Below are 215,441 nucleotides of genomic sequence, written 5' to 3'. Positions count from 1 at the left end.
TCCCTAAAATCTTTCATATTTTTATATTAATTCTCGTCTTTTTAATTCATATTTTAATTTCTTAAATCTTGCAATTATTGGTTATATTTCTTTCAAGTTAACTAAATAATAACCGAATTCTGCTTATATTTTCTTAATTTCATATCTTATAAATATTTTCGGTCTAGCCCTCATGTTTAACGAATTCTTTAACTTTTGCCCCTTTATTGTTGATCCTCTAGTGGACAAATATGGGGTCAAAAGGGTGAAGTGAGCAGAAAGAGGTCGAGTCGTAAGTCCCATTTGCTGTTTAGCCAAGGATGCGTTTAATCTTCTTATGATTCTAGCTAATTTTAGCTAGATTCTGGACAATAAAAATTAGCGGAAGGATAAATTTATACAAGCAAAGAACATTTTAAAAGTTTTACTTAAATATGAAAAAGGTGGGAATTAATATGCCCATGTAGAGGATTTCAAAGGCTAATACTAAAAAGTTGGATATAACTCCACAAAATCATTTATATGTGCATTTATACAGAGAAGAAGTAAGAACGAGGATGATTTCATATAGGATGGAAGCTAGGAAATTAAAAAAGGTATCCTATGTCATCGCCCTCCAATTCGTACGGACATAAGAGGACCATATCTTAAGATCCGATCATTCGAGAAGTACAACGATGAGCGGACCCAATATGTTCGTAATCATTGGCATCCGTGTACCTCCTCAATCACCAGCCAGCCATCCCTGCAGTAATCGAGTGTTTCGGCTTTAAGCGTTGACCCTCCGCAGCCTCGGCGCGAATTCGTCACCCAGCAAAAAAAAAAAAGAGAGCCATGGTTAATTCCCTCCTCCATCGGTACGAGGGAGTGAAATCGGCAGATCATAATCTGGATCTCGAGCAGTCTGATTGTGGTGGTCTTTCTTCCAAGCTGTGTAAAGATAGAGAGCGATCACAGCAGCCACCAAGAAAAAGATCGGCCAAACGTACCTGAAAGAGGCGACGGGATGGACAAGAGCGATCCGAAGCACAAAGGCGATCAAGCAGAAGGCGATGGGGATGGCCACCACCTTCTTTTGGAGCCAGGCGACCTCGGCGCCTTCGGGCCTCACCAGGGAGTACATTAAGAGGCCTAGGCTCGTGACGACGCCCAGGCAAATGAAAGATATGAGGAAGTTGTAAAAGAGAGGCGAGTGCGGGTGCAGCTGGATCTCCGGTGGGATGCTTGCGTAGATCCCGCAGCACAACGCGGCCACCGCCAGCGACACAGTCGGGACCAGCTTCCTCATACGCTTCGAGTCTCTTGCTCAGGGCCGGCGGCGGTCGGCGAACCTGGGTTCTCGGCATAGCGAGTGGATGGGTGGCTGGATTCCTTCTTCCGTAGTCGTCGGAAGAAGGAATCGGAAGAGAAGAAGGTAACGGGGAAGATGCGGCCGGTGGTTTGGGCTGAGTCACCACCGGACGAACCTCCGAAACTCAATAGTCGTCTAAAGAAGGAGTTGGAAGGGAAGAAAGAAGCGGAGAAGATGCGGGCCATGGCCATCTCTGCTGCTTCTCAGAGCTAGGCCGAAGTGTATATAAAGATCTTCCAACCCTTTCGGGGGGAGAAAACGAGAGAAGGAGAGGGAGCAGGTAAGAGACACCACTATATTCTTTGACTTAGTCCAACGCAACGCAGCTTATTACATGTCAAACTCAGTAAACCGAATTAAACTGAACCAAACCGAACCGAATTTTCAGCTTGATTGGAACTCTTTTCTTAATAGATTAATTGGTTCGCTTTCGATTTTTATTTGAGGGAACCGGTGTAAATTGGTTCGGTTCTAAAAATAATCTTAAACCAGTCCGATTCGGGCGTGCACACCTCTGGCTTGTCCATTGGACTGGAGCTTGATAAGAGCAATGATAAGATTGTGATGACCAGGTCCAGCATTGAAAGATGTGAGCATCTAGCTCATGCATGTGCCATTGAATGCATGAATGAAGTCGCAAACATACCGACTGCTCCTTTATTGACTACAAAGCAAAGGCGATGATTAAAAGAAGCTCTAAATTACGACTGGTTGCACCAACTGCAGGTAGTATTACAATGTCTTCTAGAAATTCGATACATGATCAGTGGTGAATGTCGCAACTCCCATGACAACATGCTCGACGATGGTATGTCAAAGGGTCAGATGGTAACTTTGATGGTGCATGGCTCAGCTGACATGAGTCAAGGAGCTCGCTTGTTGTACATACATATATAGAAGGTTGACTAATAGATAAGTCAGGCTGGAAAACATGATAGATATTTCGAACCCAGCATGTCTTCCTTGGGGAGGACGGTAGCTGCTACTAAGCTTACAGGCGTTGATTCTCCCAAGCACAGTTAAACAACCATCTTTCGAAGACATTGGTAATTGCCCTCAGCTATTATGCAATCTATTACTGGACACGCTGAGATCTTATTGAATGCACAGTTGTTGGAAAGGGCTGCACTCTTAAGGGGTTAGTGTTTCTTTTAACAAGGGACCCTGATCAAGTATTGCTTGTAAGAAGAGGGTGAGGTTTGCATATTCCATTAGCCTAGTCTTCTCAAAAATAGAACGAAAAGTCTACATGTGAAATGGAAACGAGAGCTTGTGGTGCAATGATCAAAGGGTATGAATTAAATGCGTCGAAAGGACTATAGGAGAAGAAACTTCAGGTAATAAAAGTAAAATATAAATATAAATCACTTTAAACCTATCTGACTATGTTCTCGAGAGAGGATTATAGATCTTATGCTTCTCATTGGCATAAACTAATGGTAAATATGAATTTTGATCACCAATCAAAATATATAAATCGGACAAGATTTGAGGACCATGCATCTGAGACATGGGAGGATTTGAGATCCGATGCCATCGCACCACATGATATGAGACAAATTAGTGCCGGCCATGCCTTGCCTTCTAAGAAAAAATTCTAACTCTTCTCGCTTATAAGATATATATATATATATATATATATATATATATATATATATATATATATATATATATATATATATATATATATATATATATATATATATATATATATATTTGTCCTTCTCCACAACGTCAAACACCAACCTGGAAATGACGTGGCGTAATCAACGTCATCCCGCCCACGTCATCCCACCCATTTGGTCCGGGGTTAACCCAAAGCGTACCGTGACGAGCCGTGGGAACCGTTGCATACAGGATAAAAATTTAGGAGTTTGAAACCAAGCACATAATAATTTAGACGATAAAACGCAGGTAGCTATGGATATCCATGATGGAGAGAATGTTGGATATCTTGATCTCTGCTTAAACCAAACTGCTTGACTTCGGCCATAATCGAGGTAAATAACTTTGGCATAGACCAATGTGCCACTTTGTTCGAAGCAATAAAGACTAGTAATTACGTCGAAGCTGCAGTTAAGGCATAATTGACATGATTGCCACTGTATACTGCTCGCACAAAATGATTGTTACGTTGTTAACACGCAACAAACCGTCACCACACAATTAAGGCACGTCGTGCCAAATCAGATAACCGACATATATTTTATCCTATATAAAGAGTAGAGTTGGGCAACGGGCCGTGCCGGGCCGGCCCGGCCCAGGCCCACCGGGCTCGAGGATTAAACGGGCCGTGCCTGGCCCGGCCCGCTTATGAAGCGGGCCGTGCCAGGCACGGCCCGTCCAGCACGGAACGCCAGCCCGGCCCGGCCCCAGGCCCGTCTATTGGCGGGCCGGGCCGGGCACGGCACGCCACGGGCCGTGCCAGGCACGGCCCGTAACGGGCGCAAACGGGCCGTGCCAGGCACGGCCCGCAACGGCTCCAAACCACACGGGCTCGCGATTGGGGTCGGGAGGGGGGAAGAGGGATTGGGGGGCGGAGAAGGGGACGAGGGGGGTGGAGGTGGAAAGGACGGAAGAGGGGGAGGAGAGGAGACCGTGAAGGGCGATGTTCCGGACGACGGCAGCGAGGAGGAGGAGATAGCTCTGGGCGGCGTGGGTGCGCTCGGCCTGGGCGAGCACCCAGAGGTGTCCGGCGACGTCGGAGAGGAGGAGGGGATTGGCACGCTCGAGCTCGCGGAGGGACTCGCAGGCGAGGGCGCGGGAGAGGCGGTCGGGGCCGTGGTTGGGGCGGTTGGCGACGGCGAGGAGGACCTCGGTGAGGGACTCGAGGTGGGAGGCGGCGGAGGGGGGGAGGGGAGAGGGGAGGGCGGCGACGGCGACAGCGGTGGCGGAGAGGATGGCCTGGTCGAGGACGGCGGCGGCGTCGGGGGATGGGGATTGGAGGAGGGCGCGGAGGGCGTCAAGGAGTGGGGGGAGGGCCGCGGCGGGGGACGGGAGGGGGAGGAGGGGGAACGAGTCCTCGAGGAAGATGAGGAGGTGGGGCTTGAGGGCGGAGGGGAAGTCGCGGCGGAGGAGGGCGTGGAGGGCGAGATCGAGGAGGGGGAGGGAGAGCCACCGTGCGAAGCGGCCATGGACGCCGGACTGGAAGTCGTCGATGAGGGTCTCCCAGTCCTGTGGGGAGAGCTGCAGCGGCGGCGGCGCCCTCGCTGGCGGGTGCCGGCCGGAGGCCTGCTTCTCCATCGGGTTCGGAAACACTAATAACCCTGACCGTAGATTCGGGAGGACGGAGGGTTCCTCATGGATTCCGGTATGATAGACTGGGGGAAGAGGAGATGGGTGAGGGTTTGAGGCGTTATTCCGGTATGATAGTTGGGCCGTGCCGTGCTTGGCCCGCGGGCCTAGAGCGGGCCGTGCCGGCCCAGGCCCGAAGCGGGCCAGTACCCTGTGACCCAGCACGGCCCTCTCAAATGGGCCGTGCCAGGCACGGCCCGGCACTGTAGCTAGCGGGCCGTGCCTGGCACGGCCCGCTTCGTGCCGGGCCGTGCCGGGCCGTGGGCGGCCCGGCCCAGTGCCCAACTCTAATAAAGAGGTGAGTTCACTCAAAACTTCTCCAACATATTTTTTCTTTTTCGTCGTTGTTCTAGCATTCTGACTTAAGCATTAGAGGATCTTTTTACCAAACTGACTTCTAACATGTTGACTTCGGTAGCAACCTGTTTATGTTCTCTTCGGTCTCATCCGACTTTAATTCTCTTCGGTTCTCACCGACCTCAACTTAGCTCAGAATCTAGCCACAACAATCCAATATTGCAAAACTTCTTTATCACAATTGTCATCGGCTATTGCAATAGGAAAAACAAACAAAAACTTTTCAGATGATATGTATGTCATTCATCAAATGATAACTGCATTTAGCAGCTGAAGAGCTTTAATTTTATGAGAAGGGGTCTTTAATTAAAGATTAGTGAAAATGTCAGAGTCTACATGCCTGACACCAATTGGCTCATCAGAGGTAGGCCCAGGCCACCAGCCCCTGTTTGACCGGTGACCTTAATGTAGGTATTGCAATTGTTCTGCCATTGAAACTCTGAACGAAAGTATAGAGCAGTGATCGAGAAAGGTCGAATAATGGAATATAAGCGCACACAACACTTGATTGCTTCACGCTGAAGCATTTGCGATGTTTCCATCGAAGTTTGGAGGGTAGAAGACTTGCACTTGTTGTACCATAATGTGGTAGTTGAACTTATAATAAAATATTTAAGCCACATTTGACTGGGGAATAAACGGACATAAAGCTCAAAATAAAGTTTATAAAAAAGTTTTTTTTTACTTATCTTCTTGAATATTACAATTTACCTAAACATCCTTCTAAAATTAATATCTGTATGTATATCATCATCGAACACTTGTTTTATATGTATATCCTTCTTCCTTTTTTTTTTTTGTCGTATCTATCCATGCCATCTAAAGTCGTTAAGAAGTTAGCAGTTTGAAATTAAAATGGCGAAAATACCATTAGCGGATAAATATACAAAAAGAAACATTGACAAAGATATATATGCAAATAGCAATTTTGAAATATATTTATACAATTTCATATATTCAGAAAGATATACATACAAAAAATATTTTAAATTTTTACATAATATTCTTCTAAATATTAGCATTGAGTTCCACCATCTCTTGTTTATGCATTTATAATAATAACAGACAGCGGAAAACAAAAAAAAGAAGAAGGTAGGCACGAACAAAAAAGAGCCATGGTTAATTCCCTCCTCCATCAGGTACGAGAGAGTGAAATCGGCAGACGATAATCTGGTTCTCGAGCACTTTGGTTGTGGAGGTCTTTCTTCCAAGCTGCGTAAAGGCAGAGGGCGATCCCAGCAGTCACCAAGAAGAAGACCAGCCAAACGTACCCGAAAGAGGCAACGGGAAGGAGGAGAGCAATCCGAAGCACAAAGGCGATCAAGAAGAAGATGATGGCGATGGTCACCACCCTCTTTTGGACCCAGGCGACCTCGGCTCCTTCGGGCCTCTCGAGGGAGTACATGAAGAGGCCCAGGCTCGTGACGACGCCCAAGGAAATGAAAGCGATGAGGAAGTTGTAAAAGAGAGGCGAGTGCGGGTGCAGCTGGATCGTCGGCGGGATACTTGCGTAGATCCCGCAGCACAACGCGGCCACCGCCAGCGACACAGTCGGGACCAGCTTCCTCACACGCTTCGAGTCTTGCTCAGGGCCGGCGGCGGCCGGCGAACCTGTCTCCATCTCCATCGCACTCGGGATCGGGTTCTCATCGGCATAGCGAGGCGATGGGTGGCTGGATTCAGCCGTCGTTTGGTTCGGGTCATCCGAAGAACCGAAGCTCCGTAGTCGTCGGAAGAAGGAATCGGAAGAGAAGAAGGAAACGGGGAAGATGCGGCCGGTGGTTTGGGCCGAGTCACCATCCGACGAACCTCCGAAACTCAATAGTCGTCTAAAGAAGGAGTTGGAGCGGAAGGAAGAAGCGGAGAAGATGCGGGCCATTTCCATAGCGAAGCTTGGAGATGACCCAAAAGTACATATAAATTTTCGTTCCCTTTTGGGAGGGGGGCGAGAGAGAGGAGGAGGAGGAGGAGGAAATCAAACAACTATGTGTTCTTCGAAGGATCTTAACTATTTAGCCGACCGATGTACCAGGCAAAAAATAAAATAATCACCCGACCTCCCTCGTTTGTCCATTTTTTTGAGGGAAGGGGAAGCTGAGCCACCCACTCGTCTGTCCAATTGAACTGGAATCTTGACCAGGTAACACCACTGACATGTAAGCGTGATGACCGGCTCCGACGTCAAAAAATATGGGCGGTTCTGGAAGGAAGAAGCAAACATACCAGTCTCGTTTTGTGACTACAAGTAAACGAGGTGATAAAAGAATTCCACGTCTTTTCCAAATTTTTTACATGATTAATGGTGAATTTTACAAGTCCCAGGACGACATGTTGCTTACGATATGTTAAAAGTGTCAGATGGTAACTTTGGAGGTGGTTATTCCCACGACGACATGCTGGCTCAAAGTGAGATGAGCCAGGGACCTCGCTCTCGCTGTACATATATGAAGACAGGCTACATAACCCAAGATATGATCATGAATTTATAGTTTATATTTTTGAATTAAAATTCACTGTTTCGATACTGAATTTTGTATCAGTACTGTTTTATTACAATATCAATACATCTGATATGGTATCCGATTCGATATACCTAATATACGTAGGCCTTTCCTATCAACATTTATGCAATGGATGATTGGACATACTGAGGTCTTATTGAATGTGTAAGTGTTGGAAAGGGTTCACTTTAAAGGGGTTAATGTTTCTTTTAACAAGGGCCCTTGATCGGGTAGTATTTGTAAGAAGAAAATGAGGTTGGCATAGTTCATTAGCCTAGTCCCATCAAAATAGGAATGAAAATTTTATATATGAAATGGAAAAGCGAACTTGTAGTGTAATGCCCCTAGGATACGAATTAAATGTGAAACATTTCTAAAGCACCATATGAGAAAAAGCTACAGGTAATATTTTTTTGACAAAAAAAATCACTCTAAACTCATCCCGCTAATATTTTTCAGAGATAATTATACATCTTCTAGTTCTCGTGGGCATAAACTAATGCTAAATATGAAATGGGATAGCCAAACATAACGTACAAATAGGACAAAATTTGAGGACCATGCATATGTATTGCTAGGTAGTAAAGAAAATGTCGTCAAATTCTGCTATTAGCAGGTCGACTTCCTCATCAACCCATGCTCCCAGTCAAACCGGCCTGAATCTTACTTCAGCCAAGTTAGATGGAAAGAATTACCTTCCGGCCAATTCCGATACTCAAAAATTTCTGCTGCGCCTCCTCGCCATCACACCACACAATAAGAGAAAAAATAGGTGAGTGCCGGCCATTTTTTTCATGCCTTGGCCTCCAAGAAAGATTATATTCTGATTCTCTTCGTTTTTACTAGACCATCTAGAAGCACGATTGCCCCCCACCACTCATGCTCGTTGACGTAATCTTCCTCTAGATAAGAAGGCCAGTACTGGCCGTGCTTAAAGCATATTATCCTTTAGTGAAAAATATTATTTTTATATTTTTGGTCTAACCAATTCTCGAACATATTGGGTGATTAATAGTTGGCAACTAAAGTAATCTTTGATCTTGATCCAACCAATTCTTGAACACGAGTGGTCTACTATTTTAGATTTTTAAAATGGAAACTTACTCAAGGGCTGTTTAGTTGGGGTATATTAGATTAGGAGGCAATCTCACGATTGCTATGAATCATCTATTTGAAAATGTGATTGTGAGAAAAAGTAAATTTTAATATATTTAGTTGGTAGAAAACTTAATTTAAAAAATCACATCGAAACAGATTACTATATTTTGTTAGAAGTAATCTTATGCAGAAATATTGCCTAATTTCCAGTAATATTATTAAATAATAAATTCAAATAATATCCTTTCTCGGTCCATTTGTGGCCTACTTATGTAAATGCTATCAATAGTGAATATTAAAATATATTTACATGAGTTAATAAATATTTTTAATTTAATTATACATATATTATAAAATATATTTCTTATTATGAATACTTTTAATATATTTTGCTATATAAATAAACATACGAATTATTAATAAATTCTATGTTACATTTATTAATAATTACTATTTTTAATTATTTGTTAATAATAAATGTTTATTAAGAAATATATTAATATATTGAATATATTAATATTTTTAGATCACTTTCACTCGGTAATTTAGTATGTAAAAACAAATAACACTTCTTTAGTGGTATTTATTTTACCTTCTTTCTTATAAAAATAAATATGGGAACATCATTTATTTTATTGTATCTCTCATCTATTTTTTTAACCAAACAATTAATAATCTGAGATTTATTTTCCTATATTAGAGATAACTCCCAACCAAATTGGCCCAATAATCAATAGCAAAAGCAGTCAAATTCGGACGCCCATCAATCAAATACTATTTATAGATTTCATGGACCAGAATATTATGGAACAGAAATTTAAATCGACCGCAGGTGTTGCACTAAACTTATCCCCCTTCTTAAACAATACTACCTCCGAAATCCGAATAAACATTAAGAACAAAGGGCGCGGAGATCTAGAAGGCTGGGTGCATACAGAACTACACGAAAGTTCTGTTGAGGCCCATGGGAATAGAAGAAAGACCTATAAAAATATATGCTGTTACAATATTTTTCTTATTATATAGATTATGATAATATCATCCACAAAGTCTACAAAACCCTGATATGAAGAATAGTGAGATGTCTCTTCTTTCTACCTTCAGTAGCTACTACAATTGTTCTGCCTTTGAAACTCTGAACGAAAGGATAGAGCAGTGATTGAGAAAGGTTCATGGAATATAAGCGCATACAATGCTACGTTCCTATCGAAGTTTGAAGGGCAGAAGACTTGCACTTGTTGTACCATAATGCCTTGATTCAAATGTGGTAGTTGAACTTATAATAAAATATTTAAGCCACATTTGACTGGGGAACAAAACGAACATAAGGCTCAAAATAAAGTTTTATGCTTGCCAAATAATTTGTAGACTATGGACATATGCAGAGAATAATTATGTCAATCAAAGTTGTTTATATTAGGCATAATTATTCCAAGAAAAAATTATCATAAGCTATTCTAGACATGAAACTAGCATTTATCTCTACTTTTTATATGTTATGAAAAGGAAATCCTACTTGAATTATTTCAAAAGATATAACTGATTCTAAAAAAAGAAGAAGAAGAAAGATATGTGGTATAATTATATATATGAGCACAATTCTTGTTATTCCCACTTTTCTAACTCCGGAACCAAAGATAGCATCTGGCCCTTTGTGCACGTAAATCTTGATGCATTAGTGCGTGGCAAACTTTTCAACATCATCCCAACCAATAAAAATTCACAGCTTCGCAGATTAGGAGTTAAATGGATAAATAGGAGCAACCAAGCCAATTCTGTATCTTGGAAAGAAGAAGACTTGAAATATCAAACATCTAACCAAAGTCATCCCGCATCTACCGTACTTGGAAAGTTACTGCTGTCATTAAGAAATTTCTTTGTACAAATTAAGTTATCATGTGCTGACTTCTACAACTATGTATGATTTTATATATGCTTTTGACATTTCTCTTAGGAAATTCTTATATTTTTTTAGTTTTAATGTTGCATCCTCTTTCTTCCAACTTGGTAGTCCAATTTTGTAATCACCAGCTTTTTGTGTATTGCTATGGGACCCGTAATATAAGACCAATACTTGTTTTATATGTATACCTTTTTTTTTTCTTTCTGCGTATCTATACATGTCATCTAACGTTGTTAAAATGTTAGCGGTTTAAAATTGAAATAATGAAAATATCCTTAGCGGGTAAACATGCAAAAAGAAACATTGATAAGGATATACATGCAAATAGCAATTTTGAAGAGTATTCATGTACTTTCATATATTTAGAAGGGTATACACGTAAAAAAAAAAATGAAGTTTTTCATAAATACCCTTCTAAACATTAGAATTTGTATGAATATTCTCCAAATTAATATTTACATACATGCCCTCCCAAAATACTATTTTTGTATGAATATCGTTGACATAGCGATTCAACTAGCATGATTTGCCAAAATCTTTTTTATTTAAAATTAAAAATTAATTAAAATTATGAAAGTATCTTTTAATTTCTGAAGCGAATAATAGGTCAACAGGTCTCACGAGAAACTAATATCTCTATTTTCTATGAGAAATTTTTCGATCTCTTTCGATCTTCTTTTTCACTAATCTATCCTAATTCAAAACCATTCCCTTGACTCTCTTTTCCACCATAGACAGCTCTTCATTATATCCTTTTTTACATGAAGATGGTCACGTCCTATCTTTAGCTTTATGGATTATTTTAAAAAAAGTGTTCTCACATATTTACAACATTTATCTTTTAGTGTATGAGATTTGCAATATTTATCTTTTAGAGTTGAAAAATTTTCATATGTAAATTGGTGGTTGATTTAAAATTATTGTGACAAGATGGCTCTATACACTACATCTTTTTCTATTTTAGAAAATTAAAGCACCAAAAAAAGTGGCTTGAGGTACATAACTTAAGGGGTGGCCTTTTACCACATAATTGCGGAGGTTGTTAATAAGTTTGAAGGGTTCAAAGTTTTTCAATAATTTTTCTTGGGGTGATTGCTATTGTTCTTTCACCAGGAGCATAACAATAGCAAGAAAGCATGATCATTGTAATCTGACGTGTACCTGTAAGACTTTCTAGTCATTTTTTATAATCCAATATGTGACCTCATATATGCATCTATAACAATAAATATTATAAGCTATGTTTCGATGAAATAAGATGATATAGTAGTTGTTATAAATGAAGAAGAATAAAGTCGTATAATCCTATAATTAGTGAAAAAACATACATAACTCCTTTGGTTATCTAATTATCGAATTAATCTTTTTCTTAAGCAATATTTTTATGAAAAATATTGAGGAGCATGCACTAGACAAATCCGAATATTAAAACAGGTTGAAATAGAAAAAAAATAAAATTAGAATTTTTTGCATGCAAATCCTCCTAAATATATAAAATTGTATGAATACCCTCGCAAAGTATTATTTGCATATATATCCTTATAAATGTTTCCTTTTGCATACCTACTTACTAAGGATATTTTGGTAATTTTCAATTTTAAACCGCTAATTTCTTGATGGTGTGAGCACATAAGTAAGCAAAAAAAAAAATATGAAAGGTATCCACGTAAAACAAATATTTTATAAGGGTATAAATATAAATATCAATTTAGGAGGGTATTAATGTAAATTTTAATATTTAGGAGGATATGTGTGTAAATTTTTTTTATATAAAAATTAGCTGAAGAATCAATTTATATAAAGAGCTTTATAAAAGTTCGCATAAATATGAAAAAGGTAGGGATTAAAATGCCCAAAGGATAATACGAAAAAGTCATATATAACTCCACAAAATCATCTATATATGCATTTATACACAGAACAAAGGAAGAAATAATATCAAATGACGAGAATGAGAAATTTCACATGGGATCGATGGAAGCTAGGAAATTAAAAAGGTTTCCTATTTCTTGGCTCTCCAGTCCGTACGGAGACGGGAGGACGATTTCTTAAAGTTGGATCATTCAACAAGTCCACGGATGAGCGGACCCAATAATTTCGCAATCATTGGCATCCATGTACCTCCTCAATCACCAGCCAGCCATCCGTGCAGCAATCGAACGGTTCAATTATAAGCGTTGACCCTCCGCAGTCTCGGTGCGAATTCCACATCGAGCAGCCCCATGGAATCGCATCCCTTGGTTTAATGCAATTAAAATAATAATAGACAGCAGAAAAAAAAGAAGGTAGGCACGAAAGAAGAAAAGAGCGATGGTTAATTCCCTCCTCCATCGGTACGAGGGAGTGAAATCGGCAGACGATAAGCTGGATCTCGAGCACTTTGGTTGTGGAGGTCTTTCTTCCGAGCTGCGTAAAGATAGAGGGCGATCCCAGCAGCGACCAAGAAGAAGACCAGCCAAACGTACCCGAAAGAGGCGACGGGAAGGAGGAGAGCAATCCGAAGCACAAAGGCGATCAAGAAGAAGATGATGGCGATGGTCACCACCCTCTTTTGGACCCAGGCGACCTTGGCTCCTTCGGGCCTCACGAGGGAGTACATCAAGAGGCCCAGGCTCGTAAAGACGCCCAAAGAAACGAAAGCGGTGAGGAAGTCGTAAAAGAGAGGCGAGGGCGGGTGCAGCTGGATCTCCGGTGGGATGCTTGCGTAGATCCCGCAGCACAACGCGGCCACCGCCAGCGACACAGTCGGGACCAGCTTCCTCACACGCTTCGAGTCTTGCTCAGGTCCGGCGGCGGCCGGCGAACCTGTCTCCATCTCCATCGCACTCGGGATCGGGTTCTCATCGGCATAGCGAGGCGACGGGTGGCTGGATTCAGCCGTCGTTTGGTCCGGGTCATCCGAAGAACCGAAGCTCCGTAGTCGTCGGAAGAAGGAATCAGAAGAAAAGAAGGAAACGGGGAAGATGCGGCCGGTGGTTTGGGCTGAGTCACCACCAGAGGAACCTCCGAAACTCAATAGTCGTCTAAAGGAGTTGGAAGGGAAGAAAGAAGCGGAGAAGATGCGGGCCATGGCCATAGCGAAGCTTCTTTTTTTTTTCGTTCCGTTTTGGGAGGGGGCGAGAGAGAAAGAGAGAGAGAGGAGGAGGAGGAAATTAAACGACTATGTGTTCTTCGAAGGATCTTAAACTATTTGGCCTTGTACCAGGAAAAAAATAAAATAATCAGCCGACCTCCCTGGATTGTCCAATCGAACGGGAGTCTAGAGCAGGTAACACCACTGATAAGAGTGATGACCGGCTCCGACGTCGCAAAATATGGGCTTCTAGAAGGAAGCAGCAAACAAACCAGTCTCGCTCAGTGACTATAGGAAAACGAGGTGATAAAAGAAGTTCGATGTCTTTTCCAAATTTTTTACATGATCAATGGTGAATTTTACAAGTCCCATGACGACATGTTTAAGTGTCAGATGGTAACTTTGGAGGACCTCGCTCTTGCTGTGCATATATGAAGACTGGCTACGTAACCCAAGATATGATCATGAACTTATAATTCACCCTTTAAATTAAGATTCATTATTTTGGTACTGAATTTCGTATCAGTACTATTCTATTACAATATCGATATATCTGGTACGGTATCTAGTTCGATGTACCATATATTAATTCATAGGCTTTCTGTATCAAGGGCATATACTGAGATCTTATTGAATGCATAAGTGTTGGAAAGGGCTTCACTCTTAAGTGGTTAATGTTTCTTTTAACAAGGGTCCTTGATCGTGTAGTATTTATAAGAAGAAAATGAGGTTTGCATAGTTCATCAGCCTAGTCCCCTCAAGATAGGATTGAAAATTCTATATATGAAATGGGAAAGCGAGATTGCAGTGCAATGCCCCTAGGGTACGAATTAAATGTGAAACATATATATCTAAAGCACTATATGAGAAAAAGCTTCAGGTAATAAAATTCAAAAAAAAAAAATCACTCTAAACCCATCCGACTAATATTTTTCAGAGATGATTATACATCTTATAGTTCTTATGGGCATAAACTAATGGTAAATATGAAATGGGATGACCGATCATAACGTACAGTAGAACAAAATTTGAGGACCATGCATCTGTAATACGGGGAAAATTAGGCGAGTGCCGGCTTATTTTTTCAGTGTCTTGGCCTCGAAGAAAGAATCTATTCTGATACTCTTCGTTTTTAAAATATATAGGTTTTGTCGGGGGTGACGTTGAAATGACGCTGGGCAATCAAACGTCATCGGGCCCCCATCATCCTGGGCCATTTAGTCTTGGTCAATTTAACCCAAGGCATCCAGCGACGGGCCGTCAGAACTGTTATGATGACCGTTATAACGGATGTCTTTCCATTACATGTACAAAGGCCTACATGTCACTAGTACAGTATTAGAACTTAGATTGGGCAAATTATAATTTTAAGAGAAATAAAGATAGGCTAGCTCGTACTTAAACATGCATAATGATGGGCCTCAAAGTCTACTTATGACCATCTAAAATAGAGTTGGGTACTGGACCGGGCCGTGGGCGGCCCGGCACGGCCCGGCACGAAGAGGGCCGTGCCTGGCACGGCCCGATAGCTACAGTGCCGGGCCGTGCCTGGCACGGCCCATTTAAAGGGGCCGTGCCGGGTCACAGGTTACTGGCCCGCGGGCCGACCCAGGCATGGCCCGCTTCGGGCCTGGGCCGGCACGGCCCGCTCTAGGCCCGCGGGCCAAGCACGACACGGCCCGCGGGCCAGCCCGGCACGGCCCATCAGGGCCGGGGCCGGGCTGGCCCGCGGGCCTGGCACGGTCCGGGCCTGGGCCCGGCCCGATAAAAATTAATGCTTCATAAATTTTTTTAATAAATTAATAAATATTGAAAACTAAGGATTTATGAATATAAAGCCACCTTAATGGTGGGGGGTTTGGCATAGACCCCTACCAGTTTATTAATTTAAATCAAAATGGTACATGAAGGGAGGTTTGGACCTTGGTCTGACCTCCAGAATACAATAAGAAAGGGGCCAAAGGGCCGAGGTTTGGACCTTGGTCTGACCTCCAGAATACAATAAAAATGTACAATTATAAAAAATTAAGAAATTTTACTAATCATCAGTGATTCAGTGAATCAGTATTCACTCTTCAGTCTTCAGTAGTGTTTGTATCATCATCATCAGAGGATGTTGTATTATGTCCACCTTTATCTTGAAGTCTTGCCTCAGCATCCAACCAATCTTTGAAGCAGAGAAGCATCTCCACCGTTTCGCCCGTCATCCTACTTCTCTTTTCGTCAAGAACATGCCGACCTGCACTAAAAGCGGATTCCGATGCTATCGTGGACATCGGCACAGCTAAAATATCGCGTGCAATTGCAGACATAACAGGATATTGATTTCTAGCACTCTTCCACCAAGATAATACATCTAGATTCTCTATTTGATTTTCATCATATGCAGACTGAAGATCATTTCGTAAATAAAATTCTAGTTCACTACTTAAAGATGAAGAAGATGAAGATAAACTTGAAGCATGTGTGTGTCTTCTCTGTGCAATAAATGAAAAAATAGATGACGAACGAGAACTACTAGAAGAAGGAATAGAGGTTTGTATTTGTGTTCTAGATCCACGAATTTTTTCATCATATATAGCATAAATATCATAAAGAAGTTCTTTTACCTCATTTTTAGCAGGTTCAGGATCTTTAATCATATTTTCACAGTATGCATCAAGTAAAATTAGCACGCCATTTAATTTAACTCTAGGATCAAATACAGCAGCTAAGTTATGCATAGGATATATCTTGTCCCAATACTCATTCCATTTAGATTCCATTAGGTCAATAATAGGCATTAAAACATCATCATATCTATGTTCTGCAAATTTTTGACTAATTATATATGCTTGTTGTAAAAATGAACATGAAGTTGGATAATAAATACCAGAAAGAACATTGGTAGCATTATAAAAACTAAGCAAAAAATCTTCCAAAATTTTTTCTTTATTCCAATCAGTTTCAGTCAATGTAAAGCCTAATCCACGATCATTAATACATGCACTTAATAAGTTTCTATATGGGTATGCATCATGTATCATGCTATATGTTGAGTTCCAACGAGTAATTACATCAAGTTTAAATTTTTTAAAACGTTTACCATGATTTATACATAGTTCCTTAAATTCTTGAAGTCTTGATCTTGAAGCATAAATAAAAGAAACTGTATTTCTAATTTTACCAATCACATCTTGAATCATACCCATGCCAGCTTGAACAGAAAGATTTAAGATATGACATGCACATCTAATATGCAATAAATTTCCATCTAACATGGGATGCAATGAGTCTTTTAATAATACAACAGCAGAATTATTATTAGATGCATTATCAAAAGTAATAGACATAATTTTATCATTAATATTATATGAACATGCAGTTTGATAAATGATATTTGAAATTTATTGCCCAGAATGTGGAAAATCAAAAGCACGAAAAGCAAGAATATGTTTATTTAATTGCCAATCATTATCAATATAATGAGTAGTAATGGCAATAAAACAATTACTACCTACAGATGCTGACCAAATATCAGAAGTTAATGAAATTTTTACATTTAAAGTAGAAAGTGATTCAATTAAACTTTGTTTCATTGCTAAAAAGTTAGTCATAGCTACTCTTCTAAATGTACGCCTACTAGTTCTTTTGTAAGCAGGTTGTAGGTTTAATTGAACATATTCTTCAAAATTAAAAGATTCACATAAACTAAAAGGTAATTCATCCTTAACTATCCATTTTACAAGTGCTTTTCTTTGATTTTCATGATTATATGCAAAATTACCTACAAGTAATCCCCCTTGTATATTAAGGGTACTTTGAGTTTGAGCATGAGAATCATACATCCTATGACTCTCTTGATGTCTTTTTAAATGCCCTGTTCCCCCACTACTACTACAACTATAAAGTTTGGCACATTTTTTACATTTAGCTTTCCAGACTCCATCAACCATAACTCTATCAAATTCAGTCCATACAGCACTAGTCCTCTTACGAGAAGAGGTTTGATCTTCACTCGGTTCACTAGTTCTAGAGAAACTAGGAACATGGGGTTGGGGATTAGTTTCTTCTCCCTCAGAAATAGGAGGAATGCCAAACTGACTTTCCTCAAAAGATGACATATCTAAATTGATGAATTAAAAAAATAAAAACTAACCACAAGGAGGATTGGAGGAATTGAGTAGAGGGTCGGAGGGCAGAGGCAGAGCCGCAGAGCCGAGATTCTGAGCTTCCTCTTGTGCTCTCAACAGGAGTGACCTTCTCTTCTCAACAGGAACCTCCTCTTGTGTAGCACTTGAACACTTGCTAAATGCAAACTAAAAATTAAATTGCTAGAAGAGCACTTTAGAAGAGAGAAATAATAGTATTAGAGAAGGAGAGAATAGTTGGTTTGGTGTGGTGAGAATGAGGGAGGAAATGGCTATTTATAGAAGCCCAAAATTTTTTCCCAAAATACCCCTCAATTCAGCCGTTATTGGACTGTTGGGAGGGGTAAAACCGACTTTTTCCCAAAATAGCCGTTGGAAACGGCTATTTTCCTCACCCCTCACCGTTGCGGGCCGTTCCTGGCACGACCCGTTTGCACCCGTTACGGGCCGTGCCTGGCACGGCCTGTGGCGTGCCGTGCCCGGCCCGGCCCGCCAATAGACGGGCCGGGGGCCGGGCCGGGCTTCCTTTTGCGCCCGCGACGGGCCGTGCCGGCACGGCCCGCTTCATAAGCGGGCCGGGCCAGGCACGGCCCGTTTAGACCTTGGGCCCGGTGGGCCTGGGCCGGGCCGGCCCGGCCCGGCCCGATGCCCAACACTAATTTAGAAGCTTTATCGCATCCCATCGCTCATGCTCTTTGATGTTTGACATACCGTAATCTTTCTCTAGATAAGAGGCTAGTATTAGCCGTGCTTATGGCATACTATCCATTAGTGAAAAAGATTATTTTTATATTGCTGGTCTAACTAATTCTCGAACATGTTTGGTTGATTAATAGTTGGTGACTAAAATAATCTTTGATGTTGAATTCTTGATCTAACGAATTCTCGAACAAGAGTGGTTTACTATTTCAGGTTCTTAAAATAGGGACTTACTTAAGGGTTGTTTGGTTGGGATATGTTAGATTAGGAGGTAATGTTGTGATTCCTATGAATCATTTATTTAGAAAAGTGATTGTGAAGAAAAATAAATTTTACCATATTTAGTTGGTGGAAAACTTAATTTAGAAAATGGCATTAAAAAAGATTACTATTTTTGTTAGAGGTAATCTTATAGGGGAGCAATGCCAAATTTTCAACAATATCCTTAAATAATCAATTCAAAGTTGTTTATATTAGATATAATTATTCTAAGGAAAAGTTATCATAAGCTAATCTAGACATGAAACTAGCATTATCTCTACTTTTTATATGTTATGGAAAGGAAATCCTACTTGAATTTTTTCAAAAGACATAACTGATTCTTAAAAAAGAAAAAGAAGAAAACGAAAGATATATAGTATAACTATGTATATGAGCACAATTCTTGCTATTCCCGCTTTTCTAACTTCTGAACCAAAGATAGCCTAACTAATTCCCAAACATCATGTATATTTACATGTGCGACCATGAAAGGGGAATAAGAAATATACAGTGCTTTTATGCGGGATTAAAAAAAGAAACCTTAAAGAACAATAAGAATGAATAAATGAATATCTGGGATCCCTCGTCCCTCATCCCTCATCCCCTGTACAATAATAAAGGAGTGCCGCCAGCCCTGTACATTATTCCTGATAAGGTCGGAAAAGTCATACTCTGTACGGTTTTGTTTCGGACCTGGAGCACGAGTTGTTTGGTTGTAGCCGTCTTTCTCCAGGCCACAGGAAGATAGAGGCGAAGACTTCAAGAATATCACAGGGAGAACAATAAAGCCCCGAGTATAGAGACAAGCAGTACGGAGGAGGATACGGTTATTACTGCTGAGAAATAATTGTTTTATATCAAATAGATTTAAAATTTGCTTATATATTTTTAGATCATCCATCTAAATATTTAGATTTTCAGGTAATATCTCAATATTGGCATCAGAGCTCATCGTTCCTTCTCTGCAAAAATTTCCACTTTTGGGTTCTATATAAGATTTTTTTTTTTATTGTTATTATTGTCGTTCTCAATGTGTGTGAGGGATTTTTTTTTTTTTTTGATAAAAACGGCATTCATATAGCTCTTACATGAGTACAGTCTACCAAATCAGGAACAATAAAATGATACAAAGAAGATGGAATCTCAGAGACACTAGTCCAAAGAAACTCTTCGATGTGCCAAGCAACGTAAGAGGCGATCTAGTCTGTGACTCTATTCGTCTTTCGATACACGTGTGCAGCCTAGAAGAAAACTAACCTTCTGAACAATCTGCGAGTCCCAAGAATCAATGGATGACCATCCCCATATCGATTGGCCCCCTGTATTCAATCGACCACCGTAGAGGAATCTTCCTCGAGGTGTATTCTATCTACACTAAGTACTCTTCCCGCATAGTTAAGCAAAACTAGAGCAGCTAACTATCAGTGAAGGACTGGCTAGTTAAGCAACAGGGGAGGAACTTGTAAAGCGTGACCAGGCAAGAAAGAGACTATGAACCAGTCCAATTTTTGTGGATGGCGTCTTGGAGCAACCTACCTTTGTATGGAATTGAATTCAAAACTGGTGGCTCGGTGACGCTGCATCCCTCGCACATCACTCGTGCTGTGCCGATGTCTCAAAACCAGGCCGACTGTCGTTAATATGACGACAATTGTAGAATGGTGTCATAATTGGTGTTGTCCGACGACATTTTATTTTTTGTGCATGGTGACATCTGGTATATAAGATGGACGCATCAAAATATATTTGAAGGGGCTCATGTACAACATACTTGTGAGTTACCTGCCAGTTGTGAAAAATCTTGACACCTGCATTGATTGATTATTATCTTTCAAGACAAGATCTTTATACTTGACTACCCAGAACATGATTTCTAGGACTTAAATATTAAGAATTTTTTGTTGTCTTTCAACTACCAAAACGGATATATTTGATCTTCCTCAATTAAAGCAACTGTAGTATTCAGTCCTTCATAATTAAAGAGATGCTCCATGGGGGATCAACTTCAAATATATCAATGTAAGTCGTGAATTTTTTAAGAATGAATTTCAAATAAGACACCTTATATATAACAAGACACTGTAAGTTATCATGTGTTGACATCTACAACTACGTATGATTCTTTGCCTTTGACATTTTTCTTAGAAAATTCTCATCTTTTTTTCAGTTTTAATGTTTGCATCCTCTTTGTTCCAACTTGGTAGTCCGATTTTGTAGTCACAGCTTTCTATGTATTGCAATGGGATATGCAATATAAGCCCAACAATCTTGTCAGACTAAAGTTTATAAGTAATCAAATTTAATAACAAACACCGCAACCAACCCATAGTTAGTTTTACATGGAGCCGTGCTGCAGTATTCTCTAGTCCATATGAGCTATAGATAGAATCCATTTTGATAGCATTTTATTGCAACTGAAGATATCATTCAAAAAAAAGCTAGTTGAAATGTATCATTTGAATTAATTGATCTTGTTTAAATATCCAAAATTTTTCGAACAAACGAATGATATGAATCAAACACATACCAACACAAGCTCTCACATCATTAATAAAATAAGTTAGATATATGAGATAAGGTTAATTAGCTAAGCGAACTGTAAGAAGGACAACATGCCATGGTTCTCCATGTCAACCACGTGGTATGACTAACATTTCCGAGAGGAAATTATCCCTTCGTAGGCGCCCTTAAGACCTAACGCTTTACCTTAGCCCTCAAGCAAAGCTGGTTCAACGCTTGTTGTAATTAATAAACCCCCCACGTCCTTGTCCATGATTTCAAATCGACGTGGCATCGAGCTGGTCCCAGCTGGAGGCCTGGGTCCATTTCAAGTTATCAGCAATGTCGCCACCAAATGACACCATTAGCATCCGCTCATATAGCTGAACTGGTGAGCTCGGCAGCTCAGAATTCACCAGAAGGTGACAGGAACATCTGGGTCTTCTCTTTGGCTCCTATAATGCCTAGGTACATGATGATATCGATAGTATCCTGGGAGACCCCACTCCTGATTTTCTCAAAGTGAATTTCGACGACAATAACTCAGAGGGCGGCAACAGATACGGCGTGGGTTTTGTGATGAGAAACCAGGACTCAAGGTTGGTTGTAGCTAGAGGTCGGCGTATTTTCGACGAGTTAGTCCTAGTGGCAGAGCTGCGTGCAGCATAGGAGGGCCTCATCCATGTCAGAGTGGACCTGGGTGCGCGGCAGATCCTTCTTGAGGGTGATTCGACTACAATGATTGATTGGATCTAGAGCGGGTATGCCAGGATAGATCTGTACCCTCTAGTCCGTGATATTTGAGATCTTCCGGAAGAGTCTAATTTCTTCTATGTTTTGCATGTGCTTCGGAAAGCGAACAATGTGGCGGACTAGGTCGCCTCTTTTGCAATACACCACTCTGGACCCATCCCATGGAGGGCACTGGAGCATGTGCCATTGGCACTAGAGTGCATTCTGTAGTGTGACTTTTCCGAACGTACCTGGCTTACCTTCGAGGCAAGGGAAGAGAGGCTCAAATCTGGGCGTAATCGGGACTCTAAATAACTTGCATTTAAAAAAAAATCAAAAATACGGCCATCAAATAACTGTAGAAGCTATAAATCATTAAATGTGAATTAGGCCAGAAAGGAGACTTGATTGAAATTGGATCGCAGTAACTTATTCTTCTCCTCCTGCAACTCGTGCATGCTCAATATTTTTTTTCAACTACCGGATGGCGATTTTGTGCATTGGACTGGGCCAGGCCTGGTATATATGCAGAGCTCTTGAACTAAGTTATGAAAATCTGGCCCAAGATATCGAAAGCAGCTATTAATGCCGGATAACAATCAGATAGTAAACAACCGACATTACTGCAAATTATGCAAGCATGAAGGTGGATTTTGCATAAAAAATCTACCTAATTATTTATTTTGCAAGCAAAAGCCTTTTTATGCATAATGATACACAATTAAAGGTTCTTGGCTGGCTTTGCCCCTCGATTGAAATGTGAGGCATCACATACCATTGTCAAAGCCTATATATATATATATATATATATATTGAATTAGGCATTCAGTGAGTATGTTTTTCCCATCTTAGACTAAGATTTAGGGGATATATAGTTCTAGAAAAAGCAAAGATTTTTATTGCAATAACTAAGTGGATTGCTTGTATGTGATAACATTTAACAACCAAGTGTATTTCCCATCGTAGTAGCATTTAATACGTGATAACTAAGTGGTTTTCCTAGCAAAATTGTCCATGGACCCAACTTGAAGGAGACCCAACATGAGCCAGACCCGAAAGTGATTTGTTGTTGTATCTAGGTCTAAGTGTTAGCTTTGATTGGATCTAGATGAAATTGGAGCTAGACACGACCTGGTCGCCGGGGAACGAGGGATTGCTTGTTCATTGGCAACCGAGGAGCCATGACCGGTTTGGGATAACAGTCTCAGGACTCCGGCCCAAAAGTGGCAGGTATAGAAGTTGAGCTTCCATGGGACGAGCCAGGACCCTAACAGTAACGAGGGAATAGCCCGACGTCTATTCCCCTCATTTAAGTCGTAGCCCAGAGCCTGCTTATATTGGGCCTAGACTAAGTTGGACCAGAATATGACCCAATCCGCTTACAGCGCTGCCACCTGATCCAGATCCAATAGTGATGGTTGAGTATAAGACTAAACAAAATCTTAGAAACAGCTAGCTTGGATTTCGTCTAGATTAAGTTGGAATAAGAAGAGCTGCTTAGCCCAACCCAAAAACGGCCCAAATCCTTTGAGGATCCCGTGATCGCACGATGCAAAATGTTGACTTGAGCGAGAATTAAACTCTTGGGCTTATTCGGCTTCGTCAAAGCGCAGTTCATAGTTCGTGCAAGAGCACAGCATGAGTAGCCTCTGAACTAAATTGGTTTTTATCCCCCCAGCCCAATTCATAAAGATTGACAACGTTTAGCCCCATTTGGTTTCAAGGCTAAGGCACTGCCGTCATTAAGAATTTTTTTTTTTTTTTTTTTTTTTTTTTTTTTTGCTACGGCGGATGAGTCACACAATCTAATATGAATACATCTTTGAGAGTTGGAAAGTGAAATATCTCAAAAAAGAGGTGGCATGGCCATACCGTCCGTCCACAGCAACTCGCCAGAGTGATCAGCAACAAAAGTTTGAAAACTCCGAGTGAAGTTGAAACCATGGTTGGGGAGACGCTAGCCCACAGGTTGATCCCTTTTATAAGCATTAGGCTTCACTCCACCGTTTCAGGTTGCTCCAAGGCAGTAAAGGAAGGCCTTCATTCCTTGGCAGGTGACAGTTGCCAAAGACTTATGACTTGCAGGCAAAAGAAAACAAAGTTGTAACGATGTAATGGGAAGAGAGGCATGGCTGCAGCATGCATTCATCAAAAGACAACACAGGCCAATCCTAAGTTTTTTGGAGAGTTTGTTCAACTGAGGCCTACCCTAATGGCATCTCCAAGACCACCCAAATGGTCCTCAAAGAGTTATAAGTTAATCCATATAAAGTTAGCCTTATTCACAATTTTTTCGGTAACATTTTCGTGCATCTGATGCAAGATGGCAAGAAGGAAAGGGTAATTTCACAATTTTTTCAGTCACAATTCCATACATCATTTAGACATAAAAGAGGAAAATTAAAGTAAATGGAAGAATTGAGAAGAAAGTTGTTACCTTTTATCGTTTAACTACCAAGAAACAAACCTCTTGATGTTATTCACTAAAATATTCCTAAAGCTTTTGATCAGATTAACTATTGGACTTTTTATGCGGGTCTAGGAGAAGAGGCTCTAGCTAGGGTTTGAAAGGTGTTATTTATGAAAAAGGCATGTTGAGATAAAATTACTTAGAAGTTCCTAGTTGAAAATTAAATTACTCATAAGTCTCAAAGTTTACAAGCACCTCGGGCTGTAAATGGATTAAATTTCTAGTGAGATTCATCTTGTATCCGCATCTGAATTCAGTAAGAAAATCAAGTTCGGATCCTTCAAAATGAACGAACTCCGGAAAACTCACATCTAAACTTGATCCATAATTAGATTTGAGTTTCTTTGTCTAGGTTCAGTTTAGTACATAATTTTAGGACGTCAATTAGCCAAGGATGAACCATTTTCAAAATTAAAATGATTATTATCACAATAGTCTGAAGCAGATTGCAACATGAAAGGAGTACAATATGGAAAATAAATAATTGATTTTTGAAGAAAAAAACCCAATCACTTTTAAAATAGATTTGAATTTCTATATTTAATTTGATTGAAACAAAATCAAAGATTCAAAATGTCAGGTAGGATTCTAGGGCTAGAATAGCAACCAGCGAGCAGACAGGAAGAGATGTTTCTACTACAATGAACGGCCCCATCCTCCCCGCTTTCTACTGTCACTGTTTGAGGCAGCATCTGAAGGAGTTTTCAACGTTACGCAACTAATTAGGAGCGTTCTATGTACCAAAAAAAGGAGCGTTCCATGTACCAAAAAAATTAGGAGCCCTCCATACCTCATGCATCATATACCACACAAACTCTACAGTTTTAACTACATACATTATGTATTGAAGTTTGGAAGGAGCTTAAAGCTTGGCTAGGTTAGGGCAATTCCTTGGCAGAACACTGAATAAACTAGCAAGATCAACAATGATGTCATCAAGGCATTATTCCGATCTAAAATAAATCAGAATAATAATAAAGCTGGGTTTTTTTTTCTTTGAGCCATTATTCTTTAGAAAAATGAATACAATAGACAGCCACCAGAATAAAGGCATAAACAGGATTTTAAGAAACATCAGCTGCATGGATATTATCAGGAAAGCAATTCATGTATCCTGGTGAATATGGAACTTCACACAGCAATTCATATACTTAGTGAATCAGAAACAACTTCTGGAAAATAACAGAAATAAACAGATATGCCAACATTATCAGACCGATCATTCGCAGATTCTAGCCTCAAATGTTCTCATCAAACTAAGATGTGGTGGGGGAAGAGAAAGACTCAATCTTTGATTCGCATGAAGCATTTTCTCTCCTAGGCATGTCTGGTTGACCATAGAAAAGTGACAGATTTCCAAAGTGCTTATGTTTGGTTGACCATTTAGTTTTCTGAAAAAGTTATGTATAATTCCTATTATACCCTTAATAATAATTAGGTCTTTAATGCCTCTTTAATGCTTCTTTAATAATGAAGGATCTTTTTGGGAAAAAAATAAAAATAGAGTGATTTCCACGTCATGAAAAAATAACTTTCCCATGTTTCTCATGGAAAAGACTTTTTCATGAAATGTGGGAATCATATTTCCATGGGAATACAACTTTTCCGTCTCTCTCATTTGAAAATTCCAACCAAACAAGAGGCATCTCATTACTTTTCCGTTGACCACACTTTCTCCCCTTCTTTTCCCGCGAACCAAACGAGCCCTTAGTCTTGGTTAATTTAACCCAAGGCGTCCAGCAACAATAATAAAGAAGTGTCGCCAGCCCTCTACATTATTCTTCGTAAGGACGGAAAAGTCATACTCTGTATGGTTTTGTTTCAGATGCTATGACCTGGAGCGCGAGGTGTTTGGTTGTAGTCGTCTTTCTTCCAGGCCACAAGAAGATAGAGGCGAAGACTTTAAGAATACCACAAGGAGAATAATAAAGCCCTGAGTATACAGACAAGCAGTTCGGAGGAGGATACGCTCATGATTACTGTTGAGAAATAATAGTTTTTATATCAAATAGATTTAAGATTTGCTTATATAACTTTAGATCATCTATTTAAATATTTACATTTTTAGATAGTACCTCAATATTGGTATCAGAGCTCATCGATCCTCTCCCGAAATTTTCACTTTTGGACTCTACATAGAGGGTGTTAGAATACTCTTGGGCCACTAGTTAAGCAAAACTAGAGCTGTTAACTGGCAGTGAAGGACTGGCTGGTTAAACAATAGGGGAGGAACTTGTAAAGCTTGACCGGGCGATAAAGAGTTACTAAGATGAGACTATGAACCGGTCCAAATTTTGTGGATGGCGTCTTGGAGCAACTGATCTTTGTATGGAATTGAATTCAAAAACTGCGAGCCTGGGGACGCTGCATCCCTTGCATATCATTCATGTCTAAAAACCAGGCCGACCGTCGTTAATATGACGACCTGAAGAATGGTGTCATAATTGGTGTTGTCTGACGACATTTTTGTGGTAACATCTAGTAGATAAGATGGACACGTAAAAATTTATTTGAAGGAGCCCTAAATTAATCCAGCTTACCAACTTGTCTTGCACGACCATTTAGAGATTTGCCCACAATCTATATGGGAAGAAATTAGTGTCGAGCCCTACAACAAGGATTTAGAAACTAGTCCCTGAAATCCTTCATATTTCTATATTAATGCTTGTCTTTCTAATTCATATTTTAATTTATTAAATCTTGCAATTATTGGTTATATTTCTTTCAAGTTAACTAAATAATAACAGAATATTCTGCTTATTTTTTTTAATTTTATATCTCATAAATATTGTTGGTCTATTCCTCATATTTAACCAATTTTTTAACTTTTACCTCTTTATTGTTGATGCTCTAGTGGCCAAACATTGGGTGAGAAGGGTAAAGCGGGCAGGAAAAGGTTGAGTCCTAAGTCTCATTTGTTGTTTAGCCAAGAATGCTTTTAATCTTTTTATGATTCTGGCTAATCTTAGCTAGATTCTGGACAATAAAAATTAGCTGAAGGATAAATTTATACAAGCAAAGAACTTTTTAAAAATTTTGCTTAAATATGAAAAGGGTGGGGATTAATATGCCCGTGTAGAGGATCTCAAAGGCTAATACGAAACAGTTGTATATAACTCCACAAAATCATTTATATGTGCATTTATACAGAGAAGAAGTAAGAAATAATATTAAAGGAGGAGAAGGATTTCCATATGGGATGGAAGATAGGAAATTTAAAAGGTATCCTATTTCATCGCCCTCCAATTCGTACGGACATGAGAGGACAATATCTTAAAGTCCGATCATTCTACTAGTACACGGATGAGACTAGTCGAATGATCGGACCCAATATGTTCGTAATCATTGGCATCCGTGTACCTCCTCAATCACCAGCCAGCCAGCCATGCAGTAATCGAATGTTTCAGCTTTAAGCGTTGACCCTCCGCAGCCTCGGCGCCAATTCGTCACCCAGCAAAAAAAAGAAGAGAGAGCCATGGTTAATTCCCTCCTCCATCGGTACGAGGGAGTGAAATCGCCGGATCATAATCTGGATCTCGAGCAGTCTGGTTGTGGTGGTCTTTCTTCCAAGCTGTGTAAAGATAGAGAGCGATCACAGCAGCCACCAAGAAGAAGACCAGCCAAACGTACCTGAAAGAGGCGACGGGATGGACGAGAGCGATCCGAAGCACAAAGGCGATCAAGCAGAAGGCGATGGGGATGGCCACCACCTTCTTTTGGATCCAGGCGACCTCGTTGCCTTCGGGCCTCACGAGGGAGTACATTAAGAGGCCCAGGCTCGTGACGACGCCCAAGGAAATGAAAGCGATGAGGAACTCAGACAAGAGAGACGAGTCGGGCTGCTGCTGGACCGGCCATGGGATGCTTGCGTAGATCCCGTAGCACAACGCGGCCACCGCCAGCGACACAGTCGGGACCAGCTTCCTCACGCGCCTCGAGTCTTGCTCAGGGCCGGCGGCGGTCGGCCAACCTCTCTCCATCTCCATTGCACTCGGGATCGGGTTCTCGGCATAGCGAGGGGATGGGTGGCTGGATTCAGCCGTCGTTTGATTCGGGTCATCCGAAGAACGTCCGAAGCTCCGTAGTCGTCGGAAGAAGGAAACGGGGAAGATGCGGCCGGTGGTTTGGGCTGAGTCACCACCGGACGAACCTCCGAAACTCAATGGTCGTCTCAAGAGGGAGTTGGAAGGGAAGAAAGAAGCGGAGAAGATGCGGGCCATAGCGAAGTTTTTTTTTTTTTTCGTTCCTGTTTGGGAGGGGGCGAGAGAGGAAGAGAGAGGAGGAGGGGGAAATAATAATAGACAGCAGAAAAAAAAAGAAGGTAGGCACGAAAGAAAAAAAAGAGCGATGGTTAATTCCCTCCTCCATCGGTACGAGGGCGTCAAATCGGCAGGCGATAATCTGGTTCTCGAGCACTTTGGCTGTGGAGGTAAAGCTTCCAAGCTGCGTAAAGACAGGAGGCGATCCCAGCAGCCACCAAGAAGAAGACCAGGCAAACGTACCCGAAAGAGGCAACGGGAAGGAGGAGAACAATCCGAAGCACAAAGGCGATCAGGAAGAAGATGATGGCGATGGCCACCACCATCTTCTGGACCCAGTCGACCTTGGCTCCTTTGGGCCTCACGAGGGAGTACATGAAGAGGCCCAGGCTCGTAAAGACGCCCAAAGAAACGAAAGCGGTGAGGAAGATGAAAAGGAGAGGCGAGTGCGGGTGCAGCTGGATCTCCGGTGGGATGCTTCCGTAGATTTGGCAGCACAACGCGACCACTGCCAGCGACGCAGCCGGGGCCAGCTTGCTCACACGCTTCGAGCCTTGCTCAGGGTCGGCGGCGGTCGGCGAACCTCTCTCCATCTCTGCTGCTTCTCAGAGCTAGTTCGAAGTGTATATAAAGATCTTCCAACCCTTTCGGGAGGAGAAAGATGATGCCGGACAGAGAAGGGAGAAAGGCTGTGGCGCGGTGAAGTCCACGTCGGGATGACTGCGGAGTTGCTGCCGAACCGGAAGTCCGGAACGGAAGAAGTGCTGATGCGGTGAAGAGTCCACTGGGATGACTGTTGCTTCTGCAAAACCAGAAGACAGAGGAACCGGGAGGGAGAAGAGGTGGAGAATAAGAGAGAAAAAGAGGCAGAGAAGAGGAGAAGAGGGAGAAGAAGAGAGGAGGAAGAGAGAGACGGGAGGGGAGGAAGAGAGGTTGGGGGAGAAACTTTTAATACTTCATTAAAATTCTAATCATGAAAATAGTCCCTTATATGGCTATATATAGGGTCCAAATAAACACATAAAACATCCTTACACAAAAATAACTCTTAATAAGCCCAAAAATAACACAAATAAGCCCTAGAATGCAAATAAGCCCAGAAATAAAAATAAAATAAATATGCAAATAAAATGGTGGACTAGGCGGGTCAATAATCAACTCCGATGTCTCCATCAAAAGAGAGAGGAGATGGAGCAGGTAAGAGGCACCAGTATATTCTTTGACTCAGTCCAATCTATGCGGCGCAGCTTATTAGATATCAAACTTGGTAAAGCGAACCGAACCGAATTTTCAGCTTGATTGGAACTCTTTTCTTAATAGATTGGCTCGCCATCGTTTTTGATTTGAGGGAACCGGTTTAAATCGGTTCGGTTCTAAAAATAATCTTAAAGCAGTCCGATTCGGGCCGTGCACACCTCTTGTTTGTCCTTTGGACTGGAGCTTGATAAGAGCAACGATGAGATTGTGATGACCGGGTCCAGCATTGAAAAAAATGAGCATCTAGTTCATGCATGTGCCACTGAATGCATGAATGAAGTAGCAAACATACCGACTCCTTTATTGACTACAAAGCAAAGCCGATGACTAAACGAAGCTCAGTTACGACTGGTTGCACCAACTGCAGGTTGTATTTCAATGTCTTCTAGAAATTTGATACATGATTAGTGGTGAATTTTGCAATTCCCATGACAACATGCTCGACGATGGTATGTCAAGTGTCAGATGGTCACTTTTGATGGTGGCTCAGCTTGACATGAGTCAAGGAGCTTGCTTGTTGGCGTTTGCCGATGGTTGCTTGTTGCGCATACATGGAAGGTTAACTAATCTCGTCTAAGAGAAGTCAGGCTGGATAGCATGATATATGTTTCGAACCCAGCGTCTCTTCCATGGAGAGGACGGTAGCTGCTACTAAGCTTAGAGCCTTAAGAGGTGTTGATTCTCCCAAGCACAGTAAGACAACTATCTTTCGAAGACATTGGTAATTGCCCTCAGCTATTATGCAATCTATTACTGGACACGCTGAGATCTTATATTAATTTTGAATGCACAGTTGTTGGAAAGGGCTGCACTCTTCAGGGGTTAGTGTTTCTTTTAACAAGGGACCCTGATCAAGTATTGCTTGTAAGAAGAGGGTGAGGTTTGCATATTCCATTAGCCTAGTCCCCTCAAAAATAGAACGAAAATTCTACATGTGAAATGGAAACGAGAGCTTGTGGTGCCATGATCAAAGGGTATGAATTAAATGTGAAACATATTAAAAGCACAATATGAGAAAAATCTTCAGGTAATAAATTCAAAAAAAAATCATTCTAAGCCCATCCGACATTTTTCAGAGATAATTATACATTTTCTAGTTCTCGTGAGCATAAACTAATGGTAAATATGAAATGGGATAACCGATCATAACGTACAAATAGGACAAAATTTGAGAACCATGCATGCATGCATGCATATGTATGTAATATGGAATTCGCACTGCCTTGCCATCACACCACACAATATCAGAAAAATTAGGTGAGTGCCGGCCATTTTTTTCAAGCCTTAGCCTCCAAGAAAGAAACTATTCTGACTCTCTTCGTTTTTAAAATATATAGGTTTTGACCCAAACAGCAACCTGGGGCAAAGCTGGTTGGTTCCCGCTGAGGATGACGTTGAAATGAAACTGAGCAATCAAACGTCATCGAGCCCCCATCATCCTGAGCCATTTAATCTTGGTTAATTTAACCCAAGGCATCCAGCGACGAGCCGTCGGAGCTGTTACGATGACCGTTATAACGACTGTCATTCCATTACAATCTTCCTTTAGATAAGAAGGCCACTACTAGCCGTGCTTATGGCATATCATCCATTAGCGAAAAAGATTATTTTTATATTTTTGGTTTAACTAATTCCCGAACATGTTTGGTTGACTACCAGTTGGCGACTAAAGTAATCTTTGATCTTGATCTAACCAATTCTTGAACACGAGCGGTCTACTATTTCAGGTTTTTTAAATGGAAACTTAGTTAAGGGTTATTTGGTTGCGGTACGTTGGATTAGGAGATAATCTCATAATTCCTATGAATCATTTATTTGGAAAGGTGATTGTGGGGAAAAATAATTTTTACTATGTTTGGTTGGTGAAAAACTTAATTTAGAAAATGGCATTGAAAAAGATTACTATATTTTGTTAGAAGTAATCTTATATAGAAATATTGCCAAATTTTCAACAATGTTCTTAAATAATAAATTCAAATAATATTCTTCTCGTTCCATTTGTAGCCCAGTTATATAAATGCCATCATTATTGGCTATGTCAAATATTGAAATATATTTACATAAGTTAATAAATATTTTTAAACTAATTATACATATATTAAAAAATATATATCTTGTTATGAATAATTATAATATATTTTTCTATATAAATAAATATATTAATAATAAATATATTATTATTTATAAATATTATTATTCATTATATTTATATATTTATAATATATTAATATAATATAATATTAATATACTATAATTAATATAATTAATATTAATTATATAGTATAATTAATATAATATTAATATAAAATAGGTGAGGATATTTTTTCAAGAAAGATATTTTTAGATTAGTTTCACTTTGTGGTGATCTAGTATGAAAAAACAAATACAATTTTTCTGGTGGTATTTATTTGATCTTTTTTTTCATAAATATAAATATATATGGGAACTATTATTTATTTTATGGTCTCTCTTATTTTTTTGACTAAATATTTAATAATTTGATATGAGATTTATTTTTTTATATACTAGACTACTTCCTACCAAACGGGTCGGATAATCAATAGCAAGAGCAGTCAAATCCGGACGCCCATCAATCAAATACTCTTTATAGATTTCATGGACCAGCAGATTATTGAACAAACTTTAAATCGACCGCACGTGTTGAACTAAACGTATCCCCTTTCTTAAACAATACTACCTCCAAATAAACATTAAGAGCAAAGGGCGCGCAGAGCTAGGAGCATACAGAACTGCACAGAAGTTCTGTTAAGGCCATTGGGATTAGAAGAAAGATCTACAAAAATACATGCTGTCACAATATTTTTCTTATCATATAAATTATGATATTATCATCCACAAAGTTTACAAAACCCTGATATGAAGAATAGTGAGATGTCTCTGCCTTTCAAACTCTGAACGAAAGGATAGAGCAGTGATTGAGAAAGGTCGAAGTTTGGAGGGTAGAAGACTTGCACTTGTTGCACCATAATGCCTTGATTCAAATGTGGCAGTTGAACTTATAATAAAATATTTAAGCGACGTTTGATTGGGGAACAAAACGAGCGCGCATAAGGCTCAAAATAAAGTTTTGTGCTTGCCAAATAATTTGTAGACTATGGACATAAGCCGAGAATAATTATGTCAATCAAAGTTGTATATATTAGGCATATTTATTCCAAGGAAAAGTTATCATAAGCTATTCTAGACATGAAACTAGCATTTATCTCTACTTTTTATAAGTTATGAAAAGGAAATCCTACTTGAATTATTTCAAAAGATGTAACTGATTCTTTAAAAAAAAAAAAAAAGATGAGGTATAATTATATATGTTACGGGGGGTTCCCCGAATTTAGTCCCACATCGGCTAATCAGCGGGAAGGTCTGTGCCATATAATGGAGGGCTCAATCACCCTTCCCTTAGGAGGCGCCTTTTGTGGGGCAAAACCGTGAGGCGCCGTGAGGAGGGCTCCGGGTACGCTCGACCCCCAAATCGGACCCAAAGCGGACAATACCTTCTGAGGGACACTCTCTCTTCCCCTGCACGGCTGGTGTGTGGGCTCTGCTGGTGACGGGGTGCAAATCCCGCATCAGATGGCGCTAGAAGGAGGGCCTCGGCCCTCCGCCTATCCAGTAAGGAGCCGACCCGGGCACAGGACCTCCCCGCTGGGGGGGCTGTGTTACGGGGGGTTCCCCGAATTTAGTCCCACATCGGCTAATCAGCGGGAAGGTCTGTGCCATATAATGGGGGGCTCAATCACCCTTCCCTTAGGAGGCGCCCCTACGGGGGACAAAGCCGTGAGGGGTGGAATGGGCTACGGCCCGCGGTGATTGTCATTGGGCCAAGGCCCTGGGCGACGTCCCGCCAATCCCCAAAGCGGACAATACCTTGCTCTAACCGAGTTGAGCTGTTCCAGCACTCACTCCTTTAAGAGGAGGCGCCTTTTGTGGGGCAAAACCGTGAGGCGCCGTGAGGAGGGCTCCGGGTACGCTCGACCCCCAAATCGGACCCAAAGCGGACAATATCTTCTGAGGGACACTCTCTCTTCCCCTGCTCGGCTGGTGTGTGGGCTCTGCTGGTGACGGGGTGCAAATCCCGCATCAATATATATGAGCACAATTCTTGCTATTCCCAATATTCTAACTCCTGAACCAAAGATACCCTCAGGTTCAATATTTTTCATGATATTTTTCTGGCTCCCGAACCATTTTTCTAGTCCATTGATTGAGGGCGGCTACCGACAGCTGCCGTCGATTTGCCATGCATGGCTGGTTTTGGCCGTTTGTGCATGTAAATCTTGATGCATTAGTGCGTGGCAAATAGATGACCGTGGACATCACATGCCCAACAGCAAATCCAAGATTTCTCTGCTAGAAAGCAACCGAAAGCTTTTCAATATCATCACAACCATTCAAAATTCACAGCTTCGCAGATTATGAGTTAAATAGATAAATAGAACCATCCAAGCCTATTCTGTAACTTGGAAAGCAGAAGACTTGAAATATCAAACATCTAACCAAAGTCATCCCGCATTTACCGCACTTGGAAAGTTACTGCTGTCATTAAGAAATTTCTTTGTACAGAGTCCACATAAATCAATTCCAAAACATCATGTATATTTACATGTGCGACCATAAAAGGGGAGTAAGAAATATACTGTATACATTGCTTTTATGCGGGATGAAAAAAGACACCTAAAAGAACTATAAGAATGAATAAATGAATATCTGTGCACTAATAAAGGACTGCTGCCAGCCCTGTACATTATTCTTCATAAGGACGGAAAAGTCATACTCTGTAGGATTTTGTTGGACGCTATGACCTGGAGCACGAGTTGTTTGGTTGTAGCCGTCTTTCTTCCAGGCCACAAAGAGATAGAGGCGAAGACTTGGAGAATACCACAAGGAGAATAATGAAGCCCTGAGTATAGAGACAAGCAGTTCGGAGGAGGATACGCTGATGACTGTTGAGGAATAACAGTTGGGAGAAGGAAACGGGGAATATGCGGTCGGTGGTTTGGGCTGAGTCACCATCTGATGAACCTCCGAAACTCAATATATAGTCGTCTAAAGACGGAGTCGGAAGGGAGAAAGATCTCTGCTGCTTCTCAGAGCTAGGCCGAAGTGTATATAAAGATCTTCCAACCCTATCGAGAGGACTGAGAAGGAGAGGGAGTAGGTAAGAGACACCAGTATATTCTGACTTTAGTCCAATCCATGCAGCGCAGCTTATTAAATATCAAACTCGATAAACCGAATCGAACCGAACCGAATTTTGGGCTCGATTGGAACCCTTTCCTTAATAGGTTTGTTCACTTTCGATTTTGGTTCGAAAAAACCAGTTTAAATCGGTTCGATTCCAAAAATAATCTGATCCGTTCCAGATCGTGCACATCTCTAGTTTGTCCATTGGACTGGAGCTTGGTAAGAGCAATGATAAGATTGTGATGACCGGTCCAGCATTGAAAAATATGAGTGCGTGAATGATGTAGCAAAAACACCGACTCCTTTGTTGACTACAAAGCAAAGCGATGATTAAAAGAAGCTCCAAGCTAGTTACGACTGGTTGCACCAACTGCAGGTAGTATTACAATGGCTTCTAGAAATTTGATACATGACTGGTGGCGAATTTTTCAATTCCCTTGACAATACGCTCGACGATGGCATGTCAAGCGCCCAAAAGTCTTCTTAAGACCATCTAGAAGCATGGTCGACGTCCCATCGCTCATGCTCTTTGATGTTTGACGTATGCCGTACGTGTCCCTCCCGCCAGCTTGCCTTCCTTCCTGCAAAATAACCTGTAATTGTCTGAGTTGCCGGACATCTTTTTAGGGCACCCAAGTTTTAATTGATTCTTGTGATATTATAACTTACGATGTTTACTGCAATTAGATCTTTCTATGTGCATAAAATGGAGACAAAATAATTTAATTTTCACATCTCCCCACTCACCTCGATAATGCTTTACCCATTTACAGATGACATTTGTTTTGAGGAAATGCTCAAAGACTGCACTCATCTTAGCTTCACCAGTTACCATCAGATATTAAAAGTTTCTAATGTTCAGTTATTTATTAAACTAAACTCAAAGTTAGAATTTTGAAACTCATGCCTGAATTTTTCATCTAAAATAGGAACACCAACCACTCGCCGTGATCATCTTTTATCAAATCTCATACTATTCAGTCGCCTCATTTGTTGCTCATCATTCTAGAAATTTCCTGTGGACCCAGCAGTTATCTATTCCTTCTATTTTATGTAGTTTTTTTGATAGTGATGTAGTTGGTTGTGCTTATGCGAGAGCAGTGTGAGCAGCCGTTTCACCAAAAAAAAAAAAAAGAAGGGATTGGCTAGTTAAGCAACCGGGGAGGAGTTTGTAAAGCTTGGCCAGCCAAGAAAGAGTTGCTAAGATGAGACTATAAACCAGTCCAACTTTTGTGGATGGCGTCTTGAAGCAACCTACCTTTGTATGGAATTGAATTCAAAACTGCAGGCTCGGCTGACTGCCATTAATATGACGACATGTAGAATGGTGTAACGACATTCTATTTTTGTGCATGGTAACATCTAATAGGTAAGATGGACACGTACGTCAAAATATTTTATGCTCAATATTTTTTTTTCAGCTGACGACGGATGGCCATTATGTGCATTGGACTGGGCCAGCCCAATTATTTATGCTGAGCTCTTGAACCAAGTAACGAAAATCTGGCCCAAGATATCGAAAGCAGCTATTAATGCCGGATAACAATCAGATAGTAGACAACCGACATTACTGCAAATTATGCAAGCATGATGTGGATTTTGCATAAAAAATCTACCTAATTATTTATTTTGCAAGCAAAAGCCTTTTTATGCATAATGATACACAATTAAAGGTTCTTGGCTGGCTTTGCCCCTCGATTGAAATGTGAGGCATCACATACCATTGTCAAAACCTATATATATATATATATATATATATATATATATATATATATATATATATTGAATTAGGCATTCAGTGAGTATGTTTTTCCCATCTTAGACTAAGATTTAGGGGATATATAGTTCTAGAAAAAGAAAAAGATTTTTATTGCAATAACTAAGTGGATTGCTTGTATGTGATAACATTTAACAACCAAGTGTATTTCCCATCGTAGTAGCATTTAATACGTGATAATTAAGTGGTTTTCCTAGCAAAATTGTCCATGGACCCAACCTGAGCCAGACCCAAAAGTGATTTGTTGTTGTATCTAGGTCTAAGTGTTAGCTTTGATTGGATCTAGATGAAATTGGAGCTAGACACGACCTGGTCGCCGGGGAACGAGGGATTGCTTGTTCATTGGCAACCGAGGAGCCATGACCGGTTTGGGATAACAGTCTCAGGACTCCGGCCCAAAAGTGGCAGGTATAGAAGTTGAGCTTCCATGGGACGAGCCAGGACCCTAACAGTAACGAGGGAATAGCCCGACGTCTATTCCCCTCATTTAAGTCGTAGCCCAGAGCCTGCATATATTGGGCCTAGACTAAGTTGGACCAGAATATGACCCAATCCGCTTACAGCGCTGCCACCTGATCCAGATCCAATAGTGATGGTTGAGTATAAGACTAAACAAAATCTTAGAAACAGCTAGCTTGGATTTCGTCTAGATTAAGTTGGAATAAGAAGAGCTGCTTAGCCCAACCCAAAAACGGCCCAAATCCTTTGAGGATCCCGTGATCGCACGATGCAAAATGTTGACTTGAGCGAGAATTAAACTCTTGGGCTTATTCGGCTTCGTCAAAGCGCAGTTCATAGTTCGTGCAAGAGCACAGCATGAGTAGCTTCTGAACTAAATTGGTTTTTATCCCCCCAGCCCAATTCATAAAGATTGACAACGTTTAGCCCCATTTGGTTTCAAGGCTAAGGCACTGCCGTCATTAAGATTTTTTTTTTTTTTTTTTTTTTTTGCTACGGCGGATGAGTCACACAATCTAGTATGTATACATCTTTGAGAGTTGGAAAGTGAAATATCTCAAAAAAGAGGTGGCATGGCCATACCGTCCGTCCACAGCAACTCGCCAGAGTGATCAGCAACAAAAGTTTGAAAACTCCGAGTGAAGTTGAAACCATGGTTAGGGAGACGCTAGCCCACAGGTTGATCCCTTTTATAAGCATTAGGCTTCACTCCACCGTTTCAGGTTGCTCCAAGGCAGTAAAGGAAGGCCTTCATTCCTTGGCAGGTGACAGTTGCCAAAGACTTATGACTTGCAGGCAAAAGAAAACAAAGTTGTAACGATGTAATGGGAAGAGAGGCATGGCTGCAGCATGTATTCATCAAAAGACAACACAGGCCAATCCTAAGTTTTTTGGAGAGTTTGTTCAACTGAGGCCTACCCTAATGGCATCTCCAAGACCACCCAAATGGTCCTCAAAGAGTTATAAGTTAATCCATATAAAGTTAGCCTTATTCACAATTTTTTCGGTAACATTTTCGTGCATCTGATGCAAGATGGCAAGAAGGAAAGGGTAATTTCACAATTTTTTCAGTCACAATTCCATACATCATTTAGACATAAAAGAGGAAAATTAAAGTAAATGGAAGAATTGAGAAGAAAGTTGTTACCTTTTATCGTTTAACTACCAAGAAACAAACCTCTTGATGTTATTCACTAAAATATTCCTAAAGCTTTTGATCAGATTAACTATTGGACTTTTTATGCGGGTCTAGGAGAAGAGGCTCTAGCTAGGGTTTGAAAGGTGTTATTTATGAAAAAGGCATGTTGAGATAAAATTACTTAGAAGTTCCTAGTTGAAAATTAAATTACTCGTAAGTCTCAAAGTTTACAAGCACCTCGGGCTGTAAATGGATTAAATTTCTAGTGAGATTCATCTTGTATCCGCATCCGAATTCAGTAAGAAAATCAAGTTCGGATCCTTCAAAATGAATGAACTCCGGAAAACTCACATCTAAACTTGATCCATAATTAGATTTGAGTTTCTTTGTCTAGGTTCAGTTTAGTACATAATTTTAGGACGTCAATTAGCCAAGGATGAACCATTTTCAAAATTAAAATGATTATTATCACAATAGTCTGAAGCAGATTGCAACATGAAAGGAGTACAATATGGAAAATAAATAATTGATTTTTGAAGAAAAAAACCCAATCACTTTTAAAATAGATTTGAATTTCTTATATTTAATTTGATTGAAACAAAATCAAAGATTCAAAATGTCAGGTAGGATTCTAGGGCTAGAATAGCAACCAGCGAGCGACAGGAAGAGATGTTTCTACTACAATGAACGGCCCCATCCTCCCCGCTTTCTACTGTCACTGTTTGAGGCAGCATCTGAAGGAGTTTTCAACGTTACGCAACTAATTAGGAGCGTTCTATGTACCAAAAAAAGGAGCGTTCCATGTACCAAAAAAATTAGGAGCCCTCCATACCTCATGCATCATATACCACACAAACTCTACAGTTTTAACTACATACGTTATGTATTGAAGTTTGGAAGGAGCTTAAAGCTTGGCTAGGTTAGGGCAATTCCCTGGCAGAACACTGAATAAACTAGCAAGATCAACAATGATGTCATCAAGGCATTATTCCGATCTAAAATAAATCAGAATAATAATAAAGCTGGGTTTTTTTTTCTTTGAGCCATTATTCTTTAGAAAAATGAATACAATAGACAGCCACCAGAATAAAGGCATAAACAGGATTTTAAGAAACATCAGCTGCATGGATATTATCAGGAAAGCAATTCATGTATCCTAGTGAATATGGAACTTCACACAGCAATTCATATACTTAGTGAATCAGAAACAACTTCTGGAAAATAACAGAAATAAACAGATATGCCAACATTATCAGACCGATCATTCACAGATTCTAGCCTCAAAGTTCTCATCAAACTAAGATGTGGTGGGGGAAGAGAAAGACTCAATCTTAATATCCCTCACAGAGCCATGGAGCTTGGAGGCAAACACAAATACAGCCAAGCAGAAGGGTCCACAACAACTTAAATTTACATAGCTAGTACATCACCCAGGTGAGAGAAAATTACTTCATTATAGGACTGAAAATAGAAAATAAACCTATTTTAAAACATCCTATAATACATACACAGCCTATAATTTCTCATACAGCCCTTGCAGCCCAAATTAAAAAAATACATATATGGGCTTACGTATCAACGGGATTAAGAAACTAAAGTGAAGGTATATCTTAGGGTTCTTTTAACTCAGCTAAGACAGCTGATTAACCAACTTAAGTCTTACTCTTGAACTTCCTTTGGGCTTTCAGGTCAACAACAATAATGGTGATGTTATCCTTGCTTCCTTTTTGGAGAGCAAGTTTTTCAAGGTATTCTGCAGCTGCTTGAGCTGCAGGATCAGCTCCTTCGCCTCTTCTAGCGGTAGAGGCCGTAACACCATTCTTTTTGTGCCAGAGAAGAATCCGTCTGCGAGCAGCATCACAAACCTCTTCGTTTGACATGACATCCCATAAGCCATCACTGGCTAATATGAGGCATTCATCTTCTCTCACTCGCGGTACAATTGTGACTTCTGGATCTGGAATAATCCATGGTTTTAAGTATCTGTCCCCTGCATGTCCACCACCAATATATGCTATTAGCCGAGTATAAGAGCGCCACTTGATCATGTCCATAGGTAAACTATTAGAGTAGGCAAATCAAGAAATTATGATACCACTTTGATGATTATCAATTAGTCTCAATCGATGGAACAGCTTGTACAGATATTCATCTTAAATCCATGACCTACAGTCATGACATATATGATACATGCTTGATATGCATGTATTATATTGTTGGCAATGCAGACTGCATGAATGCCAAATTCTCCAATAGTCAACACGAATCCTACTCATCCAAAACTCTATTCAATTTGTGTGCTAGAGCTTACGCTTTAAATCCCCATGCCATGACAGTGAATTTGTTGAAATTCAAATGGTTAGGGTTCTAATAAATTCCAGTAGACATGCTCAAGTATAATACGCAAATAAAAGGTGTCATGTACCATAATCTTTTCTTCTGCCACAAAATATAAGGGTACATAACGCCTATCACTTAAGCACTGTATTGAGCATACATGTCATAGCTTACCAGAAACCTAGAGTAGCCTAACTCAAGTATGTCATAGCATTGTATCGAGCATTGTACTTATTGTATTGAGCAGACATTGTATTGAGCATACATTTGATCCGAGTCCGTTATAATGGAATATATCCAGATTTATAACCTCGTGAGGTAGAGCATAAAAAAATTGCTGAAGTATTTGCTTCACAAATTAAATGGTATCAGCAGGGCCTCCAAAAGCTGCAAAAAAGTAATGGACGTGAACCATATGAAATCCAAGTAGCTGTCAGAGGTCACAGTTTATTTGAATGCTCCATTTTGTTTGAAAGAAACCAATATCTTGGTTCATCTTGGTATTGGTCACCTATTCTGATGAACAAGATATCAGCCTTTAAAAATCTTCATATAGATTTTCATCAGCTACTCTACTACCCCGTGATTCAAGTGGGATGGCAATTTCAGGCTGAAAATTGTGAATGAATGCATATCACTTATTATGCACCTTCCACATTTGCAAGTACTTGCAACCAAATTAGGCAGACTTCAGAGAACCTAGAATTAATTTGCGAAAAGGAATTAAAAATTGCCAAGTTAAAAACAAGATAAAAGGTTCTTATTCATGGTATGAGAGGAAGAAAACACTTCTCAATAATTGTATCGGAACCAAAAAAATGTGCAGGTTTGGCATGTGAATCAAGACACAATTCTCCCCAACATGAAAGCATGTCAAACAAGTGAGATGCATGCCCATCGAGTCTATACAACAAAAGTTGCATAGAAGTTTGGAATCTATGAGCTGAAACAGAAAGAGGGGGGATGGACACCGTAAAGTTTTTCGCTATGTAGAGTTTAATGAGGAATGGATGCAGTAGAGGTAAAATAGTTTGATGAGTTTGACACAAAAATTTGGTGAGCTTTGCCTTCACGCTCAGCTGACAGAAAATGCTATGTTAGACAAGGAATACAGCTGCAAATCATTTTGAGAAGAAATGCGGGGTGATCTCCACCAATTTATTTAAGTAACATAAAGAATTACAGAGATAGAAAAGCTTAAGCACTTGTCCAAGGAGTTTAAAGAGCTTGAAACCAAATCACAATAATAAAAGAGGAGTTGAAAGGCATCCTTGGATTAGGAATTTATGTTAACAAGCAGAGTACGCAGGTAGGAGTTCTAATTTCTATAAATGAGAAAATAAAATTAATAGAAAAACAGAGCACAGAATATGCAGACCAGTTCATGGGATGAATATGATCATCATCCTTGTACAAACAAACTAGATCCCATACAGAAGCATAGTTTACATCCACCTGTGAAGTGTGAGATGAATTGATCTGTAAAGGAACAGATATTCTTCATCTACAATCATAAATGTAAAATATTAGAACTGTATTTCTATGAGTATGTCTCAACATATAGAAGAAAGCTATTTGCTAGTGCTCATGCATGTGGTCCACATATAATATGCAGATGCCCCTCTGCAAAGTTTTATATCTTGCAAGTCAGATTGTATATAACATAATTATATGTTCTTTACAGGCAAAATGTTATCTAAATTCCAAGTGCCCATATAATGATGCATAGCAAATATTTTAATCATTTTGATACAGCCAAGCCAGCATAAGGTGGAAAATTTAAAAGGAAAGCATGTTATAAATGATAAGCAAAAAAAGAGATACCAACATGATTTGGGAAAATGTTTAAGCTTATAGAGAGATTAAAATAAACACTGGAGTAGAGCCGAAAATGTCGGGGTAGTTTTTCCTTTTCTAAGGAAAATTGATGTTCTTCTTGAAGGACCAGACATGGTTAATTTAAAAATTTTAGTTGTTTTATGAAGTTAGGAAAGAGACTTGTAGAGCAATGGTGACACGTACAAGTGAAGAACATGAGATACCCTTGACCTCATATTAACTTTTCCAATTCCAACACAACAATTATACAAGCAGCACTGCAACCTGTATTTGATCCTTATTCCAATTGTTGCAACTAGAACTGAAAACACACAGGGAATGCATATTTTACATGATTCCCATGAAAATCCATTTGAATCATAAGATCTGAAGTCCAAAATGCAAATACATACTACTAAAAGAGGGAGTAGGAGTGGAAGGGGGAAATAACGAAAAAGAGAAAGGAAATGAACACTAGCCTAACTTCCATGTTCTACATACCACTTTATATATCCTAACATTGATCCGTTGATGGTGGTTACGCCTTCGTAATGCTTCTCAAAATGTATTATAACAGAAATAGGAAGGATTTGGCTCAATTTGTAAAGGGACACAGTTAGGTTCGGAGATACCTCCAGCAACAGGTTGGGCTGGGAAGTTCAGTTTCAATCAGGCCTCACAGCCCCTACGAATCACCACTTCATCAAAGGCAAACACAATTCATAAGGGTCATGGGAACTGGCTTGCAGCCTATTTGGCATATATCGCACGGTATGAGTAACAGGTACCTGCAACATAAATGGCATCATTTATGTAGAGCTTTGCTTGCCTCTTCTGACATTTGCCTGGGTAGTTAAATTTCATGGTGGGTCTCCTTCCCTTTCAAAAAACTGTAGCTACTCTTCTTTAATTGGTTAATTACTTCAATTTTCTATTTATAAGCCTTATGTTACACATTAATATGTCAAACCTGCATCGGCAACAAGAAAGATGACCCATAGAACATGATCTATAATTGTATATTAAAATCTGCGAATCTTCCCTAGCAACTGCTGGGCCTGTCTGAACAAACACTGCCAAGCTCAGGTCTCGTGATGGTGAGCAAAATGGATAAGAACATCACGTGCATTCAACAAACAGATGTTATGCAAGCGAAACTAGCACGACACATGCATTCTCAGTTTCAATTTTTCCAGACCCAACTTCTTTCGCTTGTTTGGGAAGAGTATACATACCAATTGACCTTGACATAGCAAGAACACCAAGCACACGGTATCCATTCCATTGGATAACCTTTCCTCCAGCTGCTTCAATCCTGGCATATTCATCATCTCTGTTGGGCTGGAGCACAGAGGCGGATATTGGTTTCTTCTCAGCCATTCATTTTCATCCAAAGTAGAACAAGATGCAAACTAACTGGGAACATCGCTTGCCTTACCTTATGATCCACAGATAGAGCCACTGGTTCTTTGCCACGACAAAGTACCACCCTTGAATCCCCGCAGTTTGCAATGATAATGTGAGACGAACAAATAACAGCTACCACCGCGGTAGATCCAACAGTCTCCGGGGCAATGGGTTCTGATGGGACGAAAGAGGAAAGGCTAGAGCTTGACCCCTCCTCAGAGGCATCTAGCGTGCTTCCAACAACTTCTCTACCCTTCCCTCCAACCTCATCATCAACCTTTAGAAAGCAATTAGTGAAAGCCATTTCCCATTGCTTCTTCCAATCGTCCCCGCTGCTATCTCCAAAACTTCTGTTTAGATTTTTAATCTCTTCAATCAATGCTAAATGGATGCGCTCCCGGCAGTAGTTAGCGACCTGGAATAGGCGAACCACAACCACACAGCAAAGCTCCTATTTGAGTAACATCATATAATCCACATGAATGGGAAGCATAACCAGTGAAAGAAATGAAGGAATAGTACCTGAGCACCACCATGGCCATCATAGACTCCAAAGAAATGGGCAGGCAAGTGACTCAAACTTGGACTCGTGCTTTCCACCAAGCAATCAGCAGTTAGCATCCGGGCTGGAATTTCCCAAAACCATGGCAAAGCCACTGCGGCGTCCTCCATCTCCGGCCTTCTCCCGCAAATAGACGTGCAACCCCAAAGGGGCACGTAATTCGCCAGGAAAGCACGACTACCCTGAGCTGCCGGGTCAACAAGGGCCGCTGCTAGTTTCAGATCAGAATCAGCGACGCCCTCAGTCACCAAACTCGTACCCGAATCCCCGGCTATGATCTCAACACCCGGAGCAATGCTCTTCACCATGTCCAAAGAGACCACTATTCCAGTCGTATCAGCCGCATCCAGAGCTGAGAATTCTTCCAAAGCGCTCGCAATGCCACCGCCATCCATGATTACTGAACTGGAGCTCTCAGGAGACTGCTCCGCCCCAACAGACACGGAGTCTTCCTCGTCGCTTCCAGGCAGCGTCCGTACCTCCAGATCGTCGCCACCCCCTCCTCCATTCGTGGTCACAGCCTCAGCTTCTGATTCCATCGGATCAGACAGCATGCTCGAGGCATCGGTCATCAACTTGAGGCGATTAATCTCCATTGGATTTTTATCCTGGAGCGAATTGCCTACGTTAATCGGCAAAGCAATCACCGGAGACATCTCCTCCATCGCCGCCTCCACCTCCTGAGGCGTCCTCGTGGTCGAAACAACAACAAGAACTGGAAAACCGGCAGCAGCAGCAGCAGCAGCCGCCCACCCCAAGAATCACGTCAACTCTCATTGCTAAATAACAGCTTCCTCCTCCTCATCATCACGATGAAATGGCCTCTTAGCCCAAGATCTGAGCACTGCCGCTTTTTATGCACAAATCTCGAACTATTGAATGATGGGGAGGCTGATTGATCGAACACTAGGAACCCCGAAGAAAAGGATTCAGCCCTTATCCTCAAGCACAGGAATAAGGAGGGGAGAAAGAGGGGGGGCAGTTACCTCGACAAGAAGGGGTTGAAGGATCACAAGAAAACCAACTTAAAGATGGGAGGGGGCCTTTTCACCACATGGCTTCCGTGGATCTGAAGTAACCCCTCTCAGCCTCTACAAATCTAAAATCATCTTCTAGATTATAGTCTTCGCCCCCCCTCCCTTCTCTCTCTCTCCCACTCTTATACCATCAGCTCTTCACAGCACAGAGAAAGAGAGAGAGAAGAAGAAGAAGAAGAAGAAGAAGGAAATGGAAATAAAAGAGCTACACACTGCCTAACATCCTATCACTTTCAAATAGGGGAGAGCAAAATAAACGGAGATCTTTCGTGCTAATCTTTTGCAATAGAAACAACAACAGAGAGAAAGAAAGAAAGCAACCCCCACTCCAGGGAGAGTGGGGAACTAAAAATGGAAGGCGTACCACGATGAAAGAGAGGCCGGGTTGCGTGCTATTTCTCTCTATTCTCTCCCCTTCTGGTGGGAAGCTAGGCGTGGCAAACGAGCTGGAGAGCAGAAATTGGAGCAAGAGAAAAAAAGAGAGAGGGAGGAGGGGAGAAGAGAGAGTGCCAGGTGTCGGGTGTTGACGGTGATCGGGTCCATTTCTTCCTCTTTCGTTTCGCTTCGCCCGCAACGAAAAATTTTAATTTAAAGCATAATGACGGGACCGCCCTCGGCATTTACCGGAATCGCGGAGGCGATGCGCCCTGATGGGTTCGGGCATCGATGATGGCAGCCTGGTGATATCATCACTGCCGTCTGATGAAAAAGACCCCCAGGTGGAGCCGGCGTCAGGCGGGAGGCGTCCTTTCAGCTTTGCCCCCTGTTCCCTTCGACAATCATAGCGGATTTAAGTATTCGATGCGTTTTGGCGCACACGTGGCCTGCCGTTGAGCACATGTGACCCCATATTTCCTTGCTATCATTTTTTTCCTCCAAGAAGGAGATCGGATCCGTCCTACGGAACAAAAAATCTTGTAGGACGGGCGCCCGACCGAAATACAGCGCGGGCTCCCTATTTTACCATATTTCTTATATCTATCTTCTTTTTTTATTTTTAAAATATATTTTTATCTATACATTATATATAATTAGATAATATATACTAAATAAATTAATCATTTAACAAATTAAATATACATCTATTCGTAATGAATGCATAGTTTTTAAATTATGGCATTCAAAAATATACGGTATATGATCAGATAATACATATTTAGCAAATTAGTCATTTAATAATCTAACATATATTTTTAAATAAATTAATACATAATTTTTGAAAGATTATATTCATCAATATATACTATATTATCAAATAACATATACTTATCGATTTTCTGATACAAGCTACACATCTTTTTGATATACGCTCGTCAGTGATTCAATAAATATTTTTAAATAAATTGATGTATAGATTTCAAAACATGCCTTTTATTATGACACACTATATGGTCAAACTATATGTATGAAATAAATTGATCGTCTAGTAAGTTAAATCATATTTTTAAATAAATCAATGCATAATTTTTAGAATATGATGTTTATTAGTACTAATATGTGACGTGCAATTTTTTTGAGTTTTTGAATTTTTAGATTTTTGATTTAAGATAAATATTAAAAAAACATAGTAAAATAAATCGTTCGTATTTCTTTGGAGGATACCGGCCCCACATAACTTTTGTTCCAGCTCCATGGCTAAATTGCCGGCAAAGGCAGCCGGTGCTATCACATCATGCCGGTGACGGTCACCCATCGTTCGGGACAACCGCTCCTTTGAAAGGCGTGCATGAAGCAGAATCGATCTGGGTCGTCCACGTTTGATCAATGCCGTCCCCGTAGTTGTTGTGGAAATGTAGGGTCCTCCACCGAGTTTTGCAGCGTAGAGAACCGCACAAAACAGCCATTATCATCTATTCAGAGATCGACGGCTCTGCTTCATCCCACGATCGTGTTTCCAATTTAGATTTTTTTGATGGACGAAAGCCGTCCGTCCGTCTCCGAAACGGACGATGCGGGCAAGGCTGTGTAGCGCAATCCGGTGCAAAACACGCGCCGCGGATGATCCCGAGCCGCCCTCCGTTAGCGCCGGAGCGTTAGGAGAGAGAGAGAGAGAGAGAGAGAGAGAGAGAGAGAGAGAGAGAGAAAGAAGCCGTTACTAAAAGGGAGGGCGTCAGGTTGGAGGAACGAGATTGTTTCCGTGTCCCACGAACATCTGACGTCGATTGAGCCACAGGCCGCGCGCCACGAGTCCGCGACCTGACAGGGTTGTCTGAACCATCGCCACGCGTCGTCCCCGGAACGTCTCTGATTTGACGCACCGATTGACGCCCCCTGCCGTCACACTGACCACCTTCTCCCTTTTCTTTTCTTTTGTTTATTTTTAAAACTTGGGATCCGTCGTCTCGGGCGTCCAGGCGGCTTTCGGTGGACCGTGATATCACTATCCTTTTGATTCTTCTGCCTTCCACCTTTCATGAGGTGCGAGTTGGAGGTGGTCCTCAGAGTGAGGAAAAACAGGGCATGGGTCTACATCTTCCCCATGCAACAGGCGATGAGTCATACGCTCAACCACTTTATGATAAGTTCTGACATTAGATTCTAGAGATCAGATCTGTAAAGTGGAATTAGTCCAGCCATGCTAATAAGCTAGTTTAATCTACTGAGGTCGGACTGATTGGTTTAGCCTCCAATTTGGTGGATTCCTGTTAATTTACATCCACCTTCGAAACTCATTCTTAACCCTAAATTATGTAGGGCTGGACAAGCGTAAAGGCTGTCAACGTCTCCTTTCCCCTGCTAACCATATCCATCCTGGATAAACTTAATTTTGTGAGAAACGTTGAACAAGTTATTCTAGATATATAATCAGAATTGGCCCACTTAACCTGGTTTCGCAGCAAGAGAAAGGGAGGGTGAAATTGAGAAGCCCTTCCAGGAGCTTTATTCTTCTGTGAAAATTGGGGCATCAGGCATTACCCACTGCATTAGTGTTCTAGATCAGTGGATGAGAATAAAGCGGCGGATATCGTGCCATGCGCGAAAGGAGAAGGATAAGATAGCGATCACGTTTTTGCTAAATGCTATCTTATGATAACCAAGCTTCCATCAAAGGCAAGTCTATCCCTAAGCATTATTTCCAGCATTCGAGAAAGTTACGTGCCATCACCTGGCCGCAATAGATAAAAGAGTGCGGCGATGACGAGATGGCTACTTTTAAGTCATCAAAAATTATGGACGGGAAGGTGAGATGCTAAATATTACGTCTTTTTCAAAATTATTGAGAAAATGGTAAATAAGCTTGATATTTTCGCACTAGGGACCTGAACCATGACCCACCTAGGCCCTATTTGGGGGAGCTGTTGGCAGTAGAGCTGTTGGAAGTAGAGCTGTCTGAAGTAGAGCTGTTATAAAAAGCTGTTTGCTGTTTGGTAACTACATTCGTAAAGTGCTGTGGCACTTTGTTTTGTGTTTGGTAAACAAAGTGAGAAAGTACTTTTATATGACAAAATTACCATAAAGGACATTACATAGTATTATACAACAGAACATAATAAAACATAACATAAATTAATACATAAATATACGATATAGTATAATATTATTGTAATATAAAATAATATTATGTTAATATAGCATAATAGTAATATAATTATTAGAGTAAATTAATATTTGGTAATATAACATAATATTAAATTATTTAACATAACATATTAATGTATTATGATATAATGTAATATATATTATATTTATAGTATAATACAATAATAAAAGTATAAAATATTATAATTATTAGTATAAATTAATTTCTCATAATATAACATAATATTAAATTATTTAAAATAACATATTAATGTATTATAATGTAATGTAATATAATACAATATTTATAGTATAATACAATAATAAAGGTATAAAATATTATAATTATTATTATAAATTAATTTTTCATAATATAACATAATATTAAATTATTTAAAATAACATATTAATGTATTATAATGTAATGTAATATAATATAATATTTATAGTATAATACAATAATAAAGGTATAAAATATTATAATTATTAGTATAAATTAATTTTCCATAATATAACATAATATTAAATTATTTAACATAACATATTAATGTATTATGATATAATATAATATGATATTATATTTATAGTATAATACAAAAATAAAGGTATAAAATATTATAATTATTAGTATAAATTAATTTTTCATAATATAACATAATATTAAATTATTTAACATAACATATTAATGTAATATGATATAATATAATATGATATTATATTTATAGTATAATATAAAAATAAAGGTATAAAATATTATAATTATTAGTATAAAATAATTTTCCATAATAATTTTCCATAATTTCTCATAAAATAATTTTCCGCGGTTCAGGGGCTCTTCTTCATGGTCCACGCTCGAGGAGGACCTCAGCGTGGGCCGCGAGGTTGATGATAAAAAAAAAACAATAGATTGATTTTGGAAGGTATGGAAAAGAATTAAAATTTTTTCTTCTAAAATGTGGTTCAAGAGATGCATATAAAAATTGAAAAGAAAAATACCTTTTCTTACGGAAGGGAGTCTGACGGCTTGGATTCTTGGCTCCAGCAGATTTTTAGGTTTATACAGGAATAAACTATATAATTATGTTATTTTAATATGGGTATTTTTGTCAAAAATACAGCTTTCCAAAAAAGCTGAAACAGCTTCCTTCCAAAAGCTCCAAATTGGAGCTTCCTCCCAAAAGCTGTTTTCAGCTTTCCGCAAAAGCTGAAACAGCTTTTTGAAAAATTTACCAAACACAGTTTTTCATTTAAAAGTACTTTTGGAGGGCCAGAAAGTGCTTTCTGGCCCTCCAAAAGCTCCCCCAAACAGGGCCTAAGAACGGAACGGTTTCTTGCAGTTCAAGTAGTCGCACGTATTGCACGATAAAATAATAATCTGAGAAAACCTCTGCATTCGGCAACAATTGCTATGAACAGTCCTTTATTCTGGAGATTTAGAAGCTAGAACAGATTTTTTTTTTTTTCTCTCTTTTCTTTTTTCTAGAGAGAGGATAAATAATCAAGACAAATGCTCAAGATACAGCACATCCTTGGAACAAAAAAAAAAACTCCGTTGGCATCATTTTCAAAGCCTTCTGGTTGCCATCATTTAAATACAGGAGAGAGATTTATGGTTTGATTTTCTCTTCATTTTGGAGTACAGAACATGGGATACTTCGTTGTTACAATCTAGTACACAAACCACAAAACTTTAGTACCACTCTCATTTGCACCGTCTTAGCCAAAAATACATAAAAGTCACCAGAATCGTATGTGCCTTTGCAACATTAAGAGAAGCACTAGAGTTTCAACATTTGGCTTTGACTTAGCTTTGATAATGCTCCATTATGCACAAAAGTTGCATGCAGAATACACCATGGTTTACTAGTGCAAACCCAATCGAACCACCTATATATCATGCCCAAGAAATGTGATTGATATGCATCAAAATTACTTTGAAGAGTCCATCCAATTTGTTCTTTTATTGGAAACACTGCATGGTACCTAACATCAAATCGCGGTAAATTGAAATAATACTTAACATGGAAAAAGGATCTCTACATGCAACAAATGTCCAGTACCGCATATTCAAACGGTGGCAAGTGGAGATCCAGCAGTTGTGAAGTAAGATGCAAGATCAATATGCAGGTCATCATACATGCTCAAGAAGGGGTGTTCCTGAATCAAAAATCCACACAAGGAACAGAAAACAAAAAATATTCCCAGAGTCAGCTCCTGGCTTCTTTACAAGAAAAGGGCATGAAGTAGGTAAATTCATGGTGGCAGAGTCAAATCTTACCAAAAGCACTTGGGCAGATTTTCTATCTTCAGCCTTTTTTTGTACACTGTGATCAATAGCAAAATGTTCGTGTTAAAGAAAAAGGACTCAAAAATGACTAGATAAAATTTTAAAAAAGGAAGACAGACATAGAGGTACAAGGAGATCACAGAAATCATCAAGCAAAAAATATGTAAAAGAATGACTAGTGTCTATGAACACCTATGGATAATTCGTCTTCCTCTTCTTTTTGTTCTTTTTTCCCCTCTCCGAGGGAGCTTAGACAACTTTAAGCAAAACAGCACCCTTGCCCCATTAGCACGTTCCTCTGGATTTTCCAGAGGTTTCATAATATATGATAAAGAGCTCAAAACATTAAAAATTCAATATTGTACCTTGACAATTGATTGCCAGAATATATGTTGGGCATTGAAAAAGAAATATATCAGATACGACACTCCTACATAGCTGAAGCATGCACATTGCCTAGCCTGTACAATTGAAACACTTTCCTATCTACCTATCTATCTATCTATCTATCTATCTACATATATATATATATATATATATATATAGATGCTACAAGAATGGCACCAAGAAAAGTTATACCAAAGAGACCATATGAGAAGCCTTGCACCCACTGAAGTCACCATTGTAGGTCAAGAAGACCAACCTAAAAAGGGTAATACCATAAGCCCATATTGCAAGAGCTCTTTATATCAAACTTATGCTTGCTAAATCTTTTCTGTGTAGAAGCTAATTGTCCAACTACAATTCTTCAATCATGTCCTCAAGGATAAATGAAGATAGGACAACTTTCCCTAAAATATAGGGTGCCAGCATCAAAAACCTCCTTTCCTTAAATAGTATTTTCCCAAATTCCAGATAAGATACAGTTGGTCCTAGCCATTTATCCATCCGCTTTTTGAGGTATTCCCTCTTATCACTTGCTTTCATGAAGTCTCCAACTCAATTCTCTCCAATTGCTACCTCAAAATGACACAGCTTTAAAAGCATCAAATTATTAACATCCTACACTAATGTTGGCAAATAATGTATAACTATAATCAGAAAAGTATCATGTAGTTTTTATAACACAAACCAAAGAAGACATGTAAGTCACTTTATGAATTGACACATGGCATAATCTTAACAAAAAAAGGGGGAAAACAGAAAAACATCGGGCATTCCATAGGTGCAAATCACACCACTGGCGGTCCTTACATCCAAAACTAGCTAGGTGATCATGACTGGTAGTCAGTTAAATCCCTACTCATAGCCTGAAACAATTAAGTGATAAACTGATGCAGATTAATAAATTGGATATCCGTAGATAATTTTCCCCAAGATATCTAAATCATGAACAACTAACTTGCTACTATACAATGACAAGTCGATCACAGAACCGGCCAAGAACGTCACTAGTGTATTACATATCAAAAAGGTATACATATTTAACATAAGGCCAAAATGGTTACTTAAGGGCCCGTTTGGACCCTGTGGGATCCAGCAGGATCAGCTGGAGAGAAAGCGCAAGGTGGAGGACTTGAGTGAAAAGTCCTTTCTTTTTTTAATCCCACAGGGATCGGGCCCTACGACCCCCCATGCACTCTCTGTCCTCTCTCCTGCTCCCCCCTCAGGTTCCCCCCTGCGCTCTCTCCGGTCGATCCTGCCAGATCCCACAGGGTCTTCTCTAACAGGCCCCAAGAGATTCTATTTTCCTTATCTTGTAAATGATTCAAAGTCCATTATACAAAAATTGTTAAAACTAAATAGAAGTTTGAGAATTTTTCATTTAAAAATTGTTGGATTAGATCAATAAGCAACATATTCATTCAAAATATTAGTAGAACAATAAAATTTGTTTGGCTTTTTAGCCTGCCAAGGCAATCTCTTCAGATATTTCTACATATTTTCTTGCATTCCACAGGCATTCAAATAACACAACGAGACAAATTTGATCAACCACATTCTGTCAACAATCCTCAATGAGTACTTTTTCCCTTGTCATTAGAAGTATTCGTTGTTTTATTCCGAAAGCACATAATGATTTGAAATATTTGGATAATTTTCACGAGATGGATACACATATGGAGCCAACACATCACTGTCAAGGAAAATATGGAACATACAAACTCCAAAACATAGCATACATCCGAGCTGGATCTTTCACCAGATTATATGGATATGATTAGTATCCAGACCTTGAGTGGAGATCATGTGAAGGCATTTCAAGTAATGAGGGTACATGCAAGTTTTAAAATAGCATTACCGGACCCATTACTGGACCCCCTACTGGTTTTGAACCAAAATGGTATGGGACGGACCGAAGCATATAACAAAACAGAAACAGATAAGAAAACAATACATACTGACTCTCAGTGCTTCCTGATTGTCAGTATGCAACCGGTATGGTTGGTACAGACCAATACAGTCAGTGCATACTGATTAGACTTGTTCCGGTGTCCTGCACCTGGTACCACTGTATCAGAACAGTACGGGACCATAAAACCTTGGGTGCAGGGTTTGTAGTGTAGTGTGGTAATGTTTATTAAGTTGACATATGTTCTCCTTTGTCCCTTCAATGCGGACTAACAAAAAATGCTTGTTCATCACGTTTATGTGTCTTTCATGTCAGACATACATTTCCAATATATATTATAATGTATAAAAGCTACTATTCATCAAATCAAATAATCAATCTTAGTACAATAATGAAAGTGTCATGAGTTGTTTAAACCATTTTTCTCTAATCCCTACACATAAAATTTCTTGTAAGTGTAATAACCAGATAAATAAATTTCTGTTTTCATTGGCTTTAATCTATTCAGGAAGTATCCTAAGATATTTTTCTTCTCTTCCATCACTGCCTTTACCTATTACTAACGAAGAGCCATGCATTTGGTGGTGTCACATAGAAATATCAACATCACTTACCTAGACAAAGTCAGCCTAACATGACTATAATTCTTAAATGTTTAAATAGCAAAAAAAACAAATCCATGAAGCTCCTTTTTCCAACTAAGACTGCACATATACAGCTCTTGGCTCCAAGCAAAATTGAATATTAATGATCAAATAACATTTCGAACAAACATTAAGGAATCCTTTTCAGTGGATGCAGATCAAAGTATAATATGATGTAGCACATTTACCATGCAGAAATAAATGAGCAAAACTCCTCAGAGAACTGGTCAGGAGGTGCACGAGGTGGTGGCTGCTCGACAACTGCTTCCAGAAGCTCATAAAAACTGTCACGAGGAGGATAGGGAAACTGGCCTGTTGCACACTCAAGCATAACTAGACCCATGCTCCAAATATCACTTAGATATCCATGTTTTCCACCAATAATTCGTTCTGGCTATCAAGGACAAAAATTCTCCATGACTATTAAGTTTAAAGCTTCAGAGATATTTGCTTCTAAAATTTGTAAATATAAAAGAAACTTAAAGTTGAATTAAAAAATTCATGTCAAACAACAAGCACTACCGGTTACCAGAAACTAATACTCACAGACATATAGTTGCAGGTGCCAGTAAATGTATCTCGCAGACCAGACGAACTCTTTATGATAGCACTGACACCAAAATCAGATATCTTGACCTCTCCTCTGTGATTGATTAGTATATTTGATGGTTTTAAGTCTCGATGGATAATATGTTTTTCATGATGCAGATGCATCAAACCTGTAAGCACCTGCACAAACAAAAAAAGACATGCTTTTAATTGCAACAAAAACACTAGAAACTGGATTACCAATGCTGCAGTCATTGCGTGAGATGATAGAACTCTTCTGCCATTCAATACTAGCCTGCTTACAGATTGCAGCAAGATATGGCTCCGGTATGGTCCTGACTTTCTTTAGAAAATCGGCCAGAGAACCACCATCCATGTACTCCAGTACTATAGATATAACACCATTGTCGTAGAAAGACTGGTAGCATACAACAACATATGGACACTGTGTTGACAGGTTTATCTTTAATTCCTGAGCAATCTGTCTGCGTATGCTCTCTTCAATATTCAATTGTATAACCTGCATGTACAATATCATATGAAAACCTCTTGAAAAGGATGTCATGTTCATGGGTCATTAATGACACAGACAATAAAACATGCTGATATACTGCCTGAGAGGGGACCAGTACATAAGCAGCCATAAAATGCACACAAATTTGTCCATCTCTGTTCTCAAAAAATGCATGCAAACTTGAACTGATATCTAGTTGTAGTTCTGTAACTCCTCTCTGCTACAATGACGAGTTAAACTCAACTATGACATGCCAACCTACTAAAAGGCCCTTTCTGAACAAGCCAAGCAATTGAACATTTTGTAAGGTAAAACATTTCCAAAACATTGATTTTTAGTCATCTCATAGTGTAACATCTTCATAAACTTCACAACATTTTGACAACAGATAATGAATGAAGCAAACAAGTTTAGGCAACTCTCAAAAATACAAACAAATCTGAACACTAATTTTAAGTCACATATTTTCAATCAAAGAGGTGTCAATTCAATTTTAAAAAGTTTTAGATATGACAAGTGAGGTGAGTGGTACATGGAAAGAACGTTGTACTCTCCTCAAAAAATTATGGGTGGAAAATTATTCATCTTCCATCATGTTCTTTCATTATTGCCTATGGACATTAGTTGCATTTTTACACATTGGAACTAATGAGCTGCTAGCAACATTTCATACTAATCTTCATCCAGCATGCTTTTTATGGCATGGTTTCGGTTGACCCTGTAAAAGCACGTGATGGAGTATTTCATTAAGTAACTAATAAGATAAACTCATCGAATAAAGAAAGAGTATATGGGGCAATGATGAAAATGCTAAAGTGGATGTCTAGCATACAAGCAAGAAGGATATAGTTCAGAGGAAGCTCGAGAGTTATGTTGATACAAAATGAGGTTTTGAAATGTATATGTTAATCATTCAGTCATATGCGACATGGATCAAAGAAGGGGATGCATATAAGTAAAAGAGGTGACGAAGAGTAGTCTTACAACTACTTGGCACAAGATAGCACATAAAAATCCAAGGAGGATTAATCTAACAATGAACCTAGTATTTGGGTGGTAGAAAAGAACTCTACAGCTCCCCATTAAGCTAGAACTTAGGGTTTTGCTGATGACATTATGCTGGTAATAGAATGTAGATACATGCAAACTTCTATCATGCACACATAAATACAGGCACGCATATGTGTATACCAGATGCGTGTATAGAGAGGGAGATATGATCCACACTCTTCGAGTAAAAGTCCAGTTTTTTTGTTTGTTTTTTGCTTGTAACCTTAGATAATAACATCATCACATCACATCTCCTAACTTTCTGTCTTAAGTAAAAAATCATGTAACATATTTAATCATATTGTTTTCTAATAATTATTTACCAATCTAATAGAAGATACATCTAAATTTGCACATTCACTGGGTGTAACAAAGACTTCCAATGAGAAAATAAAGCTTAAAAGCAATTCCTTTTTTGGGCACAGTGGAATGTAGTTGGATTTGGTCAAGGAAGCATAATAGTTGCAAATTCACGCTGTTATTATTGGTAGGTAGTAGGTACCCCATTGGTAGGTAGTAGGTACCCCATTCAAGGCAGACATGGTTGTTCGGCCTTCCCAGTCCGTGTTTTTCCAATCCACCTGGAAGGAGCAGGATCTATAAAAGTTTATTACTCTGCCCAGTTCATGCTTCTTCTGATAGCTGTCTGGTAAATAAAATCCCTGCGAGGTATTGGTTGATCCACTGGTAAGGCATCTCACACACTCCGGAAGGAGTAAGAGGATTCAAAAGTGTGTAGTCTCGGAAGACTTTATTTGTCAGCAGGTTGCTGGAGTAAAATAACTAAAAATTCCACTAAAATCCGTGTGGAAGCATCTTGCACGCACATGATCTTAATAATCAAGGACATTAAGTCTGATTTTGGAACTAACAATACTTTTAAATAATACAAATCATGACCAGTTGCACTCAAACATTAAATGAGTGTGCATGCCCATTGCATGACATTTTCTAAGAAATTATCCAAGATTTGGTAAATTGGTTTACAAGAGATTACAAGATAATTAAATTGGGGAAGCGGGCATAGATACTATATGTTACCCCTGCAAGTGTCAATCACTACATAGTTTATTTTACCCCTGTTGGTTAAACAACCTTTTGCAAGTTCCACAAACTAAGCATTCCCTTGACATCGTTTCTTTCATACCTTTGCCCTTTAACCACAACGGAGCTATGGCCACGCTGTCTAGGAAATGATATGAATTTGTTCATGGACCATTTTAAGTATCACAGCAATATGGATTCATACTGAACTAAATATTGATTCTAGAAGTGTTTATGAGCATTCGCTGAATTATGTAATTTTAGCAAAAAGTAACTGTATAATAGCAACTTCTAACCATATATGTAGAATTAAAGGCAGTTCTAACAACCAGGGGCAAAGCCAAGATTTTCATGCAGGTGGCAGCACCAACATTAGTCAAGAGAAGAGTGTAATTTAATCATAAATTTGTTTTATTACAAAATATGTAAATTTTTAAGTTTACAATAAAATTTGCATCTAACATTTCATTTACTAACAGAGCATTTATTAATTGAATCACTAAAAAAAATTACGCCCCTGTTACTAGTTTTAATTAATTTGGATCTTCCTTTATAATTTTTTTAACTATTAAACAATTGTAAAAGCAAACAAAACATATAAATAAAATTCAATAGCAAATCATCTATATATAAAACCAATCTTGGAAATGGAGGGCATTCACAAAACTGCTCCATGATTCACGTTTCTCAGGAAGTGTGCATTGCACATGGCAAAACTAACTGCAAAGATAATTCTTCATTACCAAAAAAATTGCATGTTCATGTCATGGTTGGTGATCATTTTTTCAGTGGAAAAGGTCAATGCAATTCAAGAAATTGATGCAAGGAATCCACGTGACTCACTTCAGTGGAGGAAAGGGTAAAAGATGAGCTGTCAAGAGTTTCAGCACTCAGCTGCTCTTTGCAGCGGCCTGCTCTACTCTCCAATTACCTCCCTCCCGTAACCATGTCATATCTGGTCAACACCTAAGACTGTATCTAGGCATCTATAGAATTAGTAGCATTGAAAATTCAGAATAGAAATACAAAAAAGAAATAAATAAAGCCCCTGTGCCTAAAAACAAGGAGAAAAGGATGTAATGAGCTGGATTATGACCGACCCAACCGGGTGGAGATTGGGGGGTGTGTGTTTGTCTATCTCTATGCGCGCGCGCGCGCGCGCGCGTGTGTGTGTGTGTGAGAGAGAGAGAGAGACTTACCTCAAGCTGCCTAGATTTGGGGACAAAGACAGACACTGGGAGAGGTCCAGCAATTGCATGAAAGAGCAGGAGGGGAAGAGAGAGATCGAGAGCCAGAGAGGAGTGGGTGCATAGAAGAGAAGAAAGCAGGGTAAATGAGATGGGGGGATGTGATATTATGAGATCCAATCATATGAAGAATTTTGTAATCCTGTAAATCATTTTTTAATTCTTACTTGCTGGTTGTTAGACAATATGGGCCATCTTAAGTGCCCCTTGGGCCGCTAGGGCTTGGGTGCGCTCCATTGAGAAGGAAAGAGGGGCTGGTGGTTTTAGTTTAGCTACAGTGATGAGGAAGAAGGGGCAGGAGTTGGAAATATGGACAAACAAGGGTAGTGGGGTTCTCTAAGGGGTATTGTGGCATGACACCCCCCCCCCCCCCCCCCCCCAACAACCAAAACCAAAACCCCAACTCCCCCAACCCAAAAAAAACTGCTAACAATATATAGATTAGCATAGCTAATAGTTGGTTGCTCCTTTGAAGAATTTCAAAAAGAAAAAATTAATATTTACAATTATTTCTCAGTAAAAAATATGCAACATTAGAAGATTTTTGCATGTAATAACTAAACTGTCCTTTCACAGGTTTAAACCTAAAAAAGTGTCACCACTATTTCAGCAATGCTACAAGGAATGAGTGAAAATCAACTCATCACACTTGAAGTTTTTCAAACAAAAAAAGAGGTTGAGATAAGAGCGAGAAGAAACTAAACAATCACTTATAAGCAAGCATAAATGTTAAAGATACAATACCTTGAGAGCAAAAAATTGGCCCGTCCATTTGTAGCAAACCAGTTGCACGATTCCACTACTACCCTTTCCAATTACTTTAACCATATCCATATCAGCTAAAGTCAATTGATTGTCTGATGGCTTTATAAGAGGTGGCTGGGCACAAATTGAACAAACCAAAATAACAATAAGAAAAACTCAAAATAATCAGTGCATGAGAGTTTAAGATTTATAGAGAATGGATGATGATAAAACAGTGGTACAAATTTTATGAGATAGAAAAGCATGGTTGCATGCAGAAGTTTTGTTGGCCAGAGAGAACTTTATCATCTTTTGAAGCATTTGATGTACACAAATAATAATTAGGATAGATTTAAACAGAAAAGCCACAGAAGCTACATATAGAAGCATCATAACTGATTTTCACAGCCAAAAGTTCTTTTCATATGTCATGGCTTATATAGTCCTAATAATTAAATCTCTTGAATTATTAATTTGGACCTTGAGCTATCATTATACAGTATCTCTCCATTGATTTGCCAATAAATATCATTTGAAGGTTATCCACGATTGAATTTTATCCTCTATTCCAAGGTAAATGACTTAGTTGTAACAATATTAATGTCAAGAGACTTCTTACTTCTTAAATTCATGGTTAATCCATCATACAGGCTAGCATAGAATGAAATAAAATAGTTGTGTTTTCCTCTTCAATATCTATATCAACTAAAAAGAACTTACTAATCAAACTGATAACCTCACTCAAGTTCTCTTGCAAAAAGGAAAGCCTTACATTCTCTAAGTGCTTTGTTCATAAAGAAAAATTCAATCAGGCACAGACTTGCATCAGTAAACATTTTGCAACTGACAAATTGCTAGAGTTTATAGTAATGTATTAAAATTCAATCAGGCACGGAGTTGCATCAGTAAACATTTTCCAACTGACGAATTGCTAGAGTTTATAGTAATGTATTAAAGAGCAATGAGTCATTCAAGTCCAAAAGTAGATTGCCACTAGCCAACTGCTCCTTATTCCTTATACTCCTGGGTTTTCATTTGTTCTACTTTTGGTAATCAGTATCAATAGATTTTAACTCCAACACTAGATTCTTCTTTGCTTTCCAAATGACAAAAGTTCATTCATTATGACAGAAGTTATGGTGTAGAACCGGTTCCGGAAGGAATACCTCAGTGGGATTTTAAATCAGAAACAGAAGAAGAGGGAGAAGAGAAGGAGGAAGAGGAGGAGAAGAAGGAGAAGACAAGAAGAAAGGAGGAGAATACGTGAGGGGAAATTTCTTAAACTTTCATTAATTCCTAATCATGAAAATAGGTCCCAATATATAGGGCCAAAATACACAATTTGCATAAATCCCCTTTACACAGAAATAAACCCACAAATAAGCCCTAAAATGCAAATAAATCCAGAAATAAAAATAAACAAATATGCAAATAAGATGGGGACCTAGCTAATGTCCCCATCAACTCCTTCCGGGTGGAAAAAACTCGACCCCGTCGAGTGTAGATCTGGCCGGCTGTCGTACTGCTCCAGAAGATCAGGGTCAAGGCGCTGCAACTCGGCTCGCGAAATCCACGTCACATCTGATTCGGGTCGACCTTTCCACCGAACAAGGTAACGTTGGTAGCTTCCTCTCCTGGTAGATATAACCTGCTCATCTAATATATATTCTATGTGTTCTCTGCGTGCATGAAACTGTGGAGGTGGAGGCTCAATAGCAGGTGCTGGATCAGGGTGATCAATAACAGTGGGTGTATCAACAAAAGGGTCAGAAGGAATGAATGTTGATTTCTTGTATGGGACTAAATCTTCAATATTAAATGTCGCACTAATCCCATAGTCGTCAGGAAGATCTACAACATAAGCATTCGAACTGATTTTCTTTAGGACCTTGAACGGTCCCGCACTACGAGATTGCAACTTTTTGAACGTTCCTGACGGGAGTCGTTCAGGTCTAATTCTTACCATAACATAATCACCTACATTCAATTCTTTATAACGTCTGTGCAAATCAGCAAGTGATTTATATTTTAAGTTATTAGAGTAAATACGTTTGCTGATCTCCTGATGCAATGAATGCAAGTGTGAAGCAAATGATTGTGCAGACTCAGAGACTCTATGTTGATGAGACATGGGAATCAAGTCTATGGGTTGCCTAGGTTTATATCCATTCACCACTTCGAAAGGACTCATGCCTAAGGTCCTATTGACCGAACTATTATATGCAAACTCGGCAGTTGGTAACACGAGATCCCAAGTCCTATCATGCTCACCTACCAGACATCTTAAAAGATTCCCTAGACTTCGGTTGACAACTTCTGTCTGGCCATCAGTTTGGGGATGATAGGCAGAGGAAAATTTTAATTTGGTACCCATCATGTGACAAAAAGTTTTCCAAAAATAGCTCATAAATTTAACATCCCTATCGGACACAATAGATTTTGGGAGGCTATGGAGTCTAACGACTTCGTCAAAATAGAGTTTCGCAATCCTAGAAGCATCGGAAGTCTTAGAACATGGGAGAAAATGAGCCATTTTAGAGAACCGGTCCACCACTACAAAAATGGAATCGTGTTTGGTCGAGGTACGTGGAAGCCCTAACACAAAATCCATGCTAACATCTTGCCACGGACAATCAGGAACAGGTAGGGGAGTGTAAAGCCCAGTGTTCTGTTTACGTTGTTTGGCTAGTTGACAAGTGCGACACTGAGCGACAATTTTGGCCACGTCTCTCTTGAGATTCGGCCAGAAGAAACGTCTTTCCACCATTTCAATGGTTTTGTCTCTCGCGAAATGCCCAGACAGTCCTCCAGCGTGTACTTCCCATACTAGGAAATCTCTCAATGAGGTTCGAGGAATACACAATCTGTCGGAGCGAAAGAGATAATCATCTTGTAAAAAGAAATCATCTTGTTCTCTCTCTACTCCATCTCGTAGGGTCAGGTATACATCACTAAAATCGGGACAGGTGGTATATTGTTCCCTGATCCTTTCAAAACCAATTACTTCAGTGCTCATCACGGATAGGAGGAAGATCCGTCGGCTAAGCGCATCAGCAGCCTTGTTCTCAACTCCAGCTTTATGTTTCAGCACAAAAGTATAGGCTTGCAGAAACTCAATCCATCGGCCGTGTCGAAGGTTTAGTTTCTTTTGAGAATTTAGATACTTTAAAGCCTCATGGTCTGAATACAGGACAAATTCTTGCGGTAGCAAATAGTGTCGCCAATGTCGCAAAGTTTGCACTACCGCATAGAATTCCTTATCATAGGTGGAATAACGCAACCTGCCGTCACTTAACTTTTCGCTAAAGAACGCGACAGGGTGACCTTCTTGGCTTAACACGCCACCTATGCCAACGCCAGAGGCATCACATGCGACCTTGAATACCTTAGTGAAATCGGGGAGGCGCAAGACAGGCGCTTCGGTCATCCTATGCTTAATATCTTTAAATGCTTGGGATGCCGACTTAGTCCAGATAAAGTCTCCTTTCTTCATGCAATCTGTAATGGGAGACATTATCGAACTAAAATTTCTAATGAAGCGACGATAGAAGGTAGCCAGACCATGAAAACTACGTACTTCTGCTAGGATCTTGGGCTCAGGCCAATCGACTATCGCGCTTACTTTTTCTGGATCAGCGGAGACACCCTTGGAAGACACTATGAACCCTAAGAAAGTGACGTGATCAGTCAGGAAAGCACACTTCTTAGGGTTTGCAAAGAAGCTTTCTTTCCGCAGGACATCACAAACCTGCCTTAAGTGTGAGAGATGGAGCTCTTGAGTTTGACTATAGATGAGGATGTCATCAAAATATACAACGACAAATTTATTCAAGAAAGGTCGAAAGATCTGTGTCATCACCCTCATAAAAGTACTTGGAGCATTTGTTAATCCGAAAGGCATTACTAACCATTCGTAGAGTCCATCTTTGGTTTTGAATGCGGTTTTCCATTCATCCCCAGGACGAATCCGAATCTGGTGGTACCCACTCTTTAGGTCGATCTTGGAAAAAACTGTAGCACCAGACATATAGTCTAAAAGGTCGTCCAGCCTAGGAATGGGAAAACGATACTTAACCGTGATTTTATTGATAGCACGGCTATCGACGCAAATCCTCCAAGAGCCATCTTTCTTGAAAGTGAGGAATGCAGGTACAGCACAGGGACTCAGACTCTCACGAATATACCCTCGAGTGAAGAGTTCGTCAACTTGACGTTTCAGTTCAATGTGCTCGTTTGGGTTGAGTCTATGATGGGGAAGATTTGGCAATGACGTTCCAGGAATGAGATCAATTACATGCTGAATATCACGCATCGGAGGGAGTGCATCTGGAAGATCATTTTGGAAAACTGAGTGAAACTCCTCCAACAGGGGAACTACGACGGCCGGATGCTCGGCATTTGACTCCACATTGATAACTCTAGCCACAAGGGCGAACACAGGTGAGTGGCTTTCGATATCTTTCATTACCTCTTTCGAAGTAATGATGTGAAGTGACTCATCTTTTTGCGGTGTAGCACCCTTCTTCTCAGGGCCGGGCTCTCTAGGAGGCAATGAATTCAGTATAATTTTCCGACCCTGGAACATAAAGCTACACGAATTTGACCGACCATGAAGTGTGACGTCCCTATCGTATAACCAAGGTCTTCCTAGAATGACTTGACCTACGTCCATCGGAAGACAGTCGCACCAAATCTCGTCTTTATAAGATAGGAATTGAATCGGGACAAGGCATCTTTCCGATACCGAAATGGACGTCTTATCTACCCAGGCTACTTTATATGGATTAGGATGAGGGGTAGATTTCAGGCCAAGGCGAGAAACAACTCCAAATGCAATGGCGTTGATGCAATTCTCGCTATCAAATAAGATTTTGCATGTTTTACCATTGATCTTAATAAGCGTGTAAAATAGGGAGGTTCTACGCCAATCTTGTTCGGTCTTTGTTTGGGCTAGCGTACACCTAACCACCTGAAGCCTAGGGTTGTGGTCATTCCGATCAGTGGGCTCATATTGGGATGTAGGCTGGGCAAACTCTAACCCGGTCTGTTCGTCTCCAAAGTCTTCTACAAAATCCTCGATGTTTGGTTCATAGACTTCTTCGACACATTCAGTCTCCTGGGTTCCTGCTTCCAGTTCAGTCATTAAATAAGTCTTGGCATTACATTGGGACGCGATATGGCCAAACTTTTGGCACCTGAAACACTGGGTTTGGTTTCTTGAGGGCGGGTTGGGCCCTAATATGCCTTTTCCTTTATCAGTTGACGTACTTTGAGCAGGCATCAGGAACAGCCTAGTCGGCGTTTGGCTAGAACCGGGCTGGGTAGGATGGTTGGAGAGTGGTCTGGATTGCGGGAGATAGCTTTGATTAGTTCGGGCTCCTGGGGGTAAGAACCGAGAGTCGGTACGTCTCACTACAGGAACTCGTAAAAAACTATCCACATCTTGAGCCAACTGGTATGCCTGGCCAAAGGTGGTAATCTCTCGGAGGATCAATTCTTTCTGGATCTCCTCGTGGAGTCCTGCCCGAAACCTAGAAAGAGTAACAGTCTCCTCTTCGATTACACCGCACCTCATGTGAAACTCCTCAAATCGTGCAATGTAATCGGCAACAGTTGAAGTTCCTTGAGTTAGTTTCTGCCACCTATCCATAAGGCGTTGTCGGTAAGAGAATGGCAGATACTTCTTATTCAGTTTTTCTTTCATATCCTCCCAGGTGGTGATACGTGGAAGCCTCTAGGTCTCACGCCTATGTTCTATGTTATGCCAGTACCAGTGAGCTTGTCCAATAAGCTTCATTTTAGCAAACCGTACTTTTCGATCATCAGTCATTTCGTACCACTCAAAATAGTTATCCATGGCTGCTCTCCAATCAAGGTACATACTCGGCTCTAATTGACCAGCAAATGTGGGAGCATCTACTCGTACGGTACGAAGTAGTCGCTCGTCAAGATCGCACTGGTGATCAAGAGGAAGTTGGTTCCTAGGGGGATGGGGAAAAGCTACAGGTGGTGTGGTCAAACCAAACTCGGGATAAGCTGCGATTGGGGTTGACGGTTCAGGAGTCCTAGGGTGTTGCACTAGAGCACGGATCTCTCTTTTGTATTCATCTTGATCAGCTCGTAATGCAGCTAATTGTTCCAGAATATCTTGTAGAACTCTGGGGTCCATGGTGGGTAAAGGGGTCTGAGAGTCAGTGAGGAGGTACTCTCTACCACTACGGGTTGGCATGTAGGGACTTCTCTAGTTGGTGATATGATATGCAATGCTACTAATGAACCCTAACTTACTAAATGCAATGCAGGACAACCTACTAATGCAATCTACTATGAATTCGAAAATCAGCAAATTTTCACAAAAATAACTTAAAATTAAATATTACTAATTTGTACTTTGGTTATTTCAGAATTAAGGTAGAAAATTAGTCACTATAAGAAATTAGGTTGCAAACACGTGTTACGGTCGCTCAAAATCCGAAAGTAATCCGATCTATGGATATTGAGAACTGTCCTGTCGCTAAGGTGTGCTAATTTAATATTTAGATTTAAATGGTGGGTAGCAGGGGTGTTGTGGTAAATGTTCTAGGTTTTGCAGTTTGACAAGAAAATAAGTTTCAAAATAGGACTGTCATGCAAGAGAACTAGAACATAATTAAATAAACAAGCCCAAAAGAAAGAAGAACCTGTTACCTGTGGCGGATGCAGTCAAGCAGAATCGTGTACTCGTGGACTGGGCAACGGTCGGGGCGCGGTTGCAGTCGATGGACTCTCGAAACGGCTCCAATAGGATCTGATCACAGCAATTTGGTTGGGCTTGTAGAAGAGAGTACCTGTTGAAATTGGGCCCAAAAGGCCTGCGGGTCAGGGGTCCGCAGCAGAGAGAAGATGGGCCCTAAGGGGTGTGCGGATGGTTTGGGCCCGATGAGAAAGGAGGGTGGAGGGCGCGTGGAGTCAGCCCATGAAGGAAGAGGGGGGGGGAAATGGAAGAAGCCTCGATGAAATGAAAGGAGGGGGGGAAGGCGGTGAAGTGGTGGTGGAGCAGAGGAGGGGCGGACAGCGGCGAAACAAGGAGGGGCGACGAGGCGGCGGTGGTGACAATCGGGCGGTCGCGGGAGCGGCGGGGACGGCGACAGCGAGGCGGCGCGGCTCGGTGGGAGGGAGAAGACCTCGGGCGATTTCGGATCTCGGCGGCGGTAGGAAGCGGCACTGGCGGAGGCGGCGAAGGCGGAGCGTCACGGGCGGGGACCCTCGGGTGGGATGCTCGGCGGTGGTGTTCGTCGGCGAGGAGACTCGGGCTTGGGCGGCGCGGCGGGAACCGAGCGGCAGAGGGGCGGTGGCGCTCGTCGGGGCTCGGCGGCACGGCGGAGGCAGCGGAGACGGAGCTCGTCGAGGCTCGGTGGCACGGCGGTGGCGTCAGCGGCGGAAACCCCTAGGGTTTTCCTTCGGCAGAAACAGAGGTAAGCAAGTTTTTTTTTTCCGAGACACGAGCAGGTCACGTGGTCAGACTATTTTTTTTTTTTTTAAACTTGTTGGATGTTGGACCCGGGCTAATGGGTTTTGGGGGTAACGGGTTTAGAACTTACCCGTTACCACTCGTCTTCAACCTCCCGAACCTCCCGACCGAAATGGGAGGGTGACCCGGGCTGCTCGGCGGCCGTTGCGGATCGACCGAGGGGACCGGCGGTGCAGCAAATGGCCGCGAAACTGCGGTCGGCGGCGGCTGGATGCGGGGCGGAGGACGCGGCGGCGGTTGTAGCGGCGACTGCGTGCAGAACGGAGGGCGGACCGGCGGCTGCAGGCTAGGCGGCCGACGCAGTGGCGACTGCGGGTTCGAGGGACAAGGCCGCAAGGAGGGCGGTGATGCTCTTCTTCTTTCCAGCGGCGGGAACCGCTCGTGGCCCTTCGACACGCTCCGGTGTCCGTGGTCGAGGTACGGCGTAGTACTCGTGCGCCCACAGAAATCCGAGGATCCGGCGACGCTCGGCCATACACCGGCTGACGGTGGTTGCAGGTGGTGGGGCAGCGGCGGCTCGGGCTGGGTACGTCGGAGGAACCGCAATGATGGTAGCAGCGGACGGACGAACGGGGATGAAGACCTTGTTTCTCTTTTTTTCTGTTTTGAAACCGAGGGATTGTTCCCCTCTATTCCTTCTTGTGACAACTGAGAGAGCGAGGGACCCCTTTTCCTGGTGAGCAGAACTGATGGAAGGAGGACCCTGATCTTGTTGTTGATGGGAACCGAGGGAAAGGAAGATTGTTGTTGGATCGGGGCTTTGACAATAGAAGCAAAACCAATTGCTCTGATACCAAGTTGGTGTAGAACCGGTTCCGGAAGGAATACCTCAGTGGGATTTTAAATCAGAAACAGAAGAAGAGGGAGAAGAGAAGGAGGAAGAGGAGGAGAAGGAGGAAGAGGAGGAGAAGAAGGAGAATACGTGGGGGGAAATTTCTTAAACTTTCATTAATTCCTAATCATGAAAATAGGTCCCAATATATAGGGCCAAAATACACAATTTGCATAAATCCCCTTTACACAGAAATAAACCCACAAATAAGCCCTAAAATGCAAATAAATACAGAAATAAAAATAAACAAATATGCAAATAAGATGGGGACCTAGCTGATGTCCCCATCAAGTTATTCCCACTACTTGTGATTATTTCAAGTGATTCTGTTATCATAGTAATCTGGATCTGGCTTAAAGGTTAGATTTTGCATCAGAATGCTAGAGGGGATGAGAGAGAGAGAGCATGAAGAAAAACAGAAATCAAGAGTAAAATGATATATTGGTTTGGCAAGTTGACTAATCCATAGGAAAGGCCTTTAAATCTTCTGTTTTTTCTTTTCCCCTAACTGGTGCAAAGAAAACAACATGGTAAAATGCAAATAATACTAATGCTAAACTGAAACTACATAATTTGTAGTTTTGACTGCTGGATTTGACACCCAAAGACCTGAATCTGACCTGGTCTTCCAAGCATCACTACAACAGTCCAAGCCACTCCTATAGAAGTGGCATATTTTGCAACTTTACTTCTCTTCTCCTTTCTTCACACTAAAAAGGAAGTGGCATATTTTGCCATCTAATGGCAGAGATAATCTCTCCTACGTATCCTAAGCACAGAAGACAGGCAAACAGGTTCTTTTTTCCCTTTTCTAGGAAAAGGAAAGATTAATAGGTACAAGAAACAAACTTCTAACCAAACAAAAAGACAGGAGAGCAGATCAATGGGAGGTGACAATCCCATTGCTACCCTCAGATGTTCTCACTCCTAAAAGAACTAAAGACTTCAATCCCACTGCTACCCTCACATACAAATCAAAAGTAGATCGCTCGACTCTTTTGCATGTCTACTGATGATACCACCTTCGACTGAGCATCAGTCTTGCCTTTCAGTTGGGAGTCATACACCTCTTCCAGCTTAAAGAGCATGTCAAACTTTGATCATGTATTTTGCCACCATCTGGCCCGCTAGTCCAACCAGAAAACGTCAAAACTCTCTTTAGGAATCAGCATATTCATCATCAATGAAAATTACAAGACTGAGGTTATTTTTAGTGGAAAACTCGTGCATCACCTAATAAAACCAGAAATACTTGTTCTAATCCTCAAAAATTTGCAAAGAAAAACCTAGATTCTTGGGTACCACATCTCAAAGTTCCTGACAACTTCCCACCCTATTTAATTGGTTAGACTGGGATAACGAAAGCTTCCAACCCTATTTAATTGGTTAGTCTGGGATAACGAAAAATAGCTCCTGAATACAACGAAAGTAAGCCTGAATTAGCTAGATATAGTTGTTTGCTAACTGTGTGGTAAGATTTCAGAAAAAAAGAATCGACCAGAATGATATTCAAAGAAACAATGAAAAGAACATTAATTGTACCTCCTCTTCTTCGTTCTGGGAAACGATCCGCAGACCGTCCTTATTCACGAGAAGATCGCCATCCTTGAACGTTCCACTCTGAGTTCTACATCCCCGTAGCAAACATACAAGAAAAAAAAAATCAAGAAACAAAACCAGAAAAAGTTGGAAAGAAAACAGGGGTTTGGCGAGTACAAGAATTTTCCAATGAAGGTCTCGTGGGCGGGGAGGGAGAGCCTGAGGTTTGGGTTGCGAACGGTCCTTCTCATGGCGGCAACGGCGGCCTCTCTTGTCTTCCTCCTCTTCTTCTCCTTGTCGTAGAAGATGAGAGGGCGGAAAGGTCGGGCCGGTAAAAGGGGGAGGGGTGTAGGGGCGATGAAGTTTCTTTGGGTGGGGTTGGGGCAACGAAAGAGAGATAGGAACATCCGAGTTGTGCCATTGTTTTCACTGTAGTGGCGTCCAAGACTCCAAGTCCGAAAGCACGCACAGGATGGCTTGCGGATTTCCAAATAAGGCCCCGGTTTCAGCGGAATCCCGAGGGATGACGCATTCAAGGACGCGAGAGACTTGGACCGGTCGCCCCACCAGTCTTGAGGCCACCTTTAGCCTTGGACACTGTTCACACGGGAAATGGCTGTGATTGGCCAACGGCGCTTGACTCCGTTTTAGCTGGTATGAAGGGCTCGTGTTCGTGGAAAAAAAAAGAAAAAAAAGAAGAGAGAGTGTGGTCAACGAAAAAGTAATAAGATGCTTCTTATTTAGTTGGAGTTTTTAAAAAAAAAGATGAAAAAGTTGTATTCTCATAAAAATATGATTTTCACATTTCATGAGAAAGTCTTTCCCATGAGAAATATGGGAAAGTTACTTTCCCATGAGGCAGGAATCACTCCATTTTTATTTTTTTCCAAAAAAACCCTTCATCATTAAAAAGGCATTAAAGACCTAATTTTTATTAAGGGCATAATAGAATATATACATAACTTTTCAAAAAAAGTGGATGGCCAACCAAGCATAAGCATGTTGGAAATTTGTCACTTTTCTATGGTCAATCAAACATGCCAAAAGTACTTTCCTAGGCATTATTTTTCTAGAAATTTATTTTCTAGAAAACATATTTCTAGGAGGAAAATACTTTTCGTAAACCAAATGAGCCCGAAGTAAGTTTACCATTACATAAAGGACCACCTTCGGTGATAGATTTTATGCATCTAAACGCACGCATCCACCACCTTACGGTGATAGATTTTCTCCATCTAAACGCCCACATCATGTCCGACAATGGTCCGATCAGCCCATGATGGTGAAAACAGAGTGCCGATCTGCCGTAAAGAGTCGTAGCTCTACGCACCAAAAAATAGAATAAGATTAGAGCGTAGTATAGAATGACCTGTGTTTCCTCACCGGTCTTAAGTTTTGACTAATTAGAGTCCAAATAAATATGAGTGGAAGATTATTTCTTGGCCTTCCTTATTTGAATCAACCTGAGAATAAAAGTATCATTGAAATTAGCCTCTTGGTGTCTTAGGCTCTTTTTTACAGAATATTTGTTGGTAGGTTGGCCAAGATTGCTTGGCCTTGCTCGCTTTGCTCTGGTCTAGTCAGCCTTCTTCCGATCGGCTTGCAAGAGGTTAGCTTATCGACCTTTGAGGTTCTTGGTCCTATTTATATAGAGAAAGGAGCACGACTTAGTTACGATAGAAGGCAGAAATCAAGGAATGAGCCATAACCTCATTTCTTATGTGGATTTTTTTAATTATGGAACCATGACCATTCGGGATTCAAATTTGTTTAAAATTGCTTACTATTTATCAATTTATGATACATAGGTTGAATTTAGTCTATTTTAGTGATGATGTTGAAGAATTTTCTTTGATTTACAATAGAAAGTTAAATTTTCATGCGGCAAAGGGGAATGATATCTCTATGTTTCTTAAGGGCTCGTTTGGTTCGCGGGAAGCATTTTCCCTCCTAGGAATATGATTTCTGGGAGGAAGATTTCTAGGACGAGAATGCTTGGGAATGTACTTTTGGCATGTTTGGTTAAACATGGGAAAAATGGCAGTTTTTCAGAGTGCTTATGTTTGATTGACCATCCACTTTCCTGGAAAAGTTATGTGTAATTCCTATTACAACCTTAATAAAAATTATATCTTTAATGCCTCTTTAATGTTGAATGATCTTTTTGGAAAAGAAACAAAGATGGAGTGATTCTCGCCTCATGGGAAAGTTACTTTCTCATCGGAAAGACTTTTTCATGAAATGTGGGAATCATATTTCTATGGGAATACAACTTTTCTATCTCTCTTCTTTGAAAACTCCAACCAAACAAGAGGCATCTCATTACTTTTCCGTTGACCACATTTTCCCTCCTTCTTTTCCCGCGAACCAAAAGAGCCCTAAGGGCTCGTTTGGTTCGCGGGAAAAGAAGGGGGGAAAGTGTGGTCAACGGGAAAGTAATGAGATGCCTCTTGTTTGGTTGGAGTTTTCAAAGGAGAGAGAAGGGAAAGTTGTATTCCCATGGGAATGTGATTCCCACATTTCATGGGAAAGTCTTTCCCATGAGAAACATGGGAAAGTTACTTTCCCATGAGGCGGGAATCACTTCATTTTTACTTTTTCCCAAAAAGTCCCTTCAGTATTAAAGAAGCATTAAAGAGGCATTAAAAACCTAATTTTTATTAAGGGCATAATAGGAATTATATATAACTTTCCTAGGAAAGTGGATGGCCAACCAAACATAAGCACCTTGGAAATTTGTCACTTTCCCATGGTCAACCAAACATGCCAAAAATACTTTCCTAGGCATCCTCTTCCTAGGAATTTGTTTCTCAGGAATCATATTCCTAGGAAGGAAAATGTTTCCCGCGAACCAAACGAGCCCTAAGAGTTTTAGGGGCTAGAGTATGATTGAACACCTCAGGTTCCTATATATCACAAAGCAATCCACATGTAGTGGCGTTACATATGTAGCTACAAGAACAAGTTCAATGCATAGCCCCTACCACAAAAGCAACGGGGCCATGCAGAATTCAAATTTAGATTAGTGGAGGATAATTGAAAACTTGGACAAATTTTCTTCTTCTTTATTCTAGCAAGGTTATGCCTATAGCCAACTCAAAACAATTGAACCAAGACTTGGTTTTTGCCATCATGGAAACAAAATTTTACACCATTCTACTAAAGGTTAGGGATGATCAAAATCCATCAAGGAACATACGACTCTATTTTTTCACAATGAATCTTAAAATTCAAAAAGGACTATATATTACTGAGAATTTTTTGCATGAATACCTTCCTAAATATTGAATTTTATATGAATACTCTTTCAAAATTGATATTTGCATATATACTCTCGTAAAATACTTATTTTATTGTTCTACTCATTTTTTTATCGTTGTTAGTGCATATATACCCACGTTATCTAACGTCATTAACAAATTAACGATTTTAAATTAAAATACTAAAATATTTTTAATGGACGGATATGCAAAAAAAAATTTATAAGACGATCGTGATGAAGTACAAAAAAATAATTTTAAAAATTTATTTTATTTTTAATTAAAATAAATATGATTTTTATTAATAGTGTTAGAAGAAGGAGTATTTATACAAAAACAGTGTTTTATAACTGTATAAAAATAAATATAAATTTTAAGAGGATATTCACGTAAATTTAAATTTTTAAAAAAGTATTGAAGCAAAAAAAAACCTATTACATAATACATAAAATTAATACTGGCACGATAACTGAAAATAGTATATTTTGAGAAAAAATGATAGATAACAGGGCATTGATCTCAAATGTCAAATACTGCAAAATGAAATTTTTTTTTAAAAAACCTATTATTTGATACATGGACATCCATGGCGACTAAAAAATAATATTTTCACCGACATGACCATCAGTCGTTGCACTGTAATCCGAGGGAAAGGCGGCGTTCTTACCAAGGGATAACGCCGACTCTCCCGAGCGGAGGAGAAAAAGGGAAGGAAACCACGCTTCAAGAAGTCCCGAAGGGGCCGCGCGGCCGTTCTCGCCTCTCCCTTAAGTCCTCGCACTGCCGCACGCGCCGCCATGTCGTTGCCACATTCTTGAGAGCATAAGACGCGATTTCTCCTTCGGGAAAAAGAAAAAAAGGCGAAAAGAACCGAAGGGAACAAAAGAAGTCGATGGAAGCGGCGGAGAAAGCTAAGAAGACGCGGCCTCCTTCTTCTTCTTCCAAGAAGAAGAAAGTAGTGGAGATCAAGGGCACGGCCGTCTCTCTGAAGCAGAGAGTCGAAGAGCTCCACCACGCGCCGGGCCTCGTCGGCAGCATCGTCGAGAAGGGTTTCCCGTCGTCCGATGACTATAAACCCCAGCAGAAGCCCCCGGTCTCCTTCCCCCAACCCACTGTCCTTCCTTTCCCCGTCGCCCGCCACCGCTCTCACGGCCCGGTACAAATCCCTAACCGCCCTCCCAAACCCCCCAAAAAATCCTTTTGTTTGTTCCAATTTTTTCTTGTCACCGACTCACTAACTAGTCCTTTTCCTGAATATCCCAGCACTGGGCCCCGGCGAGCTCCTTGCCGGATGCCGCCGCCGAGGACGGCATGGAGGAGGACACGGATGAGACGAATTATGACCCGATAGCATCCCTCGCGAACCCTATCCAGAGGAAGGAGAAGAAGGGCTTGGACTTCAGCAAGTGGAAGGAACTCATGCCAGAGAATAACGCTGATATGCCTCAATCAAAGAAAAAGGAAACGAACGGCATTGCAAGAAAAGCAGGAGAGGTGAATGCTGCTAATAGAGAAGAAGCAAAGAAAGAATCTTCACCTTTAACTACTTCACCTCCCGAAGAGTTGCTGCGCAGGAATTCCCAGACTGAGCACACGACCAGAGTCGAGCAAAAGCCCAGCAATCAGGGATCGCCGTCTCTCATGGATGAAACCGCTTCAAGAGCCGAACAAAAACCTGTTCCCATGGGTATCGAGTTTGAAACATCAGTACCTGGTGGTCGGGGGTCTCTGTCTCTCATGGATGACATTGATGCGGAGAATCTTGATCGGCTGAAGCAGATGTCAGCGGACGAGATTGTGGAGGCACAGGCGGAGATAATGGAGAAGATGGATCCTTCCCTGATAGAGATGCTAAAGAAGCGTGGGCAAGACAAGTTAGGGAGAAAGAAAGGTTCTGACTTGAAACGGGAAGGGGGATGGCATGATCTGGGAAGTGCTAAGCCAGTTGGAGGTGGGAAGAGTTTGACATCGGCTGTTCCTCCTGGTATTTGGCTCCCATTCGGTGAACATAGCAACATCTCATGGAAGGTTTGGAGAGAGAGAGTTGAGAAGGTTAGGGGATTGAGGTTTTCCTTGGAAGGAAATGTTATGGAAACTGATTTTACTCAAAAACAATATAATGGTAAGCTTTGTATTTTTATTACGTCGAAAGCATCCTTTGTCTCATTTTCACACTCAATTGAATATTTGTAATTGACTTTACATTTCCTTGCGAGGATTTTGTTATCTAGAAAAGATACCTTATATATATAAACTAAGGTAGCTATGCATTAGCGTTTAGAGAAACAGACACTTTACCTTGTGTTGATAATACTTTATTTAGTCCATTCTCAATAAGATGTTGCGAAATGGTGCTGATTGAAGCTGTGGGCATTGCCATTTGATGGGATTGGTGGTCAGTCTAGTTATAGCTTTGTAGTTTATACTGACATGCCTCTTTTTCTGAGTGGGTGAATTTTTGGTTTTTTTGGACTTTGTCACTTTTTTTCTTGGCACATGACGTGTCCACCATGTTTTTAAAGGCAATTAACGGCAACAACAGAGTATAAGACATTGTAGTACATTTTCTGTTTGTTATTGATCCTTTGTGCTGGTGGAGCATTTGTTTCTTCACTGCATATGCTTATAATTTATTGGCATTCAGTGCCCATATCGCTCTTTTTAAAGATTGCACCTCTGTTTGCTTGGGCCATTTTCATAGAATTTGTCGGCAAAATTATGATTATTTCTCTTTCACAAATTATATGTGCATATCACATCAGACAGAACGTATGGCCAGCAATATGCTGCACAGGTTTTTTTTTTGAGGATTTGTAACAGTGGAAAAAATTGTCTGAAGATACCCAGAATGGTTGGTTCTTATTGGTGGATGGCTGTCCCTGGGTCCAGCTCATATTCTATTTGTCCCACTGCTCTAGTTTCCTTTTTGTTTGATGTCAATTTCCTCTAGTGTGGAACCGCTACCGTGAGTTGGTTGTTGTTTTCGTTTTCATCCCTTCTACTTTTTGCATCTCCTTTGGAATGTTTGATGATCTTGGTTGCCTTCAATACGACCCTGTTCAGTCATTTAGCAAGAAATCATCCTAGATTTAGTTCTCCGAGAAGTGTTATTTGGCACCATGCATTATGCTTTATATCATGGATTTGTTTCTCTCAGCAACAATGATGAGAAAGGGACATACTGAAACTTTGGTTGGTTAAGCATGTCCTGACATTTTCTTTTCTACAGCCCATGCATACTCGGGTTTTGCTTTACTTGATATCAATAATTTTTCCATGTAATGGTGGTTGTTTCCTGTGTAGGTCAGTATAATGTTGAGAATGTAGCTGAACGTGACTTCCTTCGAACTGAGGGTGATCCTGCTGCCGTGGGATATACAATTAATGAAGCAGTAGCACTTATTCGGAGCATGGTCAGTTTTGCACTTATACAATACAAGCCATATATGTTTTACTTGCATCTTACTGCCTAAATAGCCCTTCCCTGTGGATGATACAGTAGATGATAACATGCATTGTTGACTGTCTACTATATGAATATGCTAGTATGCATTCCATAAATGGAATGGTAGTTTTACTTCTAAATCCATGGTTATGAGGGATTGATTACCAACTCTGACATGAACCATGATGGTCAATGAGAGACATTTTATTTGAGCTTAAAGCAGAAAGGACATTTGCACCAGGTTTTGTCATTGTTGGTCCCCTTTTCAGTTGGTTCCTCTTCATGACCACATGGGCTGGCTTAACTATTCTTTTTGTGACAAATATTTGGGTCGTTTAGCAGATTAAGGTGACTTGGACATAAGTTTTCCTTTTTCTTCTTCTCTTCTCTTTTCTTTCATTCTATTTTTTTAGAGAATGGGAAGCAAACCTAAATTTTTAGGGTGTCATACAGAAGTACTCCATTGAGTTACAAATATCGGTTAGATTTTAACTGCAACTAAAATAGAACATGAATTGATGTTGTGAATGTTCAAAAAAATTAAATGAGGGGTTGTGTTGCTAGAAATAACTAACACATATACCTTGACAAATCACATGCCAACTTGCCAACCTTATGTTCTATCTCCTAGTCAATATTCACTATAAGCTGTTGAAATAAAAACATTGATTTCTGATATCATTAACTTATTTTGACATTTCCTGATTATAGTACCTGGAACACCTGGTTCAAGCTGTTTGGACCTGACACCTTTCTGACTGTATTTTTTGTCTGGTTTTATAACAAATTCCCATATGGCTTTGAGTGCTATAGTTCTCGTGCAAGATATTGATGCATTATTTATTCTATCCGTGGTAATGTCAGACCATAGTTGAAGTCTTTGCAAGATATAAGAATCTCCATCATTGAAGATGGTTGATCAATGAGTAGGTGATGATGATGATCGAAAAATTCTTTGCCTGGAAAAAAGTTAGATGAAAGGATATAGCTTAGTTTTTAATCAGAAGCTGGGTGGGTGGAGGATTTTGAAGGTGAAAACCAAAGAGGGATGGTGCCTTCTGTAACATGTGATTGACATTCTTCCAAAAGCAGCTTATTGGACTTCATCGTCATTTCATGGCTCAATACCAAAGCTTGTCTTTGAAGAATCATAACCCCACCAGGGATGTGTTCTTTTGTTGGACAGTGATTGATGAAGAAGGTTAATCATTATATGTGCATCTATCTATTTACCTATTTATACGCAAAATCCATCTCATCTTGTACCTCATATGTTCTTTGCTTTCTTGAAAATAAAGGCATATTTCATTATCCACACAAGCTGCGACTTGGTTCAGGTTGTATGAATTTAGCTTAGTTTCACTTTCATTCTATTAATTTTAATCAAAAAACATGCTTTAACTTGTCATTTGCTGACAAATTACCATCATTTTCTGCATCTTATAGTTCTAATGTAATACTGGAGTTAATCTACGTTCTATTTATTTTTTTAATTAACAGAATCATATCCTATTTTGTAAATTGACCAATTTTTCCTTTTTTGATGATACATATTCTACACCTATTAATGCATGGGGTGTCAGCAGTGCTGTAGTATATTCTTCTCATATATACCCTCAGATGTTCATGTTTTTCTCAAGCCTGTGTTTAAATTTCAGGTACCTGGACAACGAGCACTTGCTTTACAGCTGCTTGCTTCTGTTCTTAACAAGGCTTTACAAAACTTGCAAAGCAAGGATTCTGGGTATAATATGGACATGAATCCTGTTGACAGATTGGTTGATTGGCAAGCTGTTTGGGCTTTTGCCCTTGGCCCTGAACCTCAACTGGCTTTATCACTTAGGTAAACATCAAACAATTTTTCATGTTACTGACAATAGCTTGTTCAGCTGTTCTACTTCAGGTTGCTGTCTTTTGAGGTTTCACCATGATGGTTGTTGAGAATATGACAGGCTATGGAGAATGTATTGACTTGTTTTTTTGGAAAAAGTATCAACTAGATTTTTTTTTCCTGCTTTTTGATGGTTAAGGCTTATAGTTGACTCTTCTGCATCCGTTTATAAGTTATCTTTACTTTAGTGTCTGAATATATTACTCATATTTTTTTCATCCTTTTGGTGGTATTACTTCATCCCTTCTAATTTCTGTTCTAAGTAAATTCCTTCAGCAACTCCTTTTATATTTTAACTATGACAACCTGTCCCCCACCGGCTGATTTTAGCTTTTTCGCAGATTTCCTTCTCAGTTACTTTTGAGTGTTTACCAGTAATACATATCATCACAAACTGCAAGCATAACCACAAAGTTGTCAGGGCTGTCCCCAGGCAGATGGGACTTCTTAATGTCACTCTAGTCTTAACCAATCATATACATTATTATAAGCTTCAAGCATAGCCAAGTATGTCAAGGTGATCACTGTGCAGAAGGACTCTTGAGCTTCTTGGCACTCCCTAGTAGTCTAGGTAGCAGTGCTTGCAAGCAAAATTGTGTGTGTATATATGCATAAGAAAAGGATTGAAGTATTATTAAGAGCAAATCTTAATCTGTTAATTTGCCAGTTTCTTCATGAAAATATTATCACCCTAAAGTGACAATACACAATGAAAGGAGAAAAAAAAGCTTTTGTTCTGTTAGCACATCATCATCTAGAACACTTTGACTACCATGCATATTTTACAAAGTCTAGAAAAGAAATTAACATTATTATCTTAGAAAAACAATTAACTAGTGCAGTTTTTACTTTCAATTAACAATTACATATTATGAACGTGGAATGAAACTGAAGAATTAAGAATTAAGATAATAATTACATATTATCATAGGAAAAGAATCAACTGCACTGAAGGATGTCCAATTAAGAATTCAAATTTGTGTAAATTATTTCCTATATTTCTTAGTTGAATCGGTAATGGCATCGAATTTGAACTTTAACTATGTCAACTAGATTTACAAAATGAAACTTATAGATCTGACTTCTGAGCATATTTTAAGCAAAAATATTTGGAACAAGAGGAAAGTAAAAAGGAGAGGAAGAAGTGGTAAAAGGAAGAAGGGAGAAGGATGTATAAAGAGGTAGAAAAGGTGAAGAAATAAAAGAATAAAGGAAATACTTTAAAGAACAATCCATAGGATGAAGGCCATAGCATTAGGAGAATTGAGCAAATTATAAACAAACAGGGAAAACAAGAGGAGAGACAGCTTTGCTTTGATTGAATAAAGCAAGGTTAAAAAGGAGAAAGAGGAAAGCAGGAGGAAAAGCAGAAATGGGTAAGAAGAAAAAGAAATTGCTGGAGTTGATATTTTAAAGAGGAGTGGTAGGTTAGGAGGAAGAAGAAAAGTATACATTATTCTATATTGTTAAGTGTTTGTATACTTTAGTATATAATATGATACATATGCACATGTACACATGGAGACATTCATATATATACTTAAATACCTTATAATGTCATGATCAAGTGTCTAAAAGTGTTGGCAATCCAGAATTCCTGAAAAATGAAGTGCATATGTAACTATTAGTTGGACCTGTAGTGGTTGCTTAGACCAACCAAACATTAAGTGAGCAATGACTGTGCTGCCTACTGTAACCAGGCACCTAGGTGCTGTTCTGAGTACGATGAAAGTGACCTCATTCTAGTTACATGTGTTTCATTAGTTGCTGGTCTATGAGGCATTTTTTCCCCTTCATTGTTTTCTTATATATGTATGTCACCTAATGCTAATCTCCATGGACTTCTCTAGCACCCATTTTTGATACACCAATATGTTTTTCCTTCAGTATAAGACTTGTATTTCAAGGATGACTTATACCAAACACCATTTGAGGCCATCATAATTTGTGCGTCCAATACAAGATCAATCATATTTGGAAGGTAAGTTTAACACAAATGTGCAAAACCTGGAGGGGTAGAATCACCAATTATATGAAAGATTAGAAAAGATTTTAAAGACAATAATCAGAATAGCATGGCAAAGTGTTTCTAAAAGGATTGCTTCAGCAAGTATCATATGAACTTGAAGAGAGGAGTTTAGGTGTTAGCTAAGTATAGAAGGCAAGTTTTTTCTCCCCCTTGTCTTTTCTCCAAATGGTGGAGGAATGCAGATCTAATTGTACTACAGGAATTCTTAACAGCATCTGACATGTGGTTTACTAGCTTGTTAAGAAGTCCCAATATTTCTAGAGATATAGGGCTTTCATTGTTGTGGTTCTTGTTGTTTGTTGTCGTCATCATTGTCATTGTTGTTGTTGTAGGTTTTGGGTAGTACATTTTGATAAATGAGAAAAATGATAGAACCGATGTGTGTGGCGAGATTTGTTTTTTCTTTTCCTTCTCCCATGATATATGAGGAGTTCTTTTATGGTAATGGAATTTATGTAAACAATATATATATATATATATATATATATATATATATATATATATATATATATAAAATTCTCCTTTATCTATCGATGTGTTTTTCGCAGCAATCTTACCTCCATGTGCTTGTGGCTTTTCATTTATTCCATTCTGTCATGCTTGCAGCTTCTAGCTTTTATATTAAAATCATTCTCTCTGATTGCATAGTTTATAAAGCTAGAGGATGTTGTTATCTTAGAAATGCAATTATTATAAGTGCTCAGAGTTGCTCTAAAATACAGGATAACTATTATAAGTGCTCAGAGTTGCTCTAAAATACATATCCTGGAAAAATGTTTTGTTTCATGAAGACATTTGTATCTTTCTATAATGAATTAATAATTATATATGTCTATATGTGTTCACAATGCTTGATTTTTAAGCACACCTACAGGATTGCTTTGGATGATAACCATGACTCTGTGGTTTTGGCTTGTGCCAAGGTGATGCAGTCAATATTGAGCTGTGAGATAAATGAGAATTTCTTCAATATCAAAGAGGTAGAACTTATCTTATCTGAAGGTTTACTTTTAACTAATGTTTCTTGTTAATTTGACTTATGCCTTCTGTTTCCAGAAATCAGCTACTCATGAAAAAAATATTTGCACGGCTCCTGTATTTCGGACGAGACCTGAGGTTGATGGTGGTTTTCTTCATGGTGGATATTGGAAGTACAATACAAAACCTTCAAATATAATTCCTTATGCTGACAAGAATGAGGATGATGGGAGTGAGGGGAGACATACCATCCAAGATGACATTGTTGTGGCTGGACAAGATATTGCTGCTGGTCTCATTAGGATGGGAATACTTCCAAGAATTTGCTACCTTATGGAGGTTGGCATGCTTATGGTCTTTTTTTGTTTCTGTTTTGCACATTGCAGTTTAACTATCTATATATGTTATCGTGAATGCGTTATTCTGCTAGTTCCAGTATCCCTTTATCTACTTGGTTTATTTCTAATGTATTCGGACAAAAATTTAGATTTTTCATTGAACTCATTTGGATTTGGACCAACGAACTCACCTGCACCTTCATTGGAAAAAAACTCATTTCCATGTCTTAGTATATTTGCATTTCCTGTGTTGTGATTATTTGGGTTGTTCTTAGGCCTTTTCCTGTTAGGGAACTTGTATATTCTAGTTGTGTACATGCTTAAAAAGTTAATCATGCCATCTAGGTTGTTTTTGGAGAACTATTATTCAGATTGAGACCATTTGAGACTCCATTTTTTGAAGTCAGCTTGAATGTTTTTCACGGTCCAAATGGTTTGGCCATTTATAACCAACTCATCAGTTAGGTAGTTGGTTTTAGTGGTTCTGTTACCAAAACATCTTCTTAGTTTCAGCAAGTCCCAATTTGGGATGGAATTTAGCTGGTACCATTTAACAGTGTTTCAGATGCATAATGAGTACTTCACAAAATAAATTATTCGACTAAACTTGGCATGGTTGAACAGCTTTTATATTTCCTTTTTTCACTTTATATTTGAAAAACCTGTACTTATTAACCTGAGTGATCGTTTGAATATCATTCTTTTGATCCAGATGGACCCTCTTCCAACTTTACAAGAATGCCTTGTCTCAGTACTTGTTGCTTTAGCCAGGCATTCCCCAACATGTGCTGATGCTATTATAAGATGTCCAAGGCTTATTCGGACCATTATTGATATGTTCACCAAGCAAAGCATGGTGGAAATTCATCCGTCTCATATAAAAGCAGTTATTCTTCTAAAGGTTAACTTCTGCCCTTATTTTATGTATGATCTGTAAAATAGCATTTGTTGTTATAAACCTTAGATTCTGCTTTGAATTATAAATAATGTGTCATATATAAAATTTTCAAGCATCATGGTGAGTGATGCGCATATGCCCTTGTGCTGATTTCCATCTGTAGCTTTTGGAACTCTGGAGTCATGCTAGTGTATATGCAGTAATTGCCCTTCATTTTTACTCATTGGTGTATGTTCCAGAATGAATTTCTGTCATACTGTTGCCTATTGGATATATGATGTGGCTTACTGCCATAGTTTTGTTGTTTTGAAGGAGTTAGCTTTTGATTGTGCTTGCTTTGAGTAGAATCCAACCAAACCACTCACCAAGTGTAGGGCTCTTTTGTCCTTGGGATTACTTGTACCAGACAAAGCATGCCTTCTTCCGAGAACTTTCACTAATTCATTTGGGCATTTGTGTCTGGCTGGAAACAAATCTGATGCTATATGTAGCTTTAACACCTAATCTGGTGCTGGTCCCAGGAGTGGCCATTGCATGATACAGAAGATGCTTAAAACCAAGCCTGCTGTTTATGCTGAAGTTTTATATGCACATTAGTGGCAAGACTCTTGAAGCAGTCATTAACTTGTGATGTCGTTTATCCAAATGTGGAGATTGGCTGTGGATGAGAATATCTACGGCAACATCTCTATAAGTTTTTCGGGACATGGAATGATGATTTCAAGTTGTAATATCATCAACTTGAGAAGCAAGTGTTGGAGCAAATGCAATATCTAATCAGAGAATTAACCTGATACATACATTTGCAACCAATATTATGCCACCACATTAAAAGGTGCATTTGTAATGAATGACAGAATACGAGTAGGAACTAGACTTGTTTACAGTCGTCTGTGCTTATATCTATAAGCTACTGCTCTAAGTCAGAATCATTATGGTTTCATTGCAAATTCAATTTTATAGCTGGTTATTTCAGTCAAGTTTGTTGCATCTCTAACTTAATATATAACTTTTTGATGCGACTTATTAGTTCCCAGAATTCCTTACCGGAGCTCTTAGACTGCTTGGTACAGAAAGTTTGATCAGTAAATGTTTTTCTTTCAATAATTGTTGACTATTCCTCAGATTAGCCTTTGAGCTGCACTAGTTCCTGCATTTCATTTATTTTTTGAGATGACTGGTGCATCATCATGCCTATGTGTTGTTTATTCACTTTCCTTGATGCTCTATCGTAATGACTAAATAAGCGCTGCAGTTATCATCCGTTCAAACTATGTGACTGTCTAATGATTGTACCAATTTATTTGAAACAAATAATAACAGTTACTTTTTACTTATGTGAGCCGATGAAAATGTATGACTCAAGTGAAACATTATACTTGCATATGTCATTAGTTCTGAGATGCTCTTAGTGTCAGTTCTTAAAATCAAAGTTTGCTTTATAATATAGTCTGTTCAACAAGCTGCAGAAATGGCCTTATTATTGTAGGATCTGCTTGCTTCCCTGTATTTGTAACAAATGAAGCTTTGACATCAATTCTTAAATTACTGTATGTTGCTTTTCTTTAATATAGGTCTTGTCTCAATCTAGCAAGCAAATCTGCTTGGATTTTGTGAAGCATGGAATTTTTCAGCAGGCAATGTGGCACTGGTATAAAAATGCATTTACCCTTGAGCATTGGATAAAGTCTGGAAGGGAACATTGTAAACTCACTTCTGCCCTGATGGCTGAACAATTACGCTTATGGAAGGTCTGTATTCACTACGGGTTTTGCATAAGATACTTTGCAGATTTTTTTCCTGCCATGTGTTTGTGGCTTAGTCCTCCTACATTTGACAAGCTAATTGAAAACAATGTTCTTGGTGAATTCACTTCCATTACAAGAGAAGCATACCTTGTCCTAGAGGCCCTAGCTCGAAGGCTACTGATCCTTCATTCAAAGGAGCAGCTTGAAAAGCAAGCCTTGGATTTTTCTGATGATAACGTGGAATATTGGTCCTGGAGTCATGTAGTTCCAATGATTGACTTAGCTTTAAATTGGTTATGCCTAAAGAATATTCCATACATATCTTCGCTTATTGGAGGCCACAAGAGTAGGAACCATGTGCAAGATGCATCTGCAAGTTGTATGCTTTGGGTGATTTCAGCAATTTTGCACATGCTCTGTAGTATATTTGACAGGATTGCTCCAGACGATGCAAATGATATGAGTGGGACCTATAATCATTTGCCATGGTTGCCCCACTTTGTTCCTAAAGTTGGTCTTGACATTATTAAAAATGGATTTCTCGACTTCTTGGGTTCAAACAACACGGGACTTGAAACATTTCCTACTGAAGGTGGATCACTAGCAAAGGGTCTTTGTTATTTAAGACAACAAAATAATGCTGATGCATCATTTGCTTCAGTAAGTTGTCTTCAAGGATTAGTTAGACTGGCCCTTTCAGTTGATAGATCTGTCCAGAGAGCTAAAATCCCAAATTGTACTCAGGCCCCCCAAGTATCTAATTCAGGAATGGCTGATAAGATTTTAGAGGAAGGTATTGTTAAGTGGGCTCAGAATGATTTGACAAGAGTACTGACGGCTTTCATGACCTTGGTCTCCTCAGCATGGCCTGTAGTGCAGTCTGTTGAGATGTTCAGTAGAGGAGGACCTGCTCCTGGGACAGGATTTGGCTGGGGTTGCTCTGGTGGAGGGTTCTGGTCCATGAATGTTTTGCTAGCACAAGCAGATGCACAGCTGATCTTGGACTTGCTTAAAATCCTCCCCGCTTTGCTTGAGAATAACCTTGTTCTTGTTGGAGGCATGAAGCCTGTACTTGACAAACCTGCTGATGCATTGATTCTGCAGAGAATCAGTTCTCTGCTTGGAGTGTGTTTGGTTGCAGGACCTGGAGACCGAGTTGCTGTGGAGAAGGCATTGGATATTTTGCTCCAAGCTCCTGTTCTTAAGTATCTTAGCTTCTGTATTCATCATTATGTTCATCATAGTAAGGGTCTCAAATCATTTGATTGGCAATATGGTGAAGGGGACTATTTGCTTTTCAGTGGGATTTTAAATTCTCATTTCAGGAACAGATGGTTAGGTATCAAGAAGAAGTCATCTGAGAAAATTGATAGAAATAATCATAGCCAAGACATATCTAGAAAAGGTCATGCTCTGGAAACAATACATGAGGATGTAGAGCAAACAGAAACAACTGTCAGGTATCCATATTGTAATTCGTTGTTTGTAGAGTGGGCACACCAGAAACTGCCGCTTCCTGGGCATTGGTTTCTTAGTGCAATATGCAGCATTGGTGAGATAAACACGAGGACCCCTTCAACTGATGTTCTTGATCTAGCCAAAAGTGGACTCTTTTTTCTTTTAGGTCTGGAGGCAGCATTCTCTTTCCTATGCTCAGATTCTCAAAGCTCTCCAATATCTGGTGCAACTTTGGTTTGGAAATTCCATGCACTTTCAATGGCTTTGCATGCCAATATGGATGTTCTTGAAGACAAGAGTAGGGATGTTTTTGAAACTTTGCAAGAACTGTATGGGCAACATCTAGATCAGTTAAGACAAGAAAATATTAAAACCCTGCTTGGCCAGAATGAAAAAATCCAAGTTTCGTCAGCTACCTTGCCAGAAGCTCAAGAGAATTGTAACCTAAAATTACTTAATTTCCAAACGGAAGTTCACGAGAGCTACAGTACTTTTGTTGAGAATCTCATTGAGCAGTTTGCAGCCTTATCATATGGTGACGTTATATATGGCCGGCAAGTAGCACTTTATCTGCACCGTACTGTTGAAGCCACTGTCAGACTTGCTGCATGGAATGTGCTATCTAACACTCATGTCCTCGAACTCTTGCCTCCTCTAGAGAAATGTATTGCTGAAACCGAGGGTTACCTCGAACCTGTTGAGGTACTGCTTCAAACTATTAATTTTCTCATGTTGTGCTTTATTCTATGGTTAATCTATACATGGAGTATGCAATTTAGTAATATCATGGCTCCCTGTTGCTTTTGTCAATTCACACTGCTACGTTACATATCCTATCATATGCTGAGCTCTTTAGCATATATAGCAAATTTGGGTTTCTGCAAAAAATGCCTGATTTTCACAGAAAACAAAGTAATACATTTGAAATAGAACATAATAATTGATGTAAGTAGATGCAAATAAATTGTGATATGGTGAACGGATGCACCATATAAAGCCAAGATGGAAGACTTGAACTAACTTTGAGTAGGCCTAGATTGTTAACTTGTGGATTAATAAGCTTGCACTTATAAATACAATTCTTTACCAACATTCAAGAATGCAGCTACAGTTAAATGCTGAATGTTATTAAGGAACTCAAATGCTGCAATCTACTAAATACATTCTATGCAATATTCTTACACTTGCAAGCCACTTCTGGTTGATTGATTGCCTTGACTATAGTGCGTCATGAACAATAACAGATGGTGTCCCATTGTCCCATTATAGATCCTGCTTAGTGGACAAAATGAAATCTAAGGATCTAACAGGTCGGGTCAAGATGAAGAATGTCACCTTTTAGCTGATGAAAGAAAGGATATATGTGAACTGATCTCTGATAAATGTTACGCAGGATCATGAAGGGATTCTGGAGGCATATGTCAGGTCATGGATTTCTGGAGGCCTTGATAGAGCTGCTGCTAGAGGATCTGTTAGTTTCACAATAGCGCTGCATCACCTTGCTTGTTTCATTTTCAAAACTAATGCTTCAGACAAGCTGGTACTACGGAATAGATTGGCAAAATCTCTTCTCCGCATTTATTCACAAAAGCAGCATCATGAGGTAAGGAACCATGATAAAGCAATCACCAAGAGGCTTGTAAAAGATCTGCTCGAAGAAAGTTCAGTGAACATAAAAAAATTAAATCATCACTTATCGTATCATTTGTTTTAATGTTAATCCTTTTACAGGGTATGCTATTGAGTTTCATTCGTCATGGACTAGGCTCGGTACAAGAGCCACAGTATAGGACTGAAACTGCTAAGAGGTTTAAGATGCTTGAGGAAGCTTGTGAAGGAAATTCTTCTCTTTTGGCTGTGGTGGAGAAGCTGAAGGCTGCTACGTAGGAAGATTGTCGCGTGGATGTCGTTAAACCAAATATCATGCATTCAGTTGGGAGTACTTGATCGCCGCTTCTAGGCGGCTGGATGTTTACTTTTGGGGCAGCAGACTACCTCTGGTTGATATTGTTTCATATAACTTGCATGCTGACATTCCATTTAAAGTAGTTCCAAACTGTTCGGTGATTTCAGATGGCTCAAATTTTGACACAGGCTGTGTACATAGGGGTCGAACTCCTTGTTTGGAGTTTGTTGTAAAGATGCAAGAGTATTATCCTATCTTTACAGTGATGGAACTTCCAGATCAAAGCATTGGATATTGGATATTTCTGTCAAAAACATTGCAGGTATTTTTGGAAGAGAAATATCCGAACTGCGGTGATAGAAAAAATGCCCTTCCCTTGGCCGGGCATCAAAGCGACGGTAGAGATATTTCATCCTTGCATGATCGAATTGGAAGGAGACTCGTTGACTGTGGTCTCATGGCCTTAAGGAGCATCACCTCCATTACAAGGACCTTGGAGAGCTTACACTACGTCATGTATTTCGTGAGGCAAATCAAGTAGCTGACGACCTCCAAGTAGTTGAATCTTTTGATTATGGCGGGCACGGAGGGGGTCTCCTTCTACAGGTCTTGGTGGCTCTGCCATTGCTTTAACCCGAAAAAAAAGAAGAAAAAAGAATCCTTCCGTGCCCTAGGTAGTATCAAGAATTTCTTAGTCCACCAGATTCAGGGGGTTGAGACTGGTTGTCGTCGGCTGTTTGGCAGTGCACCTCAATGCGATAAATTCTCGCTCTGTTTCTTTTCATTTCTTCTCTTTTGGGTAAAATTATGTTGCCATCCCAAAGTCATGGCTGGCATTCTCACGGACAAGCTTCAAAGCGTGGGCTGTATTGAAATACGGGACTACGAGAAAAGGGGGAAAAAGAGAAACCCGGCAAACCCCGGCTATCTTGCTGGCACCGCCGGAATGTATCCGATTTCGAAGAAGAAGAGTGCTTCGGGGGCAATGAGAATGGTTCATTAACGTGTCGCCAAAGATTGGTTCTTCACAACCTCTCTAATTACCGTCTTTTCCCTTCCATTCGTGAGGTCACATCCCCGGTCTAGCCTTTTAGCTACTCTTCCTCAATACATCTCTATTTACTTTTTCTCCCAGCAAAAACTCTTTACAAGGAACGAAGCAGAGGAATCTGTCGCCGGAGGAAGAGCTATTGGCATGGCCATGTTCATAATCTGTGTTCGTGATCTCATTACACTCATCAGTAGCTACTGACTTCTAGTTTCTTTATCGCGTTATCTTACACAGCATAACCATCTTATGTATAGCTCTTCTGTGCAAATGATAGTTGCAAAACTAGGAAATTCGTGTGCGATCGCTGACCTTTGATTTACGTTATGAATATGCATCATTTTGGGGGAGGTTGCTCTCGTGTAATCATCCGTGCTAGTTTTCATGCTAGATTGATCATCTCCAACATTTTGACGGTTGATGCAGCGCCTAGTAAGTTTGCGACACATGTGATAGGGAAGATGCACGATCGATCTAATGCACGTCAAAGAGGGCAAGGGCTTAGATAATGGACCATGCATCTCACACATCCTGACGCATGATGCGCAGCTAGCTAGCATTGCAAGTGATGCATTAAGTAGTATTAAACTATATATAATTTCAGATACGTGTTAATACTTAGCATGATTAAATTAAATTCAGCGCTTGTATCGCACATCGTTTAAAGACACGGTTAATTATATCCTAGACCCGGTTTTTTTTTTTTTTTTTTTTTTTTGGGGGGGGGGGGGGGGGGGTTATTAATGCCACACTTTTGATATATATACATATATATACACATATATATGTACACATATATATATACACAGATATATGTACACATATATATACACAGATATATGTACACATATATATACACAGATATATGTACACATATATATACACAGATATATGTACACATATATATACACAGATATATGTACACATATACATATACATATATATGTACACATATACATATACATATATATATATACACACACACACACATATATATATATATATATGTGTGTGTGTATGTATATGTATATGTATATGTATATAAAGAGAGAGAGAAATTTTTTTGCACGAATACCCTCCTAAATATCAAATTTTATATGAATATCCTTCCAAAATTAATATTTACATATATACCCTCGTAAAACACTTGTTTTGCTATTCTGCCCTTTTTTATCTTTATTTTTGTATGTGTACCCACGCTATCTAACGCCGTTAAAAACAGTTTCAAATTAAGATAACTAAACTATCCTTAATATGTAGATGTGCAAAAAAAAATATTTATAAGGCGATAGAAGACAAAAAAGAAATTTTAAATTTCTATTTTATTTTTAATTAAAATAAATATAGTTCTTATTAACGGTATTAAAAGAACCATTATATTAAGGGTATTTGTGCAAAAATAGTATTTTATAAGGGTACAAAAATAAATATAAATTTAAGAGAGTATTTACAAAAATTTAAATTTTTAGAAGGGTATTCATTAAAAAAAAATCTATATATATATATATATATATATATATATATATATATATATATATATATATATATATATATATATATATATATATATATATATATATATATATATATATATATTCGTTCGCCGTTTCCTCCCTCATTCTCAGACGACGTGCAGACCGTACGTGAGCTCCATAGAAAGAGACTTGGAGGCAATCGTAATAATATCTCCACTTCCCTCCCTCCCCCTCGTCCTCTTTCTTCTTCGTTTTCGAATGATAACATGTCCTTCTTGCTTTCCTTGCAGATAGATATATAGAACAAGATTTTCCAAGAACCAAGAAGACTCAAGGCGAACATAGAAGAAACCCTGCGCGAGGTTGGCCCTGCAATTCACGTTCCGAATCTTTTTAAAGGCTAGCTAGCCATGAACCGAGCCCTCATATCCAACGCCAGCTTCTTGTGTTCTTGCAGGCAGCCAACCGAGCCTTGTTTTCAGGATGCCAGAACGCAGAAGGCAGATCAATCGCAGGGCCGTCCGCCAAATGGTGCGGCTTGTCAAGGCGCTGATCTGGATCCTGTTGGCCGCGCTGAATCTTCTCGCCTTGCTTGTCCTTATCGCAGCAATGAACGTCCTGGCCGGCGCGATCGGGACCGGAGGAGTCTGGAGGGAAGAGCGCTTGGAACGACCCTGCAGCGAGGTCCCCGTTCGACGCACAACGTCGAGTCCGGTTGCGAGAGAGCGGTCGCCGGAGATCTGGTTGCGGCAGCTCCTCGAGCGAGGGGCGACGACGTCGACTGGTGTCACGAGCCAGCTGGTGCAAGAACCGCAGACGACGGGGTCGGAGGAGATCATATCGGAGGGAGGACGGATCAGACCTCTGGACACTAGTTTCTGTGCAAGGCTGTCTCTCGAGAGGAAGCTGCGCGAAGAGCTGAGACAACTGGAGGAGGCGATGTCAGAAAAGCTGAAGCTGGGGGAGAAAGGAAAGAAAAGGATGGAAGAGGCCGAGGAAGGGATAAAGATAAAGGAGAACGAGGCGGAGGCGGAGGAGGAGGAGGAGGAGGAGGAGGAAGACTAGGAGGAGGATGGAGCAGAAAGATGGACGGTGAATGATGGCAGCTCTCTTGGTAGAAGAATTTTTCTTTAGTTGGGCACACGTGTTCTTGGGCATGCAGCCATGGATCTTAGGGGACGGGTTCTGGGATTGATATCAGAGACTTGATTTGGTATATAATTTCTTCTACCAATAAATATAGCTCCTTCTCATTTGTCATTCATTATCTGTGGTTCTTGATCTCAAAGATGCCTGTTATTGTTAGGTTTTTTATGGTGCTATTTTGGTTCTTTAGGTCTACCCCTGTTTTGATAAATTCTTCCTGGGTGGATGTGATCGTAAATCCGAGCCAGTAAAACTCTGAATGGCGACTTCTTCTAAGGTTTAAGACGTGATAATTGATTAAGTCATTCTAGCACAAGATTTTTTGGTGATCCACAGGAATTGTTTTGTCCAAATCATGAAAAAATTGAAGTTATAAAACCCTTTTCAGAAAAAAATATGAATTATTTTATACTGGGTTGAGGGAGACAAGGATCATACTTGCGTTATGTGCTGTTAATTTGAGTAAAATATACAGTGGATGATTTATCTTTTTGTTTTATTTCAGTCTGGAAACGCAATTTTTTTTTATTTAATTTCTATTTGTTTCGTGAAATTCCCTATTAGGAGGTTATATGGTCACATATATATACATACAGAGGTTACATACCTGCAGCTAGCCACTATTTTAAGAATCCAGGATTCTCCTGTAAAATTTGACAAAATCCAGTGATAAAATTTGATTTATTATCCAATCAATCTTTCTACTACATATTGTCAAACCAAAGGTTTTTGACGATTACAGTTTGATGTTAACCGGGTGAAGAATCAAAATTCAGTCATAAACAGTAAAGAATTTAAGCAATCAGATGGGCCTCCACTATTTTAACTAATAAGCTTAATGACAATTTTAAAAGGATAAGCTCTATAATGATGCCTTGTAAGCATTTTTTGGTGACCAAAAAACAACCTGGCAGTCATTCAAATGATTGCCTCAATTTTCTGGCGATAAATAACCTGCTAAACAAGCAACAAAAATTTTAGCCATACCTCGGAACTTATTGAAGTTTGGCGCATTTAGAAATTCACCACCAGACATTAAGACAATCCAACAAACTTCCTGCAGCACGCAGATTCCACACTATCTCAAATAAATCACAAATTCACAAGCTCAGATACCTGTGCTTTCCAGTTACTGCTTGACAATAGTTTTGTAACCAATGACCAGCATAATGAGGGGCAACAAAAGAGGCTATGCAACAATCTCTTAAAAAGCAAAGAATTCCCATATTCAGACAGTCAACTTAAATTAGTCTACTTCAATATCATATGCCGTTTAAACCCCACTATTATAGCAATGGCAAACAAAGAGCAACTACTTAGGAAAACATTCTCATTGCTCTCCAACCTAACCGACATGAATACATTGTCAGCAAAGAACACTTCTCAAGGGCAATATATCCTGCATGTTAACACATCTATAGTGTCATTACGATAAGTGCATGAATTCACTGGTGCTACACTGGCGAGCTGTCTGATGACTGCCTCAGCATAAAAGCTCCCTGTATAGATGTCTCCACAGGGTAAAAGACTCATTCTATGCATGACTATCCGTATCAAGTTTTGAGGACGCCCTTCCAATTTGGGCCACATAGAGTGGGTCAGTGTGCACTTCCATGTCTCGGGTCATCACGTACAGAAGATGGACGGAAAGGGAATTTTGCAAATTGGATCCTTAAGACTGGTGAATCTGGTTTCTTGTCATCAAACTTATATCCTGCAGGAAGCCCAACCAAATGATTAGTTGGTGGTGTTGAATTGGAATATGGAGTTGCCAGCTCATGGTATTTCCAGATACAGGAAGTATGTTTGCATCACTCTTTTATGTTTACAAAAGATGTTACATCCAAGATAAGTTCATAAAAATCATCTAATTGCAGCAGTAAAGAAACAGCAGCAGGAAATACCTATTGGTTCAATGATATGATTTTTCTTTGCCAAAAAAAGGAAAAACTAATGATTTTTCATGCAAGTACATTTTATAGTTGATGTTACTTATGAAAGATCAAAGTTTTTAGAAGGGAAAGAAAAGAGAAGTCTCATTCACGAGAGCTTTCCAAAATACTAAAACAGGAAATGTTGGGGAAATATTTAGAGTGCCCAAGTAAATATAGCAGAATATGAAAGTCCAGCAAGCCCTGTTGTGAAAAATACACCTTGAAGAGCTTCTAGAGCAGTCAGAGCACATTTGGAATCATTAAACTCCACAAAGCACAGAACATGAGCCTTATCCCCCGTCTGCAAGACAGCAGTTCCACAAACCATGAGTAAACTTGCTGGCAGTAAAACATTTATTAGTTAATATGTTGGAAAAAAAATTCTAATGGAACAGAAAATTATCATAGGTTTATGTCAAATTTGAATGTCCTAACATTCCAGACTGACGGTATTGAACTTTCACAAGAGCACCATTTGCAATGACTGATGTACCACTCATAGTCAAGCTATGAAATCTGAGAAAGACCACTAGATGAAAACCTTCTCAATTTGTAAACATATTAGACCATCTACATTATTAAACTGGTATCTATACAGAACCTAAAAGGGATAACAAGAATATTCAAATGCCACCAAAAATATGATTCAGACAAGCGGTTAAACTGTTTCAAGAACAGCAATATATAATAAAAGAGAACATTATTCAAATTCACGAACTAAGCCATCTAGACAATTACATACAGTGTTTCTAGAAAAAAACAACCTTTGAAGGAAAAACAACCTTCAAAGGTCCACCATAACATGAAATGGGCATAACTTCAGGCAATATGTAAGATGCTTCACATTAAATTCACGAACTGAGCCATCTAGACAATGACATACAGTGTTTCTAGAAAATACAACCTTTGAAGAAAAAACAACCTTCAAAGGTCCACCATAACATGAAATGGGCATAACTTCAGGCAATATGTAAGATGCTTCACATTAAATGATGCAGCATAATTTGAAATTTCCAACACTAAGACATACAGATTTCGCTAGACATAAAAGTTTGAAAAGGCCTGTAAATGAACTGATTGATTCATAAATGTCTTGCTAAGTGGCTTCTTCAAGTTAAATCAATTAAGAAAAGATCCGATTTAAGCTGCATCTTAACACTCAGTCAATGAAAGAGCTGCGACATATTGTGGCTGGGTAGGTCAAAAAACAAAACTAGAAGCTTGGTTTCGCTTGTTTAAAAGTGCCCTAAACTTGAACATGTGGAGGTTCGCTGTAACCTCAGCTGGGCTTGAAAACCCACTTGATGTGGCCAAGCTGACATGAAGACCCAAAAGACAACATGGGTTAACTCACTAATCAACATGGATTACCTATAGCATCTAAAAGTACCTTTGGGCCCATATGAAGACCTACAATGAGGTCAGAGCATAATGGCCAGCACTTTATCAATAAGGGATAACCAGGAAGTATATATTATTTAAAGGGGATAGCAGCTAGATCACATCAATCCAATAATGAAACAGAAGTTCCTTTCCAGTAAGATAGGCTAGCAGCATATTTAGAACTCATGGCCACAAATACAAGTTCATCTTGTGAAGGCTGCTAAGGAAGTGATACCCAGATGGGAAAAAAGAAGGTTTTGGAAAACCGAGAAACCAGTCATCTCCGTAGGTGATCAAGACCAAGATGAACATATGTCTCAAGTTATCTCGACCACAATGGAAGGTGGGGATATTTGGAAAGGTCTGACACTTTTGGAGGCCTCAGTAGCTATTTAGGACCGAGATATCAAAATCACAGCCAATATGGTAAATCCAGAATTAGCAATGATTTTAAAGCATGTATTTTTGAGTCAATTAATTAAAATATAAATTTAAGGAAGTAAAAAGATACAATTAGAAATTATCAGTTTAAACTGGCCAAGGAAACAAAGGAGTAGATTTTGAATGTCTCTAATCAGGGTTCACCCGATATTGATACAAACCAAGATCTCAGCCAACACAAAAACTTTCAGAAAGAGCTGGCCTAGCAGCAGCAGTTGCATTTATTAAACACCTATGACCATCATCGCTTTGACAACAGAAATTTGAATAGAGAGGAAGGCTGAAAAAGATTAGGAAGTAAATCTTGCACCAGTCTTTCATTCCAATTTTTCTTGACATACATAATGATAGAGGGAAAAAGAGTGCCAAGTAGAACATCGGTAGCTATATGTAAAATATCATACATCTTTCAACATATATAGATTCCCAGGTAGAATATAGCAGCACAATAGTTAGATAAGAAGAAAATTGCAACTAAACGCATATTAACGTGAAAATTTTTCTGGGCATAGCCATGAAACCATAGTTGTGACCACAAAATTTTTAGGGGCCAAAAATGCAATCGAACTGGTTTTCTGAACAGTATGAAATATGCATATAAAAGTGCCTCCTATGACAGGTTATCAGATTCAGTTGAAGAGGCAGGAAAGAAAGGGAACAGAGAAAGGAGAATTTAATGTATCTGGCAAGAACAATTCAATAATTCCATTTTGAAGGACCTGGCCTTAATCAGGATTAGTAGCAAAACATGCTATGCAAAGACATACCGAATTGAATGTGCTGTGCTGAAACTCACTGGACAAAAAAACGGTTGCAACAAAAATAAATAAGCACATTAAGCACAGGCAAATCAATACTAAATATCAGCAAGACTAAAAACGCCATGATTGTAACAAGCATAAAGAACCAACCAATTACATTTTCGAATGTTATTAACTATTTCATAGAGTTCAAAAGTCTACAATACTAAGAAACTGATGGGATCGATATACTTACACGTCTAGGCTCCTTGTGCACAACTCTGATATCCTTGAAACCAATAAAAGGGCGGAAAAGATCTTTTGGGAGCAATATTAAGGATTGCAAAAGAAGAATCAAAGAGAAATCAAGTCAGAAGGCAAGGCCATTGAGTCACAAACACAAGGATACGAGCCACTTCTCTCCTTGTACAATCAGTAGGAAGACCGTCAATAAAAAGGATGTTAGATTGATCTGCTGATGGACCATCAGATTTTATCACAGGAGTGGGTATGTCTGCGATGCCAGGCTTGATGCCTAATGCATCTCTTTGTGTTAAGACTGGGTCTTCTAATGGAGTATATCCTCTTACAGTAGCTCCAGCAGCCAAACTACCAAGTCCAGGTGTAGCATGAGTTCCTATTCCAGCAATATCATCTGAACCATAACTTCCAGAATGTATCGGTAATTTCTGAATACAGCCACCACATATGATAGATATCAGTAAGGATACACTATGCTCGAGTTTCAAATATTTCTTAAACCAATTATATGGGAATTCTTACATCACTCCGCAGAAAATCTGATGTGCCCCTTGGATCACCAGCACTCCACATGTGATTGGACGGTACAGAAGAACCATTGGATGGAAGATGACCAGGAAAAGCAGCTCTTGGATCTGTTTCATAAAGAGCAACAAATCAATGAAGAGAAGCCAGAAGCTTGAAACCAAAAATATATCAGTGGTATTCCCTTGAGCAGATTAGTGTAGCTGGACAAGAATGCGTCATGCATAACCAACAGAGTTATAAGGTATATGACATGCCAATCCTGCTGAACATAATATGCTGGTACATTAGAAGTTTTCTAGAACATTGATAATTACTATCACTTCTGTGGCTCTCTCTCTCTCTCTCTATTTCTCTCTCTTCTCTCTTCTGTACATAGTTAGAAAGAACACTTTGTTCTTCTTTAAATGGTAATAGCCATACATCTAAGTGTAAGAAATTGCTATAATAGAATACAGGAGGAAAAAAGGATCATGCACTCCAGAATGGTACGAGTGTCTCACAATAAAAGTGCAGATAAAATGTTAGAATGTCATTCTCCAGAGGTTAAACCAGTTATGGGATTCTAGATAAGACTCAAACTGCATAAAAAAAACCTAAGTTGAAGCATAATACCCAACAGGTTAGTACAAAACTATGAGCATTGAAAAAGAAAGCAATTATCCAGCAAATCATTACTAGTAAGAGAGCCTGCCCATTTAACTAAATTTTACTATTAAAACTAAGATGATAAGGCCATAAAAACATCACAATAACTAAGAAAAATAAACATGAAAACTTTCATCTATAAGGACAACAGCTATGGTTACTGATATGTAATCTACAATCTAAAGATAAAAAACAAATGTAAAGTACAAAAATAGGGTAGATTAAGCATTAGGTGAATAACATTAAGGAAAAAGTCTAAAAAGTTTAATATCATCAGTTGTTGTAATTCATCTCTCATATACCAAAATCATTCTCATCATGATGTGTCCACCAGAATGAGAGATGAAATCTTGTTATCCTTCTCTAAAATCTTCCAATGCTCATATGGCATGAGACAATTGTAACCAATTTCATTCATCTAGTCAACTTTAAATGGTTCTTTCTTCAGTAGAACGTTCTCCTGTCTCTTTATTAACTTCCTCTTTTTTTCTGATATTGCCTTTATGACTCCTTTTTTTGCTACTCATTCCTATCAAGGGCTAAGTTCTCATTACTGCATGCCTTTCAATACACATGGATCCAAGCCCCTCTACATACTATAGCCTCCTATGCTCCAGACTACAGATGGCATTCCGTTGTTGTCATTCAATCTGATCAAACTACCAAAAAATAGTTCTGAGAGAACAGAGTCTACGCCCTCACATAATTTTAAGTTCTCATGCATGTGATAGCCTCAAAGGCCTTTAAGGCCCCTATTCTGGCCAAGGAAATTATATTGCTGCTAATGCTCTAGATGCTCAGTTGTAGATTTTGAGCCTTATACAAGTAAATGAGCTAGCTAAAAATTGGGTTCTCTCATATAACACAAATAAATAAAAAATGATACATAATTATCCGCTAAACCCATTCTAATTTGCCATTTACTTCCTCGTTATTTTCTCTAAATAACAACATACAAAAAAAATTGGTACGAGCCTGAATTTGGACCTTGTTTGGGCTCGAGCCTAGGTCGGGCCAACGACATACCCAAGCCCGATCCAAAAAATAAATGGGCTTTACATTTAAGCCCAAACCCAGTATAAACTCTTTCAAGCCTAATTCGTAGCCTGGCACGAAGTCGGCCCAGCCAGATGGGCCTCAGACCAGCTCGAGTCCATTTCCAGCCCTACTTTAGCCACGAACGACTCTCTATATAGTTTTCCTTTTTAGAAAACAAGTCCATCGTTTTTCCATTATTCGTTTTTAGGAGCTTGTCCTCCCTCTTTTCTTTTCTCTCTTCCTCTTATGCCTAAGATTCTCACACTCTCTCCTTTTGCTTTTTGATTCCATGCATAGGCGACACGCTTGCAGTGTGCTAAATACCAGTTTTAAAAAAAAGAAATCTTAGGGAAGTGGTGGGACACCGGGCAGCAGTCTTCTAGTCTCTTCTTGTATAAGTAATCATGTTTTCCAGTGAGTTCCCCAAAAATTTCCAGGTCTTTCCTTTGATGCTTCCCAGGCGCACTTCAATGGAACCATGCGTCCATGCAATTAGGTTCTGCATGCACGACTACTACAACCGCTATGGAGGTTATATAAAAGGGAAGATCGCATCATAATACTGGTAAGCAAAGAAATTATAACCATTTCCTAAATACAAACTCAATTAATATCTAATTGACGAGGTAGACATCAACAGTATATGGGGTCTCAAAAAATTGTATCATTACATGCGATGATATCAATATACTCTTTGCAAAGCACTACGGCACGTTGTGAAGGTTCTATCTCCCAGTTCACCGTACTCCATCAAGGTGGTACATGACATGTGATGTAATGCAAATCCGTTGCCCTCTCAGTTCCTTAAAGGTAATTAGGCTGCGGGCATCAACGTATAGAATTGCACAGATATCAGCTCTGACTTGACCTAATCATAAAATTCGATTGAATAAATGTCCCTAAATAAAACCTAACCCCTTTACCCTCGTTCCAGGGCCGTTTCTATTTGCACCACTCCTCCACCCTAAGAACTCATCTGTGATAACAAAAGATTGACAAATTGCACGGCCTCCGTCTCCCCCATCCGAGAAGGCAACGGCTATCTTGACGTTCTCAACAAGAAGAGGCTTCCATCTTATCTCAATGATAGACTAGGGCTTGCCGGTGCCCCAAACCAAAGCCTTAGAGCGAAGGGGAGGAGAAGGCAATAATAGAACCAAAAGGTTTGGGCGTATCAGAGGGATAAAGGGAGGGAGGGAGAGGGAGAAAGAGAGAAAAGGGGAGGGGGGTACCTCTTTCGGCAGAAGGGTATCTCCAGTAGGGATCGGCCATCGCTCGCCCGTCCTATTTTTCAGAGAGAACTGAGAAGCACGCCCAGCGCCCTCTTTTACGAGCGTTCACCGCATACGGCGATACCCATCTTCTTTCCATCGGGACGTGGACTGGTTGAGGATGGCCGGGTGGAATTTGGGTCGGATTGTATTTGGATGGGATCAAAAGTATTTTAAGTACAAATCCGATCCATTTGCAGTCACAAGTTTTTTTTTTTTTTTTTTTGGTACACTGGCACCTCACACACGACGCATATAAGAGCATCCAATAGAAAAATAAATAAATAAATAAATAACAAAGAGAATAAGGAATATTTGCTTGGTTCACTCAGAGGAACCAACCAAAGTGATACGCTGCATAGAAGGCCATCCAATCAGTTGCATTGTTACATGGGTGGCCCGAAAAGATCCACAGTCTCCTGCAAGCCTCTGGATGTCGTGGAGCAGAAGCTACCCGCTCGATGCAGAATGCCGACCTCGAACCCACTCAATCACCAAAGCCGAAACCCTTTCGAGGTGGATGCCATTCGCTCCCAGCCTATGCCTCGCATAAGAGAGGCCCTCCTACACCGCTCTCAACTCAGCTTCAATGACAGAGGTGTCATAGATCCGCTATCTACTGGCTGCCACAAGTCTGGAATGATGGTCTATGATAAACAAAGCCCACATCCCTACATTCTTCTCTCTGCAACATTGCCATCGAACTTCATCTTAAGAAAGCTAGAGAGTGGGGGCTCCCAAGACAAACCTGATCTCTATTTCAGTTGAGTGGGAGATCCATATGTCCCTAGCCGTCTCAGAGGAACAAAATAACGCAGTACTGATGATCTCAGATGCGTGAATTAGAGCTCTATCCGCCGCAGTCCTCGAGGAAACCTATCTGTCCTCAAAGATCCGAATGTTCCTATCCAGCCATATATGATAGGCCAGATAGGCACATCTGACACCCTCTCCCCCACTTCACCATGTCGGGCCTCCTCGAAGATCCCCTCAAACAAGTTAGGAAGTCCTCCGACAAGATTGTGCTTTGCCCAAAGCTCGAAACGATTCACGCATACTGCCAGATCTAGGCCGCTCACAGGCAACAAAAAAGGATATGGCATATGGACTCCTCCACCTTCGGATAGGCCACACTGGCTGGGGATACCCTTGCAGGCTGCAATCTGCTGGCGTTAAGAAGATATATTCATCCCACGTCCTATTCATCTTTCTTAAATAGATGATATCCGACCAACGAAACTAAATTCATATCCAATCTGCGAAACTAATGGATACTTCACTTGCCAAGTTTATATCTTTATCAGAAAAATTAAAAATAAATAAACGAGAAATATTTACTCAAGTAGAGTAGGATGGTGGAGAGAGAAAAAATAGAGAAGAAAATGTCATAAATCCTCTTGCGACCTACTCCACTTTTTACTAATCATTTGAATCACTACTCGTGGCCTATGATAAAATCATCACTATCCCAAGCGTGTCTAGATAAATTTTGAAAACTTATTCAATTCATGATAAAACATTTAGTTGGAGGGCTCCAGTCTATATATAATTAAGTTGCTCTTAGCAACCGTAATCCAAAGTACTAAGAACTCCCTCGTCAGAACCCGTTTGATTTGGATGGACTCAGAAGGTTGGCAGGTTTTAGTCAGGATTTGCCACCCTTACAAGCGTGCATTCTTTGGCACGGAATCCAACCCAGCAGACAATGGACATTGGCAAACCGTGACATGGCCATCATCCATCGGCAGAAGGGGTAGGAGCCACAGGCAACAGCTGATCTCGAATAGCTCTTGTTGATGTTATAGTTTTACATAGCGACGAACCCAGAAGAAAGTTTGCTACATCAGCTCACAATCTAGTGTATCAGCTATGAGCCATATGACTAGGTTACACCGGAACTTGTTGACCTTCGGAAGAAATTGAGCAAGAGTCTAAAAAGGACATATCTGACAGCAAGGAATCAGCAAATGCATCCTACCAATCAATCTGTGCTGCATCTGTAAACTAGAATTTTCAGCAGTCCGCCAAACTTTATTTTCCTAAAGAAACAATCTCGCTGAGGAAGATTATTTTTCAATATCATTATATAATTTCAAATTTTTTTACTCAAAGCACAAACGATATTATTAGTAGTATCTTAATCTCAACCCCATATCAAGCCACATATCAAATATATATGATTTCAAAAAATTTAAATTTTGAATTTCGAATATCAAATTTTAAATTTCAAATAGTATAAATTTAGAATTAATTCTAGGATCCATTTATTATTTCTTTGTATCATCCTAATTGTAAACTCTTATACATTCTCAATTATAAATATAAATATACATGATAATTGCCTCCTCATGAGAAAGGTAGAAAAAAGTTTCCACAGTATTTTTTTTTCAACTTATTCTTATTTTCTTTCGGATATCAAAACCATTTCTATATACTTTATACACACTTTTATAATGAGAACATGAATACATTTACCCAAAAAAAGAGAGCATATGAACGTTATAATTTTATTCCCCTCGCACTTCCTCTAAGTTGGATTGATAGAGGACCAGCATTGGAAAGAAAACTTCAACAATGTATTATAATGCTTGGACGCATATTGCTTTTGATATGCTCCTTCCCTTAATGACCCCGATTCAACCAACTTGTTGCTTATATTTGCATATCTTAAGAATTCACATAATGAAGTGCAATGTTTCAATATATTGCAGTTGTCACGTCAAGCCTGAAATGAAAGACTGAAATAAATTGGCATCACAACATAAAACTTCTAATAAACATAACATGCTATGCTGACGCCATGAAATGTGTTCCATGTTGGTGGATATCATATTTCCAAGCTATTTTGGATTATGTATAAAACTTGTAAACAAAATATTTACTCTATATGCAATCTGTTACACCTTGACACCACTAGGGCATTAGGCCATCTAGCTTTAATGCATTTGAATTCCCACACCAAACTGCTTAGCTTCCAATGCAGGTATCAAAATAAACGATATAATCAATTTAAGTGGTCCAGTTAATTTGATATTTTCATTAAGATTTAACAAACCATACTAGATCGACGACCAGCATAGATCTCCCCAATAAACCAGAACAAATCTCCATGCATGGAATCCAAGCATTCAATTCATCATCACAAATCAGGGGATCTATAATTTAACCGCATTGAGATTCTGCATTACATGCCCCAGACATCTAGCCTCGACAAAATACAAATGCATCACCATTTTGATTGCCTCAATTGTATAATCTCATATTGAGCTCAATCCTTTAATGATCCTACTTATGGGTCTCCTAAAAAAATTATTTCATCATCCAACAAAATAACTAAAAAAGGGCTACCCAGTGCAGGTCAGGTGTAACCAAACAAGACACATCAAACAATCTATAGCAATCTAAACAAAGTAAATGCAAATCAAATAATCTAAACAATCTGTGATTGAAAGCAAGAGGACATTAAATAAAACTACCTGGGTTTCAAATACACACCAAACAACATTGACATAACCGCAGCTTGCTTAGAGTACTTATTATCATAAGAACTAGACAAGAAACTGCCGCAAGAGAGGGCATGTTTTGCTCTTGCCAACCTGGGCAGCCAGCACACAATACCCCGCCATTTCTGCCACCAAAACACATTTCAACGAGCACAGCGCAATACACTGGGCTTTTCTAAACATCCTTAACAAACTACTGTACAACTAAAAGCTGGTTTGGTTCTACAAAATGCTTGCTAGACAGCTGATGGAGACAACCGAATAGGGCAGACCTGACTAAAAACAAGCAGGTCACTTCCACAGACATCACATAGGGCACATGAGTTCCAATAAACTATTTAATCAGTATAAGGGGACATTGCATCGCCTGACGAGACCATGGGTATGTCAGTATCCCCTCCAGTTGATTTCCTTGCAGAGTTCATGGCTGAATCGGCTGGCAATAGAAAGAAAGCGAGGAGTGTAAACAAGAGACTTGAAAGAATCATGAAAGATGTAATCACGATAACCGTGAGGCACTTTTACCATAAATGGAATCAATTGACAGCTGCTTTGCTGATGCACTTCTTTTCATATCTGCAGGATTAAGTTGTAAAAGAATGAGTACAAGGATTCTCATGTAATTTAATGAAAATAGAAGAGTAAACTTGCAAAACCCTTATTTGTATATGGATTTTTTTTATTAAAAAAAAGCAGATGATTAGAACCCAACGAAATAATCATTATTCTATTGTTACTCTAAGAGAAGTAATTCAAACAACATGCATAATACCTTTGTGCTCAGCTACAACAGATTGTGAAGTTGTGATGGTAAGAATTTCTTGAGCTTAAGATTGTAAAGGTTCTCTTTTATGTTCATTTATACCCTCATTTATGTCGCTAACAAATACATGATATTCTCATATGGCAAGAACAGCAAATGCATCAATGGCGAAAAAGTAAAAACAAGAGATGAATAACTCAATGACCATCAATAAAAATTGTGATACTGGCAATAAAAACCAACAATGCCAAGCAAGTCATTATCAAGTATCAACAACAGCCACAACTTAGATTTTTGTTTTTATAAGCACGATGTACTGCATCAGCTTGATTTTGTCCAAACCCAAAAAATTTGGCGAAAAAAAGGTCACTTTCAGAGGGCTGGAACTAAAAATATTTAATTTTATTCCTCATTTTGGTTAGGATTTTTAAATATACTGGTAGAATCACAACATGAAGATGCAACACAACTACTATAATTTTTTCCAATAAATGATGATGTGGACAGAGAGAGAAGGTGCTAACACTTCTGTAAATTAAATATAGGATCATCAAATATACTGGTAGAATCACCAGATGATGATTCAACATGAACATGGAGAGGATTTGTTCTGATACATGATGATGTGAACAAAGAAAGAGAAGGCACTAAAACTTTGCTACATTAGATCTTTTTCTAATTAGAGAAATTTCAAATATAAGGAAAGACATAATGAAGCACCTTATTTTAACACAGCCACTAAATCTGACCTTGTCATCAATCAAGAACTTAATGAAGTCAAACCATCATGATAAACAGAGACACATAAGTTGAACTAACAGTCGAAATGTTACTAAGTTTGCAATTATACCATAAGTGTATCCTTTAATACTCAAAAAGATCTCTACAATAAGGCATAGTGAACGCTCTTTAGCAAGTGGACTCGAGTGAAAAAATGTCTACCTGTGGCTACTGCATCTTTGTTTGCAGAAAGTTATTCCTGCTTAAGTTATTTATAAGATATGAATCCTCCAATTTGAAGACCTCTTAAGCCATTGTGTGATAATCATGCCACAACACGTATTTCCCACTTACATAATTCTTGTGAGAGGACCAAACCATAAAGAGATTGGTGGCCATATTATCAGAAAGAAGGTTGAAAGTAAAGAAGAACTTGGAGCATATATTCCATCAAGAGATGTAGTCACCGGATATGTCTATCAAACCTTTGGTAGGGAGTGGAGTTACCACACTTATGCTCCAAATGAGGGGTTGCTGAGATTTAATATTTTTCCACATGAATAATTAGCCATGTTCTCTTGTTACTTGGTGTGAGCGTCACATGTATATTGTGGGTTTTAACCATGCATTCTGAATCCTATTGAATTGATCCTTGAGGAATATTCTTTCCAACCAAATTATTACCAGAGGCAATGAGCTCACTCACCCACCCTAGTAAGAGATGACATAAATGCTTATAAAAAGAATACTAAAAGCAACCTGGGTAGAAAAGCTCCGCCTTGTTTCTTATCCATCTCTTCTCTCTACCTCTCTCCTTAATGAAAGTTCCTTGCATTATAGTTTTGGCATCTATTCATCTCATTTTTAATTCATCTTTTCTTTTCCACCTTCTAGTCCTTTTAAACAAGAAGGGTATCTCAGATCTCTGCACAACCGTGTGCGAATGTAGGCAATAATTTTAGCCTTTAAGGCTGTTTCCATAATGAATGACTTTCACTCATTGAAGATGATATGGTGATAAGCATGCCAAACAACTGACTGCATGCGTTCCTAGTAAAGGGGTTGAAGCCACAAAGTAGCACAAATACAAGATTCTATAGAGTATAGGAGTTTCCAAAAATATAAGAAATTTAAAATGTAAAGAAAGATTGGCCATACCAAAAGAATGATGAAAGCCTTTCACAGCCTCAAAGTTCTTGTAAGTATATCCAACAAAGCTCAAGTCTTTAGAATTTAGCAACATCTGTTGATGAAATGTTTCACATCAATGAGTCAGCTGCCTCCAGATGTTAAACAAAGAATATTGAGGCCATCAGGGAGGGAAATACAAAGATATTTAAATGAAAGTTGAACAATGAACAACATAGCATGTATATACAAAAGATGTTTGCAGAAATCTAAAAAGAACAACAGAAAAATTAACTTTTAAACCGTAACCTGATTTTTATAGCTCTTAGGTGCAAAAAACAACACAAATGTGACCAACATCACAGACTTGACAGCAAGGTACGCCGTTTCAATAAAGACCCCATATCGATGCCATGCTATTACTATGTCGGTATGGTACGGTATAGGGCCGGTTCGGCATACCAAGTATCGATACGCTCCCCTACCGTGTATCAGTGCCGAATTAGGCGGTACAAGGGTATGGGGCCCCATCATATATCGATACCAAACCGGTACGATACGCCTCGTACCACCCGATTCGGTACAGTGCACGTACCATGCTTGGCAGTGTAGCAGAAGCAATGTGACCTTTAATCAGCCAAAGCATAAATCTCAAATTCAAGGACATTAGTAGAATCATTAATATTATCCCTATATATGCCAAATGAAGAATGAGGCATGTAACACGTTGACAAAGTTCCACAAGCAATGCTTGCATTTGAGAGCTTATTGATGTAGCTTCTCAATCCACCAAGTGGGGTGCATGATATCATATTGGATTCTCTCACTGGATAGTCAACATATGAATTTTTATAATATCATAGATAAAACCAAGAAAAGAAGAAATAACTATGTCAATAAACAACAATATTAGTACCTTAAAATACGATACTTGCAATCAAAATAACAACTAAAACTGCAAACTTTTTTCCTTCTAAAAGTATTGTTAAATCTAATTTAACCAATAAAAACTTTTATTTCATTTAAGATAATCAGATACCATCATCTAATCATTTCAAAAACTAGAGAACTATTTTTTGTGAAATTAAGCTGAGCAAACTTGATAACTATAATCTCTTCCGAAAAATGTCTTTTTCTGTAGGAAAAACTCAACGTTCAAACTACCTTGTAACCTGCAAAAGAAACTTATTTAAAAAAAAATAAAGAGACATACCTCTCGGATTTAAAACTGAGGTCAAATGACTTAGATATTATCCTTTAAACTCACTTTGAAGATTGTATAGTGGAAAGATAAACTGTCTCAAACTGATGTTACTCAAAAAGTGGACTCGAGCCCATTTTCTCTCCGTAAACCCACTTGACATAGTCAGGTAGGTTCTTTTGATTAGTGTCATGCATATCGTCGTGTAGTGGTGCTAGATGGCTTGACATTGGTCAATATGTGACACAAGCATCATTCTTGATCAAAAAGACAAACCCAACACAATAATGTCAGAGCAGATATAATTTTGTACAGGTCTTAACATGTCAAAAGCTTAACGGTCATATGCATAGAACACCATCAAGTTTGATTTAGCAAATCATACTATTAGATATCATCTATATCTAATATAACTTGCTCAGCTGGTAATCGAATATAATCTGGAACAGCACAAAGAAATTAGCTCATGGCATTTGTAAACCATTGTTGCAATATATGATAGATGAATTTTTTCCCTATATATAATCACTTGGACCAAATATGGGATATTTATATTAAAAAATATAAAAAAGGTTATTCAAGGGGTAAGACACGTTCTCAGCAATGGACATGTAAGAGGTTGGCATTTCTCTAGTCCAGCATACCAGGACATCAAGATCAAACTTCAGTAATTTATAGTTTTATACTCAAAGTCAACCATTTGCATGCATTGTGATCATAACCAGCCACCCGAATGCATTCACGACCACTGACAAAATGGTTAAAATAAATTCAACAAAATGGCATACTTCAAAGCACCAGAATTCATGGTCCTTATCATCATCATGATCCTTTCTTAATCCTTATTACCTAGTTCAAAAAAAAACTGTGGGTTTCCGTGAAGCTTTATGAAAGAGCAAATGAGTAAACCAGATATCTGATAAGCATATACACACCTAAGATCTCAGATGACTGATTTTATTGAACATTAAAATTTGTAAGCTTTTTGCCAAGAAAAAGTAGACATAGACAAATTTAATTTCACAGAAGCTTCTACCTTTCTTGATCCAGAACCAGTTCTTGCTGGAGGTGGTTCCAACTGTTCACAAAGAAGATAACAGAGTGAGAAGCTAAATTTATGAAGTCACTAACACTACAACTACCAACAGGTTGAATTAAAAATTAAAGTTTACGGGGGAAAGCAATGACTATTGTTACCAAAAGTTGAATTATTTTTAAGAAATTCTAAGTGACCACTTTTAAAGGTAATTTCTATTAGATGTAGGACTAGAGGGAAAAGAACCAAGTTAAGATATAAAAAATGCCTCATATCATATAATGCATTTTGGACAGAAAACTATTGCAAAGCATATAAGGAGAGTCCAATCAACATGAAATCCCTTTGAGAGATGCCATAAATATCAGACTCAGGTGACTTTTCACTCAAGACATCAGCAAAGCAAAATGGCATAGGAAATGGACCAAAAATCACCTAGTAACAAAAATTTAGCTAAGCATAAATAACAACTCCAAGCATCATACTTCATCAAACTTCAGGAAGTTCTGGGTATCCAGTTCTCCATTTACTTCAGGCTTAAATGCTGCCTCCATTTCATAAAGTTTATCCCAAACAATATCTTTGAACCAAGCATGGGCCTGCGAGAAGATAGATAGGGTTATTTTAGATAAAAACGGCTATCAGACAACTATCAAAAATTTTAGTACAACTATATATTCAACACAACACCTTTATTTGGTCTGCACCTCCGCTGCCAAGTCTGTGCTCAACATCACATAACAATCTGCAGATAAGATCCTTTGCCTCAGGCGACAGCCTTGCCTCTTCAGGAAATTTCAAATTTTGCCTCCAGTGCACAATCTAATTATCATTGTTAAAGAATGTAAGATAGGATAGTAGGAGGTCTCCTTTCTGTTTAAACAGATAATATCATATGGTATCTGTAGGAGGCATTATCTTTGAATAGACAATTTTAACACACTATCCATGCTAGATGAGAACCAGAACCCTTGTCATAACTCATAATATTACATAAATGCAATATTACAGCATAAATGACCAACATTTAGAAAGATTTAATTAAAATCATTAGATTAAAATTCTTATTGTATTGGTACACAAGGAATACAAATTTCAGGGACACTCATAATGCTTGAATATAACCAACTCCAGGACAAGACCAAGCTGCATACTATACAAGAGAAGCAAAGATAAGGAAGAGCACATGTACGCAACCATGTTTGCTGTCTAATATCATCAATAAAAAAGCCCTTGACAATTTAGCCAACTTCCCTCTAGTCAAACTATAGTCAAGAACAAGGTATCAGTCACTTTCATGCAACTAGTAGCATTTAGGATCTCTCAACTTCTCCATTTATCAACCCATGATGAAAACCTTGGATTGGTGGGGCATTTAAAGTTCCTTGAAGCAAGGCCTCCAGGAAATATAACTAAAATGGACCGCGCATATCATTTAAAATAGACCTTCAAAAGGAATGAATGAAACGACTAGATATCGATTTTTTAGCATTTGATATTTCTTTTAATAAATGAAGCTGCAGAGGAATTTTAGGTGTTTGCAGGATTAAGCAAAGTGCCAGAATATAGCCAATGCTGCTCATCATTTTATTGTTTCGTAAAAGCTTCAAATATCATAAGCAAAAATTGGGTATCTACCTCATGTCTTTTGCTCCAAGAACCTAGTATTGGATTGTTATAGAAATAATAACATTTCCTATTCAGGTAACTTTTGTGAATTATGTAACATAGGGTTATAAATGAATATATTACAAAAGTGACAAGTTGCATTGATAAAGCATTAAATGATGGAGAATAAACTATAATTGCACAGGCATGTTGGAAGATGACTGAAGAAGGCCTTTTAAACAGCATAGTAGTTTGTGTATGTTAGAGAACATAGAATGGGGCATGACAAAAAATAAATCTGGAAGGAACTTGTGAGAAGGGGTTTGAACAAAACTTCTTTAATAAAAAAAATGGCCTTTAGAAAATTATAAAATTAGAGCTAAATAAGCTGGATGTGCTTGATATGTACAAGGAGCCTCAGATGCTAATCCAAATACGTAATAAACTGTATAGCTGAATGATCTTTAACATTTGAAATTTTCTGATAGCCTAATCATGATATTTCCCATCCAAAGGTATTAAAAATTTCTCTAGAGTAAAATTTCCAATCCAAAAATCTCAAAGTTTCCACCAAGAATGGAGAATTATAGACACGTAAAACAGTGAAATTTGATAATGATAACCTTTCGACAAGTAGTTATTGGGTCATCGGAGTAGAATGGTGGATAGCCAACAAGCATCTCATACATTATAGCACCTAATGACCACCTGCAATGAGCCAACATAAGAATGCATGAGAAATAAAATATCGTGTCACCGAATGGTGCATTAGCTCATGCCAAAGTTACTATAGGAAGCTGCAGATAAAATAATTGTTTACAGAAAAAGAAAATAATAATAAAACAACAATGGCTAGAAAAACAAAAACAATTAAAAAACAATTCTAAAAATTAAGCCTATAATATACTCTAGAATGCTCATATGCGGATTGGATTTCTTCAGCAAAGGCAAAGTTCTGCATATGGTGTAGCATTTTTATTAAGGAATCACAATATCACACCTTTTAATATGATATGGATGGTGCATGTGCTGTCGGGCATGCATGAATAATAGGTTCACAAAGGAATCTAATTAATGGGCTGCAATATTGATTTTGATTTCTTTTGGAGTTATTGTGCCTGTGGATTTGAGATTCGAGAGATACAAAGAGAGCACATTTGGTAAGTTGATAATATTGGAGCAAGGACCATTGGATTTGAGGATCAAGAACAAACAATGAAGAGGGTGTGTTCTTTGGAAACAAAGAGGTTGCATGGGCATCTGAAGTTGTTAAGAACATTGAGTTTTAGTTTATATTGAGCTTGAAACTTCAAAGTGAGGAAATTAGAAACTGTTCCTTATGTAATTCCTAGTTTAATATTTGATTGTTGCTGCAAGGAAACATAGAGCTAGCATAAAGGCTTAATGTTAAGTGTGAAGGTAACAGTGCCTGGTATCCACTAGATGCTAAAAAATTTCATATTGGGAATGTCAAGCAAAAGATAAGTCATCACATGACTTGATAGTTTTGAGGTTCATAGGGAAGGTTCAAACACCAAGTTTAGAAATGGGAAAGAACAGGTTACACCATAATTTACTATCCTTGGAGGTAGTAAAGCAACTGGGATAAGAATTTCAAATACTTAGTTTGAACTGATATTTGAGGAAAGATACTTAAGTACTATCTAGCTAATGGAATCTTCTGGACAAGAAGCATGCTGCATAATGTGGAAGATGCATCTATTAATTTACCCACCCTGCACTGTCTTTGTAAGAGCTATTTAGGAACTGATTTTCGGGTCGCACATCTTAATGTGCTTTTGCCAAAAGATGCCTATGCCTTTTTAAGTGACAACATGGAATACAAATCAAGTAGTAGTACTGCATGCTAATTCAGGAGAAACCTCGAAAGAGATTGAAAGAAGTATCTTCATGGAGATCTCCAGAATGAAAGATGTTGGGGTTTCATTATGTTTATCAGAAAGGTTTTACTTTAAGTAGGTTCCATTACTGGGCATGGGAGAGGGGGAGTATGGACATCCATTTTTAAGTTTAAATTATTGTTCCTCATCCTCTTATTAAGAAGGTGATTTCTCTTCTATACCTTTTATATCTATTTTTACAACATAATATCCTCATTAAATCTCATAAAGAAAATGATAAATAAAAAATATCTGCAACAAAAATAAAATTACTGTCCCCAAGACTTATCACAACTCCAGTTGTCCTTTGTACAAAGCAAGATACGTCGTACCGGCCCGAATCAGGCGGTACGGAACATATCATACCGTACCAGTTCAGTACCGCTATAGGCGGCGTACCGAATATCGGTACGCCAAAAAAAAAATTCGAACCGTACCATACCATACCAATACTGTGCTAGTATGGCACCGGTACGGGGTCTGACCAAGACAGCGAACCTTAGTACAAAGTATTTTGTTAATTTTATGGGCAAAATTTTGGAAAACGTTATAGGGAATATCCAATTCCAGTATGCTTAGGTGCACTATAGCATGAAACTTAGTCATAGAAATAATGATGCCCGGAAGAACTGCCTAGAATATATTAAAGCACAAGGCAAGAACTTAAATAGACATCCCAACTTTATAACCTGGTGAATTATCATAGAGAACATGTGCCTACTACACGCAACCATCTATGAGCTTGGGCAAGTTTGGCTTTCTTGCAAACATAAAGCAATAAATCTTTGACACTATTCATTACATGAATAAAGCAAGAACAGTCGAAGATCTTTGTATAGAAGACCAATTTTTTTTCTATAAGCATGATATACAGCATTTTTGATTCATTTGCTAGGAAATGAGATAAGCACCAAGCCATTGCGTAAACTGTGGAAGCCTAAAAGCATAGTTATCGAAAGTTTTGATATCTTTGCTCTTAGTTACTAGAAAATCAAAATTATCTTTAAACATTTTAACCTAAAAAGCATAAATCAACATTTAAGAACTTTACTATCTGAACAAGATTCGAGCAAAGACTACCATGAAATTCAAAAGTTAAACCAATATTGGGCATTGAGAACATGATGCACCTAAGATGAAGCAGTTTTTAATGGATGGTTGTGATTCCATCTGTTTCAATATTTCCCTTTTAAAGTTTTACATAATTTGATAAATATACTCCCACTTTTGGTTGGTGTCATTGTTTCTCTCTAAAAGAACAAGAAGGATGTAAAGCAAGATAGGGATTGCTACTCATGAAGGTTATAATGTAGAGAGAAGTTACATACCAATCACATTCCATTCCATATCCTTTTTTCAGTAATACTTCTGGAGCAATATAGTCTGGTGTTCCAACTGTGGAAAATGCCTGAAGATGCAATTCAACAGCCTCTTGCCTTAGATTTATACCTCAGTAAGGAAAAAGATAGTTAAACGGAAGATATAAAGGCAGCAGATCAGGAAAAATGTGCTGTGTAATATTACACTAATGCAGGAGGTAAAAGTTATGTAAATAATATACCAGTTTCCTTCTGTTCATCTGCCAATGCTGAAGTTGTTCATGGGAGCTTTTCCACCTGCTACCTGTATTTGTATCTGAAAAGCTCCCATCAATGTCCATTGACTCCTTAAGATTTTCATCATCCATTGGTTCATCCTCATTCAAAGTTGATAGTGTTGAGCAGTCAATTGGCTTGCACAAGCCAAAGTCTGACAACTTCATGTAACCATTTTTATCCAAGAGAAGATTGTCCGGCTTGATATCTCTGCGTATAGAGAAGGATAACGGAGGATTGAATTGATAATTAATACTTAATTCAAAATATTTATACCATAGACCTACAAAATGGGGAATTGATAGTTAATACTTAATCGAAATATTTATACCATAGATCTACAAAATGATACAGTTTATTAAGGTACTATAGTATGATACTACTGACCTGTGAATATAGTTATGTTTATGAATGGATTCTATGGCCAACACACTCTGCGCGATGTAAAATCTAGCCACATTTTCAGTTAAGGTATCTTCTCTGATGAGCAGGGTCATCATATCCCCTCCCGGAAGATATTCCATAATTAGGTAGAGGTATTCAGCATCTTGAAATGAATAGTAGAGCTTAACGATGCAATGGCTCGCAACCTCAGCAAGCAGGTTCCTTTCAGCTCTAACATGCTCCACCTAAGAGACAAATATGCAAAATGTGACTACAATACAAAGACTAATTAATCAAAGTACCAAAAAAAGTGAATGCGAACACAAATTGTATCAACTAGAGTTTTTAATTAGCAAACACAATACTACAAGAAATAAAATGTTCTAGCCTAAAATATCATAGAGAAGCTTGTAATGATACCACTTGAAATCGAATGGTATGAGTCAGTTAATTCATATCCATGAATTGATTTATCCAAAAACATAGCATTAGAACGTCTGCTCAACAAATAGGGCCTGTTTGGACTGCAAACTAATGTATCCATGTAATATATCCCATGCAAATGGTAAGCTGAAAAGTTCAAAAATTGGATATGTTGTTGGAGAGCATAGATCCCACAATGCTACAAATTATTTGGATACCAACGAACATTATTTTTAGATAGATTGAAATATTCCAAAAAAAATAAGAATTGGGAGGAGAAAAGGACAGTGACAATTCCTCACACTTTTCCCTTCATTTCCTTTCTCCACCTAAGGGGTCCCAACCACATGGGATATATCTGATAGATACAGGAATCAGCTCACCCAAGTAACCTTAATTAGCGATAAGGGATCACAAAGTGCAAAAGGAGCTTTTAAAAACTGTAAGGAAATCTAAAAACAGGGCATAAGGAAAGATCATTCTTCCATTATGTATCATCAGAAAGAGTAAAGACAAGATTTATGGAGCATACCTTAAAACTTTCATTTAGAATACAGCCAAGTTAAGAACTGTTTAGTGGTAAGTACAATAACAATGTATCAGAAGTTAGACCTAGAAGACATTCATGAAGGCAATGATAAGCTTCCTTGAAATATTCACATCTCACAAATTGGTGGAAGGTAAATAAACAGGTGAGAAGATGAAAGGTCTAAACTTCAATGACAAAATTTAAATGGCTAATCTTACCTGACCCCTACTGACCATTTCAGACTTCTTCAGCTTTTTCATTGCATAAATATTGCCAGAGGACTTCTCCCGGCACAGTCTGACCTATATTTGTAATATGACAATTTGTAAGAATCTGGCAAATAGTTTAACATTACAAACTTGCACGCTTAAATAAAAAGTTCAATGTGCAACTACACTAAAGCATCTCACAATGGTGCTCAAACTTAACAAATCAAAGCCACATCCTGTTTCAACAAATCATGACATCATAAGCTCTAGTGCATTTCAGCAAATAATAATTCTTCTGACACACTCTGTTATCATATTATTATGAAATTTATGAAATGATGATACTGTGGCATATTCATGAGTATTGACAACCACAGACACCACTTGTTCCTGTAAGTTCCATCATTCATCTTAAAGTTAACGAAAACACATATCAGAGTGAACCATGTCTGGAATCAGAATCACCGTAGTCAACCCTCATATCAGCATACAACTGAAAGTGCTCCAGGTTCTTTCTTAAAAACGAGACAGTAGTTGCAGGGCACCTCCAACTTGATATTATTTTAAATACTAATAATCTCTAAAAAAAATACTATTACAATTTGAAATAGAAATTTTTAATAATAAAATACGCCTACCTGTAGTATTTCAATGTTATAAGTGACAAGATCTCATATGCCATTATCGCCACTAATAACTTATGATATAAACTGCAACAAAATAATTCAAATATTTAGTTTCTTTAATTTTTTAAGCCAAATATTGGTATGCTATGCCTTGGCCATTATATGGCCATTATATAGCCAATAACAACATTATGGAAACCACAATTTCCAGTGAGAGAATAGCTGCAATAAGAGCCTTCCATGTGTTAGGATTTCCATCATAAGTATCTCCAGTAATAACGATCTCAAAATCAGAAACTTGAAGCGATGTAAAGTGGAGACAGGTAGTGCCAGGTTATGGGGATTGCCTGCTCATTAACTCATAGTCCACTTTCCATCTAGCTAACAAAATAAGTATGTTTAATAAAACATTAGGTTTGATAATTGAATTTCAAAATGTGATCTACAAATAACAGCAGAGATATGGCTAAAGCAGTTATAGTTCATAACAATCTAGCCACTAGATGAGAGGCCTAATTCCTTGTGGATGAGAGTTTTCTCAACATTTGCATTCTCTTACATCAATAGAAGCTCCTGTATGCAAGATCAGCATAGAAAATTCCTATGATACTAAAATTTCGAAAAAGCCACAAAGAAGTAGCAGCAAGTCAATAACATAGTAGCAATCAAAGATCACCTGCTCTGCCAGAAAATACTACTAGCTGCAGTAAAAAATGATAAAAGTTTTGAAGATCCAAGAACCAAAAAAAGAAATTTTAATGAAACAAGAGCTGCCACTGCTACATATATAAAGCATGATACTCCAGACCTCTCCAAAAGCTCCTCTCCCAATAATGGTGAGTAGCTCAAAATCATCCACACAGATTTTATGCCTTTTAAGTCGCATGAACTCCGTCTCCTTCCGCTCTAGATCTTTTAATAAATTGATTTGCTCCTCCTTTGAAACTTGTGAAGAGGCTAACTGTCTCTCTAAAAACCAACGCCTGGAAAAAAAATAGAAACGAAAATAAAATAAAAGTTGTCAGCCACATTGCCTCGGGAGGGGGAAAGGGGACTAGGCAGGGATCATAGTTCAAATGAGCATTCATTCAATGGGGAACACATGTGCACATTCATGTAGTATAAACAAGGATCTAAGTTCACATGAGCATATCTTCAAATGTATAGGGAACAAAAACCACATGCAAACATGTGCCTGTTCTCACACGCATAGCATATACATATGCATATATCTACTTGAGGTATGTATGCATGTGCATACATATGTATGTATGTGTATATGTAATGTATGTATATTGTATATGTATATAAATATATATGTATGTATATGTACATGTCCATACGTACATATACATATAGATATAGATAGATAGATATATACATACATATATATGTATATGTATATATGTATACATGTGTGTGTGTGTGTTAATGCATACAATGTATATAACCCATATAACATATATGTATATATAATATGTATAGCTAGCTAGACTTGGCTACACTCGAGTGGATCCTTACTCAGATCTAGTCACGTCTATAACGGACAATGGAGATCCCATATTGGTGATCCGAGCTGTTGGATGTGATCTACCACCTCTAAACTGCTTACACACCAAAAATTATTTCATTTGGAGACCCCTAGCCAATGCATCAAGTGATCAGAAAAACATATATAAAATTTTGATCACTTGATGCATAGACCAGAGGTCTCCAAATCAAATGATTTTTTGTATGACAGCAGTTTAGAGGTGGTAGATCACATCCAACGCTCGGATCATCGATGTAGGACCTTCATTGTCTGATATTAGACCTAACCAGATCTAAGTGAAGATCCACTCAAGTGTAGCCAAGCCTAGCTCTCTCTCTCTCTACACACACACACACACACACATATATATATTATTTTCGTTTATATATATAGATGAAAATGTAAAGACGCCAAAGGACAAAGGAGAGAGATTTCTACTGCAAGACCATCAATACTTTTAAGCCCATATACTATCAAGATAAGCTACATGGTGGACCAGTTAATTATGAATCCACAAAACTTGTCAAACCATAAACAATCTAAGATGTCAAAAAGCAAAATTTAAAACATTTTGGAGATTTCTTGCCTTTGATCAAGTGACCCCAAACAAAAAAAGGGAACCAAGAACAAATTTTCAGTGGGTTTTGACATGGACATAACAGGATTTTTGAAATTTCAGAGGAAAAAGAACACAAACTAGAAGAAGATAAAGAGAAGCATCATTCCTCTTTCTATGCAAACATCAAAAAGTAATTCAAGAGAGAACATAATTTAAACCACTTTTTTGAAATTCATGCTATTTCTTCCTCTATTCCTAACTGAAGATCAATTACTACTAAAATCTCCTCAGAAGCATAACGGGATATTCCAGTTCTTTCTAAATTAACACTGATATACCTTACAAGAATATTTCCGTAACACCCATATCCATCCAAAAATAGACAAGTCAGCATGCAACACTAAATCTTAATTGTCTTGGGATATCAGACTTTTGGAGATCCACAGCAATAAACTTTAAATAGCTTTAGTAAAAATAGGAAGGTAATAAACCTTCAAAGAACACTAAAATTAAAAAATAAATGAAGGCCATGAGAAAGACCTTAATGAAAGAAAATTTGTTTTCTTTGTATTAAAACTAGAATCTTGCATGTGCGTTACATGGGGTACTCAGCAGAGGGCACGTGCTTTGTTTGAAAGACTCCAAACTTTTAAAAGGATGGGCAAAGGCCTTCAGACAGTGTTCAGACTGCGGAATCCACGGTGCATCTACCCAAAAGCACCTGGGCTTCCTGCTGCTTATGTGGAAAAATCAAGAAAAAAGGACAGAAAAGAAAAAAGGAAAGGCTTCAGAGTCCAACATGCTGCATGCTGGACTCAGGGCCTTTGCCATTGTATATAAAGATGCATTAGCTTTTAAAAATAATTCAATCTTTATTGATAGAGCATATCTTTTAAGTGTGAATCCTCGAATCCTGATTACCTCCTCTTCACAAGTCAAGCTCTCCGGCATACTTTCCAACTTCATCACTTGAGCACAGCATGTCTGCCTCAAGTAATTTTTGTGACAAAATCTCCTAATTCAAATCACAAAATCTCTCATTTTCAAATGGTTAACCATCTCATGAATTACTCCTGTTGCTCCCTTCTCTCAAATAAATATCTACTTATAAACGAACATTATTTCATGCCAATCCCTGCTTTGTTCTTTCTTTTCTAGATTTTATAGAGAACTTCCATAATTTTTGAACTGTCTCAAGTTATAAAAATTTCTCTCTTATACATAAATAGTAGCAAGTGCACAACCATCTCTGACACCAAGTATATGCTCCTCCTGCTAACATTATGCACCATTTAAGACAAATGCTGTAATAAAATGAAGGGAATGGAAATGGATGAGAGGGGATAAAGAAAGACCTGATGCAGATTAAAGGTGACATCCTTGAATGCCAAAGATTTTTTTTTTTTTTTGCCCCATCAAATAGCACATTAGCCATAAACTAGCTGGTCCAAATAACCCACTAAAGACAATCTTGCCCCTTTTTGGATGGATTTGCTAAAATGGTATCTTCCAGGATAAAAGAGATGAGCTAAATGCAGAATCATGTGATAGCATAGCTTCGGTCATGTCATGCATCAGGGTATGAAACATAACATCTGGCAGATTGAATTTCCTCTGTCCTCCTATTTATGAAGCATAACATCTGGCAGATTGAATTTCTTCTGTCCTTCTATTACATGCAAGGATTAGGTGTGTCATGCAGCGGCTATCACCCAACCATGCTCCAAAATCTACATCGTCACATCTAAATTGCTAATGCGCAAGAAAAATTAATCAATCAAATATTTAACCACCTAATCCCTCGGCTTTATCAAACCCTGGCTTTCAAGGCGCTGCACCAAACGTCAAGGCAGCATTAAGAAACCCAAATAAAGGTTCTTTCCAACTCGACAACCAAGGCATCAAACTATTAAAGAACAATCAATGATTCTTGTCCGGTGTCATCGGCGTGCATCATTATAGGGCGCTAAACTTCTGGCACTGTAGTTTCTTACTGCCCTTTCGTATCACATATAAGGATTAAGTTTAACAAAGCTCAGTTGGCGGCAACAGCGTGTCCAAATGTCTAATGCAGAACTCCAAATCTCTAATCCACGAGTGAAGCCAATCCGTCAAATGTTCAATCTCCTAATTCTTTAGTTACATGAAACCCTAGCCTTTGATACCGAGTACGGTACCAAGCATCAGGGTAACAAGACAGTAAAATCATAAATGACAATCAAGATCTCCAAATTAAGGATCTTTGCATCTCCATAACTGAGACATAAGGCAATTAAAGTAAGATCTCTACAATAGCTAAACGCAAGCATTTATTTAAGAAAGATCCATCAAGAACTGGATTTCGATTTGTTTTCAATCGATCAAGAAACGCATGGCGAGAAATAACATCACAGAACAGTAGTAAAATAAGCGGGGAGGAGATATCAAGGGCAAAAGATCGAGAAAAAGATCTATAGAAGCAGAGGTCAGCGATAAAAATCATCAAGAAGAGATCTTGGCATAGCAAAAAGAGGGATTCCCTCGGATGAAGCATGGAGCTGACCTTTCTTTGCGCTCCTGGATGTTCTTCATCTGGTTCCTGTAGTGGTTCTCGATGAACTGCTTAGCGGCCGCCACCCGCTCCCTGGTGAGGCTGGAACCCACCTCCTCCTCCGCCGCCGCCTCCCCCTCCCCTCCGTTCTCCCTCTCCTCGTCCCCTTCCGCCATCTCCCTCTCCATCTCCTCCCTCCCTCTCTCTCTCGCTCGCCCCCTTCTCTCTCCCCCCGCTCTCCCTCGCACCTCTCTCTCCGCCTCCTCTTCCCCGAGCTCCGTCTCTCTCTTTCTTCCCCTCCCCCCTCCCCTGTATGTATTTATGGCTTTTTACCGGTGTACAGATGTTCACACGAAATCATCGCAACGAGGCGACGAAGGGAACCCCCAAGCTCTCTCCCTCCCCGTTCTCCCCGTTCGCTACGGTGTACTATTTTCCCCCCTTTTTATTTATTTTTTCCTATTTGATGGATTATTTTTATTGTGATCCGACGGACTAAGTGCGAGAGGGTTCAACCGTCCAACGGCTGGGATGTTTCTATTTGCGTGATATTTGAGATGGGAGAGCGAGATTTTTTTGGTGGGTTTTTTCAGTCCCCTCCCAATTCATATGGAACGAGATGGTCTAAATTGACAGTGGCCCTCCGGGGAGGATCTGACGGCATTTTTGGCGAAGGGCCACCTACGTGGACAAGCGGTCTTGTCGAGGGGATGTGGGACCACAACTGTCATCCGTCGTCACATTGTTCACTTGCTTGGAACAGCAGATGTTTGCTCCTGCCAATGCATAACTGCCACGTGAAAAGACCTGAAACGTGCTGGATGACATGTTTTGGTAAAATCTGTTTGCTGTATCGTCTGTGGTAGCTGATTTGAAGCAGGTCAGATTTAATGCATCTGTATTAGATTAAACTATTGTTTTATGTTAATAGCTATTGATTGCTTGGCTATAAAATAATGGTTTTGGACTGCAACAAATGGGACTTGGTTTTAGTGAAATCCAGCTGTTTTAGTGAGACTCCTTAAACCGAAAAAGAGTTATCTTGTTGGCAGCGTGAGACGGGATCGCACGCTTTTCGAGGGGATGATGTGGAGGCGAACGTCGCTAACCGTTGATGGAGCTCCGAACGGCAAGGATTGTGTGGGCGGGAGATTTTGTCTCCTGGAGGAAGTCATAATTTGGGAAAAACAAAAAACAAAAAGTGTGGCAGCTATTCTTTACAGCTGGACTCACCTGGATGCTGCTTTCTCTTATTAAAAAGAATAAAAAAATATTGTTGGGCAATTATCAATGCATTAGACATGAATTTTTTTTAGAAGGCGATCGAATTATATCCTAGCTATCCATTTTCATATCCAATTCGGATTTGGATGCTTTTTTTTTTTTTTTTTTTTTTTTGGGTCCAATTGGCTACGGACACGAATCTAAATAGTCAGTTCAAAAAATTTTGAGATATATTTGATTTTTCTAAATTCAAGTAGATCCGATTCTCTATATAACAATAGTAAGAAAAGAAAAATTTTAACTTAAGTTGTATAGAGAATCAATTAAGTGGCTAAGCAAACTTTAACTAAAAGAAATCCAGATATCGAATAACTGTCACTTAAGACAATAATCCGAATACAAAAGACTTGATTCGAATAAAATTTTGCATGCTTGAAAGATTCGGACTTTTTGTTTGTCTGTTTTGTCTCTCTTTCTTTTTTGTCGTCTTCAAACAAATAGGGTCTTGAAGATTTCATTCACTTCTTAGTTTCCACTCGGCGATTGCAAACCAGCGACGACCGTGAGACGCTTTAGAGGCGCTATAGTTTCGTCTACTTCTACGACGATCAACTTTGAGCGGTATATTCTTTATGAAATTATTTGCTTTTATTATTGATAACTATTTGACAAAATTATTTTTTTATTGAATCTTTTTTTTTATAATCACGTCTTCATGGCTAGTTTTTATCATTAAATTTTGCTCAAATTTGATTAATATCTAAAAAAATATCTGATTTATATTCGTATTTAGATAAAAAATATGCATATATTCAATATCTGATTCGTATTCATATTCGTTTATAACAAATACAGATGCGTTTAATATCTGATTCGTATCCGTATCTATTTAGAACAAATATAAATATCAATTTTGATATCCATTTAATATTCGTATCCATATCCGTGTTCATCCAAAAATATGAATACAAATATGGATACATTAATATCCGATCGGTATCCAATTTAATTTCAGTTCTAATTTTTCAAGTAGTATTATTTGATCAAAGATAGAATTTAAAATATAGAAATGGTGCCTCAGGTTGAGTAAAAATTGATGCTCATAAAATTTTTGAGGATGACCATTTTTAATACCAGGACCAATTATCCATAACAAAAGAAGATGAATAAAATATTATCTATATGGTTGAAATATATCAGGTAAAATGAAAATGTACAGCTGTGATATTGTATGACCATGATATCTGCCTAGTTTAAAGAAAATTTCATGGACAGTTATACGACCAACCATGATTTCTGATATAAAATGTTGGACAAGTACAAAATAACTCCTTAGACCGGTTTTGGACTGCAACAAATGAGACTAGTTTTTAGTGAAATCCAGCTGTTTTAGCGGACTATACTCCTTAAGCCGAAAAGGAATTTTTTTTAAGGCAGCGTGAGACGGGATCGCACGCTTTTCGAGGGGATGATCTGGAGGCGAACGTCGCTAACCGTTGATGGAGCTCCGAACGGCAAGGATTGTATTGGCGGGAGATTTCGGCTCCTGGAGGAAGTCATAATTTGGGGAAAACAAATAAAAAAAAGTTTGTCCGTTATTCTTTACGGCTGGACTCACCCAGATGCTGCTTTCTCTTATTAAAAAGAATAAAAAAATATTGCTGGGCAATTATTAACATATTGGATATAATTTTTTTTATGAGGCTCCGAATTATATCCGACCGTATATATTTTTATATTTGATTCAGGTTAGATTTGGATATTATTTTTTTGGTCTGATTCGGATACAAATTTGAATAGTCGGTTCAAAAATCTCTTAGATACGGAATGCAGATACATCTAATTTTTTCGAATTCGGATCCAGATACAATTCTTCGTATGACAAGGGCAAGTGAAAATAAAAAGTTTAAGTTAAGTTAAATCATAGAACCAATTAAGTGGTTAACGAAACCTAAACTAAAAAAATTCAAATGTCGAATGATTATCATTTAAGATAGTCATTCAAATACGAAATACTCGATTCGAATAAAATCTCACACGCCCGAAAGACTCGAACCGCTTGTTTGTTTGTTTCGTTCCTCTTTTCTTTTTGCCTTCTTCAGGCAATTAGGGTCTTGAAGATCCAATCCGCTTCCTAGTTTCCACCCGGTGATTGCCAACTAACGATAGACGCGAAACGCCTTGGAGGCACTGTAGATCCTGTCTACGTCGGCGACGAGCAACCTTGAACGGTATATTCTTTATGAAATTATTAGTTTTTATTATTAATAAATGCTTATCAAAATTATTTTTTATTGAATCCTTTTTTTTATAATCATGTCTTCATTGCTAGTTTTCATCATTGAATTTTGCTCAAAATTGATTAATATCTAAAAAAATATCCGATTTATATTCGTATTTGGATAAAAAAATATGGATATATTTAATATCCGATTCGTATCAATATCCGTTTATGAAAAAATACATATATGCTTAATATCTTATTTGTATTCGTATCCATTTAGAACAAATATGGATATTAATTTTGAAATCCGTTTAATATCTATATCCTTATCTATATTCGTTGAAAAATATGGATACAAATATGGATACATCAATATCCGATCCGTATCCAATCTAATTTCAGCCCTAATTTGTCAAGTAGTATTATTTGATCAAAGATAGATTTAAAAAAAATTAGAAATGGGACCTAGGTTGAGGGAAAATTGATGGTCATAATTTTTTTGAGAATGACCATTTTCGAGATTAGGACCAAGTATCCACAAGAAAAGAAGATGAATAGAATATTATCCATATGGTTATAATATATCATATAGAATAAAAATGTACAGCTAAGATATTGTATGATCATGATATCTGCCAAGTTTAAAGAAAATTTTCATAGATAGTTATATGACCAACTATGGTTTCTGATACAAAATGATGGACAAGTAGAGAATAACATGTCGTCCATATAGTAAGTATGTCTAAAATAAGAACACCAAGATGGATATATGATAATAAAAAAAGAGGATATAATAAGAAATAAATTATTCGTAAAAAGATAGAGATAATATTAAGTAAGGATAAACTGAAAAAAAAAATAATTTAGATAGTATGGTCATGTATAATATAAGTTGAGAAATGAGCTTGTACGAAAGAATAATTTGGTACCAGTAAAAAGAGAGTGGTGGGATGTACAAAAATTATATGAGACAAAGTAGTAAAAAATAACTCGACATCACCGTATCCTTCAAAAAGTATGACTCTAAATAAAATAGAATGGAGAAAAAAATTTACATAGCTGACTCGAACTAGTATAGCATTACAGCTTAGTTACGTTTAGTTCTAAAAAAAGGTTATCCGAGTCAATGAAGCCATATATTTTTTGTTTTATTTGCATCATATGAATACATGAAAAATATGCATCTCCATTTGCATATGAAAAATATGCAATTTCATGAATGACAAAGTAGATATTCTTTCATATGGCAGCATATATATCTTCAAGCCCACGTCATTGACATTTTGATCTATACGTAATATCTACTCTATCATTCGCTTGTCTTTTGATATTTATTTATACTCTTTCATCTCCATTTGCATACCCATTTTTGTGCCTACATAATTTGAATTTGTGTATAACATTAGATTAGTCGTTTGCTTACTTTACAACATGGTTATAATTGTTCTCTTCAACAAGCATGCTTATTTTTCTAGTTTGTTCATACTTCGGATGATTTCCATCTAAGTTACCTCTTTTGTTCACACTTAATGCAAAAGTGATATCAACATTGTTAAAAATAAAAAACTGAATGATATATATGCACGCGCACGATGCTACAAAGATGTTTTAATTTATTTCTTATACGCATCATTATCGATTTGTATCACACTAAATAATTTAGTTGCGTAATACATGAGGCATATGAGAATAAAATCATAGAGAAAACTAGTGGCTAACATATGCATTCATCCATGCCATTGGATTTTCTTTTCACATGAATAAGTGTGACATTGAGCAATTTGCCTAACATCTAGCTATATTATTTTCAAAGCAAGTTACTACTTATCTTATATTTTTTTCGTACTTCATTTGTGAGTGAGTGTGATACATGAGAAATCATTATTCATCTCAAATTCAAAAGCGAATGATAGTTTCACACAGCACAAATTGTATCTCTTTACTTGCTACACATATATTCTACTATTATAATGCCGATACCGGGTTGGTATCTTTCCATTCACAATTTCCGTGCTTTCAACTCTACCTTCATGCATGTCACGTGCGCGAGAGATTGGTATTTATTATTTCTCAAATCCGTCATCATTATTTTATATAATTTCTGCTTCTAAGTTTGTCATGATGACAATAATGACACATTATGAAATTGTAATTAGTCGTGCATTTGTCGAGAAAACTATCAACTCATTCAACCAATGATAGACAAATGTTCAATCGTAAATGATTGTAAAATGACAAACATAGATAAATGAGTTTTTTTTTTTTTAGCCCATGTATGCCATGCCATGTTAGGACTTAAAAATGAGACTTTGCCCAAAGAAGACGCAAAAGATATTTTTTATCCTAAAATGGTCATAACCTGCATCCTCTTGGCTACAATTGCATATTTTCCTGATGATTGACATTAAATATCTCCTGACATGTAATCCATTATGTGAAGTACATTCTTAAAAAAGCAAAACATGATATGTAAAAAAAAAATAGAAAACATTATTGATACAAGGATCTATGAACATTACCAAATTGGATTTAGACCACTTTAACTATTATAAGTAAGGCTAGATAGGATCCCCAAGCAAGATCTGCTACATCAGAAGCTAAATTGCGCGCTAAACTTTCGAAAGTTGTAATTTAATCATATGATATCTAATTTAGATAATTTTTATATGTTCTAAATTGGATAACTTTTTGATGTCTACTATATAGTACCAACCTTCTAGGAGATTAAAATAAACCAAAATTCTATTATTTTGATCTCGAAACAAGCATGCCAAATTGATTTTTTTTTTTTTTTTGAGAAAGTCTTTGATCGGATATATCATCCAATCTAGAAAAAATTTGGTGGAGTAATGGAAGGCAAAATTATTGTAAAGGTTGAAAGCTGCCTCTCATAGGACTTTAGCTTTTCATATTTATTTTTACTAGTCATGTTTATTATTAGAAAGTTAGTTATATCTAGACTAGGAGAGAAATCCGATCTAAATCGTGAAAGAATGGATCTTACCATTATAAATAAAAGCTATGCGCATCAGTTTTGGACCGTTAATGAAAGTAACAGGGACCTAAACCCTGCTAATCGATATTTTTTTTTTTTACTTATTTCTGATTTTTTTGAGAAACTCAAGTCGCATGGGTTAAAAAATCTTTCTTCTCTCCTATTGAATCATACAATATATCATTCCTAATCTTAAATAAATACATACATAGCACAACATGGCAGAAGAAGTTAAAATCATATGAAAAAAGCGATATTTTGTGGTGATCAGGCATTATGATGCTACGACATAAAAAAAATAATTGAATATTACCTTTTTTTTTAAACAAGCCACACCTTCTTACTTGTTGATTCATCGTCAAAGATTGCTTACAACCAATTACCAAGAATTCTTGCCATTCTAATACTCCATCCCCCAGTTTTCAGTATTCATATGCCTTTCTCAAGGCAAAATTTTGAATTTGCATGCGACACATGACCAGAATTTGCCCCCTTTTTTTGGAACAGACAGCTGCCACATCCATACAGTCAATTTAAATTTCGATCTAGGTATTTGTGAAATATTTTCATCATTCATCTAATTCTCCAATCCATCACCCTTGATTTATTTGTTTATTCGTTTTTCCTTTCCAGTTTGATGTGAGAATAAGCATACAATATGAACACAAAATACTCAACTTTCGCACAGAAGAGAGACTTGACTGAGAGATTCCTCCTGTTGCCGAAATAAAAGAAAGGTCATACTTCAACACCATGTATCCGACTGTTTGGTAGACCCGGACACTGGGGCTGCACGTTCCCCACCCTGGAGCGCCTTCTTCTTTAATTTTTTTAGCTTTTTTTTTTTCCTTTTTTTTTTTTGCGCTGAGCTAACGCCGATATATCATACATTACGGACGCAAATAGCACGAAGTAACCACTTTTTCATCCAAAAAAATATTTTTAGAGTAGTTGGCCGCATAGAAGGCTATCTTTTTTTTTTAGGTACAACGGCAGCTTACACATTATGAGCTCGTTTGGTTCGCGGAAAGTATTTTTCCTCCTAAAAATTAAGGAAGCTTAGGAAAATACTTTTGACATGTTTGGTTGACTATGAGAAAGTGACAGGTTTGCAGAGTGCTTATGTTTGTTCGATCATCCATTTTTCTGAAAAAGTTATGTGTAATTCCTATTGTACCTTTAATAAAAACTGGATTTTTAATACCTATTTAATGTTGAAGAGCCTTTTTAGAAAAAAATAAAAATGGAGTGATTTCTGACTCATAAAAAAATAACTTTTTCATGTTTTTCATGAAAAAACTTTTCCATAAAATATGAAAATCATATTCCTATAGAAATACAACCATTTCATTTTTCTCTTTTAAAAACTTAAACCAAACAAGAGGCATCTCATTATTTTTTCGTTGACCACATTTTTCCTCCTTTTTTTCTGCAAATCAAACGAGTCCTATGGATGCGAATACGGCCAACAAAATTAGAAAATAAAAAATTACATAAAAGCCTTTCACAGATTCATTGTTCATCTAAATGAAATCACTAAGAGTGGTGGGCTATATTGAAAGCCACCAATCGTGTTTTTTTATACATGTGTGGTCTAATAAAAATTATATTTTTTATTAAATTATTAGTTTTTCGGTGCACATGCTTTTTCTGCGGGGCCACCCTACGGCTCCACTGGAGCGCTTCTCATCATTTTGACTTTTTTTTACCTTTTCGGAGCCGAGCCGAGACCCGCCGTCCACCCTCCCGCCCTGCACACGCGTTTCACGAATCGCCCCCAAACAAACGCGCACACCGTGGTGCCCCGCGCTCCCGCTCTCTCCCGCCCCACCGTTTCCTTGTATCACGTCATCCCTGGACCCCACACCTTTTGTCTTATCCCAATTCCCAACTCCCCCAATCCCTGCCTTTAAGTAATCCCACCCGCTTTACGTCCCATATTCCCATTCCTCCCGCCCGCGTTAGCCGCGGTTCAGTATACTAGAATCCGGTCACTCGGTCAGCCCTGCTTCTCCGAAGCACTCCACAATACCGCGTCCCACGCTTATTCGCTGCCCCCCCCGTAACATATATATAACCCCCTTCCTCTTATCTCATCCACCGTCTCAACTATCAGCTCCCTCTCGCTAACCAGAGCACGAAGTACTTACTCCCCGTTACCTCGACCAACAAAGAGATTGTTATAGAGACGGACACCGTGGATTTATATATGAACGTCCCTCCCACTCCTTTCCTTCCTTCATTGGAAGACGACTATTCCTACTACTATTCCTTCTTCCAGGACGCTATCCTCAGTCTCCCCTCCCCTTCTCCGCCCTCGGAGATAGAGATGCCGAATAGAAAGCGGAAGCGGGGCGGTGAACAGGCCGAAGCGGAGGCGAGTCTGATTCATGGAAGGAAAAGATCCAGCTCGTCCCGGGAAAGTGGCGATTCCGACTCAGACACCCTTAATTCACACAACGCCACCTCCTCCTCCGCTGTGGGCGGCGGAGGCCCGTCGCCGCACCACCACCGGAGGCTCTGGGTGAAGGACCGCTCCCGGGATTGGTGGGACCGGTGCAACCACCCGGACTTCCCGGAGGCCGAGTTCCGGCGGGCGTTCCGGATGGGACGTGCTACCTTCGAGTTCCTCTGCGAGGAGCTCGGCGCCGCGGTGGCCAAGGAGGACACGACGCTCCGGGCGGCGATCCCGGTCCGGCAGCGCATCGCCGTGTGCATATCCCGGCTCGCCACCGGAGACCCCCTCCGCGCCGTCTCCAAGCGCTTCGGCCTCGGAATCTCGACCTGCCACAAGCTCGTCCTCGAGGTCTGCTCCGCTATCAAGACCGTCCTCATGCCCAAACTCCTCCAGTGGCCCGACCCCCCCGCCGCCGCCGCCCACCGCTTCGAGGCCCTCTCCGGGATCCCCAACGTCGTCGGGTCCATGTACACAACCCATATCCCCATCATCGCCCCCAAGGTCAGCGTCGCCGCCTACTTCAACCGCCGCCACACCGAGCGCAACCAGAAGACCTCGTACTCCATCACCGTCCAGGGGGTGGTGGATCCCGACGGCGTCTTCACCGATGTCTGCATCGGCTGGCCCGGGTCGATGCAGGACGATGAGGTGCTCGAGAAATCGGCACTCCACCAGCGAGCAATCGGCGGCCTTCTACAGAACCAGTGGATCGTCGGCGGGACCGGATACCCTCTCACGGACTGGGTGCTGGTGCCCTACACCCAAAAGAACCTAACTTGGACACAGCACGCCTTCAATGAGAAGATTGGGGAGGTCCAGAGGGTGGCGAAGGAGGCCTTCGCGAGGCTCAAGGGGCGGTGGGCCTGCTTGCAGAAGAGGACCGAGGTAAAGCTCCAAGATTTGCCGGTGGTGCTCGGGGCTTGCTGCGTTCTTCATAACATATGCGAGATGAGGAAGGAGGAGTTCGACCCGGAGCTCAGCTATGAGCTGGTGGACGACGAGATGCTGCCCGAGCACGGCCTCCGATCGGTGAGTGCTATGCAGGCTAGGGATACCATTGCTCATAATTTGCTGCACCATGGCCTTGCCGGCACGACTTTCTTGTAGTTTTCGCTATGATATGGAAATTGGAATTCTTTCGATTGATTGTTGTCAAAACATGGGATAGGAACAAGGGGCTCTGTGCAGAGAGATTTGATTACCCCGCTGATAGATAGGGCTTTAGTTTTGCAGATGAAATATTGGTCAGTTATGCAAAAAGAATGTGCCTTGGCATTGTGTTTTTGTTTGTGCTGGAGAATTTGAGGTCATCCAAAGGCGCTAGATTGTACTATGGTGTTAATCTTTTATAGTGCTTGACGATGGATGATGAAAGTAATTGAAGTTGAAGGAAATTAAACTTCGTGGAATTATTTTGCAGCATACCTTGGTCTCATACTTGAATCATTGCTGTTCTCTGGCTTTGCTTTTCTCCTCGTTCCTGATCGGGCATTACCATTAGATTTTGGTGGTCATAATAACTGATGATGCTCCGAGAATACTCTACTACTTTGGTTTGCTTAATGACACATTATGAAATAATATAAATTTCTAATGAGGACAGATCCCTTGGTTTACTTCATTCGGTTGCATGAGGCATATGGAATGCAAAGAAGTGCAATTAAGTTAATTCTCATGGTGTTGGTGATTGTTGGAAGTTTGTCCTACATCAAGAAAAAATAAGGACATTTTAAGGCGAATACTAGAGGCAGGAAGGAGTAAATTTCCAGCATGTTCAAAATAGAGAGGTTTCCCTATATGCAAAATTGATTCATGAGCAGAACTTGAAGGCATAGAAATTACCTGAATTTCTCATACTTTCACAATGTTTTTGCTGCTTCGAAGCGGAAAAATGCAAATTTAGAATTTAGGATGGAAACATGCACAAAGATACTGATTCCATGAACAAATGCGTGTTGGGTTTTTTTTTTTTTGTTGGGGGGGGGGGGGGGGGGAGGGGAGGGGAGGTTGAAGGTCAGAACAAACTGAAAACTCGGTTTGGAGAATAGGTCTAATCAAGGCTCTTAAACCTATGAAACAAACTTTACCCAAGATGCTAACTGAAATGGATTAGTGACATATGCATACAGAATCACATTACTGCTCAAAATGAAGTTTGTCAAGTGCACTATAAATAGCAGTTCTCTTGCTGTTCTCATGATATGCTGTGGAAGATCCATGTTCTATCTCTTGATTATTTGACCATTGGGAAGGTGGAGGAGAATAAAGCTGGCTAATTGTGAGAAGATCCCTCAATGGGATAAATATGGTAATTTGAAGTGAATAAACAAGGGAAAATCAGAAGAATGCAGATAAGGAGATTTTTAATTTTTATTTGTAACTAAAAAAAATGATGGAGGTGGAAGGCATACAAGGTTGTATCGTATAGGAAACCTAGGTTGTTCATCTTCTACAAATGGCCTTAGGCACCATGTTGAATAAAGAGGATCTCATGGGCTGTTGATGATGGACGTTAATATGCCATGTTGATCATTGGTATGCAGGCTGAGACTCAGCTAGATGGTTATAGTTTTGAATGAGGTTGTAGGCAGTTTCTTCGTGGGCAGATTGGAAGTGTTATTGCTGTGGTGAGTAAGAATAGTGATTCGATGGGATGAGGACTAAAAAGAGACACGGGCTGGCTAATGTTTGTTTTATGACCAATCATGATCAAATGGAGTTTGGTGATTGAAGAAGTGTGGACTATATGCAATGTTTAATTAAGAAGAAGCTCATATTAATGTGATAGGGTTGACAGAATGGAATGGAGAGCACTGTTTGGATAAATGATATTACAACGTATTGGTCTGATTGTCCTGGACTGTGATGCTTTGAGCATCTGTCACTCCTGCTGTATTTTGACCAACATATGATATAGTAATTCTTTGGAATCTGCATGATATTAGCAGAGAAGTACTTCAAGAAGAATTCTGCCATTTGACAGCAATTGCAATTTAAGAGAAAATTATGGGACTTGGGGAAGCAGATGGCTATATAACAGGGAAGGTTGTTTTTGTTATGTTACTTATGTTTTTCTTTTATGTAGACAAGATTCAATATGACTTTGTTGTAAAGCTATTGTGTTCCAACATTCACATCCCATCCTACGGTTGGTAATTAAAATGCCGAGGAGCATGCGTAACCTATCCTGCTTTTGCATTCTCTTTCCTCCAACATATCATCATATATTTGAGTTGTAGAGATTTCACCTAAATCTTTGAAGTTCAGATTCTCATATTTTCCAATTTATGTGCCGGACAGACAACGATGAAGATGCTGATAGCCAAATGGGCAAAATTGAGAAACTTTCCTTGTAAGGAGGGTGCATTGTTTCAGAGATTAGAGCATAGCATATAAATAAAGCAGATGTGAACTTACAACTGCAGGGTCAGAATGATCGTGAAAGATGCATGAGCAGAAGTATTGACTCCAGACTGCAAGTTGTATGTCATAAAAACCTTCTGCTATTGCATCTGATTCTTCTAAGTTCTATCATGTTTACACATAACATATATAAGTTTCATATGTTGTACACGTGTATATACATACAAACACACAGATGTGTGCACATAATCAAAATACAAGAATTCTTCTGACTTGGAAAAAAGAAAAATCCAAGTTATACTTTCTTTGAAATGAGATTGAAATAATACACACTGAAGTATATTGTCTCATCCGACGTTATCTTCTACTCAGTCTTGTTCAGTATAAGTTGCGTTGTTAAAATTAAGAGATGCATCTTTTCCCTAAGTTTACTGTAGATAAGTTAGAATTTGAAAAGGCATTCAAATTCAGATTACTTTTTTGCCCTTCAGTTATGTTCATGCAAAATATCAGGAAAGCGTGAAAGGTTCAAGAAGCTTTCCACTCAAATATCTGTGTCTTATTGTAGAGGATGCTGGGGGTGACAATAAATATGGATTGATGGCAAACTAGTAAAAGTTCATTTCCTGATTCTACTAGAATGCGACTTTGTCATTATTCTTCTGTTCTTGCGACGTAGTTGTCATTTTTGGTTGTACCAACATTATAAAACTTGTAGATTTTTGCAAGATGACATGGCTTTGGAAGATGATCAAGTTTGAGAGAAGCGGAAACAAACCTATAACAGGATGCAAGCAAGCTAGAGCAACATTAGAAGGACTTGACTGGAATATGCTTGACTACTGAACCACACATGACTCTGAATCATACTTCTGATCAGTGGTAATTATTCTTACCTTTAATTGTTTTTCTTTATGCCCTGTGTAAACATAGACTAAGATTAGTGAGAAGCAAATTGCCCTTATAATGTACCTAGGAAACCCTTGCTGCAAAGCTCTTTAAAATTGGATAAGTTTGCTTGCTGTAACAGGAAAAATATGAGGTACTGGCCTTTGTTTGATTCTCTGCTTTGGGTTTCTCTAAATGACTTCCATCAGAAAGCCTAATCTATGGTTTTTATTGCATTTAATTACGATACATCTTTTATTGTTGTCCTAGTGAGAAACAAGAATCCCAGGTTGTGTCCTTTGTCTGTTGAGGTTTCTTTAAAAAACAATGTTGGCCTTAAGAAAGCCTGTAAAATGTTGGTCAGCATGATGTATTGATATGTAGCCATATGCAGTCTATCCATAGCTAAATTACAACATTAGACCAGCGCCCACACAACTTCATGTTGTGTGGTCCATTCTTCATCATCTTCATGCACATGGAAAGTTCCCAATGCTGAAGAGGCTTTATCAGGAAGTTGGCAGCTGTAAGGCATGTTATCTGTCATCTGGTGCACTAGTGAAGTGGGGGGCCTTCCATTTCTTCTTCTAGACCTTCCTTTTGAAATGAACTTCTCAATAAATTCTCATTTGATAACTTCAATCACCTCTAGCCATGCTCTTTTCTGAATTTTAATCAGGAATTGCTTAAAACATTTTCCCTCTCTGAGAGATTTATCCTTGGGCAGTCTGATCAAATGCATAGTGCCCCACAAATTGCATCTTTTCTACTATGCTGCTTACTAATTCAGCCTTATTCTTCTTTATTGACAATTTAGATGCTACAAGATTTGCCTTATCTACCTTTGAGATTCCACGTCACTGCTTTTCTGTATTTTTAATCACCTAGCTTGCTTAGTTGCTTACCTGTGAAACAAGTGAATTTGTACCGGCTTCTCCAACACCATGCTTGACAGTGAATGGACTAGAAATTTGATGATTGGTATGTGTTTGATTAAGCAGTGACTCCCAACTCTTGGTAGATTATCTGAACCAGCATCTGGTATCGTTTAGACATACATAGCTATTACATGAAGACATTCTTATCAGTATTCTCACATATTAGAATCACACTAGGTACTTCAAGAATGCCTGCTTAATTCACATTTCAGGTGAACAGGTTCCTTGAAGTAACAGTCTCATGTAGTTAACTGGCATGTCTAGAACAATAAGCACATTTACCTTGAGGTTGTATAAAACTGGACCACGTTTGGAAATGACAGGCTTTCATGTTCTGATCGACATGTAATCTGTCCTGCATGTTGTATGGATAAAAGTTGCAGTACTTTGGATATCAAAACATATTTTATCTATTTGGTTTCATCTTTTTTTGTTTTTTGATCATTTTCAGTTTTTGGGATGCCAACCTACTTTAAATCACCTTTAATTGCTCTATAACAAGCAGTACGTGCTTACAAGTATGTATGGAAACAAGAGAAGCTATGTTGGATGCTTTCAGGTATAATTTGCTGTTCTGTTGAGCTATAGATTATTCTGCTGAATATCTCTTCTTTGCTTAGATGATTTTGGACCAGAATATCTCGTGTCCTGAGGGAACGGCATACCTGCTGACTGGCTTGCAATCCACGGGCGAGGAGTGGTTTCCACAGAGATGTGGGTTGATATTGTGGATACTAACCTACGGATGCTTCTATCTTTGAAAACTAGGGGTAGAAAACATAATATTTCTGCTGAAGGCTAAACTTGTTATTCAAGTCTTATGGAAGAGGGTGTTATTTAACTGTTAATTGGATCAGCCAAGTGTTTGGACTGGCTAAAAAATTGCTGAAATGGTTCAAGGGCTTGGACCAAGAGTAATTGTTTCTGGTAGGACTAGGTCTAATAGGTGGTCCTCTCTGGTGTTTAAAATGATGGTACATCATCTTTTTATATAGTCTGAAACTTGGATCGGTCAACATTAGGAATCCCATGTTCCAGACGATGAAACAGTGGGCTGCTCCAGGATTGTTAGGAAAAAGTACAAGTTGATGGCTTGCAAGATGGCATTAACACGGCTTCCTGATTTCATAGTCAGAGTCATCATTTTTGACAACAGACAACGCCATTGTGAGCACAGAGCTAAGTGTACCATCTCAAAGCAGAAAACTATGTGAAAATTTCTCTAAATTTGGGGAGACACTCTTTTTTTTGGGTGTGTGTGTGTGTGTGTGTGTTAATAACTAGTATATTTAAGATTTGAGAGAGAGACCTGAATCTGACTGAGAGTTCCAAAATCTTTTATTCCTGTGATGTAGGATTCGATTGAGTCATGTTGCCTTTACTTTCATCCTGGGTCTATTAATTTGTAACATCTACAGTTACTTAGGCAATTGAAGTAATAATTGTGGCTTTTGGAGGTCTAATTCCAGGCTCTTAATTTCTCTTTATTTTGTTACCGTTATTGATGGAGATGTACTTGCGGATCTTGTAAAACAAATAATACCTAGATGGGTACTTGCTGATCCCTTGAGTATTTTAATACCTTGATGGATGCCACCAACCACACATTATGAACAATATTTTTATGGTGCATCCAGCATTCATGACAACCATTTTGCTCTTGGTAACAAATATTGAGCAATATTCTGTGCATTACTTTTTTATTGTTTTCAAATTTTGTCTTCCAATTTTGCGTCCATGCACAATGAGGCCAATAATTTATGTAGTAAATATCTAACTACGACGGATCCTTCCTAAATCTCTTGGGTATAATATTTTCAGTTATACTTTGGAATTGTTCACGCTTTGGATCTATATCATGGTAATCATTAAAAGAGGGAAGCAAATGGCATGCATGAGAGCAAGTGGTTAAACAACATCTCCATCCAGGGGAGTGAGTACACCAACCCAACCTGCAGGCAGAATTCAAACCTAGGTGCAGACACAATTTGAACGGGAGTTTGCTAACCCTAACATAGGTGTTGGCTGAATTCAGACCCAGGTCATTTGCTATTATCAACCGAGCTAGTTGACACCTACAACATGAATATTTTTTCCCTAAATTTTATACTCAAATCTGTATGCATCTTCCGGTTTGGTATGTATTTTTTCCCTTAATTCTTAAAATTTTACCCTAGATGCTATTAGTATGCATCAACCAAGCAACCAGTTCAAATTTCTTGTTCTAAAGAACTTGCTACTCCAATATGCCGACATAATCTCTGCTTGCTTTTTTTTTCTGCTCTTCCACACAGCATTTTTAAAGCTTTTATTTGGCAAAAGGAACCAGCAGAGCATACTGATATTCTCGAAGTAAGTCAATTAACTTAGAGGCCTGACCAAGACTGTAACATTGTTGGATCGCACAATGTCTTTTGCCTTCTCTTGGCAACAATCTGTTATGGATCGACATTTTATATCTGATATAAACACAAAGCATCTGCTTCATTAATATTATATAACCTCAAACTAATTGGAACATCATAGCAGATATGAACAGCATTGTTCAATCTCTTTAAACATGATGATCGTTATGAAGATCTATACACAACACACTTTTAGGGGGCTGGGGAGTGGAGGAACATTAGATGAATTAAATGTCCCATGCTGCTCGAATATAGATCTTCCGGAGATGACGTGTTCAGTCAACTTGTGTGAATTCCAGCGCGTTACCATCTGGGTCTCGTGTAAAGATTGCCGGCCTCCCAGAACGGCTGAGGGTATAGCTAATTCCTGCAATCAGCGAGTTTGAGTTATGGAAGTTTTCTCAAGGACTGAACTAACAAAGAGCAGCACTCGTAATTTGTGGTGGTCATGTATCATCAGCAACAAAGAAATAATGCATAGACATAAATATTATAAAGAACCAACTGGAAATTAGTAAACAGCAGTTTGAGTAAGGGCAAGACATTAAAGTCTTCTAAGACTGAACATGAACGAGTGATCATAATGGCCATGCATCAGAAGAAACAGGATAGTAAATAGAACTGAAAAGCAAAAATCACTCAAGACTGCTTTTGGTTTTCATGACAATGATTTAACACAAAAAGCATATTCTCTGGTCATATATAAAGTCTACAAAGACTTTACATAGTTAAAGAAAGGGGCAGAATGTCCTGATTAAGATCCAGCATGTGATGCTTGTTAGAGACTTATGTGTGCATCAATGAAATATACTAAAACCAAGCATCTTCTTTTGGCAACAGTAAACCCAAGCTACACTTTCATATGAAGTACCTTTATATGGAAAATAAACAAATCATTTCTAATCTGTTTCATGCAGCATTAGTTATTGCTTCTCCCAAAATGTAGACATAAGGTTAAACGGGTTTCTAGATCAATGAGAAAGAATTTTCTCTTGCTCATGGAGGCGTTTATGTTCAAGTAAATAAAGTGTGTGAATGACCCGGTTCATATGGAGGAAAGCAGGATTCTTATGTCCATGCATGGTCATGTAGAGATATTCGATGGATCCGCAGATGTTGAGTTTCAACCTGTCTGAACTCTGAACCAAGCTTACTTTTATGGAAGCCTGTACTGTCAAAAGGAAAAGCAACTTACTTGAAGGAATATTAATTGAGTTAATGGATACACTGCAGCTTCAAAGCTACATACAAGATAAGTGCTCCGTCTATTTATGGAAAGAACACTAAAGTTTCAAATAGAAGGGTCTTGCACTGCTGTTTGGTTCCAAGTTCTTATTTCTTAGAATACCTGGGAAGTTATATGAGAGAAACCATGATGGTTGGGAAAGCTAAAAGCTTTAACAAGGCCGAATGCTCAACAGGAATAGTCACATAATGCTTAAGGTATAAGAGTCCTATATTCAACAATCAGTGAAATTGGTGACACAAACTCTCCAATTGACAAAGTTGATTTTAATAAAGCTTCTAATTTGACTGAAAATGAATAAATGATTTGTATAGGCCAAAGGATTCCCTATTTCACATGTTTATTCTACCAATATAGTCAAACAATTTGATTGATCATTGAAAGCTTTAACTTCATAAAGGTTTTTCCTACTGTTTCAAGAGATATCCTTGACTTGACTTAAAGCAATATAAGACGTGATATCCTGGCGAAATCTTTGTATGTCTTCATCTCAAAGTCTATATCCATCAAACTGTTCACAAGCTATCATGAGTTCGTAGTTTACATATATAATTCATTTAAATTGATATATGCAAGCTGGAACAATTAACAATAGTGAAAAATAAGATTAGTTGCTAAGCAAATGAGACTGGCATCAATCTTGAACCAGAAAGGGAAAAGCAAAATAACATTCATACCCATGAATAACTCAATAAAATTAAGAGAAGACCTTATCTGGTCAGCAAATGTGTATGAATGCAAAAAGTATCTTGTAACGGTTTGATTGCACCTTGCACAACCTCAAAATGTTAGGCATACCTCATAAAAGTTCTGCAACAATTTTTTGCAATCCATGTTGAAATGATTTAATCCTAGAAATTACAGTTTTTGCAATGAAAAAGAAAGATTTGCATTCAACACATGCTGGAAGAAAAGGAACTTGTCATTGAAAACCTACCAGCTTGATCAAAGATTGCCTTAAGCTTGGACACATCTCTGATTGCAATACAAGCATGACGGTCTCGACCACCATGTTCAGGGCGTCCTGTCAGGGGATCAGGATTTGGAAGCTCCATCAAATGAATCATCTCAGGACCCACCCATAACCAAGCCCCTCGATATGGTAGTTTTTCATGTGGCCTTGCTTCATTTATCTCAAGACCTGATTTCACAAGGACATTGTCGCAAAGTTTTAATAGGCAACAGTAAATTTAATCGATTCAGCATGACATCTGACATACCCAAAAGGTCTTTATAAAATGCGAGCGACTTTTCAAGGTTTTCGCACAGCAATCCAACATGGTGAATGCTAACAACCCCATAATCTTTATCTGCAGCAAACATCAAAAAACTTATTTCAGAAAACTAACTAGAATGGGGAAACTTAAGATTTAGCATCACCGAGTTTTATATGAACATCTCGAGAACTGTCTCATTATCTTCGTCTGCAACAGCTAAGTTTTCTTGCTAACATTTTGTTAAGTTGGAGCTACAACGTGTTAAAGCTCGAATATTTTTTTTGAAACAATCAATATCTCATCAAATTATAAAAAAAAATAGCCATTGACCCGGCCATATTTCTGCAGAGTATAGCATAGTATTACACCACACGTATATACAATCCACTTTTTTTCCATATCAACAATTACCAGCAAAAATTTTCGAGCCAAAGTCCCATGGATCACATCCTCTTATTCAGGTAAGGGATCGTGTTAATGCAAAGAATATGTGCCATGCCGGTCCCCATCTTCGCAAGTATATCTCGTGTTTTCTCCAAACATATATGTATTCTTTTCCAAACAAATAGATGCCATTAAACTAAAGAGATTCCATAGTTCACTCACCCACGTCTAATTGTTACTAAAATTACATATCACATGTATGACTAAAATTACCACTTTCAATTCTCTCCATGCCGAAAAATAGTAAAGAATGATTCATTAAATTTAAAAAAAAAATCAAACCATCGGCTTTGTTGGTAGCGGTATCGACTTCTCTCGTGAGAAGATCCCCTTCAGCTGATACTTTAGCTTTCTTCAGCGAATAAATTCGGCGATTCCTTTCCGATGTAACAAATGGACGGTGGGTATTAGTTGAGACCAGGCTAACGGATTTGGAGATGAGGATTCTGGGGTTCATCTGTAAACAAAGATGAAAAGATTCGGCTTTCATTCGCTTCGATCGCCGACAAGGGGAAGAGAGGAAAGAGAGAAGAAGGTGGGGGGCGGGGGGGCGGATGGCTTACCGGGTTGGAAGGAGGGGAGAGAGGAGAGGAGAAGCACCGGACCGCCATAGCTGCTGAAATCTGGGCCTTTCCTTCGCCTCTCAACCGAAATTTATACTGGACTTATTCTTTTAAAAAAAAAAATTCCAGGTGCTCGACTGTTTGCCGAATTCTTTATTATTTGTTCAGTAATAACAGCGAAGATTGCGGAGTTCACCTTTTAATAAATCGGTAAATGAAATGCCGACCTCAGCGAGAGAATCACTCATGCACGTTGTTTCAATGAGCAACGAATTAATTATGAATTAAGTTACAAAATTCATGAATATTTAAAATTAAAAATTCTATTTATAGAGAACAATATGGAAAATCATTCATCCAAAGAAAAAATACGGATAAATCTTGGTCTTTTTCAATATTTCAGAATTTTTTGTTATTTGGATATTTGAATTGGTCTTTTTTGTAAAATTGAACACTATGGCTCAACCACTTGAGTGTTTTTAAGAGAGAGAAATGATATAGGGGCAAAAAAAAGGGAATGAATTTTGTTTCAATTCACATAAGCATTAAAAACTCGGGTAGAGTCACATCTATCCGTATCTTGGCACGTGCATCACAAATCATAGCCATCCATTTTCTTTAACCATTTGCCTCCTCTATAGTTTCACATTTTGCAACCTTTGTAGGCATGCTTTTTAGTTAATATCTTGGTTTGTTTGTTTAACAAAGAAAAACAGGCTTCTTTTTTAAGGAAGTAAGAGAAAAGTGGAGAAACGAACATTAGCCAACTCATGTTTCTTTTTAGTCCTCATCGAATTGAACACCTTGCAAATATCACAATGCTTGCTCGGCACAGCAAAATACTCTTCTGAATGGCCTGGTAATTAATTTGACGATGATCTAGCATGTCATGTATGCTAAAAACATACATGCATGACCATGCTCTGGTTTCTAGTTAAATAGATTCAATAGATCAATTTTCACACAAACTTTCCATTTTATAAGGAAATGCGAAAAAGATGAATATCATTGGACCATTTCCTGCAGTACTACTTATTGGTTCTTCTAGCATGCATATGTAAGGTTAGGAAAATAGCTAGAGAAATAAGTAAGATGTTTCTCTCATCATGGAAGGATTTAGGCGTTAACACTAAGAGTTTGTTTGGATAATTTGGCTCAAAATCCTATAGTACTCGTAGGTTGGACCAGTACAACCAGCAAGATTATAGGATTATAGGTTGGATTAGGCTTATATTCATAAATATCTAAGATTAGCTTGGGCAGCCCCAATCTCATAGGAAGAAAAAAAGAAGTGCTCTAAAACTAATCCTGGATATTTGTGAATATAGGCGTAGCCTAGTCTGTAATCCTATGATCTTACTAGTTGTACTAGCCCAACCCATGAATTCTCTAGGATTTTGAGCCCAGACATCCAAACAGGCCTAAATAGGTTTGGAATAGTATTGATACAAATGAAAGTCAGCAGGTTTCATTTGGGATGCAGATCTATGCGGAGATTTTCAGGGAAATCCTTCAAAAGTTTGTTTTCAGAGGAGTCCACAACACTTGTAAACAATTGACCATCGATTACCTGGAGGCAAGGTGACTATGTTAATATTCTCCCATTGAAACTCATAGAAGTCAAGGTTACAATGTTAGCATTCTCAGTGAAACTCAGAGAAATTCTCTGAGTAGTCTATTGACTCTATTCTGTATGTGGTTATTGTAAATCACAATAACAATATTGTGGTTAATAAATTCCAGCACTAGGATGTTTGGGCCTATTTGAAACATATGTTTGAACTTTAGGGGGCAAAATGATAGATATTGTTGTAACTGCACTCCCACAAGGAATACTTACATTACCTGCACATAATATCATATACCCTGCAATCCTAGTTTCCGTTTTTTTTGGAAGTTTTCCTCTCATCATGCAGATCCACATCATTGATGGATACCTTCATCTATTTCATCCAATTATTTGATTAGCATTATTATTCTGGCTTTCTGACTTCTCTCAATAAACTTGCAGAAATAAAAAAAAAAATCGATGGTTGTCTCAGCCATGCAGGTGAAATTTTAGCAGCAATATTGTACACAACAAGAACCCTCTGACTGTACTTCTACCCATACTTAAAAGGCATATACATCTCTTTTGTTGTTCCCAAATCCTTTATGTTAAACATTATTCTAAATGAGATCTTCAATTTGCTAAATTTAATTATGTTTTGTCACCTGTCAATATTATATTATCACAAAAATGTTATGGTTAATTATTTCCTACTCGAGGATATTTTTTGGACAAGAAGGGCGAAAGAAACTAATAATTAGAGTAATTAGAGTACAAGTTTTATGTGCACATAATATTATATCTCTTCCTCTAGATTTTTCGAATACCTCATATCTAGCTTGAAGATCCATTTCACCGGCACCGAGGCCTGTTCATCCATATTATTTGGTTCACATTACTTTTCTAGATTTGTAATCTTTCTCAACGAACCCATAGAAACAAAGTCTTGCAGAAGGTTTTAACTTCATGCTTTCGCTTCTTTAATAGAGGCGCTATACGAATAAAAATCTTGGTCCGTTTTCATTGGTCTAGTCCGGTCAAGTAAAAGGAGACTGAAAAATTCTATACAATTTTCATACAGTGAAATCTGAATCATTTTATGTAGTATAGCTGTTAGTAATTATCTAGAAAAGAAATTTATTATTGCTAAACTTTTAGCTGCAGAGGATACGAGAGAACCTTCCAATTCTACTGCTTCTGCAAAAACACCTCCCCTGCCCATTCTTGTAGGCATGTATATTTATTTTCTTGTTATTCCACCACTTTTGAGCAGAAACTTCTGTTGAACCATTGCTTCAACATGTTAATATTGAACATGTTCACTGCATCAATAGTTGTGCCATCAACACTCAACAAAACTAGATTGCTGCCCCATCCAAATTACTCTAAAGTCGAAAAAATCACTACATTTAGTTCCGATGAACCTTTTATCATGCAGAAACTGAATATAAAGAAACCTCTCTCATTAACTTGGCTATCCTTCTGGTCCTACGGAATATAAAAAAATTCTGAGATAATGTACCAAAATTTCAACAGTCTTTTTTTGATGGTAAAAGTTTTCCCATATCGGTGCCCATGATGCGTAGATTCTCCTCAGCTTAGGCATCTCTCTCCGACTGATGAGCCCCACGCCTGAAAATTGATAGCATCCGTGGCCTCCTCCATCATATTGAATCCCTAACATATTCGAAGATTTGTCATGAATTCTATTGTTTAAAATCTGTTAAAAAAAGAAAAGAAAGAGAAACCAAAGCATAGGCAACTAGAAATATATCCCATCTAGTTCTAACTGCACTGGAGAACTTCTGGTGGAAGAGTAGATGCACCATCACCGCCCATCGACCTCTGGCAATGGACTTGGCACTAGAACAAGCAAGATTGGCGTGAAGTCGGCAGATTTTTCGACATGCTTGCTATAAAGTCGGTAAAACTGCGGACTCACTTGATATGAAGTATGTTGACGTGAAACTAATTTTAAGATTTATAATTCCTAAGTCTTAAGTTTCACGTATAGTCGGCAGACATTGCCGACTTACTATGACAAGAAGGCTCATATAAAGTCCGCACATCCCGCCGACGTAACATGACAGGGAATGCCAGCTGGCATCCCAGGCCCCACCGCCATCTCGGCTCCTATAAATAGGGACCCCGTCTGAAGCGGGGCTCCGTCCCGGGAGAGCGAGAGCGCGTGCGAGTGAAGGGGGAGCAAGAATACAGGTCGAGGGAGATGAAGGAAAGAAGAAAGAAGCCCCTCCGCACCGAGCGGTGGACAAGAGTGCAAGCGGTGGAAGTCAGAGCGAGGGAAGAGTTCGACAGGGACGAAGAAGGAAGAAGGCCCTCTCAATGTTCGGATACTCCATCTCTCCTCCGCCTCTCTCGTCTCTTTCCTTTCTTCTCTTCTTCATCTTTATCTGTTTCTTGGTTCGGCTAGGGTTTCTTTCAAATGCTGTAGGATATTATATGTCTGAAGGTTCTTCTTTCTTTTTTTTTTTTGGTGTACAAGGTTCTTCTTTCTTTATTAAGGCTTTTTCTTTTTTCTTTTTTGTTTCTTGTTCCAGCTCAGGGCTTTAACGAATCTTGAAAGGGCTTTTGCCTTCTAGACTTTTGATCTTGGCTTGACTCTATTTCTTTAATGCAGATTTCATGATGAATGAGTTTTCTTGAAAGAAAATTGAAAGAAAAGGAAACGTTGCAACGTGGAGGATGTTGGAAGAAGAGGATCTTGATGCTCTGTTGGTTAACATTACGGTACCTTAAACTGAGTTTTTGATTTGTCTGTTAATTTCACTTCATTAGCATGTTTTGTGGAAACTGATCAAGAATCAGTCAGAAAAGGGAAATCTTTACCATGTAGAGGAATGTGGGTCTTGAGACTTTGAGGTAAAAGATTCCTTAACTGTTTAAATACCATGTATTCTTGCATATGGTTCCTGATTGATATACTTATTATTGTTGATATATGCTTCCGTAGTTTATATAGTTACTCTGCGGACGTATGTTCCTGAGTAATATACTTACTCTATTGGTGCACGCTTCCTGGTTTTACGTAGATTCCTGTGTCGTTATTCTCCAACTCAGGGTGCTGTGTTAAAAATAGATATAATTAGGTGCTCTGTTAATCACAGGAATTTTGTGGAAGGAAAAATTCAGGTGAAAATGACAATTCCTTTTTTTTTTTCTTATCTGAAAAGCTAAAATATTTAACATCAGTGAAATCAATTCTAACATGAGTGCTGCATTGTCATTAGCATATTAACTTTTCAATGATCTTATTTTACTTTTCAATGATCTTATTTTCTTAATATTTATTTATGTCTTGTGCACTAAGTTGGGCCTGCAACTAGAACTTGCAACATACAAAAATTGTAATCGTCTTTACCTTTCTGAATGGACAAGTCAACTTTAGCATCTAATCATTTTCAAGAGGTCCTATAGTTGTTTTGCTATGATTAAAAGGTGTCTGTTATATCCACACATTTTTTTTGATCTTCGTGCAGACAGTTAATTAATTTCCACTGTATTTATCAAAAGAAAAAAAAAAGAAAAAAGAGAGGAATGTGTAAAGATGATATCATTATGTGGCTGGACAACCATTATTTGAATGTATGAAGATAATAATGATATTAAGTGTCATGACCTCCAGCCAAGTATCCTTGGGCATAAATATCTAAATAAATAGGCGGACAACTACTTGAGCTCTCAACATCTTGATTAGTGAATCTTGTACTAGTTGTATGAGTCAGTAGAATCATAAAAAAAAAAAGATCAAAGTTTTGATCGACATGTCATACCATAGAACAAAACTTGTTATATATCGATTGAGGCAAATGATCGATCTGCATTGTGAAAGTGTACTAGATCATGATTTGAACAATATCACAATGGCAGCACTACAAATGTTGCACCATATTGACGTAAGAGAGTGCACCTACTTATCCTTTATACTAAGATGATTTTTCTTGCTTTTGTCATTTTAGCTTGTATTCCCAGGTGCTGTATACTTGGTTAATGCTATTGAGGGAGTTACAAACTAATTCGGCATGCTTACATGAAAATAGTTGTTCACAATTGCACATGGGACATTGAGGTCTTCCAAATCCAGTTACTTTCACTATTGTGCATTGTTGAAGAACATTTGCCATGTTCATTCACATGCTGAAACTTCATTTATTCTCCAGGTGTGTATGGGTGCGTGGATGGGTATGCATGTTTGTTTGTATGCGTATGTAGTGTTAAATTGTGTGAATTTATACAAACCCGGGTAAGTCCCAATCATTCTTTCTCAATGAAGAGTTTTGTCTTGGTAAATAGAACATAATTATTCATAGAATACCATTTCTTGGTACTCATCCTCAATATTTATTAATGTTACTCAATAAGTATGAGAAATTGATCTTCCATCATTTCTTTTAATAAGATTTGTATCTTTTACTTCAGAAGAAGTGGCTTAATATATATGATTAGGAGAAAAATCCTATTTCTATAATTTTAAAAAGTTCAAATTCAAGCACCTTTGCAAATAATTCCCTTCCTAAAAATGGATAATCTATTATCAGATTCAGCAGTTGCATTTCAAATTCACCTTAGGAAAATATTGGACGATATTTAGAATGGAAGTATTGTTGGATCTGAGGACATTTTCAGTGCTCTTTCTCATGTAGATTATCTATTCTATGATAAGGGAGCAAGGTGGAAGGACTGAAAACTTCTGTTGATCTTCTTTCTAACTGTTGTTTTGTGGTACTTTGAAGGCCTATTATTTCCATTTCCATGATCAATCTTGCTACCATATAAAATTTGACATGTACTTAACGTATACATGAGAAAGAATCTAGAGTCAAATCTTTAATCTTGTGAAGTATCACATTAATTTGTTTTGCGTCTTCTTTCTTTGTGCCTTTATTTTTATTTATTCTACTGTTCGTTCTGTTTTTTATTTGTCATGTTGCCAGTTAATAAGTTGTGTGCATTAGTTTGATTTGGGATTGCAAGCATTTATATTGACTTGGAATTGCAATAGCTACCATTGTCAGAAGGTCCAAAGAGAGTGTGATAATAGATCAAAAGAAGTTACAGTGCATAACTGCATATGTTTTACACATTGACATGGATGTCGGGTAACCCTTGTTCTTATTTTATATTGCAAGTGTAGAATGAAATGAATATCTTGTTATATAATTGTAGCCATTATATTATCTAATATCATATACAAGCATTTTAAACTGCAAAATAAATAAGTGAGTTTTTTTATCTGCCAACTAGCCTTCTAGGTTTAGTTTGGACTTGTGCAACCTTTGTCAGAAAGTTGGCCGGTCACAAAACATTGTCATACATGGGATACCATATCAGAATGATACAGCTAATCCTGTTGGAACGAGGCATGGTATGTTATAAGGTGATATACACTATTAGCAACTTAAATAAATTTTTGCATTTTATATAATACCTATAATTAAAAATAATAAAATAAATGTGCTAATCTCACTGATCATCTGCTAGATCCTTTGATCCTCTATGGTTGCATTCATCCGGGGCAGATGTACCTACCATGCCGGTTGCTATGCAACATTGCATCAAATGTTGCCTCATGTAGATGATTAATATTGATGTGGCTTCTGGGAAATTAAAAAGCATTGTACTCCATCTATGATGTTTATTTTGGTAGTGCCATGTTTAAGGAAAATTCAGGATGATTGGCATTTTAATTGTTTCATATTAATTAAAATTGAAAACTATGTTATCATAAACTATGTTTATTTTGGTAGTGCCAATTTTTCACTCCTTTTTTTGGGTAAACTATTTAAGGGTTTAAATGAGTGTACGTGAGGACTCATGTAGGTGTGTCTAGTTCCATACTAGTAGTGCTTTGGAGATTTATAGTATTTTTGTGGGACAGGATGTTGCTGAATTCATTATGCATCTTTAGTTCTTTCTTGGGGAGCTCTCTGGGATTGGATGAAATTGTAGTTAGGATTTGTGTAATGTGTCATATGGTTTTGTGAGTCAAGGCTTGCTACTTAAGAATTTCATTGGGATTATGTATAATGTTTTAATTAGACTTCACCTGAAAGAAAGAAGATTTAATTAGTCTGTCATTTGATTTTCTGCTCTTTGGTGGCTACTAAGTGACACTGTCTAGACGGTACTAGGAATTGAAAATTTAGGGTGATTTATTGGAATACAATCTCTCTAACGAATTATTTGAGGTAGCATGCAGCAAATAGATGGTTAGAATTGAGCACTGTTGGTTCTTCAGATATGTTATTTGATTGATGTGGTTTTTATCTTTTAGTTCCATTTTTTCTGGTTGGTGAAGATAGTGTTGCTTTTTAGTTCCATTTAGTATAGAGCAGTATGGTTCTTGGGAAACTTGTGGTGCGGGCCTTTCCCAGCATTCCTGCCAAAGCAGGAACATGTTGTGGAAAACCATGTCTGCCTTTGTATTTTCTGATGGGCTATAATGATTGGATGGTCTGGATTTGATTAAATTTGATCTGGTGGTGGCTTCTTGGGCTGGAGAGGGCAAGCTGAAATGCTGTGTGGAAAGAGATTCATACAAGCACAATCTGATCATTGTCCATTTTGAAATGGATGGCTTGAGGCAAATGGAACAAGTGAACACAGAGGAGGACATCCATGGGCCAAAATATTCTGCATTTGGTCTTAGATTTTCAAAAATAAATCAGGCTTTCCATTGGCTAGATCCAGTTCGATCTGGATCATTGGGTCTTAGTAGAGATGCGCATGTGCAGATCAAGCCCATTTTGAGTCTCTGAATCTTGGTCTACTTGAGCCACTTGCAAGCCTATATGGTGGCAATGGATCAAGTTGGGTCAGCATTTAATGCGAAGCACTATATGCGCAGCATGACCTGGCTTTCCAATGGGTTTATGCTACTTGATTGGTATCTACTAATGGATCTACTCTCATAAATCGATAATCCACCCAACTTGGATTTGATTTCACTCAACGAAAATATGCTCAGAGACACTCCATCAAAAAATAGAAATAAGTCCAATTAGCGACTCTGTAGGCAAAAATTGCTGCACTATGCGGATACTGCATCATCAGTTGGACATGATGATTGATAATCAAAGCCTCCTCATTAATATTTTTATGTGTGCCAAAAATGGATTGATTGGTCCAAAGATTGGATTCTTAGACCTGTTTAGTGTTTTCTTACTCTGGTAAAACACATCACTTTTTTTTTTTTTTCTGGTATGAAAACATATTGTTCTTTTATGAAGATCCTTGTTTTTGCGAGGTTAATACATTGAAAAATTTGCAATATGATAATTCTTTTATATCATGTAATGAAACATATTTTTGTTATCATTATTCACCTTATTCTAGCAAATGGGATCCTTGGAGTTATCTTGCTTGGTTGACCTCTGGTGTGAAGCGGATACAAGTAGAAGGAAGCAAGAATTAATGCTGGTTAGTTTGATCAGTCATCTTAAAATCTAAATAATGCCAACTGAAGCTGTAAGAGATTTCAATTTCCTGTATTTTGAGGAGGCAAAATGTCAATATGTGGAACATCATTGGTTGCAATCCTCAAAAGCTGGCTAACAACCATCTCATTACAACATTTGCATAGCGCAAGATCAAAGACCCTTTTATTTGCCAACCTTCTCTGATACCCCTGGGAGTGTCTATGAAGATTCTGCTTCTCTCTCGATTGATGCCATTATAGTCCTTAGCTATCAGCTGAAGACAAACATGGAGCACTACAAATTGAATTGCTTGATACCTGATCCTGCTTGCGCAAACACAAACAACTCAGATCAGTACAGTTGTTGCATTTTGCTTCATACTGCTTGACAGATCTTAAAAGGCTTCTATTTCAAATTAAACTAAACTAACCTGATTGGTGAGAGACCTCATTCTCTGATGTGAAATGCTAGAACTGTGTGGTGCAGTGCCAAAAATGCCGCCACCAGCATTTTCTTGGTGTGCATGTCCAAAATTTCTTAACTGGTTGAGCTCAGGCAAGATGACCATCCCGAGATCAGGTCGTTCTTTCCTTCTCAATTCTGCACACTTCAAAGCGAGTTTAGCAAATGAAAGAGCCTCCTCAACAGGCCAATCAGTGCCAGCTGGATCGAGCATTTCTGCAAAGGTTCCCCTTTCAATTGCTCTCTCCACATGGTGTGTGAGGCCCATTGGAGGCTTTGCTGTGATGATCTGGAGCAGCATTATTCCCAAAGAGTATATATCAGATTTGACACCGAGCATGCCTGTCTGTTGATACTCGGGGTCGATGTAACAAAATGTTCCAGCAGTCGACGTCATTCTGTATTTTGTCACACTATTTGCTACAGATGGTGGGACTAGTCTTGCTAGGCCCACATCACTGATCTTGCTTACATAGTTGTGATTTAGGAGGATGTTTGCTGGCTTCAGGTCTCGGTGAACCAGAGGTTCTGGCTTAGCCTGGTGGAGGAACAATAGTCCAGTAGCTATCTCTGCAGCGATTTTAAAACGCACGCTCCATGGGATTGGTGGAGTGTTGCCTCGACGGAAGAGTTCATCTTCTAAACTCCCATAGTCCATGTATTCATAAACCAAAATACCATACTCGGGACGTGCACCAAGTAGCAGGAACATGTTGGGATGTCGAATACAGCTCAGCACCTCAACCTGGATGGACATAATGATTTTTGTAAATAGTTATCTTGGGATCAAAATGAGCAGCATGATAGAAAGAATCGTATTAATATTTAGAATTAGTTGAATTCAGAAGTGATGCTGGAAAGATATCTGAATGCTTTCAAAGCTGATATTATTAGGAAAAGAAGGGAAAATTTAGGTCATCTTTTTTTTTTTGGTTGAAATTCTATATTTTCTTTTAGAGGGTGGGCCTTGGCGCTAGAGGATGGTTTCTCCATCATGATTTGAGTGTCATAGGTTCAAAGCACGAAAATAACCTTTCTACTTGTGGCTCTAAGGCTGCGTATAGTTGATTGTCGCTGGACTCATAGTGGCGTTAGTCTTGTGTATTGGGATGCTCTTTTTAAATTTTAGTTCATTATATGATATGGTACAGGACTTATATGAATGGGATAAAGTGATCCAAAAGCAACTAAGATGGTGTGGACAAGTTTTTTTTGGACATCTGAGAAGACCCTGGCAAGCAGAAAGGATCAAGAAGAAATCAGAAGTCAAGAACAATAATGAGTTAAAATGCTTCTAATGACATGGAATGGAGTTCCAGCAAGCATCCTGCAGCGACGGTTCAAAATGCTTTCAGAAATGGTGGGAACAGAGTTTGATAATTATTGACATCGTTCATTTTTTAATGTGAAATCTGAACATATAAAGATCAATGTAATGTTTAAAGATCATAAAATACCTCAAATGAGAATTTAGAAAGAAAACTTAAATAACTAGGCCAAGGTTAATCACTACTGTATAGGAGCTAAATTGGAAGACCAAGGAAAAGATAGATGGAACTTGTAGCTTGCCTCAATGAATGTAACAGCCTCAATGAATGTAACAGGACATAGCTTGCCTCAATGAATGTAACTGTAGCTCCTATGTCCAAATTTATTCGAATATAAATAGAAATTTGAGTATCCGATTAATATCTGTATCCGTAAAAAAAATGGATATAGATATAAATAAATAACCATCCGATCCGTATTCGAATATTCAATTTTATTTATAATTTTATTTAATTTTATATGATACACTTGAATTTTTTACAAAAATAAATGGCCGTATGAATATGCTATTAGCTTGATTTATCACCCACTTAGTAATATCTATGATTCTATGGTTATAAAGTTTAATTATTTGATTTATATTCATATTTTTGATATTTTATTATATTTGTGTAAAATAAATATAAATATAAATTTTTATATTCGACTAATATTTATATTTGTATCTGTATTTATTGAATAAAATAAATATGGGTGTAGATATGCCGATCTCTTTCCATTCGGATTTCGGCCCAATCTTTAGACGTTCCGTTCACTGTTAAGCTAAAACTACGCGATCTTCCCCTCTCCCTCCTATCTTGAGATATACATACCTCTCGGCCAGGAGAACGTCCAGAGAAACCCTTCATCGCCTCTTTCTTTGCCGCCTCTCGCTCGCTCCCATCTCTTTCTCTCGTCTCCTCCGATGGGGTCGAAGCGTGCCGCCGTCGTCGCTCCCAACAATGGCAAGCGCCGGAAGGTCTTCGCCCACCGCGATTTTCCAAAGGGATGCGGCCGCCAGGGAAGACAACTTTCCGACCTCTCCGACCCCGACGAGGCGCCTCTGGTGGAAAACGACCGGATCTTGGATCCGGTGGAGCCGTCGAAACCCAACGATGTAGACCGCGTCGAGAAGAAGGAGAAGACCGGGTTATTGAAGGTCTCCGCCGTTCGGAGATTTCCCAGGGGATTAGGCAAGCCGGACGAGGATCCCGAGCTCTCCGAACCCGAGGAGGAGGAGGAGGAGGCGCTGAACCTAGAAGAAAAAGATCCGTTCTTAGATGAGATAGGAGTCGTCGGAACCCGAGAATATGGGAAGATGGGATGGAGTCGGAAGACGATTTGACGGGCAAGGGCAGTACAGATGGGCTGGGGTTTTCTGATGCCGTGAAGCGATTTCTTTCAGAAAGATACAATCTTGCTGAGGGGAGACGGGTCTCGTCGAAAGCCAACAATGTAGATCAGTCGAAGGGTTTAGCCAACAATCTTGCCAAGCAATTGAATAAAAGGAAGGGGAGCTGAAGATTCCCCTACCACCATCTGTCCACTTCACTCCCTGTCTCCTACTATTGTCTTTGCTCCAATCCATGGCACCGAAGAACAGCTTGTAGCAGATCGAAGCGGGGTGAGCGGGGAGCGGGTGCTTTAATCTTCGTGTGACCTTGGGTAGTCTCACGGGGATTTTCTCGAACGGTAGGAGGGCGGGAGACATGGCGGAGCCGGTGGTGGAAAGGAAGACTGGGTCGGTGGATGGCGTATCTACCCGGCCCAATCGAAGTCACGTGGGGGAAGGGGCGAAGGGGCCGTCGTGGTCGGCGGTGGCTAGAGGTGCCCCGATGCGGCCGCATTGGACGAATCTTCACATCCCTGCTGCGGAGCTGGAGGCGTTGCAGAGGCGATACGATGATGTGGTGGAAGTTGAGGAGGATAAGCTGGAGGAGACCAAGAAGCCATGGATGGATTCGACGGTGCTGATTCGGAGCCTGGGAAGGGTCGTCCCTGCCGAATGGGTGGTTAAGGAGCTTAGACGGGTTCTGAAGCTCTCTGATATCCCCGAGATCTTCCCACTGCTGGAAGGCTTCTATGTGGTTCGGTTTTCCTGTGAGGAACACAGGGAGATGGCACTGAGTTGGGGGCCATGGATGGTGGCAGGGCAGCTTCATGCCATGGAACGGTGGAGGCCAAACTTCACTCCGGGTGTAGGTGGGTTGAGCAAGGTGGTTGTCTGGCTTCGGATGCCCGGGCTGCCGCTGGATTTCTGGGAGAAGTCCATCATTCTTCAGATGGCGGCGAAGGCTGGTAGGCCGCTGGCGGTGGATGAGGCAACGGAGCAAGGCAAGAAACTGGGCTTTGCTAGGGTCAAGATCGAGGTGGACCTCAAAAATCCTTTGAGAGGTGGTATCTTTGTGAAGGGGAAGACACAGAGGATGGAAGAGAGGGTTTGGCAAGCATTCATCTTTGAGAACCTTCCAAATCCGTGCTGCCGGTGTGGGAGAGTGGGCCATGGGGAAGGTTCATGTGTGTCTAAACCGATCGAGATTCTAGGAGAAAGGTGTGGTAAGGCAGTGATGGAGGAGGAGAATCGAACGTCGGAAGTCTCCTCACAGGGAGGGGTCAGTGGGAACGGCCCTTCGGAGACCCCGGGGTACGGGCCGTGGATGGTTACCCACAGAGTCCGGCAAGCGTGGACTGGAAAAGGGAGTGAGAAACCAAGGATGCAGATGGCGGTGGAGGGCGGTCCCAAACCAGTGGGTACGCCCATCCGTGTGGAGGCTTCTTCGGTGGGTGGGGAGACGATCCCCTCTGGCTCTCCGGTGGACCTGGATGGATGGCAGAAGCCGTCCAAGGTGGCACGGCGGAAGTCACCGGACAAGGACAAAGGGGAATGCTCCAATGGCAACTCGGGAGGAGGGGTGAGTCAACCCGGGAATGTGTTTGGCGCGTTGTCCGAGTTGACCAGCGTCCCGGAGTTGGCTGATCGGGGCCCGCATGCAGGAGATCGGGCCGGTATCCAGGGTACTTTGCGGCCCAACTCCCCTATGGGTGGGCGGGCGGAGAACACAGGCTTTGGGCCGCTTAGTTCAAAGCCGGGGTCAGGTGGGCCTGGCGATGGGCCGGCCTCAATTAACCGAGGCTTACCCAAGACGGATTCGGGGCGCGGACCGGGTTTGAGTCCGCTGAAGCGCGCCCGCAGCCCGTCTAAAAGGGATCGGTGTGCCGACTTTGTGTGCCCAGCAGGAGGCGTCCGGCCGGCCATGGGTTTTCGGAGACCAGTGGCGGGAGGGCACCGGAGGAGCCGGAGTTCACCTCCGCCGACGGTACCGATGTGTTCCCGACCTCCTAGGGCAGCGGTGGCGGCCGGCGGTGGGCGGGAAGCTAGCAGCGGACGACCTGCAGGCTGGAGGCTCTCCCGTGCCACCTCGGTTGGGGACCTCTCGGCAGTCTGGTCGGCGGTGGAGGCGACGGCAGGGGCGGTGCAACAGCCGGAAGGTCTGGAGACGGCCTTTCAAGCAGTGGGTGGTGCCGGCTTGAAAGGCAGCTGCGGCAGGGAGGAAGGTGGGACTACTGTGGACTCTGTGTGCCATTTGGCACAGGGACACAGTGCCCACAGCCAAGTTTTGTCTCAGGTCTTGGCAGCGGTGCAAAGGGATGTCGCTGAGCCAATTCCCAAGGAAGGAGTGAATGTGGACAGTGGGGTCGGCTCTGGGAGGGAGAGCCGGGCAAATGAACCTGGTTGTCAATGAAGCTAATCCTTTGGAATTGTCGGGGGGCCGGGAAACCTTCTTTCGCCCCGGCTTTTCGGAGGTTGGTGCAGGTGCACAACCCTGATATCTGTGTTTTATCTGAGACCCGGTTAGCCGGGAGGAGTATTGTGAGAGCTAGGAGGGCACTTCCGCGATCTTGGAGATTCTATGCTGTGGAATCTCAGGGGTTGTCGGGAGGTATTATTGTAACTTGGAAATTGGATTGTGGTAATGTGGACATCTTTAATGTCAGTAGCCAGGAAGTGATTATGGTGATATCAGAAGGGGAGGGGAGGCCATGGATTTTTGGAGCTGTATATGCTAGTATTGACTTTAGGGCTCGGAGGACATTGTGGGAGGAGGCTTCCAAGTTGGTGGATCAGGGGCACCCAGTGTTGATTGCAGGAGATTTTAACTGTATAGATGATCCACAGGAGAAGATGGGTGGGAGGCAATTCTTATATCAGAGGAAGGTGAAGGAATTTCAGGAGTTTATTTCTACAAATGGGCTGATAGATCTGGGTTTCACAGGGCCCAGATTCACATGGTGCAACAATCAACAGGGTCCGGCTAGAGTGTGGGAGAGGCTTGACAGGGCCTTTGCCACGGCTGGCTGGATTCAGGAGTTCCCAGACTATCATGTCAAACATCTTTCGCGGATAGCTTCAGATCACTGTCCGATACTGGTGAGTACTGATAGACCCATTCCTTTTTATTGCCCTTTCAGGTTTGAGAGGTTATGGCTGTATTACCCTCGGTCTTGGGGTGTTGTCAGTGAGGCTTGGTGCAAGCCTGTCCGGGGGGATGCTATGTATCGGATTTCTCGCAGACTTGAGTTGACAAGGAGATATCCTCGGAGGTGGAATAGGGTGGAAGTAGGGAACATATTCCGTAGAATTGAGGAGTTAGAGGAGGCAATTGCAAATCTACAATCACGAGAAGCTTCGGGGGGAGGTTTATCACATGAGGAGTTGTCGGAATTGAGATCCTTCTTATCTATGCATGACTCCCTACTTCACCAACAAGAGATCTTCTGGAGGCAGAAATCGAGGGTTCAGTGGATTCAGGAAGGGGACAGAAATACCAAGTTCTTTCATCAGTCGACATTGATCAGAAGACAGCGGAACAGGATCAGATCTATCAGGGGCGAGGATGGCCAGACCACAGAGGATCCAGATATGATATGCAGGGTGTTTGAGCAGTTCTTCAGGGCCAGGTGGACAGAGCGGACAGGTAGTGGGATACATACTGAGCTACCCCTTCCATCTGAGGGGGTATCCGATGAGGATGCTTTAGCACTGATCAGTCCGGTATCGGGGCGGGAGATTCAGGAGGCGGTGTGGTCCCTAGAGGGGGACAAAGCACCTGGGTCGGATGGCTTTCCACCCGTGTTCTTTCGTAGGTATTGGTCGATTGTTGGCCATGATGTTATTGAGGCCATCCAGCAGTTTTTTAGTACGGCCATGATGAGTCCGGAGTGGCAGAGGACTTTTATTACATTGATCCCCAAGCGCCAGGATGCTACTGTGCCTGGCCACTTTAGGCCAATCAGCCTATGTTCTACCCTGTATAAGGTCACGGCAAAGATCTTGGCAATTAGACTTAGAGGGATCTTACCCAGGATTATCAGCCCAGAGCAGGGTGCTTTCATAGGGGGAGGAGTATATCAGATAATGTCCTAATTGCCCAGGAGTTCATGTTTGATCTGGAGAGGGCTCCTATGCGGCGTTGCCTCATGGGGGTCAAACTTGACATGGAGAGGGCATATGACAGGATGTGCTGGGAGTTTCTTCGATATTCTTTACAGAGCTTTGGCTTCCATGAGATGTGGATTAGGTGGGTTATGGGCTGTGTGATGGGCCCCTCCTTCTCCATTCTGGTAAATGGCACACCTTCTCACTTCTTTAATACATCTGTTGGACTTCGCCAGGGATGTCCATTGTCCCCATTGCTATTCATCATTTGTGCAGATACATTGTCCAGAGCTCTTCGATCTGCAGTGGGTTCACAGACTCTGGAGGTTTATAGGCCGGTGCAGAGGGCTATGCCGATTTCCCACTTGCTATTCGCTGATGACTGCTTACTGTTGGCTAGGGCGACCAGGCAGACTGCACATTCGATCCGGAGGATTCTCTATGCCTACTGTACTGCTTCTGGTCAACTGATCAACTTGGATAAATCGTCTATTCTTTTCAGTCCGAAGACCAAGGCTCAGATAAAGGCCGCTATCATGGAGACCATGGGAGTTGGTGAGCAGGAGGGCATTTTGACATACCTGGGTGTGCCGATACTTGGGCGACGTCTGCGTAGTGGAGATAGCCTTTCTCTTGAGCACAGCATCAGACACAGGTTAGAAGGGTGGCAGATGCATACATTATCTATGATGGGTAGAGTCACATTGGCACGGTCAGTCCTCAGTGCTATTCCGATATATCTTGTATCCCATGCTGTCCTCCCCGTATCTTCGTTGAGGTCAGTTGAGCGGCTTATCAGAGACTTTATCTGGGGGAGGCGTGGTGACAGAGGCAGTGCACATCTAGTGGCTTGGGAGGTGGTCTGTCAGCCGGTTAGACATGGTGGCTTGGGAGTGCCGTCCTTGGTGGCGCGACGGGAGGCTTCGGTTATGCGGTTGGCAGCTAGCCTCATGCTGGAGCCCGAGAGCATATGGTCCTCCCTGATGAGGGCTAAGTACGGTGCATTGACGGTTGGTGTTAGGGCGGGGCGGCTCCACTCCCCTATCTGGAGGGAGATCAGTGCTAGGGCTACATTAGTGCTTCCGGCGATCCGGTGGGCTATCGGGGATGGTGTGTCGGTGGATGTCCTTGAGGATAGCTGGGTGATTGAGCTACCGATTAGCAGGCTACCGGCCATGGTGGATACGGGTAGGCTGATGGGACATCGAGTTAGTGATTTGCTGGTCCCAGGGGAGGGGAGATGGGATGAGGTGTTCGTTCGGGAGACTTTTGGGGAGCACCTGGCGGAGAGGATTTTGGCCTTACCGATCCCGCTCCGGGCGGAGCCTGACAGATTGGTCTGGATTCCGACAGGCCGGTCGAGGGTGCGTGCCAGGGACATCCATGCGTGGACCAGTAGGGAGCCGGAGAGGCGGATTGATGGCGGATGGATATGGAGGATGAGGGTGCATCCCCGGGTGGCGCTTTTTCTATGGAAGGTGGCCTGGGGTTGCCTTCCGACCAGGAGTATGTTGGCCAGACGAGGGATGAGGATGGGATCACTATGCGAGGTATGCTTGGATGCTGAGGAGACCATTGGCCACGTACTCCTCCGATGCCCTATAGCTGTGCAGTGCTGGAGATCGGCCTCGACGCTGCTCCCTCCTATGTGGGAGTCGGTGGAGGATATGCTCCGGTATCTGCGAGAGGCTACTCGGAGGCCAAGGGATGCTGAGACAGGATCCATTGTGGCTTACCTAGCCTATCACATATGGCTGGCTAGGAATGACCGTCTCTTCGAGGGCGGGCGGTTGTCCCTACGGGCTGTGACGGAGAGAGCACTGCGGCAGGCAGCGGAGACAGCTATGTTGGCCATGTCGGCTCCACCTGGGAGGACTAGGGATATCTGGGGTACTTGCACTGCTGGTTCAGCGTCCAAGTTTAGTTTCTTCTCTTGGGTACCCCCACCTCCTGGCTATCTTAAGGTGAACTTCGACGGTGGTATGGCGGAGGATGGCGTATCTGGGGGCGTGGGTTTCGTGATCAGGGACCACCGGGGTACATTTATCGCTGCTGAAGGACGGAGTATTTTTGGCTGTTTGGTGGTGGGAGCAGAGTTGCAGGCTGCTTGGGAGGGCGTTTTGTTTGCGAGACGTGTTCTGGGGGCCGACAGACTTGTTCTCGAGGATGATTGCTCTACAGTGATTGACTGGATACGAGGAGTGGACACATATGGGGATGGTCACCCTTTGATACGGGACACTCGCAATTTGGTGCGGGAGCTGACTTCCTGTCAGATTGCCCATGCCTATCGAGAGGCGAACAGTGCAGCAGACTGCGTCGCCTCTTATGTTGCCCGGCACTCTGGGGAGGCCTTCTGGTCTGCTTGGGGGCGTTTTGACCAAAAAAAAAAAAAAGGGTTTAGACCACGTCGAGAAGAATAAGGCCGGGTTATTGAAGGTCTCCGCCTCTCGGAGATTTCCCAGGGGATTAGGCAAGCCGGATCAAGAATTTCCCGAGCTGTCTGAACCCAAGGAAGAGGGGGAGCCGCTGACCCGTTCTTGGATCGGATAGAGTCGTCCAAAGTCAAAATTGTATCACCGATTTGGTCGGCTCCTCTGGAGGGAGTCATCCTCACCCGACCATCTACTGCTGTTGTTTCTTCTTGTCCGTCATCATCTGAGGCTACTACCTCGGCACTAGTTGGTCCGAGCTCGTCAGCTCCAGTGGAAGACATTCCTTCAGTTCTAGCTCGCTCTTCCAAGGTCTTCATTCTGAGATTGATGGGGACATCAGAGCCACTCGTTCGCGTTCGCACCAGGGATTGACATCGTTATAGCTCGGAGATGATCTTGAGTCGTCGATTTGAGTAAGGCCCAGACTTGGGTCATTTGAGTTTGTTTTATTTTTATTTTTTGTATTTTACTTTAGTTTTAGTCAAATCAATTTGGTCGGTTGTTTTGTTAGGAGACAAGTCAATTGAGTAGATCAATTTTGGTAAGGGATTAATTGATATAAGGGTCTAAATTTAGTCAGTGTGAATTGATTGACTTGGTCAATTGATTAATTTGACTTAGTCATGATGTAAGGCCTATTTAAAGGCCAGCCCTCTCATGTATTAGGCATTGAATGATTGAATAAAAAAAATCCTAGCCTCATTTCTTCTTCTTCCTCCTCCTCCTTGCTTTCTCTTCTTCATCCTCCTCTCTTTTCCCTGCAGTGGTCCTCTATCAGCTTGGCATCAGAACAAGCCAACTTTGTCCCTGCTGCCAAAGCCCTAGGATCCGGTTTATGGACGGAGCACCTCCGATTCTTTCTCCATGTCTGCCGCACGAGGTTTTTGCTTGGGGCTCATGCCGCGGATGCCGAAATGCGTTGATGGTCGTTGCACAACACACACTGCGAAGAGAAAGGAAAATCTTATTTCCCTTTTCTCTTCTCTCTCTCTCTCTCTCTCTCTCGGTTCTCACCAGGTCCCTCTTTCTCGGTTCTCACTGAGGAAAAGAGGAAAGGCCCTACATCAGTTCCTACCACCCGCCGCCAGACCATTGGCGGCTCTTGCAGCCTACTTATCCATGGACCCCCCCTCCTAGAAGTTGAGCCTGTAGCTGTCCGGGGATCAAGCATCACAGGGAGACGGCAATAAAAAAAAAATCTTCCCCGCTGCCGAGAAGCTCCACTGTGTCTCTCCCTGAGCACGCCCCCCTTCGCTGCCTACCTGCGTTGGGTCCGTAGAGAGACCGCCGCCATGGAACGTCATGGTCGACCACTAGGGTTCGACACGACCCACAGAAGCACCGCCGCCCGACAACTCCGCACTTGCCGCCGTCCGTGGGTGTCTGTGGTCGGCCGCTGCCTGTCGCCGCAGGTCCCGTAGCCGCCGCCGCGACCGTTGCCTCGCCTACAATCGCCTCCGCGAAATCCAGCCTTAACAATTCCGAGATGGTCTATCAATGAGTCCAATTCAGCCTTAACAACCCGTAGGTGGCCAAGGATGTGGTCCAAGCTATTCAGTTACGTGCAAACAAGAGCATTATGTGCTCTTTCCAATGACCTGATCGACGAAGCTTTCACCTTGGTTGTTTAAGTAAGCTTCTGTTTTGTAAAGTTCACCATGTTTTTTGCTTTGGTTACTGACTATTCTTCCTTTCAGCATGCCCATGAGATCAGGTACATGCATAAGGCAATTTTATCGCTTAGGCGGCATGCTTCGGACTTTGCGATGAAGTGGCAACCTACCGAGCGAAGAGCCATCGAGGTTGAAGCAAAATCAAAGGCCGATCTCGAGCAGGCAGAGGAGCAGACTCAACAAGCTAAAGAGAGAGCAAAGAAGGCCGAGTACAAGGTTGAGTTGGCAGAAGCTCAAGCCTCGGCCACCTGGACTATGCAATGATTTCAGACAACCATTTGTCCGAGGCCGAAGAGGTCTTCGTAGCATCTGAGCAGAAAGTAGTAGAGTTATATGTGAAGATTGCTCAGGTCGAGCAGGAAGCTGTCGAGGCCAAGAAGATGGCTGACAAAATCGAAGAGGAGGATGCTAAAGTGGTCGAAGATTTTCTCTCCTCGGATCAATTCAAAGAGGAGTCCATCCAGAATGCCACTGACGCCTTTGCAAAAGGCTTCGAAGAGTGCTGAGCTCAAGCCCTTCGACTTTTTCCAGGGATAGACTTCAGTTCCCTTCGGATCAATTTTAGTGCTGATGACGACGACGAAGAGGAATGAAGTTTTTGTTTCTTTTTTTCTTTTGTTTTTACTCGAATAAACCGAGCTCAGTGTATTTTGTTTTTGTTTGGGTATTCTGAGGTAAAGAAAATAAATTTTTTTTCAAGTTTCTGACTTCGATTCGTACGTAACTTATTTTTTTATTTGAGTTCGACTTATCATACCAAATTTCCTTTCTTTTGATGCCTCTTTTTAAGCTTAATTCCGACCAGAGAATCGGCTAGGATCCCCAGCCAACCTTGAGTTCTTCATATAATTTTCTGAAGTTTATCTCCAGATTTACTTCAAATTCCAAGTGAGCTCGCTTAAAGAGGTCTCGGATATATCCGAGGCGTCTCCATAGGAGCAAATGGTTTTCTTACCGAACTACCGTTAACCTTGGAGGTCTTAGGTTGGGGCCCAAATATTTCTGGGATGTTCCTTATTTTATTTGAGTTGAATATGCTTGTCATTATTGTTTGATCTGAAAGATAGAAGTTGATAACCTCTGCTGTCGGGCAATTATCGGTCGGGTCCGAGGGTGGCTAATCGGAGGTTGAGGTAGGCCCTTCTCAGTCAAGCCGAGCATGCACATACCGATCTAGTCATCCACGTCGGATAAGTGCCTCAATCTCATCCTTGAGTTGGATGCACTTTTCGATCTTATGCTCGTGGTCTCGATGAAAGCGACAGTACTTCTTCTTGTCTCTATTGTTGGCTGGTGCCTTCATTTTATGCGGAGATTGTAGGTAACGTTAGCTTGCGATCTCTATGAGCATTTGAGTCCTCAGTGCATTGAAAGAAGTATACCTCTCAAACTTTCGAGGAGGACTTTTAGGCCGACATGAGCTCCTCTTCTCGGGGTGAAGTACTCCTTGATGCACCATCTTTTCACATCTTCTCTTGCCCCCTCGGTTGGGTCTTCCTCTAGCCGGCTCGTGATAGAAGGACATGACTTTCTCTGTGTCGGCATACTTCTCTGCTTGTGCCAACATCTCGGCGAAGTCCACTGTGAAGTGCTTTTCCAAGAAGCATAGGAAACGAGACGACCTTAGGCCACCTTTCATTACTGACATTGCGACCGATTGATCTAAATCGCAAACTTTTAGTGTTGCTGCATAATATCTAAGGGGCTCTCTTTCTCTCTACTTGATGTCGAGCAATGCATCGGAACCACAACACTACCTTCGGCTGGAGATGAAGTGTACTGTAAAAAGACATACGAACTGCTCAAATGAATGAATAGATTTAGGCCGAAGCTCAAAAAACCAAAATCGAGCCGCTTTGCAAAGAGTTGCAGAAAAAGCTTTGCAAAGCTTGGTATCAGTGGCCCCTTGCAATATTATAAGAGCTTTGAAGCTCTCCAAATGATCTAAAGAATCCGAGGTACCATCATATAGCTCCACTCAAAACATTTTGAATTGAGGTGGAATCGGTTTCTCTACGATATGGCACAAAAAAAAGATTTCATGGAGAAGCTGAGGTCATTATTTGCCCTCGAAGCCTGTCTCCTAAGAGCCTGAATCTGACGGCCCATCTTCTCAATTTTTTCTATCGAGGTAGGCATCCCGCCGAGGTAGAGGCTCTGTATGGTGAGGAGACGAGAGACCCAGAATAGAATTCTTGCCGGAACGAGGGCTTAGAATTATCCCATACCTTTCCATATCATAATATAATCATTTTTATTGTAATAATATAATAATCATTATAACTGTAATAATATAATACTAGTCGGCCATCCCCTGGTAAAAATAAATAATTCAATAAGAGTAACTTTAGGATTATCCTATGTCTTTCCATATCATACAACTAAATAACTACAAATGCGTTTGCAATCATCAAACATAGAAACCAAAAAGAAACAGTTTTTGCATATGCAATTTGAATTGTGACAATTCTAATTGCAGTTGCAATTCTTATTATCGTAGTTGAAATTGCAGAGTCATGATTTCTAAGTATTAGACTTTTAGATGGGAACAAATATATTTAGTAATGGAGACACTGGCTTATGGAGAACACTACCCAAAATTGTTTCATAAGGTGATAGTGTGACGGCAGGAGACGACATAACTTCATCCACCGTCGTTTCAACCTGCTAACATATTACAGGGTTAGAGAGCAAGTACAGAGGAGGAGGATAACCAGGGTAAAGAAAGTTGGCGCAGCAAACCCTTTAATTTTAGCCTACAAACCTTAAATCTATGTCCTAAATTACTTAGGTAAGAGTTGGTTTAGCAGCACTGGTTTCACATATAACCAACTGTCGCCTAGATCTGTTCTGAGAATAAAATATTAGATCTTTATAAGTGCTTATCATTAGCTACTGCATTACTGAACAGTAATTATCTTTTCCAGCTAAAATTCTGAAAAATGAATCTTTGGTCATTATTTTATTATTTGAATGCAAAAAAGACATAAATTATGGCAGTTAGTTTGTGTTCATGACATACCAATAATTACAGAAAATTTCAATCAGATATCGTATGGCCAAATTATTATCTCTAAAAATTTGATCTACGACTCAGCTCTTCGATATGGCAGATATTTGTTCTAATTCATGTTAAGCCATACTTATAGCGGTTAAAATGGTGCACAACAATTCAGATATCTTCCAAAATTAGTTAGAAAAATATAATAAACAAAAAATAATATATTAAATATATTTATTATATAAATTAAAATTAGTACTAATGTATTTTTATTATAATTTAAAATTATTATTAAAAAATAATATAACAATAACATAATTAATAATATATTATAAATATAATATAATATAATATATTATATAAATATATTTATGGTATATTTATATTTTTTTCTGAATTGATGGTGATTTTGAATTTGGATATATCATCCGTACCAAACGCCGTAAAAAACTATTTTCAGTAAGAAGGGGAACGTCGCGCGTGTGTGATTCAGAGGTCAGGTCGAGGCCGTTACCGAAATACGGAAAGCCCGCTATATAAATCACTCTCGGTTGAGTCGTGAGACGAGATTTTAACGAGGAGGGGTCGCCCTCCTCCAGTTCCCACCTCCTCCCAATGCTAACTCTAAACTCCGAAGCTCCTCCTCCTCCTGGAAAGCTATGAGAGCCCTCTTTGGGAACCCCGTGTCCCTCTCCTCCTCCTCCTCCTCTCTTCCCTTCTAGATTTCCTCGTCCGACGCCGATGGCTATTCCGGCCGCCGTGCATCCCTTGAGAACGCCACCGGAGACGGCGAATGGTGAAGGAGCGGGAGCCTCAGCCAAGAAGCAGAAGAGGGAATGTCAAGAATTCGAACCAAGAAAGTTTCTTGAATTTTTTTTCTTTTTAAAGAAAAACGTTCCTTGTTTCTTCTTATAAGAAGAGGCATCGATGGGTTTTCTTGGGCTTTTGGTTCGTGATTCCTTCATTGAGGTTTCTTGAAATAAAGATTGGCTGTTTTTCCAAGAAGAGGTTTCTTGTTGTCTTCCCTTCGTGGTTTCTTGATTTTTCTTGGGTTTTGTCAGCTATGAGGTGGCGGTATATGAAGTGGCATTGCGGAGGAACACGATCGCGGTGATGGACACGGGATCGGGGAAGATGATGTCCGCTTCAAAAAGATTGGAAAAGGAACTTAAGATGAGCGGGGACCGCTGGCTCGTTATATTTCCTGCACCCACCGTCCATCATCAGTCAGGTCAACTCGAAGTCAGGATTCGTTTTTTATCTTCCCCTCTAATTATCATGTAGTGTTTCTACGTTTTCGTTTTCAAGATCTTGTTTCGTAAGTTATTTTTTGGGTTCAATTTCTTTTGTTCACTGCTGGCGCGAAAGGAGTTGTTGAATGGACTACAAAGTTTTTAGTGGACGTAGCATACGCGCGCATCGGCTGAAGTTTGCACTACAAAGTTTTATTTTCTTTTCCCCTTTGAAACATCACTATCTTGTAGTCTTATATACTGTGATCATGGTCCTAAAAAGGCTAAATGCAGTGAAGGTGCGTTCTATTTCTTTTCTAACTGCCTATGTATAAATAATGATTCATTCTATGATTAATTCGTTATTCTGCTGTCTTGTCATCATTCACTGTTACCCTGTGGCATCACTGGCTGTGCTCTGTTTTTACCGGAATTAGTCTAATTCAAGGTTTGCTGCACCGGTTGATACCAGTATGTACCGATGTATCGAGAACCGGTATGCGGTATAGAAGCGCACCAGCACTCGGTATGTTGAACCAGCTTTCATACCTGGAATATCAACACTGTAATAGGATGATACAGATATATAAAACATGAAATGCATATATGGGTTGGAATTGTACCTGGGAGTGGGCTACTTGGATAATCATGTCATTTTGTACCTATTTTTTTTTTCCTAGTAGCATTCTTTTCTTTGGTTATCTTGCATCTTTTGTTGTGTATTGGATTAAGCTTCTGCCATGGATTGTCATGTACAACATCAAAGAGAAGGATGGACCAGGACGGCCATATTGTCAACATCGTGACTTCTAAGCTTGAGACAAACTAACATTATAGAAAAAGGATGGACCCCTAAAGTTGACGACAAGAAGCCAGACCGATCGTTATTGCTCACTGTTGTATGTATTTATTCCTTCAGTCTACTTTTTTATATGTATCTTCATGTCAGGGGTGTTGTCAGTTATGGATTTCAAGATCAGCTTTCTGAACTTGAAACCATTTTGGATGCTAAGGTGAATACATGGTTCCTGTGCATTATTTATTGCTAATCTTAGGTGAATACATGGTTCCTGCACATTCTTTATTGCTAATCTTAGAATGAAAAAGCAAAAAACTCTTCTTTATGCTCATGGATTCATGAAGTATGTCTGGTTTGGGTGGATCATCATTTTTTGTCAATTCTTTTACATATTTATACTGTGGCGGGTGGAAGTGAGATGGAACTCTATATCCCGGCAGCTAAAGAAAGAGGTACTATAGTCTGAAACTATTCCTTCATGAAGATCTAAAAAGCAAGCTGGAATTATTGTGGGCTAAGGTTTTCGCATCTCCGTCTTGCATATTTGCTTTTTTTGCATTTTGCAGTCATATTTGATCTCATAAATGTAATCATTCAGCATGATTTTTGTATTCATGCAGTATGATGCCTCAGTCGCCCAGTTGCAGAACTCAGCATTATATTAGCATAGTGATGCAGAACAGGAGATCATCGCTGATCGCTCGAATGAGATGAAGGTTCAAAAGACTCCGGAAGCGTATGACAGTCCAAGGGAATCTGGAAGAGGATGAGGCTGAATAATTTTTATTTCTGTTAGCTGAATATTTGCTGAATATTTTCTGCTTCTGTTTTAGAGTTCCTATTTAGTTTATGTTTCTTAGTTTGTTCCAGCTTCCTATTTCAGAGTTCTACTTTAGCTAGGACTCTAATTCAGCAGGGTATTTCTGTAAACCCTGTTAATAATGTTTAGGGTATGGAGTGGCCTATAAAAGGGCTGTCACGTTTTAGAGAAGATTTTTTTTGGCCGTCAATAAAAAAAATCTGTTTCAGAGAGTTTCTGAAAACTCTGAGTTTTCTGAATTTTCCTGGTTCAACGTTGGTTGAATCCAATCTTCAACGCTTTCACTGCGTCAATTGGTATCAGAGCAAGGATTTGCCTGGCTTGATGGCCAATAACGGAGGCGAAGGAAGCAATCCCAGCGACGTTGCTCGTGGGCAAGAGGCTATATGGGCGGCGATTGAGGAACAGAGGCAATTCATGGCGGAACAACGTCGGCAGATGGCGGAAATCCGTGAGTTGCTCGCTGGCATGGGACTCAACGCCAACCGCAACCGAAACACCCATGGATTAGGAGTCGGAGGTTTCGCCCGAGGCCAGCAGGGTGGTAGGCATGAGGGGCGCGATGAGGAGCGCAATACCCACTTCCATCAACGGCGTCCATACGAGGAAGACGAATCTGATGAAGATGAAGAAGTCTGCGAGCATGGCCAGCAGGGTGGACGGTACAGAAGATATGACGAGTACAGATTAAAAGCGGATATTCCTACTTTCAATGGGAATATGCATATTGAAGAATTTCTTGATTGGGTGTCTGAAGTTGAGAGGTTTTTTGAGATGATGGAAGTACCTGAGGGGCGTATGGTGAAACTCGTGGCTTTCAGACTGAAAGGCGGCGCAGCTGTTTGGTGGGATACCCTCCAGAGAAACAGGCACCGCCAAGGAAAGGCACTAGTTCGCACTTGGAGGAAGATGAAACAATTGCTTATGGAAAGGTTTTTGCCACCTGACTATGAACAGTACTTATTTCAGATGTATCAGAACTGTGCCCAAGGAAGTAAGTCTGTATTTGATTACACCGCTGAATTTTTCAGACTTTCTGCACGGAATAATCTAAATGAAACTGAGCCACAGCGAGTAGCAAGATATTTGAATGGTTTGAGGCCCAAAATTCGTGAGAAGATTGGGCTGCAGGTGCTGTGGTCTGTAGAAGAAGCTCATAACATGGCGTTGAAAGCGGAACTGTTAGAAAAAACAGGGGGAAGACCTGAATATTCATTTAGAAGTAATGTTGATGCTGGTAACTTTCCGGGAAAGGGAAGAGTGTCGCAGCTTTCAAACCCAAACCAGTCTGACCATGTTGGTGCATGGAGCAAGGATGGCAATAGCAGCGTAGGCACCAAGGAGAGACAACTAGCAGGATCTAGCAGCAAGGAACCACCCAAGAATTCAAATCCATATGCTAGAGCCACGTCGGTGAAGTGTTATAGGTGCGGTAAGCCTGGGCACCGTTCTAACGAGTGTCCAGCGAGAAAGTCCGTGAACTTGATTGAACCCGAAGAAGAGTCTGAGGAAGAAGAAGAGCAGCTAGTCTATGACAATGGTGTGTATGAGGTTGGGGAAGAAACTCAAGGGGAACGAATTAACTTAGTTCTACAGCTGATCCTATGTTCAGCCAAACAAGAGGAACTTCCACAGCGACACGACATTTTTCAGTCTTTATGCACCATCAACAAGAAGATTTGTAACCTTATTATTGATAACGGCAGTTGTGATAACTTTGTGGCAAAGAGGTTAGTGGATCACTTGAGACTGGCAACTGAAGCACACCCTTCGCCTTATTTTATTGGTTGGGTGAAGAAGGGTCCAAAGGTTAAGGTGACTGAAGTTTGTAAAGTGCCTATCTCGATTGGAAAGCATTATAGAGATGAAGTTGTTTGTGACGTGATCGACATGGATGCCAATCATATGTTGTTGGGAAGGCCCTGGCAATATGATGTAGATGCAACTTATAAAGCTAGAGATAATGTATATTTGTTTACCTGGGAGGGCCATAACATTGCTATAGTCCCTACAAAAGAGTCTAACAAAATTTCCAAAGCCGTTGGGATGGAAGGGAAATCTTTCCTAACTCTGTCCAGATCTGAAAACGACTTTGAGGCGGCAGCGAAGGGGTCTCAGGAGGTTCACGTGGTAGTGGTCAAAGCTTTGGTTGTAAATTCAGAAAAGGAAGAAGGGAAGGAAGTGCCCCGAGAAGTTCAACAGTTACTTGAAGAGTTTAAGGAGTTGGTAGCTGAAGATTTACCCAATCAATTGCCACCTATGAGGGATATTCAGCATCACATAGATTTGATACCTGGAGCAAGTCTGCCAAACCTCCCTCATTACCGCATGAGCCCAAAGGAAGGTGAAGTTTTAAGAGAAAAGATAGAGGAGTTACTGAGGAAAGGATTTATTCGAGAAAGCATGAGTCCTTGTGCTGTTCCGGCCTTACTAACACCAAAGAAGGATGGAAGTTGGCGGATGTGTGTAGACAGCCGATCCATAAACAAAATCACAGTAAGGTACAGGTTTCCCATACCTCGCTTGGATGATATGTTGGATATGTTGGCAGGATCTAAAGTGTTCTCCAAAATCGACTTGAGGAGCGGGTATCACCAAATCAGAATTCGGCCTGGCGATGAGTGGAAGACCGCTTTTAAAACTAAGGAAGGGTTGTACGAGTGGCTAGTTATGCCTTTTGGGTTGTCCAACGCACCGAGCACCTTCATGCGGTTGATGAATCAGGTACTGAAGCCTTTCATTGGACGGTTTGTTGTCGTCTATTTCGATGATATCTTGATTTATAGCAAAGATGAATTGGAACATTTGACCCACTTGAGAGAAGTATTGGAGGTGCTGGGAAAAAACAAGCTATTCATTAATTTGAAGAAGTGCCATTTCCTAACAAGCAGGTTGCTGTTTTTGGGCTATGTGGTGCGTTTTGATGGTATTCATGTTGATGAAGAAAAGGTGAAGGCCATCCGCGAATGGCCTACTCCAAAGACAGTGACTGAGGTACGTAGCTTTCACGGGTTAGCAACCTTCTACAGGAGGTTTATCAGAAATTTCAGCACTATTGTTGCACCGATTACTGAATGTCTGAAGAAGGGGAAGTTTAACTGGGGAGAAGAAGCAGAAAAGAGTTTTTCTTTGATTAAAGAGAAATTATGCAGTGCACCTGTGTTGGTTTTGCCGAGTTTTGACAAACTCTTCGAAGTAGAATGTGATGCTTGTGGAGTGGGGATTGGGGCTGTTCTATCCCAGGATGGGAGGCCTGTTGCATTTTTTAGTGAAAAACTTAGTGATGCCAGGCGGAAGTGGTCCACATATGATCAAGAGTTTTATGCAGTTGTAAGAGCCTTGAAGCACTGGGAGCATTACTTGGTACAGAGGGAATTTATCCTGTATACTGATCACCAAGCATTGAAGTTTTTGAATAGCCAGAAGCATCTGAGCAACATGCATGTTCGGTGGTCTACATATTTACAAAAGTTCCCTTTCGTCATTCGGCATAAATCAGGAGCTTTAAACCAGGTGGCTGATGCATTGAGCCGTAGGGCTGTGTTGTTGGTGACCGTGAGTCAAGAGGTTGTTGGATTCGAATGTCTGAAGGAACTATATGCAGAAGATGAAGACTTTAAGGACGTATGGGCGGCATGCTTAGCGAAGCCACCTACAGGTGATTTTCATGTTTATGAGGGATATTTATTTAAGGGAAATCGCCTGTGTATCCCCAGAGTCTCCTTGAGGGAGAAACTTATTCGAGACTTGCATGGAGGTGGTCTCAGCGGCCATTTGGGAAGAGATAAGACCGTGGCACTTCTAGAAGAGAGGTACTTCTGGCCCCAACTGAAGAGGGATGTGGGAAACCTAGTGAGAAAGTGCTATGTTTGTCAAACTGCAAAGGGGCAAGCACAAAATACAGGTCTCTACACTCCCTTACCTATTCCTAATGATATTTGGGAAGATCTATCTATGGATTTTGTGCTTGGACTTCCGCGTACACAGCGAGGGGTCGACTCTGTGTTTGTGGTGGTCGACAGGTTCTCGAAGATGGCCCATTTCATCCCTTGCAAGAAGACATCCGATGCCTCCCATATTGCGAGATTGTTCTTCCGAGAGATTGTTCGGTTACATGGAGTTCCACTATCTATTACTTCTGACAGGGACTCAAAATTTCTAAGCCATTTTTGGATTACTCTATGGAAGATGTTTGACACCTCCTTGAAATTCAGCAGCACAGCACACCCTCAAACGGACGGCCAAACGGAGGTGGTGAACAGAACACTTGGAAATTTAATTCGCAGCATATGTGGGGATAAACCAAAACAGTGGGATCATGCTCTACCTCAAGCTGAATTTGCATACAACAACGCCGTTCATAGTGCTACCGGTAGAACCCCTTTCTCACTGGTTTACTTGAAACAGCCCAGACATGCTGTTGATCTAGTACGCCTGCCCAAAAATCTGATACGAAATATGGCAGCGGAGAATATGGCGGATCAGGTCCAATCTGTTCAGGCAGAAGTTAAGCAAAGATTGGAGGAGACTAACGCTAAATATAAGGCAGCTGCAGACAAGCATCGTCGGCATAAAGAGTTCCAAGAAGGGGATATGGTGATGGTGTTCTTACGTAAAGAGAGATTTCCAACTGGCACTTACAACAAGCTCAAACCGAAGAAATATGGTCCCTACAAAGTGTTGAAGAAGATCAGCAACAACGCCTATGTCATTGATCTACCTGATGATATGGAAATTTCGAAGACTTTTAATGTTTCAGATCTGTATGAATATCACTGTCAAGGGGCACCCCTGTATCCAGACATTAACTCGAGGGCGAGTTGCTCTCAAGTGGAGGGGACTGATGCAGAACAGGAGATCATCGCTGATCGTTCGAATGAGATGAAGGTTCAAAAGACTCCGGAAGCGTATGACAGTCCAAGGGAATCTGGAAGAGGATGAGGCTGAATAATTTTTATTTCTGTTAGCTGAATATTTGCTGAATATTTTCTGTTTCTGTTTTAGAGTTCCTATTTAGTTTATGTTTCTTAGTTTGTTCCAGCTTCCTATTTCAGAGTTCTACTTTAGCTAGGACTCTAATTCAGCAGGGTATTTCTGTAAACCCTGTTAATAATGTTTAGGGTATGGAGTGGCCTATAAAAGGGCTGTCACGTTTTAGAGAGGATTTTTTTTGGCCGTCAATAAAAAAAATCTGTTTCAGAGAGTTTCTGAAAACTCTGAGTTTTCTGAATTTTCCTGGTTCAACGTTGGTTGAATCCAATCTTCAACGCTTTCACTGCGTCACATAGCAATGTCGCTGAAAGAATTAAAGCATCAAGGCAGCGAATGTCCAATGGGCATGAAAAGATCTGCTTCTTTGTAGATGACCATGGTCTAATCTGTGCCAGTGAGGTATTACAATAGCCATATTTAGCTGTTAACTTGTTATTATATGCAATACTGTAATTTTCATCCCTATTTTTCTTTTTGAGCATTAGAGTGGTTATGCCACCTTTCAGGTTTTAACCTGGAAGCTTGCCCCATTGCATGCACTGGGAAGAGGGGTGCCAACTAGCAGACCAAAGTCCTAAGGGCAAGGTTTTGAACACCAGTGGGACGGACGGGTGTCCCACTGTCCTGAGTGTTAGGATGGGGCAAGTTCGAAAATGAACGAGGCAGGACAGAACATTCACCGTCTTGAGTGTCAGGACGCTTCCACAAGGAAACCAGGACAGCCTCTCTTTCTCTCTCGCGCTCTCTCTCTCTTTTTCTCTCTCCCGTTCTCTCTCTCCCCTCCTCTCTACTGTATCGGTATAGGACCGGCACAGCACGACGCGGGGCCATACCAACCTATGCTGCCGAGCAACCGGTACGGGGCCCAGTACTGGCACGGCAAAGGTTGCACCCCATGGTCCATGGCAGATCATACAAACAGGGGAGAAGACCTGAATTGTACAAGATGTCTAATCTACTTTCTTAACCTACGAGATTTTTCTTTTTTCTTTTGTTTTTTATGGAGGAAATTCTTAAACGAATAATTGATTGATATTGCTAGCAAATTCCATTGTCCTCAAGCATCTTAAAGGTGATAGCAACGCCCTAGACAATTGACTTGCACAATGCAAGCTAGGGTATTGTGCGCCCATTCAAATTGTTGAAATTTGTCTTTAATTTATTATTAATTGATTTGTTTTTAGTTGTTTCAATGCGTCAGACCCTTTAAATTGAGATTGATACTTGTGCTTTTTTGCTTCTTTAATTGAGTTGCTGTTCTGTTGACTGGTTCACCATGACTGCTGGGCAACTTTTTTCCTTAAATAGGACTACCAGGCAACTTTTGTGAGACTTGCCTTTGATTTCTTATGGTTGCTCTCAATTCTCTGTGCAATGCTTATGATTTGATAAATTTGTTTTGTAGGTTGCTGCTAAATAAGTTCTGATAAATATGTACTTGCTGAGAAACATCTAACAAAGAAATCTATTATTTGATATCATTAAAAGCAAGCACTGTATGACGGACATTACTTTAAATAGGAACCCTGATGCCCTTCCATGCAAGCTAGCTAGCAATGAGGATATAGATGCATGTTCTGTTGAGTCAACTGGTGCAAGAGTAAAAGCAGATTCCAGTGTCAGTCTTGTCTTTAAATATTGTGAAAAGATCCCCAGAGATATATACACAACATTTTTCTTGATAACCAAGGCAACCATTTTTAAGCTTTTTTTTTCCTGTTTTGATTTGTTTTGTTTTGCTTGCTAAGCTCTTTTTATGGTCTTTGTTGGCACAAAATGTTCTTGTTGCAGCTATTTGACTCCAAAACCAGTTTTGAAATTCACACTGTGTAGTGGGTTGGGTCCTATGAGTGCACATTGACTTTACTTCCCAGTGCTGCATTTCAGACATTGGTGGGCCCAGTTCATTGAAATTCTCATGTGGCAAAGCAGTTGGTATGCCTGGTTGCATGCAAAAAGCTGCATCAATTGGGAGTTCTTAATTATCATCTTGTTGAAGAGTTTTGAAATTGCACAAGATAAAAAAATATGAGGAAAAAGGAACTGTTGCAGGGGCTGGTAAGGGATCTCTTATGATGCATTTGTGATGATAATAAGAGATAGAAATCTATTTGTTATCAACCCATTTGTTTTCACTACCATTCTTGGCAATTATTAAGGCACTTATGCAAATTTCTCGATTTATTATTTGATTAAGTATACTTTAGAGCACTATCTAGATTTGATAATGCATCTCTTAGCATTTATGCATTTAGTAAAGTATAAATTAGATTAAACATTCTTTTTTTTTAATGTAGGGTCTTTAATATGCAAGGATCTGAATTAATTGGATGAAGCTTCTTATGCCCCGAGGTACGCCATACTAGACGGTACGAGGCATATCGTACCGTACCAGTTCGGTATTGGTATCTGGTACGGATGGCGTATCGACACTCAGTGCGCCCAAAAATTTTCATACTATACCGTACTGACATTATACTAGTGTGGCACCGGTACGGGGTCCGGTACCGAAACGGCAAACCTTGTTATGCTCTTCTGTAATCTTTTTTATATTATCTTGTGCAGAATTGCATCATGTATAATCTATTACTTTACACTTAAAGTGTTGGGTAGGCAAAAAAGAAGAAAGTATTGGTTTGCAGAACCACTCAGGCATTGGCTAGCATCTTCATGACTAAGTTCCAGAAAAAATGATACCTATGCTAATGAGGTTATTTTCTACACTTGCTGATACCAGCATAAGCATTTTAAATCTAGCATTGAAGAACAGTTGGTGATCACTTATGGAAGGCATGTATTCTGTGCTAAAAAATTTTAGGTATCATCTTTATTTCATATGAAAATACATAGGCTGTTATTGGACTCTGTAGATGAAGGATACCAATGGCAGAAGCAATGGTATTATCTCCACATATTGGGTGTAACTGGCAATGGGATCTAGACTTCATGTCCTTCAGCCCAAAAAATGATACTAAACCACTGATCCAGTAATATTTTTGGACAATTATAACCAACATATTTATCCTATTTATTATGGTATAGAAAGCTGACCCTTTTTCTTTGCAATTAAGGTTTAGTTCACCAAGGCACACAGAATATCACCATCATGGAGATGGGACTTGATGAAGCATCAAATGGTTTAACCTATATGGGTTTATAGAATTTACCCATATTATGCCAAGGCCATAATGACAATTTTGTTAAAAATTTCGGTAAGATTAGCTTTACTTTCTTCTTCATATGTTGATTTCTGTATACGTCATTGCCTCATTAATGGTCTCTTTAAATTCATAAATGAGGTTTACTTTTAGATGAATGAAGTTATTATTGAATTCACATGTGGAAGTATGAACTTTAAAGTTATAAATCAAAAACTGAAATTGAAAGGAACTATTTTGAGTGAAAGAATCCATTGGTTTCATGATGATTTCAAATCTGTCTGTAATAATTGCATCTCTTAGAGAATGCTGAAAAGGTTCTGCCAATTATATATTTTATCTATTAATGCAATATGTTGTGAACTTATGTTCTAGTTCTTGATAGTTGATATTCATCGGTTGTCAAAATTTTGGTGTAACCACAGATCTGGTGTGTCCTTTTCTTGTGTTAACTGATGAGGAGAGTACTTTAGCTTGAGAAAGATTGCAAGGCAAATAACATAATCTACGAAATAGATTGAAGAGAAAAGCATGGATCAGTGTCCTGTATGGCCAGTGTAAGAAACAGTGGGGACTTCATATGGCTGAAACCCATCTTCCACATTGAACTTATCGAGAACCAAGTTAGTATTTGTGAGTTCAACTTCTAATAAGTCCTTTCATTATATACTTACTTTCTTAATGTGATTTAGGTCACTTGTCAAGAGTAAGATATCTTGATGCACTTTTATCAAGAAATCATCAAAGTAAAAGGAGTGCCGGCGGGTTTAGGTCATGTGGCATGTTTAACTCTTTATCCAAAGACATCTTTGAATCCTCAATAACTTGGCTTGAATCATATGCTTGACATTTGTCTAATAATATTATTAGGATCTTCCAACATTTATGTGCAAATTATGAATAGAACTTTGCAATGTATAGTCTTCAAAGAAAAAAGAAATTGATTCAAATTCCTTCAATATTTAAAAAATGTTTCAGAAATTAGATAGGATGAATTACAGGTAATGCACAGATCGGCTAGTTATTTTTTATGCTTTCTCTGAAATATTTGAAGTGCACATACCAGCAACAGTTTGTGCAATAAAGGGATTATTCAAGCAATTTAATGTTTTTCTTTACCTATGACTTGTTCTAAGTATTCAAAAAAGTAACCTCCTTCTGAATTTTGTTGGAAGGATCAACAAAAAGGAAAGAGCTACATGGGGCAAGGATGGTTTGTGCTATGTCTGGAACTTGGGCACATGAAAAAGCTGGTGTAACTTTTACTTTTTGTTCCTCTCGTTGATGGGATACTGGATGAAGATGTTGCTTCTGTGTAAATGGATCTTGGTTGATAAGATGGTTGAGGCCTCCATTTTTCCCCTGTGGACCTATTCAGTTGGATATGGAACAGGTATCTCTATTGCTAAATGGATTTGATTGATTTCATTTTATAAGTTGTTTTCCTCTCTGCTTTCATGTTGTTTGACCTAGTCATTTGGTCATCTTTCATGTCAGGTGGAACAAGCAAAGCTCTTCCCAAGAGATTTTCTTCAATCAATTGCTTGGCAAGTTAATTTTAAGATCTAAATCATCCAAGAACCATGGGAATTCTTACGAAAGGAAGATGACAAATCATTATGGAGCACTCTATACATGTATTTGCTTTTACCATTGGAAAATTCATCTAATCAAGATCATTAAGTTATACAAGTGAATCAATGCAACTGCTTCAATCGTAAGATTTATGTGAAATGGGTACACCTGAGGCCAAGGTTCGCAATCTCAGTACCGGGTATTATATCAGTACCTTATTGGTTTGGCTTGGTACGGTACAGTATACCTTTGTGCCGAAATAGCTCTCCAACCATGTTTCCCAATTTTTATCTCAGTACGCCTCGGTATGAGCCGGTACGCACCTCGGTATGCCTCGGTGCAGGTCGGTACAGGGTGGTATGCCTCGGTATGGGCAATATGGAGCTTGTACTAACTTGAAGGTGTGTTTCGTACCAATTTTCTGCCAGACGATACGGTACGCCCGTATTGGGCAGTACGGCAGACCATGCCTGAGGTTGATGCTGTGAATCAGATATTAATCAATTGGCTAATAAGGTTGCAAACCTTCAGAGCTTTAAATATATGGTAGTGATTGCAATCCATGCAGGAAAGATTTATTATATTCTTGACATGGTAATTGGTCCATGTGCTGTTAGTCCATTTGATGGGACATTGGGACTAATGACAAATCAGTGAAACTACCATCAGAATTTTGTACATTTTTGAATACTTTAATAAGAAGCAGGTCAGTTGACTATTTCACTGTTTGACATATTGTAATGTTATGTATTATATATAGCTGCTGATTGCCTTTATGCTATTTCAACTGAACTAATTATACTGACTGTATAAGTACTGTATTGTGCTTTGGCATCCAGGTCAGCCATGATTGCTGCTAAAGCACAGCCACGGTCCACACAACCTTCTATGTTTGAAGTATGAAGGTTAGTCATTCTACTTTCAGAAACATCCCATCCTTGGTCAACTTATTTTTGCAATGTTTGTCATCTGAAAAAAAATATATATTGCTTAAATAAGTTTATTACATGGTTACTTTGTAATGGCAAAGAGGTCAAGTAAAAAATATTGATGAGAGCTTTTTAGGTCTTTATATATACGCATATGTATGTATGTGTATATGATGTATGTGATGTATATGTATTTATATGCATATATCCTCTTTGGAGCTAATGGCATAGACATTCTGATATATTTGAAAGTGCAGAGCTTCCAACATTTTGTGCTCTAACTTTTATTTGTAAGGCTATGATATCTTTTCCTTTCCATGCTGCAATATCCATCATTTCACACCTGCAGCTGCACATATGTGGAGTCTAGTTAACCTTAGGAAAATTATATAGTAGCTTATTTTACTTACACAACAACATAAGAATCTTTCAGTATGTTGCCCACCATTTGTTCTCTGAGTCTTTGTACATACTGTTGTATAGAGCATTTATTCCAGCCTTATTGTTGTGTCTTGCCTGCTAGGATGGTTCACATTTTCACACTTTGATGAAAATCAAATTCATTCCAAACACTTGCTCATATTTCATGGTATGTCTTCACCTCATCACCTGAGACCACCATGGAGCTTCATAAACCTATTCTGATTGATCAAAACTATTTATGGCTTGGGATGAGATATTTGCGCTTGCGATAATCAATTTGCTGGTGCTCTATGATTATGGTGGCAATCTCATGCTGGTCTCTATTATCGGAAAAATATGATGCAACCCCATCTTGGTCTAATACACTTATTGAACAGTGTTTGTTCACTTTGAGCTACTAAGTGGGAACAGGTCTTTGTTCTCTCATATGAGCATTGATTTTGCACATGTTTAATGATGGCCTTGCTGAGAATGTCATATGATGCTTTCTTTAGACTCTGTCCTACATGATTATTGCTAGTCGTGATGCTTTCTTTATTGGCAGGATGATAGTTGCTAGTCATGGTGCTTCAAACCTTCCATTTTCTTCAATCAAAAGCATCATTTCATTCGTTTGTTCAATGAAGATGGCTTTTGTGTCTCCAAGGCATTTATTTCCCTCTATTTTGCACATTTTCATGACAATGACTGCAGTCTTTCCTTTGATTAGTCATGCCTTTTCAACTGATGCGCTCACCATTGACATGCTAATAAAGTTTCTTCTGAAGCTAATGAGAAGGCTGTCAGAAGACAACCTAGTCTTTTGAGCTACAGTGGCTGCTCACATTTTGTCGGGAACCTCTAAAACTTACATAGAGCATCTGATCATTGATGGGAGCTTGTCTTGCACACATGTAATTCTTCATTTTTCTTATCCCTCCTGTCATTCATCTAGGCTGATATGGTTCTGGACTGCTGTTCCACTTCACACTAGTCAGCTTTCCACCTATGGCTTCTTCTTCTTTGGTGATTACACCACTTGAGTGAGCAAAAAACAATACGTCTCCAATTCTAGCTCTAAGGTTTAGTATTATGCAGGGGCCCACCTATGATGTATTCTAGTCTCAATGCCTCGTCTTGAAGTTGCTACCATATTTATTATCCACTTTCACTTTATGTAACTATAGTTATGTTAAAATTGTTAGAAGTCAGGCTCTTATGAGCAAATGAACCTTAATTGTTTTATCTCTCACCCTTATTATTAACTATATCGGTGCAGTAGGCAACTCACTAGCTTCATGAAAGATATAATATTGCTCAGTTTTAGTATCTATGAGAATAACTCTTGATACCATATCCATCATGAGATTGGAGTGTGGCTGTTCAGAATTCCACTGTAGATTGCCATATATGGTGTTACATTAGTGTAGTTCTGTGTTTATACATTGTGTTAACCTTCTATGAAATTCATGTTAAAATGGGCCATGGCCTATCGTATATATTAGGTTATTTCTAAGAACTTGTTTGGTTGGTCCAATATTGGTTGTGTGCTGAGTAGACCTAGGATACCCATATAGGGCTAAGAAACCCGACTAATACCTTTTAGCTAGACTTTTTTGGTGAGGTCCTAGATCATTACAAATCATGTCAGAGTGGACCTGGCCCATGGCCTGTATGAACTAAAGGAAATGCAGCATGGATTCGTTTGGGACTAACCATGGGCTGATCTTGATGTTTCTAATTGGATTTTATTGGATTTGGTTATTAGACCTTTATCTTGGCAAGGATGCTAGGGCTTAAATAGAAGTATGATAAGCTCACTAAGCCCACCAGGCCACAACGGGTTTCGAGACCAAACCTCCGTTACCTGGTGGCTCTGGACCACGTCCCATGCACGCAAACCACAGCGTCGAAATCGTTGGGAGCAAGAGGCAATTCAACAACGAGCCATGCACGTGGAGAGGGAGTCTGCTGCGATGGAGCTGGAGCGGGAGGAAGACTGGGCTCCGCTGATGGTTCCTTTGCGAAGACGGGGGAAGCGGAAAGACGTCCGGAACTGGGAGCAGAAGAGAGATTCACGATGAGCCATGCACAAAGCTTTGACGCGAGGACGTGGGAAGCGGGAAGCGGTTCGCCGAAGTGACAGCCCATCTTTCGCTAGTCAATTATCAGGGGGTCATGCTAGGAGAATTAATGAGAGTGTTGAGAAGGGGAGCGAGGCAAGTAGAGAGTTCTATTGTTCGGTGTACCGTGGTTTGCTCTCACCCAAAGTAGAGCTATGGAATATAATCTCTCTCTCTTCGCTCGACTCCTTCTTCTCTGGTTGGGACCTATCAGAGTATGTGAGAATTTGTGTAGGCGTGTATTTATTTTTACATTGATAATGTTCTAAGGAGGTCTTTGAGTACTACTTACATGAGGTCAAGGAATCTAATAACACCTTGTGGCTAGCTTTTTTGGGTGAGGTCCTAGGTCATTTCATTATTGCTCATTGACTAATGGCTCAATCTTCAAGTTCTGAATTATTGGTTCACAAAATGGAACCAACATTAATTCTTCCAAATGTCTGGTATCTACTTATTGGCTCGATCCTTGTATTGGTTTTCGTTATTTTATACAAGCTGCAGCCACATGTTGTCCCTTATAAATAGTGGATGGCATTTGAATTAGTGGCAAACCAGAACTTACAGAGCTGTGCAACATCCCCTTCTTACCACCTAATGTTTATAATTTCTGTTGCAAATGATGTGGCATCCAAAAAAATCAGACAAGCCACAAAATCATGTTCGCATGCCTCCCGAGCTTTTAGTTCCCATTCATGTACCAATAGATGTTTTAAAATCATTCTACTTGCTGCCTTCCTTGATATACTGAATGGAATCCTTGATGTTAGCCAGCCAACAAAGGAACGAAATTGCTTTTTATCCTAGAAATACTTGTATATCAAGTTTCCTTGTATGTTATTGGTTAATTGGAGTATTGCTGTGCTTTAATACTATTGTTTTGGTGGTGTCAATTCAGCATTATGGAAATTTTGTTCTCATATATTGTAAGCAATTACGACACCAAGATTTTGCAAGGACTTCTCCTTGGAGCATCTAGAACTATTAGGAGACTATATTTTAGCATGCAGTAAGCTGCTGTCTCTTTATGAAATTTCCTAACAAGCACAAGGGTCAGTTATCTTCCTGCAAGTCCCAAGTAATCTGTAATGCTGCACTTCATAGACTGGGAACAAAATGCATTGTACAGGACCTATTCACCTACAGGTATTTGGATGTGTTTCACAGAGGATGTGTTAGAAGATTGTGCAGATTTGAGAAAACATGTACTTGTGGCACAAATATTTGTATTTTGTTTCAAAATTCTTGCTTTAGATGAGGAAGAAAAATGAAAAGGAAAGAGGAAAGGAAATGTTGATTTTATAGTTGATGAAGCTTGGAACAGTATCCAGGATAGATAGACTAAATTGCTTCTCTCTAGTATAACTTTAGTACATTATTTATTATTTTATATATGGGTAAATATTTCAGGACAGCTGGTCCCCTAGACTTAAAAGTACCCATGAATCTGATGCATTGATGTTTGTGTATCTGTGCGTGTTACTGATTGTGAGATTGGAATTAGTGTTCTATCGTGCTTCATTATGATGCAACCGCCCATGTTAATGGGTTTTGTTATTTCATGATTGACAATTCTGCTTTCTCATCATAATTTCGCTTCAAGAGTTACTTGACCTGAAGCCTTCATATAACTGAGTGTTTTTAGCCACATTAGGTCATATCTAGTCATTTATTACTGTATCTGGCACCAAATACTAGATTTGCACTATCTCTGCATCTTCTTCCATGTAATCACATCAGTTTTGACCTTCTTTTTGATGGACTTGTCCAATTGATATTTGTAAAACCTTCACTTCTGAACTGACCATGAATATATCTTCTTTTGGAGCACTCAAGGTGCTATATAATATAACTGACAACATGAATGAGGATCCTCGATGCATGAATAAAACATAATATTGGTCAAAAATGTATTACCAGGTTGAACTGTAGGCAAGAAAGTCAGATAATTAGTTATTACAGGAAAATGGTCATTGAGAGATAAGGCTAGCAATACTCTTGCAACCTTTCTGTTGAGACTTGTAAGCGTATGAATATATTTAGCATCAAGAATTCCAACTTAGCTAAAGTATTAGGTTTATACTAATCACGGTAAATTGATCACGCTCTAGATTTGCTATTTTTTGCCAGAAGTAGTAGTACAGCCCAGTTTCACATTATAAAATTTTCCTGGTGTCTGTCCTTAACATATTGATTTTCCACAGGGTTAGATACCGCACCCCACACCCCCCCCCCCCCCCCCCCCCCCCCCCGGCGTTCATTGGTTGTCCCTGGACAGCATACTTTACACCCTGCCCCTTGCAGATGCAGAAATGAAAATTCTGAAGTTCCAAAGAAAATTATTTAGGAGACTGAAGATAAATCTATTATGATTAGGAAGGCTTGTGACAAAGGACACAGATGGACATGTACTAAAACAATGTCTGACTGTATTGAGGCTCTGATAGGAGCATCTCTTTGAATGCCATAAAGATATTGATCCAGGGGAATTATTTTTGGAGTTGGCTATAAATACCTACAAAGTGATCGTATTAAGATAACCATGTGTCATCAAGAAGGAGCCAGTCTTCTGGATCCTATTTTGCCATTAGTTCCTGCTCGGGCTCAAATGCACTTGAGCTTTCTTTTCTGGAGACGTATGTCCATGTCATCTCAAATAAATCATAAGCATGCTTGCACTTATATTTTGATTTCATCATCTTAGTTTGACTAATCAGCCATCTTGACGTCGTGAACACTATTGTGCTCATGTTATTTTCATATCATCCTTGGAGACCAACTTTTGATCCATCCAGTAAAAGATTGCCTTTACAACATATTTTATTAAAATTGATTACCAACATTTATGGAAATTGATTACCTTCATGATGGTAGCTGACAAGCTCACAGGGCATATCTCCACCCATTTGGCCTTGCTTTTTACCCTCTTAAAGACATCCTTACCAGTCTCTTCATCTTTCTATAGTAGATCAAAGATACTATAAGTGACTACTTTGTGTTATCTTTCTATAAATTGCACCTCTCGTGTCCTTAATTAGATTGACAGATTTTAGATATATTTTCTTTTCTACATCCTTACTTAACTCCAATTTAATTCTCACTCACTCCTGCACTTTAGGTGCCCAACAATAGTCATAAGAATGACCGCTTCTTTTTGTCACATGCAGAAGATTATCTGTTAAAGACAATAATTGAGTAACATCAAAACAATTTAAGTCCGCCATATGGAGTTGTTCTGTCCAATTAAGGGGCTGTTTGGTTGCCCGAGTTTTCCTAAAATAGATAACCATAAAATAAAATTATCGGTAAAATATATTTTTATAAAAAGACGGAAACCTGTTTTTCATAAAACTTGATTTTTTAGGATTTATGAGCAGTCAGTTTTGGCAAAATAGGTTCAATGGAAAAGAACCAAACAACAATTTCTATAAAACTCATTCATTTGTAAGCTTGTTTATAAAATCTTTCAACAAACAGCCCCTAAAGTTATACACAGTAAGATGGTCTGCAATTTTTGGCCTGAAGATTTATTTACGCTTCATATAGAAATGTTTGGTTAAAAAGAAAGTTCCAGTATAATGCATACTTGTAATTTCTTTGCTTGGTTATATGGTTCGTGGTAGCTTTGATGACAGGATTTGAGTACAGAATGCATTTTTCTAGAGTTAGGCATGCAAGCAATTCTGCACATCAATTACAAGTGATGCATTCGGTCTGTTATTTCTTAGAAATTGAGTTAATTGGGTATGTTAACTGGTTTACTTTTGCAGTGCTTTTGACAGTTAACATGCGAAGAGGAGGACCATAAACTGTGCTGTATCAGCTCTGCAAAAGATCGCAGTCACCAATGCATAGCTTTAAATCAACAGAGCAGAAACCAAGGTTAGTTAGATAGATTAAAGATCAAGGTGCTAATTCACTTTCTTTTGTGGGTAATTTTGACAGGCTATCCAGTTGCATGTTTGTACTATAAATTATTATGATTTAGTGGGGTAATTTCTTTTTTCATTAATATCCCTGCTTGCATCTATAGGATCTGCTAGATGCTTGGCTGGTAGGAGCTTCCAGCTATAGTTCCAATTAAACTGTTTGGTGTTTGTTTTGCTCATTAGCTTATTTGAAGAAGATGGCATTCTTCAGGTTGCCCCTTCTGTAAATGTATTTGTGGGGCTGGAGATAGAGGCTTCATTTGGTATGTGTCTTGTCTTTCAAATTTCATGATCTGGTATCTGCGCAATATGTACATATGACCACACCATCACCTATGGGAATCCAACACCCTCTCTGAATTGCACCTGCAAGTTCACAAAATTCACTAGTTCTGCATAGTACAAAGTTATTTAGGATGTTATCAAGTTCGAAATCACTAGCATTATTTTGCCGATCGTACATTATATTTTTCATCATTCATAAATGTCCGATTTAAGCCACCAATTTCTACCCAACCACAAAGGATAACAGAAATGTTCCCAAATAATACAAATATCAGAAACAAAGGTACATGGAGGGCCAATAAGTTTGCCATGGAAAGCTTTTGCATCTTTATTTCTTTTTAAATAGGTATAATGTGATCATCCACTCTTCTCCATTATTATACCCAAAGAGTTCTGCCACAGCAAGGAAGAATGTCCGCCAATAAGCAATCCACTTAGTAGCTGAATCATTCCCATAAGTAGTCTCAAAAATTGGCCTTACGGAAGCCAGGCTCCGATCCATTCTCTTAAGCCATTCTTCACTGCAAGACAATTTCAACCATAGGTTCACTCACAATAATATCAGCCAACATTTCTTACAAATGTTTCAAATCTTGTAGACACTTTTTTCCGAAAAGAAAGAAATATGAGAATCAATTGCGATGTGATTCTCAATCTCATTTTTGTAAGACATATAGATCACAAACACTAAAAAGAATCTCAATAGTCATATGCTAGCCAGCTATAAATCTATTGTGGTTATCACTACATAACTAGCAGCAACTTTTATCAGGAAGCAATAGTAGGTAAATTTAGGAAAGATTGGTTTCCTTTGTTATCATATCAAAGTTTATCCAAAGATCTTTTTTTCCCAAACGACACATATTTTGCATTATGAAAATCAATGAAGTGCCAGTCCATTAATATACCATTTGTCCAGCCTTTTCGTTATTACTTTGATATGATAGCAAACTGCTTGAAATAATCCAAAGCAGTGACATTGGTCCTGACAGAATTTCTTCTATGGAGGCGTGATTGACATTATCCACCTGGCTGTTTCTTAACACTTGAATTCACCTCATAATGAAAGGGCTCTGGCAAATCAATCTCCAGGAAAAAATCCACAATATGACCATATCAACTCTCTCCATGGTTTTGACCATGCATCAGAAGTTCTATTTACTCTAAAAATCAGTTTTGATTCATCAGTTGATGGGGCAAAACTGCTCCTCTGATAGTTTTGTATACTTCCTTTGATTTTATTATCATATTCTGATTTACTTCTTTTAAATGTAAGATGTGCAGCAAGAGAGACTTAAGGCAAATTATTGTCAGGTTATTTTTCTACTTCACTATGTGTCACCCTAATCGCATAATATCTCATTGCTTAACTCTAGTTTGATATGTGAGCTCAATTTACAACTGTTAGTTGTCCTTGGCAAACTTCTTTATGAAAAAAAAAAAAAAACTTGGATACATCCTATTTGGCGTATTTTAGATTATGGGTCCCAGGATTTATTATGAGTTGTGTTTGCTGCTACTTTAATATTTATACGCATACTGGCATTTGGCAGTAATTTTTGTTACAGACATACCTTGTCCTTGCATAGTGTGTCCCGTTGACCAACCAATGATTGACTACGGTGACATCATCCTACATAATTTAAACTGAAGATTAGCACGTGAATAATGAATAACTGTAGTTCTGGAAGAGCTATATCAATTGGTCACATTGCAGTAGCTGTGCATCTTATACATAATTGATTAAATCCATCTGCTAGATATCAGTTATAGCCATGCTGGGCCTAGGGTACATGTCAATAAAACTTTCCATGCACCGCCTCTTTAGAGGAACTAGAAACTTCCCATGTCAATAATTCGACAAGAAACTAGAAACATTGCACATTGATCTCTTTAGAGGAACCAAGTCAAAGCATCATCTGACTAATCTGAGGAACCAATTAACCTGAAAATAGAGAAGTAGGTTTGCAGAAGGCATCGTCCCTCCAGCGAAGAAGTATCTTGTAATCCAGTCATCTTCATTTTTGTCCTGCATGAGAAAGACATTCAGAAAACCAAAGTAATGATTCACAAGAAAGAATATGATAGGTAAGAATTTTGATTTCAAAATCACCTTAAGCAAGATTAAATCCTTTTAAACAAAAGATGGCCCGTTCTGGTTTTGAGAAAAGATGCAAAACAGAAGTCTCTGACTACGTTTTCCAAAAGAAAAATAAGCTTATGAAAACAGCTTATTTTTCTGACAATACTATTCCACATGAAAACTTGTCAGTTCTTTCAATTTCATTCCATCAGATAGCATAAACATGCCATCAAGCAGGAAATTCTGTGACAATGCACGAGTTTGAAGCAAGCATACCTCAAAGTGGTAAGGAAATGTTTTGTGGCAGAAGTGATGAACGAATAGTAGGCTGTCCTGCTTCATCCACTTCGATATCTTCTTAAGAAGCTCTTTATAGTTCTTCATGTGCTGCAGAAGGAGATGAAGCTGAGAAGTTCAAGCCCAAACAATACATCAAGAAATTTCAAACTTCATAAAAAGAAGCAAGAGTTTACATACTTCAAACATCTCTATTGATATAACTCGGTCAAAAGTAGCCAGCATTTCAAATTTGCTAATATCTGCTACAATAACCTCTACATTGAACAGCTGAAGGTCCCTGTAGGAGGAAATTAAGTAGCATTGCATACTGAAAACCCATTTATAAAAGTATATAAAGTAACATAGCTCCTATAATGTTCACCTAATCTCTCATAGTAGACATGCTCTCATATATGTTCATCTAATTTCTCATAGCAGACATGCTATTGTAAAGTGTTAACCAGTAAAATTTTACATCTGTTTCTGAGTTCATCCTAGATCAGGATACAGGTGATTTAGAAAATGCCATCCAACAACTCCATCTAAATTGGCACAGCATTTTGTTAGGACCTACTACAAATTATTTGTTATCTTAAATTCGTTAAAAATAAACTATAAAGAGATAAATGAAATCCAAAATACTTTAAGACAAAGGTTGAAGGGGACATGTGCTTATGAAAAGTCATGATCCCACATGCCACAAAATTTTGCAAGGTAAAAGGGCAACAGTAAAGCCAGCATTGTTATCTGGGCCACAATGTCAGGTGATAACAAGTCTGTGCATGATGACAAACAATGCAGATATAAGAATGCCAAGGTCAATTTGGGCAAAACAAAAATAAAGACGGAAATTTGTATGATTATAAAACAAAGAGGTGATTAAGAATTGATCACGATGGTATCGTTACAGAGTGGGAATAGTCCCACGTCAATCATCGTAAGGAACTCTGGTTGGTCTCAGTACACATGGATCCATACTCCTACTAGCTCAATCTTTTCGGTTGGATTTTATCATAGTATCAGAGCCAGTTGTCTCTTCTCTTTGCCTATCAATCACCCTCTACACTCCTATTTTCCATGTGTGGCCCTTCTTTGAGTTACATCCTACAGGTTCTCCATATGAGAGGAAGAGTTGGAAAGTGGGAACAATCCCACATTGGGTCCATCCACCTACTAGCTTAAGCTTTTGGGTTGAATTTTATCATGTATCACCAAAAGAAATATAATCTAAAAGAGACCCATCTACTAGCTTAAGCTTTTGGATTGGATTTTATTAGGTATCAGCAAACGAAACAAAGGCTGGAAGAGGCAATAGCTCAAGCAAGGAGATAGAAAAAGGAGGATCCTAAAACGAAGATTTGGAGAGGAAATGTAATCTAAATTGAAGCTTTGAATTAAGAACTTCAAATATGTGCATTGACTGTGGACACAAACCTTGACAAGCACAGATGGTGCAGAAGAACTCATAAGTTTAACACCGAATGACTGGAAATATACTCACTTAGCTTATTATTCTGAGAAAGAGTGAAATTTATGAAATAGGATCCTTGAAGAATAAGTGTTTATGTCCGGATTCAGTTTGAAATGATCAATTTCATCTGATATATAGTTTATATTGAAGGACATTCCCGCAGAAGCAACTCTTTGCAAGAAACAATGAGCAAAAAATTCAATAATATAAGTAAACTAAGTGATTTTGCTTCAATTTGATTAGATCCCCCGATCCATTGGAGATAATCGCCTAAAAAAGGATCGCCTGTATTTACGAAAAGGTTGCTTGGATATATCCATTAGTTATTTCTTATCTCTAAAATTCTATTTCTATATCCATTTCAGATCTGACTGATCAGTAGATCTAGATAAAATCTCCCTCATAAAGGAAGAGGAGCGCGTTGGCGCGTCTCTCTTCGCTTGTTGGCACTCTACTCGTAGCCGTCAAAGTCTGCTGAAAAACGGAAGAGCGTGCTAACACACTAGGCCCCAACCCCCAATTCCAAACAAAAGCTTTGATTTGACAAAGTTTCGTGTAGGGAGAGAATAGGAACTAATAATGATGGTTCAAGGTTTTGCCCTTATTAAATTTAATAAATTATTAATAAATAATTATAATATAATCATAATATAATAATTATATATAATATAAATATAATTACTAAATAATATTTTTATACCAACCTTTTAATAGTTTCTGGGATTCAGAGATCAAAAAAGTTCAAGGTATTTGTATACTAAACTTTCATTCTAAATTTTTTAAAGGAAAAAAAAAAAGATATGTTATCAAAATAGTTCTAGTTATAAAACAAAAAAATGAAGGAACTTGAAAAAGTAAACTCATTTTCTTATTTGAATTGAGGAAGGTAAAAATTTATAAACCGAATGTAAATGTAAGATATTCATATATATATATATAAACATAAACAGCATGCTTTAACCAATCTGTTTTTAGTCAGTTTGGTGGGATAGTTGAATCAGTGGATCAAATAAAATGCACATGCATATACAACATTATAAACAGCTAGGTAATATGATAATTGCTTAGGATGGCATTTTTCTACTCTGCAAAAAAACATGATGCTACGATTTACCTACACTGCTCCTCTATATAAGCTTTTTGCGTTGTTGAATTGCATATCCCTGTAATACTGCAATTTTGATATTTCTTTGCAATGTATATAGAAAGGGATCCCCAACCACATCCTAGATCAAGGATAGATTGCCCATCTTTAACTTGTGCATTCTCACAATATAGCTCCAGCATTGCATTTTCAGCATCTTCCAGTGTGCTTGACTTGTCTTGGAAGTAACAGCAGCTACAAGTAATTGAAACGCTATATATTTTGACATATTAAAGTTAAAGGATCAAGATGCAAATGAAAATTTGCAAAACTAATGGATGCAGATTAACACAATTAACAAGCAAGATGAATAATCACGTTCCTTTCAACATAATCAGATGGAGATAAAGAAGAATTAATAAATAGAAGAACTTCATACTTTGAAGTGCCAAAACCTAAGTCAGTTATTATGCTTCACATAACTTTTGATATAAGCAGTTCATATGAATTGTCCAGCAGTGAGCACCATATATTGAATGGATATGTTTGAAGATTTAGATCAACCTGAATACTTATAATGCAAAGGCCAAAAATATAAACTAGAATATTCAACTTTTATCTTGGACTCTCTGTTCAAATCTACTTTTTGAAACAATAAATTTGCGAAATATGTTGTTTCTCGTACTGGAGGGCTGGGAACAAGTTTCCAACCCACAAAAGCTTGCTTTATTTGGATTTTTTGTGTGACAATATTTACAGAAATTCAAGAATACTTGCAACAAGGTTCTTTTAATTGCATCAATACCATATAGGTTTTTTTTTTTCTTCTTTGAGGAAAGAGGGTATGTTTTTTCAGAAATGTCAATTATATTGCACATTAAATATCTATACATGCATGGTCTGTACAATCACAAGAAATGTATGCAAGATAGTAGATGTTGCACAGGAAAGTAGTAGACTTGGATTTCAATCCTCGCAGCCAAGACCAGGAGGGGGGGCAGGGTGGGAGAGAGAGCAGGGAACCTGGGTACCAAAGAAATAAAGAACCAAGGCAATCTAGAAAATGTTTCAACAATTTTTTTACCTTGAATGTAGAAAGCTATCAGAAATCCACTTAATAGGTGATGAAAGTATATCTAGAAAAACAGGATACATGGATTAAGATAGGAAAAAGTAGATATAGTTGTTCCTGTTTTACGTTGATTTTCTCGATAGTAATGGGAGAAACAAAAGGAGCTTGACTGTAGAGTTATGAAGCATGGGAAACCAACCAAAATTCAGAAGCAGGTGCAGCAACTCAAGTGAAAGGTTACAGATGCTGAGACTTGGTCAACTCTTGAAGTAGTTGATTTACTTGTATGACTTTTCTGGAAAAGGTACAAACTAGGGTTCAGCAGTTTCATCTAATGAAAGTCAAAGATGCAGCAAAAGCACTTCCAATCTGACCTTGTTAGTATCAAGGTCAAATCTTCCACAAATTTATAGTCATGTTAAATAATGACATGAAGTGGACAAAAGTCAGCTCAAAAGCAGCACCAACCATGTCATTGCTGTCAGTAGACTCGCAAGAATCTAAAATGTGAGCCAACTAGAAGACTGAAGCAGATAAAATAGGCAGTTATCCTAGACCCCTTTTCGATAAATAGCAGCTAATCTGATTCCAGCTACCAAATGTTGAACAGAGAGCAAACAATTGTCAGGTAGCTCACCACTGCTGTTTAAATGTTTTATAGTAAGTCCACTGCATCTATGGATACGCTTGTAAAATGTGGCTGCAGAAACCACTCAGTCTAATGAATTCACGCATATATATCAAGTCTATTATTTCACACAATCTCACATAAAAATAACATTAGCAATATCTGATCTTCAATTCTAAAAGTGCATGTATTAACTAGATGAAATTCACAAGGAATGCTCTGTACATTTCTAGTTTCCAGAATGGGAGAGAACTATCACTGCAGAAACAGTGATTGTCAACTGATCAAGGTTGGCAGTCCTAGTTGATAATGGTGCCATACCTAAAATAATGGGCCTTTGTAATAAAATGATAGACTCCCACCTAAAATACTTAAAATAGGCATAATAACTAAGACTAGCCTCTGCATATTTTTATATGATTAATAAAGGATTCCATCATGCAGCAATTGCCATGCAGATCTTAATCAGATATTTTGTGGACCAACATGCACAACCAGGGACAAGACCAAGTTTCATTTTTATGTTGATGTAGTTTATAAAATCACATATGCCACTGGCAGTTTTTGTAGGAATGTCCTGGCTAACCGCAAATAGTTTATGGAAGTCAAAAGGCCACTTAATTACTCCATGGAATAGAAGTAAAGTGCCCTTTATAATTTGCAAACAGTTATAAATTTAGAAGTTGCAACTTTTTACTACGACAACCAAGATACGCGGTACCGACTGTACCGACGTACCGGTGGACATCGGTACCGGTACGGTACTAAACCTAACCGAGCCGAACCGGTACTGTACCGATGGGGCTAAAAGCCAAAAAAAAATGGAGCCGGTACGGACTGGTCGGTTCGGTCCGGTACCAAGTCGGTATGGGTCGGTACCGAGTCGGTACCGGTCGGTACGGGCCAGTACGGTTCGGTACCGAAATATGTAGCTGTACCGTACCGGTAGGGTCCGGTACTGGCCCGTATCAACCGGTACGGCAAACCATGACGACAACTAAGACAAAAGATTCTGCATTCCCTATAACCAATGTTGCAATAGCCATTTATTATTTTCAACTATTAGATAAATTTAATGCAACTATGAGTTATCACAGGATACCAGCATATAAATATTGCATGAGATTAATGAAATAAAGTACTATAGTTACAACAGATAGAACTGTGGACCTGTATTTGAGATTCTTTCCTAGCACCAGCTTGAAAAATGAGGTAGGTAGCTCATAATGCTGGGAATTGGCTTTATCAGTTTCCACAGCTATAGGCATATCTTGGAGAGCTGTTAAAGCAATAAAATTTCAGAAAGCAGCTCTAGTGAAAGAGCAGCACTATAAGTCGAGATAAAATAAATACATTGCTCTGTATAAAGCGTGAGAAAAAGAAGGCATGTGCTATTCCACTAGAGAACTAGAAAATTGTATCCATGGATGCCAACAGCAAAATTTACTGTTTCAGTGACTTTGTGAGCAAAGAATGTAAAGTAAATTGTTCGGTATCTGGCGCGCCTTATGCCAAGTAAAATGTCCTAAGAAGTAGCTAAACCGCCAATTGAAACATAAGTTATCACAATCCAGAACCTCATCCAAAAAAGCTAGCCAAAAGGTATTATTTGAATTTCTTGACTTTATATAAGTACTCAAGGTCTATCCAGTGCATAGCCAATATGGGACTAAACACATATTTGCATGGATCTTCACATACCCCCCTCTCCCATTTAAGCTCTAGCATCTGCGCCAAGCTAAAGGCTCAAATACATTTAAACACAAGCACCACAATCGGCCCATGGTTAGCTCCAAAAAGCTTGTGCTGCAATATTCTCTAGTCTACATAGGCTATGGATCGGATTCGCTCTAATACCATTTTGTCACAACCTATGGCCTCACCCAAAAAGACTAGCGAGTAGGTATTATTTGAATTTTTTGGCTCTATATAAGTATCCAAAATTTAATCAGTGCATAGCCGATGTGAGACTAAACATACGTTCGCACGGATCCCCACATAAATAAGAACACTAGGAATTACCCAGAAGAAAAAAGAAATAGTGATTCAGAAAGCAAATAAAATGAACATGACAGAAGTGAAAGACAGTTTCAATGTGGATGATAAACAGGCATCCTTCCCGCAATTATGTTACATGGGATTATCCACTTACAAAATTGTCCCTAAAGTCTACATAAGATTTAATTTTTATGAAGTTACTGTTTATGCAAGTCTTTTTGCCATTTTAACGACAAAAACTACTCTTCATGCCCATTGCGTTTGCATAAGGTTCTTTTTCATGCTCCCATGCTCGTCCTGTCACAACCACATCGATGGAGAACAAATTCAAACACCAGCTTGCAAGAATAGAATTGCTTCCAATCTCTGGTGGCACAAAGCTTGAAGGACTTGACTGACATTAATCGCATCTTCGTCCGTTTTGGATGGGTCTTCTCTTCATTCTTTTTCTCCCCAGTCCCCACAATGAATTCACGCCATCATAGACTCCTTGAAGGAGATATCAATGAATTTTAAGTCGTCATCCTGTTGAGCCTAAGCCCGTCTTTATCTATCCCTCTTTCTCTTATCTTGCTGTCGTTTGGCACGGATTATTTCTCCAACCTTACAGCGATAACGAACAAGAGGACAAAAAAAAAAAGGCGAAATAGAGGACAACATTTGCTAATAAAATAATTCCGGCACCATGATTGGGAACAGGCGACGTTTGCGCTCTCGAGTAGTGTGAGATCTTTCCGTATGGTTAAAGAAGTGGATTACAATCGAAGAAGAGAATTTGAGATAAGTGGCGGCTTACAGCATTTGAAGTCGAGGAGGCGGGCGAGTTGGAGGTCGGCGGAGGGGAGGTAGCTAGAGCGGAGGCGGCTGGCGAGGAGCAAGCGCGTGAGACGCCGGACCACCGCGTCCGGGAGGAGGTTGCGCTCCAGCGACGCCACCGCCATCCGCACCGCCGCTTCGTACGGCATCCTGACCAATGCCTCCATCCCCTTCTCTCCTCTTCCCGAGTTACGACGTCAATGGTACTTGGCTTCTCCCAGTACAGGAACCCGTTCATCCCCGGCCGAATTGGATCGGATAAATATCGTTCCGAATTTATTTTTACATTTGGACCTTTTTAAATATAAATAAAAATTTAAATATTTAACTAATATTCACATCTATATTTATATTTATTAAAAAATAAATATCGATATGGATAAATAGCTATCCGAATATTCGATTCTATTTGTAATCTTATTTAAGTTTATCTAGCATTCATAAATTTTTTAAAAAAATAAATGGCTACATTAACATGCTATTTACTTAATTTATCATCCACTTAGTAATATAAAGTTTAATACCCGATTTATATCCATAATTATATTTGTACTTTTAGATCTGATTTGTATTTATATCCATTTAAAATGAATATGGATATAAATTTTTGCATGCAACTACCATCCATATCAATATTTGTATTCTTCAAATAAAATAAATATGGGTATGGATATGCTAGTATCCGATCCGATTGTTGCTCTAATTTTCAGTCCTCGATGAGGCCTTGCTTACCACCAACCACAAATTGGACTCTAACAAGGGGTCAAGAGTTGAACTGGAGCCAAAAAAATCTGAAATTTTTCTTAAAAAATAATAAAAAGAAATAAAAATATATATATTCAATTAATAATTTTTTAATTCAATGATGAAGAAATATTGATACAGCTCGGAACTAATCTTTACTGATAAGACGAATCAACTGATGAACGCTCACCACCTAGCTGCTGACTGACCATTCAAAGCTTGCCACATAGCCGACTCAAAAAACGTGTGAATAAATATTTCAAACTTTCTACATAGTTGGCAATAACTTGACCATGATTGCTAACTATTTTCTAACAAACACGATACCCGAGCAAATCGTATGACCAATAAACGAGGGTGAGATTCACGAGCGCGATATGCAGTTTGTTGCGCTATACATTGCGTTTCCAGAGGCCTTTCATATAAGTTCTTTTTTAACTCTCTTGCGCTGCCTCTCAGTTACTCTCAAGCCTCCTCCTATTCTCTAAGAGTTGTGTTTGATTATATATTAGAAGATCCCTGCCAGACATGCTCCAATAGGTGGGCTTCTTTATTTTTGATATTTCAAGTCGAAGCCAGCATCGAAGCATTATCTGAAACCATTAATCTAACTCATAGGTGCTCAACATCAGGATCACCGCCGATCGAGCACAATGGCCACCGAAACATTGTTCAAGAGACGTATAACAATTCCATCCGATCTCTCTTATCCGAACAATAAATGAGCCAAGATCTTCGACGACCCAACAGTTCATTATCTGGTTCGGACTAGTTCCCAGTGGCAACATATATATTCTATAAAAATATTATAATTCAAAATAAAAATTGAAAAATTCATTGCACCACCAGAAAAATCAAGTATAATTGATGGAATTTTTAATAATTTAAGAGTATTATCATTCTACTTTATACACCCTTGCAGGTAGTTTCTTTTTCTCAGTCCAAAAAAAGGAAATAACAAAAGCACCTTTTCTTAAAATATAATCGATGAAAAAATATATATATATGGCCGTTCAACTTCTCCTCCTGTATATTGCAAAGTGCAGGCTTGCGTATATCCTGTATTTCTTGTAATGAGTAAGAAGTGATTCTTTTCATATCCACATAAATCAGCTCAAGCATGCAAATCAATAATAATAATAATAATAATAATAATAATAATAATATAAATAAAAGCAGCAGTAATAATAGCAGTGGAGTAGAAAGTGACTGCTATTGATTTATTCGAGCATTTACAAGAGTTTTTAAAATAGCAGCATTTACGAGAGGAGTAGTTGTACAGGACCATGACTTTTAAAATAGCCAGGACCACAATTTGTGTATTATATTTGTAATTCAGGGAGATGGGGGGTTGCTCTCTGTCTGTCTATTCACGTGAACATGGACCAGGACCACACATGTGGCTTCTAATTTTTCTTCTTCTTTTTTTTTTTTGGGGTAAATAAGGGGCTTTCAAATATCAACAGCAGAATTGGCTTTCATCTGCACCTACCATCAATAAATTGTAACAAGACATAGACACAACAACATCATTTGTCTCCAACAGATTTCAATAATCCTCATTTATATGGCATGGGATCTATTTGTATCAATTATGATGATTGTTGCTGGAAATTGGACCCGGGGGCCGCCGCGAAGCCGGAGAAGGAGGAGCTCCGCTGCTACAGGGGGCGGACGGCGGTGCGCCGGCCGGCTGCGTCCTCCACCGTGGGGCGTGGGAGCGTCCGAAGAGGGGTGGTGCGTCCAGTCCTGTCCTGTCCTGCAAAAAAGCCGGTGGCCGGGCTCCCCGGCGCCGGCCCTCCGATGCCTAAGTCAGAGGGGGCAAGTATGTGGAGAGAGCGGGGAGGAGAGTATGTGGAGAAGATACAGAGGATATCAGGATAAGATCAAGAAGATGAAAGGGATGATGTCATCAATTGTGTCTGTGCTTCCTCCCACCCCGTCCCGGAGGGTTCAGTCCGGGGAGTTTTTGTTAGGGGTTTCTCAGAGTCCGTCCTCCTCCTCTTCCCCCCCAGGCTTCCTTTTATAAAAGGATTTGGTTACCTGGGAGGTGACAGGAGGTTTGTCCTGTTCTGTGATAATTGGGCACGATTTAGCCCATTAATGGCGTAGTGGAGAACGGGACCGGATCAGACCGGAACCAGGGAGTTGTCACGGTCGATCGGACCTGTTGGAGTTGTTGAACCGCCGGCCGTGGTGGGCCTGGGGTCCATGGATGGTAAGTGCATTTATTACCGAATGAACCGGCGGTCAGGTAGAGCCATACGCTCTGATGGTTCAGTGATCCGGAGATCGTCTTGGGCCGTGTTCATTAAATGACTGAGTGCATCGGAGACTTGAGGGAGTCTCGTGCATTAATGGCAGGTCGTGGCGAATGCCTGCGAAGATCTTATGCCTTGATGGCTTAGAGATAACGGCAGGTTGCAAGCTGTAAGAGTTGTCAAGTCACTTGGACTTTAGGCGGAGGTTAAACATTAAGGCATCGGCTCGGCAGGGGTACCGAGCCGAGCTGGTCGCCCAATGGGGCGCCCTGTGGCGGGGCCGCTTTGAGTACTCCTGGTCGGCGCTCTTTAGGCGAGCACCTTCTAGCAGAGCGCCTCTATTCGGCGCTTTTTGCCCCCTGGTCGGCATCCCTTGGCCGAGCATCCCTACTTTGATTATTTTGGCTGGGCGCCTCTTCTTGGCGCTCTCTCTGGTCGGCATCCCTTGGCCGAGCAGTTCTCTGGTCGGCACACCTTGGCCGAGCAGCTTTCCGGTCGGCGCTCTTTGGCCGAGCGCCTCCGTGGATGTATGACTTGGGGTTTTTCCCCCAACACTACCCCCCGACTTCCGAGTTCCAGTTGGCTACCAGCTGGAGCGCGGGAAGTAGATTTAGTTGGGTCATTACGAATTCCGAAAATTTCGATTTACTGCGCGTTTTGAATTATCGGAAGCTTCGAGGTGCCTTTAATAGGCGGCGTCTCTTCCTTTCCGAAAAGCCTCATTATTGGGACACTTTTTGCGAAGCGTCCTCGCGTCGTGGGCTCATGATGGGGCCGCACGATCTTCGATTGCGGACGCCTTTCCGCACGATCCGATGGGGCGCTTCGATGTTCGAAGCGCTAGCCCTAATTAAATGCGTCGTTCTGTCTTTTAGACCGACACGTGTTATCATCTAACCGGGACGCAGCGTTTTCTTCGCTGATCCGGGCCGTTGGGGAGGTCTATATAAACTCTCCCCCGGCCCCCTGTCCTCTTTCTATTGCTTTCTGCTTCCAGCTTCCTATTCTTCCAGTCTTCCTCAGACCGAAGTCCCTTTTCTCCGGCATCTTCCCCAGGTCCCCCTTCTTTTTGACTTCTCTCTCTTGCAATGGGTTCTTTGCCTAGTGAAGTAGTGTCCACCATGAGTGTCCTGGAAGTCGAGATGACCGAAGAGTGGTTTTTTCCTCTTCACGGGTTCCGTTTGGAACCCGCCAGGCGAAGGGATCGGATAACCGATCCTCCGGTGGGCCGGATCGGAGTGCACTTGGAGTCACTCTAGGCCGGCCTCCGGTTTCCTCTTCACAGCTTCGTGAATGAGTTGCTGGCGGTATGCCAGTTGGTTCCGGCGCAACTTACTCCGAACGCTTGGAGGACAGTGATGGGCTTCCTGTCACTGTGTTTACTGCAGGGGATTCCTACCTCTGTCAACGTCTTCCGGCGACTTTTTATTTTTAAGTCGAATCCGGGAGACGGGGAGTGGCTCTACATTGCCCTTCGGGCGGGTCGGCCACTCTTCCATGGTGCCCCTTCATCCATTCATGGCTGGAAGGAGAAATTCTTCTTCCTGGGTTCTGAACGGTCCTGGGGGTTTGACCCCAGGTGGAGGCCGGCCCAGCTTAAGTCCATTAACAGGCTCCCCCAGCTTTCTCCGCGTGAGCAGGAGATCCTCGACACCATCCGCAGCCTTGGGGATGGGATTTTGCTGAACGGCCTCATTAGCGAGGACGCTCTGGTGAACGTGGGCCTGAGCTCGGCACGTCCTCAGAGTAAGGATAATTACAGCAACCTTTTATTTCCTTAATTGTTCTAATGTTCTAATTTTGTTCGTCTTTGCAGACATCGCAAAGATGGTGACGAAGAGCGAAGTTCTTTATGCTCGCTTCCAGAAGAGAGCGGCCGAGCTCTCAGGAGAGCCCGCCGAGTCGAGAAAGAAGCAGAAGGTCTCGGCAACCTCGACTCCCTCGGCGGCGGCGGTGGCCGAGGCGGGTCCTTCTCGCCCCGCGCATCCCGAGGCGGGGCCTTCTCGCCCTGCGCATCTCGAGGCGGGGCCTTCTCGCCCCGCTGACTCCGAGGCGGGTCCTTCTCAGCCCGCGCGCCCTGAGGCTGATCGGAGAGAGGGCGCGGGCTCCGGGGGCTCGGGCTCCAGAGCCCCGATGGCGCCCCTATGCCCGGCGCCCTTGGCGTAGGTCCCTGGTCGGCAGGACGCTCCAGTTGCCGACCAGGGGAGGAGTTCAGCGGGTCCCGTGCTTGCACGCCCCGCTATAGTTGTGCGGCGGTCAGATCGGCCGCTCATCCGACCCCAGCCCCCTAGCTCCGCGGCGGGGAGCAGTCAGGGAGCCCCGGGGTCGGCTCTGCCTAGGCCAGCCGATGCTGGCCTTCCGGGCCTATCAGGCTCGGAGGAACGGGTGCCCTATGCACCCACCTGGTCAGTGTTCGAGGGTGACTCAGCCCTCGAAAACCCACAAGTGGCGCGCGAGGTATTTCGGCTCGCGCTGCTCCCGGCTGACCGGGCCATGATGCAGTCCATGAGCTACAACACTTTCATGGACATTACCCACTGCAATACCGTCCGGGTGAGTAAGATTTTCCTCTTACGTGATTTGTAGAGAGATTTTTTACTCGTGGCACCTTACATCTCTCTTTTACAGCACTTGCACGAGACGGAGATGCTGATGCACCTGGTTCAAGAGTACCGGGAGAAAGTCCGAAGGTGCCAGCGCAGCTACGAGGAGGCCCAGAAGAGGTACATGGCCGCCGAGGCGAAGTACCTGGCCTCCGAGGAGAAATACCAGGCCTCTGAGGCCGAACAGCAGGTGCTCTAAGGGAAAGTCGGAGCATCTGATGAAAAGATTCGAGCTCTGACCGCTGAGCTCGATGAAGAGAAGGGCGCGCACGCATTGGCGAGGTCCGAGCTGCGCGCCGCAGAGGCTCGATTGGCCAAAGCCGAGCAGGCGTTGGCCTCCCGCGAGCAGGAGGTGGGGGATGCCCGCCTCCGACATTCGGAGCTCGAGCAGGAGCTGAGGGGCCTCGAGCGGAAAGCCGCGTACCACGAGGCCCGGGAGATAGAGGCCCGGGAGAATGCCCAAAACGCAGTGAAGCTCTTCCGCGAGTCGGAGGAGTTTTGCGAACTCATGGCAGAGGAGGGCGTGAACGGGCTGATCCAAGGCTTCCGGAATTTCCGCAACCAGTTGCGGCGGCTTCTCCCGGACTTCGATGTGAACCTGCTCAAGCCGGGAGCAGGGGTCGAAAGGCCGGGGGCGGAGGCGGAGGCAGAAACTCCGGAAGTCGACCAGGGAGGTCTGGCCGAGGCGGCCGAAGCCGTCCCCGAAGTTGCCGAGGTCGCCTCCGAGGCTACCCCTATTGCTGCCGAGGCCACCGAAGAGGCCCCGGGTGCTGAGCCAACCAGTCCCGGTACTGCCGAGGCCGAGGTGGTCGAGCTCGAGCCTTCGATGTAATTTTGGTTATTTCTTGTAAAGTCGGGATGGCCTCCCATACTTGTAAGGGCCAAACCCGAGTTTTGTACTTAGCCTACGGGCCTTTTTGAAATGAATATGCATTTCTTTTTGGAAACTCGTCTGTCGTAGTCCAAGTTTTTCTGCTCGGATCCGTTTTGGGTTCCGAAGATATAGGCTCTAGGGCCTCAGCTTTTCCCGCCACAGGGTTTGAGTTTAAGTTTGGCTTGCCGAGCTCCATTGCTCGGTCCTTCAACCAGTGGTATAGCAACGCTTGAGCTTATACCAAGGATTCGGGCTCGGAGAGTTTTTCGGTGCCTAGTCCAGGACTTGACCGAGCCCTAAGGCGGTCACCAGGACTCAAAACTTCAGCGAAGTTACCTATTTTCAATTCTCGCGTTGCCGGGGCGGACCACGTTCGTTTCTAACGAACAAGTCGAATGCCCGTCAGCTTGTGACGGGGATTCGCCGGACTTTGTATGATAATGTGCTGGTGTCACGAGCACTCCTTCGCCGAGGCGATCGGAGACGCTCCTCTGCTCGGGTCCGTTCCTTGAGGACATCGGCAGAGAATCCGAGAACAGAATAGGTAATGTAAACATTAATGTAGAAACATAAACGGGTACCTTCAACATGTGTCCTCGCGCCGAGGCGACTGAAGACACTTCTCTGCTCGGACTCCGTTCTTCGGGGACGTCGGCAGAGAAAAATCCGAAAATAGATAGAATAATGTAAAAGCATTACATAAATGGGTACCTTGTACCGTGTGCGTCCTTGCGCCGAGGCGACTGAAGACGCTTCTCTTGTACCATGTGTCCTTGCGCCGAGGCGACCGAAGACACTTCTCTGCTCGGACTCCGTTCTTTGGGAACGTCGGCAGAGAAAAATCCGAAAATAGATAGAATAATGTAGAAGCATTACATGAATGGGTACCTTGTACCGTGTGCGTCCTTGCGCCGAGGCGACTGAAGACGCTTCTCTTGTATCATGTGTCCTTGCGCCGAGGCGACTGAAGACACTTCTCTGCTCGGACTCCGTTCTTTGGGGACGTCGGCAGAGAAAAATCCGAAAATAGATAGAATAATGTAAAAGCATTACATAAATGGGTACCTTGTACCGTGTGCGTCCTTGCGCCGAGGCGACTGAAGACGCTTCTCTTGTATCATGTGTCCTTGCACCGAGGCGACTGAAGACACTTCTCTGCTCGGACTCCGTTCTTTGGGGACGTCGGCAGAGAAAAATCCGAAAATAGATAGAATAATGTAAAAGCATTACATAAATGGGTACCTTGTACCGTGTGCGTCCTTGCGCCGAGGCGACCGAAGACGCTTCTCTTGTACCATGTGTCCTTGCGCCGAGGCGACTGAAGACACTTCTCTGCTCGGACTCCGTTCTTTAGGGACGTCGGCAGAAAAAAATTCGAAAATAGATAGAATAATGTAAAAGCATTACATAAATGGGTACCTTGTACCGTGTGCATCCTTGCGCCCAGGCGACCGAAGACGCTTCTCTTGTACCATGTGTCCTTGCGCCGAGGCGACTGAAGACACTTCTCTGCTCGGACTCCGTTCTTTGGGGACGTCGGCAGAGAAAAATCCGAAAATAGATAGAATAATGTAAAAGCATTACATAAATGGGTACCTTGTACCGTGTGCGTCCTTGCGCCCAGGCGACTGAAGACGCTTCTCTTGTACCATGTGTCCTTGCGCCGAGGCGACTGAAGACACTTCTCTGCTCGGACTCCATTCTTTGGGGACGTCGGCAGAGAAAAATCCGAAAATAGATAGAATAATGTAAAAGCATTACATAAATGGGTACCTTGTACCGTGTGCGTCCTTGCGCCCAGGCGACCGAAGACGCTTCTCTTGTACCATGTGTCCTTGCGCCGAGGCGACTGAAGACACTTCTCTGCTCGGACTCCGTTCTTTGGGGACGTCGGCAGAGAAAAATCCGAAAATAGATAGAATAATGTAAAAGCATTACATAAATGGGTACCTTGTACCGTGTGCGTCCTTGCGCCCAGGCGACTGAAGACGCTTCTTTTGTACCATGTGTCCTTGCGCCGAGGCGACTGAAGACACTTCTCTGCTCGGACTCCGTTCTTTGGAGACGTCGGCAGAGATTCGGTGATGAAGAGCGGGCCGAACTCGTTGGCTGAAGCCGATGGAGCACGAGCCGAGCTCGTCCGGTCAGAGAGGACCGCTAACTCATAGCCGATGGAGCACGAGCCGAGCTCGTCCGGTCAGAGAGGACCGCTAACTCATAGCCGATGGAGCACGAGCCGAGCTCGTCTGGTCAGAGAGGACCGCTAACTCATATCCCGACGTCTCGAGCGTCCCTATAGCCGGGGCATCCCGACGTCTCGGGGCATCCCGACGGATCGGGGCATCCCGACGTCTCGGGGCATCCTGACCGTGGTCAGGGTAGGAGCACGAGCCGAGCTCGTCCGGTCAGAGAGGACCGCTAACTCATAGCCGATGGAGCACGAGCCGAGCTCGTCCGGTCAGAGAGGACCGCTAACTCATAGCCGATGGAGCACGAGCCGAGCTCGTCCGGTCAGAGAGGACCGCTAACTCATATCCCGACGTCTCGGGCCATCCCGACGGATCGGGGCATCCCGTTGCGGCAGGGCATCCCAATATATTGGGGCATCCTGACGTCTCAGGGTAGGAGCACGAGCCGAGCTCGTCCGGTCAGAGAGGACCGCTAACTCAGCCGATGGAGCACGAGCCGAGCTCGTCCGGTCAGAGAGGACCGCTAACTCATAGCCGATGGAGCACGAGCCGAGCTCGTCCGGTCAGAGAGGACCGCTAACTCATAGCCGATGGAGCACGAGCCGAGCTCGTCCGGTCAGAGAGGACCGCTAACTCATATCCCGACGTCTCGGGCGTCCCTATAGCCGGGGCATCCCGACGTCTCGGGGCATCCCGACGGATCGGGGCATCCCGACGTCTCGGGGCATCCTGACCGTGGTCAGGGTAGGAGCACGAGCCGAGCTCGTCCGGTCAGAGAGGACCGCTAACTCATAGCCGATGGAGCACGAGCCGAGCTCGTCCGGTCAGAGAGGACCGCTAACTCATAGCCGATGGAGCACGAGCCGAGCTCGTCCGGTCAGAGAGGACCGCTAACTCATATCCCGGCGTCTCGGGCATCCCTATAGCCGGGGCCTCCCGTTGCGGCAGGGCATCCTGACCGTGGTCAGGGTAGGAGAAATAATCCTGACACCATGAGATAATCAGGAAAATCAGTGAGCTCAAAATGAGTATGCGGACCATAGGTTTATTATAAAATGGAATTCATAAAACGAAATTCAATAGTTGAATAATGGGGAACTCCTTAGGGTTCTACTGATGGTACACGCGGAGATTTTCAGAGCTCCAGCTCCGCGGAATAAGAGTCCCGTCTAGGGACTCTAGCTGATAAGTCCCGGGTCGGTGGATGCGCGTGACTCGGTATGGTCCTTCCCAGTTTGGGGCCAGCTTCCCTTGCTCAGTTGGTCGGGAGGCTTCAGCTCTTCTGAGGACAAGATCCCCTGGTCTGAAAGATTTGATTTTGACCCTGGCGTTGTAGTACTGAGCTGTCTTTTGCTGGTACCTCGCCATACGAACTCGGGCGGCCTCCCTTGTTTCCTCGATCAAGTCGAGGTTGCTTCTGAGCTGCGAAGGGTTGGAGCCGGCATCATGATGCTCGACTCTTGGAGAGGGAAGCCCAAGTTCCAGTGGGATGACGGCCTCCGTTCCATATGTTAGGTTGAAGGGAGTCTCACCGGTGGGGACACGGAACGTGGTCCGGTAAGCCCACAGGACATTATATAGGTCTTCAACCCATTGTCCTTTGGATTTGTCGAGCCTGGCTTTGAGACCCTGCAAAATAGTACGATTTGTTACCTCGGTTTCTCCATTCGTTTGAGGATGCGCGACCGAGGTGAAGCGGTGGTCAATGCCAAGCTCGGAGCAGAACTCTCTGAAGTGAATGTTGTCGAATTGGCGACCGTTGTCAGAGATGAGGATGCGGGGAAGCCCGAATCTGCAGATAATGGACTTCCAAACAAAATCCCGCATCTTTTGCTCGGTGATCCGGGCAAGGGGCTCGGCTTCCACCCACTTGGTGAAGTAGTCGATGGAGACGACCAGAAATTTTCTTTGCCCGGTGGCCAGTGGAAATGGCCCTAGGATGTCAATTCCCCACGGGGCAAAAGGCCAAGGGGAGCTGATAGAAGTCAAAGGGGCCGAGGGCCGGCGCTGAACATTGGCGTTCCTTTGGCACCGGTCACATCTTTGGACGAAGTCCATAGCATCCTTCTGGAGTGTCGGCCAATAGTACCCTTGACGCAAAATTTTATGGGCCAATGCTCGCCCTCCCAAATGATTCCCGCAAATTCCTTCGTGGACTTCGCGTAGGGCATAATCAGCCTCCGTTGGGCGGAGGCATCTGAGGAGGGGAGAGGTGAAGGATCTCCGATAGAGCTTTTCCTCGTACAATATGTACCGGGTAGCGAGGCGTTTGATCCGGCGAGCCTCTTGTTCGTCGGTGGGGAGGACTTCGTCTTGCAGGTAGCCGATGAGTTCGTCCATCCAGCTTGGCTCGAACTCAGTGCAGAGGGTCTGCTCGGGCTCATCTGTACTAGGCTTTTGGAGATACTCCAGTACTGCCTCCTTGGGAAGCTCGCTCATGCGAGAGGACGCCAGCTTTGATAGCTGGTCGGCCCTGAGGTTCTCCGACCTGGCAACATGTTGAATGTGAAAAGAGTCCAGGGTCGAGGCGAGATCCCGTACCTTCTGAAGATACTTCTGCATGGTCGGGTCTCTGGCTTCGAAGTCGCCCACAATTTGGTTGACGACGAGCTGATAATCGCTGAAGGCCTTCAAGTCCTTCACTCCTAGCTCTTTGGCTAGCTTGAGCCCGGCGACGAGCGCTTCGTACTCCGCCATATTATTGGAAGCAGGGAACTCGAGACGCAGGGCTTGCTCGGCGACCACTCCTTCTGGGCTAGTGAGGATGAGCCCTGCTCCGCTACCCCCCGAGTTTGAAGAGCCATCGACATGCAGTGTCCATGTCAAACTCGGGGTCTGCTCCACTGGTGGTTCAGGTTCGATCCCGATCTCATCCAGTATAGTGCACTCGACAATAAAGTCTGCGAGCGCTTGTGCTTTGATCGCCGGTCTGGGTCGGTACTCGATGTCGAATTCGCCGAGTTCGATGGCCCATTTGGCGATCCGTCCCGCGCGATCTGATTTCTGCAGGATCTGCTTGACCGGCTGGTCGGTCAGCACAGCCACTGTGTGGGCTTGGAAGTACGGTTGGAGCCTTCGAGCCGAGATGACCAGAGCATAGGCGGTCTTCTCGAGCTTGGTGTATCGGGTCTCGGCGTCCCTCAAGACCCGGCTGGTATAATACACTGGCTTTTGAAGTTTGCCCTCCTCTCGGACCAGGACCGAGCTTACTGCCACAGGGGAGACGGCCAGATACAGGTAGAGAAGCTCGCCCTGGTGAGGCTTTGTGAGCAGGGGAGGGGAAGCCAGGAGGTGCTTGAGCTCTTCAAAAGATTGCTGGCACTTGTCCGACCACAAAAAATTCTTCGGCTTCTTGAGGGCTGCGAAGAATGGAAGGCAGCGCTCAGCCGAGCGGGAGATGAATCTCCCGAGGGCTGCAACTCGGCCTGTGAGCCGTTGTACCTCCTTGACCGTCCTGGGGGGCGTCATCTTTTGGAGGGCTCGGATCTTCTCTGGATTGGCCTCAATTCCTCGCTGTGTAATAATGAAGCCGAGGAATTTGCCGGAGGTAACCCCGAATGCACACTTGGCTGGATTGAGCTTCATCTGGTACTTTCGGAGTGTGGATAATGCTTCATTGAGGTCGGCTATATGATCTTGCGCCACCTTGCTTTTCACCAACATGTCATCCACATAGACCTCCATATTCCGGCCTATTTGATCTTTGAAGATCCGGCTGACCAGTCTTTGATAGGTTGCCCCGGCATTTTTCAAGCCGAACGGCATCACCTTGTAGCAGTAGGTTCCCCCATCGGTGATAAAGGCGGTCTTCTCCTCGTCTTCTGGCGCCATGCGGATCTGGTTGTATCCGGAAAAGGCGTCCATGAATGCCAGCAGCTCGTGACCCGAGGTGGAGTCCACGAGCTGGTCGATGCTGGGGAGTGGGAAGCTGTCCTTTGGGCAGGCTTTATTCAGGTCGGTGTAGTCCACACACATGCGCCACTTCCCGTTGGCCTTCTTGACGAGAACCACATTGGCGAGCCACTCCGGGTAGGCTATCTTCCGGATGAAGCCGGCTCCAAGGAGCTTACTGACCTCCTCGGCTGCTGCTCGCTGGCGCTCAGGAGCGGCGCCTCGCTTCTTCTGCCGCACAGGCTTGCTGGTTGGCTTTACTTGGAGCCGGTGGACCATGACCTCTGGATCTATCTCCGGCATGTCCGCAGGTGACCATGCGAAGACATCCATGTTGTCTCGCAGGAAATTGACGAGACGACTCCTCTCGTGCTCATCGAGGCCAGAGCCGACCTGCACGGTTAGCTCAGGGAAGCTCTCTCGTAAGGGAACTTGGATTAGTAACTCACCGGGCTGTACCCGCTCTTTCTGAGGGTCGACCCGTGCCTCCATGACCTCAGTTGAGGGCTGGTCAGTCGCTGGGGCAGGCATTTCGGCGGGTCGCTTTGCCTCGTGGGTCGCCAGGTAGCATCTCCTTGCCACCATTTGGTCCCCTCGGACTTCGCCGACCCCCTGGCTGGTGGGGAATCGCATGAGCAGGTGATGAGTGGAGACCACCGCTCGGAGGGCGTTGAGGCCTGGCCTTCCGAGGATGGCATTATAGACCGAGGGAAGGCGTATCACGAGGAAGTTCATCCCCACGGTACTTTCTCGGGGGGCGAGCCCGGCTGTGACCAAAAGGTCGATCTCGCCCTCTACTGGGACTGAATCCCCAGTGAATCCAACCAACGGAGCATTCATCCTCCGCAGCTGTTCTTTGGTCACCCCATTTTACAATATGCACCAAAGTACAAAACGTTCGCCGAGCTTCCGTTATCAACTAAGATGCGTTTTACATCAAATCTATTTATGATCATGGAGATGACCACGGCATCATCATGGGGAGTTTCGACTCCCTCTAAATCATCATCTGAAAAGGAGATGGCTTCAGAGGCGTGCAGGCGCTTTGAGGAGGTTTCTTCCTCCGAAGCTTCTCCAGCCGAGGCTCCTCCTCGGATAGTGTTGATGACGCCGGCGATGGGCCTGTTGGCATTCGAACCTTCAGGCCGTGCTGCTCCTTCGGCGGGCTGCTTCTCTTCACGCCGGCCTTGCACAAACCGATCGAGCACCCCTCGGCGGATGAGTGCTTCGATCTCATTTCGGAGCTGGTAACACTCCTCGGTATCATGGCCTTGATCCCGGTGGAAACGGCAATACTTCCGGTTATCGCGCCGGGTTCGGGTATCAGGCTTCGGAGGTGGGAGCCGGATGCGATCCCGACTCTCGATCTCCATGAGGATTTCGGCCCGAGGAGCGTTGAGGGGAGTGTATCTTTCATACCTCCCTTCAGGTGCAGGAGCTTGCAGTGGGAACCTCGGGCGGGGTGGTGACCTCTGCCGTGGCGGTCCCCTCAGCCGGGGTGGACTCTTTGGGCGGGGCGGATTCTTAGCTCGTTGCGGAGACGGACTTTTAGGCTGGCCGCGCTCCTCGCGGCGTCTCTTCTTGGGGTTCTGCTCGGCTCCGCCCCGCCTGGCTGCCACGGCTTCTTCTGCCTTGGCGTACTTCCGCGCCCGAGCGAACATTTCGGTGAGGTCCGCAGGAAAACTCTTCTCGATCGAGAAGAGAAATCTGTAGGACCGGGCTCCAGTCTTCAGCGCCGACATGGCGATTGACTGGTCAAGCTCCCGGACCTCCCATGTTGCGGAGGTGAACCGATCCAAATACTCCTTGAAGGATTCTCCCTCCTTTTGCTTGATATCGAGGAGGGAGTCGGATGTCCGCCGCTGGGGCTGGCTGGCGGCGAAATTGCCAGCAAACTGTCTGCCGAGCTGCTCAAAGGAGGAGACAGTACTCGGCTTTAGCCCGGTAAACCACAGCCGGGCTGGTCCTCGGAGTGTCGCCGGGAAAGCTTTGCACATCATGGCCTCCGAGGCTCCTTGTAGGGTCATTAAGACCCGGTAGCTTTCCAGGTGGTCCAGGAGATCAGCCTTGCCGTTGTAGGGCTCCACCTGGGGCATCTTGAACCGTAACGGGACCGGTTTATCTTCAATTTCCTGGGAGAAGGGCGACTTCGTATTGAACTCGAAGTCGCCGTTACGTCCTGACTTCCTCCCGTGGAGTGCCTGGATTTGACGTTCCAGCCTCTCGACCTTCCGGTCGAGTTCATCGTTTTGGAGAATCGCTACAGCGGTTCGTTCGAGCGCAGGTTGCCCTGGAACCGACTCAGCTTCTGAAGGCTGTGGCCAACCTCCGTGGCCTCGGGCTGGGCGCTCTCTCCAGGGGGAGGCTTGGACTTGGGAGTCCTGACCTTGAAGGGGAAGTCCACTTGTAGAAGGCTCCGGCTGAACCGGAGCTGGAGGAGGCGGTGCCGTTGGGATGCCCCTGGGTTGCAGGCTTTGGACAGCGGTAGCCAGGGCCTGCACTTGTTGTACCAGGGCATCGAACTGCTCCGGCCGAACTTGATGAACTGACTCGGTCGGAGGTGATGAGTTCCGGACGGAACGCTCCGGACTAGGTGGAGGTCGTTGAGAGGCATTGGAAGCCCCTTTGCTTCTTAGCTTCATGGCAGCGAACTCGGGCCCTTCCTCTAGCGCCAACTGTTGCTGGAAATTGGACCCGGGGGCCGCCGCGAAGCCGGAGAAGGAGGAGCTCCGCTGCTACAGGGGGCGGACGGCGGTGCGCCGGCCGGCTGCGTCCTCCACCGTGGGGCGTGGGAGCGTCCGAAGAGGGGTGGTGCGTCCAGTCCTGTCCTGTCCTGCAAAAAAGCCGGTGGCCGGGCTCCCCGGCGCCGGCCCTCCGATGCCTAAGTCAGAGGGGGCAAGTATGTGGAGAGAGCGGGGAGGAGAGTATGTGGAGAAGATACAGAGGATATCAGGATAAGATCAAGAAGATGAAAGGGATGATGTCATCAATTGTGTCTGTGCTTCCTCCCACCCCGTCCCGGAGGGTTCAGTCCGGGGAGTTTTTGTTAGGGGTTTCTCAGAGTCCGTCCTCCTCCTCTTCCCCCCAGGCTTCCTTTTATAAAAGGATTTGGTTACCTGGGAGGTGACAGGAGGTTTGTCCTGTTCTGTGATAATTGGGCACGATTTAGCCCATTAATGGCGTAGTGGAGAACGGGACCGGATCAGACCGGAACCAGGAAGTTGTCACGGTCGATCGGACCTGTTGGAGTTGTTGAACCGCCGGCCGTGGTGGGCTTGGGGTCCGTGGATGGTAAGTGCATTTATTACCGAATGAACCGGCGGTCAGGTAGAGCCATACGCTCTGATGGTTCAGTGATCCGGAGATCGTCTTGGGCCGTGTTCATTAAATGACTGAGTGCATCGGAGACTTGAGGGAGTCTCGTGCATTAATGGCAGGTCGTGGCGAATGCCTGCGAAGATCTTATGCCTTGATGGCTTGGAGATAACGGCAGGTTGCAAACTGTAAGAGTTGTCAACTCACTTGGACTTTAGGCGGAGGTTAAACATTAAGGCATCGGCTCGGCAGGGGTGCCGAGCCGAGCTGGTCGCCCAATGGGGCGCCCTGTGGCGGGGCCGCTTTGAGTACTCCTGGTCGGCGCTCTTTAGGCGAGCACCTTCTAGCAGAGCGCCTCTATTCGGCGCTTTTTGCCCCCTGGTCGGCATCCCTTGGCCGAGCATCCCTACTTTGATTATTTTGGCTGGGTGCCTCTTCTTGGCGCTCTCTCTGGTCGGCATCCCTTGGCCGAGCAGTTCTCTGGTCGGCACACCTTGGCCGAGCAGCTTTCCGGTCGGCGCTCTTTGGCCGAGTGCCTCCGTGGATGTATGACTTGGAGTTTTTCCCCCAACAATGATCATAGCCATTGCAAAAATTTTGAACAATTGTAATTGGAATACATGTCCTTTCTGATCCAAATTAGGATTGGAGAGAATCCAAATCCAAGCCGAAGATGGATAAAAGCTGTTCTCCATTTTTTTTCCTCAGCGGAACTTAGTTTGTTGAGCTTGAAAACTTTATTTTTATTTTTTTGAACTTTTTTTTGTTGTTTTTTTTTTGAGAAAGAATATTTTTGTTATTTGATGGGGGCATCCAATTCCAGCTGATCCTCCTTGCTTTTTTTTTCTTTCTTTTTCTTTTCTAATAATACGGGAGGCTGGAAAACCAGGAAAAGTAGCCACTTTTTCTTGTTAAAACTTAATTGCAATCTTCCATATGACCAAAATACCCTGATACTTATATGACAGCCTGGTACAATATACATGAAGATACTCTTATCGTTCACATATTCTAACAATCAGCTTGCTTGTACTATATAAATAGATTACTTGACAATCTATTTATATGCTAGTCCTTGATCACATGTTCAGTTATTAAAATGCACAGGAATACAGGATTTCAGATCCAGGCGTGTATATCTTATGTGATTGTAATTTTCGTACATGCATGATCAAGGACCACAATTGTAGCATGTCATGAAATGACCTAGTGTATGTCAAATCCAAGCCACTTGTTGCATGTATATCCGGCCAACATCAACCGCTACCATAAGAGAGGGACATCTGATGGCACATTTTGGAGGAACGAAAATCTTCAGATGTGCACACCATAGGAGATCGTATAGAGTAGTCTTCCTTCTTGCCACATTCTATCGTATCCATTTTAAAGAGGAAATGGGTCAAGACTCCTCCTACTAATGGAGTCTATCCTATTGGAGTTTTGACTTATAAAAAAATAATAATTTTATAAAATAAATAGACCAGCCTTATCTTCTAAATTTTAGATTTTTTAAAAACTTTAAAATTTGTATCCTTTTCTTCAAATACTTCTTTCAAAAGGGTTGCGACTCTTCTGAAAGAACGTTGGTTCTAGTTTCTATAAAGATGTAATATTTCTAAAACATCACATTTTCGAAAATATTTGCACTGTATTGGTCATCGAGCAGAGCCTATAAATAGGCTTTGGGTCCGGTATTTTGGATTACTCAATCCACATTACTACTTCTCCACTTCCTAAGATGAGATATAAATTTTCTCTCTTTTTTTTCTTTTCTCTTCTTCCAAGCTTGTTTCGAGTTTTCTTTTTCATTTGGGCATCTAAAGGAGTCGGTTAGGTTAAACCTCCCTAGCGATCGTGCTCATTTAAAAAAGGATCGGGCTGAGCCGGATTATTGTACCTTGAGGATGAGATCGCGTGGACCTTTACGTAAAGGGCAAATCACGTTCTTAGGGTAATGTATATTACATGCCTCGATCTATTTAAGCTCTTTTCAATCTTCTGATTTTATTCTAGTAGATTATTCCTTTATAATACTTTTATATAATAAAGATATAGAGGTTTTAAGCAAAAATTTTCCAACATGTCCATCCCGTGACTTAAAAAAAAAGCATGAAACATCATCATCCGCTCGAATTCCTATCTTCTTTATCGTCAAGTTATCCTTCCCTCTCCATCCATCCGTGAGGCTTTCCTCTTTCTGTCCATGTCTCTTTCTCTTTCTTTGAAATACGAAGTCTTTTCCTCCCTATGGCCATGGACTGTGTTTACCAATATATAATATACGGTCAGATGATACACACTTAGCAAATCAGACATCCAATGATTCATTAACACTACTAGACAAATTGATATACAATTTTTAGAATATTGTATTCACTAGTGTACAATACAAGCCTAGGTGATACACACTTGACAGATATTTGATATGTACTTTAAACTTCTTTGATACATACACATCAGTGACCCAGTATATACTTTTAGGCAAATCGATACACATTTAAGCAAATTAATATATAGTTTCCAAAATACTATGTTAATCAATACGCAATATATGTCTAGGTGATACATACTTGATGGATTTCTAATACATACTTTAATTAGGCTTTTTACTCAACAACAACTTAATACCTACTTTTAGACAAATTGATGCATAGTTTCTAGAATATTTTATTCACTATTACATAATATATGCCAAGGTGATGCACATTGGATGGATTTTTGATACATACTTTAAGCTTCTTTGATATATATTCAACAACCCAATGCATATCTCCAGACAAATTGATACACAGTTTCTAAAACATGATATTTACCAGTATACAATCTATAGCCATGTGATACACACTTAGGACTAACGTCTTTACATAGAAAGAAAAGAAAGTGGGCAAGACGCCAAGCAAAGACAGAAGGTTCGAAAGAGGAGAAAGAGACTTAAGGAGAAGAAATAGACTTAGAAGGATGAGAAATGCCTCACAGACGACTAGAGAGTGAAGGAGCATGGCTTGACCAAGAAGAAGAGAGATATGAACGGACAGCTCTACAGACAATGCTTCATATATATATATATATATATATATATATATATATATATATATATATATATATATATATATATATATATATATATATATATATATATATATATTAAATCATGAGATGAACAAACTTTATTAGTAAGAAAAGGTTTATCCATTTTGACTCTTCGGTTTCCACTTTAAGTTTGATACGATATGGTAGATAGTAAAAAAGGAAGACCCTATACAATATCGATTAGGGGTGGTAAAATATGACCCAACCCGCCAACCCGATCCGTATTCGATCCGTCATAAACAGGTTTGGATCGTAAATAGGTTGACCCGTTTAACCTATTTATTAATTAGGTCGGATACAGATTTTAGATATTTAACCCGTTTAACCCATTTAATATATGGTAATATAGCCCATAGAGAAGTGAGGCCAAAGGCCCAAAATGTTATAGAATATACACATATATAGTTGCCAGTCGGACCCCTCTATGTTGTTGAATGTTATATGGGTCGGGTAGGGCACAATCCAACTTCTCTGTCCCCATTAGCGGCGCTCGGTTCATCAACCCAACTTCTCCATCCCCATTAGCAGCGAAAACGAAACCCTTAGAGAGAGAGAGAGAGCGAGAAGCTAGATTGGTTGTTAATGGCGGGAGGCTCGGTGGCGTCGTCGGGGGGAGTGAGCCCTGGCTTGGTGAGGGTCGTCCTCTTGTTGATGGGGCTGGGACTTGCCGTATGCATAGTCGGACCCCCTCTATATTGGCACCTCGCCGAAGCCCTCGGCTGCTCCTCCGCCTGCTCCCCTTGCATCTGCGACGGCTCCTCCCAACCCTTCCTCTCTATCTCCGAAGGTATTCTTCTTCTTATTCTTCTTTGATCCACTGCTCTCCTTCTTGTTTTTGCTCGAATCTGAGATCTGATCTCCTCCTACCACGGATCTCGAGCATGCCCGTGAATAAAGATCGCATCTCGAGCTATCGCCGAGGATGACCACCTCCTTCGCAGGCTCCTCCCTCGGCCCCTTCGAGGACCGCAACAAGGCCGCGCTCCGTGGCTCGGCTCCTTCGGCTCATGCCCAATTCTGCCACCACCGACTCTTCCGCAGCCGCCATCCCGGATATCCGCCACTGTAGAGATCCCTGCGCCGTCGATCTCGCTTCCTCCAACTCCCCCAGCACTCTGATCTGAGTGAGACCTCTTTGCCTTATTAACCTTTATTTTTTTTATTAAATAGGTTAAACGGGTCGGATCGGGTTATCTGTTTCAATCGGGTTCAGGTTGTAATTTCCGACCTGTTTAATAAATAGGTCGGGTTCGGATTTATAATTTTCTGATCCGACCTGTATCTGACTTGATCCGTTTATGTCCGACCTGATCCGATTGCCACCCCTAATATCGATGCAAGCACAAAAAGATTTTTGTTAGTTTCAGAGTATTTCATGACCCCCTATGGTGGTCAGTCTCCAAGCTTTTGACCGTTATAAATTGATCACATGAAGAATAAAGAACGGTTGACCATGGCACCGGACCCCCTTTTACTGGGGTCTCCTCGACCAAAGTTCCAGCCGGGGAATCAAATCTCAAGGCACTCAACCTCCATATTGCCCACGCTAGAAAAGGAAAATTCCCAACTTTGATTCTCCACAAAAGTCCCACAAGTGACAAAAAAAGTTGAAGCTTTTTCTCATAAAAATAGTTGGATGGCTGATCCTAAAAACCTTCATCCTCTAATTCTAAAAGAAAATGTGGTCATCCCTGACACTCAAGCCTGATCTAAAATAAAAGGGGCGAACAAAGAAAAAGAAGGGCATCATGATAACGTAAGAAGTGAAGTTCTTCTCTTCTAGATACTCTCTCTCTCTCTCTCTCTCTCTCTCGCTCTCGCTCTCTTTCTCTCTCTCTCTCTCCCAGCTTCTTTAAGAAGATATGGATGGGCATGCACTAAACTTTGGTTAATTATTTATATTTGTTTAATGCAAATGGAGACACCCTTTAATCCTCTTTTGCGCCGCTGTCCATGTAACCGGTGGTATAAGTCAAAGAACTTCCTTTCCACTATACAAGTTCTCTTCATCATTTCTATTCCTCTACTCTCTCCATTACAACATATAATGTGATGAACAATATACTACAACAAATGGTTTGGTTGGAGGCCGTTTTCAGAATACCATTCCTGTCATTAAGGAGGAGGGGGAGGTAGAGCATTTAGGGGTGGGGTGGGGGGGGGGAGGGAGAGAGAGAGAGGGTGCATGGAAGGTCATTGGTTGGAGAGTGAGGTGGGATCGATAGTGGACTGAGATTTAGAATCACAAGACGCATTGGAAAGTGCTACGTGAATCGAGAGTCGAGAAGATAGGAACAGACGAGGAATGCTTATTTTAATAGGGAGAGGGGCAGCGGGGAACAGCTGTCCATTTATTCCATTCAGACGGGAGCAACAAGTAGACAACCCAACGTTCCTTTCTCCTCCTATATAAACCCCTCAAACCCTTTCCTTGATCCCCACACAAACAAGCTCTCTTTCTATAGGGGATTTCAATTCAAGTTCCTCCAGTGATGTTGTCATAGGCATGAGGAGATAGGGGATAGGTTTGTTGCGAGTTGTGGCGTGAGTTCTGGAGAAGAGTGGGCTTAATGGAGGTTGACAGAAGAGAGTGAGCACCCATGGTGCTTTCTTGCATGGCTTCATGCTCGAAGCTATGTGTGCCCACTTCTCTTTCTGTCAACCGCCACCAACTCCATGTCTAAATGACGTGGGGCCTTTGGTGGTGCGCTGCTCTTCTCCTTTGGAAGACTTCTAAACTTTCTACATATATAGGTTGTTTTCTAAAGACCGAAGACATGCACATCGTATTGCATGGTTCTTGGTGAACCTAATTCTTTCTTACTTAAGCATGCAACAGGTTTTCCACGTAGAGCAATTTAGCTGTCTTTCTAATTTGACATGATGCCATGCATATGTGAATGGAAGTATCAGCTTAGACTGCCGCTTAGCCTGCCAGATAAGTTTTCCAGTATTGATCCTGTGCATTTATGGCTGATGAGTTATGGTGTTTGATAGCCCTAAAGACTGATATATATTTGATAATCGAACATAAAGGTCTACAACTATGTCAATCCAAACTGCTAACTAAGGTAGCAATTCATTTAACTTCAGGTTGATTTATAATAATTTGGTTCTGCATGATCGGTGAAATATATAGTTTTTAACCTTTCTATTTTTAGCCTTATACAAAAGCACTTTTTTCATTCATTTTGCAAATTTCAAAGCCTCAGAATGCGTTCAATGTGGATGCATTTTTCATTTAACTGCTGACAACATCAAGTGCAGGTTGAGGCTGATTTTAATGTGAAGGACTGATTAATATTGGACTGATGAATCTTTAAAGATGAAGTTTGAGCCCGGAGGACTAGAAGCAACAGCGGCGAATACTCAATAATCCTTCTCTTCCTCAAGAATTTGAAGGATTTCTATGAGCGGAGGAATTTTTAATGAGCTATTCTTGTGAGCTTTGAGATGCATGGACTACATCACTCACTCTCAATTGTCCTAATTCTTTGGAAAAATGTTTAGTTATTGACCATCAAAAAAAAAAAAAAGAATGTTTAGTTATTCAGAAAGGGATCACATCTCTCTCTCTCTCTCTGTGTGTTTGTGGGTGTTTGTGTGTGGAAAAATACAGAGAATGGCGTTTATGATTCATGCAGCAAAAGTTCTCGTGACTCTGCAATTTGAAACGGCCAATGCATAATAGAAACGATATTCTTCATATTGCGGTGTAGCCCTTGATGATCCTGCACCAGTGTAAACATAAACTCAGCTGATCTCTACTCATGTAAAACCTTAAGCTAGCGCTGGTCGATTGGGGGTATGCTGTCAACATATTCATTAGCAGTAATTAACTATAGATACACCCATACATTTATTTAAGGGCTATTCCCAAATGAAAAATCCTCTGCAATGGCAGCACAGGTTCCTTAAACTATCCTACATGTTGACTAGTAAGGAGGAGCGTAGAAGTTCTGATAGGCAAAAAAAATCGGTGAGTTCTGATAACATATTAAGATTCTATTAAAAACCTGAGTGTTTAGATAGATGGGCTCAAGAATTTAAGTCC

General features: G+C 40.5%; 8 protein-coding genes, 1 long non-coding RNA gene and 1 pseudogene across 24 annotated transcripts; 3 read left to right on the top strand and 7 right to left on the bottom strand.

The window, feature by feature from the left end:
• Positions 1 to 39,747: 39,747 nt before the first annotated feature.
• On the bottom strand, positions 39,748 to 46,190 carry ABI2 (Protein phosphatase 2C family protein). Of its 8 annotated transcripts, none has more exons than XR_015987550.2 (6): positions 44,524 to 46,161; positions 44,033 to 44,416; positions 43,830 to 43,935; positions 43,227 to 43,382; positions 42,155 to 42,280; positions 39,875 to 40,429 (listed from the first exon to the last, which is right to left on the bottom strand). XR_015987550.2 is itself a non-coding variant. In XM_017846105.5 (5 exons), the coding sequence occupies exons 2-5, from the start codon at positions 45,226 to 45,228 to the stop codon at positions 40,092 to 40,094; spliced, it is 1,533 nt and encodes a 510-aa protein (XP_017701594.3). In that variant the 5' UTR covers positions 45,229 to 45,469; positions 45,550 to 46,067; the 3' UTR covers positions 39,875 to 40,091. The 8 variants fall into 8 exon arrangements, 2 of the variants coding, with proteins under 2 accessions (XP_088578825.1, XP_017701594.3); XR_015987549.2 differs by lacking the exon at positions 43,227 to 43,382 and adding an exon at positions 41,042 to 41,163; XR_005513031.3 differs by lacking the exon at positions 43,227 to 43,382 and having other exon boundaries at positions 44,524 to 45,469; positions 45,550 to 46,067.
• A 4,490-nt stretch (positions 46,191 to 50,680) lies between these two features.
• LOC103720812 (mitogen-activated protein kinase kinase SIPKK-like) lies at positions 50,681 to 69,798 on the bottom strand. 4 transcript variants are annotated; one of them, XM_008810714.5, is made up of 9 exons: positions 69,550 to 69,798; positions 69,376 to 69,460; positions 59,492 to 59,626; positions 55,188 to 55,412; positions 54,890 to 55,072; positions 54,532 to 54,737; positions 51,398 to 51,443; positions 51,180 to 51,276; positions 50,681 to 51,102 (listed from the first exon to the last, which is right to left on the bottom strand). In XM_008810714.5, exons 1-8 carry the CDS (start codon positions 69,777 to 69,779, stop codon positions 51,187 to 51,189), a joined length of 1,200 nt encoding a protein of 399 aa, XP_008808936.4. In that variant the 5' UTR covers positions 69,780 to 69,798; the 3' UTR covers positions 50,681 to 51,102; positions 51,180 to 51,186. The 4 variants fall into 4 exon arrangements, with proteins under 4 accessions (XP_008808936.4, XP_026665681.4, XP_008808940.4 ...); XM_026809880.4 differs by having other exon boundaries at positions 50,681 to 51,091; XM_008810718.6 differs by having other exon boundaries at positions 50,681 to 51,006.
• A 3,480-nt stretch (positions 69,799 to 73,278) lies between these two features.
• IYO (RPAP1-like, carboxy-terminal protein) lies at positions 73,279 to 87,607 on the top strand. The gene is made up of 10 exons (XM_039129258.3): positions 73,279 to 73,788; positions 73,896 to 74,754; positions 75,936 to 76,045; positions 77,736 to 77,920; positions 80,872 to 80,977; positions 81,054 to 81,314; positions 82,026 to 82,214; positions 83,786 to 86,119; positions 86,811 to 87,020; positions 87,149 to 87,607. Exons 1-10 carry the CDS (start codon positions 73,525 to 73,527, stop codon positions 87,302 to 87,304), a joined length of 4,674 nt encoding a protein of 1,557 aa, XP_038985186.3. The 5' UTR covers positions 73,279 to 73,524; the 3' UTR covers positions 87,305 to 87,607.
• Positions 87,608 to 92,182: 4,575 nt separating this feature from the next.
• On the bottom strand, positions 92,183 to 99,376 carry LOC103718657 (RNA-binding protein 1-like). 2 transcript variants are annotated; one of them, XM_089930985.1, is made up of 8 exons: positions 99,195 to 99,271; positions 98,886 to 99,083; positions 98,634 to 98,781; positions 96,274 to 96,386; positions 95,900 to 96,179; positions 95,747 to 95,808; positions 93,146 to 93,227; positions 92,183 to 92,706 (listed from the first exon to the last, which is right to left on the bottom strand). In XM_089930985.1, exons 4-8 carry the CDS (start codon positions 96,322 to 96,324, stop codon positions 92,591 to 92,593), a joined length of 591 nt encoding a protein of 196 aa, XP_089787111.1. In that variant the 5' UTR covers positions 96,325 to 96,386; positions 98,634 to 98,781; positions 98,886 to 99,083; positions 99,195 to 99,271; the 3' UTR covers positions 92,183 to 92,590. The 2 variants fall into 2 exon arrangements, with proteins under 2 accessions (XP_089787111.1, XP_008805798.2); XM_008807576.5 differs by lacking the exons at positions 98,634 to 98,781; positions 98,886 to 99,083 and having other exon boundaries at positions 99,195 to 99,376.
• A 3,302-nt stretch (positions 99,377 to 102,678) lies between these two features.
• LOC103718664 (uncharacterized) lies at positions 102,679 to 119,895 on the bottom strand. 2 transcript variants are annotated; one of them, XM_008807583.4, is made up of 13 exons: positions 119,492 to 119,895; positions 115,668 to 115,842; positions 114,243 to 114,326; positions 113,076 to 113,317; positions 112,655 to 112,898; positions 112,422 to 112,501; positions 109,816 to 109,900; positions 108,275 to 108,406; positions 108,070 to 108,183; positions 107,585 to 107,626; positions 105,378 to 105,462; positions 103,262 to 103,312; positions 102,679 to 103,172 (listed from the first exon to the last, which is right to left on the bottom strand). In XM_008807583.4, exons 1-13 carry the CDS (start codon positions 119,665 to 119,667, stop codon positions 103,075 to 103,077), a joined length of 1,608 nt encoding a protein of 535 aa, XP_008805805.2. In that variant the 5' UTR covers positions 119,668 to 119,895; the 3' UTR covers positions 102,679 to 103,074. The 2 variants fall into 2 exon arrangements, with proteins under 2 accessions (XP_008805805.2, XP_088578824.1); XM_088722698.2 differs by having other exon boundaries at positions 114,243 to 114,321; positions 119,492 to 119,749.
• Positions 119,896 to 136,034: 16,139 nt separating this feature from the next.
• On the bottom strand, positions 136,035 to 139,563 carry LOC103718655 (Lactoylglutathione lyase / glyoxalase I family protein). Its single transcript, XM_008807574.6, has 5 exons — positions 139,445 to 139,563; positions 139,164 to 139,338; positions 138,441 to 138,530; positions 138,158 to 138,361; positions 136,035 to 136,341 (listed from the first exon to the last, which is right to left on the bottom strand). Exons 1-5 carry the CDS (start codon positions 139,490 to 139,492, stop codon positions 136,250 to 136,252), a joined length of 609 nt encoding a protein of 202 aa, XP_008805796.3. The 5' UTR covers positions 139,493 to 139,563; the 3' UTR covers positions 136,035 to 136,249.
• A 2,848-nt stretch (positions 139,564 to 142,411) lies between these two features.
• Positions 142,412 to 143,915, top strand: LOC149753567 (uncharacterized). Its single transcript, XR_016413379.1, has 2 exons — positions 142,412 to 143,338; positions 143,632 to 143,915. It is a non-coding gene; the product is annotated as an uncharacterized LOC149753567 (long non-coding RNA).
• Positions 143,916 to 148,471: 4,556 nt separating this feature from the next.
• Positions 148,472 to 149,592, bottom strand: LOC103718663 (U-box domain-containing protein 34-like). The gene is made up of 2 exons (XM_089930984.1): positions 148,860 to 149,592; positions 148,472 to 148,752 (listed from the first exon to the last, which is right to left on the bottom strand). Exons 1-2 carry the CDS (start codon positions 149,547 to 149,549, stop codon positions 148,693 to 148,695), a joined length of 750 nt encoding a protein of 249 aa, XP_089787110.1. The 5' UTR covers positions 149,550 to 149,592; the 3' UTR covers positions 148,472 to 148,692.
• Positions 149,593 to 172,086: 22,494 nt separating this feature from the next.
• On the top strand, positions 172,087 to 182,961 carry LOC103711941 (endoribonuclease Dicer homolog 3a-like; annotated as a pseudogene). Its single transcript, XR_016395582.1, has 5 exons — positions 172,087 to 172,228; positions 172,337 to 172,646; positions 174,922 to 175,139; positions 175,244 to 176,226; positions 182,546 to 182,961. The product of XR_016395582.1 is annotated as an endoribonuclease Dicer homolog 3a-like (transcript).
• Positions 182,962 to 183,111: 150 nt separating this feature from the next.
• LOC103711942 ((S)-coclaurine N-methyltransferase-like) lies at positions 183,112 to 192,692 on the bottom strand. Of its 3 annotated transcripts, none has more exons than XM_008798272.6 (8): positions 192,401 to 192,692; positions 190,777 to 190,885; positions 187,937 to 188,179; positions 185,550 to 185,649; positions 185,349 to 185,459; positions 184,935 to 185,018; positions 184,564 to 184,622; positions 183,112 to 183,510 (listed from the first exon to the last, which is right to left on the bottom strand). In XM_008798272.6, exons 1-8 carry the CDS (start codon positions 192,585 to 192,587, stop codon positions 183,318 to 183,320), a joined length of 1,086 nt encoding a protein of 361 aa, XP_008796494.3. In that variant the 5' UTR covers positions 192,588 to 192,692; the 3' UTR covers positions 183,112 to 183,317. The 3 variants fall into 3 exon arrangements, with proteins under 3 accessions (XP_008796494.3, XP_008796495.3, XP_008796496.3); XM_008798273.6 differs by having other exon boundaries at positions 187,937 to 188,161; XM_008798274.6 differs by lacking the exon at positions 187,937 to 188,179.
• Between the last annotated feature and the right edge of the window lie 22,749 nt (positions 192,693 to 215,441).

The sequence above is a fragment of the Phoenix dactylifera genome, chromosome 5 (assembly GCF_051530095.1).
Source record: "Phoenix dactylifera cultivar Ajwa chromosome 5, Ajwa_hap1_PhDact_Kaust_v1.1, whole genome shotgun sequence".
NCBI classification, from domain to species: domain Eukaryota; kingdom Viridiplantae; phylum Streptophyta; class Magnoliopsida; order Arecales; family Arecaceae; genus Phoenix; species Phoenix dactylifera.
This window is presented reverse-complemented; position numbering and strand designations above follow the sequence as displayed.

Coding starts and splice junctions, on each gene's coding strand:
- ABI2 (XM_088722699.2), bottom strand. CDS start 45,228: ATGGAGGAGATGTCTCCGGTGATTGCTTTGCCGATTAACGTAGGCAAT. Junction 44,417..44,523: donor ATGGCCATGGTGGTGCTCAG/GTACTATTCCTT, acceptor CGCCTATTCCAG/GTCGCTAACTACTGCCGGGA. Junction 40,430..43,829: donor TGCTATGTCAAGGTCAATTG/GTATGTATACTC, acceptor GTGGACATGCAG/GGGACAGATACTTAAAACCA.
- LOC103720812 (XM_008810713.5), bottom strand. CDS start 69,779: ATGTTCCTATCTCTCTTTCGTTGCCCCAACCCCACCCAAAGAAACTTC. Junction 51,444..54,531: donor TGCTCATTTATTTCTGCATG/GTAAATGTGCTA, acceptor TATTGATCACAG/TGTACAAAAAAAGGCTGAAG. Junction 51,277..51,397: donor AATCTGCCCAAGTGCTTTTG/GTAAGATTTGAC, acceptor TTTTTGATTCAG/GAACACCCCTTCTTGAGCAT.
- IYO (XM_039129258.3), top strand. CDS start 73,525: ATGGAAGCGGCGGAGAAAGCTAAGAAGACGCGGCCTCCTTCTTCTTCT. Junction 73,789..73,895: donor GCCACCGCTCTCACGGCCCG/GTACAAATCCCT, acceptor TGAATATCCCAG/CACTGGGCCCCGGCGAGCTC. Junction 77,921..80,871: donor CAACTGGCTTTATCACTTAG/GTAAACATCAAA, acceptor GCACACCTACAG/GATTGCTTTGGATGATAACC.
- LOC103718657 (XM_008807576.5), bottom strand. CDS start 99,234: ATGGCCGATCCCTACTGGAGATACCCTTCTGCCGAAAGAG. Junction 96,180..96,273: donor CAGATTTTCTGCGGAGTGAT/GTAAGAATTCCC, acceptor GGCTGTATTCAG/AAATTACCGATACATTCTGG. Junction 93,228..95,746: donor TGCACAAGGAGCCTAGACGT/GTAAGTATATCG, acceptor GCTGTCTTGCAG/ACGGGGGATAAGGCTCATGT.
- LOC103718664 (XM_008807583.4), bottom strand. CDS start 119,667: ATGGAGAGGGAGATGGCGGAAGGGGACGAGGAGAGGGAGAACGGAGGG. Junction 112,899..113,075: donor AAACATAACTATATTCACAG/GTCAGTAGTATC, acceptor CTCTATACGCAG/AGATATCAAGCCGGACAATC. Junction 108,407..109,815: donor CAATAACTACTTGTCGAAAG/GTTATCATTATC, acceptor AATGATAATTAG/ATTGTGCACTGGAGGCAAAA.
- LOC103718655 (XM_008807574.6), bottom strand. CDS start 139,492: ATGGCGGTCCGGTGCTTCTCCTCTCCTCTCTCCCCTCCTTCCAACCCG. Junction 138,531..139,163: donor CGCTACCAACAAAGCCGATG/GTTTGATTTTTT, acceptor TGTTTGCTGCAG/ATAAAGATTATGGGGTTGTT. Junction 136,342..138,157: donor GGCAATCTTTGATCAAGCTG/GTAGGTTTTCAA, acceptor CGCTGATTGCAG/GAATTAGCTATACCCTCAGC.
- LOC103718663 (XM_089930984.1), bottom strand. CDS start 149,549: ATGGACTATGGGAGTTTAGAAGATGAACTCTTCCGTCGAGGCAACACT. Junction 148,753..148,859: donor TGAGGTCTCTCACCAATCAG/GTTAGTTTAGTT, acceptor TTGCGCAAGCAG/GATCAGGTATCAAGCAATTC.
- LOC103711942 (XM_008798272.6), bottom strand. CDS start 192,587: ATGGAGGCATTGGTCAGGATGCCGTACGAAGCGGCGGTGCGGATGGCG. Junction 190,886..192,400: donor CCTCCTCGACTTCAAATGCT/GTAAGCCGCCAC, acceptor TTGCTTTAACAG/CTCTCCAAGATATGCCTATA. Junction 184,623..184,934: donor ACCTACTTCTCTATTTTCAG/GTTAATTGGTTC, acceptor TAAATTATGTAG/GATGATGTCACCGTAGTCAA.